This window comes from Lemur catta, chromosome 7 (assembly GCF_020740605.2).
Source record: "Lemur catta isolate mLemCat1 chromosome 7, mLemCat1.pri, whole genome shotgun sequence".
Taxonomy (NCBI): domain Eukaryota; kingdom Metazoa; phylum Chordata; class Mammalia; order Primates; family Lemuridae; genus Lemur; species Lemur catta.
Genome location: NC_059134.1, coordinates 17311370 through 17599727, shown reverse-complemented (window position 1 = coordinate 17599727; position 288358 = coordinate 17311370). Strand labels below are relative to the sequence as shown.

Genomic DNA, 288358 nt, shown 5'->3' with positions numbered 1-288358 from the left:
ACCAGCATTCATCCTCTGGTAGACCAGGATTGACCTCTCGTTTTCTCCGTATCTTTCTTTTTTTTCTTGCCTTGTATCTCTTTCCTCTTGTGAGAGTGGTGGTATCTCAAATAATGTAGCCTAGCAGGGTCTGCTCTTCTGTGGCAGGAGCACCTTGGAGCACATACTCAGACATTGCCGGAAGAGGGAGAAGCTCGCCTTGGTCCCCTTTCCCCTGCTCTTCTCATCTCTGACACTACACACACAGGGCATTGCCTGCAGGGATACAGCCCTTAGAGCCTGTTCAGGGCAGAAAAAACATCAGTGGCTCAGCCTTACTATCTGGTGAGGCTTGGCATTGAGATACATCGCTACACAAAGATGAGTACCTGATGTGATTGGGCTGGGTTGGTATGGGGTGTGCTACAGTTTGAACGTTTGTCTCCTCCTAAACTCATGTTGAAACTTAATCCCTATGGTAACAGTGTTAAGACGGTGGGGAATCAGACTATGGTATTTGAGAGGTGGGACATTTGGGAGGTAATTAGGATTAGATGAGGTCATAAGGGTGGCGTGTTAGTAGCTTTGCAAGAGGAGAAAGGAGACCTAAGCTAGTACACTTGGTGGGCTGGCCATGGAATGCCCTGCACCGCCTCAGGATTCTGCAGAGTCCCCACCAGCAAGAAGGCCCTCACCAGATGTAGCCCCTTGACCTTGGACTTCCCAACCCCCAGAACTGTAAGAGATAATTTATTTTCTTGGTAAATTACCCAGTCTCAGGTATTCAATTGTAGCAACGGAAAATGGACTAAGGCAGGCATAGCTCTTTGGACTCTACTGTGTTTCAGGCCCCAAAATGGGACCCTTGCTTTGGACCTTACAGCTCTACAGTCAGTCTAGTACCCTACGCAAGGCCCCGTCATCACTTCAGGAATAGAATGTGGCCGCCAAATCCTGCCTACTGGACAGGGATTCCTACTGTGGTTAGCTCTCACCAACTCCCTCCACTGATAGATGGGATTCTAATCCCTATGACCCCTAGTTATTCTCTGGAAATGAACAGATCTCTTGGAATCATAATGCAGCTTATGTTTTCTCAATATTCTTCCTGACCACCTGGGATGTCACGCTTCTATGTTCACCTAACAGAAAGGAATTTCCTGGTTTCAATACTCTTCTAAATTCCATTAAATTTATCCTCATCCACAGACACTGGATGACACAGGCGTAAGATATCTTTGGTGTCCTTAATGGCTCAGTCTCTTTAACTAAGAAAGTTCCTCCAGCCACATCCAAGCCCAGTTGGTTCATTTCCTCAACCTCCGCTACTACTCCCTTCCTTAGCCCCAACCCTCAAGACACATCTCCAATGCCACCTCCTTCCTGAAGGCCTCCCTGATTTTTCCCTTCTCCCAGCCAGATGGATTTGTCTCTGCCTATGATCCTTGTAGCCCTTAGGACCCCTCGTTTTTATTAAATTGATTTCATACTTCCATAACCCCATGCTTTTGTCAACCTTCTGACTAGCCTGCAAACTCCTTGAAGGAGCTGCCTCATTTCTTATAACTTTTAAGGCTTATGATCAACAAATGGAATTGAATTTTTAAGAAATTGTATTTTTACTTTCATTATCATTTTTATAATCCTGTTTCCCAGACAGAACAGGGCTTAATAGTTCAATGAACACAGATGCAATTATTTAGGCCTTCGTGGAAAGTGAGTTCTCTTTCTGTAGCAAAGGGATCAGGCAATCCTGAGTTAGGAGAAAATTGAGAAGGAAATGGGCTTGGGATTGGGAGACCTTGAGAATTCGGAGAGAGAAAGCATTGTGTTTCTGGTGTCAGAGAAAAACGTTTGTGCTGAGAGCAGACACCAACAGCATACTAAATGACAGTAATAAAGCAAGGGCCACTCAGGCTTTGACACCTGTAACTAAAAGTTGTTTTTGCAGCCTGGCCAAGGAATCGTGTTATCATTGCCTTTATTATTAAGCAGCTGGTGCTCCAGAGATGCCCCAAGCTTTTACTTCCTTTATGCTCTTTTAGCAGGGATATTTCTTATTGCTGTCTCCTCCCATTTGTCTGCTGGGATTATTATCCTACATGACTCTGCGTCTCCAGAGGAAACTGCTCCTCTGGGGGGTGTAAAATATGCCAGATCCTCAACAAGAGAAATCGGTTCCTAGTGTAGACTCATAAATGGCACGTCAATAAAATTAGAAGTTTCTCTCTTGGCATAAGCCTGGCCATTTCTATAATCTTTGGACTTCATGAAAGCTTTTCTTCTGTTAGAACTCTCTTTTCTCTCTTTCACAGGCATAGTGAGAAGAAAAGGAACACCCCAGGATTCTCTGGGAAGCCCCTTTTTCTCACTGCGGTGACTGGCTTCACTTTGTATGGGCCTAGTGACAGCCAAATTTTCTGTGACCAGTTAATAAAAGATCCACATACATTCCTGCTGCTTTTGTGGGTAGTGCAGGGAAAAAAATACTGTGTGCAAATGGTACACAGTCTAGGAAGGAGTAGGCCAACCAAATCTGTGGCTTAGAAGCCCAGTTATACCGTAAGTGTGGTGAAATAGGCCAGAGACCCATAAATCCTCACCTGATGCTGGAGTCCCTTCTGCAGCAGTTCTTATACACTAGATAATCATTGTCCTACCCACTCTCTCGATCCCCCATCAATCTGGCCAGAGCTGGTTGGCATCAGCTGCAAAGAATGTGTGTAGTATCCAGTCAGAGCAGCCTGAGAAGGCAGTTCACAAATATGGGGGCCAAGTCAGATCTGTTACTGGAATGATCATTAGGGAGACACTACATCAGAAGCGATTGTGCAAGTCATTGCTATGGACTGCTTATGTCCCTCCAAAATTCATATATTGAAATCCTCAACCCCAACAGATTAGGAGGTAGGAGGTGAATAGGTCAGGAGGGTGGAGCTCTCATAAATGGGGTTAGTGCCCTTATCACAGAGGCCCCAGGGAGCTCCCTTGCCTCTTCCACCACGTGAGGACGCAATGAGAACCAGAGAGCAGGCTGCCACAGGACTCTGAATCTGCCGGTGCTTTGATCTTGAACTTCTCAGCCTCCAGAACTGTAAGACATAAATTTCTGTTGTTTATAAACTACCTATTAAGTAGTTTACAATATTTTGTTATAGCAGTCTGAATGGACTAAGATGGTCATAGGCCCCAAAAGGAGGTGCATGATATTTACAAATAAGAGACCAAGAACAAAGCTCCTTTAGAATTCAGCCCCAGGGAGCTTCAGGCTCATTAAAAATAATTAAAAATGAAAATGCAAAATAAATTATATACTCTCAAAAGCGGAATGTATCATCTATCTCTCTAAAATATATCTTGAATTGGACTCACTGTACCTTTTTAAAGGGACCACCTTTGTGCAAGCCACCAACTTCTCTCCCCTAAACAAGGGCACTGGGTTTCTAACTGGTTTCCCTAGGTCCACCCTTGCTCTGTTTCCAAACTGCTCTCACATAGCAGCCAGAGCCAGCTTCTTACAAAGTCATTTGAGTTTAAGGTTATGGGTGTGCCAGTTACCCTGATATGATCATTAGACATTGCACACAGGTATCAAAATATCATGTGTACCCCAAAATAGGCACAATGATGATATATCAATAAAAATAAATATGTAAAATAAAATAAAAATTGTAAAAAGTAATTTGAATCATGTCATTCCCTACTTAGATTTTTCAATTGCTTCCCATTTCTCTGAGGACAAACACAGGCCACAGAGCTTTGTAGAGCTGCCCACTTGCCTGGCTCACTCTCCCAGCTTCCCCTTCCCTTGCTGTAGCTCAGACACGGTGGCCTTCTTTTGGTTTCTGAAACATGCTAAACTTGCTTGAATAGTTTTAGATAAACTTTGCACTTACTACTTCCACTTCCTGGAACAGCTTCCCCCTAGATCTCTGCGTGTTAGGGATCTCTGCTTCCCGTTGCCTTGGTCTCTGCTCAAATACCTTCAAAAAACCTTCCCCATCATTCTGGCTTAAGGAGCCCCTCATTCATAATCCTTCTCTGGCCCACTGCTGTGCTTTATTTTTTTCAAAGCACTTAACCATATCTGAGATTTGGGTTGTTTGCAACTGATTTTCTGACTTTTCCCAGAAGACTAAGTGAAAAAAAAGATTTTTATTTTTTATGTATTTTTTTTATTTTTTAGTAAAGACAGGGTCTCGCTCTTGCTCAGGCTGGTCTCAAACTCCTGATCTCAAGCGACCCTCCCGCCTCGGCCTCCCAGAGTGCTAGGATTACAGGCGTGAGCCACCACGTCTGGCCGAGAAAAAAGATTTTTAATTGTCTTGTCAACTAGTATATCCCTGCTATGGTTTGAACATCCCTTCGGAAACTCTTGTCAAAACTTAGTCCCTAATGTAACCATGTTAATATTAAGAGGTGGGACTTTAAGAGGTGATTAGGTCTTGATGGCTCTGCCCTCATGAATGGATTAATCTATTAATGGCTTACTGGGTTAATGGGTTGATGGTTCATCATGAGAGTGGGTCTGTTATAAAAGCCAGTTTGGTTCTCTCTCGTGGGCCCTGTTGCCATCTGATGCTCTGTGCTGCCTCGGGGCTCTACAGAGAGTCCCCACCAGTAGGAAGGCCCTCACCAGTTGCTGCCCCTCAACCTCAGACTCCCCAGGCTCCAGAACTGTAAGAAACACATTTATTTTATTCATGAATTACCCAGTCTCAGATATTCGGTTATAGCAACAGAAAACAAACTAAGACAATTCAACATAGCACATGTTTTATTGCTGTTTGTCGAGTGAATGAAAGATGTACACAAGGATTTGATATGCATATTTTGACTTCCATAGTAAGCCTATCAAAATAGCAAATTAATCTACGTTGGCATGACTGGTTCCTAGGGTCTCCGGCTTGCTTGTGCTTTGGTGGAGTTAAATTACGTATTTCATCACCTCTTCTAGTCCTCTGTTACAGATTCTCCAGCCTCTGCTTTTCTGGAACCTACTATTGAGCTCAGGGTTTTGGTTCTTGATTTCCCCATGATTTCTCAGAATTACTGACTGTGGGTCTGAGATTGCATTCGGTGTGTTATTTCAACACTCTGGAATGAAATTGTCTGAGCCTGGACACTGGAAGTTATTTAGAGTGACTAGACTGCTCTCCTTGGTGGCTCTTCACTGAACTGGGGTTCACATCCTGGTTCTCACTGCTTCCTTTTAAGACCTGCAGGAGAGGCTCTTCCTGTAATGGTTTATAGTCAGTAAACATTTTCTAAGATCGACTCTGTAATGACTCCTGGGTTCCCTTCATGCCCCTAAACTGCCTAGTTCTGGGAGGAAGTAAAGTATTAATACTTAAGTAACCAGGACCTGGACTCTGGCTCCCTGAGTTCGAATCCCAGCTCTGCCATGTGCTGGTAACGTCACTTTGGTCCTCCATTTTCTCCACTGTAAGTGGTCCTGACTTTATAACCCACCCAGTACCCAGCTCCCTGTCTGTTCTCACATGGCCTTTCAGGAAGGGCATCAGAAGCCGGGCACCCGCTGACCTCCCTGCTGCTGCCTGCACATCCCCACACTGCCTGTGTCATTGCGCTCCGCTCCTCCTTCAGAGCATCTCCCGTTTGGGGACCTCCCTGCTTGGATCACTGCCTATTGCCTGCCACCATCCTCTCCAGATGCCATGTGCCATCTGCCTGGATGGGCTCTTTCTCAATATCTGCTACTGTGTCTATCCCCACACACAGGCCCCATCCATGGCAGCGGACTTAACTTTCGGGTCTGAAACCCTTTGTTTGGAAAGCCCTGCAGCCAAACTCCAATTCTGGTTGTCCCCAAACACTGGCGGGAGAATCTGGCAACAGGGAATGAGCAATGGGACTTTGATAAAGGACAGAGCATTTCATCAACAGCCATCACTCCTAAAAAGCTTTATTGATTGCTTATTGGTGCATGGTGCTATACTTAGTGCCGTACACAGTCATCGTCAGAGTCAGCTCCCACCCCTAAGATTGACGGTACAATCCAAGATACCACATTGGCTTCCTGATGCTACTTTTTCCTCATGTGATCTAACCTGCTTTCTGTCTAGACTTGTCTTATTTCTTTCGGGCTAGGAGGAATTAGAGCCAGAAAAGCCTTTTTAAAAATAAAGCACCTAACCAGCTGCTGTTCTCAGTAGCCACTGCCTATCAGAGACGGAGTCTGATACGGTTGAGGGATCGGAAAGATTTTCTCTGTGTGACGCGTCATGTTGCCAAGCTTATTAACCGTACTTTTGATTAGCTAATTGCCTGGCGCCCCATTCGGTTTCATTAGATTTTTTTCTTTGTATTTGTCAAAAGAGGAAAGCAAAGTCACAAGGCAAAGAAAGATCTAACCTTAACATTTGCAGCTAATGAGGCTCAGCTGAGAGAATCTTCGAGCCTGGGACATGACACATCTCGGAACCTGCAGTCTGAGCAATTGCTGCTTTGAGTAAAAGGGAAGCTCTGGAGTCACCCCTCCAGGGCCAAAGACTCGGGCACTGCAGCCTGCACAAGTGCCCCAATGGCACGGCAATGGGTAGAGTCCTGCAGAAGGGAGCTCTGTGTGTTAGACATGCTAGATGTTCGGAGGGAGGAGCAGGGGGATGCACGGCCACCTCCGGCTCCTTTTCAGATCCCCTCCTTGGAGAAGTGCCCAGGAGTCTTTCCATTTCATGCAGTATGGAAGGAACCTCGTAGGATCTGTCTAATCCAACTCTCCCATTTTGTAGATGAGAAAAGTGAGACCTAAAGGAGAAAAGTAACTTTCCCATGGTCACACGATTTGTTTCCGGTGAACTTTGGACAAGAGCGTGGGCCTCCTGAGCTCAGTGTTGACCCTCCTCCACCTCAAGCCGCCTCCTTCCCACAGGCCACCCGTATCCCTTTGCCACTGTTTCTTCAGCAACGGGCCACAACACCCGGCGGGGAAAGAGGAAGAAAGAAGCCATCCTAAATTCCCTGAGCTCAAACGTGCCCTCCGAAGGCCTGGCCGCCCTCATCCCTCTCTGTGGCTGTGCTCCTGGCAGGGCCTCCCTTCAAAGCCTGCCATGGACCACGCAGGGTCCCCACCATGCCTGTAATCAGGGAAAATGCCCCTGAGTGGATTAACAGACGAGGTTCATGGGACTGAATCCCATTTCCCTCACTTGAAAGCAGGCTTTTCGAGGCACAAATAAACTGGTGCTACAGGCCAGATGGGAGCACCCAGGAGGAGGGGGAGGGGAAGAGAAGTCCCTGTTTGGCAAGAGGGATGGAGCAGGCAGGGCTGCCCCTCCCCCAGCCAATCTGGCTTCCCTTTGTGCTGGGCTGACAAGGGGCAGCTGGTGAGGCTGGCTGGGAGAGGGAAAGAGGGAATTAGCCAAGTGCCTGCAGGCAAAAGCCAGCATGAGGGAGGGAGTGATGTCCCAGAGCACCCTCCTCCAGAGGCGGGCTGGGACCCCGGACTCTCCTTTACCTCCCCCGGCAAGCTGGTGCTCAGAGACCTCATCAGAGCATCCAGCCAGGGGCTCTTTTGCACTTGGACTCTAGTGTCGGACTCCCTGGCTTTAAGGCCCAGCTCTGCCCTTACTGGCTGTGCCACCTTGGGCAAATCGCTTCACTGCTCTGGGCTTCATCTCCTCATCTGCAAGATGGAGATTATCATAGTACCTATGGTACAGTGTGACTCACGCATAAATGAGTAGAGTGTAAAGCACTTCTAACAATGCCTGAAATTGTAAGAGCTATTTAAGTGTGGGCCATTATTATTATTATTATTTTATCTTTACTACTCTTTTCCACATGGGAAAAAACTGAACATTTGGCCTGAAGGTCTGTGCGAGTCATAGGCAGAGGGATTTTAGCTCCTGGAAACCCTGTCTAGTGGCTGGAAATCCCAGAGATTTCTCTGGCCTTTCTGTGGCTTTTTCTCCCTTAATTTTTTTTTTTTTTTTGTCCCTAGCATTTGACCTTTCTAGAGACTGGCTTTGTCATGGGAATTTACCAGGGGCATTCTTGAAGGACTGACATGTTTTCTGATGTTTGAGGGCAGCAGGATTCCCGAATCTGGAAAGTGCCTCTTGTGCTGGCGTGACAGCCACATCAACACCTGGCTCTACCTGTTTGACCCTGGTGAAGTTATTTCATGTTTCTGAGCCTCAGTTTCCTCACGTGCAAATTGGGAGAAGTGTTTGATCTGCCTCACAAGACTGTCTGCGAGCCAACAAGATTGCGTTTGAAATGCTGTATTCAAATGTAAGAAGTGTTGGGATTATTACTTGTGGCAGATAAAGGATTAGATTTCCAAATCATATACTTACTGTGTGGCTTTGGGGAAGTCATTTAACCTTTGTTAAGACTCAGCATTCTCTTCTACAAAGCCGGGATAATGAAACTAACTTCCCGGAATGATTGTGAGGATTACAAGAAATCTTGCATCAGTACGATATCTGATCTGTTGTAGCAGTTATTTAAAAATGTTGGCGTTTAATCCACTCCCCACCCAGCCCCTTAACACATCCACACCCACACGTCCACCCAGCAGATATTTCTGAGAAAGAGAAACCCAGCAGAATAATCCCCTCTGATGGGAGCATGTGGGCATTCAGGTGGTTTGGTCTCTCCAATCTCAGCTGTGCGGGTGTCATTTTTATCATAGAAGCTTCTTGTTATGTTCTGCCTGGGGAAATAACAAAGCTTTGCTCTTTTCTTCCTTCTTGCCTTTTCTGTCTTATTAGTTGTGTTTCTCTTCAAATCCCCTTGACAAAAATAGCTTGGTTGTGTTTTGTGTCCAGAGTTGGGGCTCTGACCTCCTGGAGAGGTAAAGTCAGCCCTTTTCTTCTCCTAAGGGCGCCTGGTGATTTAACCTAACCTCACTGGGAAGGGACAGGGAAGAATGAACTGTGGCTAATTAAGGGGACTTAGTTTGGAAGGAGTCATGTTTTCACCCTGGATATGGCTTTCTTGCTGGAGATGGAGAATGAAGTGGTGTGGAGGAGTCCAAAAAGACATTTTGGGTGAGAATGAGAAGGAAAGAGGAGGGATTAATTCACTCTTCTGATGCCACATGCCTGGGTTCCTGCTAGTGGTAGGAAGAAAATTATATTTTTATTTCTCTGTTTATACAAAGTGTCCTCTCTGATCCTCTAATACCTCTCTGATCCTGATGAGCTAGTGGAAGTCCTAGATCCTTTACGTATTCTGAGCTGACAGGCACAAATCCAGTGAGTGGGACCTTGGGGGACACAACTGAGAAAGTAATTTTCTCAGCTCTGCTTCTTACTTAATTGGGCATTAATTAACATCTGTTCCACAATTGCCCCAGAAAGAGAGAACTGTTCCCAGCCCCCACCATGTCCCATAAAGTGTGTTTCTAGTACACAATATGCCTTCATTCCCCTAAGATTGGAATGGCTACAGGGAAGCTGGTAATTCATTTTATCATTGAACTAATTTGGCCTCTCCATCAATTTTCTGATTTCTAAGTTTTTTAAATTTTCAAAATGGGGATATGAATACCTCCCTCTTCAAGTGGTTGTAAGGAGTATTAATAGACATAGATATAGACAGATAATGAATGGAAATCAGCTAGCAGAGTACCTGGTGTGTAATAGCTGTTAAATTAAAGGAAGCTTTTTTTAATTACATGAATAATTATTATCCCTTTTTGTTTGTTTCTGAGCTTGCCCAGAAGTATCTGCTACTGAGATACTGCTGAGCATATTCAAAGTATCTACTACTCATTTCCTCCCAGCTCTGGAACAACAGAGCAGTTGTTGGGTTGACTGTAATAGGCTTAATACTGCATGGAGAGAAAGGAAAGAGAAGGATTGACTTTTAGTATTCTGGGTCCTGTGAGCTTTTGGATTCAGCACAACTCTGCTGTTTCATCAAGCTATGTGTTGACAACCATGTGCTCTACTACTCTATTACTACCACTATTATCACTCTTAGTAATACTACCAGAGTTTGGGGGTGTTTACACTGTGCCAGGGGTTTCAGTACAATAATATTTTCATCCAGTGTTATTATGTTGATTTTAAAAATGAGAGCATTGAGGCTTAAGGGGTTAAGCAACTTGCCTAACATCCCACAGCTAGTGAGAAATAGAGATGAGATTAATACCCAGGAAGGTCTAGGTCAAAAGCCATTGCTCTTAACCACTGTGCTGTACAGCCCAAGTGGTCTGAAAATTTGTCCTGGGTCAAATAAGGGAAGGAAGAACTGTGTTTCCTATCGAGCACGGGAGTTAGACTGAAGCAACTGCTTTCCTGTTCTCCTTGTCAACCAAGGAACTCCTGGAAGAGCAGACTCACGGTGACATGTTCCCCTTCCATCTGAGGATGCATCTAGCTCATGCGTTTCTGGATCTACAAGTAGGACTCACCAAATGCCTAGGATGAGTTAATGCTCTGTGTGTGTGTGTGTGTGTGTGTGTGTGTGTGTGTGTGTGTTGGGGGTGTCACACAAACTGGGCAGCACGTCAGTTGGTTGCATTTCTAGGGTGTAGCATAGTGTTCCCTAAATTTGTGTTTTAGATCATTAGTTCTCCAAGATGTCTATGAGAAAGAATTTCTTGACTGAATGTGTTTAATAACTGAGACATAGTATATCCCTCTCTTGGAAGTTCACAATGCTTACAAATATAGTAAAGGCTCTGAAAAGTCTTGCAACAAAAAACAGACAAAAAGCCCCAAACAATGAAACGTGGCTCATTTACTTTGCTTAACTCATTGTTTCCCAAGCACACTTGGCCTTTGTTGAAATGCCATGTATTAATATTGCAAAGAACTAGTGTTCGATGGAAGAGATGTGAAGAAATGTTTGCACAGTGCAAAGAACTGTGCTGGAGACTACCACCCTTTCAGCTTTATTAATGTGTATAAGTCAATTATTCTCTCTGGGCTATAAAATGAGAAAGTTGACCTATATAATCTCCAGGTCTCCTTCTGGCTCAGTACACCTATGACTATGGCTACACCTACAGGACATGATGAAAGATTAAAACACATGGAAAATGCATTCCTAGAGTCTAGAAATTCGAAATTAGGTAAAAGGAATACATATAGGCTACAGCAGAATACAGTGCCTGGCAGCACATTATAAGAGTTTAATAAATTTTTACTGAACGGAAGAGGGCATGTGAAAAAGATGTAAATACATTTAAATGGAACAAATTGTTATAACGGGATCTTAAGTAGAGGATGAACAAGATTATGAGTGATTGAGATGTAGTGGGAATGCTTCCAGGTAGAGATCAATTTTGAGCAGTGTAGATAGAGAAGGAAGGTGATTAACAGCTATTCACCACTTACTATGTGCCCGCTAATTTACAGATGTTATGTCAGTCTGTGCAACCTTGTGAAGCTTAGAAAGGTTAAGTTACATGCTCAGTGTCACACTTCTGGTCATTGGAGATGAAGAGGTTGGAACTAATATACCTTGGATGTTTTCATTTTAAATTTCTGGAATCTAGTAAAGTATTTTCCATGTGTTTTAATCTTTCATCACGTCCTGTAGATATAGCCATAGTCATAGATTCACTGAGCTACAAGGAGGCCTGGAGATTAAATAGGTCAACTTTCTCATTTTCAGCCCCAGACTTCAAACTCTTATTCTGCAACCTGCTTCTCAAAGGCCACATTTGACAAAGGTTTTCATTATTCTCTGAGTTACCTTAGCGCACATAATTGTGGAATAGGTTATCATAGCTTCCAAAAAGAATGTATGAGTACATGTGAAATATTGGAAATCACCTAGCAGGAAAGAGCTGTTGAGGGTGCCAGATGCCATTGCCCTGCAAAGCAGTTCCGGAGGAGTCCAGTGAAATGCCTTTGGGAAGAACAGTTGTGAATGAAAAGACGCTGCCAGTGATAACAGAATCTTCTGGGAAAGGGGAATTAATGCTATGACCGCCCCCCCCTGTGGTTTTCCAATGAGAAACCCTTTCAATTTATAAGCCCACATCACCAGGTAGTATTTTAGTGTAGATGTTAAGAAGCAAAGGGGAAGACTGTTTTCTCTTTTGTGGGTAATATAAAAATATCTGTGTGAGAGAGTGGTCAGGTGATGTGAAGGATGGAGATGAGGGTGAAAAATAATAAGTGGAAATTGGGGGTTTTATAAAGAAGAGCTTGTCAGCTGGGTCTCTGGAAGATGGCAATGAAAAACGATGTGTCATTTCACCCTGTCAAGACGGTGGCTTCAAATCAGCACCGCTGCACCTTTGGTGTTTTTCATTCTTCACGCTCTTTCTGGAAGAAGAGAGGGCTTAGAAGTGGTTCTGGTAAGAGTGGAGTGTTAACTTGTAAATCACCTGATTGTGTCTTCTTCATGGGCTCCAGGTGATCTCCCAGAGACAGAGGCACACTTGGTGTGGCGACTGACAACTCTACCTCCTGGGCCACCCGACACCCAGTCCCAGATAGGCGAGTTCTTTTCCTGTGTGGGAACTTGGATGTCCTGACAATGGGATAACTCAGCTCTCCACTCTCCTAGCTAGCTGTGTGATCCCGGGCTGTCGGTGAACCTCTCTGAGCTTCAGTTTTCTCATCTGCAAAATGAGAGCTTTGAACCTGATGACTTTGGACCAGGTGTCATCCTGTTTTGCAGGGCCATGATTTCAACACCACCCAGTTCGAATGCTCCCTCATTTTGGAGAGCCTGCAGGTCACCTGTGGACTCCTGCTAATCCGTGCCACTGGCCTTCCCTGATCCCTTTTCCACAGCTCCCCGGGAAACACGGTAATCTGGTTTCCAGATGGGCTAATATCTCCTCCTAGCTGCAAGGCAGCGGCGCTCCTGGCATGGGTTTCCGCACTAAACTTGATGGTCTGATTTTAAAGGTTGGTTTTAAAGGAACTGTCTGGCTGTGTGTCCCCGAGTTACACTGCAGTGCTGAACGTTGGCGCGAGGCAATACCGGGAGAATCCAGGCAGCAGGCTTCACTCAGGGAGGGAGGGTGAGGGGAAGAGAGAGGCGGCGAGAGGGGAGAGGGGGACGTTGCGGGGAGACAGGGGACCGAGACTGGCGAGCGGGAGAAAGGAGCGGAAACCACAGAGGTAGAGTCAGGGACGACACCGAGCGAAACGGAGATGCACAGGGAGGGGCCAGCATATATATAGAAAGAGGGAAGGCGATGCGGTGACACCTTCCCGCGGAGGCAGCGGGAGCCTCTGCGCCCGGGGACAGCGGGATCCGCTCCCCCCGCCCGGCCCCCGCCCCCGCGCAGACCGCCGTCCGGGCGCCGGAACTGGGCTCCCCGGCCCGGCCGCTCGGCTCCAGTGTCCTCGGGCTCCGCGCTCCGCCTGCCCGCCCCGCGTGGTCCCGGCTCCCCTCCTGGCACGGCCGGGCTCGCGGGGAGACGTGCTGAGCAGCAGCCGGCAGCTGGGGGGTCCTGGGCGCCGCGACCGTGTGTCCGCATGAGTGCCTCGCCCGGCAGAGCCCGGTAAGAACTTCCCGGCCTTCCCGAGTCCGGGGGGAGCACACCTGGGTGACGACGGGGGATCCCCGCGAAACTCAAGGCTGTGGAGACGTGGGGCTGGGGGTGGGGGTGCTATTTGTTCTCATCCGAATTTTCTAAGGGAAACGTGAAAGTTACCAGAGGGCAAGGTAAAGCTATTAACATGGATTGTGGCCTGGCTGTGGGTCCCACACCTGAGAGTTGGTGTCCCCAGGAAATCACTGGGATAGGCTACCTCCTCCATGAATTTCCGGGGGTGGCCGAGCTGGTTTCTTTCTTCATTCAGTACTGGAGACGCGCACAGACAAGTGGTGAGGGCCGGGCTGGGGGCTCGGAGACTGCATCTGCTTCTGTCCGCCGTTCTGGCAAAAGTTGAAACTGCGCTGGCTTCCCTAGTTCTGCCCAGTGCTGCCGTCACCCCACCTGGCTGCCCCATCAGTGTTACACCTATTCCACTTGCATGATAGCAGCACGAGATTCGGCGAAAAGACAAGTATACATTATTGGGTACGTAGTGAGGCTAGGGGGAGCCTCTGCTTTTTCTAATTTCCTCCTAGGGTGGAGGTGAGAGGTTTGGCAACTTGGAGGAACTCCTGCTTTTGACCTAGGAATGCATGAGGTCCTCATTCCAGGGGAAACGGAATTACTCTGGTGGAGTAGATGGAGGGGTGAGAAGGTGTGGTTGTCAGAATGAAGTTGCTGGAGCCCAAACAACTTGTTTGCCGTCATCAGTCAACCTCATACCCGGAGAAATTTCATTCCTCAAAAGGCCCCTTCGCGGGGTGCATAGGCTCCAGGGTAACATGCGAATAAGCAGTTGAGTGGTGTACCCAGGCTCTGATTTCTGGGGGACCTGGAGCAATTGTGAGGGGACAGCTCCACCTCAGGCCCAGTATTGAGGAGGGTTAGAGTGGGAGGACTGTACATATCACATATGCTAAGAAGAACCCTAGATTTTTTTCCCAAGGAAATAATAATTTTTAAAAAGGCTTGTAAAAAAATAATAAAATGTTTTCATGACAGCAGCAGATGTAAAACTCCCACCACTCTGGGCAAGGACAAAGAAATTTGTGCAGGGGGTGAGCTGTCTCCTCTGCCAGTGCCTACATGAGCACATCACCTTTCGGAGATACAGATAGTGTTTTCTGGATGAGGAGCCCTCCTCCTGAGAGCTTTTCAGGAGGGGCAGATCTCAGCTGGGGCTCTGTCTTTGAGTTCAGGAAACCAAATATTGAAAATAAGTTGAAAATGCCACATTATACACCCTACCCCAAAGTCCCTCTTTGCTCCTAATTTGATATAGAGGCTCCCTGCGGAACAGGCATAGTCTAGGAGAGTCACTCATACTTTCTAGGCTAACACACACCTGTCTCTCTCCTCCCCCCCACCCACTCATTTAATAACATTTAGGAGGTTGGAGGGCAAAGTGTGGACGTGTAGTGTGTGCAGTTCAGTTTGTTCCCTAGATGAGGTTAACACTTACTCCTTTTATTCAGCTCTGCCTCCCACCTTTGTTCCTTACTTGAAAATCATGTCTCTTGCTCATATTAATGTCCCTATCCATGTCACCTTCACAGAACTTTAACTGACTGCCTTTGATGGTGTATAGTGAGGACACCAGTGGTTGCCCAAAGCCCTCTTATGTGGGCTTAGTTATTTTGTAACTTGCTCAGAACATCTCATCCTCAACTTGCAACTGGGACAGAGAGCTCCACTGGGCATTGTTGGTGTTCAAGAGACCCAGGGTCTCAAAAGGGCATGTGGAAGTTCTAGTTTCTGAACCCTGTCCATGCTCAAACGCTGTTTGGTTTTAAAGATTTGGGGTTGGGCTTTGTTGTCAGTGTTGAAAAGAAACCATTATATGCAACTGATCAATACCTAGCCAACCTGGGGTGCCAATTTAACCTTGCCACCAAATGTGAGTGCCTTAATTGGTTGCTTGGTCAGCTGTATTCAAGGTTCAAAGACCTTGAATGAAATCACATCTTTATATGGAGATTGCATTGGTCCCTGCCACCACCTTCCAGCCTTTGCTTTTGGACCACAGCAGTCACTTGATATCCTTGCAGATTCACTTGCTGTTGGCTCCCGGGCCTCTCTCATCACACACATCTTCAGTATGTATGCTTGTCACTGAAATCACCAGCCCCAGGGCTGCAGCTGCACTCCAGAGGTGTTTCCACTGTGTGCTCCCGCTGTCTGCTGCTTTCACACAGGCGGCATGTAGTTTTCAGTGTTTGTGGCTTTGTGCTGCTATGTACAATTCTGCTAGGAATTATCACCCATTCCGCTTGCCCTGTGGATGCGGTTGCTTTCTCCTGGGTGCTTGCTGCAGTTTCTACTCTTGTCATTTTGGTTTTCATGGATCTTTCAGCTTGATCAGGATCTTTTCTTTCTTCTTCTCCTTTCCCCTTTTTGCACCTGTGGATTGGTATGTCCGGAACCACATTTCTTTTTCTGCCTAGGCATGGTCACTCTTCAAAGCATTAGTAAAATGAAAGTGTTAGTTCCTTGATTTGATCCAGCACCCTCATATGCACAAAGCAGAAACACTGCACATATCTTTTGGCTGCTAGAGCCCCATATACCCTTTATTTTCGTGTATAGAAGGCTCTGGCTTCTATACATGCCCCGAGATCTGCTCTGCTTTGTTCCTGGTGAGAACACAGTGCACATCTGCATAGCGAATGGACATTGCCAACAAGGGGCAGCAGGTATGGAAACGGTGTTACAGCCAAGAAAGAGAAAGAGGAAAGTGTCTTAGGAAATGGGATCCTAAGTAGGCGCATCCTCTTATTGGGGCCACCTCAATCTATTGCAGCTTCATGTGGTGGGTGAAACTAGAGTTTGTTAGATGGGGGACCACTTGGCAGCAGACTTAAGTACAGATCTGTAAGCCGTGAAAACAGAGATTGAAGTACTTTTCTTGAATAGGTTGACTTTGATGCATCTGTGACTTAGTGGTCTGCCGACCACCTTTTTACTTAGGCTTTCCTCAAACTAAAGTGATATTCTGTCTTCAGAGAGAAGTTCCTGGTGGTCCACAGTAGGGAGAAGAATATCTCCTGTTGTTCACGGGCACCTCAGGCAAAGAACCCGTTCCAGGCAGACTGAATGAGCTAAACTGAGTTGGTTTCATGAGCCATATTAACAGGCTTGGAACAACCTGAATCCTTTGGTCTGAAATGAGATCAAATAGTGAGATCTTTCTGAGACCCTAACAGCCAGGAAGCGGGAAGCATCTCTCTCCACTCAGCACCTTCGTGGGCTTTTCGAGTAGCTCTGGAGCCTCTGCTCAAAGAGAAGCGTTTCCTTTCTGAGGCAAGATCGGACCAGGGCTAATTTGGAGGTGGCTGAGGTCTTCAAGGATCTGAATTGGAGAGGGCAATTTGAGCATTTATTAAAAGGAAACCTTCATAAAATAAAACCTTACTTGTACAGAACATCGGACTAGTGACTTGCTACCTGCCTGCTCCCCTCACCCTACCATCAGCCGCTGAGCTCAATGAATAATAAGCATATTTATCTAGTAGGGGAGAATGAAAAAGGCAGCTCCTGCAGCTCACCTGCCATTTGCTCTAGTTGATCTTTGAAATTCCATCTTTCTAGATATCTTCCGTGTCTGGGATTTGGGGAAGAGGGAGGAGATAGAGGGGTGTGGGTGGGGGAGAGCAATTCCTAGAAAAGTTTTCGAGGCCCCATGGGCCTGGAGAGAGGCTGCCCTGGAAGGCACAGGAGGAGAACTGTCCCTGGGAAGAAGAGAGAGAGAACTGACACAGAGATGTGGAGGAAAGGGAGGGTGGGGTGGCAGAGAGAGGAAGCCAGCCAAGTGGGAGGAGGCAGAGGAAACAGATGGAACAAGAGGAAGACGCCTTGAGTAAGTGCAAAAAAAAAGGGCAAAGAGGGGAAAAGAGCATAAGATAAGTAAAAGCAGCACCTTGCTTTCAGGTTTTTTCTCTTTCCCTTTTTCCTCTGGCAGAGGGAGAAAGCAAGCCAGCCAGCGAGCCAGCGGAACAGCGTGGTTTTTGTGCTTTGGAGGCTTCTCATTGAAGCTGTCAAGCCTCAACCCCTCACGGCAGCTCGTTCTATTTTTACATTTTGCAGAATTGAAATTAAACAAATGACCCTGCGATGGCGTTTTCATGAAGATTTTATCCAGCACACCCACACAGCCAGTACCAGGGTGGCTGAATATTTAGCATAATATTCCATTTAATCAGATAAGAAGGCATCCTCCAGACGGTGGCAGGCATGAAGCCTGGGCTTTGATAACTGCCCCAAAGAATTGCTTTGATTAGGGTGGGGAGAAACCAGAAAGGAACCCTGTTCTCTGGCTTGGTTGGGCTTGTTAGCAGGAAGAACCTCCGTTAACTGAATTCTGGTGGAGCTTAGCATTTCTCCTCTCATACTCCTTTTTTTTTTTTGGCACTGCATTTGATTGCAGTCTTTGTGAGCTTTCTTCGTTCAGTTCTCCTTGGAGATCTCATTGGTGGCAAAAAAAATGGCTCACTTTGGCTGAACTTGCCCAGAGTGGAAGCTTATTTGGGCACTCACCAGATCAGGGAAGCTCATCTGTATTTTTGCTGGTGTGACAGCGCTTAGGCACTAGCGTAATGATGTGCGTCTCCTACTTGGTGAGAACACAAAATAGATAATATTTTATTGGTTTAGACATGGACTTACTTCCTTAAGTCCAAGGAGATTTAGTAGCAATTAAATGCATGCCTCTTTGCACATAACCACTCTTTTGGAGGAAAAAACACAACAATATGTGCTAAGGAGACCAATTAATCAGACATGGTTGGTCGGGTAGATGTAAAAATGTAAGACTATTCAGAAGGCTTCTCACTGCTGTGCATGTTTGTCTTTAATAGACTATTTATGGGCTCCTTTTTCCTAATACATAGGAGGTTTATATAATTCCCCAGCTATTAACCTCTAAAATGCTGTTTTGACATGTCCAATATCTAGACTAGATAGCCCTAAAGAGTGCTGTTGAGTCAGTTCTGACTTCAAAAGGAGTGATGGATGGAATAGTTCAACTCAGAAAGGAACTCTTCTTCCTGCCAGCTAGCCTGTTCTTTCCCTCCAAACAGAACGAAACAGGCTTACTAGCCAGAGACCATTCCCTGCAGTGACTATAGAAAGGTATCTTTGTCTGTGACGCAGGGAGTGCTTGAGAGCATGGACAAGAGCCCTATGGGTGTGTGTTCAAAGACCCGAGGAAATGCAGGATTGGCAGTCCATTAAGGGGAAAGCAGAAGCCAGTTTCCTTTCCGCCTCTAATCAGGCATCCGTGTGCATTTTCTCTTGGTGTTCTTTCTTCTTGGCTATCTGGTTCAGGCAGTTCGTCTGGCATGGCTTTGAAGCCAAGGAGCCTTTTTATGCATTTTGGAGAAGAAAGGAAAAAAAATAAACCCAAGTCAGGACTTCCTTTACTACCATCAAGTTCAAAGTGTGACCTCCCACATGTAAGCCTCCATCTCTCAGGTCTCCCAGCTCAACTGTGCTCAGAGCTGGGCAGCACTGCACAGCGCCAGTCCCCCAAGCCTTACCGTGACTGTCTCCATCGCTGCTTTGTCTTTTTCCCCAGACTTCTATACTTGGGCCCTGAGCCTCTTGTCAGGCTCAAGTCTTTTTAACAACAAATTTGCAAAATGGTTCGTCAATTTGTTTGGAAGTTGGGAGCTTATACAAAGTCTTAATCCAAAAGTTTCCATTTTCTTGGTGAGGATGGCATAGTTAGCCTTCTCATGAGTGTGGCCCATGAACAAAAAGCACCTCTGAACACGTCATTATTATTATGACTACTCAAATGTCATTGGTATCATGGGTTATCACTTACAGTGCTCCTCTGTTTTTTTATTTAATCATCATGAACATCTTATGCATAATAAATTATTATTGTCCACCTGTTATAGTTGCAGACACTAAGGCACAGAGACAGGATGCCCAGTATCACACAGGCAGTAAGTAGTAGAACCAGGACTTAAACCAATGTCCTATTTTTAAATACTATGATTTTTCACACCATGCTTTCCTTGTAGGTTCCACTCTGACTTTTCAGTGCCATCTTTTTCTCATAGCTTTCCCTGTCATTTGTCATCAGTTCTCTACCTCTGCAGGTAGGATATACAAGCACCTCCCTGCAGCTGGTATACAAAGGGATTCCCTAAAATATGGATACCTAGGCAAACCTAATTAAAGAAATTTAGAACAAAGGGGTAGCCTATATCAGTTTTCTTGAGACCCACTGCCTTTCTTTTAGGTTTTGGAATGTTAACCTCTTGCCAAGTTTTCTTAATATTTAAGTCAAAGAAAATACTGAATGAGAGTTGGCATTATACCTACTCTTATATTGTAACTATGATATTCCCTCCTTTTCTTGTAGTTTATCCTTAGAGGTGAGTCCTTCCTCATATCCTGCTTTAGTGGTACCAGTGGTAAATAGATTTCTGTAAGGAAAAGAAATTACAGGAGAATTTGAGGGAGACCACTACTTCTAAAAGAGAGCTAAGGCAAGTCTCTTAGGATGCAAGCCTCTATAAATTGGCTTTTTGAGGATTTTCTTCATCTTGGCTGGGGCTGTTGCCTCCATTTGAACTCAGCTGGCAACAATCAATAGAGAATGTTAATTTCTGGTCCTGGCTGGTCTTTTGCATGCACAAGCTTCCTGCTATTTGTCTGAGAAAGTATAAACCAGGTAAATAAGGCTGTGCTGATGGCTTTATTTAGCAGTTAGATCAACCAAAGCTAAATGATATATTTTGGCTTGTCAAAAAGCAGGAACAAATTAGCAGGAACAGCAGGGATTTTCTTAGAGTGTTGGCCCAACTGTGATGAGACTAGAGGACTTACAAAATTAGGTTTAAAATATAATTTTACCTATTCCTTTCTTTCTCCCAAAGTATAATTTAAGACATCTGTATGCCTCGTGGACCTCAGTGTATATTGCTAGTGCTAGGTTTTGACTCTTCTGTCTGAAGCCTGATATCTCTTAGCAACAGCCAAATTTAATTTAGGTGTTGAGCCTTTGGGCTACCATGTATAACTGCACTGAAATGATGGGACTGTGATCAAGTTTGGGCAACTGATCTTGTCAGAGGATGAAAGGTGATCCAAACAAGCCTGAAACAGGAAAGAGAAGAATGCAGACATTTGCACTTTTTATAGATTTTATTCCTGCATGGGCAACAGAAAGAAGTGATTTGATGGATTGGAATCTAGGTTTTTCAGGCCAATTGTATTCTGTTCTCGTTTATTCCTGTCATATTTTTACTACATCCTCCCTTTATATTCTTGTAGCAAACATTTGTCAAACAAGAAATGAGGTGGGTCTTAGGGATATAGAGTTGAAGAAGATACAATCCTTTCTTCAAAGAGCTCATGATCTAGTAAGGAAGGTAAACATAACGCGGAAGAGTCAAAGACATCTTGTTAATTTATTAAATAAACAACAAAGAGGTAAGAATAAGGTGTCGTGGGAGCACTGAATCCAGAGCAGTGAGTAGAACAGCCCAGGCGAATGTGAGAGGGCAGAGGAGGCTTTATGGGAGCTGGGTTTTAAAAGGTGAGTAGGCATGAGCCAGATGGAAAAGGGCGAAACCACATTTCAGGCAGAAGGAATAGCACGTGCAAAAACGTGGAGCTGTGTGATGCCTGATGTGCTTGCGAAGAGTCACGTAGTCAGGCCGTAAGGTGCGCTCTAAGAGAGGTGCTCAGGCTGGCGCAGTGAGTCGGAGTCACATTTTGAAGATCCAGTTATGCAGCTTGTATTTGACTGAGGCAAAGACATTTTTCAGCAGGAGGGTAAGAAGAGCAGATAATGTTTCAGGAAGATAACTCCAGAAGCAGTGTGGAGGATGAACGGAAACAGAAGAGTCCCACCCTGTGGCTGGATGCTATGGAGGGGGCTGCTGGGTAGTCCAGGTGAGATTTGATGGGGTTTGAACTCTGGCAAGAAAGGTTAGAAAGTGTCCAGTTTGGAGAATTAGTTTAAAAAAGAGTCATCAAAATTTGGTGGCTGATGAATGGTGGAGGCTGAGGGGAGAAGGGCAGGAGTCCCAGATTGCATTGACATTGAGCTTGATGTTATCTAAGCCAGGTTATCTAATGGCCATAGCTTGAGATATAAAGTGCCAAGAAAGAAGAGTTGAAAGGTAAGATAATGAGATAGAAATTTGAGCAGGATGAGGATTGAGAAGAGGCCATTGGAGCAGAAATGTAAACTTGGCATAAATAGTTTCAATGACATTGCAGAGGAAGATGGGGAAGGAGCAAAGTAGTATCATGGCACAGAGCTTTGGAGTTGAAGGCAGCAGCGTTTGGGGTCACTACACTTAATATTTCAAAGATATGGAATGACAACTTACAAGGGAAGGAAGAATGAAAAATGAGTTTTCAAAAGAAGGGAATCACTTGAATATGTTTATCAATAAATGGGAAATAGCTAGATAGAAAAAGAGAGATTAAAGATAAAGAACTGAGAAGAGACAGCTAAGACAGCAGGGTCCTTGAGAACTCAGTAGGTAACAGAATCTAGCAAAAAATAAAAACAAACAAACATAAAAATTGGAGGAATTAAATTTGTAGAGGGAAGAATGAAGGGGAACCAGTATTTATGGCCTGCCAAGCATTGTGCTAGGTATTTTACATTTATTGATTTATTTAATTTTCATTAAAACCTTGTAAGGGGAGAGATGGAATGCCCCTTTCTTGGAGAAAGTGGGGAAATAGCAAAGGATGAGTCCTACTTGCAGAAGTGCAGATGTGAAGGACCCCGGGAGTCTCTTCAAGAGACAACTTCTATTTCCTTTGTGAAGAAGTGGTTATGTCATCTTCCGAGGGTAAAGTAGGGAGTGAGTAGGGAGTTCAAAAAGAATGGAAAAGTTTTGAAGAGTCAAAATTTTTGACTGTGGGCAAGGAAAAAGATTTCCATACAGTGCTGATACCTGTTGGGGTTGGAAAGCTTATGCTGTGTGACGCCATCGTCTCAATCTGCAGCGTAGCCCATGAGTGGGGCGGAAAGAGCAACTGGTTGGCTTCCCCTTGGGGAGATGCATTGGGAAGGTTTAGCAGAATCACAAGGCACTCAAAGTGCTGGTGAGATTATTGCTGAACTGGGCCCAGGGGAAAGTAAAGCTAGAAGGTGACTGATAAACTGGGAGAACAATGAGATAGAAGAAGAGATTTAAGGGAAGAGTAGAAAGAAATGTCACCGGATTGGAGACTGATATCTTGGCAAATCTCAGGCATTTTGAGACTCTAGGTTGACATCTAGATAAAAGGTTGCTTCAGTAGGATGCATGTCAGTGACCACCTACCTTAAACTGACATTGGTCTGATTTGTATGATTAAAAGATGGAACTGGTTATTTTCAAATGGGTGACTAAGAAAGTCTATTGAAATCAACATTGGATAATCCTCATCCATCTTGAATTAGTTAGGTGTAGGCCTCTCTGGAACCTGAATGTTGTGCTGGATGATGTCTCATGGGTCTGTCTGCCCAGGGCTCATGATTATGCCCAGGTGCAGAGCCCAATTAATAGGTTGTTTGAAGACTTTCTAAAACATGTGATTGCAAGCTTTTTCCCCTTTGGACTTTTGAAGGTCTAAGCCTCAGAATTATTTTTTTAATGGGTTATATTATTTTATTTTATTTTGTGTCACAATGCCTTAAAATAAATTTGTCCCTTCCAGAGAACAGTTCCTGTCTCTCACTTCATGAAATTTTAGGTTCATGAAGTGAATTTTCTAGGCCATTCCCTATACCTCCACGACAGGCAAGTGAAATAATAGCTTCCGTTTTCATCCAGTCTTGCACACGCTATGGGATTGATTCGCCACACAGCCTCATGATTTCTGCAAGTGTTGTCACGAGAAGCCAGGCACTGGCTTCTGGATGGGCCTGCTGAGGCAAAGGATCCTTCTGCCACTCAGGGAACAGCACCCGCAGGTGAGAGCCCTGCCTATCTGGCCCTTTCGGACTTGTTCTGCTAGAGTTCTCTATAGTTTGTCTCTCCTTACTCCCTGTCCCTGCCCCAGGTTCAGCCTCAGTCTGCCCCCATATCCAGCGTTGTTTGCTGGATCATTGTAACATCTGTAGTTTGGTGCAATTGCATGTCTCTGTTCTACATCCAAATACCAAAAGAACGCAGGTCTCTAGGTATCTGTAAACAATAGCCATCATCCAAAAAGAACTTTAGAAATAATAATAAAAAAAAATCTTGCAGTGTTTTATCTGCCTGTGTATTTGTTCACCTTGATTATAGAGCACTGAAGCAAGGTTTTAAAATGTCCTTTCTATGCAGTCTGTTATCCTGCCTTACAGGTGGTTCTGATTTCTTCCACTGTTATTACAGTAGGAGACCAAATGTAATTACCCAGGACTTCAATTTAGACGTCAAACACAATTACACAGGAAACAATCTGTTAGAGTGTCCTTGTGATTCAGTTGTCACTTAGTTTTATGGTGAATTCTGGGTAAGAAACACTAAAAATTAGGATCTCAGTTGCCCTTTATGGCTTAACTTTTATGTGCTCCTGGCCATTTGGGAACCTAGAATTGTCTCATTTAACCTTTTACAGATGAAGGAAATGAGGCCTAGAGAAGGGAGGTCACTTATCAAAGTCACCCAAGTTCATAGAACTGGCTGGTAGTAGATTTGGGAGTAGCACCCCCATCTTCTGTTACAGAATTTAGTGCTCCGAGGCTCTTTGGGGAGAGCCCCAGGCCCTAACTGCTAGAGAAGAGTACTCTGAGGTGGTGTGGAATGGTGCTCTGATCGAGATGACAGCTTGTGGGGCAGCATGCAAAGTATTCTGGTCCTCAGTTGCCCCTGCACGTAGACCATCTTGTACATTTTTCATCCTGCACCCACTGAATCTTTCTCCTCCTTCCCTTGTTTTCTGGTGAGTGTGTGCTTAAGGGAGGGTGATTTGAGCAGGTCAATTTTGTTTTGCCACCACACGTTACAATCATATGCATATGAGTAGCAAATAAAAATTAATCTTTTGGTTATTTACAATAGGTCACTCTCTGTTAGGAGGCAGAGGTTTGCGTTGATAATGGAGAGCTGACCCTTTCTAAAACACCATTGGTCTCTCATACAGCAGAGAAGCTAGAACCGTGTAGAGCAGCAACAGGATTTACCTGGCCTTGTAGCTGGAGGGTGTAGGGGTACAGGTGAGCTTCAGATAGCATGGGCATGGATTTTTCTGTTTGCCAGTCGCCTGTCACCTGGCTTCTGGCATGCCAAGGTATGGCACAGACTCTCTGACCTGCCTCAGCAGAGGAAGTGGAATCAGTGCTCTTACAAATCCAGCTTCCCCTTTCAGAAGAGGGGCCTTGTCAGTGAGTCTGGTAGGTTAGGTGTTTATTGCCGCAGAAGCCTGCAGCAAGCAGACACCCGTAACTCTGGGACTTCTGTCACGGAAGGGGTATGCTCTCATAGAAAAGGATAAAACATGCATAGAAAGGAGGAGATTTCCAAGACGTATCTCTTCCATACACACACGGGAGAAGGTGATTTGACCGTGGACAAGAAAATATATGGGAACCAGTTAAACTGCTCATAAGAAAGTTAAGGAGGTCCTCTGAGAAAGTTTTCTGGTCTCCCACCTCTGCCTCCCCAGGACGTGAGTTAATAAATTATATTTTGGAACCCTCAAAGAAATTATATGTGCTCCCTTTTCCAGGGTGTGAGATCCCTGAGTTTAGCTGTACAGCACTCTCCTTTTGGAGAATCGTTTCCTATTTGCTGATTGTTTTGCTCTCTGATTTTGCTTTCCCCAGGGAGACTCCCATCTGGACAAACTCTCAGTTAACAGCCATGTAGTCATCCATGTTAATAGCTTTACTGAGTATCTACTCAGACATGCTAGCCGTGGAGAGAAATGTGAGGTGTGGTAGGTGTTTCAATATATCAACGGTAACTATGCTTTGACTATTTTCTCGGTCTGTTTCAATGCTATTAACTGCTTCCAAAATGCTCTAAATGATGTGTTTGTAGTCTGGATTGTCTCTCTGTTATCTGTGTTATTGTTTCTGTCTGTTCGTAAATATCTCATTAAATACTTTCATGTTTTATCTGTTTCATTCGCCTGTGCACCCAGTCACACTGAGCCTCGTTTTCCAAGGTAGGCCATTTTGCTGTTAAGTCTTGGAGACAGAAAATGGTGACACAAAATAAACATCACTGTCCTGCTTACAGCTCTCTTCCTCCCTCATAATAAACCACTGTCTCTGTTGAACGTTTAACTGAAACCACAGTGCAGAGTTTCAAAGAGCCATCTCTCAAACACGGGTATCATTAAGGTCCAGCGATTTCTAACCACAGATTTTACTATCTTTGGAATAAAAGCCCAAGAGAAGCCTAACTCACGTCCACTGCAGGAAGGGCAAGTTAAAGACAGTCTTGGCATTCTTGAGATCACTGACCCTACAGGCATCACAGCCTTTCAGTTTTATTTTGATAACATCTGCTGGCATACTTATCTGCCATTTGGTTAAATTATTGCAAAGCTACAGACAGTGACCCTCTGCTTTTATTTCTAGATTACGTCAGGGTAGGGCTAATGGGCTTTCTCTCTGGGCTGAGTGCTTGGGTCATGAGATAACAGATATGACAGAAGCAATCCTAGGAATGAGCTGCATTTAAACATAATTTAAAGCTCTGGTGTTTTGTTGCCGTTCGGTAGGGCATGATGGCATCTGTCTTCCCCAATGTCACTTAGAGCAAAGCAGTCACAGAGTTTCCATAAAAGATATTCATTTGACCTTGGCATCAATCCAGGTCTGATCCATATCTGAAGAATCACCATCTTCGTCATCCTTATCATCATTGTCGTTAACAGTCTCTTACAGAAACTTTTACCATGTGTCAAACTCTGCTGAGCACAGTACATTCATGATCTCGCTTAACTTACAACACCACCGTGAGTCAGTATTATTAATTCACCAGTTTTAGAGATGAGGAAACTAAGGTTTGGGAAACTAAAAGACTTCCTCAAGGTTATTTTACTGGTGTGCAGATCTGGGGTTCAAATCTAGATGTGATTTCAGAACCTGAGCTTCTAACACAACTGTTATATGAAACAAAGGAATCAGAAATGTTTTATCAGATTACAGAATTATGGGGTTGGGGTTACAAAGAAGCATAAGTTACCTCCCATCCCCAAATGGCTTCAAATGTTGTTGAGCAAGAAGTCATTTAAAAGATAATGAATAGGCTGAGCGTGGTGGCTCATGCCTATAATCCTAGCACTCGGGGAGGCTGAGGCAGGAGGATTGCTTGAGTCCAGGAGTTTGAGGTTGCTGTGAGCTAGGATGACACCACTGCACTCTCCCTGGGGTGACAGAGCGAGACTCTGTCCCAAAAAACCAAACAAAAAACAATATACTAAATGCCCAGTGTGTGGAACATAATAATTATATTAATAAGGAGGAGGTCTTGGAAAGGGTGAGCGTCACAGTGGGCCTTGAACCGTGAGCAAGACTGACATAGATGGAAAATTAATAGAAAAAACATTTCACACAAGGGAGGTGATGTGAATGAGGGTGAGCAAGCAAAAGGCATGTGATGTTGTTGAGGGTTGAAGGACAGTGGGAACGGGTAGAGGATGAGTTATCCAGGAATCTAGTTTTTGGGTACTCATCTGTTTGGCAGTCAGATATTAACTGAGTGCCTCCTATATGGGAGGTGTTCTCTAGGGGAAAGAAGTAGGGTTTTTTTTTGTTTTTGCAGAGTTCTCTGGCTGACCTGCCTTGTGCAAATATGCCTGGAATCAGTGTTTGGTCAGCAGCCTCCTCTCTCACCTTTGCAGGTACACACACACTTGCTGGAGTATGCCCTGCTCCCAGCCTTTCTTCCCTGGCCAACGTGTCAGAGGAAAGAGAACAGCTGTGGCATATCATCATACTGATTTATTTCTAAATTTGAAAAAAAAATATAGCAAGGCAATAGAGCAGAGTTATAAAAATGTTTAGAAGAAATGAAAAAAATCACCCATAATCCTACCCCCTAATATAACTAAGGCTTGTAATCTCTTCTCATTTTTAGCATGGAAATAATACTTTTTGGGGGCATGCTTCTAATCAGATGGTGTGTACAATTTTACATCCTGCTTTATTCATAGAGTTAGAGCTCATAGAAATGTGTTGAGTAAATGAACACTGATGCATCGTCTTCACAAGAGCAAGGTGCACTACACCTTCTCCATTGTTATTTATAGAAATTGTTTTCAGTATTCTCTATTCAAATAGAGATGAGGGCAGTGAAGGTTTTCAGGCATCCTACTTCTAAGGTGTGGCTTTTGAGTCTTGATACAGACAAGAGGAACTATGTCAGCATGGAATCAGGAGACTTGGAATATTGATGGACTAGAGCAAGATAAGGTCACTGTAGTCCGATCGGTCCCTAACGAGAACCACTGTAAATGCAAAGACAATCTCTCCCATTTGGGAACATGGGGATGATTCTCTTTTTTGTTTCTATTTTCCCTTTTTTTCTGGCATCTGGTTAAAGAATAGGGACTTTTTGTAGATAAAGGTTGTGGGGGAACTTGGACCAAGTCCTTGGAATTTGGATTCTTTCCTCCCACAGGGGTTGAGTCTGGGCTGCCATTCCTGCCCACTGTGTGATCCAAGTAGTTGCTATGTTTTAGAATTGCCATGAGATTGTGGAAAGTCAGTAACTGCTAGTTAACTAAAGAAACACATGTAGAATTAGTTTAGTAGTTAAGTTCTATAAGTCTTAAACCTGCAGAAAGTACATGGGTTTCCACCTACAGTGATCAGCATTATCCTTGTCTCTCATCCATTTTTACCTCCTTGAATCATTCCTGAGAACTGTTCTAAAGAACTCAAGTGTCTACTTTGACAAACAAACCACACCTCCCTTCAAAAATTCCTCCCCTCAGCTCCTGAATTCTTCTGACAGTCTAATAAATAGATCCAATATGCCAATATTATTGCATTTCCTTAAGACTGATTTATCCTGGGGAGCATCTCCTCTGTCTTGCCTCTGTACACCTTGCACAAAGATGGTAACTGTTATATAAATCCAAAGATAAATGCCTAAAAACATCAGTAGCCAAATTAATTCCAGAATTGATCTCACTCGTGTGAACCGAATGATCAAGCTCAAGTTTGATGAAATTTTCTGGGTAGACAAAGCATCAGAGCTAAGAGGACAGGGTGTGTGCTGGGTGTAGGAAAAAAGGAAGCTCTTTTGGGGGAACTGAGTCAAGCAGTCTTCAGAGTGTGGCATCTTATACCACCAAGAAAGAGAAGGGGATTGTGATGCATGGGAAGCTGGAGCCAGGTCCAGTAAACATCAAAAGCGGTGGACGAGGTGGCAAGAAAGCAAGCCTGAAGGGAAGGGGTGATGCATCGTCATGCCCTCTTTATCCACTCCTTTCATTGAGCATCCACAGCGACAGGTCGCAGAACTGGACGTGCTCCTGCCCTCTGCCTTCAAGTACCATCCAGGAGAGCTGGAAGATATTGTAATATACACTTAGCAGTTCCGGTGGCTCTCTGTTTGTTATCCTCCATATGGAAGGCCCTGAGTTAGGAACTTGAGAAGAAAGCTTAGCTGTCTAAAGAAAAGACTAGCAAAAGATACTGAATCTGAACGAAATGGATTGCCTTCCCCTGTCACGTGCTCTCAGCTGAAAGCAGGCATCTGTGCACACGGCGGTGGCTCTGCCACCTTCTATGTATGTGGCTTCTCTGTGCTTTAGACTGAGTTTGAAAAAGTGCTTAGCACATAGCAGGCCCTCAGTGTTTTTTCCATTCTTTTTTTCCCCCCACTTAACCTAGATGTATTTCTGTTCCTACATGCACAAAGCCGAGGGCCCATGTGTTATGGTTCTCAGAGCACTGGACTTAGTAATAGTTATCAAAGCTACTGTTTATTAAGCATTTTCTCTGTACCAGGGAGGGTATTGGAGGTATTATCTTCTCTGTTTACTTCTGAAGATGCTGAGGCTTGAAGACACTGATTAACTCACCAAGATCACAGATTGGTAAGAGTAAGACTTGCATTGGAACCCATGTTCATGATTCTAAAACCTGTGCTTTTTATACTCCTATGACAATTGTCTCTCTCCATCAAAACCAGAACAATTGGTCTTGGTTCCCAACTCTGCTACTTCCTAGCTGAGTATTTCATCACACTGGCCCTCAGTTTATTCATCTGTCAAATGGTGGGGTTGTGTTGTTATTTTCTGGCATCCCTACTAGCTCTCAAGTTCTGTGCACTGTCTAATGCTTGGTCTTAGAGTATAATCTCAGCCTGCAATATATGGGGGAAGGGCAAGATAAATTTTATTTCATTTTATTTCATTTTATTTTATTTTAGAGACAAGGTCATGCTCTGTTACACAGGCTAGAGCGCAGTGGTGTGATCAGAGCTTACTGTAACCTCAAACTCCTGGGCTCAAGCAATCCTCCTACCTCATTCTCCCGAGTAACTGGGACAGGCTAGCCCCACCACACCAGGCTAATTAAAAAAAAATTTTTTTTTGTAGAGTCTCGCTGTGTTGCCCAGGCTGGTCCTGAACTCCTGGCCTCAAGTGATTCTCTTGCCTCTGCCTCCCGAAGTGCTGAGGTTATAAGCATGAGTCACCATGCCCAGCCAATAGATAGTAGTTAAATGCACAGTGACTCATGCCTGTAACCCCAGCACTTTAGGAGGCTGAGGTGGGAAGATTGCATAAGGCCAGGAGTTCAGGACCCGCCTGGCAACACAGCAAGACCTTGTCTCTTAAAAAGAAAAAAAGAAATTGCTATCTACTGAATATCTTCCTGGGAATATAGCAGAGACACAGAGACCAAAGCCGTCATGGTCTGGCCTTTGGAAGTTACCAGTAAAGCAGGGAAATGGACACTGAATATGTTACAAACATTGAGTGTTATGCAGAAAGATTACGGCATATGGAGACATTCTGAGGATAATTCATGTGAACTGGGTTTAGTCAGTTCAGTGAACATCTGCAGGTGTCCCAGAGCAAGCAAGCGCTGGGGATTTAACACCGAAATATAACAGACACAATATGCCATTGAGTTCAGTCTTCTCTTCTGTTATTCTTTTCTTTTTTTGAGGTTTCTCATTCATGCACCCAGTTTCAATGGGGGCTGTGGGAAGGGCTTGCAGAATTGTACTATGTCAGTCTAAAGAGGAACAAGGGAAGATGGTGACAAGAAAGAAGGGAGGGAGGAAGGAGGGTTCCAGAGCAGGAGTTAATGTTAGAAAGATGGAATGAGGTAAAAATAAAGGCTTATACTTTAAGAACATCTTCCAAATACTCACTTGCTGTAGCAGAAAGTATATGAAAGGCTGGAAGGGAAAGAAGAAAATAAATGTAGATTCATAGTATTTCTGATTTGGAAGGGACCCAGTAAGACATGTGGTCCAACCTCATCTAATTATTTGGATCCTATCTGCAACATCCCAGTATGGGTTTCAATTTTAACGCTTTCACTAAAAGGTGATGCCTACCCCACAAGGCAGGCCATTTGATCATAGGACAAGCTCTGGCTGTGAAGAGGGGCGCTTCTTTTTGTTGAGCTGACTTTTTGTTTAATAACTTCTGTTGCCTGGCTTTAAATCTTCCCTTGCGTGTGATGTAGAGTTGCTTCAGCTGTTTTTTCTTTTTTATTTGAGTCTTTCAAATATTTATAAGTAGCCATCATGTTTCGCTTACAGCTTCACAAAATACTCTCTTGCCATTTTTTCATAAAAAATATTTATAATCTTTGGAGTCTCCACTCCAGCCCAGTTGTCCTTCTCTGGAAGCACTTCATTTGGTTAGTATCCCCACAAAAGTGGAACCCCCCAGAACTGGACGTTGGACTCGTGGGAAGTCAGCTGATGAGTAGAGCTGAGCTCTTTCAGACCCTTGGACTTGGATGGACCTCAAGACCAATTTAGATTTTTTTTTTTTGCAGCTACTTTATCCTGTTGACATATATTGACCCTACAGTAAACTAGTATAGCAACAAGCAAATAGCCACAACTCTTCCTAATGTACGATCATTTTGCCTACATAGCTTTATACTGTTTACAACGATAGAAAGATGCTGCTGGTTGCATTGCTAAAACCTAGAGATGCCCTGTGTTTAGCAATTCCCCAATCTATTATTGTAGTTTAATAACTGTATCAAAAAAAGACCATGAGATTCATTTGCCATTTTTTGGTTTTAGGAAACTTACTGGCTGCTGTTGGTAACCACTTGACTTTCTGAATGCTTCTTAAAACCATGTTGTAAAATAACACAGTTTTAGAATTCTAATAGAGATCCATTTCTTGTTCAGTGGTCTATAATTTATAGAATATACTTTCTTTTCTTCTTATTTTTTGAAATTGGGGTGGTTGCCCACTTTTAGTTTTTACATAACCTTTTTTATTCATCATAATTATACACACACACGAAGCCAGTGGGGGAGAGTGTCTGTGAAGGAGCCGCACAGCTGCATGGGGGGGGTTAGTGGTGAAGCATGCAGTTGGCAATGCAGATTGGGGAGAGAGGAGGAGAAAACTGAAAAAGACTGGAGGAGGCCTCCCCCAGATCCTTCTTGGATCGGGAAAGGCTCTGTAAATGCCGATGTCTTTGTTATCATACCCACTTCTGGGCCAGGACTAGGGTGAGGCTAGTGAAGCACTTGCCTTGGCACAAAGTTTAAGGAGGTGCCAAAGAACTCAATAATCAAGATCCATAATATATTAAGGCAACATATTATTAAAAGTAAAAATAATGCAAAAAATCCATGATGAAAAATAATCAGAACTTTAAATAAAGGCAGGGTCAGTACGATACAGTTTTGTATGGTCTATTTTTTAAGATTTTTTTATTGATACATAATACTATACATATTTGTGGGGTATGTGTGATTTTTTATTACATGTATAGAACGTGTAATGGTTGGATTCTACACTTTAATAAGTTGGTGAATTGTATGGCCTGTAAATTAGAGCTTGTAAAGCTGTTATTAAGAAAAATAAACCATACAGCAAAGGACATGAATAGACATTTCTCAAAAGAAGATAAACAAATGGGCAACAGGTATATGAAAAATTGGTCAACATCACTAATCATCAGGGTAGTGAAAATCCCTGAAAATGATCAAGTCAGGGTATTTATGATATCCATTACCTTGAATATTTACCATTTCTACGTGTTGAGAGAATTTCAAGTCCTTTCTTCTAGCTATTTTGAAATGTACAATACATTGTTGTTAACTATAGTCACCCTACTCTTCTATCACACAGTAGAACTTATGCCTTCTCTCTAACTGTATGTTTGTACCCATTAGCCCCCTGTCTGCATCCCCCCACTCCCCTCCACACATACCCTTCCCAGTCTCTGGTTTATGTCTTTCTACTCGCTACCTCCATGAGATCCTCTTTTTCAGTCCCACATATGAGCGAGAACGTGTGATATTTGTCTTTCTGTGCCTGGTTTATTTCACTTAACACAATGTCCTCCAATTCCATCTATGTTGCTGCATATGACCGGATTTCATTTTTTATGGCTGTATAGTATTGCATTGTGTATATATGCCACATTTCCTTTATCTGTTTGCTCATAGATGGACACTTGGGCTAATTCCATATCTTTGCTATTGTAAATAGTGCTGCAATAAACATGTGAGTGCAGATATCCCTTTTATATACTGATTTTCTTTCCTTTGGATAAATACCCAGCAGTAGGATTGCTGGGTTGTATGGTAGTTCTATTTTTAGTTTTTTGAGAAATCTTCATACTGTTTTCCATAATAGCTGTACTAATTTACATTCCCACCAACCGTGTGTAACAGTTCCCTTTTCTACATGTCCTCGCCAGCATCTATTATTTTTTGTCTTTTTCATAGTAGCCATTCTAACTGGGGTGAGATAACATCTCATGGTGGTTTTGATTTTCACTTCCCTGATGATTAGTGATGACGAGCAATTTTTCATATACCTATCAGCCATTTGTATGTCCTCTTTTGAGAAATGTCTATTCATGTCCTTTGCTGTATGGTCTATTTTTCTTAATAACAGCTTTATAAGCTCTAATTCACAGGCCGTATAATTCACAGATTTAAAGTGTAGAATCCAATAGTTTTTAGTACATTCATAGAGTTGTGTAACCATCTTCACAGTCAATTTCAAAACACTTCATCACCCCCCAAAAGAAGGCCTGTACCCTAATGGGTAGTCATTCCCTATTGCCCCTCAACCTACCCAGCCCTAAACAATCACCAGTCTACTTTCTGTCTCTATGGATTTGCTTATTCCGGAAATTTCTTGTAAATAGAATAATACAATATGTGGTCTTTTGTGTCTGGCTTCTTTGACTTAATGTTTCCAAGGTTCATCCATGTTGTAGCAGGTAGCGCTACTTCACTTATTTTTATTGCTGAATAATATTTAATTCTATGGATAAACCACATTTCATTTATCTGATCATCAGGCCATGGACATATGGCTTGTTTCTACTTTTTGGCTATTATGAATAATGCTGCTATGAATATTCATAAGCCAATTTTTGTGTGGACATATGTTTTCATTTCTTTGGGATATATTCCTGGAAATTAAATTACTTGGTCATGTGATAACTCTATATTAAACCTCTTGAGTGACTGCTAGACTGTTTTCCAAAGTGACTGCACCATTTTATCTTCCCACCAGCAGCAGTGTATGTGAGTTCAATTTCTCCACATCCTCACCAGCACTTGTTATCATCTGTCTTTTTTATTATAACCATCCTAGTGGCTATGAAGTGGTATCTCATTTTAGTTTTGATTTTTATTTCCCTGATGGCTAATGATGTTTAGTGTTATTTAATGTACTTACTGACCATGATTAACTATTCTTTGTAGAAATGTCTATTTAGATCCTTTGCCCATTTTAAAATTAGGTTTTTTGTCTTTCCATTATTGAGTTGTTGGAGTTCTTTATATATTCTAGATACAAGTCTCTTATTAAAGACATGATTTGCAAAACTTTTCTCCAGTTCTTTGGATTGTCTTTTCTGTTTCTTGATGGTGTCCTTAGAAAAACAAAAGTTTTTAATTTTGATGATGTTTATTTGTCTTTTATTGTTTGTGCTTTTGGTGTTATAGCTAAGAAACCATTGCCTAGTTGAAGGTCACAAAGATGTATGCCTATATCATCTACTGAGAATTTTATAGCTTTAGTTCTTACATTAGGTCTTTGTTTCTCATGGTTTATTTTTAAAAAGCAAATTGCAGGTGTGGTGGCTCATGCCTGTAACCCTAGTACTTTGGGAGGATCACTTGAAGCCAGGAGTTTGAGACCAGCCTGAGAAACACAGTGAGACTCTGTCTCTATAAAAAATAGAAAAATTAGCCGGGCATGGTGGTGCACACCTGTAGTCCCAGCTAATCAAGGGGCTGAGGCAGGAGGATTGCTTGAGACCAGAAGTTTGAGGTTGCAGTGAGCAATGATGATGCCACTGCACTATAGCCCAGGCAATAGAGTGAGACCCTGTGTAAAAAAATAAAATAAAATAAATATATATATATAAAATAAAAAGCAAATTGTATGACATATAAAATTCAGATACTCAGGCCTCACTCAAACTTTATCTGAAACCAAGATTAGGAGAAAAAGTTTAACAGAGTCCTTGCAGGCCATTGGAGTTTTACAAAATAAAAGTGTACTAGACATCTCTGGAGACTTTATTATTACTTTAAGGCTTCATATTTGAAGTGTTCAAACCTGGAAATGTGGGCAATGGACTGATTGGCTCTCTGCAGTTGGCCTAAGGTTACAGAGAGTATAGGAGGCTACTGCCTGCCCACATTTGAACACTGCCACCAGCTCTGCTCTCTGCCTGCTGTCCTGTCATTCCTCCTCTGTGTCCCTTGGCCTGAGATCCTTTCAGGACGTGACTCTTGGTCCCCTCTTGTGCATGTAGTTGCTGACACTTGCCAGTGTAACCCCACCTTGAGCCCCCAGTGTGTCCCACCTGCCTGTCCCTCCTGATTCTCTGACTGAAGACAGTGTGGGTTTTGCAAGGCCTTTTTTATGTATCAGGATAATGATCAGCTCTGTTTCTTCCCACGTGAGCCCCCACTCCCTCCTCCTCTGCCTGCCTTCCTTGGAGCTAATTCATACATACCTCAGGGTGCTTCTTATTCTTAATTTTTTTCTATAGATAGAACTTATAAGGTTTCCATGGAAACCCTGGCCAGAGGTAGGGGACTCTTGCACAGAGGTGAAATGAGCAAGCTTTTCGCATTTTTGAGGGGCTCTGGGAGTGTCTCCCTCGCTCCTCTCCCAAATCCCTCTCCAACCTTTCCCTGGGCAGCTCTTGGATCTGTTCTTATGAGATGCTCCAGGAGCCCCAGAACCTTGTCTTGGCATAGAACAGATGGTGGTGACAATGGCCCTGGGAGTGGCAGCTCTAGAAGGAGGCTGCTGCTGGGTAGCTTCAGAAAATCTCGAATCTGGTGCATTTCACTGGAAAAGGGCACTGCTTAGTGGCAAGCCAAATTCTCTGTATGGCATCATGAGGTAAGCCCCGTTAGAAGAGTTGCATCCCAAATCCCCATCATTGTCTTTTTCTTATTGGACAGACAAGGAAAAGCCTTCTGGAGACAAAGGTGTGGCTGTGATAACCTCCAGAAGGCCTGTCCTTGTCTGTCCAGTTGAGATTCTTATAGCCAGGTCTTTAGATGAATGACAGGTCTTAGGCATTCACATAAAAAAGAAAAATCAACATGCTGGAACTGGAAGGGATTTTGCAGTCTAGAGCTTCAAATACTTGGGCCAAAGGTTCTTGTGGGGCTGTGGAGGTACAGCAAAGAAGCCACTGTGCACTCAGCACTGTTGAGGGACCAAATACATAAACAGAGCTGCCATGTCTTGGGTCTATACTATTTTTTCATGATAAAAAAGCAACCCTATACTTTCTTTTCTTTCAGTCGTCAGGTATGGATTTCAACCCCCATACTTGAAAAAATTGTGAACTACTGCTTTATTGTAAATCTGTTTTTTGACACATGACATAAACAGGGCCTCAGGTAGAAAGAAAGAGTAAGGTGGTGACTGGCCTGAAGTCACCCAGCTAGGACTGGAGGCTTTGGGTGGGATTAGCGTTGGCAGCCGGCCCCACGGCTCTGCTCACCCACACTGGGAACGGTGCTCTCTCAGGGCGGGGGAGCCTCCCTCTGACCAGCACCTACCAGCGCCAGCTCAGAGCCTGAGAAAGGAACTCCACATTCAAAGTAAAACTTGTGTGGTTTCACCTTCCCAGAATGAGTGAATGACATCAGTACAAAAACTAGGGTTTTTTTGGAGGGGGAGAACGGGGACAAGGAAGCAACAGTTCTGAGGACACTGATTTTTTTCAATACCCTTTTGAAAAGTAAATTAATATTTTAAATTAAATTTCTAATCGCAAAGTGTGAATCACAACAGAATGATTGGCTAGCCTCCCTTTCAAGACCAGAGCTGGGAGTAGCTTTGAAACCAAACCTAATTGTAGCTTCAGATCTGGGTTATTTCTTTCCACTTCTGAACCTAGGTTAGTCAAATCCAGAATTTGGTTTTTTTTAGGGGATTTTAGAGGAGTTAAGAATACTAAGGTCTATGATTAAGTATCATTGATTTTTAAATTATGTTGGCTGTGATGTTTAAACTGGTATTGAACTCCCAGGTTCAGCTCAGAACTATCTTATACCGTGCAAAATGTCTCAGTGTTTCCATTCGGAAGACCTTGCATTTGGTCACGTACATAGATGAGTGTGATATTTAAGGGTGTGGATGAATGTGGGTGATTGTGTTATGAATTTATGAAAAAGCATCCAGGATTGTATGTGAACATGTGGCTTCTCAGGACTTGGCAGGACACAGATGGCACATTCGGACAGAGTAATAGGGGAGAGTTTAATAAAGGAACTCTTTTCAAAGGTGTTGATGAAGGTAAGAGACATCAGCAAGGGATAAATGAAGCACCCAGGAGGTGAGGGCAGCAGCAGGTGTAGGAGAGGGTTGCCTGGCCCGAGCTGTGGCCTTTGTTACCAAGATGCAGTCAATCCATGGGGATACAGCAAGGAGGAAGCTGAGGGACAAGCCCCTGTCCCCATTCTCCTCCCGCTCTTCTCTCTCCAGCCAGTGCCTCCCTTAGCAGGACTCAACCAGAAGACAGAGGGCAAGAGAGATAGTTATGCTACTGAGAGGGTCAGCTTCCTGGGTCACAGAGCAAGATGGAAACCCATGGAGAGTAGACCCAGAGTTGAGTGTGCAGTGGTAGGTCAGCTAAGATTGTCCTCTGAGAACACTCAGGAGAGCCCAGCCTCACCTGGACTTGTACTGTAAGAGTGTTTCCTACGTCAGAGTCTCTCTCTCTCTCATTCTCTCTTCACCTATTCTGTTTCTGTCTTCCTATGGCAGGGAGGAACTTGATTTCCAAAGTGTGGCATCTTGGTTAAGTGGAAAGTGCATGTGCTCTGAAGCTAAATAATATTAGCCTGAAATCCCAGCCTGGCCACTTACTAAATGTGCCCCCGGGCTAGTTGCTAAACTTCCAAGATCTAGTGTCCTCATCTGTAAAATGTAGGTGATATTAAACGCCTTGCATGGTTGATGTGAGAATTAAAGACTGCATATCTCTATCCATCAGTACCAATAGCTTTATCTCCCATTATAGCAGTTACCTTATGCTCAGTGTCCAGTAAATGCTGGCTATTTTTTCTCATAAGTCCCCTGTGCTCTGGGGTCACACCTACCCATTTTCTCTTACACTTAGCTTCATGAATTATTTTTTCTCTCCTAAATCATTGATCTCTTGCTCTCTAGTGGTTCATTCCTTTTTATTCATAAATGTACATTTTCTTGGTATTAAAAAGGAAAGCTCTCTCTCAACCTTAATCCCCCTCTTATTTGCTATATCTTGGCTATTGTTTCCTTCATGAATATGTGTGTACATATATACATATATTTCTATCTATCTATTCATCTATCTTTAAAAATCAACATACACTCATTGCCCCAGGTTTGTTTGTTTGTTTTTTTTAATCACTGCTTGACACCTCACCCTTGCCGACTGGTTTGTTTTCTACCATTGTGCCAAAAATGATCACAGAAGTCTCTAATTAATTCCCAAATGCCAAATCCAATGGCCTCTTTCTAGACCTCATCCTGCATTACAGCATTTGCCAATCCCAATCACGTCTTTCTTCTTGAATTGACCTCTTCCTTGGTTTCTGTGCTGATGTGTTTTCTCGGTTCTCCGTGTTCCTGCCCAGGTCCAACCGCCCTCCTTCCACCTCATTCACTTCTCTTTTCTTTCTCATGCACAAAATATAGATGTTGCTAGTAATTGGTTGTTTCTTTGATTGTTTCCTCCTGTTGCTCCTCCTGGAAGGCTCAGCCTTGCTTACTGTTTTATTCCCACCACGTAACCCAGCGGCCCAGAGTTTGAGACAGAGTAAGTGCTCAGCAAATACTAGTGAAATGGAGAGCGGATTAGAATCTTCCTCCAAGGTAACTTTCTCAGCCTTCTTCTCAACTATAATAGACATTTATAGACATTTCTGACCTATTTTTTTGGGGGGGTATTCTAGATGAGGCATCAGCAAATTTTTACTTAAAGGGCCTGATAGTCAGTATTTCGGGCTCGCAGGCCATATCGTTTGTCACAGCTACTCCACTCTGCTGCTGCAAGGTGAAAGCAGCCAGAAACAGTACATGCATTAATAGGCGTGGCTGTGTTCCAATAAAGGTTTATTTGCAAAACACGCAGCCCACGGGCCATAATGTGCAGAACCCTACTCTGCTCCTGTTTTCAGTAGTTTAGTGCACATTGCCACGTGGCTGACTTGACCCAGCATCTCAAATTTCTATTCGTTAAACCTGAGATCATCTCTTTCTTCATTCCTCAAAAGCCTCTCCACTTGCTGTGCTACTCAGCTCAGTCTATATTATGGAAACCTGAGTTCGTTTCATCTTTACCTTTTCCTTCCCTCCCTCCAGTCACTGACCCATTGGGGCAGTTTTATCTCTGCAGTTTTTCCCCACGCAGTCACTGCTGTGGCTCAGGCTGTCCTCAGCCCGCCTTGATCACTGCCTGCCCCTCCTTACCACCAACCTGATTGTCCTTGAGTCAGTCTGACCAGGCCATTCTCCTCCCTCCTCTCAAACCTTTTTTAGTTTCTTGGTGCCAACTGAATGCGGTTTAAATACATTTACATGGTTTCTAGCTTCTTCATCTCCTTGCCAGCTTCCCCCCATTCCTTCATGCCTTTGTTCTTTCTTCCCTTTCATCCCGGAACACCCTTCCTGTCCACTGCCCATGAAAGTCTTTGTGCCTCGGGACCCAGGGCCTCCCCCGCCCCCAAACCTGAGGATCACGTATCTCCTTGTGCTCCCGCTCTGCCTTGTAGAGTGCTTGTGGTTGGTTGTTCACACACCTCTCCTCCTCCTTAGCATGGCCAAGCTTCTTGAGGACAGGGACCATGACATATCCACCTTCACAGATTCAAATAATTTTCAGCCTTGCACACTGAGGTATTGTTAGTGGAACTGAATGACATCTTTAAGCCAAGAACCCTTTACGAGGATCATGGGACGAGTCCCATAGATTGGTGGAGATCAGAGGTCCTTGGCTGTGTCACTGCTTGTGTGTGTGTGTGTGTGTGTGTGTGTGTGTGTGTTTGCAATGACACTTCTTATGACCTCTGCCTCTTTTGTTACCTTCCTAGTAGTCTTCACCATTATGCTTTGCAGAGTGGCCAAAGGAGGTCTGGGAAAATATTCTCTCACTTTCTTTGTCCACCTTTCTCAGGCAGACATCTTGGAATATCAGAAACTTATATAGGCTTTGAAGTTTGACAGATCTAAGTTGGAATTCTCATATTTGACCTACCTGTGGGCCTTGAGCAGGTTATTAAACCTCTGTACATCTAAGTTTTCCCATCTGTTAAGTGAGATCCTAACACCAACTTTATAAGGTTGTTATGAGGATTAAATCAGGTTTTACATAATATATTCATCTCTTCCATATTTGCCTTCTCTCTGCTATATTTTCTCCACTACTTCTAAAGATTTGGGGGCTGATGCGTAGGGCTTCCAGTGTTCTGGTTCTATCCATGGGCCTCCTGTCCTAAGAGGAGTCCTTCTCTTTCACCTCAGTCTCAATCTCTTCCATCTTCAGATTCTTAGAATTTCACTTTGAATGTGACTCATAGTATATTCCTGTCTAAAAAAAAAAACAAAACAGAGAGCTGCCCAGTCCCTCCTGGCCACAATACAGGGGTGGCAGCAGCAGCTGGCCAGAGCACACTCAGCAGACAAAGCCCTTTCATTGGCTGTGGGATGTTTAGCAGATCCTTCAACCCTGCTGGGCTCGTCCATAAGTGGAGGGAGCTGACATCAGCCCCATCTTGAGTTTATGGAAGGGAAAGAGGAAGGAATGCCTAGTCCATTTTTCGAGCACTGAACCAGTTCACCACATGTCTGTTGAGTGCCTGTTGGACTGTGATTGTAACTATTTGTTAGGTGCTTAGAGGGCCTTTTGGCAGAGGTGTTTTGTGTTGGGTTCCTTTCAGGAAGAAGGTGGGCTGAGGAAGGTAGAAGTGGCCAGAGGCAGAATCGCCAAGCCTCCCAAATTGGGGTGTGTGAAGCTGTTGAATAGCAAGATGCTGGCATTTTAAGAAGTATCGTCTGGCTTCATGAGTAATGGCTCTGGATGTGAAGTATCCCCAGGAAGATTTCTCAGAAAAGGACTCATCTGGCACCGTCTTCTCGTGGAGTCACAGCTCGCAGTGGAATGCCACGCACTCCAGAAAGGCAGCGTGTTTGCTGACACACAGGCCTACACACATGTACACGAGGCCCAGTGTTTATCATCACAGACAGACTGTATTTAGAAGGCAAGGAGGAAGAAAAGCTCCCCAAAGTCACTGAAGCAGAATTCTTTGGATGACAAATAAAGGATGATCATTACAGGGAGTGTGGTCTCTTGTGCCAGGTGAGTGGGTTTCGAAGGCTTCTCAAAGGACAGAGCACCCACCCCCAGCCTCTGCTCGGTGCTTACCATTCCACAGAGCAAGGGATGCAACAAATTCCCTGACTCCTTGGATTCAGGTTCCAGCATTTCCAGAAGTCTCAGAGTTTTGTTTTCTGGGCTTCAGTCTGCATAAAAACAAGCAGCAGCCTGTTCATGCCCCCTAACAACCCTATTTGACCTAGGAATGTGCAATATTTTTTTTTTCAAATAACCAGACCCACAAATGTAGATTACATATGACAACAAAAAAATAGCTATGATTACTATGGAAAGGGAGAAAAATACTTACTTTATAATGGAGAAACCTCAATGCTGTGATCTAAATGTTTGTGTCCCCCCAAAACTCATATGTTAAAATATAATTCCTTATGTGATAGTACTAAGTGGTGGGGCCTTTAGGAGCTGAGGTCATGAAGGTGGAGCCCTCATGAATGGGATTAGTACCCTTATAAAAGAGCCCCGAGGGCGCTTGTCTGCCCTTCCTATCACGTGAGGACAGAGAGAAATCAGCAGTCTACAACCTGGAAGAGAACCCTCCCCGGAACCCACCCATGCTGGCACCCTGATCTTGGGCTTCCCAGCTTCTAGAACTGTGGGAAGTAAATTTCTGTTGTTGAAAAGCTACCCAGTTTAGTGTATTTTGTTATCGTAGTCTGGACAGACTAAGACTCTCAGCCAGGTAATCACAGTCAACATGAGCAATGAGTCTCGTTGATGGCATGTGCTCTTGATACGATATGTTGAGGGTGGCACTTTACCTCTGTATCTTCCTCCCCAAAACCCATAGCCCCAGTACAGTCGTGGGAAGAACATAAGAAAAAATTCCAACTGAGGGAGATTTTATAAGATACCTGAACAGAACTCTTTAAAACTGTCAAAGCCATCAAAACTAAGGAAAGTCTAAGAAACTGCCAGTTAAGAGGAAATCTAAGAAGACCCGATGAGAAACATACTGTGGTGTCTTGGATGGGACCCTGGAATGGAAAAAGGAAATTAGGTAAAAACTAAGGAAACCTGACTGAAGTATGGACTTTAGTTAATAACAGTGCATTAATATTGGTTCAATAAGCAGCTGCCTAATTGTTACACTAATGATCTAGCTTTAGCGAAAGCAAATTCATTATTTTTTAAATGCAGCGGACTTTTCAAAATTGAAATTAGGCAAACAAAAAAATATTGGTTCAATAATTGTGACCAATGTACCATTCTGTGTAAGAGGTTAGTAATAGGGGAAATTGGGTGTGAAGTATATAAGAACTCTGGGTATTATCTTCACAACTTTTCTGTAATGCTAAAACTCTTCTAAAATAAAAAAGTTTATTTAACAAATAGCTATGTTCAAATCAATTCATTCAAAAGGAAAACAGGCTCTCAGGCTTGGAAAGAACCTTAAAAAGTCACCTAGTTCAGGCCAGGTGCAGTGGCTCATGCCTGTAATTCTAGCACTTTGGGAGGCTGAGGCAGGAGGATAGCTTGAGCCCAGGAGTTTGAGGTTCCAGTGAGCTGTGATGATGCCACTGCACTCTAGCCCAGGTGACAGAGCAAGACCCTGTCTTTAAAAAAAAAATCACCGAGTCCAGTGGTGTTTGATGCTTACTTTCTTACACAAAACACTATTCAAACACAGTATTAGGCAGAAGTCCAATTGCAATAAATAGATTTGGATTTGCTCTGGCTGAAGTAGGAAAGGAGCCCCTGCCCCCACCTGTCTGGTCCCTTCCTCACCTCCTGCCTGTCCCAGGGGCACCACTGAGCAACCTCTGGGGTCCCATAGGCACCATCCTGCCTCTCCTACCCCTGCTCCCCCCACAACATCCCAATCTGCCCTTGAACATCTCTAGAAATGGGCCTCCTCCTCCCTAAAGACAGCTTTTTATCTTTTTATGAATTTTCACAGCTGTTATTCTTAGCATTTCCTTTTATATTGGGTCAAATCTGTTTATAATTTCTACTTACTGGCCTTAAGTCCATATAGAGTACATGTCAAATATGCCTTTTCCATGGTAATTTTTTCTATTTTTTGAAGACATTCTTTTTCCTCTTCTCCACCCCCATTGCTCATTTCCCATATGGGATGGATATTCTCTGTCCCTTCCACTGGGTCATAGTGATGCAGTGGGGTACCACTGTTCTTTGACCCCATACAGGCCAGTCTCTTGACTGCTCTGCAGGACCCGTCTGTGAGCTCCCCCTGGTGCCCTGTTCTTCCCCATCCCACTTGATTCCACAGCCCCTCCCCCAGCCACTTTCTTCCCAGTACCCGTTAATCTCATGCCCATTGCCCTTTGATTGAATCCACCTTGCAACCCGGCCAGAGATCCATGCAGCTGCCCTCCTTCCCTATCCCAGGCTGCTGAGCGCTACCGAAGGAGATCACACGAGCACGTGGATTGGTGCCACTGGAAATTCATGGTTTGAAACCCATGCTTGACCCTTCTTACTGCACATCAAACTTCTTTCCCTACCCAGCTCTATTTTCAAACCTTCTTTACCCCACTTTCCTCAAACCCATAATCCCACCACTTGATCTCAGCTGATAAACACTTAGTACTATTTTAAAAATAAAATTGAAGTCGTGAGATGAGGAATTCTTCAACTTCCTAACCCCGTACCTAGGAGCTTACCTTCAGCTCTACTCCTCCTTTCCTGTCCCCTGTTAGTGTTTGGAATCTCATCCCCTCCTGCTTTCTCAGACCTTGCTGAATCTATTGTCCCTTATATGTCTGACTTGCTGTCCCTTACTGAAATTGCTTTTGCAAGGTCACCAAAATCCTTGGTATCTTGATTTTACCTAATCAATCCTTTTGTCAAATATTTGACTAAGCACATAAAATGTACCGGACAGAGTACTATTCAGTGTGGATACAATCATTGTTCTTGCAAGCCACAGTGTGTGTGTGTGTGTGTGTGTGTGTGTCTGTCTGTCTGTCTGTCTGTCTGCCTATCTGTCTGTCTATAGGGCTGGGGATAATAAAGGAGCAAGTAAATTTTTAAAATGTCAGGAGATTAATAAATGCTGAAAGGAAAGTGTGGTGGGTTATTATTTTAGCTCAGGTGATCAACGGAGTCCTCTGGAAGAAGGTGGCGTCTACACTGACAGATCTGAAAGAAGTGAGGGACGAGACCACCTGTAGATCCAGGGGAAGAACATGCCACCCGGTGGAAACTGCAAAGACAGCTAGCAAGCGTTAGGAAGGATGGTATGTTTGAGGAACAGCCAGCAGACTCTTGTGGTTGGGTTGGAGTCAGTAAGTTAGAGGGGTAAATAGAAGTTTGAAAAAAGGGACCAGTAGCCAGACCATGTATCTTTGATCTTTGAGATACATTCTCGTTTCAGCTTCCAGGTTTTTCTCCTACTTCTCTTGCTACTCCTACTCAGCCTCTTTTGCAGATTCTCTTCTTCTGCTTGTCCTTTAAATGTTGGTGTTTGGCAAGATTCTATCTTAAACCATCCTCTCTTCTTTTTGGACATCTATCCTTGGACAGGGGATGGAGAAACCACTCAATAAAGGTTAGTTGATTCTTATTATTTTTGTTTGTTTCTTCTTCTTCTTCTTCTTCTTCTTTTTTTTTTTTTGAGACAGAGTCTCACTCTGTTGCCCTGAGTAGAGTGCCATGGCGTCATCATGGCTCACTGCAATCTCAAACTCCTGGGTTCAAGCAATCCTCCAGCTTCAGACTCCTGAGTAGCTGGGACTACAGGCATGTGCCACGATGCCCGGCTAATTCTTCTATTTTTAGTACAGACAGGGTCTTGCTGTTGCTCAGGTTGGTCTCGAACTCCTGAGCTCAAGCAATCCTCTGGCCTCAGCCTCCCAGAGTGCTAGGATTACAGGCGTGAGCCACCATGCCTGCCGGTTCTAATTATTGCCAGTACCATATCCATTCTGGCAACTCTCCTCTGACCAAACTCTGCTCTGTTTATAAAGCTATGGAACTGTGGTCCGATATTCATATAGTACAGCATGTCTGACCTAGCAAAGAGGAAAATGGGTTTCTCTCCTCCCTTATTTTTATGTTCTATCGTTCTATAAATGTAACCCAAGTCTGTGTCTTAGTCATCGCTCTAGCCCTAGTGCTTAGTACCGTGCTTGGGTGATTGTTGAATGAGTTTATGAATCCTATAAAAGAAAGACGGGATTCATTCTTTAGCAGCCAGCTCATACTATTGACTAATAGTTAATATTACTCTTGCCATACTCTTAGGCTCCTGGAGATAAATCTTCGGAACTTCATAGGCTGTCTATGAGTCTGTGTTACATTTTATCTTGTTATAATATATTTGACTCGTTCCAGGATTTCAAGATTTTTAGGCATTTTGCTTCAGCCACTGTGATTGCTTTCCTTCTGAGTTTCACCATCATGTTCAATTTTGACAAGAATGCCTTTTTTGTCTTCAATTCAGTCATTGATAAGATTGTTGGACAGGATGAGGCCAGACACACGGAGAGCCTTCCGGATGATATGATAATTGCTAAAGTCTGCCCTGTGACTAATAAGAGTGCTTTTAGAATAATGGAATCATTTAATTTAGATGTTAGAAGGGACACTGAAGATCATTAGCCTGGCCTCTGTGTTTTACAGATGAGGAAATCAGGACTCCTATACATTAAGTAATTTCCCCAATAACACACAGTTAATAGAGAAAGAGCGGGGAGGAGGACACAGACGCCTCGTTACTCCAGGTTTCCCTACGCAATTTATCTTTATCCTTTCCTTTTTGTTTCTGTGGTCTGTTATTTGTTGCTGCATGACAAATTACCCAAAACCTAGTGGGTTAAAACATTAGTACACATGTTTTATTTCACACAGATTCCGTGGGTTAGGAATTCAGGAGAAGCTTGGCAGGATGGTTCTAGCTTGAGATGTCTCATGAGGTTGTGCTTAAATGCAGCTGTGGCTACCGTCATCTGAAGCACCAACCGGGGCGGGGAGCCACTTCCAGTGGCACATGTGCAGGGCTGACAGATTCGTGCGGGCGCCGACAGGTCTCAGTTCCTCCCCACATGCGCCATTCCACCAGGCTGTCTGAGGTCCTGATGACATGACACGGCAGCTGGCTTCTCCCAGAATGAGTGATCCGAGGGGGTGGGTGTGTACAAGGAGGAAGCCACACTGTTTTTTACATGCTCATCTCAGCGTGTAAATCCCTGTAGCTTTCCAGATTTGGAATCCCAGAATCCCAACGTTCTAGCTCTGTGGGAAATTAAAGGTGATTTTTCTACTCTCTCTCTTTATTTAAAAAAAAATATCTTATTGTAACATAAAACACAGATGCAGGAAAAGATACACGAGAAATAGGACTCTGCCAGCTACCTTGGAAGCCCCTCTATGTACCCTGACACAATTACAGACTCTTCCCTCCCCAAAAGTAATCAGTCCAGACTCTTAATCAATTTCCTGTGTTTCCTTAGTTTTATCAGCCAACTGTGACTCTCCTGACATTCTAATGTAGTCTTCCCCATTTAAAAAAAATTAACATGTCTACAAGTCTCTTTTACTCTACAAAGTCACCTTGCATTACTTTCTTTTAGTTAAACTTAATTTTTACTGAAGAACCCAGGGCATTCGACCTATAGAGTTTCTCACAGTTTGGATTTTGCTGGTTACACACTAAGAGTGCAGTTCAACATGTTCTCTGGCCTCTTTATTTCCTGCAAATTGGTTGCTGGATCCAGAAGTTTGATCTGACTAGTTTCGATCTTTCTGGCAAGACTGTGGGTGGTGTTATGTTCTCTTATCAGGAAGCACATAATGTCTGGTTGCCTCTCTTTTTGTGACATCAGTCGTCGCTAGTGCTCAATGTCTAGATTCATCAGTTCATTAGATGCTGCAAAATGGTAATATCACATTGTTTCTTTTTCATTTATTGATTGGAATACTTTTTAAAGGAAGTGCTTCCCCTCAACAGCTATTTGATTTCCCAGGGTTGTAGTCGATACAGGAACGTGGGATAAATGCTTGATTCATTTCCTTTACTTGGCAGTCTTCAAGATAATAATTCAAGATGAATTAGTTCCTTGAACAATTGAAAGTATCATTGAAGATGACTAATTAATTGTTGTTTTTTAAATCTAATCTCACATATTAAAAATTAAGTAACTGAGAGCCAGAGAGGTTGAGTAACCAATTCAAGATCACACAGCACTTTGGTGGCAGAGCTAGGGTTAGGGTGGTACTCTCCTGCCTCCTAGCTTCATTTTAATCTTCCCCTTTCAGGAGCAGAACCCTAGTCCTGAAACTCTAGTCTCAAAAACTGCTTCTGAGAAAATCTGGAATGGGCAATAAATATTCAAAGCATTGCCCAACTTCCCTTCCTGGCTCATCGCCTTCTCTGCTCACTCAGCCTTGTAGCCAGCCCAAGACTCACTGATAGGAGCCAGGGCCAGCCTGCAGCTTTTGCACTGCTCCTGAGAGGGACTGAGTTGCCAGACTTGGAAAGTCTGCCTGGTGTCAGGGAGTCGTGGGAATGTGCCCAGGTTGCTGTGGGGAGGTTTTCAGTCCTGGCTGCCACAGAGCACCCCCTTGCCAAATCCTGTCTTGCTGATTCTCAGCAGGAAAATGGGAAGTCAGAGTAGAAAGTTCCAACCTGCCAGTTCGAAGGGAAATAGCCAAGAAACTGTCTGCCCACCACGTTAACTATCTTAGCTCCAGAGAGATAAAGGGGGAAAGAATTTGGTAGAAGAGGTCAGGGGAAGAGATGGTAGGGAAAATGGTCGAACAGGGTTAGGAGACGAGGGGAGAGTCTATTGTAATCCTGTGTGTGTGTGTGTGTGTGTGTGTGTGTGTGTGTGCGCGCACATGTGTGTATGGGGGGGTAAGGGGGAGAGAGAGGCTGCCTACCACCTTAAGACCGTCCAGCAGTCCATCTGTTCACACCTACTTATGTAGCTGATGACCTTCTCAGACCCACCTCCTTGTCCTGCTCTGACCTTTTCTGCTCTTCTTATTCCAGCTGCCACCATCCTCCCCCCGCGCAGGCTCCCAGGGAAGGGGAAAGGCCAGTGGGAGATAAGGGTGTGCTGTTTTACGTACTAACTTGGGAGTGAGAGGACCTGTCAAGGACGAGTGCAAGGCTGCTGCTGATGACTCTGGTCCGTGTTTGAAATGCACTGTGGCGGTTACGCAGGCTGGAAAGGAGTGTTGCTTGAACTGGGCTCTTGGAAGCAAGTGAAACTTGACAGTGGGAGACACTGCCTGTATCAAGTCAAAAAGTTATGATCTTTGGGCCAAGAGATCCCAAGAAGCTGGTCATTCTAGTTCTCTTTGTTGGCAGAAGATACTGGAGGACTTTAGCCTTGTACCAGATGCTACAGTGGAGTGTTTTTTAAAATCTCAAGTTGTAAAATTAATTTAGTGAGTTGTGACCATAATATTATAAAAAATGAAATAGAATAGAATACACAGCAGATCAGGGTACGTCACATGGAAAAGGTGAGTGTTGTTTCATTAAATTCTTTTTAGTAGTGTGTGTGTATGTGTGTGTGTGCCCCATGTGGACGTATGCATGCATATAATGGGTCACATTGCATTTATTTATTTATTTATTTATTTATTTTTAAGATAGAATCTCACTTTGTTGCTCAGGCTACAGTGCAGTGTGCAGTGGCCTGATCATAGCTCACTGTAACCTCGAACTCCTGGGCTCAAACAATCTTCCTGGCTCAGCCTTCCAACTAGCTAGGACTATAGGCACTTACAGTCATACCCAGCTAATTTTTAAATTTATTGTAGGGACGGGGGTCTCACTGTATTGCCAAGGCTGGCCTTGAACTCCTGGCCTCAAGCAATTCTTCCACCTCAGCCTCCCCAAATGCTGAGACTGTAGATGTGAGCCACTATGTCCAAACCATATCGTATTCCTTATTGCGGATCGCAGCTGAAACCTTTGGACATCATTCCTCTTTTTCAAAGTGTTAGGAGTGAAGACTTGGATTCACTTTAGGCTCTTGCCATTACAGAGCTCTGTGACCTATGGTGTGTGGTTTAACATCTCTGAGCTTCATTTTACTTATCTGTGAAGTGAATGGATGAAACCAAATGACGAGATCAGATTGATGGTTTCTGAGGTTTTCTACAGCCCTCAACTTCTATAATTTTTGAGATAAATGAAAATTCAGCTTCCTTTAAGGGTTGGCAGGGGAGGAAATGACATTGTCTCCAAATAAAGACTGACTAGTATGAATATGCAAAAATTTCCCTCAGGAAGTACCTCTTCCTCTTTTGGCTCAGTTCATTCATTCATTCATTTGCCAAATACATACTAATGTGCCAGACACTATTGCTTGGAATGGGGAGTCAGCGGTGGGCTAAAACACAGAAATCCCTGCACATGTGGTGTTTACCCTACAACTCCCTGCAGCAGCTTAGGTGTTTTTTGTTTTCATTTACCACACATTTCAAATAAAACAAAACAAAACCAAAAACCTTCTGTAGCTTGAGAGGATTTTTTTTCTTCTGTTGTTTTTTTTTAAGAGATGAGGTCTTGCTCTGGTGAGATCATAGCCCACTATAGTCTCCTGGGTTCAAGGGATCCTCTCAAGTAGCTGGGTCTGCAACACATGCCACCATGCCTGGCTAATTTCTTTTTTAATTTTTTATAGGGATGAAGATTTCACTGTGTTGCCCAGGCTGGTCTCAAACTCCTGGCCTCTAGCGATCTTTCCACCTTGGCCTCCCAAGGCATTGGTATTATAGGTGTGAGCCACTGTGCTCGGCTTATTTTTTCAATAATTGGTTTGGGTCCTTGGTTTCTCTTTAACAAAGTGGGGATGTGATCATGGAATGTTAGCAACACAAGGTCGGAAAGGGTTTCTGAAGGTCTCTTATGCTTAGAAGGGTAAGCTGACCTGAAACCTTGAAATAAATGGAAATCTGAACATTTTAGCCTGGAAATGATTACTTTCCTTGAATGGTCTTTTTTCGAGGAACTCTTGAGACCACAGGCCATTCACTGAAAGGCAATTCACTTTAAAAGGTTCCATTTCAGCTTCTTGACATACTCAACTGCTCTCAGGACAGGGATGGGAAGCCTCCTTCGAGGACTTTGGGGATGGCGTGGCATCTTCCTGGCTCACAGACCAAGGACTGTCTTGTTTGGAGGAAGGGAGGGAGCAAATGAAACCTGCAGACTCTCTTGGCTTCTAGGATGCATAAATTGACAGTGGTAGCAGAGCTGTGGGGACTTTGGCATCTGGAATCATCCTGACCACCAGGGGGCATTAGAAACCTGTGTTCCACGCCACCAGGTGATTTGCCCTTTCTGTCTGGGTTATAGTAATATTAGGTTATTAAGTGTGAAATGTCCAATTTCCTTAAGTACTAAATTTGACAGTTGATATCTCTGACATTTCATTTTGACACTTCTTGTTTTATTTTTATTGTGAAGGTACATCCTCAGTTTTTCAAATACACATTTTGGCTTGTGATTATCTTTCAAATATTTTTCTGAGAGCAATTTTTGTGCAACCGTTTTTAAGTCAAAATTTGTGTTATTTTCGAATATGAGTTCTGTCATGGAACCAATGCAGCACAGGCAGCTTGAAATATCAACAAAGTATTTGGGAAGGATGTGGCTAATGAACGTACAGTACGTTGATGGTTTGAGGAGTTCCATTCTGGTGATTTTAATCTTGAAAATGAGTCATGTGGCCGACATGAGACCAATGTGGATAATGATGAGCTGAAAGCTGTAGTAGATGCGAATCCATCCCAATCTATGCGTGAATTAGCAGCAAGGTTTGACGTTACTATTCCAACAATATGGGACCATTTGAAACAAATGGATAAGGTAGAGAAGCCGGATAGATGGGTACCACATGAATGAAATGAGTGTCAGAAGAGAAATAATCTCAAAGCTTGCCTTTCTTTGCTGTCACGACATAAAGGTGAACCATTTCTATACCATATTGTTATATGTGATGAAAAATGGATTCTTTTTGACAATCACAAGCATTCAGTACAATGGTTGGATAAAGATGAAGTGCCAAGACACAGTGCAAAACCAAATATTCATCAAAAACATTGAATGGTGTCAGTTTGGAGGTCCAGCGCTGGTATTATCCACTACAGCTTCATGAAACCTGGTCAGTCAATTACAGCAGATGTCTACTGCAACCAAATTGATGAAATGATGAGGATGCTTGTGATTAAGCAGCCAAGATTGGTCAACAGAGACAGGCCAATCCTCTTACAAGACAACACTCGATCACATGTCACACGAACAACACTGCTCAAACTACAGAAGCTGGACTTGGAAACTCTGTCATCCACTGTATTCACCAGACCTTGCACTGACTGACTACCACTTGTTCCAGGCTTTGGACCACTTCTTGCAAGGAAAAATAGTCAATTCTCAACAAGCTGTGCAAAATGCCTTTTGCGATTTCATGGCCACTTGCTCTCCAGGCTTCTTAAATGCTGGCATAAACAAGCTACTGTTAAGATGGCGCATACTTTGATTAATTGTACTGCTTCTTGTTTGAGATATAATAAACTACTTTTTGATTGGAAATTGGACATTTCATATTTAATGACCTAATAGCTTTGCAGTTTTAAACAAGGTTAGTTTAATGACCTTTTTAAAGCATGTTGGGCTAAATCAGAGCCCCAGAATGCCAGAGCAAATCAAATTGACAGGCCTAGGCTTGTCTTTCTCATCTCTCAAAATTAAATGTGCATGTGCATGCATTGGTTCAAGAGGTATCTGTTGAGTGCCGTTTATGTACCAAGTTCAGAACTAGGCTCTGCAAAAACAATCTTTCACAAGGCAAAGCCTCTGCTCTACAGGGACCCACAGTCTAGGTTTTTCCATAGACAGTAGGTAAATGGCTTGTTGCCCACTAAGGTGTCTCCACATCATCCTGAATCCAAGGTGACGAGGCTGCTTTCTTTATAGCAAGGTGAAGGCTCTAGGGTTTAGGATCATAAAATCTTGACACTTTCAAATGAGAGAGTATAGATCTTGGTAAATGGGATTTAGGAAAGTGGCCTTTTCATGGTATTGTAGCTAAACTTTGGAGCACCAGTGTGGGGTTGACTGTATAGCCTCAAGGTGAATCCTAATCCAGAAGTCACTGTTCTGTTTTGTAAACTTGGAGGAATAGTTCAGCTTTTTTGGACTCAACTTTTCCCAGCTGCTCTCAGGAAAGATCAGGATGCTGAGACTGTTACCCAATAGAAAACTAAATGAAACGAAAGAGAATCATAACATGGGGCATTATACTGATACAGAAAACCAAGGGGGATTTTGCTGGCTCCTCTGTTACGTCTTTACAACTGGTTGTTTGTTTGCATGGCTGATAGCTCCTTTGCCGCTGCTCATATTTTGTGTAGACATTGCAAAGTCTAGGTTATGTTCAAACTAGTATTGGAACTCAGAGGTGAATAATTGTCCAACCAAGGGATCAGACCTCTATTTTATTTTTCACGGTAACTTGGATGAGTTGATGTGTAAACGGATGGAATGTTACAGTTCACTGCTTTCTAAGAAAACAGAATGGAATGGAGAAAAAGTTGGGGACCCACTCCCATGCCCCCTGCCCCCCGCAGCCCTTGAGTCAGGGGGTGTTGTCCAGAGGGCAGATTGAAAAATTTGGGGGCCGGGTTCAGTGGCTCACACCTGTAATCCTAGCAGTACGCTGGGAGGCCAAGGCACGAGGATTGCTTGAGGTCAGGAGTTTGAGACCAGCCTGAGCAAGAGTGAGATCCCGTCTCTACTAAAAACAGAAAAATTAGCTGACCTAAGTCACAGCTACTCAGGAGGCTGGGGCAGGAGGATCGCTTGAGCCCAGGAGTTTGAGTTTGCTGTGAGGTATGATGACATCACTGCACTCTACCCGAGGCAACAGAGCGAGATTCTGTCTCAAAAAAAAAAAAAGAAAAGAAAAGAAAAAAAACCTTTGGCAAGACTACCTATGTGCTAAGGCACTAATGAGAAGTGAGCATTTAGAAAGAAGTGGAATTCATTGGTAGGATGATTTGGATTATCTCTAAATTGCGTCGAGCTTGAATTCATACAGGAAAACCCTGCCCCCTGCTTCCTAATGAGAATGTTGGCCCTGCCTGTCAATTTTTACATTCTTATGTTTTCCTAAGCTGGACCTCTGAAGACAAAAGCCCACTGCAGCTGAAAATAGAATGCTCCCTCCACCCTCCAGACAAAGTCAGTATTTATTGTTTCAGAGACTAGATGTAATCAGACAAGGACTGAGCTGGTCTATAGGCTTGCCCTCTTTTTTATTTTGTCGCTATTTGCCCAGAGGCAGTGCTGATTAGAATAATCCTTACTAAGAGCCAGAGGGAAAGAAATTTGATGACATAGTTTGGTTTTTTACATAGTAAGAAGGTCTCTGACCTGGAATTAAGAAGACTTGGGTTCCCAACACTGTTTATTGTCTTAGCCGGTGCTTTTGATAATTATGGTAATTTGGGAAGAGCACACTTGGCTGGAAATCCTGCCTTTGCCTCTTACCTTGGGACTCATGCAAGTTGCATAATTTCTCTGATCCTGTTTTCTCATCTATTAAGTAACATCACATCTATCCTACTTCCCTTATTGGAGTGTTGTAAAAATCACATTGGTACACATGTAACAGTATCTCAATTACAAAGAGCTATGTAGAAAGATGTGGGTTTTTACTTTGGTAGTTGTGCCTCAGTCATCTCATCTGATCGCTGAAATGCTCCATTCTGGCTCCCTTGACACTGCTGAGCGCTTGCATTTCTCAGCTGGGACACTTCTTGTGTCTGCTTTGCTTGCCCTTCTCTGCCCTGACTCCCAGACAGAAGTTTCTGAGAAAAGATCACCATTGTCAATTGTTTATTTGTCTCTGGTTTTTATTAATAAAATGTGCCCATTGTCCAGGCCCCTGCATGCTGAGTTACCTGCTGGCAAACATACCAGACACTCTGGGACCTCTGCCAGCAGCTAGCGTGGCTTTCTGCAAACACGTACCTGTGAAAAATAAAGATGGGCTTTAGTTCTGCTTTCAAAGTCCGTGCCTGAAATGTATAGTTCAAACAAAGTAATAACAAATAAAACCCACAGCAAACAAACAGCCCAGAGCACGAGGCTTTAGGACATTTACAGTGTTCTCTCTCCAAAGGTAGAGAGTGCTGTCTTCACACTTCCCTTTAGTGGCCAATAGGTCCATGACTTACCCTCACTAGGTTCCAATGAATTCAGATTGTAGTGGCGCTGGATTTATTGAGCCACTAGATCATATTTTAGAAATGGGCTCTCCATGTCTGCCCTTGTACCTTTCCCTCGATGACCCTGCCAGACATGACTGATTCTGCTCAGCTCAGGGAGGCCTGCAGGCGGCCGAGGCTGAGAGGGTTACGGTTATGAGGTCAGGGACCAGACCCTCAGGACTCCTTGGGGCAGAAGGCCTGGGGACAAGGAGAAAAGAGCTTATAGAAGCAGAAGAAGTGGAAAAAACTGGGGAGGGGGGAGAAATCTTAGTGAGAAGAGGAGAGAGAAAGAAATAGAGGAGGAAAGGAGAGTGAAAGTGTCAGGATGGGGCAGAAGGAGGAAGATAAAGTCTGGGGAGAAGGAGAATTCTTTGCCCCACACTCCTCTTGAAACAGAGCAGAAACAAATATTTCATGGTCCCTTAGATGCTCCATCCGTGGCTCTGGCACTGCCAGGTAGCCCAGCCTGCAGAGTCACAGTTCTCTGTCTACACAGGACTCTGGAACCAGGCCCCTGCTGCTAGTCCCTGCTCCACCCAGCAGTGGCAGCTGCAGACCACATCCCCTGAAAGCAGCGTGGACATCTCCTCCTCCTCCTCCTCTTCTTCTTCTTCTTCTTTTTTTTTTTTTTTTAGTAGAGACAGGGTGTTGCTATATTGCCCACGCTGGTCTCAAACTCTTGGCCTCTAGGGATCCTCCTGTTTCAGCCTCCCAAAGTGCATTGCAGGCACGAACCATGCTCTTCTTCTTATGAGCTGAAACAGCACATGCTTACTTAGGGTTTGAGGAAGGACAAAGAAGACCTAGAAAGAAGATGCTGGCAAAGAGAACGTCCAGATCACGCAGGGAGAGGCTGTGATACAGTGAAGAGAGCAGAGATTGTGCCATTGGAAGACATGAGTTGAGGTCCCCACCCTGCCAATTACTGAGTGGTCTCTAGACAAGTTTTAATTTTTTTTTTAACCTGTAAGACACATCTCCATCTTCATGTCTCCCTAATGGTTTATTTGAGAAGGTGGACAAAACTCCTGAAGTGCCTGAAGTGCCTGGTGTACCTCTTATGGCACTTGCCACTGCCTTATGTCTAAATATTTGAATAGCATATCTTCTTTATGGGTTTATGTGCTCATTGAGGGCAGGACATGTACAGATTTATCACCTAGTGTGGTACCTGACGTAGAGCAGGTATAGTAAATATCTGCAACAGATATCTAATAATTAAATAAATGAGGAAGATGATGGCTTTGTTTTAGCAGAGATCTAGAGGTAGATCTCTGGAACTGATCTGCTACTATTTAGGTTTGATACCACAATTGTGGGCTGGTTGTTACTGGCTTAAGTTATATTCCTTCAGAGATTCATCAGAAATACCCAGTGACCATTTACACATTCCTAATTTTTTTTATCTTCAATTAAGGAATGAATTTAATTCTGACATTTTAGGTTGAAAATATTTCATTATTTTAAAAATTATTGTGAACAAATGAAATCTATAATACTACTTAATGCAACATAGAAAATTACTTGTATAAACGTGTGTATATATGTCTTATACATGTTATCTATTTGTTATACACACAATGTTATAAGTGTATGTGTAATATTATTTTACTTCCAGCAAATGTACACAAAAGTAATCACTAACTATTTAAATACAGAGTGGACACATGTTTGTAATGTTTAATATTTACATTTCTCCTTTGAGTAGACATATCATGATTTTCTTAGGCATTTTGTTGTTTGACATTTTGGTTGTTGCCAACTTTTCACTGTTAAATAAACATTCTCTCTTGCATAATAAATAATAATTATTGCTGTTAAGAAAAAACTACAGTAATTTTTTGAGTGCCTGTTATGTGTAAGACACTACTTGGCAGTTTACCTATCTGTAGTGGATCGGTTAAGTTTTACAACCCATGAAGTGCATGTTATTGTTCCTCTTTCTCACAGAAGGAGACTTAACTCAGACAAGTAAGTAATTTGGCTAAGTCCCACAAGCCAGTGAATATAGAGCAAGAATTCGTACTCAGATCCGCCTAGATCCAAAGCCTTGCTCTTCCAAACCACAAAACTCTTAGGAGCAGAATGGTGAGGTCCAAAGGTATTATTAGCTTGATAGCTTTAACTACATTTTCCCATGTGGTTTTCCAAAAGCTTCGTGCTGTTATATAAAGCCTACCTCCCTGAACATACTATTTTCTCAGTAACTTTGGCTTCATTTTTAAGCTGAGAAGCCCCAAAGATTTGCATGCATTTTCTTTATTACCTTCTAAGTGCCGTTTTTAAAACCAAATCCATCTTGAGTATGTCACTGAGCTCACCTAGTCCTGGGCTCTCACCCTAACTCAGAGTTAGGTTTCCTGCTCTCCAAACCAGCAATGGAGAGAAATTTCTATCCCCTCCTTCCTCCTTTATCATTCCCTTCATCTCTCTGAGGAATAGAGCAAAGCACATTCTGTCCCCGTGAGGGATTGGGGACACTCTGCTTTCTTTGACCTTCTGTGCGTCCTTCATTGCATTAACGGCAGTGCTCCGGTAACATCTTGAATAGAAAACTGATCGACAAACATCAGGGAATGTACTTATGAGGACAAAGGGGCATTGGGAAACTTCCACAAGAACTCAGTGACCATTTGCCCATCCTATTTTTTTTCTTTTGAAATGAAGGCATGAATTTAATGTTCCATTTAGCATATGGGAAGGGATCAGGGACACTACATGGGGTTCACCTCTATTTGTTCCCTCTCTGAAGAGCTGCAGAGCATGCAGTATAAGTGAGGCCCCTTTGAATTCTTCAACCCATAGATCTTTGCCTGAGGGGAAAAAGTAAACATTCAGAGGTCATCCAGGACCCCATTTCTACTCCCACCCCAATTTGTAAGAAGAGGGGCTGCACAGAGCAGGCACCTCCAGATGGGAGGCAGTCGCTGGCCTTCTCTGACTCATGCTGCTCAGCTGCGTCTTCTGTAAGCCCTTACACACCAACGGCCTTGTGCAGCTTAGTATTCAGATAGGACCATGTCTGCAGAACCAAGTCAGGAAAAAGTGATTGCTCCGAGAAGATATAGCTCAGGTCAGCATTGCTCATCTTCAAGGTTGCCTAATAAAAACAATGGGCTATTATTTGTGTAGTGAATGACGTTAGAAAGGCTCAGAAGAAAGTATTGGTGGCCTTAGAAATCCATTCTTATTGTATCATCTCATCACCATTATTGTAATTATTATTGTTGCTAGCATTTAATGAGCACTTACTGTGTGTCAGGCACAGTGTTAAGTATACTATGCTATATCTCATTTAATTCTTCCGGCAACTCTCTGAGATCGTACCAGTATTATTATATTTTTGTAGATGAATGCTTAACTCCCTCACTTCTCACAGTGCTTTGTTCAAATGTCACTTCCTTTCTTTCTTTCTTTTTTTTTTTTTTAAAGATTGAGACAGAGTCTCACTGTGTTGCCCAGGCTAGAGTGCCATGGCATCAGTCTAGCTCACAGCAACCTCAAACTGCTGGGCTCAAGCAATCCTCCTGCCTCAGCCTTCCGAGTAGCTGAGACTACAGGTGTGCACCACCACACTCAGCTAAATTTTTCTATTTTTGGTAGACACGGGGTCTCACTCTTGCTCAGGCTGGTCTAAAACTCCTGGCCTCAAGCCATCCTTTCACCTGAGCCTCCCAGAGTGCTAGGATAACAGGCATGAGCCACCACTCCCAGCCTATCCCCCTTGTCTTTGCAAAGCCCCTGTCATCTTCTAACATACCTTCTCATTTGCTTAATCATTATGTCTATTGCTTAGTTTCCCCTGCCCCACCCCCAGTTAGAATGTTTGCTCCTCAAGGAGAAAGATTTTCGTGTGTTTTGTTCAGAACAGTGTTTGGCTCACAGAGCTACTCAGTAAATTTGTTATTAGGATAAACGAATGGATGAGCAGACCAAGGTTGAGATAATGAGCAAATCCCTTCAAGTCCCACAATAAGTGAGGGTCAGAGCAGGGCTGGAACTCTGTCTCATGCCAGAGTCTTGGGGCTTAACCACCCTGCAGGTTTGGATGAAAAACCTCCAAGGATGCCCATTCTTATGTCCCTATTTTTTTGAAATTCCAGAGGCTTAGTTAGGTTTCATGGATGACTTTGCTGTCTTCTCGGTCAGTGCAGAGAAGAGCCAGGATCAGTGTAGTCTTGGGATGAATGTCTGTATTGTCTGTGTCCTGCAGAGCAAGTTAGGTCTTGGTCAACTGAAGATCCTTTTTATCTTTAAGGTCTTTTAGTTTATTATTTCAATAGATTAAGGGGTACAAGTGGTTTTTGTTATATGGATGAATTGTATAATGCTGAAGTCAGGGCTTTTAGTATATCCCTTACCAGAATAGTATACATTGTACCTAGTAGATAAATTTTATCCCTCACCCACCTTCCACTCTCCCCCCTCTTCTTAGTTTTCAATGTTCATTACACCACTTTATGACCATCTATACTCATTGTATAGCTCCCACCTGTAAATGGGAACGTGATATTTGTTTTTCCATTCCTGAGATGCTTCATTTAGGATAATGATCTCTCATTCCATCCAAGTTGCTTCAAAAGACAGTATTTAATTCCTTTTTATAGCTAAGTAGTACACCACATTTTCTTTATCCACCATCTGTTGATGGGCACTTAGGTGGATTCCATATTTTTGCTATTGTGAATTGTTTTGTAATAAACATTCAGATACAGGTGTCTTTTTTTGTAAAATGCCTTCATTTCCTTTGGGTAGATACCCAGTAGTGGGATTGCTGGAATGCATGGTAGATCCACTTTTAGTTCTTTGAGGAATCTCCATACTATTTTCCATAGAGGTTATACTAATTTATATTCCCACCAACAATGTTTAAGAGTTCCCTTTTAACTGCATCCTTGCCACCATCTACTGTTTTTGATCTTTTAATAATGGCCATTTTGACAGGGGTAGGGTGTTATTTCATTGTGGTTTTAATTTGCATTTTCCTGATCATTAGTGATATTGAGCATTTTTTCATGTTTGTTGGCCATTTGTCTATCTTCTTTTGAAAAAAACCCTGTTCATGTCTTTTGCCCACATTTTGATGGGGTTATTTGTTTTTTTCTTGCTGATTTGTTTGAATTCTTTGCAGATTCTGGATATTAGTCCTTTGTTGGATGTATAGTTTGTGAATATTTTCTCCATTCTGTAGGTTGTCTATTTACTCTGTTGATATTTTCTTTACTGTGTAGAAACTTTTTAATTTAATTAAGTCCTGTTTATTTAGTTTTGTTGTTGCTATATTTGTCTTTGAGGTCTTAGTCATAAATTCTTTGCCTAGGCCAATACCCAAAGAGTTTTTGCTACATTTTGTTAGAGAATTTTTATGGTTTCAGGTCTTATATTTAAGTCTTTAATCCATCTTAAGTTAATTTTTTTATGGTGAGAGATAAGGATTCAGTTTCATTCTTCTGCATGTGGCTATCCAATTTTCCTAGCACCATTTATTGAATAAGGCATCCTTTCCCTAGTGCATGTTTTTGTCTGATTTATTGAAAATTAGTTGGCTATAGCTACATGGCTTTATTTCTGGATTCTCTATTAGTTCCACTGGTCTGTGCATCTACCTTTATACCAGTATCATGCTGTTTTGGTTACTATAGTCTTGCAGTATAATTTGAAGTCAGATAATGTGACACTTCCACATTTGTTCCTTTGGCTAATCAGGCTCTTTTCTGATTCCATGTGAAATTTAGGATTGTTTTTTCTAGATCTGTGAAAAATGTTGTTAGTATTTTGATGGGAATTGCATTGAATCTGTAAATCACTTTGGGCAGCGTTGACATTTTAGTGATGTTGATTCCTCCAGTCTATGAGTGTGGGATGTTTTTCATTTGTTTGTTTCATCTCCGATTTCTTTCACCAGTGTTTTGTAGTCTCCTTGTAGAAGTCTTTCATCTCCTTGGTTAAGTATATTCTTGATGTTTTATTTTCTTTGTAGCTGTCATAAATGGTATTGCCTTCTTAATTTGACTCTCATCTTGACTATTGTTAGTGTATAGGAATGCTACTGCTTTGTGTACATTAATTTTGTAACCTGAGACTTTACTGAATTTATCAATTCTAGAAGTATTCATATCATTGGCAAACAGGGATAGTTTGACCTCTTTCCCAATTTGGATACCCTTTATTTCTTTCTCTCATCTGATTGGTCTGGCTAGGATGTCCAATATTACGTAGAATAGAAGTGGTGACAATGGGCATCCTTCACTTGTTCCAGATCTTAGGGGGAATACTTTTGACTTTTCCTCATTCAGTATGATGTTGGCTGTGGGTTTGTTATATATGGCTTTTATTATTTTGAAGTATGTTTCTTCTATGCCTAGTTTGCTGAGGGTTTTATCATCAAGGGGTCCTGGATTTTATCTAATGCTTTTTCTGCATCTATTGAGATGATCATATGGTTTTTAGTTTTAATTCTGTTTATGTGATGAATCACATTTATTGATTTGCATATGTTGAACCCTTCTTGCATCCCTGGGATGAAACTCACTTGATCATGGTATGTTATCTTTTTGATGTGCTTTTGGATTCAGTTTGCTAGTATTTTGGGGGGGATTTTTGCATCTATGTTCATGAGGGATATTGGTCTGTAATTTTCTTTTTTTGTTATGTCCTTTCCTGGCTTTGTAATAAGGGTAATACTGGCTTTATAGAATGAGCTAGGGAAGATTCCCTCTTTCTCAATGTTACGAAACAGTTTCAGTAGGATGGGTGTCAGCTCTTCTTTGTAGATCTGGTAGGTTTCAGCTGTGAATCCATCTGGTCCTGGGCTTTCTTTCGGGGGAGATTTTTTTTTTTATTACTGTTTCATTCTTGCTACTCATTATTGGTTTGTTCAGGATTTCTATTTCTTCTGGATTCAAGCTTGGGAGGTTGTGTGATTCTTTATAGCCTTTGATCTGGGTGGGATGCAGTTTTCTGACCATTTACTCTTCTGCCACAGTAAGTTAATGTCATTAGGTTCTCATGCACTCTTTTTGGGTAAACAAATGTCATTAGGTTCTCAGATTTTCTAAACCACTCATTTCTTCTTTCTATAATTCTTTGTGTGTTAGAGAGATTTAAAGTGGCCACTATTTACTTGGACAACTTTTGCCATTGTGCTTCATTGGCAAAACGGTGACTTTGAGGCTTGCTATTAGTGTTTCCTGTTAAAATACTCCCTGTTACTTTTGGACTGATATGCATCATGGGAGTTCTAGACATCATGCACACATACATAGCCTTCATGCAAAAACCATTACGATAGCTCAGCCAACAGTTAAATTGTATCTTATTATTGAGGTTTATTTGTTTTTCTCTATAGCATTGGCTTTTGTAAGGTTTATAAATAAATAAAAATGGTTTAGCTTTGGTTCAAAGAGAATTTTCCCCTAGAGCTGATTTTACTGTAATATATAGCTTAATATAAAACCTAGCATGCTGAATATAGTTAGTCTTCAAAGTGGATTAGAGTTGTTGTGCTTTGGGCATTCCAAGGCATTAGTTACAGTACATTGCGTTAGCTTTACCAGTTGCCTCTCCTGTAATGAAAGGCATAGAAGATCACCCACTTGAATAGAAGACCAGAATACCAAAATTCTATCTTGTATTATAACTTCTATTGAGTGTGATGGAGATGATAATTGAATGGCAAAACCACTCCCATTGTAAGGGAGCAATGAAGCATTCTTTAGTTCCTTTAGAAAAAGAAAGTACAGAAATACAAGATGCTGACAAACTCAAGAGATCTATTCATACTAGTGATAATCATAATGATAACAATAATGATCATAATTGTACCAATTGTTCCCGTTTTCACCTCCCCCATTCTCCATAGGCCTTAAAATAAACAAACCTGTATTTTAAGCTATTAACTTAACCTCAGTTATTATCCATCTTTTTTTGCATGTAGAGAGCTACTGAAATGATAATTGGATTTCATAAATGCAGGCTTTGTGGCATTATGTAGAAAAGTTGGATTTTTATAGTGCTCTAGGGTGTGTATATGATGTGTCCCTGCAACCAGATGTAACTTGTTGCCCGATGTATGTCACTATATTAGTGACGAAAGTGTGATGCTTGTACACATGATTTCAGACATAAAAATGATGCAACTGTGGACTTTTCCTAGCATTTATTATGTTGTAGGGACTGGGCTAAGTGCTTTACATGTACTATCTTGTTTATCTCCCACAACAAGCACTTGAGATGGACAGTCTTATTATCAATCTGATTTTTCACATGGATTAACTAAGGCACTGAGAGATTAATTATCTTGCTAAAAAGTGGTGGCTCCCGGACTTGAACCCAGATATTCTAATTCTAGAACCTTTGAACCTCACAGGAAGCAGGGTGACTAGCAATGAAGTGCAAGGGTTACATTTATCTCAAACAGGTCATATGATGGATATTAAGAACTTATATCATATTTTGTACAGGCACAGGCAATAATTGTGCAGTATAGGTGCATGAATGGGTTATAAAATCCGGTACCAACTTAGGTCTGAGATGTTGACATTAAAAGACTGAGAGCACTCCATGCTGGAGGAGGCGAGCTAACCACGTGAGAGGATAAGCTCTGGCGTCAGATTACCTAGTTTGGACTCAAGACTAGCTGCTGATTGGCTGTGTGTCTTTAGATGACTTTTCTAAGTCTCATTTTTTCCTCATTTGAAAATGGGAAAAACAACTAACCTATTGTGTTGATTTGAAGATGAATTGAGATGATGCTCGATGTATAGTAAGCATGCAATAAATGTTAGCTAGTCTTACTATGATTGTATTTGGGTATTGGTCTAATTTAAATAAAATTATTGGTACTGGCATAAAAACAGACACATGGACCAACGGAATAGAATAGAGAACCCAGATATAAATCCACGCATTTACAGCCAACTCATTTTCTACAAAGGTAGCAAGAACATACAATGGGGAAAGGACAGACTCTTCAATAAATGATGCTGGGAAAACTGGATAACCATATGCAGAAGAATGAAACTGGAACCCCATTTCTTACCATATACAAAAATCAAACCAAAATGGATTAAAGACTTAAATGTAAAACCTGAAACTACTAGAAGAAAATGTTGGGGAAATGCTCTAGGGCATTGGTCTGGGCATAGATTTTTTGTGAAAGACCTCAAAAGCACAGGCAACCAAAGCAAAAATAGACAAATGGGATTACAGAAAGCTAAAAAGCTTCTGCACAGCAAAGGAAACAATCAACAAAGTGAAGAGACAACCCACAGAATGGGAGAAAACATTTGTAAACTGTCCATCTGACAAAGGATTAATATAACCAGATTATATAAGGAACTCAAACAACTGAATAACAACAACAAAAAAAACCCCCCAAATAATCTGACTAAAAATGGGCAAAAGATCTGAATAGACATTTCTCAAAAGAAAACATGCAAATGGCCAACAGGTATATGAAAAAATGCTCAACATCACTCATCATCAGAGAAATGCAAATCAAAGCCACAATGAAGCTGGGCACAGTGGCACGTGCCTGCAGTCCCAGCTACTAGAGAGGCTGAGGTGGGAGGATGAGTTGAGGCCAGGAGTTTGAGACCAGCAAGGGCAACATAGTGAGACCCTGTCTCTAAAATGCATGTGTGTGCGTGCGCGCACACACGCGCACACACACACACACACACACACACACAAAATGAGATATTGTCTCACCTTAGTCAAAATGGCTTTTACCAAAAAGACAGGGCAAGGGATAGTGGCTCATGCCCAGCCACTTGGGAGGCTGAAGCGGGAGGTTCTCTTGAGCCCAGGAGTTTGAAGCTGCAGTGAGCTATGATCATGCAACTGCACTCCAGCCTGGGTGACAGAGTGAGGCCCTGCTTCTAAAAATAAAAAGGGCATAACAGTTGCTGGTGAGGATATAGAGAAAGGGGACCCATCATACACTGTTGGTGAGAATATAAGTTAGTACAGCCACTGTGGGAAATTGTATGGAAGTTCCTCAAAAAAACTAAAAATAAAACTACCATATGATCCAGCAATTGGATCATTATCCAAATAAAGGAAATTAATATATCAAATAGATATCTGTACTCCCATGTTTACTGCAGCATTATTTATAATAGTCAAAATATGGAATCAACCTAAGTGCCCATCAATGGATGAATGGATAAAGAAAATGTAGTATATGTATACAATGGAATTTATTCCACCATAAAAAAGAATGAAATCCTGTCATTATTTACAGCAATATGGATAGAACTGGAGGTCATTATATTAGGTGAAATAAGCCAAACACGAAAGACAAATATTGCATATTCTCACTCATTTGTAGGAGCTAGAAAAGTGGATCTCATGAAGGTAGTAGATTGGTGGTTACCAGAGACCAGGAAGAATAGGGCAGAGGGGGATGAAGAGAGGTTGATTAATGAGTACAAACATACCGTTTGATAGAAGAAATAAGACCCAGTGTTTGATAGATTGATACAGTGACTATAGTTTACAGTAATCTGTCATATATGTATTTATTTATTTTGACATAGGGTCTTGCTCTGTCACCCAGACTAGAGTACAATGGCCTGATCATAGCTCACTGTAACCTCGAATTTCTGAACTCAAGTGATCCTCCTGCCTCAGCATCCCTAGTAGCTGGGACTACAGGCATGAACCACCACCCACAGCTAATTTTTCTAGTTTTTGTAGAGCTGGTGTCTCACTATGTTGGCCAGAGTGGTCTTGAACTCCTGGGCACAAGCGATCCCCCCACCTCAGCCTCTCAAAATGCTGGGATTACACGCATGAGCTACTGTGCCTGGCTCTAATAGTGTATTTCAAAATAGCTAGAAGAGAATAATTCAAATGTTTCTAGCATAAAGAAGAGACAAGTATGTAAGGTGATAGATATCCCAATTATACTTATTTGATCCTTACAAATTATATGAATGTATTAAATTATCACATGTGCCCCCCAAATATGTACCTCTATCATGTATAAATTAAAATAAATAAATAAATAAAATTATCTTCTCGCCCTCAGTGTAGAAGCTGTGTACCTAAGTTCTTCTTTATCACACTTCTTCTCGGAAACAAGCAGAATGTCCCTGGAATCTAGGCCAAACACCCATTTAAGGTATTGTACTTGGTGCCAACAAAATGGAAAACAAATTATTCTGACCATGCACGTAGTCCTGAGGTAGGACGTGAGAAGGCCCTGTTAGTAAAATAGCAACAGGAAGGATGAAGTGGTTTAGCTTTTGAAAGTACACGATAACTGCTGTAAAACTAAAACTGTTCTAAAAACAAAGTTTATTTTTTAAAAAAGTAGATGGTAATGTGTTTCAAGACTCAGCTCTTCCATAGGTAATGGGTTAACTTCATCTTTGCTTGTATCACAGTAAACAGGCTAACAAAAGCGGCCATCGTGTTGGCACTTCTTGGCCTATTTTCTTATCTATAGAATGTGGAGGTTGGCTTCCTCTAACGTACTTTTCTATTTTGGAACTCAAATGGAATGAATGGACATTTAGGGGGAATTACATGATGGCCTGATGTCAACCTTTCATCAGGATTGGCAGACATGCTTTACACAGGAAACCATGCAAGAGGATGTTTATGTTCTAGAGGTCTGGGCAGCCCCAGAACTCAAGTCTGTCAGGATTCCCAAGGAGCAGTTGGGAGATTTGCCCATCTGGACATCTTTGCAAAGGAGTAGGATGAAATCCCATCTCTCTCGGGTGGTGAAGTTGAGACCCCTACCAATAAGAGAAGGAGAATTGGTTAAGCTCTGATTCAGGGGATTTTTTTAAAGAGTTGATAGAAAAGCAGCTCTTTCCAAGTACATTCTTGTTCCTTCCTTTAATTACTCCCCAAAGATCCATAGTCCAAACACCCTTACCTAAGAAACCTGAGCTTTTAGTTAATCAGGAATGAATGTTCTGGGCAAAGAGCATTATGGTCCCAGGTTACTGCTCCTGAGACTTGCTATGTGATTTGGACTGAGTGTGACGTGATAATCCAGGGGAGATTGTGACCACAGTCAGAGTGGCCCCTGGGGAAAGTGCAGGGCTGAGCAGACAATGTTCATCAGTTTTCATCTCTTCAGAAGAGCATTGCAGTAGAAGAACAATCTCTGGGAAACTAATTGCACTAGGCACCTCTTCAAACCTCCCAACCCTGTTCTTTGTCCTGCCCTGGCCCTCCACCATCATTTTTTCATTCATAGACATTCACTGAGCATAAATGTAAGTGCTTGGTGTGGAGCAGTGAACTCGGTAACAGAAGATGAAGACAAATGGGGAAATGGGACATAAATCCCATCTTGATGGCAGTTACAGTCTAGGGGGAGGTGGAAAATGCACATCACTAATTACGACACAAGGCGGGAAATGATGCATTGAAAAGAGGTATGGGCAAACTTTTTCAAGGTGTTTCATACTAGGGAAGATCAATTTAAGTGAATATTGAGGACATTCCCAAAGGAGAAGAGAAAGAGAATATGTCATAAAAGGACAACTAGAAGAGCAAGAGCAGGCAGGGACTTGCTATAGAACCTTGGAACCTGTGGAATGCTCCAGAGCCATAGACCTGGAAGTGACCTCAGAGGTCATCTGGCCTCAACCTCATAGTGAGACTGTCCCCAACGGGTTCACTCTGTGCTTTACCACCTCTGTTGATGGGAACTCATCATTTATATTTGGATTAACAGTGTCTGGTCCCAGAAGGGAGCAGGGGAATTTCTAACTCTGTGTGTGTGGGTGGGGAGAGATTGAAAGAGAGAGAGAGAGAGAGAGAGAGAGAGGAGGCAGGGCAGTAGCAAGATTTTCAGTATCCTAGGGGATCCCTGCCTGAAGGACATATGGGCCCAATGAGTGCTGACTGGCTGTTCTTTGAGTTAAGCCCAGGAGATTTTATTACGGTGGGGATGGAACCTAACGTCTGGTTCCAAGGTCCAAGGTCCTGCATAGGTGGCGAACTTGCACGGAATGGTATCATGTGAGCGAGTCTTCAAGAAGAAAGACTTTGCTCTGGCTAATTCCATTTAAGCTGTTTGCCTGACTACAGCCTGGAAACAAGTTAGATCTATGTGTGGAAGCTAAATTAGAACCATAAGACCACAGAGAAGCTACTTTTAAAGGTCTTTTAGAGTTTACTAAGCTACTATTTCAGCAGGGGATGGCAAATCTCATTTTAAGCAAATCAACTTAGGGGACCCATTTGTAAGAAGCCAGCAGTTTTCGCCTTTGTGTGTTGGAATTCCCTGCTTGGAGCCTTGAAGCACCAGGACTTACCCAGACCTGCTGATTTGACTCAGATCTACAGGTAGACGTCTTAATAGGTAAGAGGTGTTAGAGACACTTGGGTAAAAATTAAGAATTAGAGGTACACTTACATTATTAATGACAAATGAGAAACTATTTATGTGTCCTGAACATGCCATAAAAAGTATATTTTTTTGCTAGTGTTTCTAGCAAGGGAGTTCTGCTAAATATTTGGGATAGCATTTTTTAAAAAAGTATTTAGAATTTAATTTCCCAAGGAAATTAGTGTTAACATTGTGGTATATTTTAGTTAGGGAACAAATAGAAAATGACTGAATTAAATAGAGAAACAAAGTGTATCAGTTTGCAGAATTGCAACAACAAATATTAATTTACTTTCCAAATTGCAAAGCAAATAAAAATCTTTACAGTGACAGGGAGAACCAGTTTAAATGGTGGTTGAAAATAAGCATTTTACAGAAAGTCGAATAGACTGACAGTGGAGTGAAGACAATGCTGGTTTTGGATTCAGAATACATCTGAAATTCTTAGTTTTATCAGGTGTGGTGGTTCACACCTGTAATCCAAGCACTTTGGGAGGCTGAGACAAGGAAGGATCCCTTGAGGCCACAACTTTGAGACCAGCCTGGGCAACATAGTGAGACCCCATCTCTAAAACAATAAAATATATTAGATGAGCTTGGCGGTACGTGCCTGTAGTCCCAGCTACTTGGGAGGCTGAGGTGGGAGGATCCCTTGAGCCCAGGAGTTCGAGGCTTCAGTGGCCTAATTGTGAGCTATTATTACACCTCTGCACTCCAGCCTGAGTGACAGTGCAAGAACTTGTCTCTAAAAAAAAACCCTTTTTTAAAAATAAAAACTGAAAAAAAAATTTTTTTAAGTTCTTAATTTCTCTAAGCCTCAGTTACTTCATCTCTACAATGGGAAAAAATGGCATCTCATAGGATTATTGTGAGGCTTAAATGAGAAAATATAGTGCCTCGTTCAAGAAATCTTAGGTGAATCTGAAATTTTTTAGGACATTGAAGCGTTTCTACTCTATGCCTGACTGGAGCAGATTTTTCAGTTGGTTCAAATCCTAGTTATCCTGTAGAAAGAGTAAGTCCATGTAAGTTGATTTTTTACAAATATAGTTTTATTAAGTGGTGGTGTCCTTGCAAAGTCATGTATAAATCCAGTAACATTTAAAATGCATTAGGGGAATTTCCCACGTACAGGAATTCTGTTTGTGTGAAGCAAAAAGGCCTCCCCCAAAGCCAGTAACAATTCCATTATACGTTTTGTGCCAATCTAGATGTTCACATGTTGGGATTAGTTCTAGTGAGGTATTTGTGTTTGATTAACTTCTTGCTCTGTGGGGGCTTACGAGGGAATTAGATGCACACAGAATGTGTGCTGACAAAAGCAGAAGGAGTGTTTTCAGTGCCATTTGTTTTTTTAATTATCCTCTGAGGTCAAACTACAACAGCCACAATAACACTGGAAGTCATTAAGGTAGAGTCTGACCAAAAGATGTTTGATTGACATAAAGCAGCTTCAGATTCAGCTTTGTGACTTTGGTCTAAGATTGAGCCTGCCTGTGCCTCAGTTTTTCATCTGGGAACCTAGGGAAGACAGGGTGGAGAACAGATAGGCATTGGATGGAATATCTAATGCTTCCTCCAGGCCTATAATTCTATCACCTAACAAAAGTAATATATCTATGGCTCATTAAAATTTCTGACTGTCAGATAGAATTAATGTGTCTTCCCACGGTACCTGCTTACATCCAGGATGTGGCTGAGGGCATAGGAAACAGAATTCTTTCTTCTCCTGGAAATACGGAGAAGCAAGGTCACTCTGCATCCAGCAACATGTTTCATTTCTATGTGGACACTCTCAGGCATTCAACAGATGGCTTCCTCATCAAATGTACCTTATTCAAGTTTATTCATTGAATAAAAATTTCACACATATTAAGAAATGATCTATTTTAATAAATCCTTTTTCTAAAACCAATGATTTGTATTATATGAAGGATCATGCCAGACTCAGATATTTTTTAAATCTGTATTTTCATACATTAAGATTACGTAAAGCTAAAAAGACCTCTCCAGTTCATAGATTCTGAGAGCTACAGGAAAGACTTTGGAGATCACTAGCACAACCAATCCCCAAATCTCAATTTCAGAGTATTTAAAATACTGCGCAGTTACTAAATTGAGGGCAAGTGTGAGCACAGTGGTCCTGAGTTTTAGCTTCCGGGGTGGCGGGGTGGGGGTGCGGGGACAAGCATAGGTGCATGCCACTAGGGACAGCTCCAGGGCAGAGTGCAGCAGGATAGAGGAAACGGACTGTTTTTGAAAAGTGGGAGCATCATTGAGGCAAGAGTCCACGCCAAATGCAGAATTTTATAGGAATGAATTATTTACAGATGCATTGCTTCAGATGCATTGCTTGTGGAAAGGCAAACGGCTCAGGGTGCAGTGGGAATGGTCATCCAGAGCTGGATTACGGGGACCACCCGTGAACATCCTCCATTGAGCCCAGCTTCTACAGCTCCTTCCTGTGTCATAACAAAGCAATTCCAATTTTTTGCTTGCCACAGTATGTAAAGGCTGACATCTCCCTGGTGCTCGGCAAATGTGTTGTTCCATCAGAACAAACCAGGCAGCTGTTTTCTAGTTTTACTTTTAAAATGTCAACATCTTATCTCAGGGAAATAAGTTACCACAGTTCTGCTCAACCTTAGAAGTGATGGGAACACACTTCTCAAACATCACTAGCTCTCTGGATCTTAGCTTGCTTGTTTCTAAAAGGTGACTGTTGTTTTCTGATTGAGGGGAGATGTGATGGCCCAGGTTCTTATCAGAAATAGGTTGTTTTAACACTTAAAAAGAATTATTCCTAGAGCTCTGGAGCCCTTTTCTTTGAATGAGTCAAGCTACCAATTCTTACAGTCTTGCTCTTTGCATGCAAAGCCCTTTATAATCTGTGAAGGCTCAACTTTTTGATAGGTGATTTTAGTAAAACTGTAGAACTTCTCTGTGCCTCAGTTTTGTAATCTGTAAAACTAAATGAATAGTGGAGATAAAATAACAGTTGGACCAGATCTTGGAAATCTCTGTTCCACCATTCCGGGATTTGATCACTAGAGTATAAATTCCTCCAGGGCCCAGACTTGCTTTCGTACACTCCTATTTTCTAGCACCTAGAACACAGTATGCTTAATAAATACATGTTGAATGGGTGAGTGAAGGAAGATATATGATAGACATAATCTCTTGCATTCATCCCTCACCCACCCAAACATTGGTTGCGTTCCAAACTGTTCCTTCTGTAATTCTAAGAGCAAACCATGCTTTCTTTTATGCCTCAGTGCCTTTGCACATATAGCTGCTCTGTTGGAAACATGTTTCCCCTTGATCTACCTGCAGAACTCCTCTGCTAACCTTCGGGCTTTGTCTAGGTGCTGTCCTCTGTGAAATTCTCTCTGGATCAAGATCTTTCTCCTCTGTGCTCATACTGCATTTGGCGCACATGTCTATTGAAGTATATTTTCTTACCAAATTATAGTTCTTGGATTGGTTTTTCTGTTCCTTCCTCCCCTCCCCAAGATTTGAAGCAACTGAGCTCAGAGTCACCTTTTTTTTTTTTTTCTGAGGCAGGGGCTCACTCTGTCACCTAGGCTGGAGTGTAGTGGCATGGTCATAGTTCACTGTAACCCCCAACTCCTGGGCTCAACCAGTCCTTCCACCTAAAGTGTTGGGATTAAGGGCGTGAACCACTGTGCCCAGCCCAGAGTTATCTTCCCCCTCACTCCCCTTGACATAAGATCTTGCTCAGTTACCTGGGCTAGAGTGTAGTGGCATCATCATAACTCACTGCAACCTCAAACTCCGGGGCTCAAGCAATCCTCCTGCCTCAGCTTCCCAAGTAGCTGGGACTACAGGCCAGAGTCATCTTTAATAGGCATTCAAGAAATATTTTTAGGAAGCAATGAATAGTTGTACACAAACTTTCAGAAACTTTTCGCAATACCCAGTATTATGGTATGCTTAGAGTCTGGGGAGATTAAATGCTGTTTTGATTGATTTGCTAGATTACCAGGTACACCACTGAGCTTCAATTTGCTTAGCAGATATAGGCAAAATTCCATTTTAAATGGCATAATCATACAGTCACATCTTGTTCTTCTGAAACATAACATCTACCAACAATAACACATACACACACACAAATTAAAAGGAAAAAATAAAAACCCTTATCTCCCTCCTGCAAATGTTCCCTTACAACTCTCAACTCTCCTTTCTTATCTCTCTATCTCACACACATCTTTTTCACAATCTAACTCTAGGCCCTAGCAGAGTGTTTAACTCATTTCATAGTAGATGCTCAAAAACTACTTGAGAATGAGGAGCTATCTCTCATTCCTTTCAATGACTAATTTCTGGAAAGAGCAGTCTAACCTTGTAGCCTCCATTTATTCATTCCCTGTTTACTCTTTAACCTATAGCAATCTCATTTCTTTTCTGACCACTCCACTGAAATTGTTGTCTCAGAGGTCATCAGTGACCTAATTACAAACTCTAATGGAATTATCTCAGTCTTCCTCCTACTTGATTTCATTACAGCATTTGACATCATTTATCTTTTTGAAATATAGTCTAATTGAAAAAGCATGAGTTTTAAAGTAGAGAGACCCTAGTTTTAAACTTGTGCTTATCTTCTACTTGCTAGCTGTGTGAACTTGGGCAAGTAACCTTATAAGATCTCCCATTATCCTAAAATGAGGCTTTTGATATTTATTTTTCAGAATTGTTGGAAAGGTCAAAGGGGATTTTGTGTATGAAGTACTGAGCACAGCACTTGGCTTGCTATAGTCACGCAGTAAATGTTGACTGCTTTCTCCCCTCAATTTCCAAATTATTGCTTCTTCTTGGTTTTTTTCTAGTCTACTGCTCTGAACAAATATTCATAGGCTTCTCCTTTTCCACGCCCATACCCTCTTATTCCGCATTTTTCTCCTGCCCTGTTTCAGATTTTCTCCATGTCCTATCTGAACTATTTGCCATTCATGTGGTCAATAATCTAAAATATTGACTGATGGAATGCTAGTGTCCAAAGCAGTTTCTCTGCTTCCCATATGTTGCTTCTCCAGTGCATGTTTCACGCTGTCCTCACGGCTGATGCTCTTCACGTACAGGCCAATAATGCCCCCCAACGCCCCAGCAAATACCCCAAACCAACCTGAATTGCATCCTTTGTCTAGAGAATAAAATCTAAACTTCAGCACTCACCACAATCTGAACCCGTATTTGTCTGGCTACATCACCTGGTACTGTGTGTCCTTCCCTATGCTCTGATTTATCTTTCCCTATTTTCAAAAACTTGGTATGAGTTTTCACTCCTCTGTGGCTTTACTCAAGCTGTAATGCCCTATTCTTTTCTATTGAAATGCATACTTTAAGTCTTAACTTAAATACTAATTCCTACATAGGACCTGCCTAAACCTCTCTTTCCTTCTATACAAAATTTATTGGTCTTTCCACTCACACCTTATGTGAGCGTGCATTTTGCACTTAATTAATTCTGTCTTGCAAAACTGCACCAATGTGCAAACCATGTCTTACTGATTTAGCTATATCCCCAGGACTTACTGAGTAAGGAGGCTTACATAGTGCTCTGGCTTGGCAACTACTTGTAGAATTAAACTGAATTGAAAATCAACAGGAATAGTCCTATTTCCTAACAAGGGTATTATAAAGGAAACCGAATTAGACCTAACAAATGTTAACATTTGTAGAGCACTCACTATGTGCCAAGCTGTAGGTGCCCTACTGGGTTCAAATGTTCACAACCAACCAGCAGGGAGATGCTATCCATTATCTTGATTTTACAGATGAGGAAACTAAGGCACAGAGAAGTTAAATAACTTAGCCACAGTCACAGCTGGTAAGTGATGGAAAGGGGCCCAAAGCTCAGATCGCTTCACTTCGGGCCCACACGCTTGCTTGCTAGTTGATAGGCTGAGAGCATTTCATGATGCTTCCGAGGAAAGCGGCAGCAGACTATCCAGAGCGTGCCACCTGCCTTCCATGCTGTGGGCAGCCAAGGGATGGATGGGGAAACCTCAGGAAGCCTTTCCCAGCCCTGGTTTGCACACAAAACTGTCCTTGTAAGATTTAGAGGACAAGAGATGTTGTCTGTCTGTGCCGTGGTATCCTTGGCATTGAGAGCAGGGGCAGCCAAAATGTTGTGCAAAACGTTCTTCTTGACTCTTAAACCTTTTGATGAGCAGTTAAACCAGGGAGGCTTATCTGGTGGCAGTCCTTCTCCTGAGGCGACGTCATTGCTCACCCTGGCTCCTGGGAAGGCTTCGGAAGCGAAGCACCCTGCTGACCGTGTGCATTCCCCAAGGCTGAGAGCATGCGAACTGAGTCCCCATCAAAGTCCTGAAGCATGTCCTCCCTTCCTCAGAAGGAGAAGCTGGATGTGGCAGCTGGTCACCCGTGGTTTTACTTAGATTGTGTTTAGCCAGCATCAACCTCCTGTTCCACCCTCCTTCTCTATCCATACAAGTTCCGTGCAATTTCCTTTGATCCTTCTTAAGTAGCTAGCCCCTCCCTGGGGAAATAAGGGAGGATTAGTGGTGAAAGGAATAGGAGGAGATACCACGGGGAGGGGTTTACATTATTCTCTCCAATTCTTTCTCCTGTCCTCACACCCCGACCGCAGCGCCTGGCATCGCCACCCTGGTGATGGAGCCCTGCATTTCTAGCTGACCAGTGCAAGATATTAAAACCGCTTGTGGGTCTCAGGGAGGTGTTTGGCATCTGGTGATCAAAATGCCCAAAATCAGTAAAAAGTTGGTTCAAACAGACTTTGTTTTAGGTATAGGTGGATTGCTTTTATTTTAAAGACAAAATCTGAGTCTTAGAGACCCACAACGGTAGGATGGGACTGGGCTTTTAAGAGAGAATTTTTTCCTGCTGCAGCCTCTAAAAAGGCTCCAGTTGCCTTTAAAGATCTACAGGGAAAGCCACTCTCTACTCAGCCTTGGTCACCCATGCCAGTCTTTAATCGGCCTTGCCCTCAGCAAATGTTTATCATCCATCCTGAATCCCCCACACTGCGCTCTGCACAAACTCATTTCCTCTGGCTCAGCAACAGAAAGAGAGCTAGAGAGTGATATCTGCCATCCTTCCTTTTGTATCTGAAGGCAGTTAACATTGCTCTCACAGCGTTGTCCATGTTTCTGTCTGTATTTCCAGCTTCCCTGCCAGCCACAAGTCCCCCTGCCCTGATGCCCCCCTGCCTGCTGCTTTTCCTGGTACGTGGGCTGGCTGTTGGGGTTGGCCATTCTGAGTATTGTGCGGGAGAGAGATTCTGTGTCCCAGCCTTGAGGGTGAGGACTGTCCGTCTTGCAGCAACAGTGCTGGAGGGGATGCTCCTGTGTTCTCGGGAGTTGCCTGCCTTTGGCATCCCGGGGCAGGTGAAATGGTGGGTCAGGGGTGCCTGCGCCCACCTTCCACCTCACACTCACTTGGACGTGCACCCAGGAGAAATCTAGCCTTGAAACTGCTATTTTTCACTTACGTTTTCTCCTGGAAGTTTTGCCTGAAGAATGGACTATGTCGTTTATGGGTTTGTAGAAGTAATAGACAGGTGTTGGGTGTCTTGCGCCTGTAGGAAAAGGGAGCCCATGCAGCTGAGAATAAACAACAGTTGCTTGGTAATATGAGCTCCTTTCATTTAAAATTAGAGGTCTGGCTGCGGGCTGGGGGAAGGGGAGGCTGGGTTGTTCTGGCCACCAGCTGTCTGGGGTGGGGGGGAAGAGGTGAGGTCAGTTTCCCAGAGAATGGGGGTGTCGCTAAAGAGTCACATATGGCAGAGAAGAAATATGGGGAGGGGGGAGACTTGAGGAGCTAATGCAATAGCTGAGATTCCGAAGGGGGTCAGGGAAACTCTGGTCCCGACAGCAGCTGCTTTGAGAAATTGTTTTTCAAAACTTTTGGTGGTCTCTAACCTAGCTTCAGAAGTCTCAGGTTTAAGTTCTGGCCTTGCCATTGATTAGTCATTGTCATTTATCTGTGACCTTGGATAAATGACGGACTCTCTCGGTCTCACTGTCATCAATTGTAAAATGAAGGTACTAACATTTGCCCTACCTTACTCCTAGGGCTGCTGGAAGATATGATATGATGTCTGAAAGCTCTTTTAAAACCGTATACATAAAAAGCACAGGATACAGGGGAGAATCAAAGGCAGGAGAAGCTTGGTTCTTTCCTCACGGACCTTACAGTCTTAACAGTAAGGATGGCTCTCAGTTGCCGGGCATTTCATGTTTCAAAGCAGGGCCCACTCATTATCACACTGGAGAGTGCCATCAGCAACAGAAACATCGGGAAGGGGCTGGGGTGTGTGTTTTGAATAGAGTTTTGACAGATGAAAAGGTTATGGCTTGGAGGAAAGAAGGGGCTGTGGGTGGAAGGGAGTGAGGACAGCCTTGGGGACCAGCAATGCTCTGGGTATCTGCTTCCCAACCAAGTGAGACCGTTTCAGATTTAGTTTGGAGGAGGTTTTCCCTCAGGCCAGGTGAAATGTAAATGATCATTCTCAGCCACTGCTGTGCCCACGGCTTAAATTAAATCTCATAGGATTTTAGGTCCAGAATCTATCGTGGGTGGGAAACTTGGCTGACATGTGTGGGAAGAGGGCGCTGGTGGCTCTTCTCCCTCTTTAGAGGCGTACATTGAAATTGAGTGCCTATGATGGCCCCCCGGGTGATCCTCCTTTTCCCCAAAATACCCATCAGATCTTCTGTCCTCTGTCTTGTGGACCCTCCTTTTATTTTATTTTTTTGCCTCCAAGTGAATGGCAGTGTCCCAGCTTCCTTTCTCCCTGAAAAGCCCTGCGACCCCTATCTCCTCTATCAACAGCCTGCGCAACAGGCAGGTTCCTTGAACTGGGAACTTATCGGGTGCCCTGCAAAGCGCTCGTCCTTGCAGGAAATCCAAGGCTGTAAACAAACTCTGGGGAACCTTGGCTTAGCTCTGGATCCTGAAGTGTGGAGTTACAGCCTAGCCTCCTCAGCTTCCCTGGAGCCGGAAGAGGTGTCCTGCTCCTCGCCAGGCCTGACACCTGAGGGGAAGGAGTTTCTGCTTTCTGTGCCACGTCCGGGAGTTAAAATAGAATGATACCAAGTCATTCCTGAGAGAGCCAATGGCCGGATGTGAAGAGTCAGAAACAGGCCGATGTTCTGGGGAGCCATTTATGGGTGGGCCTGGCCTTGGCTTTTCAGCCACAATATCTCTCTCCCTGAGCAAGATGTACTTCTCTCGGTTTCCTGGGCTCTCGGAGGTTGCGCAATGTCAGGATCCTTGGGCTTCTCCGCACGTGGCATTGCAGGGCATGGTGGACTCATGGCCAGCTGTCACCCCTGATGCTCTGCTGAATTTCAGGGATGTACTTACTTGCAGTGAATTCTTGTGGTCTTTAGGGATGTGATTTTTCCTCAGCTTTGGGGCACCTGTGAAATGTGACCTCTGTCCTGGCACAAAAGGTGGAAATGGGACTCACACAGAGGGGCAGAGAAGAGGGGTGGATCAAAGTGTGGACTTCATGGTGTACTCTTTGGTGCTTCTCATGGTCTATTTTAAGTTACTTATGGAAGAGGCAAATGCACCAGGCTAGGGTGGGGGAGGATGGGTACTACAGCCTCTACTCTAGAAGTTGGGCTGGGTTAGATTCAGTTGCGACAGAGAGGGCCTAAGAAGGGTGGATCAGTTCTAGGGCTGTGGATCTCCTAGGGCCATATCTGGGTCTAGAGAGTGAGTGGTTCAGCACATTTTGAGACATTGCCAGGACTGATCCAGACTTTCTAGATTCCATGACCTGGGGGCATACTAGACTTTGTGGTCCAGTCCATGCCCCTGGCAGGCTGAAGCAAACATGAAGCAGCCTCCAGGAATCTGAGAGGGGTGCACTGGACTCCCTCAACTCCTTGGGCTCTGCTGGATGCATCGCCCTGCGGGTGCTCACCCTCCTCTCATTTCATCCTGTGCTTGCGGCTATGGTACAGGCAGCCTCGCTCAGGATTTGCAGGGTTCAGTCCCTTTTCCTTACTGGTCCTGTGTGTCCTGTGTTTCTCAGATCCTACTGTCTGTCCTTCCTTGGTATGTCATGTCTGGTGTCCTCAGCTCATGCCTCAGGAGCACTGTCCCCTCTTCTCAGCTTGTCATTTTGGAAGCAGCCTCCAGGAACCTTGCTCTCTTGCTCTGACTATGCCTATGCTTCCCGTGCCACCACCCCCAATAATTCAAAGTACCTTTCTTAGGAGAAGAGAATCCAGTTGAAAAGTCTACCAGTTTTCCCTCAACTCTATCATGGCTTGAGAGAGGACTGAATTCATTGATTCTCCTCCCCCCGCACCCCCTTCCCCCAAGGAAAAAGGAGGGAGTTCAACTAATGAGAGCTGCCTGGCCAATCGTTGCTCTGAGAAAGTTTGGTTTGTGATCCTGTTTCATTAGGCTGATTGGAGCAGCCCTGACTGGGAGGTAGAGTCCCTCCCCAAGTGACTCCGTGTACAGTTACACTAGCAGCCGCCTATGCGTGCCCTTTCAGGATAGCGGCCCCCCCAGCCCCCTCCCCCGCTCCTCCTCCTCCTTTTTTGTTTTTATCCAGTGTCTCGCTTCCTCTCTCTCTCTCTCTTTCCCTCTCCCTCCACCCACCACTGCCTCTTCCTCCTGCTCTCACCTCCCTGCAGCGCCAAGCCGGCTCCCCAACCTGGTCTGCCGAACGCAAAGCGCTGAGAGTTTGCCGCGCCGCCCCCTGGGGCCCCGGGCTGCCGAGTCCCGCACCGGCAGAGACGCCAGCAAGCGCGCGCGCGCAGCGGAAGACAAACAAGCGGGCGCGAGAGGGGAGCCCCGGGAGAGCGGCCGGGGCGCTGGCGCTCGGCTCCCGACGCGCCCGGGGGCCTCGCCGGCGGCGGACGGCCGGGAGGACGCGCGCTCGGAAAAGTTAGACTCCTGGCGGCGGCGCGCCGCGTCCCTTCCTCCCGGCGCCCCGGGAAAAGGAACTTGCTCTTCTAGCAGCTGGAGCGGCGAGCGTTCCCTGACGTGAGACGGGGAGAGTGTGCCGCGGGGCCAGGGGTGGGGACAGCAAGCGGGAGACGCGCGCGAGGCAGCCGGCGGAGGGCGCAGAGCGAGCGCGGAGGCGACGGCCCCCATGCCGGCGGCCAACATGATGGAGAACCTGCAGCTGCCCGCCCTGCAGGTGCCCGAGTCGCAGGGCGCGCCCGAGGGCAGCCCGGCCTGGTCCAGCTCGTCCACCCCCACGCTCCGCCGCCGGCGCTTCAAGATGCGCCGCATGAAGAACGTGCAGGAGCAGAGCCTGGAGGCCGGGCTGGCCCCCGGCAAGGAGTTCCTGCAGCTGCCGTCCATCGAGATCACGCCCTCCAGCGACGAGGACACCCCGTGGTCCAACTGCTCCACACCCAGCGCTTCCCCGCGCCGAAAACGCTTCCTCCTCCGCAAGTGGCTGAGGGTGAGGGAGCGGAAGGAGTGCAGTGAAAGCAGGTACGTCCCTGTTCCGCCCCAGCCTCTTCCCCTCCCCTCCACCCCTCCCCACGGCCGCGCAGGGCCCCGGGGCATCTTGGCGGAAACTGCTAGGAGGCAAGCAGCCGCGGGTCACCAGAGGCAGGTTCAGGCGCTGTGCCTGGTCCCGGGGCCAGTGGCACCTCAGCTTCCCCACGTGTCACCCTTCTCCCTTACTTGGGGCTTCACGCAGCTTTCCATCTCCCTTGATCCTCACAGCAAAATGAATTAAAAAAAAATAGCACTTAATAGTTGAGCCCTTACCATGTTTGGGCCCCTATGTTGAACATGTACCTCTAAATTCCATCCCCTGCGCAAACTCTCTGGGGTAGGTACTGCCATGATTCCCACTTTACAGATGGAGATAGCGGAGGGCTAGGGAAAGGTTAAGCGGCTCCTCCACTTAGACTTACATTTCTGAATTCCGTTTCAGTTTTTTTTTTTTTTTTTTTTGAGACAGAGTCTCACTTTGTTGCCCGGGTTAGAGTGCCCTGGCGTCAGCCTAGCTCACAGCAACCTCAAACTCCTGCCTCAGCCTCCCGAGTAGCTGGGACTACAGGCATGCGCCACCATGCCCGGCTAATTTTTTCTATATGTATTTTTTTAGTTGTCCAGATAATTCATTTCTATTTTTAGTAGAGACGGGGTCTCACTCAGGCTGGTCTCGAACTCCTGACCTCGAGCGATCCACCCGCCTCGGCCTCCCAGAGGGCTAGGATTACAGGCGTGAGCCACCGCGCCCGGCCCCGTTTCAGTTTTTATTATTTTATGTTTGGCCACACCGGGTTGCCTTAACTGACACACATGTATGGAGGTGGAGTATGCGCATTGAGTGAGTCACATTTCCTACCACATTAGAGTCTTTAGACACCTAGGCTCCGTACACACCACTGTCGTTTGTGCCACCTGCTTTTTTGCTTAGGTAAATGCGGCATCTGAGTGATGAGAGAACTTTGAACTTCCTTCACGCAGAGAATGGGTGTAGGAAAACCATGGGGCAGTTCCATACAGCCTGTCAGAAGAGCCTCAGGGAGTTGTGTTTGAGCCAAGCCCCTCACCTGGGGGAGGACAGGGAGTCCTCACTGGCTCATTGGTACCATGTACCCTACGCATTTACTTGCAGACTCTAGGGCCCTGTCTCAACGTGATTTGTGCTTTTGTGTGGGGCAACTGAGTCATTGACCAACTTCCCCAGGATTCCCTTCAATCTGTTCAATTTCATTCATTTCAATTCAACAGGTGTTTATTGAGTGTTTTTTGTGAGCCCAGTCTGGCACCAGTGTGGTGGTGATGTTGAGCAGGGTGTGGGAGGGCTGGGTAGAGTGAGGGGTGCATCCTAAGAAGGAAGATGCAAGGACACCTCAATAAGAAATTAAGACCTGTGAGTTTGACTCGTGTTGAGGAGATGGAGCCACTGGAAGACATATATTGTGCTGTATGGTACTGATTTTACAAGAAAAGAGAGAGCCCTGGAGAAGTAGGGGAAGACTTCTGGGAGGAAGAGGCTCAAACCGTGACAAGTACAGAGCGGTAGCAGGAAACAGCAGGAAAAGTATGCAGTCAGGTGCATAAGTCCAGCTGAGGGGAACAGTATGAACAAGGGCAGAGGAAACAGGGCGAGCCACTTGTCTTGAGGGGGCACTGAGGAGTAGGGGCTGGGTTATGCAGAAGATGAGCCTTGTGAGCCTTCTAGAGTTTCTCTCTGCTGTATGCAATGGCTGGGGCATGGTTCTCCCTGCAGGTGAAGATAGAGAGCTTTGTTCTAGGGCTTTTTGTGACCCTAGGGGTAGCAGTTCTTTCTGTTTTGGTACTTCATCCTGCTGCCTTTTCCAGAGTAGAGGGAAGTGGGGCAAGCTTAGTTGGGAGCTAATCTTGAACTAAAGTAGTTTGTCACGGCTTGTCAGCTTTTCCTTCCAATGTAAGAGAACCTAAAAAAGACCCTATTTTGACCTTGAGATTCTGCCATGTATACTGAGGACAAAGTATGGTGAAAAGAATTGGGTGTGGTGGTACATGCCTATACTTCAGGCTACTGAGGTTCTAGGATCACTTGAGTCCAGGAGTTCGAGGCCGCAGTGCGTTATGATTGTGCCTGTGAAAAGCCACTGCACTCCAGCCTGGGCGACATAGTGAGACCTTGCCTCTAAAAATAAATAAATATGAGTGGAAAAGTCTTGCATTGCTGGGTAGGTGAGGGATGGGGGTAGATTTGATTAGCTTTAAGAAAGGTATTGCTGGTTGTTCTTTTGTTTGTTTGTTTGTTTTTTGAGACAGAGTGTTACCCTGTTGCCCAGGTGAGTGCTGTAGCATCAGCCTAGATCACAGCAACCTCAAACTCCTGGGCTCAGGTGATCCTTCTGCCTCAGCCTCCTGGGTAGCTGGGACTACAGGTGCACGCCACTATGCCCAGCTAATTTGTTCTATTTTTAGTAGAGACAGGGTCTTGCTTTTGCTCAGGCTGGTCTTGAACTCCTGACCTCAAGCAATCCTCCCACCTTGGCCTCCCAGAGTGCTAGGATTACAGGGGTGAGCCACCTCGCCCGGCCGGTATTCCTGGTTTTGAGAGTTGTCTGAGGGTACAGTGGAATCTTAATTTCTGTTGCAGTGGGGAACATATCCTTAAAATTGGACAGGGTTTTCACCCCCTACCTGTAGTTGAGACAGTTATTTTAAATGGTGGCTTGTGGTATTAGAAGAATATATGTATATATGTAGAAAAGGCAGACTCTGGGTTTGAACCCAAATTTGTCTGACTCAAATCTCTGCTCTTAACCACTAGTACACTGTTGGAATCTATCAGGATTGTGTCTAAAATAAAACTCCATCATTTAGGCCTTGGAGAAGGAAGGCTTCTTGGAAAGAAAAGAAGGCATCAAGTGAGTAGGGTGCTTGCAGATACCTCCCAGGATGGCCTGAGAAGGCATTGGCATTTAGGGGTAATAGAGTACGAGGAATATTGGACTTAAGGTCAGAAGACTTTACATTTAAGTTCTGTCATTGATTAGCTACAGAGCCTCGGACACCTCACTTTACCTCCATGAGTTTCACCTTCTTTGTCTGTGGAAGGGGATATCTGTGGGTTAATGGGAGCTCTCAAGAGGAATGCGTGTGAAAATGTTTTGCAGACTTCCTCTTGCTGTTTAAGGGTGAAGGCTTGTCATCATTCTGTGAGTCTCTCACATGGAATAGATGTTTGTTTAAAAGTATGAGGTTACATACTCACGTCTCCCAGAGCAGCACCTAGGACTCCTCACGTTATGTGATTTGGAAATGATGACTGGAAAATGGTGCTCTGGCCTGGATTAGGGGGAATTAGCATTCCAGGCCCAGCATGACATTTTCACATTCCCTAGCGGAAATCTACCTCTCCACAACAGAGAAAAAACACCTTTCAGGCTTGCCATGGAATTCATTCTTAAGTGGTAGAAGGCAAGGGGTGGAGAGGGCCACAGCTTGTGAATTTTAACTGCACAAAGTTGAAGATATAAAGGGGATCAGGAGATCCTTTCTTGTCCTTAAATCCTAGGAAGAAGGAAGCGGTGAAAATTTGAAGTTAGCTTGATGGTGGATCCAAGGACTACAGCGCTGAAATACTCCGAGTCCGATCTTATCCATTTTTTTTTAATTTTTATTTTTTTTAGAGGTGGAGTTTTGCTGCATCACCTAGGCTGGAGTGCAATGGGTATGATTAATGATAGCTCACTGCAGCCTAGAATTCCTGGGCTCAAGCGATCCTCCTGCCTCAGCCTCCCAAGTAGCTGGGACTACAGGCACATGCCACTGTGCCCAGCTAATTTTGAAAATTTTTGTAGACACAGGGTTTCACTGTGTTGCCCAGTCTGGTCTTATTCATGAATCTGGGAAAATTTCCTACAGATGAGTCTAGAGCTGAGTTTTTTTAACTTTAAGCTTTATTGAGATATAATTTATGTAACACACAATTCACCTATTTAAAGTGTATAATTCAATGGCTTTTAGTATATTCATAGATACATGCAACCATCACCACAGTCAATTTTAAAATAATTTTGTCACCTCACAAAGAAACTGATACCCTTTAGCTACCACTCTCAATCCCCCGTCTTCTGTGTCCTCAGCCCTAGACAACCACAAATCTACTTTCTATGGAGAGCTGCGTTTTGAAGGGAGATCAAACACCTGTTGGTCACAGCAGTTTGGATGTGATTGTGTGAAGATGGGAATGAATGTCCAGGTGAGATCTTGTTGAGGAATGTGGACAAATGAGGGTGGTGAGACTGACAGACAGACTGCAATTTATGCCCAAGAAGAGTTTGAATTTCCAAGAATTAGTCAGTTTATGCCCAAGAAGAGTTTGAATTTCAATGAATTAGTCAGTTATCAAAATGTATTGAGATCTTATGTACAAAATGTTTTCTATACGAAGAGGATTCAGCTGAAGGGAGAGCTAGTGTAGATTCTGGAGCTTGGGAGAGACATGCTCAGAGGACTATTCGAGGCAATTAATTCCTGCTGTTCTGTGTATCTCGGTGGAAGTGTGGCGAGGTGGAGGCCCAAAGCCTTGCGCTGTTCTTTCAGTGTTCTAACTGGGAAACATAGTCTTAACCACCATTTAGCATAGGATGGCACAATTCTTTTGCTGGCCATGTCGCCTTCTGAGCTCAGGGAATAATGTAGTCTGAAGTTGCTGGGGTAAGCTCTTAGAATTAATACCTGCATGTCTCCCTAAATCCCTTGCCCAAAAGAGGTTGTGGTTATTGTTCAGAACCCAAACTCACTTTGGGAGGCCAAGGCAGGAGGATCGCTTGAGTCCAGGAGTTCGAGACCAGCCTGGGCAACATAGTGAGACTCCAGTCTCTACAAAAAAAATTTGTTTTTAAAATGGCCAGGCATGGTGGTGCATGCATGTTACTTGGAAGGCTGAGGTGGGAGGATAGCTTGAGCCCAGGAGTTCAAGGTTACAGTGAGCTATGATTGTGCCACTGCACTCCAGCCTGGGTGACAGAGAGAGACCTAGTCTCTATTTACAAAAAGCCAAGCTGGAGATCAGAGCCCCTCTCTGACCTGCTGGTTTCAGAAAAGTCAGAAATTGGATGGAGCCACATTTTCCAGGATGGCGTCTGGCCATCACCCTCCAGAGGGGGCCGGGAAAGCTGACGAGGGGCTGGTGAGTTGGGTGGTGGCCAACTGCAGGCTCTTTCTGGAGGACGCAGAAGCCCCTCTCTGCTTCTCTCTCCAGGGCACCCTCATTGTCCTCACCTTTCACACCATCCTTCCCTTAGCTGTTCTGTCCCCTCTTCTGCATAACACACCTACCCTGTCATGGTGCTAACAGTCTAGCAGGCTGGCAGCTAGAGAGTGAGTATTTTGCACCTGGAGCCTCAGGGTTTCTGCTCGGCTCCACATCTGACCGCCCATAGCAGCGCCTCTCATTGGTTGTGCCTGGCCGAGTAGGCGAGGTTGTGTCTCTGCTGCCAGCCCAGCCAGGGTGTGGTTTGCAGGTACTGAGGGTACATCATTGGCACATTTATCTTGATTCTTCATCCCCTTCCTCTGACCTCTGGAGGGAGACTTGCTTCGGGTTTCAGCTGCATTTCCAGGGGAGCAGGGTAATTTTGTGCATCTGAATGCTGTCCCCATCAGCCGGTCACTGTTCGTATAGCTCCCCACTCTGTGTGTGCCCTGCCACCTCAGAGAGGCACAGGGAGTGTAGGAGAGAGAGACTCATGTCCTACTTAAAACAAATGCAAAGGAGACCTGTGATTTGTCAGCAGTTGAGGTAAGTGCTCAGTGCTCAATAGGGTTAACTGGCAAAAACCTCCCCTAGATCCATAATTCCTTGAGGGCAGGGACTGGTCTTACTTTGTGCAGAGTTTTGTGCTAAGAGGCCTTAAATACATTTATCACATTTAATCCTCACAACCTCCGACAACCCCCAGGTAGCTTTTACAGCTCAGGAACCTGAAGTCGAGAGATCACTGTGCTTCTGCTCAAACAGAAGCAAGGCTGGGATTTGAACCATGTTCTTCTGATTCCAAAGCCTGAGCTCTTTACAGCTCTACTGTGCTGTCTCTTCCCTGGGGCTGGAAGCAGTTGGCCTGGCCCTTGCCTGCTTGAGAACGTGTAGATGTGGAGGGGGAGGTTCAGAAGGAAGGTAGGATCGTGGTCAGGAGGAAGGGAAGGCCGCAAAGAGGACGTGTATGGGGGTTGTGGGAAGTACAGCAGTGTGAGGACGATGCTGCTGGTCTAGGTGGACCGCTCCGTGAGAAGCAGCCAGCCTTTGGCTGTAGTTGTGGTTTCCATAGTAAAGCAATTTGTGGAAACTGAGATGGTGGAGATGCAGCCCTGTGGGCTGATTCACACTGGCCAGGTTCCTCTGTGGGAGTTGGTATTTTGAGAGTTTCCATGGTGGTTATGCGCTCAGAAAGTGCCAGTTACACATCAGGCAGGAGACTGGTATGAACGTGGGGCAGATGAACAGGTGGTCATTCTGCTCTACTTGGTTAGTTTCTCCCAAGTATTATGTATCCTCCAGTTGCTGTGCTGGTCACTGACAATTGCTCCTAGGGTAACTCAGAAGCTTTCATTAAGGCGTCTGAATGGCTAAGCTGCTAGTGGGGAATTTTCTTCCTGACCCCAGTGGGTGAACTGCTGGCCCTGAAGCAGGTGTTTGGATCCGGAGCCAAGGCTGGCCCAGAGAGCCCGGAGGTGGTTGCTGGGTTGCAGTGTGTGCCAGAGCTTTACGAAGTCTGAGGGCTTTTCCTGGGGCCGTTGCGGTAGTGTCGTGCCTTGCCAAGGGGCTCTTGTGCCTGGTGTGAGGAAGGACACAGCTTTTAATTGTCCTGGGGGGTCTGTGAGCCCTTCCCCCATGACTTCAGAGCCTGGAGGAAACTTCCTTCTCTCAGAGGAGACGGCAGAACTTCTCTCAAGGATGCAGAACAGAAAATCGAATGTGGGCTTCCAAGTGGGAGGAGGGAGGCAGGACGGAGGGCTTCGATCTGGTGAGGAGAGATGTCAGGCAATAGCCTGCCACCCCCATGCCACTGTAGGCAGCCACATGCCACCTCCTAAAGACATTCCTGATTTCAGACACTCTCTTCTGTTTTCAGACCATATGTCTGGATTTCGATTCAGATAATACAGTTAAAAATCATCACTAGGAAAATGTGGGTGTGCCTTTTGTGCCTTTGTGGAAGAGGAGAGGGATAAAGAAAACCGTGGGTTTTTCCTCTGAGGCCCAGACACATTTTTTGGTCAGATGGTGTGAAGCTCTTTTGCATCCTTTGCTTATACTCTGACCGGGCTGAGACTTCGTTGTTCAACCCCAATCTGTAGGTGAGATAAGGAAGTGAGATGACCAGGCACGTGACAGTGACAGAGCAGGGTTATGGGCTGGAACTCAGGCCTCTGACCTGAAGTCTTGGCCACTTTTTAACTGACCATTCATATCTCTGGAGCATCCTCGTTCCTGTTAAGTTCTCTCCATCTCAGAAAATCGCTGTGGTCAAACCTGTTTCCAACCTGGTGCCTCTTAACCTCCACAACCTGACCACACGAGATTTTCCATCTTGCTGCTGGTTGGCAAGTTTAGCCAGGAAATGACAGGCCAATTGAGGGGACCAGACAAACAGCAGCCTACTTGGGTTTTCCCCTTTCTTTTGCAACAGTGGAAAAAGAATTTGCCTGGGGGCCTGGTTTCAGGATGATAACCCTTGCAATATTGGCCCCAGCAACTGGGAAAATACTGAAAGACAATGGATGATTAGTTTAGTGACACACTTTTGAGCCTCCCCAGAAGTCTTCCAGCTTGGCTTAAAAGAAATAATTTTTTATACTATAAAAGTCAATGAATATTGTATGTCTAATATTAATAAACTAGCTAGTTAATTGTAAAATTTTGGATAGTAGGAAAGAGGAAAGTAGTTCATAATTTTACTGTGCTAACCCAACCATTATGGGCATGTTTGGTGTATTATCTCCAAGTATTTTTTCTCGTTCAAATTTTCTTTTTAACTGAGCACTTTTCTCTTTCGTCTGCTCTTCTGTGCCTTGTACCTGTAGAAGGTAAGGGAGAACATTGGTGCATAGGTTGAGGATAGAGAAGTCTAAAGGAAAGATCAAACTCTGCTTTTTCTTTGTTTTCTTTCCCTCCCTCCCTCCCTCCCTTCCTTCCTTCCTTTCTTTTCTTTTCTTTGATACAAGGTCTCACTCCATTGCCCAGGCTGCAGTGCAGTGGCCTGATCACAATCATAGCTCACTGAAGCCTGGAACCCCGGGGCTCAAACGATCCTCCTGCCTCAGCCTCCCGAGTAGCTGGGATTACAGGTGCATACCACCATGCTTGGCCTCTCTTTTCATACTCTGAACACAGAATATTTCTGTGACCAGATGTTGTGAGGGTTTTTCTTCACATGCCATGCAATTCTCCAGCAGACACTAACTGGGTTCCTGTAGTTCAATCCAATTCTGATGCTGTCTACATACAGATAGTGTCTGATCCCACAGGTTGAGGGCTCAGCCCCACGAGACTGCCCCCACTTCAGATACCAGTTCCAAGTTCTGGCCCCCTGTATTTCTGACTGCTGGTGTTAATGGGAAAAATGGCAAACTGTAAAATAATTTAAACAGGTTTATTCTGAGCCAAATATATGTGACTATGGGCCTGGGGTGCCACACCCAGGAAGCCTTGAGTAAGTGGTCCTGAGGCGGTTGGGTTGCAGTTTGGTTTTATACATTTTAGGGAGGCAAGAATTGCTGGTAAAATCATAAATTAACACATGGAAAGTGTACATTGGTTTGTCCCCAAAAGGCAGAACATCTCAAGGGGTTGGGGGGAATGCTTATAGGTCATAGGTAAGTTCAAAGATTCTTTGATTTGTAATTGGTTAAAGAAATAAAGCTTTGTCTAAAGGCTTGCAATGTTTGAAGTTAAAATAAAGAAGTCTGTTAATCAGAGACAAGTCATAATATACCTACTCAAGTGATCTGTCAAACAAATTGATGACCTGCAGGTGTGATTTAACATTTGCCTTGTATGGCCTTAGGTCCTGTTAATTTAGTATGTTATTGCCATACAGAGTGTGTTTTGTCAGTCTGTGTTTTAAAATTAATTCTGGTCAATTGTATCTAAACTCCAAAAGGGAGGAGGTATAAAGAGGCCTGTCTGACCTCCCTCCCTTCCCTTCATGTCTAGGAACGCAGTTTTAAGATTTTTCTGAGGTTCCTTTGGCCAAGAAGGGTCTGTTCACTCAGCAGGGGGGCTTAGGATTTTATTTTAGTTCACATCAGCTACAAACTGGGGTTCCTGACCCTATTTTTGGGTTCAATTAATTTGCTAGCATGGCTCACAGAACTCCGGGAAATGCTTCTATTTACTGGTTTATTATAAAGGGTTCAGAGGAACAGCCAGATAAAGAGGTATACAGGGCAAGGCATGGGGGCTTAGGGGGACACGGATCTTCTGTGCTCTCTCGGGACATGCCACCTTCCCAGCACCTCCAGGAATTCAGCAACCCTGAAGCTTAGCAAATCCCCTTGCCCAATAGTTTTTGTAGAGTTCCAACCCTCTAATCCTCTAACCACTTGCTCTTTCTGGCCCCATCTTGAGACTATCCAGGGCCCTACCCTAAGTCACCTCACTAGCATAAACTCCAGTGTTATATGGTGTTATACAGGGGCTCATTATGAATAACAAAAGACACTCCTATCACTCAGGAAATTACAAGGGTTTTAGGAGTTCTGTGACAGGAACCAAGGACAAAGATCAAATATATTTCATGTATACTATAGGCCATCTCCTGGTCTTTGATCACAGACCTCTTATAATGAAAAGATGGTAACAGTTAAAAGATAGTGGCACATTACCAGAGTCCCATTCAGTCATTAATTATCAGTCCAATCCATCATTATATTGTGTGAAAATGTACCCCCTTGTGAGGATGCTAAGGTTTGCAGTTTTCCAGTTCATCTTACCGGGTTCCAAAAGCAGGAGTGGTCTCAGCAACGCCTGGCTTCATCCTTCCGAGTGTCTGGTGTAATGGAGCTAAGAGAAAGTATCATTTCTTGCTCTGAGCCTCTTTCGAGGTGTTAGTGTAATATTGGATTTCCCTCATCACATAATCCATTTATTTATTTACCCTCAGCTACTCTTCCTCCCTTTCCATTTTGGCTTAAACTTTTCCACTTTTGGAAGGAACATTAGGTTCAGGCACTGTTCTGGTCCGGGTTACAGGCAGTAATACTAGCCTAGCCAAGTGCCTCTCCCTCAGTCCTCTCCCGTTCATAGAGTAGGGTTACATAGCTATAAAACTAGTGGGCTTTTGTCACCACTGGGTATTATCTGCATTTATGCTTCCCTCCCCCACTCCAGCTTTCTTCTGATGTGTATTTATTCTTAACCCCAATTTTGCCAGGTGAGATGAAGGTATAAGCTGCCCTATGAGGTCCTTTGAAATTCTGACATAAAGGGCCAGGTGCAGTGGCTCTATCCAGCTACTCGGGAGGCTAAGGCAGAAGGATTGATTGAAGCCGGGAGTTTGAGACCAGCCTGGGCAACATAGTGAAACCCTATCTCTACAAAAAGCTAAAAAAATTAGCCAGGCATGGTGGCACTTGCTCACTAGGGGTTTGAGGCTGCAGTGAGCTATGATTGTGCCACGGCACTCCAGCCTGGGTGATAGAGTGAGAGCTTGTTTCTTATAAAAAAAAAATTCTGATATAAAGGCTTAAAAATACAGTTACAGTGTCTTGCTTTGGAATCAAACCTGCTTCCAGCATGTGTAGTTGCAGCCTTGGTCCTGTGACCACTGCATCAGGTAGGAAAAAGAAAGTTGAGGTGATGTGAGGAAGACAGAAAGGAAAAAGAAGAAAAAAAACAAAGTACAGTCATCATACCAGCATTCTTTCCCCGCTTCTTTTCCCCAGATCTGCCATAAAAACAGGATAACTCCCAGAAGTCCCGCTTATGTTGAGTGTGAGTACACACTCAGGGAGTGGAAGCCAGCCCTTCATGCCTTTATCTCCCCATGTTTTAGACAACCAGTGTTTCAGTTGCTTGTTCTATTTCTCCCATCCAAATACTAACCAGGCCTGACCCTGCTTAGCTTCTGAGATCAGAAGAGATCGGCCACATTCAGGGTGGTGTGGCCGTAGACCTGTTCCATTTCTCTATCAAACTATTATTCTGAGGAGGATTTCTCTGCCCATTGTTGGACATTATAGACTGTAAAGTATATTCACTGGTCTGAGGAAATGATTGGACATCCAAACTGATGCAATACCCTTCTGTTTCATTTCTTTTATCGCCTCTGAGCGTTTGCATCTTCTACCAGGTAAGCAAAGCCCAGTCCAGAGTCAGGGTCTATTTTTGTCAAGACCCATTTGTAGCACCCCCAGGGCCATAGCATCAGTCTCACTTGCCAGCTGCGGCCTCCCCCACCCACCCCCCTGGGAATTTGCCCCATGGCTATCGACAGTCTCTGTCTCTTTTGCTGGCAGACAGCACCGTTCTTATTGGTATTTTGTGCCTCAGAAGGCACAAGAGGAACATTTCTAGATTCAGCCCATTTCTGTGCTGCTGCAGTACTCCCCGATCCACTCATTGCACGCACCCAGGTGGCCACATTAAGCGAGCACACGAGGCTGTCTGCTTGTCAATTCCAGTTACCTTCCAAACCTGGAAGCGGAGGGGATTCTCTGATGGTCGTTGACATGTCCTACTTAATGCACTGGCACATTCCACAGTGATTTCCACAGGCCGTGCTGCATGTGGGTGGGCATCCCTTTACCAGGCCAGGTGTCCCCTGCTCCCCTGCTTGATGTATGGCCAGGCCACTGCCCACGACGTAGGGGCACTTCGTCCATCATTGCTGGGAAAACAGCATGCAGTTCAGCCCACCGAGATGGTTTGTTTTTACCTTCCTCAGTCGGTGGCATCCTTCCAAACAGGATGTTTGTTCTCCGTGGAACTGTCATCTACAAACCCAGCGGCTCTTTGTTGGTCAGTCGAGAGCTGTTTATAGAGCACTGTCCCAGTGTGGATGGGATCCATCTGCTGCTCACACAGTTGCAGAGTCGGTCGTAGGGGAAAAGAGGCTTGTGAGCACCTCCTCCTTGCAGTCCCTAGACAGCATGATCCTGCATAAACCGTTTAAATTCTCTGGTCCAGAGTCCCAGTGTATTTTATCATTTTATAATAATACCAGTCAGATACAAGGTCCATCCCTGTAATACAATCAGGTAAAAAAGATGCAACCACTTCACATAAAGCCTGTTCAAATGTGTCAGTTCTATAAACTTTTACCTTAATTTCATCAACCCTTACATTCCTAGCCTCCATTAGGACTTTATTAATAGGTTTTTGTTTTATAGTACTAGGTAGGGGAAGTGCTCCCCAGCCAGACATAATATCCATTCTCATAAAACATTCAGGTAAGGGAGACACAACTCCTTTATATAAAGCTTGTTTAAACCTTCCAACTTTCATAGTCCATCAACCCTTACGCCTTTATGTTCTCTCAGTGTAATTGTAGCCCTGTCAGAGCTTCACCAATGGGTTTTGGTACCACAGAGCCTGAGGCTCTTATATCAGAAGTCCCAGGAACTTCCCTTCTCTGCCCCCTGACGCCATGTTACCCACTTTTGTACAAAAGGCTTTGGGTCAGGGTGGGAGGTGGGGCGCTGGTGTTTGAGCCAAGGGACCTTGGCCCTTTTGTCAGTATTTATCTTGATTAATCTGCCTATTGCCCCAGGCAATTTCAGATCAGATTTCCTCTTGTAATCTTTGCCTTCTGACTTTTTTTTTTTTAAAGAGACAAGGTCTAACTGTGCTGCCCAGGCTGGTCTCTAAATCCTAGCCTCAAGTGATCCTCTCATCCTGTCTCGTCCTCCCAAAGTGCTGGATTGCAGGCATGAGCCACCATGCCCAGCTGCCTTCTGACTTTTTAAATTTCTCCAGACTGGGGTAAATACAGCAAACATATTTGGTGCCCTTTAATGTTGGGGGACCAGCTGGGGCTCCGTTTAGTCCACCCTTTGATAGTGCTGTGTTAAGACCTTTGCTTTAACCCCATCAATATCCATTTTATCTTATTCCATTTCTTAATAACCGGCTAAATATTTCCAGCCTGCTGCACAAGTCTCATAACATACCCCTTTCTTTTTTTCTTTGTCTAACTCTTAGTCACCTTATTTCTTAATAACTGTTTAAAAGTTTCCACCTTGTCAGGTAGAGTCCTTTGATTCTTCCTTCCCTCTGCGTTTCCCTCGGGTTAATTAACCTGTGTTTTTATTAGTGTCTGTAAGACCCATGAGGGGACACTGAGACAGCAAATTCGATAAAGCTTTTTGGACTGTTAGCTCCGTTTTGCAGCAGTGAGGATACATGGGCTGCCCATACAAAAGGGGTCCCCTTAACCACAGCATTTATCGTGACCTGGGTAATGGGCATGCTCCACAGGTGAATATCCTGGTCTTCATAAGCCAGTCCCACATGCCTGGCATATGATGCCTATCAGCGGCTTCACTGTGGAGTTCTCCTTGGTATTTATAGGGGGAGAGGGACAGTCCTCCTCCTCAGGTTAAACAAACCTTACAGTGGCTCTTATCCAATCCACCAGGTTGGCTGTTCCCTGGGGAATAACCTCCTGTGTCTGGATCATTTACAGCCATCTGTGATTGTTCCATAGCAAGCTGTGTGTGGGACCTGCATCAACGAAAACATGCTCTTCCAATCTGCAGCTTTTCAAACCAAAGACCCCTACATTTGCTGCGCTCACGATCCTTTTTGGTAAAGATTCCTCGGGAAGCTAATGATAGCAATCTAGGAAATGGAACAATTTCATCACACTATCCCCCTGGTTTCAGCAGTCTCTTGGTTTTGTCCTCCCTTCACACTGACTGCCTTCTTGGTGACCAGAGGGCGTAAGGGTATTCTTCACTGTCTCTGCAACTGAGGCTCGTGGAGGAAGCTCAGACCAACTGAAATCTGAGCTTGGTCTATTGTCGAGGCCTGACTCAGTGCTCTCTTTTACTTTCATTTTAGCCATTTCAGATAACAATAACCAAGGGATTGTATATTTTGCTTTTTTCTTACTAGTTTCCATTTCCTTATGCATCCAGTGAACAAACTCCCCAGGAGTTGGATCTACGTCTAAATTCCAACTGGTAACTAAATTGATACGTTTTACCTTTAGGAACTGATCCGGCATAGCTGTGGCTCCAAACCAGGAGTGACCACAAGACCAGTCAGGAATCAGAGGGTCCTCATTCCTTATTCTTTCACCCTTTTTCTTCTGAAACCATGTTTCCCTGAGCCAGGGCCGTTCTAGCAAACCCCAATTCTGATACCAATTCTAAAGGAAAAAAATTGTTTTTTCTCTCCACTCACTCAACACAACATTTCTGTGACCAGATGTATGGTGATTTTTCCCCACACACCAAGCAGTTCTCCAGCAGACACCAGCCAGGTGCAGGCATACCTAGGAGATACTGTGGGTTCTGTTCCAGACCATCGCAATAAAACAGATAGGTCAATAAAGTGAGTCACATGGATTTTTTGGCTTCCCAGTGCATATAAAAGTCATATTTACACTATACTGTGGTCCATTCAGTGTGCAATAGCATGATGTCTAAAATACCAATGTACATATATTAATTGAAAAAATGCTTTATTGCTAAAAAGTACTAATGATTATCTGAGCCTTCAGTGAGTTGTAATCTTTTTGCTGGTGGAGGGTCTTGCCTTGAGATTGATTGATGGCTGCTGACTGATCAGGGTATTAGTTGCTGAAAGTTGAGGTGGCTGTGGCAATTCTTAAAATAAGACAACAATGAAGTTTGCCACATTGATTGGCTCTTCCTTTTCCGAAAGATTTCTCTGTAGCATGCAATGCTGTTTGATAGCATTTCACCCACAGTAGAACTTTCAAAATTGGAGTCAGTCCTCTCAAACCCTGCCACTGCTTTATCAATTAAGTTTATGTAATATTCTAAATCCTTTGTTGTCATTTCAACAATATTCACAGCATCTTCACCAGGAGTAGATTCCATATCAAGAAACCACTTTTTTTTTTTGCTTATCTATAATAAGCAACTCCTCATTCATTCAAATTTTATCATGAGATTGCAGCAATTCAGTCACATCTTCAGGCTCCACTTCTAATTCTCGTTCTCTTGCTGTTTCTACCACATCTGTAGTTACTTCCTCCACTGAAGTCTTGAACCCTCTAAGTCATCCATAAGGGTTGGAATCAACTTCTTCCAAACTCATGTTTTGTGTTGTTTTTATTTCAGAATATTATGGGGGTACAAACATTTTGGTTACATATAATGCCTTTGCCTCACCCAAGCCAGGGCTACAAGTGTGCCCTTCTCCCATATAGTGTGCTCCGTATACATTAGTTGGGAGTTTACCCACCCCCCTCCACCTGACTGGCACCCAGTGAATGTTACTGCCACGTGAGCACCTTAGTGTTGATCAGTTAGTACCACTTTGATGGCGAGTACATGTGATGCTTGTTTTTCCATTCTTGCAATACCTCACTTCGAAGGATGGGCTCAAGCTCTCCAGGATAACTAATATAAGAGATGCTAGTTTACCATTGTTTTTTGTAGTTGAGTAGTATTCAATGGTATACATATACCACATTTTATTAATCCACTCATGTACTGATGGACACTTGGGTTGTTTCCACATCTTTGCAATTATGAATTGTGCTGCCGTAAACATTCGAGTCTAGATGTCTTTATCATAGAATGTCCTTTTTTCCTTTGGGTAGATGCCTCGTAGTGGGATTGCTGGATCAAATGGTATTTCTAGTTTTAGCTCTTTGAGATATCGCTAAGTTACTTTCCACAGGGGTTGTACTAATTTGCAGTCCCACCAGCAGTGTAAGAGTGTTCCAGTCTCTCCATATCCATATCAGCATTTGTTGTTTTGGAACTTTTTGATAAAGGCCGTTCTCACTGGAGTTAGGTGATATCTCATTGTGGTTTTGATTTGCATTTCCCTAATGGTTAGAGATGTTGAACACCTTTTTATATGTTTGCTGGCCATTATTCTGTCTTCTTTTGAAAAGTTTCTGTTTGTGTCCTTTGCCCATTTATTCAAACTCACGTTAATGTTGATGGTTTGACTCCCTCTCATACATCATGAATGTTCTTAATGGGATCTAGAATGGTGAATCCCTTCCAGAAGGTTTTCAATTTACTTTTCCCAGATCCATCAGAGGAATCACCGTCTATGGAAGCTATAGCCTTACAAAATGTATTTCTTAAATAATAAGACTTGACATCGAACTTACTCTTTGATTCATGAACTGTGGAATGGATGTTGTGTTAGCAGGCATGAAGACAACATTAATGTTGAACATCTTCATCAGAACTCTTGGGTGACCAGGTGCATTGTCAATGGGCAGTAAGATTTCTGAAGGAATCTTTTTTCCTGAGCAGTAGGTCTCAATAGTGGGCTTAAAATATTTAGTAAACCATGCTGTAAACAGATGTGCTGTTATCCAGGCTTTGTTGTAACCTTTATAGGGCACAGGCAGAGTAGATTTAGCATAATTATTAAAGGCCCCAGGATTTTCAGAATGCTAAATGAGGCTTCAACTTAAAGTCATGAGGTGCATTAACCCCTAACAAGAGAGTCAACTTGTTCTTTGAAGCTTTGAAGCTGGGCATTGACTTCTCCTCTCTAGCTGTGGAAGTCCTAGATGGCATCATCTTCCGATAGAAGGGTTTTTTTTTTTGGTCTACGTTGAAAATTTATTGGCCTCTTTTGTTACGACAGGGTGTCCATTCCTCATCTGTGGTGAATATATTTTGATCTTGCTCTGTAAACCTATCTTGTCCTTCCTCAATAAACTTCCTTTCACACTTAAAAAAAAAAAAAGAAAATTTGTTGTTTGGCCACCATCATCAATTATCTCAGCTAAATCTTCTAGATAACTTGCTGCAGCTTCTATCTTAGCACTTGCAGCTTCACCTTACACCTTTTTGTAATGAAGACGGCTTCTTACCTTAAACCTCATGAACCAACTTCTGCAACCTTCAGACATTTCCTCTGAAGCTCCTCACCTCTCTCAGCCTTCATAAAATCAAGCAGAGTTAGGGTTTTAGGGAGAGGGAGAGAAATGAGGGAATAGTCGGTCGGTAGAGCAGTCAGAACACACACAGCATTAAGTTCACTGTCTTACATAGGCACCATTTGTGGTGTCCCAAAATAGTCATAATATTAACATCAAAGATCAATGATCACAGATCACCATAACAGATATAATAATGATAAAAAAGTCTGACATATGATGAGAATTATGTGACACCAAGCATGACAGAGACATGAGGCGAGCACATGCTGTTGGAAAAATGGTGCCGATGGATTTGCTCAACACAGGGTTGCCACAGACTTTTAACTTGAAAAAAAAAATGCCATATCTCTGAAGCAGAGCTAAGTGAATTGCACTAAAATGAGGTATGCCTGTATCCTGTACTTCAATTCTGACACTGCCTACGTGGAGATAGTGTCAGATCCCACAGGTTGAGGGCTCATCCCCATAAGACTGTCCCCGCCTCAGATGCCAATCACAAGTTCTGGCCACCCGTACTTCTGATGGACTGACTGGCTACAAACCAGGGTTCCCGACCCATGTTTTTGAGTTCAATTAATTTACTAGGATGGCTCACAGAACTCAGGGAAACAGTTACTTATGTTTCCTGGCTTATGATAAAGGATGTTGTAAAGGATACAGATGAACAGCCAGATGAAGAGGTACACAGAGCAAAGTATGAGCGAGTGGGGTGTGGATCTTCCATGCTCTCTCTGGACACAACACCCTCCCAGCACCTCCTGGAATTCAGTAACCTGGAGAGCGTATCAAATGCCCTTTTCCAAGAGTTTTTATAGAGTTTGATCCCCAGCCACTGCCTCCCACCTGCCTTTAACTGGAGGTTGGTGTATGGGGCTCTAATCCTCTAATGACTTGGTCTTTCTGGCCCCATCTTGAGGCTCTCCAGGGCCCCCCCCACCCTAAGTCACCTCGATCCTAGGAGCTCATTATTGATAACAGTAACACTTCTATCACTCAGGAAATGCCAAGGGTTTTGGGAGTTTTGTGACAAGAACCAGGGGCAAAGATGAAACATATTATATATTATACCACAGGAAGTCTGTGAAATAAGGAAAAAAGTAAATTTCTAAGGCACCATTTCTAGAGAAGCCCTCAGGGTAAGATATTTCTCCAAAGTTGGGGGAAGAGCTCTGTGAGGTGTTTATGCCACTTAGCCTTGTTGCCATGTGCTTTTGCCCTCAAGAATGTCAGTTAGTGCCAGGCTGACCCCTCAGAGCAGTCTGCCTTGGGCATTTGTTTTCTGGCTGGGTCATTACACTTTGAAGCCCTTTCTGACCTTTTTGTTGAATCAGGGTTGGATGCAATGGCAGCAATAAAGGTTACTCTGAACAGGGCGGAGCTTCTCCAGGGAACAGTTTGCCCTGAGCTTGGGTGATAGCGTGTGTTTCTCCACCTGTGTCTACAATGACACATGAAAATCTCATTAAAAAAAAAAAGAGCCTAGGAAAGAGGATTGCACTCCCTCTCTTGGTTACTCAATAGCCATGCTATTGAGAAAGTTCTACCTAAGATCTAACTGAGATCCCCCATGGTGCAATTCAAACTCGTTTTCTCTTATTTTGTGCTCGGTGAAGATGGAAGAATAACTAGTGGGTCATCATCCTTGAGACTGTTTCTTTAGAGACTCACTGTTGGTAACTTGGCCTGTTGCTTCCAGGTTCTGAGGAAAAGCCTGGCTGGCTTTGTACTGGCGATTATTGGGACCTCACCAGCTCTCCGGTGTGGTCTGTGGACCCCTGCGGACTTCTTGGAGGGATTTTCAGCCATCGTCAGCCATGTCTTAGAGGCAAGCGGAGTAGAAAGTGGCCTTCCCATTCAGAAAGTTCTTAGAAACGCTGGACGTTCCTTTCTCTCTCAGAAGTGCCTTTTCCGTGCTTGGATTGCTTCCCAAAATGCCTTTTGTTTCACTGTCAGAGAAATTCAGCTGAAAAATGTAAATAACTCAGAAGAGGTAATTCTCGCACCCACATTTATCCGGCACTTACTGGAACTCAGGGTGGTGCTGTGTGCCTGGGATACAGAGATGGGAACAGGTGGCCCTTCCATGGAGGAGCTCACAGCTGAGTATGGGAGAGCAACATGTACGTGACAATTTCGGTAGAATCTGGCATTCAGACTACAGCGTGTAAAAAGTAGGTCTGAGGAAAGAATCTGCTGGGTGGGAGAGGAGAAGAGGGGCCCAGGGCCTTCATTTTACCACCAGTTCACCTTTCTTCCCTCTCCCCCACCTGCCACCTGCCAGCACCTGGCTAGCTGTGCATCTCTCAGAGAATCCAGTCTTCATGGTGGATGGGATTTGTGAGATCATTTCAACTCTGGGGACACTGAGAAGTCCGAGGCCGTGAAGCTGGTCAGTGGCAGAGATGGATGTAGAATACAGGTCTCCAGCAACCCAACTAAGTTTCAGTCCACTCTGTCCCTCGGGGAGCCCGTCTTTGCCCAGGGTGCAGCCATACGTTCAGTCGCTGGCCATGATGCCAGTACACGCAGGCAGGCCTCCTCTGTCTCTGGGGACAGGGTGGTGGCTTTTTCTAGGACAACTGTCTTAGCACCAGTCCTAAAGAGCGGCGGAGGCAGCATGGGGTGGAGGTTCTGCTTCTGCTAGTTTTCTCGCTGTGTGGGCCTGGCCTCAGGGAGAGTAGGGTGGAGAGTATGTATTTCTGTTTCATCTTGTTAGATAAAATTAAGCACCTGCGTCAGAAGAGTTATGCTAATGTGTTCACTAGTTAATGAAAGTGAAGCCATGCTTGGCCATCCAAGAGGCCTCTGAGTTGGCGCCTCTGGCTGTTGTAAGCTGGAACAGTGGTTTGTTGCTTCTTTGATTATTTATGAGATGCCACTGTTCTTATCTAAGGATGAATGCTGAAAAACTGCTCATAAACCTAGTTTTTATCATTTAAGGGCTGCTCTTGTCTGTTTCCTCAGTGTGGGCCTTCTTCAAGTTCTGACCCCAGGTTTCTTCTTATTTCTCCTGCGCTTCTTCTTTCCCCCTCCCTCTCCTCTTTCCTCCTGTCTCCTTGTAAATCTAGATACTATCCTTAGGCTCTTTTATCCACTCTCCTGACTTTTTTCCTAAATCTCAGCCCTCATCTCTTTCCCGAGCCTCAGGCTCATACTTCCAACTGACTAACGGGCATTTTCACTGGGATGTTCTTTGAAGCAGCCTGTTTGTCTGTAATTAAACTTATCATCTTTTCCTTCAGAGCAGTTCTGTCCATTCTGTTCCTTCCATTTCACAAGGCCTCCCTCCCTGGGAGGAGAATGTTCCTCAAGTCCGTCCTCTCACCTCCATCCCTGTTGCCGTCGCTCCTCCTCACTGGTCTCCTTGACTGCACACAGCCCCGGCCTCTAATGTTTCCCTCTGCAGCCCGAGTGGGATTCGTGATCTCTCTTCTGCTCCCTGCTGCTATTCCATTTCCTGCTGCTCCTTGTCGTCTTTGCCTGTCGCCAGCGTGGCCTTTCGGTTCCTTGAATGGGATGCTCTCCTAGTCCCAGGTCTTTGTAGACATTGCTCCTTCAGGCAGGGTTCCTTTTGTATAACACTGACCCACTGTGCCACCCTGAGGCCCCCTTCTCCTTTGGCTTAGCCTTTCCTCTAGGGAATACTTCCCGACTCAGGAAATCTGTGTTCCCCAGCCTCCCGCACTGAGCATGGGAACATCTGTGTTCCTAAAGCATCCCACACTGGAAGGTGATTCTGTGCTCACATCGGATCCTTTACTGGATCATAAGCTGTGAAGGCAGAGATTATTTTATTCAGTGTTTGTTTTATTCAGTGCCTGCTAAGCTCTTTGCATAGAACATAGTAGGAGTCCAGTAAACATGTATTTAGAGGATGAATGAATAATCACATGATAAAAGCCTGTAAGGAAATTCAATTTTCACGGAATTCTATTGTAAATCATTTTGCAAAGCAAGAAGTCCTCTTGAAGCTAACTAATTACCCCCTCATGTGCCATTTATGATATTCTGGATTGTTATATATTTGCTTGTTTGTCTATTCTAAGCCTGTTGGTTTCTTTTCTGGTTTCTTCTTTGTTTGGTCTGCGTCCCCCATCACTGTAGTCCCCAACCCCTAGACCGAGGACCAGTACCGGCCCGTGGCCTGTTAGGAACTGGGCCGCCCAGTAGGAGACAAGCAGGTGGGCAAGCAAACAAAGCTTCATCTGTATTTACAGCCTCCCTGTCGCTCGCATCACTGCAAAAGCTCCGCCTCCTGTCAGATCTGCTGCATCATTAGATTCTCATAGGAGCACGAAGCCTACTGCAAACTGCACATGTGAGGGATCCAGGTTGCGCTCCTTATGAGAATCTAATGCGTGATGATCTGAGGTGGAGCTGAGGCATTGATGCTAGTGCTGGGGAGAGGCTACAAATACAGATTATCATTAGCAGAGAGGTTTGACTGCACAATAAACGTAATGCACTTGAATCATCCTGGAGCCATCCCCTCCCCTCCTGCCTCACCACCCGCCTCGAGTCCGTGGAAAAATTGTCTTCCATGAAACTGGTCTCTGGTGCCAAAAAGGTTGGGGACCGCTGCCCCATCACACGTAAGTGCCCAGAGACTGCTGTTCTTCTGAGGGTGGTCTGTAGTCAGGGGAGCCACACTTAGCATAGTTAGGTGGAGAGTACTGACCTTTCCCAAAATGAGGCTCCAGAGAGCAAGAGCACACTGGGAGCAATGTTTTGTCTGATGGTTGACCCAGGGCTTTGGTATAGTCTGAAAATAGCAGTTAGGTTTTTCCCCACCAAAGACCCAAGGCAGCTTTGAAGGGTGTTTATTTTTGGAGCTGTGGTTGCCATAGTAACACAATACTTTCTCTCATCTTCTGATTCCAGGTCAGGACAACAGTTGTTCCTTCTGCATGGGAGAAGGATTTTGGAATAGATGCACCCTTCCTTGCATCTTTATTTTTTCCCCTAATTAATACAACAAATGTTTATTGAACACATGCTATGCACGAGGTACTATTCCTGACACCAGAAACAGAAATAGTTTCTGCCCTAGTAGAGCTTACATTTTAGTGAGGTAGAGAAAAAGTTAACAAATTATCGATGCAACATTGGCCCCTGCTTATTTAAAAGGAAGCTTTTTGGACACATTACTGAAAGGGAATTCGTTTGTTTTCTGAAATTCAGAAATCAGGAGTTGTAAAAGTAGTGTCTTCTACCCTCCTTTGAGGAGAGATGTGGAATGAGGGTAGGAGCTGGTGGTGAAGTGGGAGGCTGATACCCTTCCCATTGATAGTGGGACTTAATTTGATTTGGTGTGGGCATTTTGGAATGCAGATGCATTTGTTGCCCTGACACCGTCTAAGACCTCGAGGGATAATGGGATTAAGCTGGGTCTCCCTCTGCAGCTGTCAGATGCCGAAGCAGTTGTTCTCCTCATGTTTGTGGGAGTCTCTTGGCCCTACTGGAAGCCAAGAGCCAAAGGGCTGTCAATAGAAATGGCCCTTTATTATTCATTAGTGACAGCCTTGAAGGCAGCCAGCTAATGCCATTTGTTGAACCGCCATAAGCGTTGGAGCCGTGAACTGGGCTCCCAAGGAGAAAGTGCAGAGGAAAGAGGGGACACAGATAGCTGCTGTTGGCAGCCTCCTGTCAGAGTGGCAGGGAACGGCACCCACATGGACACAAATGAAAACAATGTGGGCAATAGGAGTTTGTCATAATCTCTTAGTTTGGGTAGCACTGTATCCTTTTCAAAGTGATTTACCAGGTCATGGTCTCCAGGAAGGCAGGGACAGAGTATAATTATTCTTTGTATCTGCCCCAGCCCTTCCCACAGTGCCTGGTCCACACCAAGCCTGCCAATAACAAGCTTGTGGCATGAGAACCCATCACCTCATTTGTTCCTGCATCCTATGAGACAGATATAATGAGTATGCCCACCTGGCACTTAAGGAAATCGAGACTCTGAAACATGCCCACATCCATACAACTGAGTAATGGTAGATTCAAAAGAGGTTGTGTCATGTCACTTCTAATTTAGGCCTCTTTCTATATTGTGCAGTACGTGTGTATATCTGACGTTATACTGAGGCTTATATATGCGTGCTGACGGTGTGGGTAGCTGAAATCCACGGGAAACGGAACATAAAAACCAAACATTATCACTGGCTGTTTCAGCATGCCTCCACTCTTTGCAAGCGGCAGCTCCTGTGAAAAGCTTTGACTGGATTTTACCTCCCCCTGCTCCTCTTCCCATTAGGAGGGACGCATTATTCATTCTGGCGCCAGAGGGAGGAGAGTCTGAATTCCACCAACACTTGCTGCCTGGCTGCGGTGTGCTGGTCACTGAGCTTTGGCTGGTGTCTGCTCTTGAAGGAGTTAATCTAGTTTGTTTATTGTTCATCCATTCATTTGTTCAACAGCAGATTTTATTGAGCATCTATTAGATAGTATAAATCATTATGAATAAATATAAATTTTAAATGTGACAAGTGCGTCTAAGGAGAGGACAGCAGTAACTGTTATGTTTGGTGATCCTGACGGTGCTCCAGATCTCGTTGTGAAGGGTGTCCTCTCTAGTAGAAGACCTTCCTTGGTAAGTGGAGTTGGATGGACATTTTGTCTTAGGAAAGCGGAAGGCATTTACTCTCAGCATAGGGCTACTTCCTTCATGTCACACGACAGGCAAAGATGGTGCTTTGTCAACTGGAGAATTCCTGCCATGGGGGAGGGAGAACCAGGCCTTTTGCTTCTCGTCTCCCTTTTTGTGAGATGTAGGATCATCAAACTTCACTTTCGTTTCTCCAGCAGAAAAGGAACAGGGCAAATAAAAGTTCCGTTTTGTGTCTCACGAGCACCATTGAACTAAAGGATTCAAAATTTAGATATTTTTGCCTCATTTTCGGTGCCTTTTTTCTGAACTTGTCCTCCATAGTCATGGAGGATCTAGAATCCTAGAGCGTCTTCCCCCCAGGTTAACTACTAGTTTAAGGCCTCTTTGGGTGGCAGGTGTGGAAATGATTCACATTTATGGTCTTAATCAGCTCAGTGGTAGCCTTAGAGAGGTAATAAGAAACAATTGGCTCCATGCAAATAACTTCAAACCTCTCATCCAGGTTAAGTGGACAAGTATAGGAGAATATATACATGTACACACATAAATCTTTTCAAATAAATATATGTATATATTTAATATACATAAATATATGTATTTAATACACATAAATGTATATTATATATAACTATTATGTATGTTTGTAGATAGCTGTATATTTCTTAGACCTGGATATTCCCTAGGGCAGACTAGGTGCTTTTTCATCATGGAATAGTGACTCAAACTCTTAGCAGGAGAAATTTTAATTTGCCTATTGACTATGATACTAGTCTTTATGTCAGTAATTAGATTCAAATCCATCCTCCTCAGGGAGATTTATAGACTTTATCTGCCTTGTTAGAGGTGAGGACAAGGTAAACCCAACTGGGTCTGAGTGATGGAGGCTCTGGAGTCACAGGTGGCTACTGATTGTGAATTTGAGCAGGATTGGGGAGCATTGAGAAATGGAAACGTGTTTCTATTTCTTCCAAGGATCTTTATCTTTGCAAAAAAATACTGTCCATAACTGCCCAGGTCCACCCTATTTCTCACCTATCCCTACCTCCAGCAAGGCCACTGTAGATGATTTCCCAGCAGCTACCTGTGACTTTTATGCCAGTAGCAAATTCCAGTCTGCTCCCAGGGAGTAAAATTTCAGCCGGGAACAAGTTTTCTTCTCTTAGGCTGCTTTGCATCATCAGGTACCTCTTACATAAGCAGGCGATCACGATAATACCTACCTTGTAGACTGGTTTGAAGATGAAATAATAAAGACAGGGCACCTCTCAAATTGCCTGATACACAGTAGGTACTCGCTTTCTGATTATTTCCTTTGCCCCCCTCCGTTTTAAATGTAAGAGAAGTAGGTGTTTTCACGTTGGTGTCATTTGGGCCTAAGTAAGCTTATCTGATCCGAAGGATAGGCCCTCGGGGCTTGCAGTTGTTTGTCATTGTCAGGCACCTTTGCTGAGTCATTTGGGGTTGGCGGACCTGGAAAAGATAGTGGTCCAGAGAGTGGTTAGGGCTGTGGTGTGATCAGCGAAGGCAGCCTGCATTGTCCCTTAGTATTTCCTGGTGTGCTTCTGGAATCTGATCCCCCCTTCTCATGGTTAAGGGAGGGGGACAAATAGCCAGCCAGAGAGGCATTATTGCATCTCTTTCCTGGTGCTGAATTTCCTGTAACATGGCTTTATGAGTCTTTGGTGACAGCTTAAGCAGTACTGCCATAAGGCTCTGCGGAGGGCACTAAATGAATAGAGGGCAGGATTGACTTCCAGGTTTGAGATGAGTGACATTCTTTGGTATGGGGTGTAATTACGGGAGAAGGTGCTCTTGGTGCTAGGGAAAAGACACAGAGTGAGAACTTTTAGAAAGTGTGAGGTTGTAAAAAAGAGCCAAGGTAAGATTTAAAAACAGCCTTAAGAGAGAGATATGAGACATAGGTGAAAATAGCATTAGTTTTATGTGTACCCTGCAATGCTTGTTTCATCGTTCATGAGACTAATGTCTGGGACTAGGTACGTGTAATTCTTAAGTTTTGAAAAACTCTTTAACTTGTTATAACTGAATGATATTTTAAGAACACTTAGTCTTATACTCTTACTGGCTGTGTGATCTGTTTTATGCCATCAACATCAATGACAAATATTGTTTGAATATGTAGTGTGTGTAAGATGTGTAAGAGCCTTGTTTAATATTTAAGGAAGTAGGAAAGCAAACATTTAAGTCTATTTTTCTCCCAATAGATAGAGATACAGAATGAGGGGGGAAAACATATGATTAAACTATAATCTGTGTTTCCATATGACTAGCTAGAGATTCCTGAGGATGAAATAAAACCAAAACAGATTTCACTAGAATCTTCCTCTGAATTCCCTTCCAAATTAAAAATACACTGGGAATCCTTCTGACGATATGCATTCACATTCAATCAATCATTCATTCTGTACTTGTTAAGCAAACCGCTGCACTCGGTGCAGGGCAGTTGGCAAAGTCATGGACTCTGGAGCGATCTGCGTGGACTCAAGTCCAGGCTCTGCTCCTTATTGTTGGTGCGACCTTAACATATTTTTTAGCTTTTTTGAGACTCCCCTCTTCACCGCCCCCCCCCAGTTTTATTGTCTTCATAGCACTTTTTCCTTTTGAGATGATCGTCTTTTATTTGCTCTTTGTGGATGATCTGTCCCCAATCTCTGCATTCCTACTGCTAAACTGCAGAATTTGAGGTCCTCCAGAGAAGGAGCCTTGCCTGGTCTTTTTATTACTGTGTTTGCGGTGGTTAGACGAGAGCCTGGTACATAGAAAACACTCAGCAACAGCACATGGCACATCTGCTTTGTGGAACGAACAACTGGTAGCAGTTATCCTGGTTATGAGAAGTGAAACCAAAGGGCTAAGAAAAAAAGTTTAAGATACATTCTCTACCCTCTGGGAGTTTCATTCTTGTACCCCAAGGGCAGCATGGTGTGGGAAGAGCTCTGAGAGTCATCAGACTTGAGTTTTATTTTTTGCCTGCTGTGCTATTAAGTGCCAGCGTGACTTTACATGTGTCTCTTGACTTCTTTGGCCATTGGTTTGCTGTAAAAAGAATTCAACGAAGTCATCTTTTAGGCTCCTTTCTGCCGTTCAGTGTCGGTCCATGACTTTATTAATACAATTATAGACCATTATAAAGTGATAAACTATGAGAGAATAGGAATAATAAAAGGAAGCAGAGATCAAAAAAGAGGATGCAGGAAGTGAACCAAGAGCCACATTTCTGTGTCTCTGTGCCTGTTCATTGCTCTTCTGAGTCTCTAAACCACATTTATTCTCAGGTTACTCTTCTCTCCCCACTGTCCTGGCAATGCCACTCCGCCCTCCTGGTTCAGTTCCCCATCTTGGGATAGGCAGCATCTGGCTAGTTTTGTGATCTGTTTTATGCCCGTCAACATCAAGCTGTGTGTCTTTCACTCAGCTTGCAAACTGGCTTACTGGAAGATTTCTTAGCTCAGCTTCACTGGACTTTTAAGGTTAGACAGGGCTTTTGTGATTGTTTACCACACTCCGTTCATTTTACAGAGAAGCAAACCGAGGTTCAGAATGGTGTCATGACTTGCTCTGTGTTCTACAGATTTTGTGAAAGCCAGAGCTGTTGCTTCCCTGTGCTTGTGCTCTATTTCCCACATACTTTTATTTTTAATAAATGGATGTCACTTTATGCATGACTCTGAGATGACAGTGTGTGCATGCTACACAGAACCCAGCTGGAATTTCCCATAATCTTTTCAGTACCCACTTCAGTAGCCCTCCTGCTTTTATTCCAAGGTACAAGGCTCAATGAAGATTTGCTGTAGACCTATCCCACTGTTGATTGATGACGATGGCAGTAATTTACTAGTCATCAGCTATTTATTGCTTGCCTAACATTTATTTATTTGAGAAGAAGATTGAACTGCCCCTAGAGCTAGCGAGTAGAAGGGACAGGATAGCCTGAGTTTGTCCCTCACTTCTCCCACCCCCTGCAGTCAGGCACCTCCTGAATCTGTCCCGTCCTGGTTCTCTCCCTCCTCACGCCACTCCCTCTGCTTGAGCCTTCATCAGCTCTGCTCTGTTGAGAGGGCTTCCTTACTGGCCTGCCTCTTTGCCCTCTCATCTCTTCTAATAGACACATCACTACCTGTTCAGAATTCTTCGGTGCCTCCTCATCACCTGCTGGATGAAATCTAATCCTGCTTGAGACGCGCAAGGCCCTTCAGGATGCGGCCTTTGCAGACTTGTCCGCATTCATCTCTTGCCATTCCCACCCCGGCCTTCACCCCCAGCAGTGTGGCGCGCATGGCCCTGAACTGCACCTGCACGGCTCCTCGGTCTTCTAGGGCTTGAAGCTTGACGCATGTGCCAGCCCCTCTGTTTGGATGTGCTTTGCATAGTAAAATTTTACTCATCTCTTAAATGTTTGCTCAAATGCTTCCTCCTCTGTGAAGCCCTATGTATTTTTCCATGTGGCCCCAGGTGTTTTTTCTCTTGTGTGGGTACTGTGCTTTGCATATAGGCTTCACCCATCCCACCCTCCATGACACAATTGTCTTATTGTATATAACCTCATCATTCAATGGGGTGTCTCTTTCTTCACTAGAGAGTAAACTCCTTAAGGAGTTTCCTCAGTTGGAGCCTGGAACGTAGTAGGTGCTCCATAAATGCTTGTTGAATGAGAGATGTGATTGCATTAAGCACTACTGAAATTAAGCCTAGGATGGAATACTTTTTTTCTCCTCAAGAAGGAGGAGTCATTGCAAATGCTGTAGAAATGTCAGAAAGAATCGGAATAGGAAAAATCGCAGTCATTGGTGACCTTTGATAAGAGAACAGTGGGTGTCAGGCCGTAGAGACGGAGCTAGACTGCAAGGAGGGAAGTGCATAGAGAGGAAACAGACACAGCTGGAGGAAACCACCGGTTCCAGAAGTGGGGTCGTGAAAGGAAGGCAAAGAAGGTGGTAACTTCAGTACTCGAAGAAGAATGATGAAACCAAAAATAGTCGGAGCCCATTTGGGGCAGATATTTGCCCTCTTGGGGCAACTGGGCATCACAGAAACCAACTTATCTCATCCAAGTGAGACTCTCTCCCTTAGCTGAACTCAGGAATGAAGCCTGGTCATCGCATCCGCAATGTCATTCATGACTATATTTGGGTTCTCCAGAAAGACAGAACCAATAGGATATAGATACAGATGATACAGATAGATAAATGAGAGAGGATTTATGAGGGGAATTGGCTTGTGTGATTATGGAGGCTGAGAAGGCCCATGGCAGGCCGTCTGCAAGCTGGAGACCCTGGGATGCAGATGGCACGACTCCGTCCAAGGCCAAAGGCCTCAGAACCAGGGAAACCGATGGTGTAACTCTCAGTCCAAAGGCCTCAGAATCTGGGGGGCCACTGGTGTTTAAGTACTGGAGTCCAAAGGCCAGGGAGCCTGGAGTGTCGTCCAAGTACAGGAGAGGAAGGAAGTATCCCAGCCCCAGCAGACAGAGGGACACATTTGCCTTCTCTCTGTTTTTGCTCTCGCTGGGCCCCCAGCAGGTTGAATGGAGCCTCCCCACACTGAGGGCGGGTCTTCCCTACCTAATCCACCCAGACTCCCGTGTTAATCTCCTCTGCAAACCCCCTCACAGGCACACCCAAAATAATGCTTTTCCAGGTTCCTAGGAACTCCTTAATCCAGTCAAGTTGACACCTAAAATCAGCCTCCCAATTCCCTCCTCATGTAAGTTGCCCCGAGGAGAAAATGGACATGAGGAACAGTTTGAAGCAAATGGCTTTTCTGCTTTATAGGATGAACATCCTACATGAGGACACAGTGAAAGGCCAGGGTATTGCCTGCTCTCCATGCTCCCCAGTGTGAGCAAAACAGACAGGAGAACAGGAGCATGCTGAGTGCTAAGAACATGTCGCACTCACACATGCGAGGTGTGGATGTGTAGGTGGGGTGCTTTCAGGTTTTGAGTCTGCAGATGGGCAGTTCCAGTCATGACGGTGATTGAAGTGGAGGTTTTTCTGGGACTAGTCCTTTGTGCTCCTGTGATTTCCCTCGAGCTCGGAGTCAGATCTCCTCAGCCAAGTGAGGCGTGGGGACAGTCACCTTAATGCTCTTAGCTCAGCAGGGTTAACATAGAGTTTTCAGACAACACACATGTGGGGTTTTGGCATCTCTGATACAATTGCCTGCCTAGTCATCTGTTTGGAAAAGCATTTATTTCCAATAATACTTATGTAGGGGAGGTTGTGTAGTCAGAAAGGACACCACATGGTAGATGATTGGAGGTTACAATAATTAGCCTTTGGAATTAGGGCAGATTGGGGTATTTGGGTACAGAAAATGGGACTTTTTTGTTTTTTTCAGAGTCAGGGTCTCGATGTGTTGCCCAGGCTATAATGCAGCAGCACAATCATAGCTCACTACAGCCTCAAACTCCTGGGCTCAAGAGATCCTCCCACCTCAGCCTCCTGAGCAGCTGGGATTATAGGTGTGAACCCAATTTATATTCTTAATATAAAGAAATAGAGAAGGAAAGAATAGAGTTTGAATTAAAAAAAGAGAAGATTATTATTTTCCTCAAATACTGACTTTTAACTGAGATAGTAAGTGAAAAATGCATATAGTAGGTACTCAATACATGTTAGATTCCTTTTTCCCTGCGATATGAACTTCCGGTTATTCATAATTGTCTTTAAACTTTAAGTCCTATTCCTAAGCACACACATTGAGATTTCTGGAGGGCAGGGCTGGGTCTTAAGCTCCTCTGTGCCTGTTACCTTCTAGCCAAGCACCCGGCCCACCCAAAGCTTGCCTCTCATCTTTTCTCTGTGCTGCCATTCGAAAGGTGTTTTCTGAATGTGGTTTGAATGAATGAATTATTCACCGTGTGGGTCATAATTTTTATATCCTTGTCCATTTGAGTGTATCTCAGAACTGAACTGGAAGAGGGTAATTGGATACAGGGCAGGAGGGTGATTGGGTGTGTGTAGGTGTGTGAGATTAAAATTCTCAAACCAAAAATAAATGATTTGTGGGTTAGGCAACTTCTGTTTTCTTTTGTTCAGTATTCTGAATTATGCAGTACCTGTTGTCTTCATGCTAATGAAAGTGACCATGCGTGGTATATATACCTTATCCTAAAGTTGTCAAAGTGATTGTCCTGTGTGGAAAATGGTATTGTGGAGACAGATCAGGCTATTCCACTAGACATCCTGACTCCATGTCCAGTCAATGCTGTGATTTCTTCCCAGGCCCCTGAAGGCCCTCTGCGAGTTGGTAAATGACCGTAGTTCTTGGTTAGGACTCGTTTTATTTCTTCCAATTGGAAAAAACAAGATAATAGTTTTACCGTAAACCAGTTTTTCCTGGGGCTAAGGGCAGTGAAGTTGGATCGGGGGTGGGGGTGGCGTTGGGAGTGGGGCAGGGAGGCTGAAACGATTCTTTCTGGAAAACAGCGCAGCTTGCAGTCGTTTGTCCTTGAGCTCCAGCCATGGTCACTGGAGCAATTTGTCTGTGATAGGTTTCTGTGCGAACACCTCCCCCATGTTTCCTTTGTCCTTTAGGACCCAAGAATTTCTCCGTCTTGCCAGATGTATCAGCTTATTTTTTTCTTGGGTGCCTTTCTCCTTGGCCCTCTAGGAAGAACCAAGGCCCTCTGTATCCTGCCCACCTTTGACCTTTCGGGACTCACATATTTTCAGTTTTTAAGAGGTTTGACTTCTGTTAACTACAGAGAAACAGCTGGTAACACAATTAATTACCAGTTGGGAAGTTATCGTCATAAAAAATGCTGAAAACACATTTGTTCTTAGTTGAGTTTGGTCTTCCATCAGATGTAAGTGGACCAGTGCTCCTTTTGCTTGGGCTTCTTCTAAAATGTTCTTGTAGGAGTTTAGTAGTTATTTCTGAGAAATCAGCTGCCTCAGTCCTTAGAGAAGACTCCTAAATCAAGCTACTTCAACTTCAGTTGAGTTGACATCACCACCAGGACCATTTCCTAAACCTCACGACACCAGCATTCCTGCTCTGCAGCTGACCTCGCCCTTGTGAGTCCTGCCCTTGTGCCTACACGGGAGGGCGCTGGCCTTGCTAGTTCCCAAGACTCCCCCTGGGACTGCAGACCAACCCTGCACTGGCCTCCTAGGAGTCTCTGCAGGCCTGGCTCCGGCTCTGGGAAGTCCTGTCCTGTCCCCTGGCACACTGCTCTGTCTTACATGGCTGGCCTTTTTTTTTTTCTTCACTAGTTGATTGTCGTTAAGACAGTTCTACTCTTAGGTGTAGGTTTTTTTGTGTTTTTTTTTTTGTATGGTAAAAAGCTTGTTTATTTCTATGGTTACTCTTGTAGCCCTGTGACCTCAGTGGCAGGTGCTGTCATCTGACAAACTGTCTCAAACCGGTCCGGGTAGACTCTTGTCATTTCTTGTTTCAAGGTTTGTGCTGCATTGGACTTCCCAGATGTTCTTGCTTTCTGGCTGAGGGCTGCGTCCTGCAGAGCAGGGACAAAGGACACCTGCAGCACAGTGAACACTGAAGCTCTGCCCAGCCCTCCCGCCCCAGCCCGGAGACAGATCCTTCTCAGTCTCATCAGCTAGGTCATTCCTGCCACCCGCCCCTTCCCAGCTCCAGGCTGATGCTGTGGTCCAGCACTATAAAGTGCTCAAGGTGAAAGAACAAACAGTACAACGACAGAAAACTCCTCATTTCTTAGCTTACCAACAGGTTGCTCTTAAACATGTCATATATCTCCTTGAAGCCTTATTTTCTGTATCTTTAAAGTGGGGATCCGAGTCTATGTATTTCTTATGTACCTTATGAGGTTGAAAAGATTGGATGGAGGAATATACATTGAAAGCACTTTGTAGGCTGGGAAGAACTATTTAAATGTGCAGGTTTATTCTTAGTATTAAATACAACATATTAGTATGTCATATCTTGAATGAATTGAGAAAAGCAGCCAGTGTTTGCACTTAAAGGAAGTATTCTTTGATGTAGCTTCTAGGTTCTCTCCAAGGCACAGACAAAGCAACCATTATCCCTGGTAGTAACTGCTCAGGCTTGGATCTGTCGTTAGCTCTGTGGCTCAAAGGGAGCAGAGCTCTGGGTCAGCAGGGGAAAAAGTCAGGGAATTAATCTTCGAATGTACCTGAGGGAAGAGACAGCTAGGCTTCTGTGTGGTGCGGGACTCAGTTGGCCAGGGTGGAAGATGTGCATTATGTAGAAGAGACGTTTAAAGCAGAAAGGACAACGTGAACCAATTTTGGAGGAATGAGTTTGGATGATATATTTGGGGAGCACAAGTGGTTCAGTGTAAGCAGTGGAAGGGGCTCCGGTGGAACTTTCTGCTGGGGAAGTTGGTTTTACGTTGTAAGGCCTTATGTATCAGGCAGAGCACTGTATTGGACTGCATTCTGTGACATTATAGGAAGACCTCAAGGGATTTTAAGTTGGGACAAGACTTGTTTAGAGCTGGCTTAAAGATGACAGGTGGCAGTCTGGGTGCATTAGTGTTCTGGGGCTGGCTTGCATTGATCGGCTTGTAAAAGCCAAGTGTGTACATCACTTCCCAGTGCGCATTTCAGTGATAACAGAAAGGGTAGGAGTGTTTGCACCACAGAAATTGGCAAAATATACAAGTCAGTCCCCCCACCCCAATCTGGTTGTTAAATATTTATCAGTACAGTTAAAAGGCCATTTCAGTAGAGTGGGACTTCAGTGGTTTGCAAGCCTGAGAGGCTTGTTGAAAATCCTTCAGGCTCTACCCCAGACCCCTGAGTCAAAACCCAGGGTGAGCTCTAGGGGATAGAAGCTTATTTTAAAAAAAGTTTCCAGGTGATTCTTATGCAGACAATGTGGCACTGGTCTTTGGACCAGGGAGGGACATTAGGGGTAGAGAGGAGAGAATGGTTATAAAGATGTTTCAGAGGTAGGAGCAGTGCAGCTCAGTGACAGGCTGGAGGCAGGGAGTGGAGGAGAGGGAACTGCTGAAACTGTTTCCGCTTTTCCTTGTTTGGACAGCTAAGTGGATGGATGGTGACCAGGTGACTGAGCTAAGGAAGGCAGATATGAGTTGTTTAGGAGAAGTGAGGGTGGGGGAGGGGTAGTTTTGTTCACACTGCGTGAAGAGCTTAGGGAGAAAGTATTTTTGTTGGTGATATCCTGTAAACCGCTGGACAAAAGGGACTGGTGCTTGGTGCAACAGTCAGAGCTGGAGATACAGGTTTGGGGGTGAGCATGTGGGTTCTTGGTGAAGCTACAGATTTGGATGAGATTGTTGGAAGAGAGTGTGTGATATGAGAAGAGAAAGAGACTACGGACAGAACTCTAGGAACAACTTTTCAGAGGTTGGGAGGGGAAGAGAAGCCAAGAGGAGATCAGACAAAGAGCAGTTTGGATATTGATCATCTAAATGATGGCTCCTGGGAGGAGGGGTTCCTTTGGGTGTTTTTGACATTTCCAGAAGCCTAATGGCTAACGGAAACTACATGTGCATTTTTCTGTAACAAGACAACTTAAAATGTTAAGCTTGCTTGGCTTGAATTCTATCAACCCACCGTGGTGAGGCACATCATTGGATGCTGACCTGAAGTTCTGAATGGTAGTTTTGTGTCTTTGATTAGAAGTGTGCACACACACATGCGCACACACTCACACACACACACACACACACACACACACAGACACATCCATTAGGAGACAGATAGTGTTTAGTCTGTGGTACCTTCCAAAACATGATAGCTGGAGTACAGTTTGAGGGGAGGAAGTTGGGATGTTGTAGGGAACAGAGGCATAGGTTCTGTGTGTACCCAGCCCATCATTTTAAGGAGTTTAGACGAAGGGAACAGGATCAAACTGATTATCCAAAATAAAGTTTTGGGGTTTTCTGCATAAAATGGCTCTGGCTTGCCTTGGGCTTGAGAACTTCCTGCAGCTTTTTAGCACCGAGTTCTTTGTCCACCACGAATGCTCTGGACTGGGAAGCAAGAGACTCCTACAGGCGAGAGGGGATGGGGATGCAGGGAGATGGGGGGCGGGGAGGGTGTGCGTGTGTGGCGGGTGCAGGGAGGCTGCTGGCCTTTGAGACTCCACCGCCCAGGGTCTTGACCAATCCTCACAGACTTCAAGTTCTGGGAAGCAACTTGGTTGACCACGTTACTTCCTGAGTAAAGGTTTACCGCCGAGTGACCTGGTTAATTTGTATTGACCCTCTCAAGAGCGCCTAAGATTTCACTGCGAAGCTAAGCAGTGATTGAGGCCCAGGAAGCCAGTAGGATGTGGCAAACTAGAAGTGAGTGGCATGCTCAGCAGTGGACGCTGACACCAGGTCCCCTTGGCCCCCTTTTCAGGACTCATTTGAGGAATATAATGGGGTAAGTATAGTTATTTTAATCGCGTGTGGAGAGAGGCCTAGCATTTTAGTGTGGGTGAGGGATCCATTTCCCTTAGTGAAAAATATCTGAGAACAAGACATTAGAAAGAATATATATATTTTTTTCTTAGCTGGAGCTTGATTATCTGTACTCGTGAGAGCCAAGAATTGGCATGAAAATTTAAAATCCATAATCAAGTCAGAAAGAAAGAAACAAACAAACAAACAAAAAAGTCGTAGCCTTGGGTTTCAATGTTTTTTCCTTGCTAGCCTTTACCCGTAACGTCTAATTGGAGAGCCACATTCTTTCCTGCTCACCTTCCGATGGAGGTGCTGTTGGATGTGAGATGCAGCTCCCTCATTCACGTTGGATAACTGAGAGTTGGGCTATGATAGGTTTGGCACCGGGGTAGGGCAGAGGAGGGCTGGCATCGGGAGGATATTGGCGGGTTTTGTTACAGTGGCTTTCTTTATTTGGAAGGTCCACATGCATCTAATTCAAGTGGGTGTCTCCAGAGCCTACCACCAATGCCTGAAACAGTCGGTGGAAACACGGACGAATGAGCGACACATCAGGAATGCAGACTGAATGTGGGCTTCTTGAGGTCCCAGACCGGGCCTTGCACATCCAGTGGGGCCTGGCAGAGTGTTTTCAACACAGACGTTAGGAAGGTGTTGGTGGACAAGGAGGATTGTGCAGTCTGTGCTGATTTGCTAGTACTCAGCAAGGTGCCTTTCTGGGCTGACCAGGGAGTTCTCAGTGGACATGGAGACTTTTACAAGTACGGCAAGAGAGGACAGGGCTAGATAGTTGCACATTCATTTATCAGGCATGTGTTGTGTACCTAAAATGTGCTTGGCACAGTGCTAGGCACTGGGGATGGAAAAAAGTGACAAAAGAGGGTCTTTAGTTTCAAATGATTTATAATGTGGTAGAAGGTATGGGGAAGTGAATCTTTAATTACTGTATCCTGAAGAGTATTATGATACTATTATGGTAGAGAGTAGTGCAGGGTGACATAGGACCATAGCACAGGTGGCAGCCATCAGTGAAGATTTCCCTGAGAAGGTACTGCTTTTGAAGGTTAATGATAGCTATAATATTGAGTGTCTGCTCAGTGCCAGATACCTTTCTAAGTACTTTGTGGGTATTAATTTATTTAATTCTCACAACACCCCAGTAACACAGATACTGTTACCACCCCCATGTTATAGAGGTTGGAGTTGAATGGTGGAGGTGGAAGAGTCAAGATTTGAATGCAGGCAGGCTAAAGCCAGCACCCTCGGGCTCAATCCCTAAGCCACATTGCTTCCTCCACGGGAATCAGTGGGACAAAGAGGAGGGTAGAGAAAAGCCCACGCCAGGCCAGGAGAGGGGCGAATTCAAAGGCAGAGGGAAGTGGTGCGGCTGCGGTGGAGAGGGAGAGTGAGAGGTGAGCTCGGGAGTGAAGCAGCAGTCAGAGTAGGAGGCTGTTACTGCTGAGATAAGGAGTTTGTCCTGGAATGACAGGAAACCTGAAGGGTTTTAAGCCAGAAGGAGACGTGATCAAATCTGTGTTTCAGTAAGATCATTGCTTCAGTGTCAGGACTGTAGTTGGGCCAGATTGGAAACAGGAAGAGCAGTGAAGAGCCTGTTTAAGTAACCTGGGCAACGGGTGATGAGAGCTTGGTGTGGGACAGTGGCCATCGGAGTGATGGATGGAGGATGGATGGATCTGAGAGATAGTCAGGAAGTAGAGTCTACAGGACTTGGTGTCAGACCAGTGTGGGGGTGCATAGTAGTTCTTATGCATCTACTAGTAGAGTACAAGGAGAGGAGAACAAGATGGTGAATTCAGCAGTGGGCTTGCTCAGTTTGAGATTCCTGTTGGACTTTCAGGAGAGCTCAGTACTGCTGCAAATGTAAGATAATAAAAATAAGTATATTGACATTTGTTGGGTACTTAGTTATTTGCCAAACCTTCTGTTACTGCTGCATATTAATTAACTCATTTAATCTTCACAACACATCTGTGAAATTATGTTTTGACAGATAGAGGATGGGACGGTAGAGAAGGGTTAAGAAATCTCTGAGTTACTCAGAAGACAAGTGGCAGAGCTGGAACTCAAATCCTGGGTTTGATCTGGAAACTTCTACACCAATGCTGTCCAATAAAGCTTTCTGCAAGGACGGAAGTGTCCTCTGGCTGTATTGTCCATTGGAAGCGCTAGCCACATATGGATATTGAGTACTTGAAAAGTAACTAGTGCAACTAAGAAATTGAATTTTTAATTAATTTAAATATATAGAGCCACATGTTTGGATAGCTCAGCTCTCTGCTCTGCTGTCTTTGGGAGTTATCAGCATATCCATCATAATTGAAGACTTGGGTCTGGATAATATCACACAGAATGATGTATTGCAGTGGATTTTTTTTCGTTATTGTTTGAGACAGGGTCTCACTTTGTTGCCTGGGCTAGAGTGCAGTGGCATCATCATAGGTAACTACAGTTTCAATTCCTGGGCTCAAGCCATCGCCTGGCTAATTTTTTTATTTTTTGTAGAGACAGGGGTCTTGCTATGTTGCTCAGGCTGGTCTTGAACTGCTGCCCTCAAGTGATCCTCCTGCCTCGGCCTCCTGAAGTGCTGGTATTACAGATGTGAGCCACTGTGCCCAGTCCACAATGGATTTTAACCTCTCTTATGGGTCATAGGCATATTTAAGAATCTGATGAAAGCTATAAGCCTGTCTCCTGAATATATAATGCTATTACACATTATATTGATAACAATTTCAGAGGTCCACAAAACTTAGGTTGCCCTGGTATAAAGCAGGAAAAAGGAATGGAATGTAAACTCTTTGAGAGCAGAGACCTTGTCTGTTTTGTTTACTGCTCTATACCTGGTATCTAGATTCTAGTGCAATGTCTAGTACATAGTTGATACTTGATATAAGAATTTATTAAATGAGTGGCTGAATGACTCCAGGGAAGCATTTCAGGATAAAACAGAAGAAGAGCTCATGAAACTCCCTTAAAAAAAAAAAAAAGGAAGAGAAAGTAGGATAAAAACGAAAGAAGCAGGAGCGAGTGGTATCATATTAGGCAAGAAGGGTAGAGTTCAAGAATGGGAATAATCACCAATGTCAGACCTGCCTGGGTACTCAAGTAAGATCAGGATTTAACTATTGTCATTGGCTTTGGCAGTGACCGAGGTCCCCAATGATAAAACAGAGGTGTGGGCATGGCGTCCAGATTGCAGTAAATCAATTGACAATTCAGTGGTGAAGAAGTAGAAGCATAAAACATAAGGTATAAAGCCCAGTGGGTCTCAGTCCCGGTTGCCCCCAGGATTATTGGGAAGCTTTTAAAAAATACACATTCCTGGACAGGTTCAGACTTTGATTTAGTAAATCTGGGAAGGGGCCAAGGCATCTGCATAGTAAAGCTTCTGAGTTTATTATGATACCGTTTTGATGGAAGGTCGTCAATCACCATGCACTATATTCTTTCAATAAAATGGCCATGAAGAGGAGGAAAAATAAAGGAATTGAGGGAGAGCTTTTTCTTTTCTTAAAGACAGACATGGGCATGTTTAGGGGTGAAAGAAGTATTAAATAGAGGAGTATTTGTGAGTTGTAATGAGTTAGGAAGATACTTAGCTGGATTCTGAGTCCTGAATCTTTGACCAGCTGGCTGCTCACCTTGCCACAGGTTCCCACGGGAGCCACTAAGCAGATGCAAACCTGCTAACTTGGTGGACAAATTCTCAATTTTCACCTGGAGTGTGTTGTTCTCTAAGTATTATTTGAGAATACTGAGGTATGTTGTGTATGGCGTCGGCAGTCCTTGGCAGTACCCCAATCACATCTGTTTACTTACTTTCTATTATTAGATTTTCCCACACCTCCTTGCCAGGTGACAAACAAAAACTATTCTCCTTTCTTCACTGTTTCTTTGCTACATCTTTTCTCTTCCCCCATACACCTTTCCTACTCAAACTGAAATTGTAAATGCCAGCGTCATTTACATGTGGGAATAATTCAGCATGAAAACCCAGCTGTCTCTTCTGTCAGGGGTGGCGTGGCTCTGTTTTTTAAGCTTAGGGTCTCTTCTGTTATCTTCCTCCCATGCGGTGGATGTTTCAAAAGATTTATCTGCCAAACTAACTGTGATTATTAAGTACAGTTGATATCTGCCATTTATGGGCCACTTACCAAGGGCCAGATACTGCCCTTGACACTTTCTACACATGATTTCTACCCTTTCTAATCCTCACTGCAATCTTTTAAGGCATGCGTTGTTACCTACATCTGACATTTAAAAAAGTTAAGTAATTTGGAGGCCAGGCACTGTGGTTCATGCCTATAATGCCAGCACTTTGGGAGGCCAAGGTGGGAGGATTGCTTGAGTCCAGGAGTTTGAGACCAGCCTAAGCAAGAGCAAGACCCGTCTCTACAAAAAATAGAAAAATTAGCTGGACGTGGTGGTGCGTGCCTGTAGTCCCAGTTACTCAGGAGGCTGAGGTGGGAGGATGGCTTGAGCCCAGGAATTTGAGGCTGCAGTGAGCTATGATGAGGCCACCACACTCTAGCCAGGGCGCAGGGTGAGAACCTCTCTCACAAAAAAAAAAAAAAAAAAGAAAGAAAGAAAAGTTAAATAATTTGCCCAATTGCCCCCTGCTAAGTGGCAGAGTCAAGACTAGAATGTGCCTCTTCCTGACTCCAGATCCTGAACTTGGATACTATGATTGGATTTTTCACAACTTAATTCTCAAAAAAGTTTTATAAATTAAGGATTGGGTTGTGAGTAATCAGAGTAAGTCCCTATTTTTTGAGAAACAGGCTGACAGGATAGCCAATAGGAAACAAAACAAGGGGCAAACCTAGGTTTGTCTGCCTCTATGCTATTTCTACTACATCACTGCTTAAAATAATTTATTTCCTTATGCTCATTAATCAAAGACATCTATAGCTGCCAATTGGAGCCTTTTGAAACTTCTAATTAGCATGAGATAATTGGCGCTAACAGGCTAGATGGCCGAGATTGCAGCCAAAAGCAAAGAGATTTGATATGTTAGTCTACGAAGCCTTAGTATGGGTAAATGTACAGTTTCCATTAGGCTCTAGAAATACTAAATTACAGCTGTCACACAGCCCTGACTGCTTGGGACCACCTGAATCTCTCAAAACCCTTTCTAGGCTTAGGAGGCTATGACCCCTTTAGTGTTGCCTAGAAGAGAAAGAGGTGTTTCTACTTAGGATGCACCTGCTCAGAAAGGTTGCTGCATTCTGTCTTTCTAGCAGTAAAGCTGTGCCTTCCAGAGGGCAGAACGACACTTCCTGGTGGCTTATGGGTTTAGCTTGTACTTTTTGCACATGTCCTGGGTAGGGGGAAGGAGGAAGGGAGATCACTGGAATTATGAGAATTTGCCCAGCCTGCATTGCGGAACTTCCTGGTCACAGCCTAGTGAATTTCTGCCTTCTGGAGCGTGCTTTGACTCACATTACCGTGGACTTTCGCCCACCCTTCCCAGTGTAGCTGGTATTAATGTGACCTTCTAGGATAAGCTCCTGCACTGGCTTGCTGGTGGAGAACAAAACCAGGATTCTGCTTCAGCTGGTTTCTCTCAGGAATATTCCAGAATTTTAGGAAGAGCTTCTCCACCTTATTTAGTAACATGGTCTAGTGTTCCAAAATTTAATTTACACAGTGATTTTTATCTGAAGCTTGAATTTACAACAGGAAGGATCCTAGTGCGTTGTCTAGCTATTTGTTGCTTTATACAAATTCCCTTCCTTGCAGTCTTAAGCCATCTTTCAGTTGTCTGGTGCCCAGGCAAAGTCATTCCAAATCCTTATTTAGAGTTTCTTTTTCAGGCTTTCTAACAGACACTTCATCTGTTAGTGCCCTCTGCTGGACTTTCTCCAAGTTCTTTTCAATTCCCTTAAGCCCAGACTGAACCCACCAAAGCCCACCAAGGCTTGGAGTAGATGGGGATGTGGTCCTTGAACTTGTAGTATTCCATACTCCTTTATAAACACCACAGTATGGTGGTTGGTTTTTTCATGGCCGTGGAAGACTGGCAGATTTATTTAGGGAGCAGTATGAGTTGCTCGGAGTCCAGGTGGCCTGTATCATTTGTAAAAGCTCATGTGAGAGAAGAACTGAAAGGGTGCATGCGATAGTGTGAGGCAATGGCTGAGTCTCTGGAAATTCTGCTCAACAATATTATTTCATGGGACTGAGTAGAGGAGTGGTTGGCGTCCATTTAACTTATTAAAGACTGTTGAAAAATAAGTTCAAAAAGTGAGAGGAGAGGGGACCAGGCCTCCCCTGGGGGTACTGCAGGAGAAAAGATCCTATATACACTATGCCTGTTGCCACCATGGATTTATCCACGGTCTTTCTAGCTCAGTGTTCACCTCTCTGATGTGTTCCCTGAAACTTTGCAACAGAGGCGTCCACCGTCTGCACCTTATCCATCTTCCTGCAGTTGCTGCATTGCAGTACACAGTGAATACTTGGGTGTCCTATACTGGGGGCTCTTTGCTAGAGAAACTGTGTCATGATCACCATTATACCCCCATCTCTTAGCACAGTGCTGGGTACGTGTAAAGTGGCAAATGGAACTGAACTAGAATGCCTTCTCATTTTTGCTTGTCCTGAATCTACCCAATTTTAAGTGTCAGTGCAAAAATCTTGTTTCAACACAGTCTTCTCTTACTGGCCCTAGAAGGACGTGACCTTCCTTTATTCTCGATTCCCATCATGTTTACTGTGTACTTGTGAAAGTTACCATTTTCTACTTTTTAAATGTAGTTGTGTATATTGACTCCTACTTTCCAGATTGCACGTGCTTTGAGAGTTGGATGCTTGTTTGAGTCGTGTCCTTCATTTCCCCGTACCCCACAAAATGATGCCTTGCCTGTGATAATGACAGCTAGCATTGATACAGCCGTTAATATGTGCCAGGTTCTGTTCTCCATACTTCACGTATGTGCATTCTTTATTTTTTTTATTTTAAAAATTTAATTTGACATCTGCAGGATGTTGATATCTTGCAGCTTTTGACCAGGTTTATACAATTTCAGTTTTTCAGTAGTGCAACCTGTGCAAGCAAAAGAAGTCCGTTCTTTAAACCTCAACAGCCTTACGAGGTAAGAACTATCGTTAACATCTGTCTCCGTTTTGTAGGTAAGGAAAATGACATTACATAAATTGCTACGGGTCATGCAACTAACTAGGAGGTGGAGGAGCTTGGATGCAATCCCAGGCAGCATGCTAGAGTATAGACTCTTCACCAGTCTTGATGCTGCCTCTTGTTGGCGTATGTGCACAGTGTTATATAAGTATTGGTTGAATGCATGCAGTTTGGTATTTCTTAATTATTTAGAACCAATAAACAGTTTGAAGGTGACCCACTGTTGCTTTCATCTATGCAGTTTTCTAAGCCATGGGAAGGAAGGCCAAAAGGGGGCACCAGAAGGTTGGCCCTGGGGTCCTGACGCCCCTGATTGGTTTGCCTGGTTGTGGTTCTGGTTTGGAAGTCAACAGTGCCATCTAGTGGAATAACTTGCTAATATCATCTCAGAATTATTTTTCTGAAATCCTGCCAGATACCTCGTCTACTTCTGACGTGTGCTGCCCGTGGTGTAGACTGGTACGTCCCTTCTTGGTGCTTGCCTCTGGAGCTGTGTCTGCTTTGGAATTTGAGTTCCAATCATCTGTAAGAGGGTGCTTGATGCGTACAACAGGTCAGTCCCCAGTAAGAAATCCCATGGGTAGACAACACTATAGCGAAATTTTGTTGTGAGGAGTTTTTAATAAGCAAGTCCATCAGAGCTAGCAAAGTGAAAATGGTGCGTAACCACTTCATAGTGAAGCAGCCATAAAAATGTGCTTTGTGTAGAGGAAGGGAAAGAGAAAGGGGTCGTGTCCACAGTTCTGCCAGTGCCAAATAGCTGGAGGCTTTCTGTCCGGTGCTTTTCTGGTTTCTAGTGTGTGTATGTGTGTATGTGGTTTCCTGTGTGCGTATTTGAAAATTTGATTCAGATTGCTTCTGAGGTCACTTATTTCTTGCTGGAAGAACAGAACATAGGAGCATGGTTATAACTGCAACCATGCACACAAAATTCACGTGCTTCTTTGGTTATTTGGAGAGTGTATAGCCACTGGAGCAAGCACTCACTTTATGAGATTGTTCAGAGTCTGCAGTCTACTGGGCGTCTAGGCTGAAGAATATACTCTACACAGATCAGTGCACCTTATTGCAATGGATAATCCACCAGAACAAAGAAACGATTTTGGTTATGCTGTAGCCTTGTTTATAGTGACGTTTATGGCAATAGGAATTTATTATTAATAGAACCTATGCACAGCAGGGTCGGTTGCCTTTCTCTGTAAAGGGCCAGATGGTGAATATCGTAGGCCTAATGGTGCCACTACTAAACTTACTCAACTTTGCCTTGACTACTCTGCTCTGACATTGCAGCAGGAAAATAACCAAAGATAATGTGTCAGTGATTATATGGCTGTGTTCCAATAAAACTTCGTTGATGGACACTGAAATTTGAATTTCATGTCATTTCCACCTTTCATGAACTATCGTTTTTTGGATTTCTTTCTCTCAGCCATTTAAAAATGTAACCACTGTTCTTAGCCCATGGAGCTGTACAGAAAAAAATATGCCTCTAGATTTGGCCTGGGGGCTGTAGTTTTCAGACTCCTGATATGATGCCTGGAGGAGCTAGTAATTATTAATTAATAAAATTTATTTGTGCATCAGCTATATGAGCAGTTACTGTTACGAGGTGTCTGAACAGCTTTTCTTTCTCTGGAGTAAGAGGAAAGGCAGCTGTATTCCACATCACCACCGAAGAACTCTGCGAACTTCACGAAGCTTTGTCCTCATCTTGCCTCCAGGGCTTTGGGAGTGGAGGGATTCCCCCTTAATTCTTCCTTTTATCCTTCTCTTTACCCTCAGCTTTCCCTGGAGGCAGAGGAGCAGCCCAGGTGACACCTGACCCCATCAAGTCTTAGGCCCCACTGCAATTACCCCTCCTCCCACGCCTTCCTAACCCCCCTCGCCCAGCCGACCAGCTCTTTGAGTCTCCAGTAGGTTGAGGCAGAAGGGGATTATGTCCTGGACATTAAGAAGACCCGGTAGAGGAGGCATTTGCTCTTTGAGATATACATAACCATGGGAGAGCGTGGTAACAGGTGAAGGTCTTGTTCTCGTGTTCTGGCCGCAGTCCTGGGGTGTGGGGGGAGGGGTTCTCACCAGGTTTGTGCCATTTCTGACAGCCACTGTCTGACAGTGTACTCTCTATGCTGAACTTACTTGAAGGAACTTGTGTCTTTAAAATTTTGTAACCCCATTTCTTTGTCTAGTTGAAGTCTGCAGTCTGAATGACCTCCCCCAGGGTTGAGAAAGAAGCTGAATGTTAACGGTTCATATCCTGTGTCTTTCCTCAGCAGCCAGCAGAGCAGCCAGCAGAGCAGCCACGATGATGATTCAAGCAGGTTCCTGAGCCCTCGAGCACGGGAAGAAGGGTAAGGTCAAATGAGGGCGGGGAGGATGGGAGCAGAGGACACAGGGGCTGGGGGGAGTGTTGGAGTATGACTGTGCTTCTGCCCTGTGTGAGGACTGTGGAAAATTGGAGGGGAACAGGAGGGCCCCAGACTTTGTGCTCCTTGAAGGAGGGCTAGAAAGGCAAGATATTGGAAAGGAAGCAACTTAAAGGTGCAGATTGGTGTTCGGCAGGGGGGAAAGTCAACATGTGGCAAACCAAACCTGTTGGGAAGACTTTGTGGCGGGCTTTGGACTTGAGTCACACCCTGTAGGTTGGGCACGGTGTGGATCCGGAGCAAAAGGGTATGTTGTGCCTGAGGAAGCTGCGTGGCCCAGGTTAGCTTGTGGGGCATGGGATGGCAGCAGAGAGTGGAACGTATTGAATGTGTTAGAGGTTAATGAAGAATGAGGTTGGATGTGTAGGATGCGAGGAGAATATAGAGGCTGTTCAATGTTTGCCTGAGGATTTGAGATAGAACCAGCTAAGTGCTCAAGACAGGAGGGCTGGCGGGCATCAGCTTAGCGCACTGCCTGTGAATGGCGGGCGGAGAATGTCAACGGGAAAGAAGCAAAATTCTGTAAGATAATTTAAAGAGGTTTATTCTGAGCCAAATTTGAGGACCATGGCTCAGATCCATGCCCAGGAAGCCTTGAGCAAGTGGACTGGCTGTGGCTGGGTTCCACTTTGGTTTTATACATTTCAGGGAGACTGGAATTACACGTAAAGTCGTAAATCAATACATGGAAGGCGTACATTGGTTTGGCCCAAAAAGGTGGGACATCTCAAAGGCAGGGGTGCTTACAGGTTATAGGTCGGTTTAAAGACTCTCTAATTTGTAATTGGTTATAGAAATGAAGCTTTGTCTAAAGGCTTAGAATGTTTTAAGATAAGGGAATCTATTAATCAGAGACAAGCCTCCAGTCTTATACCCAGACTCAGTGATTTGTTGTGTACGTTGAGAACTGCAGGTTTCTCTCGTATAGCCTTAGGCCTGTTAATCAGTTACAAAGGATATCTACAAGAAGGGAGGGGGCATGATGAGGTGTGTCTGACCTCCCTTCTCACAGCCAGTAACTCAGTTTTAGGGTATCCCCTTGGCCAAGAGGGGATTGATTCAGTCAGCTGGGGGGGTGCACTTAAGATTTTATTTTAGTTCATAAGAGGTGGGTTTGTTGTAGCAAGTTGGCTTTCTTTGCCTGCAGGTTGACTATATTGATGTGAACTAAAAGGAGATCTTAGTTGGCTTATGCAGAGGCTCTGCTTTTGGTCTAGCTCTGTTTACCAGCTGGATGAAAAAAGCAGAAGGTGTTTTTCCCACATTTGTCAAACATGCAGTGGACCCTTAGCTGAGAGGCAATAGAGAACACAAAGGATGATAGAATCAAGATTTAATACTATTTCAAATAGAACAATGGATGGAAACCAAGGAGATTTTTTTTTAAAGGAACAGTGATGTTACATATTTATATTAGAAAATAGGCCGGGCGCGGTGGCTCACGCCTGTAATCCTAGCACTCTGGGAGGCCGAGGCGGGTGGATTGCTCAAGGTCAGGAGCTCAAGACCAGCCTCAGCAAGAGCAAGACCCCATCTCTACTAAAAATAGAAAGAAATTATCTAGCCAACTAAAAAATATATATAGAAAAAAATTAGCCGGGCATGGTGGCCCATGCCTGTAGTCCCAGCTACTCGGGAGGCTGAGACAGTAGGATCGCTTAAGCCCAGGAGTTTGAGGTTGCTGTGAGCTAGGCTGATGCCACGGCACTCATTCTAGCCTGGGCAACACAGCAAGACTCTGTCTCAAAAAAAAAAAAAAAAAAGAAAAAGGAAATAGTCCAGGCATGGTGGCTCATGCTGTAATCCTAACACTCTGGGAGGCCGAGGTGGGAGGATCGCTTGAGGCCAGGAGTTCAAGACCAGTCTGAGCAAAAGCAAGAGCAAAACCCTGTCTCTACAAAAAAATAGAAAAATGTAGCCTGGCGTGGTGGCACTTGCCTGTAGTCCTAGCTACTCCAGAGGCTGAGGCAGGAGGATTGCTTGAGCCCAGGAGTTTGAAGTTGCAGTGGGCTACGATGAATGCCATGGCACTCTAGTGTGGGCAACAGAGCAAGACCCTGTCCAAAAAAACCAACAAAACAAACAAACAAAAAACTAACAACAAAAAGAAAGGATTCATTTTTTAAGTGTAGGGTTGCCGTAGAGAATGTAATTTGATAGGATTTCATATGAAAAAGAATGTGAGGGTTTTATTTGCAAGCCAAATATGGGCTAATATGACACAGCTGCCTTTGAAAGTTTTGAATGCATTAATTGAAGCATGGTGCATGGGTTTTAACAAATAAAGGAGGTCTCGCTGTAGTCTGTACTGGTTTCACCACATCTGGCATATTATGTCCAGTTCTTTGGAAATAGGTATTGATGTTACCAAAAGTTCAGCACTTGTCCCCAGGGCTGCATCAGAAGAATGAGGACAAATGGTTTGAGGAGGAGGAAAGTTTATTAATTTGCCGGCAAATGAGGAGATTGGCAGACTCCCTTCTTAAAATACCAACGTCCTGTCTCTGAGCAGAGATGCTGAGCTTTTAAAGGGGAGGTTTTCAGCATCAGGCTATTGCTGTTAAACTACAGTTGATGGTTCTTATTCATCCCGTCTTTGGCTAAGACACTGTCATGACCACCGCCTGGACAATTCCCTTGAGCCGTCTCCTGTGGTACAAAGAACAAAGGACATTCCCCTGCCCCTCCAACCACTGGCCTGAGGCAGGGATGCAGATTTTAATTCCCAAAAAGAGTGGGGGAGGTTTTAGAGAGACAGAAAACATTTTTACCCTTTTTCAGGCTATTGATACCATTAGAGACCAGAAAAGAATGGTCAGGATGATAATGACATGATTTCAGGATTGGTTGAAGGAGAGCCTGGAAAAGAGGAGATTTAAGAGAGTATGACAGCACTTGTTAACTATCTGAAAGCCGAAGAAAGGGAACTAGAGGGGTAGAAGTTATAGCGAGAAGGATCGTGGCTCAGGATAAGGAAGGGCTTTTATGTGATTAGAACTGTACTGCCATGGAGTGGGCCTTGCAAAGTGCAGCAGCCCTTCCTTACCCACGGGGGGTACGTCCCAAGACCCCAGTGATTACCTGAAGCTGAGGATAGTACCAAACTATGTACACCGTGTTCTTTCCTAACTGATAACCAAGACACTACTCGATGATTAACAGGTGGGGAGGGATGCAGTGTGGACATGCCGGACAAAGGGATGATTCATCACACTACTCAAAATAGCATGCAGTTTAAAACTTATGAATTGTTTATTTCTGGAATTTTTTCATTTAATATTTTCTGGCCACAGTTGACTGTGGGTACCTGAAACCGTGGGAGTGAAACGGCAGATAAAAGGGGACGACTGTAATGAACTATGCCCTCCGTAGAAGTGTTCAAACAAATGCTAGGTGGTGTGTTAAAAGGGATTCCGTCCTAGGTGAGAGGAGGGAACCTCTAATCATTATTTCTTTAGATTATAAAACCTTGTGAGTTCTGCCCTAGTTCTGTTTTGTGCCCATTATTAACCAAAATTAACAGTTCCGCTCAATTTAGACTAAGTGTATATGGAGACAGGGGCCCCGAGGGGCAAGGACTAATCATTCTTGTTAAGATGCTTAATCAGTTATGATCTGATGGCAGTTCCCTCAGTCCCTAGAGGAGCCTACAGTCTTCTTTCAAGGCTTTCTGTATTTTAATAATCATATTCTCAAAATTGGAAGGGGCTATCGAAGTCCCTAGCACAACTCCCTTCCCTGGGCTTGTGCACCAAACTTCTCCAGAAGTGTACCGGTTGTTTCTGATCTTGCTGTCTCTGGTTGCTCTTCTCTATCAGTTCTATGACTGACAACCTCTCAACTCACTTTATGTTATCTCTGCTGCTCGGGGCAATCCTGGAAGAGAAGAGTAGGTACTGAATTGTATATTCCCTAATGTGATTTTCCCAAGGACATGGCCGCTTGCTAACTAGAGAAAGCTCTGCCTTTTGTTCGATATTTGGGACACTACGTCGATATAATCATATTCTAGCTCCTTCTCTGACCACTCACTCCTCCAACCAAATGAAATGTTATAAAGGTTCTCCCATCTAAACCTCTGCCCAGAAAAACCCACTAGATTTCCTCCCTGGTCCTTTCTCCCCATCTGGCCTAATCTTAGTCTCCTAAGCTCTTTCATGGTGGATGTGGGTGTTGTTTTGCATCAGCTCACTTTGGGCAGTATGAGGAACGGACAGACTGTGGTCAGAAGTATGCTTCCTGTGGCAGTCCCTGGGGACCTCCGCCCCCACCCCCACCTCTGAACCTCGGCACTGCTGTGTGTTCACCGTGGCCTTCCCAAATGAAGTCTCTTCTTAGCCAGCGGGGCCCTTCTCTGGGAGAGAGCAAGTTCCCAGAGCTCCAGTTAATCCCCCAGCCTCGGCTCACAGCTAACACTCTGCACCTAATTCTTCCTCTAGTGTGTTTACACCCAATTAAGAGTCTCTCTGGGTGTTCAGGATGTTGGTCTGTGATGTCCCCGCCTGGGGCAAATGGTAAGATCTGAAGCCTGGGGAGATTTTGCCCCCCCATGGTGGGGATCTGTCCTGTCTCCTCCTGCTGGGGCCAGTTTGAGGGACAGCGGTGTGCCATGCTGCTAATGGTGGCATTTCCTACACTGGCCAGGCCTTCCTGTAATCATCTCGTTAACTCTGCCGTGCCACTGGGAGGCAGGCGGAGCAGGTATTATTATCTCCGACGGAAAATGGCCAAGGATGAAGTGGGTATAATGGACCCTTTTCTGTGGCTGCTTCTAATTCTCCAAACCATGTGGTCAATTATGCAATGAAAGGTTTTTTCATAGAGCAGGCAAAAAATATTAATATTGATTTCTTCTGTTCTAAAGATCAAAATTATAATCCTTCAGTAGAAGATGCACTTTCAACTGATTTAATAAAACATTGACTTTTCTTTTTCTTGTCTTTGCATAAAGTTTAGAATAGATATAATATTTAGAGACAACATAGTTACTCTACTACATAGAGTAATGCCTCGATATGGTGTTCAAACCTAAGGACTTCTGAGGGGTATTTTTCCTTATTTATGTCAATGTTCTGTTCTGAAGGAAAGCCTTTGGAGCCACGACTGGAGTAGAGGGTAGGTTGGTACCAAGTGACATATATTTCTTGGCAGGTGTGGCATCAGTGAAAACGTTTGATTTTTGTGCAGATAATCTGTTTATTGGGAAGTGGGAATTGTCTCAGAGATAGGAATGATCCTTCCAGGTTTCCAATAGAAAGCAAAATAACTTCCCCAAAGTGTGTGCGTGTGTGTGTGTGTGTATGTGTGTGTGTAATGGAATATAAGACATTAATTCATTTTCATGCTTCAAGGTGAAGCCAGGGTCAAACTCAAAAAATACTAGTTCCCAGATTCAGCCCAAACTGGGCCAACTTTTAGGGTTTCTCAAGTCTCCAGGTTTTTATTTAGCACATTAACCCCAATGGCAGGAACTGCTAAGCAAAGCCAGCACTATAGAAAAAGGAGCTGTTTTACTAAGTAAAGACCTTTTATGTACACAAGGTTAGTTTCAACAGAACATGATCTCAATTGACTAGGAAGCCTTTTAGTGATAGGAAAGTTGAGACTTGGACCAGGGCTGTGTCATCTGGAGTCACATGTCCATTCCTGAATGCAGGTGTGTGTGCACAAACCTCTGTGGGACATGTCTGCCTGGTACAGGGGAGCCAGCTAGAGCCCGGGCCACAGGTGATGGAGGCTCACTGGCTGCTGGCAGGCACTGTGCTGTATTGGAAAGAGTGAATGCCTTAGAGCCAGACGGACCGTTTTGAGTACCTCCTTTGCTTCTTATTAATATTAATAATTGTGCATTTTTAAAAGCAATTTACTTAGCTTTACTCAGCCTTAGTTTCCTCATTTGTAAGTTTATTGTCCATTGCATTTTCCTATAAAGAATAAATGAGATAACATTTATTAGCTGTAAAGTGCCTTGCACTTAGTAGATGCTTAATAAATTGTAGTTGCTCGTACTCTGATGATTTTGTCTATGATGAGATTTTACTCTCAGTTTCTTAGCAGATCTACATGCTTCTGTCCTTGAAGAAGCAAAGAGAAAGAAGGTGTAGAATATTAAATCCCTGCAAATGTCAGATATAGACATTATAGATAAATACGTAAGGCATGGTCTTTCCCCTCAAGGGCCTTATTGTCTTATGGTAAGATAGCTGCAAATAAAAAAGTATAATGCAGTGTAGTAATTGACATGAAATTATGTATAAGGAAATAAAACTAAATAAATAGATCGCTAAGTGCTTACGATGTGTCTAACCCCGTGCGATGACTCATACATACATTTTTAAATATAATCCTCTCAACAGCACCATCAAGCAGATGCCACTATCTGCATATTAGAGTTTAGGAAACTGAGGCTCAGTGGAGTTAAGAAACTTGCCCAAGAGCAACACAGCCACTCTGCTTGGGCTGAGGGTATCCAGAACACTCCGCGGAGGGGGCTGTGCTTCAGCTGCGAGCTGCAAAAGGAGTAGGAGTCTGTCACATGGACAGCATTCCCAGGCGAGGGAACAAGATGTACATGAGGATGGAGGCGGGAGAAAGCCAGGCGTGTTCAGGAACTACAAATACTTCAGTGTTGCTGCGGCATCATGTCCTGGGAGAGGGCGGTAGCTAGCACGTGGCCAGAAATGATTTTTGGACAGGTAGGCAGGGGCCTGATTGTGCCACATCCTGCTGTGTGACAGGGCATGGCTGTGCTTTATTGATAGGAAACCTCGGAGAGATGTCGAGAAAGGGGGTACCTGGGTGTCTTCGGGCTGCTTTAACCGAATGCCACGGACTGAGTATCTTATACACAACAGCAATTTATTTCTCTCAGTTCTGGAGGCTGAGAAGTTGAAGATCCAGGTGCTGGCAGATTTGGTGTTGCTGAAGGCCTGTTTTCTTCATAGGTGGACTGTCTTCTTCTCGCTGTGTCCTCACATGGCAAAAAGGAGACCTCTGGTCTCTCCAGCCCCTTACAGGGGCACTGATGCCACTCATGAGGGCTCCAATCTCATAACCTAAGCACCTCCCAAAGGCCCCACCTCTTAATACCATTGCATGGGAGATTGGGAGGTCAACATACACATTTGGGTGTGGGGGCACAAACATTCATCTGTAGCACCAGGTCATTGCAGATAATCTTGTGAGAAAAATCACATCGATCCTGCTGAGGGAGAGGGATTTTAGGGACAAAGACTGGAAACAAGTAGACAAAGAAGGAAACTGTGGTAATAGTTTCCCCATTCATTCTTTTGTTTAACATGTATTTATTGAGCATGTACTACATGCTAGCTGCTCATCAGTGTTGGGGGTATGACTATATGAACAAGATGGCCAGTGTCTCCTGTTATGGTGCTGCTTTCTAGCAAGGGGAGATAGACAATAAACAAATAAGAAAGCATCCGGGGTAATAAATGCTATGAGGAAAATGAAAAAGAATGATTGAGTAGGCCAAGGCTTGGGTCTACTCCAAGTTGGATGGAAGGAAGGCTTACTGACATGAAAACATTTAAGCTGAGACTGACCATGTGGGGATATTTCTGAATTATGGTAGTGAGGACAGAAAAGGAGGAACCCGTCAAAGGTATCTGGGAAGTAGATTTGACAGGACTTATATCTGGGTTGGGCAGTTTGTCTAGTGTGAACTTGAGGTTTCCACTGGGACAGCAAAAATGGGCAGCATAATCTAGAGGCTAAATGCCTGCCTGGGCTACGATTGTGGTTCCACCACATGCTGTGTGATCTAGGAAGGTCACTTCACCTCTCTGCCTCACTCTTCTCATCTATACAATGGGTATAATCATTCATACCTCACAGGGTTGCTGAGAGGATTGGATGTGTTGAGTGTGTGTATAATGATTAGAACAGAAATAGTGCCTGCCTCGTGGCTAGTGTATATGTGCTTGCTGTTATTATTATTATTGTCATTAGCATATTGGGTAAAGGAGGAAGGATTTGAAGAGCAGGGGTGCTAGCGAGTTTAATTTAGACAGTAGAGTGTGAACTGCCCACGGAGTGTGCAAGTGGAGAGATGCACAAGGCAGCTGGCCGTACCTCTAACGCTCAGGTGACAGGACTGAAAGTATTTGTTTGGCACTGACTCCTATGGAAGAGCAAGGCAGTGAGAATGTAGTTGAGGCAAGGTCTTAGGATTAGCAAAGTTTAAGTAGAAGACAAAGGAAGGAAGAATTGAAAGTCATCCTGCCCATTGAAGCCAGGATGACTAGGGGACAGTATTACAGGAGCAAGAAAGACTAGTCAGAAGAGGTAGAAATAGGTAAGATAAGGACTCAAGTGTCCTCTGCACTGGCAGTTTGGAGGTCACCGGTCGTAACCAGGGAGCAGTTTTAGAAGAGTGTATGCAAAGGGAGGGAGAAGAGACTGAACATGGCAATCTCGTTCTAGAAGTTTTCCTGGGAAAGGAAGAAATAGGGATGATACCTAGAGGAGAAGGCAGGGGTGACTGGGGAGAATTCTTGTTTTAATGTGGAGAGACATAAGCACTTTTTTATGATCTCTGAGGCAGAAATTGATAGCTCAAGGCTGAGAATTTCAGAGAGGATAAATTCATTCATTCAACAAAGTAATCAATTATGCACTATGTATTGGGGTTCCCAGTCTTATTGAGGAGACAATATTAACACAGTTGAGAAAATGGAAGCTTGGATGTGCCCATTAAAGGAAAAAGTGTATCAAAGAGATTGGACCTGGCCAGAGGGGTGGGGGCAAGAGTGCAGCGTTTGGGCTGAGGTCAGGATGCTTGGAAGCAGCCAGGTGAGACAGATGAGATGACACGGGCAAGATGAGGCAGGAGCTGGGCTGGCGGTGACAAGGACTAGGGGCTTTATTTTAGAGCATCAGGAAGCCAAGAAGGTCTTTGGGAAGGGAGATGACAGGATCGGCTTTGCATATGAAAAGGTTGTTCACATGGCAACGTGGGGGAAGGGTGGAGGCTGCTCTGGATGGGATGCTGAGCTGTCAGGAGGCTACTGCATAGTCCAAGCTAAGGATATTGGTATCTTGGACTTAGGATGGTGACAGTGAAAAAAAGTAGATAAATTCAGGATATACTTAGGAGATAAATGTCCAGGACTTGGTGATGAATTGGATATACGTGGATGTGAGGAAAAAGAGGACTTCATGGTTGAGTCCTAGGATTCCACCTTGCTCATGTGGGCAGTGCCCCCTTGAAAGGGAAGGAAGCAAGGTTTCAGAGGAGGCAAGGAAAGATAATCTTGATCAAGATCACAGGTGAAAGGATTGCCCTGGGATAGGTGATAATAATGGACATGGACGCAGGTGAGTTCATAGGTGGCGTGGTGGGAGGGCGAGGAGGTTAGTAGTAGCGGCAGGATCTATTCTCTGAGTGACAGGAAATGAGGTCATCTCCTAAGATCAAGGAAAGTAGAAGGGGAATAGGATGAAGTTTGGATATAATTAATTTGGGGACTTTTTAAAAAATCACCTTTTCTCCAACTACCTTAAAAGACGTTCATTCATATCTTGCTGAAACTCACCTCATTTCTTCCAGTCAGGGTAAGGAGAGAGTCTTATCACACTCATTCTACAGGCACAGGCTGTGGTTAAATCTCTCGCAGCACCTGCCATCGTGGGTGCTCTTTGGTTTACTTCTCTGTCTCCCCACTACCCGATGAGACCCTGGAGGACAGAATCTGTCTCTCTCTGTCCGGCACAGAGTAAGTGCTCAGCAATTGCTTGTGGAATTCAGGAATGAACGAATGGAAAAACCAGGGTCTTGGCATTTGAGGTCGTGGGCTAAGCTTCAGGTGTCGAAGCCAGGCTAGAGTGTGGGCCCATCACTTCCAGCTGAGGCCCAGCCACTGGGACAGGTAGTTTCCTATTAGAAAGAGAGGTGTTTTCAAGTCTGTTTATTCTATCCCAGAAATTGTCCCCAATAGCATATTTCCAGAGCACTCCAGCTCCATCTGCCTGCCTGGCCACTCAATTCCCCGTGGCCCCACGGACACTCAGGTGATCCCTCAGCACGAGGAAGGAGCCAAGTTGCAAACCCTCTGGGAGCAGCGCCCACTGTCCCTCCCCCTCCCGCCAGCGCCAGCCGCTGACATCACATGCAGGTACAGCTCCATCCTCCTTGTCTGAGGACAAAGGAGGAGAGGAAACTCACCAAGTGCCCAGAGCGCTGCCAGATGTTGAAAGATGGAGGAGGGCTCCGTTTGGAGCTGTGGCTTGGGCCGAAGGCAGAGGGGATCCCGGTGACGCGGAACCCCAGGCTCTCCCATCCTGGGCCCTCCACCTGCCCGTGTTTTGTATGGAACAGCAGGGAGAGGAGAGCTCATGTGCAGGAGCCCAGAGTGGACAGCTGGGGTAGCTGCAGAGGCAGCGAGTCCACGCAGCTGCAGAGCGAGCCCCCAGCCCCTGAGGTCCCCGCTGCCATGTGGCCGGCCCTCCCCTGAGCCCAGCATGGTGCAGAATCTGCGCTCGGAGACCGTCTCATGCAGCACGGCTATAAAGCAGGCTTGTCACTACCACGTCTCCTCCCTGAGGAAGAAGCTGGCCTTTCGACGTGCCAAGTAGGTGGCAGAGGGGCCCTGGAGATTAGGTTTGGGGTCACCTGGGTTGGCTCCCATGTTTGGAGGTGTTGTAGTTCCCTGCCAAGTGACAGGTGCCTGAGAGGGAGACACAGTGATCTGTTGCAAGAGGCTGAAGGCAAAGGCTGAGGGGGTGCGGCCGGGTGGGTGTTGACTGGGAGGTCGAGTCTGCCTCGCACTCTGTGCCTCCCAAGAAGGTGACTTAGCTCTCTGGGTCCTTCTTCATGACTGGCCAGGGATCATTATTTTCCCCTTTCTTGGTAAATTCTTTCAGTTGGTAAAGAACTTGGAGGTTCCAAGAGAAAGGTGAGGTAGAGAAACGTGTAGTCTACCTGGGTTAGGGCCCCCTGGGCAGGGGCACTGGTGTCTTTGGGGGTGTTGATAGTAGGGACCTAAGAGTGAGCTGTTTGGGGGTGCTGACTTAGTGTGTTCACGTCTTACGTCCACTCGTTGGGGATCAGCTGCTTGAGCGTGAACCAGGTGTGGGATGCTTTTCCCTAACGCGGCCACCGTACCTGGTGGAACCGTGCTGTGGGGGCTCCTTGCCGAGTATGCCCTGCCCTGGCCCCTGTGACTAGCACAGGGGAGGAGGTTTCCTGGAGGAGGAAGAGATTCCAGCCTCTGGGATCAGAGTTAAATTTGAAAGCTGGCAGGCATGAGAGAGAGAGAGAGAGAGAAAGTGGGGTGGGGGAATATAGACTTAGCGGCATTTTTTTGTTGTTGTGAAGAAAAACAGCAGTAAGAAAGGAAAGATGGGGTAAATGAAGTGAGGAGAGAAGGAAGAAGAAAGAAGGTAGCAAGAGGGCTGAATGGATGTCAAAGAGCAGGGAGGGGACAGAGGTGGTAGGTGCTTGACGTTGATTCTCTCTCTCTCTGTCTCTCACACAGACACACACACGGCATAGATGCCTGTGATTGTTTAGCCATCTGTTGACAAGTGTTCTTGCCCCAGGGGGGGTCTCATGGCAGAAGTTTTGAGGCTGGCGAGCAGAGACTGAGTCCTTCCTCCGTTTAGATGTCACTTCTCACTTCTCGGGTACTGACCATCCAGTGCTGTGCCTTGCATACAGAAGGCACTCAACAGATGCTGGGAGGAGAAGAGACTCTGACCCTATGTTATGGTCTTGGTGGCAAGGGCGAGATTCAGTAACGGCTTCATGGAACTCAAAGGCTTTGAAGACCAAAAGACCTTCGTTTAAATTCTGGCTCTACCACTTACTGGCTGTGGTGCTTTTGCAAAATCATTTTGTCCTCTCTGAATCTGTTTCCTTCCTGAAAACTGAAGATAATTATACCTACTTTGTGGAGGTTGTGGGGAGCAAAGTGAGATAAAATAGGAAAGGCACTTAGCGCTGTGTCTCTGGCACATAGTCAGCACTCAATAAGTGGTAGCTTTTGTCATTGTCAGCGAATGGGAGGCCTGGGCTTGGCCTGTTAAGGTGCGTGGAAGGTGACTGGGAGGTTTGGGAACTTACTAAGGGAAGCCACATGCCAGTCCCTGTGCGGTCACGTTTGACGTCTTAGTTGCCAGGGGAAGCCAGCCATGGAGGCTGTGGTCCTTGCTTTCCCGGCGAGTGACAGCTGCTTTGAGGGTGGGGTGATGAGCCTCGAGTGGCAGCCTGTGTGCAGGGGCTTCCTGGCCCACCTGCAGGTGGCCTGCTGCGACTGTGTGTGGTTCGTGGGTCCAGCTGAGTAGGAAGATGCTGCCCTGGTGGTGTCCCTTCGTAACTGACTCCACTAGGGGTCCCAGATGTTCTTGTTGCTCAGATCCCAGGAAGAATGTTCACAGCCCTGGTAGAAAGGAAGACCTCCCTCCCTGTCAGTGACTCGTCACCCAAACCTCCGCCAGCCTCAGTTTCCTCATCTGGGAGCTGTTGCATCTCAGAGAGGCGGCCTCTTATCCCCCTGTCCCAGTAGGGTTTCTCCGCCCCACTTGCACCACCACCCTGGCTTATTTTCCATCTTAGCACTCGTCACGTGCTAGAATTGTATTTATGTGTTGACTTGGTTGTTTTCTCTCTCTCCCACTGCATGAGAGCAGGGTCCACCTTTGTTTTATTGAGTGTGTACCCAACACTTAGCACAGTGCCTGGCACATGATATGTACTTAATAAATATTTGTTAAATGGGTGAATGAAACAAATGAATGACTGTCGAAGGCTTTTGCTGGCCCTCACATTCTGTGCTCATGGGATTCTGTGACTGTAGCCCCAGTTGAGGGCTAACAGCTAGGCCTTACCCATCCACCAATCTTTCGAACTCTTCATGGGCATTGAAACGGTTTGGTTTGTGATGCCCCTTCTGTGTTACCCCTTCTCTGGTCTGCACGCACATATGCTTAGGGGATCTCGTGGCTTTGTGGAAGACAGCACAGAAGGGCTTTTTTTAGGTCTGGGCTAAGCTCTGACTTTGGAGGGCAGGGCAGAAAAGCAAGCGGGTTGCCCTGCCTTCCCCCTCCCTCCCCGAGTTCCCAGCTTAGAGCTCCTCTCTGGCAGTCCCGGCTGCTTCTGTTGCTGTCAGCAGAACTGTCTGCAGGTGTAACCGTCACCTGCTCTGTGTTTCTCCTACTCTAGCATTTCTTCTTTCTGCCTGAGAAAGGGGGGTTGTTAATTATAGCTCAGCAGACTGCTCTCTCTCTCTGCTGATGCCATAGTTGGGATTTAGGTGTGGACAACTAGGGGATTGGTGGTATTTTTTATTCCCCCAGCTTCCCTTCTTCCTGCTTGGAGAAATCCCAGCCTCCTACCAGCCTTGGCGAAGATGGAATGTGAGTGGGTGACAATTCCGGGGCTCGAGGCAGAGCATTCAGGCTTGCTCTGCTCTGTGCTGCGTTCCTTGCCTCCCTGTTATTCCAGGGTTGTGATGAAGTCATGGGATAAAACCTCTGGGTTCTCCTCTCAACCACTCACTGATTAATAACGGACAGCTGTTTGCAGAGACCACTCCTCGCTTACTCATCTGGAAGTCCTTGTCCCAGAGGTTGATGCTCTGGCTCAGTTGCAAACTCCTATCAGTAAGAAAATTTTTGAGCGTGTACCACCAATATATATGTATGAATTATATATGTGTACTTCTGTACTAAATATTTTGTATATACTGTAATGTAATGAAACAAATTTTAAAAGGATGAGGTAAACATAAATATGAATATAAGTTCTAATATTTTCTTCCTGCATGGCCATGGGTAAGCGTTGATGTTCTCTTGATGCTGAGCAACTCGCTTGGCATACCGTGGTTCTAAGGCGGTGGTCCTCAGCCTTTTAATGTGTTTGGGAATCATAGGCAGAGCTTATTCAAGATGTAGATCCCTGGGCCGCGCTCTTAAATTCTGAGTCGTGTGGACTGGGGTAGACTTAGGAATTTGCACAGTTAACACATATCCCAAGTGATTCTGATGCAGGTGGTCTTGGGACCATGCTTTGAGAAACATGCCCCGAGCCCTGCAGCCTCCTCTGATCCTGCTCTGGCTAGTATCAAAGCACACAGTGTATCAGGGCTGGGGTGCAGAAGGGCCTTTTTGCACCTGGCCTGGTGCTGTGGTTTGATTGTGTTCTCCCGAATTCATGTGTGACAGTATTAAAAGGTAGGGGCTTTGGGAGGCAATTAGGGTGAGATAAAGTTATCAGGGTAGAGCCCCCATGATGGGGCTCTCGCACTCTGACCACGTGATGCACCAAGTTATGGCACAGTAAGAAGGCCCTCACCGTATGTGGACCCTCGATCTCGGACTTCTCAGCCTCCAGGACTGTAAGAAGTATATTTATTTTCTTTGTAAATTACCCAGTCTGTGGTTTTCTGTTATAGCAATGGAAAAATGACTAACACACCAGGGGACACAGCTTCTGTTTTTTTGTACCTGTCTTCTGCATAGCCCAAGAGTCACCATTCTGTAGCAAGGAGAAAGGTGGGTGGGCTGGGGGCGTGTAATTAAATTAATCATTCCATCTTATCTGTCACCAACTTTCAGGGTTATTCAATGCTTCTTTTCTTCTTATCCCCAGGCGTATGAGCGAAAAGCAATTAGCTGCTGGGCCCTCTCCCTCTCTCTTTGCCATTTATTTCTCTTTAATCTGAACCTGAAACTCTTCCATTGAGATGCAGAGAAACCCTTTTTGACCCTGATTCACATGATCCAGGGGGGCTGAGGAGGGGGCTGAGGGAGTAGAGAATGTCTGGGTGGACCCCCTAACCCGACCTCCCACGCACAAAAACTCCCTTGTGTTATCTTTTGTGTGAGCATGGTGGGTGAGTTAGTAAATCGAATTCAAGATTAGGACTTTTGAAACTCCTAGTTTTTTGGTTGACTTTTAAAAATACTTAACAGCAGACTTGCTGTGGGATCCACAAGGTGAACAACACCTGCTCATCTCCTCTCCCTCCAGAAGTGAAACAGATTATTGTCTGTGTTTCCTTTTCTGGACATCTTAAACGATGGTGGATTCTCATTCGGCTGATGGTTGTCCTTGTAGATAAGAGTGTAGAACATAGACCTACAGAAGGAGCCCTTGAGCAGGGACTTAAGGAGTCCATCCTCAGTACTCCTTCCCAGTCCATGAATGTCTTCTTCAGTACCTACATCAAGTGGTCATATGCCTGTCTGTGAATAACTTTTATAATGGGAAATTTGCTAAGGAAATTAATTGGTCTCTTTCAGCAAAGAAACTGATAATTATAGCTAATTCTCACCAATCTACATGGTAAATCCAAGACAATACAGAATGTCTGTATACTTAGTTTGTGTGGGAATAATATTTAAAGTTGTGATGTATTGTTTGTTATTGTCAATAACAATAGATGCCATTTTGAGGGTTTGTTTTGTGCTCAACTCTGTGCCTTACCCATGCCATCTTGTTTAACCATAATATTAGCCCTGTAAGGGAAACTACTATTATACTCATCTTACACATGAGGCTTAGATTGTCTGCTGTCAAAGCTTGTTCATGGCAGAGCAGGGATTTGACTCCAGAACTCAAGTTCTTACTTGCAACACTGTGACTTTCAGTTGAGCAAAGAGACATGACTATCGGGGCACTTGGGACCCTGTGCAGAACCTGTTTTTCCTTGGCTCTGTTGGATCTTTTTTTTACCAACTTCCTGGAATTGAAGCTCCAGATGTGGAAGTGTGTGAACAAATCTATTAATGACGGTCATCCCTTGAAAAGCTTCAAAACCAGACAGAACAAGAAAAAAAAAAAAAAAAAAAAACTGACAGAGAGAATAGACCCCAAAGATTCTGAATGATCCAGTTAAAAATGCTTTATGGCCAAATAGTTTTTCCCTTAAATTATCTTTTTTGAGTATGTTTCCTATGCCTTGTTGATTTTTGAGAAGTGCCTTAAAAGTTTAGCTAACAAGTTATAAGTAGAAAAGTTCCAGTACGTCTTTTTGTTTGACAACATCTCTTTCTGATGCTTTCTTTCTTTCAGTTTCACTATTGTGCCTACGCAGCAAAATGGAAGTGTTGATAGTCTTACCCCTCCCTCTGCACGTACCAGGTGAAGCTCCCTAAGTATTTGCATGAACTGCAAAAGTCTTCTGCCTTTTTTCTCTTTCTCCACTGGGCTTACCAGCATCCCTGGTAAACAACTGTCCTCCAACAGGAGTCCCTGACGCTGCTGCCTCTTACTGGACTGCCAGGGATCTGTGAGTGTAGTCTGTCTGCCACCTTAGCCTGTTTGTCTCTCAGCTTTAACAGTAGTCACTAGAGGGTCTCCCAGTGGCCTGCATGCAGTGATGTCCAGGCATTCAGACAGTCCTCACATCTTCCATCCTAGCTCTTCTTCCAGCACCTGCCTCCCCAGTCTGCAAGAGAGTGTTTTGGTGGAATGATGGAAATATGTACAGCTCCCATTTACTATACACCATGAAAAGGTCAGGAAGTATTACTGAGCCCTCCTCCTCTCCCTCCCTGCTGCTCTCCCCTTCTAGTTAACCGGAAATACATTTAATACAACTAACCTATCGTAAAGTCAGAATCATATTTTGAGGCCGGGCGTGGTGGCTCATGCCTGTAATCCTAGCACTCTGGGAGGCTAAGGTGGGAGGATTGCTTGAGGTCAGGAGTTTGAGACCAGCCTGAGCAAGAGCCAGACTCCCATCTCTACTAAAAATGGAAAAAAATAGCTGGGTGTGGTGGCCTGCACCTGTAATCTCAGCTACTTGGGAGGCTGAGGCAGGAAGATCTCATGAGCCTAGGAGTTTGAGGTTGCTGTGAGCTAGGCTGATGCCATGGCACTCTAGCCCGGGCAACAGAGTGAGACTTTATCTCAAAAAAAAAAAAAAAAAAGAGAATCATAAGTTGGGGATCATTTGTATTCTCACTCTGAACCCTTGTGATGGGCTCTGATGTCCTATGCAGCCTCGCTGTAGGATGTTTGTGAACATTGGTACAAGCATAGGAGTGAGCCCCCAGGGCAGGAAGTGGCAGCCTTATGCAGTTATGATCCTGTTCCATTTTTGAAGCACTTGCACAACTTTTTCTTCTAAAAGTACAGTACAGGGACCAGCTGCTGACTGGAGGTGGTGTGACTATGCCTGGAGACGGTAGGTAAGGGCAGGAGTTGCATAACTAGACCAGTGCTAGCTTTGCATTGGCATTAAGTGCAAAAAGCTTGGAGGATATTAAATAATGGGCTAGAATTTGAACCAGGCAGTTTGGCTCTAGATTTTACACTATACTGTCCATCTGTAGAAGCTGAGGTCGAGGTAGTAATCACTGCTATTCCTGTTGCTTGTGGGGGGGGGTCTCAGGAATTGCTAGCACCTGAAGAAGGTGGGTCCCCCCTTTGCCCATCTTGTTTTACTGTGAGGAACTCAGGTATAGGATGGCATTGATGCCGGCAAAGGCCCTCAGTCTTGCAGGAGGGAGGTATGAGGTCACTAAGCAAGCCCCAAGGAAGGCGGACTGCTGCCCTTTTATCCAGCCAGCAGGACTTGCACTGGAATAGCCCTTTCTGTCTTTTGATGTCTCCTTCATGGCTGGTTGCTGAGGGTGCAGTAGCAGAGGTGACTGGCCTCTACTGCTTAGCTACTTTCTTTTCTCCTAAAGCTGAACGTTAACTCTCACAACCTGTGTTCTTCCCTTGTTGTCTTGACTGCTTCAGAAAGTTCCATCCAGGGCCTTGCACAACAGCCTGACTTCTGCAGAGAGAGTTCAGCTTTGCAAGAGCAATTCAGACTTGACCTTTGCGGCAGTGCCTCCCATCTCCCCAGCTTTGCTCGTGCCGGGCACTTCTCTTCATCCACAGCTGGGTGGCTCATCTCTGGCGCTTCGATCAGACCCTCTCAGGGGCAGTCTCACTGGGACTTGTAGTTGCTTAATCTCCTTTCTCCTCCCATTTCCAACCAGAGCAGGTTCTCTGATTTTCTTTGGCCTTTCTTTCCTTTTATTTTCGTGTGTATTCTTACTTTTTTGTTTTGTTTTGTTTTGTTTTTGTTTGAGACAGAGTCTCACTTGGTTGCCCCAGTAGAGTATAGTGGTGTCATCATAGCTCACCGCAACCTCAAACTCCTGGGCTCAAGTGATCCTCCTGCCTCAGCCTCCTGAGTGGCTGGGACTATAGGTGCATGCCATGATGCCCTGCTAATGTTTCTGTTTTTAGTAGAAATGGGGATCTTGCTCTAGCTCAGGCTGGTCTTGAACTCCTGAGCTCAAGCAGTCCTCCTGCCTTGGCCTCTCAGAGTGGTAGGATTACAGGCCTGAGCCACCTTGCCTGGCCAAACTCTTAATTTTGATGACTTTTTTTCTTCCACCTCTCCCAATGTCTGTTACTGTTCATTATTCCCACACCATGTCTCCTGTTGTATTTCCTTATTCCTTCCTCTCCATTTCCTTATTCAAATGGCTGCCTCACTCCTCTCTGTTTTGATGTCGTTGTTCACCTAAAGCAGCAGGTGGGTTGAGTTCTGTCTAGTCTACCTCTACCAGCATCAACTCTGCAGGGGACATAAAATTCCCTGCTCTGGGGTGAGAGGTCACACGGATTAGGGGAAGATAGGTGGTAAACCAGTGAATGAAAAACAAACATCTAACGCTTAATATAATATTTACTGTGTGCCAGACACACTTCTGAGCCCTTTGCATATATCATCTCAGGTAATCTTCATAACAGCCCGTGGCTTGAGGAAGTGGGGGCACAGAGGGCTGAGTAACTTGCCCAGGGTCACACAGACGGGAGTGGTCAAGTCAGAATGCAAGTCGAAGCTTTCCTCAAGCTAAGCAAACGACGAGAAGTCACTCAAGCCGCCACACACACTCACGGGGACATACACATCACCCTCTTTCTCCTCTTTTCCTCTTTTCTCCCTTCCTTTCCCCCTGTAGTTCTGTGACTCTCTTCCTGATTCATCACCATCTTTTCAGTGTTTATAGTCAGCACCAGACTCTAGACTAGAAAAGGGGTTTCACCTCCTGGGCAAAGACGACAGCTCTGTATTTATAGTCTCGGGACAGGCAGAGACCAAGCTGCACTCTTGCAAGCAGTGCTGACATGGCCACAGCACTGCCCGCCACTCAGAGAACTACATCTCCCAGAGTGCAGCAGGGCAAGTTTATCTGACCAGGGTTTGAAAGGGCCTCACTGGGTTTCCTTGCAGCACCACCTCCCAAGAGGCAGCTGCCGCAGAGGCTGTTTCTAAAGAAGCAGGTGCAGTGTCCAGCCTTGGCGCTGTCCTCAGGGAACCTGGGTGCCTGTACTTCCCACAATCCCTTCATCCACTCCCCTGCCAAAACTCACTCCAGCCTCTTTTCAAAAGCATATGGGTTTTTTTTTTTTTACCCCCCTTCCTTAACTTGGTGTATAAGAACAGTGATTAAAGAGTTAGAAAGTAGTACCTAGGGTAAAGTAATTAGTGCAAATAATTGCCCTGGAGAGAAAACGATATTATTAAGAGGAATTTCTTTCTCTGTCTTTCACAAAATATTAGGCAAAATGAAATGAGCTGAAGTTGCAAAAGAGGGAGCTTCTGGTCTCTAGTTCAAAAAGCAAATGCACAGAATAGAGGAGTTATTTAGCTTATGAGAAATTATTTAGATCAAATCCTTTCTGGTAAGTAGCAGAGGTGTGGATTCAATGGCTTTTATTTAGACATCCTGCATCAGTTTTTTTCCTCCCTTTTACCCCTCTATTGTCATTTTCTTTTCTTTGTTTCTTCCTGGAATTTTCTTTGGCTCTGAGACATATTTCTCCACCCCTCTCTCATTAAGCCTAATATTGTCCCCTGCCTCCTGCCCTGCCCCATCTTCTAGGCTGTCTATTCTGCAGCTAATGCACTCTCCCTGCTGCTTTGAGTTCAGACATAGGAATCGCTTTGTAACATACAGGTGCATCTGCCTGAGCAGCTCTCCTGAACGCTGTCTGCATCCGTTCACCATCCAGGGCTGTGTGACAGTTCTTTAAGAGCCGAATAGATAAATGTTTTCGGTCATTTGGGGGACTGGATAGACTCCCATTAACATGGGTCTGGTTTTGATGAAATAGAACATCCTTCTTCGTGGGTACTAGCCTTCTGCTCACCATCTGTTTGTACATTTGACTGTCAGCCCAGGAACAGAGAGGACCGCAGGCCATAGCAAGTAGCCGGAAGGAACATTACAAGCCTCTGAGCAGAGACGATGACGTGTGGATTGGCACAGCCCCCACACCTTTGGTTTGTTGTGGGGGCGCGATGGATTACCTCCACAGCAGTGCTAGCAAAGCCTCTTACCCCTTTCAAGTTGATTGCATTTGTGGCCATAGTCTAGGCTTATAGAAACTAGGCAATGAGTTAAAGAAAACCATGCATTGGCCTAAATTCTCCCACTCTCATTCCCTTCTCTTTTTATTAGAGAAAGGAGGAATAGGAATGGGAGAAGTGTTGTATTCTATGTTTATGATAGTTGGAAAAAAATGTACCTTTGGGAACAAGGGTATACCTCCCCCCACCACCTTAATTTAAATCTGAATAGTTGAATTAAAATAAAGTGAACATGAGTAAGTTCATTTAGATAAATTCTTTTTTATCTAAAACCAATTTTCGTTGTTTAAATATATACACTAACCTCTGGATATTTCTAAGATTTTTTCCCAAATGTTTGATAATGCATTTTCTTATAATTTGCCACCTTCAAAAAGATCTCAAAGGGAAATGTCAAATTAATTGAAATTTTATATTCTCTGAGTCAACAGTACTAGGGAACAGGAGTTGGGAGCTGATTGGGGAGGAAAAAGTGAAGAGTCAGAAAAGTTGTATGGTAGGGGTAGTGTGATGTGAGTGGGGAGGGATTTGGACTCAGTGAATATGGGGTTGAGTCTCAGTTCTGCTCTGCTGACTGCGTGACCTTGGACAAGTCACTTAAAGGCTCTGAGTCTCAGTTTAATTATCTTTAAAATGGGAGAAATAGTTTTTATCTCACAGGGTTCGTGTGAGTATCCAAAGAAGTAATGGATTTGGAAACAGTCTGTTTTTTGCTGCTATAACAGAATACCACAGACTGGGTAATTTATGAAGAACCAAAGCTTATTTGGCTCATGGTTCTGGAGGCTGGGAAGACCAAAAGAATGGTGCCAGCGTCTGGTGAGGGCCTTCTGTTGAGTTATCCCCTGCGGAAGGGCAAGAGAGCGTGTGAGACAGGGAGAAAATTCCCGAACCCATCCTTCTATCAGAAGTGCATTCCTGTGGTAACTCACTCACTCCTGGGATAACAGCATTAATCCATCCATGCAGCCCTCATGACCTAATCACCTCTTAAAGGTCCCGGGTCTTAATACTGTACGATCACAGTGGCAATTAAGTTTCTGCATGAGTTTGGAGGGGACAAATTACCGCAGAAACAAATGCATTGTAAATTATGGAGTGCTGTACAAATGGGACTTGTCACAATTATTGTTGCTGTTGTTAAGCCAGACCCATGAGCGCTGTATAAGCTGGTAGTATTGTCAGTGCTGTCATTCTTTTCTAGTGTGTGTTGGTCTGCGTCGTGGCGTGGTTTGGTTGTGAAGTCAGGCGGGAACAGAAGCAGGGGAATAGGAGAGAATGAGCGGAAACATCGGGAATAGATGAGTGAACACACGGTCATTGCCTTATTTTTCATTTCCTTATATTTTAACCCAATTAATCCTTGCTTTGCTGGGTTTTTCTATGATCTAGAGGCTGGATTGGGAGTAAGTGCGGGGGAAGAAGGAAGGAGGGAAATGAAGAGGGGTCATTTCTCTCAGGATCTCAGGATTTTTGAGGGAAAAGTCTACGTGGAAATGAACACCCAGACACTGACGTCCTTGTTTTAACCTTTTGGCTTTCTTATGGGCCTCAGTTTTCTCATCTGTAAAATGGAGTGGAAGCTGTGAGGTCCCATCCACCTGGAACCTTTTGTGGATCTGAAACCACAGGCACGAAGGAATCGGTGTCCTTAACAGAAGCCCAGACGGCACGCTGGAGAGGCTGGCTGCAGGGGAAATGACAGAGCCAGGCACTTGGAGAGGGCCACAGACAGGGGTCTGTTTTTCTGTAGGTCATTCTTTCTGATTGGGAGAACTCTCTCTAAAGATTTGAGTGTGCTTATCTTAATTTTTTTGGCAGGAAGATCAGTGGTTCAGCAGAGCACACGCCTTGTTTCCTTGTTAGTTTCTAGAAGTGTTGCTCCTTTGTATTTATGTGGCTCTGGCACCGGCAAACACAGTGAATATACACACTGTGTTTGAAGTAGAATCCTTGCACTTTCTTAGAAATGTGAGCAGCCTGTTCCCCTTTTCCCTGTAAGGCCCAGGCTTCTCTGAGCCCGTTCCCCTGGCTGCCCCTGATGGATGCAGCCTACCCCAGGTTGCCTGAGTAAAGTAGGCCAGAGAGGAAGCTGTAGTCACTGCGAGCGGAGCAGAGCAGAGCGGCCTGTCCCTGCTGGGCAGGAAACCTAGAGTGATGAATGGGGCTGGATGAAGTCATCCTGCTCCTCCAATCAGGCTGCTCCGAGAGAGCCAGGGGCCTCTGCAGATCCAGCCAGGCTGCCGGCTGCTCTCATGTACCTTTAGACAGAGGCTGTGAGTCTCTGGGAGTGGAGTGGGGGGGTGTGAACCGCCCGCTCCTGGCTCCTGTGTAGGCCTCAGTCAGTCTGAATGTTATTGCAAGGTGAGTGGCTTCGCCGGGCGAATTCCTCTCCCTTTGCATTCTCCACCTTGCTGTGCCAGGCTCTGGCTTTGTGGCTCCGGCACCTCCTTGCACAGCACCTTTCTGCTTCCATCTGAGTGCCTGCACCTTCCTGAGGTTCTCACGCCCGCCTGCCCCCCAGGCCTGCTCTCTCCCTGCTCCCCAGCTCTTGCTGAGACCTGCCAGCTGGCCACCTCCCACATGCCCCCTGCCCTGACCTGTGGGGACCCGTGGCAGGCTGGGTGATGGGGGGGCAGGCCTCCATCTCTGTGCCCTCTCCCCCAGCAGGGGGAGCCCGGTGAGACCCACACTTGCTTCCTGGGAAGAAGGACCAGGCCAGGGAGAAGCCCTGCACTCAGCCTCATGGGCGTCTGTGGGGACACAGGCAGGTTCCCTGACCCGCTTGGGGACGTCAAGGCTCCTTCCTCTCCCCACAACAGAGAAAGTCCCAGGGGGCCAGAAGGTAGAAATAGGCCTCTCATTTCCCCCAGCCTTCCAGAGGGGTGGTTTGTTCTCTCTGGGTGGACGTTTGTGACTCTGCCTTTTCTCTCTGGGTGGTGCCGCTGCTCCTTAGGCCAAGCAGAAATCATGGAGCCGGCTGACATGGCGACAGCAAAGGTAGGATGGAAATGCTGCCGGCCGCACTGTGCGTAAGTGGCTTCGCTTGGCAAGTTCTGCCTTTGGTTCACTTTTCTCTCTCCTCCTCCCCCTCAGCCCACCACTCCTGAGCGCCCAGGGGCTGTGTCCCAGTGGAGGGCAATGTCGTGAGCACCGAGGCCTCAGCAGAGGGGAGGAGGTGCCGGGTCCCACAAGGCACACTCCCCACCTGTGTGTGCTTACGAGTCCAAGCGAGTGGGCAGGGGTGCCGGGGGCGGGTGGAGGTATCAGTAGCTTTTGTCTGAGCTCACTTATATGTCTGTCTTTTTCTTTAGCTTTGCCTTGTTTTTCCATTTATCTTTATCCCATCTCTTTTTCAGTTACCCCTCTCCATCATTCTTCTTCTCTGTCTTCTTCCTCTGCTTCTTCTCCACACTACAGTCCATTTGTGCAGGCTGCACACTTTCTTTCAGCTTCTGTTTGCTTCTCTTTTCCCTCTCCCTGTTGTATAAGGAATGGGTGGGGTTGGTGCAGGCTGGACAGTCAGTCTTAAAAGCAGAGACTGTCTCTCTTCCTGCAGCAGATGTTGGCCTTGGGATTGGCGAGGAGTGTGTGTCTGAGTGGCAGAGGCTGTCGCTGTGCCCTCCCACCGCTCACAGGGTACCCCAATGGCAGTGTGAGTCTGGGCACCTCGGGAACGGTGCCTGGGGGCTGCGCCGCTTGTATCCCGTGGGCACACTAGAGGGCGTTCCTGAGATAGCTTTCGAATCTGTCCTGGCTCCTGCTTGCAACCTGAAATTTGTTTTTCCATGTATTTTTCCAAACAAGGAGTTTGAGATGTTGGGAGTAGATAGGGGACCTAAGGACGCTGAGTGTGTACGGCCTCACCCCAGCCCGTGTGTGCAGGGAGAGACCTGTAATCCTTCCAGAATATCCCAGCCCTTGGTTTGGGAGCTTTGCTCTTTGGCCAGATGGCAGTGTCTCCTTTCTCTCAGAGGTGGAAGACAGGACAAGGCTCAGACATCTGGGGCAGGTTGGGTCCCCTGTGTTGTGTATGGAAGAGGGAATGAGAGAGGGGCCCAAGTGGCAAGGGTGCTGCCAGCAAGAACAGGCAAGAATGTGTTACGGGGATTAAAATATGTCTCCGGGAATCACAAAACTTAGCTTTCTGCTCTTTCTCCCACTCCCACATGCTGTGTGACCAGATACAAGTTACTTAACTTCTCAGGGCTTTCATCTCATAGTCTGCACAGAGTGAAAGTGATATGCATCTGTTTTAACCACCTTAGATCCGTCAGATACTTAGTTTTCTTAGAAAGGAGCTAGAGAGAACAAAAGTAAACGAGAACAGATCTCCCTGGACTCATTGCCACCTCTGTTTCCCTTTCTTCTCTCCTTTTCCCTTCTTCCACAAACATTTGAGTGCCGACTTTGAACACGGGATGGGGGTGCAAGGTGCTGTACCCCTTGGCATTGTGCAGTGGTGGCCATGGGAGCAGGCATCTGCAGCTGTGTTTGGATCCAGAATGATTTGCTGCAAGCAGTTTGCTATCTGGCTGGAATGCCACTGTCTTATGTCTCTGCCAGGCCCTTGCAAACCTGCTAGTGAACGAGCTCTTGCAGTTGTAAGTGGTTTGTTATCAAACACCTGGCTCTCAGGGGCAGCTGTGGTGAATGCTCTGGCAAAGGTGTGTTCTGGGGACGTTGGGGAATTATTCTGTGGTGAATTTGGAGAGATGTGTTTATGTCTGTGTTTGCACATTGAGGCAGAAAGAGAGGGCCTCATTTCTCTTGGGGCCTTGCCATCCCTTAGTCCAGACTGCAGGTGATCTAATCAGGTGTAGAATCAGACCTTAGAGCTGGGTCATTCCTGAAGTTAGCATTTACTTTCAGGACCTTGGCCACAAGGGTGAACTGATTGGTTAATCAAAACAGATATTCAACCACAGAACTGTAATTTTTTTAAACCTTCTCTAACTTAGACCCTTTGGAAATTTAGTTCAGGCATTTTTAATCTAGGCCTGTGAACCATTCAGGTCCATGAACCTCCTTCAGTTGTAGACAGAAATTTGTATTGGTGCATTTTTCTGGGTAAAGTATCTATGGCTTTCATCAGCTCTCCAAAAGGCTTATAACTCAAAAGTTTAAGAATCTTTAACTGATCAAGATGTTCCCACAGAGAGACCATTTGCATAGTCCAGGTATAAAGCCTGTGGCCTAGGGACAGAGAGAACCTACCAACCTTATTATGGCTGATGTACTGAATCTCTGATACTATGTAAAAACAGCTGACCCATTGGGTAAAAATTCACATTGTAACTAACAAGTAAGTCATTTACATTATGATTCAGATATCATTTTTTAAGTGTCTAAATACATGCAAATTCTTCCCTCTTACCTCAGCCTTTCCCCTTTTATTTCTGAGACACTATTCCCAGAATTTCCCTTAGCCCCAATGTCCTAGGTTAAATTACTCCTGAATGAGATAGCTTTTGCTGGAGGTGTGACTTCACTTCCTGGAGTCTGGATCTTGAGGTTCTCTTATTGCATCACCATAGTGCTACTCTTTCTTTTTTCTTTTTTAAAGGTTGCACTTTCATACTAGGGCCATCTGATGTCCTGACCTGACTGTGTTATGTAGATGATAAATTGTGTCCTGAGAATTTCTATCTCAACCTTGAGAAAAGGAGTTAGAAAACGTTCATTAATCCATTCATTCAGCGGTTACATGCAAGGGGATGTTCAGCATGGATGTCGTAGAGATGGGAAGTACACCATCATTGTGAGGAGGTGCTCACTGGTTCTTGGGGGAGACAGACAAGTAAACAAATTATGGCAGCACAAGGTAATCAGGCTCATAATAGAAGTACAAGTCACCAGGGAAGCACAAAAGAATTACCTGACAGGCAGGCCATGAAGGGCTTTGTAAAGGAAGTGACATTTGATCTGAGACCTGCAGTGTGGGTGGGAATTTATCAGGTGGACAAGAGAGGAGAGGTAATCTGGCTATGATTTGGAGTCAGACATAGGTAGGTTCAAGTGCTGGCCCTGTCGCTTTCTGTCTTAGTGAACTTGAGTGAGTTATCTTGGCCTTTCCTGGTGTTAGTTTCCTCGTTTGGAATGAGGATGCCATTGACACTACAGAGTTGTTGTGAGGATTAAGTGAGATAACTTCGGTTAAATGCCTGGCACACCATAGATGTTCACTGAATGGTAGCTGTGGGTCTGCAAGTCTGCCAGACAGGAGAGGGAGACAGCGTGACCATGGCAGGGTCCAGGGCACTACAAGTTAGTTTGGCAGGACTGGAGCTTAAGCTGCTTACATGTGGAAGACAGGAGGCAGATGATGAAACTAGAAGCATACGTGGGGGGCTGAAACACTGGGAGAGCCTGGGATGGTAGAGATTGTGTAGACACTGGGAACGGTGGAAGGACTTTAAGATATCATCAGGTTTGCTTTTGAGAAAGTATTCTCTGCCTCCAAGGGAGACAAATAAGATAATATCCTCATTTTGCTCCATCCCTGACAACTTTGGTTTTTCACATGTCTGTCTTTCCCCACTCAACTGTGAACTCCTTGAGGACGGTGGTTGTGTGTTGTTTTTCAATCCACAGACACCCTAGCATCGAACATTTTACTTGGCATATGATGGATGCTCAATAAATATTTGGTGAATGAGAGGGTAAGTACAACTACAAACCTCAAGATGAGAATTGAGAGTCAAGTAAAAACTGACAGCAGGAAACACACTCTAGTCCTATTTCAGGAACTAGAATTGACATGATTTAGTACCTAATTAAATGGGAGTTGGAGCAGGAGGAGTCTAGGGTGAATTCTTGGTTTCTGCCTGGGTGACGTGGTAGTTGGTGGTGCTGTTTATAGAGACAGATAGAGGAGCAGAGTCAGCAGGCAATGTAGCGGGACACTGAGGAGTTGGGTCTATTCATGCTTGCTTTGAAGTGCCAAAGGGACATCCAAGTGAAACTGTTCAGGAATAATTGGAGGTTGGGGGGGAGTGGTACAGGTTGAACATCCCAAATATGAAAAATCCGAAATTGAAAATGCTCCAGTATCTGAAACTTACTGAGCATTGACATGCTGCTCAAAGGAAATGCTCATTGGAGCATTTCAGATTTTGGATTTTTGGATTTGGGATGCTTAACTGGTATGTATTCTGCAAATGTTCCAAAACTCCAAAACTCCAAAACACTCAAAATCAGAAACGCTTTTGGTCCCAAGCACTTCTCAAAAGAGATACTTAGTAAGAGATACAGTTGTACGTATATATTTGGGAGTCACCAGCCAATCTCCAAGGCATTGTGAAAACATTTGAGACTACATTAGGAAGCTCTGAGACCCAGATGACTACCTGAAGATGGGAAGTTGCCTGGAGAAGCTCTTGAGGTTCCTCATCATAGCACTGGAGAGGTGGCAGCTCTCCTCTGGTGCAACAGGAGGTCTTAGACCTGAGAAAGCTTTCACAGAGGAGTCTGGACTTCTGGATTTTGTGGAGAAATTGAAAAATATTGGGGGACTGGCACAGAATTGCTAGTTATTTTGCTTGTGAAAAGGAACATACCTAAACTAAAATATTTCACAAAACCACTACCAATATTGTTTATATTTAAAGAGTATTTTAACACAAAATGAAAAAGGACAAAAGGATATCCTGTCAAAAATTCAAGATATTTAGCTTTTTGGAACTTACCTTGTCCTGATTTTTCTTAAGTCATCATCAATCCATGTAAAAACTGCATCATGGTACACACAAGCACGTGGCTGCCCCTGCCCCATCAAAGGTAGCTGGTGGCTTCATGTATGGAAGGGAACAGGTGCGTTTACCGAACAGCACTGGTCACGAGACAGATGGAAGCTGAACTCTTTGGTTTGCTCATGATATGCCAGTCTCATGTGTGTCATGATGTTAAGAAAATGTATTAGTCTGAAATACCTGTAAGCATTTTTTTCCCAGCCTTAAGGTGGTGAGGAGAAAATGTCCTGATGATGGGAAATGAACCTTTTCAAAATCCAACTGATTAGATGCAGTCTGCTCCCTCCAAATAAACCCGTATTTATTGGCAGTGATAGTAGCAATATGTTCCGAAGGCACTATTTCTGGACACCTACCGCGCAAATAGGAAGTTCTTGTCTCTGTAAAAGATGATGACAAATATTGGGTCCTTTTTCTGGCTAACTCTTTTGTGTGAAGACCAGACTAACCAAGAAATATCACAGACAGACTTACTGTAGGGGAGCTCAGAATATTCACTATTGATTGCCAGTTGATTAAAAAAATTGGCATAATAATGACAAACCTATGTTCGTTTTGGAAACCAGAGGTAATCTGTCCTTCTGATGCCTCTCTTATGGGACTTATTACCTTATATTTTGTAAAGTTAGAGTTATTTAGTATAATGATTTAATGCCCATGTTTTATCTTCTTTATTAGATTATAAACTTTTAGAGATCAAGGAGGACATTGGATTTAACATTGAAATATTGTTATAATTTGCCTGGGTTATGAACAAATGAGGCCATCAGTAAGTATAGTTCTTATAGTTGGATATGTAGTTGACTGACCTAACAGGAAGAGCACACACATACACAAAAAATACAAAAATATCGCAAACAAAATAGGGAAAATTAGAAACTTTGTTTACGTAAAGCAGAAAAAGTAGACCAGGAACAGAGAAATAGAGCGTGTGGTTCTTGTAGTATGTAGTGTTGGTTCTGTGGACGCTGGTTGGAAATAATCACAGTTATGCTGTGTGTTGTGTCACTGGCTCCTCCTAACAGCCTGACCGTTGTCTTCCTCACCTTTTTATCTTTCAATGAAGGAAGGAGTTGAGGCTTAGAAAAATGAAGTTGTTCAAGGTCCCATAGTTTTTAAGTATGGATTTGAACTCAAGGCTAATTCTAGAATCCCCAGGGCTGAACCCCAATACACACCTCTGGGAGGGTTGTCAGTCCCTGGTCAGTTAAGAATGCGGTTTTTCTAGGTTTGTCCTATCAGCAAGCAATTTCTCTGCCAACAATAGGTTCTTGTGTCCTTGGCCAGGAGACTTACACTGTTAAAATGAGGTAACACTCAATGCATCTGGTGTTTTTAAACAGTAATATTTTTTTAAAACAGTAACTTAGTTGAAAAAGGAGAAATCCCCATTTGGTGGGAAGAGAGCAGGAAGCAGCTGGCTGTGGGTGTATGGGCGCTCCCTCCCCGAGAGAACCTGAGTTCATAAGCACCCTCCTGGGTCCCTAACACCATCAGTCACCCTGAATTTCTCCTGAGAATAAACCAGGTGGAACCAGGAGGGTAATTAGAAATATGCCTTGTTTCTTCCATCTGGCAGGAGAGATGTTTTCCTTTGTTACGCATGTAATTAAAATGATGAGTGGCATCAGGCCTCATCCCCCTCTCTGGGTTGGTGGGTTTCTCTAAGGTGTGTGTATCTTTCCTGACAGTAGGGCTCTTGCCACCGAGGTGCCACCCTTCTGTCTACCAGGACCCAGGGAGGAACAGGACAACACTGGTCAGGCTGTCAGGTATTCAGGAAGCTGGAGGAATGATTTTGGAGGTGAAGGGGAAGGTGGGATAGAGAGGGGAGTCCTCTCTAGGGATTTCTATTGCCAGACAGAGGAAGGGCCAGGGAAGTCTCCTTGGAGAAGGGATGTCAAGAGCTGCCTCAAGAAGGGGGGAGAGAGAGTTCAGTTGGGTTTTGGACTAAGGGAGGTGAGCAAGGGAGATAATTCTCATTCATGGCTTGGCCCAGAGTTGGATGTGAGGGGAGGCTTGTGATCTTACCTTTTATTTTTTCCTGTTTTTACCAACCACCACCTTATACAGTGGCCAGTAGAGTCCAGTAGTACTAGGAAGAGAGCTGACCTCCCCGAGCTTCCATTCCTGCGTGGACGTGGTTTAGCACCTCACTGGGCTGCTGTGAGGATCACATGGCATGACGTGTGTGCGACCACTTTAAATTCTAGGCTGATCACAGACCCTTCAGTGGCAGCCCTGGTGGCCTCTGTCCCTCACTTTGTGGGGGCCAGATGAAGCTGAATGGAGTTTGGCTTTGACTTTGCTCATCCTGTTTCTTGCCTGAAGGAACATTCTGGATTAGCAGATTGCAGAAGGAGGGGCAAAGAAGGCTGGGGGAGGTGATTCTGCCTGTTGTTTTTTTTTTTTTTTTTCATACTCTTAAGTGCCCTAAGTGAATCCCTGGGGTCACAGAGGGAGAAGGAAGCATTCTTGAAGCAAACAGCCATGCTTACCCTGCCAGCCAGCCTGCCCACCTCTGCCAGCCCTGCGGCCGGTGCTTGCCCACCCTGCACAGCCGCCGTTTCACCAGGACAGCGGGGCTGGAGGGCAGGGGTGTGCACAAGGGTACGAGGATAGGAAGGGAGGGGCTGGCTCCGGAGGCTCCAAGCTGGGAGCTGACACAGATGAACAGACCAGAAGGCAAGGCCAATGCCTGCAGCCCACACTGTCACACCAGAGCCAGTGACTAATAGTGGCAGAGGGTGGGGAGAGGAGAGCAGAGTACTGAGAGAGGGAGGGAGGAGACAGGGAAGTGGTGGGGAGCACCAGATGGGGTGCAGCCCTGGCCATCAGCCGGTCTGCTCACACAGGCTCTATTGACTGCAGTTTGGAGTTTGGAAGGGATTTTGGCTGGAGGACTAGGAGGAAGCTTGTTGTTTAAATGGAGTGTTTAGGAGGCTGCTCCTCCCCCGCTGCTCCTCTCTCACTAGCTTCCTGACCTCCAAAATGCTCCTTAAATATAACACTCTCAGCGCCTGATGACTCCCCTGCCTGAGTTTGGAGCTTTGATTCCCCAACGTGTGACTGCAGCACTGCTCTGCCCCAGTTTTTCCAGCAACTAGAGGCATGCAGCTCTGCCCTGGTACTGCAGCAACGCTCCTGCTCCTTGTGCAAAGGGGGGCGGAGGGAGAGCAGCACAAAATCCAAGAACTTGAGATGGAAGGGGAGCCTCAGGGATCATGTAGTCCATTTTCCGCTCCAGATAGAGAGCCAGAGGCTTGGAGTGACTTACCCAAGGTCATGGGGAGGCTCGGGCTTCTGGTGATGGAATGAGCTGGGGAGGTGGGAGTCAGGAGGGCTGAACTCTCCCTTGGGTTCTGCCACTAGTTGGCTGAAGCCTGAGAGGGGACCTAAAATCCTGATATTTGGGAAGGTAGCTTACAGGTTTCCCTTGGCCTGGGGCTCTTGGGCATCTGCAGGCAAGGTTGCCAGCAGCATGCTCTGGTTGAATGGAAACCTCTCTCACCATTCTAGTCGCTATTTGTGGATGAAGCAAGAAATACCGATCAACTTCATGTTAATCAAATCAATATCAGTGAGCTTGGAAAGGCCAATTTTTGTCAACTTAGATTTGTGAAAATGCAAATTAACACAACATTGTCATGGCTAGACCCCTGAGCACACCCCCTCCCCAAATCAAATCTGTTTATAGAAACCCAAAAGAGAAGATTCGTGTTTAGTTGTTTTCTAATTGCTATTGATTTTATTTTAAAATTGTTTTCATTGACTATTAAGCAGATATAAACTATTTATAACATATAAAACATGTGCAAAGCATAAAGTAAGAAGAAACAACAAACAAGTGTACCTCTTACCCATCCTGCTGACTCCATTCTCTTCCCCACCCTTCCTTGCTTTTGGATTTTATGGATATAGAATATATATATATATATATATATATATGTATTTTTTGTTTATACATGGAATCATACTGTGTGCATTCTTTGGTGACTTGCCTTCTTCATTCAACATCATGCTTCTGAGAGTCATCAACACTGTTGCATGTGACAGTGATTTGTATGTTTTTAGTGCTGTATGCTGTTCCATTTTAAGAAACTACCACAAGATATTTATCCTTTCTGTTGATAGATGCTTGTTTTGTTTCTAGATTTTTTTGTTTTGTTTTTGCTATTACATGGAGTGCCATGTAAAGTTTTGGTGCATGTGAGTTGCTTCCATCATTGGGGTAGAACGGTTATGTGTTAGGGGATGCAATTGTTCAACCTTACCATATAATACCAAATCGTTTTTCTAGGTATTTAATAGTTGGACCAATGTACACTCCCACTGGCTCCTTTCCAACACTTGATATTGCTTGACTTTTTAATTTTTGCCAATCAGATGGATATGTGATGGCATCTCATCGGAGTTCCAATTTATATTTTCCTGAATACTAATGAATTGAGCACTTTTTATGTTTATTGATTGTTTCCTCTTCTGAAAGTGCTCATGCAAATAGTTTGTCTGTTTTTCTAATTGTCTTTCTTTTTCACATTGGTTTGTAGGAATTTTTAATAAGTTCTGTGAACAATTCCTTTCTTAATTAATATACATTGAAAAATATTTTCTCCCCAAAAAGCCTTGTCTTTTCTTTCTTTACGATCTCTTTGGATGATCAGAAATTCCTAATATTACTGTAGCAGAATCTATTATTCTTTTGCTTTATGGACATTGTATTTTTGGTGAGTTGCCTGGGAAATTCTCAGGCTACAATTGGTGTGAGGTCAGTTTGTGATTATGGTTGATCAGGGGAGATTGTTTTTCCTCCTTTGTTTAATGTCAAGGTTTTATGATGGGCAATTTTCCTTTTAGTTACTGGGCAGTGTTTGTGAATTTTTTTCAAGTTCATTACAGTGGTTTTCCACCAGGGCCTACTTCATGAGGAGGTCTCCTGTTAAACCTCTCACCACTAGTGGGCTTTGGAGTTATCTCCTGCATGCTCTGTGAGGCCATGAGAGCCCAAGCCCAGTTTCACTGGTTTCTGCCGTCACTAAGTTTTTGACCTCTTATTATTTCTTACTTTTTTTGAGAGCTCATCAAGCACTTTAAAGAGTTTCTCTTTTTTTCTTTCTATTTTATCCAGTATATATGCCATATTGCCAGACACGGAAGCTTTGGGAATCTAGTTTTCTCCAAATAATTCTTATCCCTCCTGAAGTACAAATATAAAGGAGCAGCCGGTTTGCAAAAGAGTCAGGCAGAGGCGGGAGAATCTGTATGTTCATTCCCAGAGGTTATGTCAGTGCTCACAATTTGCTGGTCTGGGAACTTTTTAAACCACACAAACGGACTGCTCTTCGTGAAAAGATAAAAGGAAGGAAAATACGTGCAATGAGGAACATTTCTCCAAATGTGGAGTTTGTTTCCAGAGCTCTGTGAGAAGTCCTCTTCTCAGAAACAAGAAAGAGCCAAGGAGAATTTGAGGCAGATGACTGTCACCCAACTCACTGGGCTCTTCTTTTCTTCCTCCCTTTGTGTGTTCCTCACATCACACGCAGACACGCAAGCCAGCCAACTCGCCAGTAATAGAAGAGGCTGGTTGATGTAGTCGCTTTTTTACCTGTACCCTGTATTCTTTTCCTCCTGGGAGCATGTGAGCTTTTATAAATCAGCTTGTCTGATAGAGAAGGTGATTTTTTTATAAACATACGTAGTGATTAAGAAAATGGGTTTTGGAGCTCTACACGCCTGCATTCAAATCCCAAACTTGCAGCTTTGCTAGCTGTTTGGCATTAGGCAAATCAAGACACTGCACTCAGCCTTTGGCAGCATTATCCGAAAAATCATGATCACTACCTTATAATATGGATGTGAAGATTCAGTGAGATGATGCAAGTAAAATGCTTAGCACGATTTGTGACATAACAAGCCCTCAATACATTCTTATTAATAGTTGAGAAGGAGGAAGGTTTTTTTTTTGTTTGTTTTGGAGTTTAAAAAAAAAAAAAACAGCTCCAGAGTAAAAGCCAACAAATTTTAACAGTTACAGTAATATGTTTTTAATGTAATACTTGGAAACCTTTGATCCAGGTTCTGTGTGTTACCTGTGATCAGTTGGTGGTTCAGGATGAGAAAACACTATTCACATGTACGTGGAGTACTATACGTGACATTTGCCTGAGGGCTGGATCACAGAACCTAGGCGTTCCTCTGAGTGAGTTATCTAGGTCAGCGGTCCCCAACCTTTTTGGCACCAGGGACCGTTTTCATGGAAGACAATATTTCAACGGACTGGGGAAGGGGGAGATGGTTTCAGGATGATTCAAGCTCATTACATTTATAGTTCACTTTATTGCTGTTATTATTACATTGTAATATGTAATGAAATAATTATACAACTCAGGATAGGTTGGGGACCCCTGATCTAGGTCATAAAGGACAACTCTATGCACTGCTGGAATCTGTTGCATCCGTTCAGTACCTATGCTAAAAGTATGGCCCGGGTACAGCCTCCAGGAGCTTTAAAAACATAACTACAGATATGTTTGGAAGTCCAGGAAGCATTTGAGTGTTGTCTGGCATGGGGCCGAAGATGGAGGGAAATTCCATAGCCCAGGGCTGCTTTGGAAGTCCATCTCTGAAAATTCAGTATTCCTTAAAGAGTGTTTCTTCTGGACCATCTGGACACTGGAGGGAGACTGCAGTGTTTTAGATCAGTTTGCATAAAGTCACTTCAATTAATTACTTGCTGATAGTACCCCTACTATATGCAAGCCCTCCTAGTCAGTGGAAATATAGAGCTAAACAAGATACCCCGTCCCTGCCTTCATGGAGCTTACCCTCTAAAAAAAGTAAGGCAGGTAATAAATAATCGTGAGCATGGTGATTGTTACCAGCAAACATCTGCACTCCAGATTTTCTAGAGAGTATCACTTTACAAGGTCAAGTGTAGATGATGCACATACAATGCATGGATGTCTGTAGGTTTGGGACAAATTTCAGGGTGAAGGCTTATTATGGTTAGGTTGTTTTGGGGCAAGTTTCAGGGTAAAGGCTTGTTATTATGGTTCAGTTGAAGGTTGCTATTTCATGATTAATCTCCTCTTTGTTCATTATCACCCATCCGAATTATTGACCCAGATAGTGATGCAGGGAAGGACAGAAAGGAACCACACAGCCTGCACACACAATTTTTGGTGCTGGAATTCCGGGGCCCCAGCCTGGAAGATTTGATTCAGGATGAGTTACTTTTCCCTTTCCAGGGAATTGTATGTTCCAGTTCAAGTTGAGAATCTCAGTCCTTCCTTACCACGGTGCTGTCTGGCCTGGTCTGAATCTCCTTGGAGCCCAGCAATGGTGATAAAGGGTTGCTTAAATCCTAAACGAGGCCTTTGCGGCCACCTTAAAAGAATCCCTGGCCCCAGGTGACCAAAAGCGCGGCCCTACCACCTGAAGTTGCTGCCTCACCCTGCAGCCCCGAAGTGGAGGCAATTTCCCCAGTAGGGAAAGAGAACTGCGTGTTCTGTGTGCTGCAGGCAGGCAGCAAACTGCCCCAGCAGGCAGCCCAGCTTGCCGGCTGCCCTGCCTCGTTGGGGAGGAGTCTGTTTAAGGTGGTCTTGCCCAGCCTGTCTTGGGACACCGAGGCACTCACCATGGGGCCTCTGAGGTCAGTGGCTCAGTAGGGTTCCCAAAGTTTGCGGAAGACCTGGGATCCAGGCTTCCCTCCCCGCCAGGGGTGGGGTGTTTTAACCCTTTGGTGGATGCCTGTGGAAGTGCTCACCTTCAGATATTTCTGCCCCTATTCTCTTCATTCCAGGCGGCACATTCCTCACGCACCCTGTCTCTGACATTCTGTCCCGTCCTGGGACAAAACATGTGCTGTGTCTTTAAATGGGCGGAAGTGGCTGGCAGTGCTTTGCTTGGGTACTGCATTGATTAGGAGATTATATGGAGCTGCGGGAGCTGCCGCCTGGGGGAAGAGAGGTGCAGGTTCTGCTAGATTTGTGCCGTCCTTCTCCCGGGCTCTGCTTGGCTTCCTTCCCCAAGGCGGCTGGGAGTCGGTATGAGGTGAGGGTGGGTGGGTGGCCGGCCAGCCTGCCTGTTGACGGCAACTCCGGGGCTTGTTCGCGCAGCCTTGCCAGCATTACCCATCCTCAGCAGAAACTGGCAGCGGCAGCCACAGCTCAGGCAGGCAGCTCCAGCCCCGGGCTGGGTTTGCAGAATCTGTCCTTTGCCTTCAAGCCCAGCTTTCAGCTGGGAGAGGGGGAAGAAAGGACAGCAGCCTCAGTTCTTCTGGCTCTTTCTCTGTCTCTGTCTTTCTCTTTCTGTGTTCAAGTCACATTACATGGGATTCTGTTCTTTTGGGACTTCGTCATCTTTTCCAATATGTCCTGGGACCTCTGGAGCTGTAACGGGGATGCTAAGGACACGGTCAGTGGATTATCGTGACTGTACTAATGAAAGGATTCAAGCTCTCCTGGTAAGTAGAGGAGGGATAAGGCACCTTCGTCTTCGTTCGTTCTTCAGCCCTGTGCTCCCCCAGCACCCTCAAGAGGTCTCCTTCAGCAGACGGGCATCGAGGGGTTAAGACGGTGGCTACACACTGTACAAAGTTGGGGTACTCTCCCTGGCTCCCCCAGCTTCTGCACCACTGCAGTATTTTCTGTCAGCATCCTCTTGGGGGGGCAGGGGTTTTGTGGAAGTTGGGGGGGAGTGGAGAGAATCCAACTGCGGCTGAAACGGTTCTCCAACTTTGAGGGGCATGAGGGGTGGTGCACACGGAGGGAACTTTATAAAGAAAGATCCCTTGCTGTTGCATGGTCTTGTGCTCTGCAGGGGGCTGGGGGCACAACTGTGCTCTCCTTACCCCTAACCGACACGGGGTGAGGTGTGCTTTCTCTCCTCAGCTCCTTAGGGCTGGCAGCCTCGGACCTCTTACTAAATAAAGAATCTCTCTGAGAGCCCAGGCTCCATCTTCTAGGATACCTGGTGTCCAAAGGAGACTGGACCACACCCCTACCCCAACACAAACACACACCTTGAGGCTTTGCAAGTGCCCCTTCCTGGGCTTAATATTGGGACATTCAAGGCACTTGCTTGGGGCGTGGGGGTAGCGGTATTCTAGCTGCAGAAGTAGTCAGAGTATTTTTACCTTTTATTTAAAAAATAAAACCCTTACTTATCCCTCTTCTCCTTTGACCCACGAAGGATCAGGTGGGTGGGTGAATTGGCTTTTTATCTGACTGAGGAACTGCAGATTTCACTTGGGAAACTTTGCCGGCAGGGATCTGGTACCCCTGCAGAACAGCATGGGCAGCTGCCCTGCAGGCCTCCTCCAGAGGAGAAAGGCTCCTTGGGCTGGGGGGGGAGCTTTCTCTCCCTGAAGAGGGTGGTGGGTGGGAGGAGGAGAATGAGCTTGGGAGAGCTCCCTGCAGGGGTGCATCCGGCCTGCATTGGCTGGCTGTCCCTGGTGGGGTGGGGGTCAGTCATCTCTCTGGGGGGAGGCTGATTTTCAGAGTCAGGGATGCATGTCAAACAGTTTAAGGCATGGAGTCCTAGGCTGGCCCTAGGCCACATCTTGCTTTCCACAAACCCCTACCCTAGATTAAAAAGCCTGACAGAATCAGTTTCTAGGCAAGAGGGTCCTCTAGTGGGTCTTGAAAAAGGTACTTCGTGGAAGGCAAAGGGAGGTGCTTAGTGCCTGCAAGCGTAACTCTCAGGAACTAGGAGGCCCTGAGCGGTGGTGAGCACTGGTAACCACCCAGCGTGGAGTTTCTTTTCTTCCAGCTTTGATATCACTCTTTCCTATGTTTAGCCCTTGCTTTTTTGGAACCAGGTTCCTTCTGGTTGCAAGCTATTAACAGAGGGTATTGTCGCTGGGAATTCCAGGCCCAAGTCGGCAGCCAGAGCTGCCCCTTCACTCTTCGGTAGGGCCAAGCTGGGTCTGTAGCTTGGATGAGGCCTCCAAGGAAAGCCCAGGTGCTGCTGGGAGCACAGGGACCCCGGGCTCTTCATCAGAGATCGCTCGCATCCTTCCATGCCCCTGCTGCCAGCACACCCAGCTTGGGACTGAGAGGTAGCTTGGCTGTCATTCAGGATGAGACATCACTTTAACACAGAATGCCTCTTGGCTCAGCCCAGCCTGGGTTAGTCCCTTAGGGCCATGCAGGAATGTTTGCCTTTAAAAATCTGCCCTGAGTATCTCTTGGTGCATTTCAACAAGGAGAGCAGTGTTGAGCTGGGGAACTGTAATTAGGCTAACCTTGTCTTCTTTAGCCAAATAAAATTTTACAAGGTTGGGAAATTCTGTCACTCATGTCTGCCTGGGTACTATTAGGTCCCTTCACCCACCATCTCATTAAGTACAAATATGTTGCTCTGTTTTGGCCCAGGGGCCAAAACCTTGTTGTGGATGTTTTGATTTGAAATGCGGCTCCCTTTGGTAGTATCCCATGTCAGGGTACTCCCCACTCTCCCGACAGGGAGACTTGTTTGAAGCAGGATGACGAAATTCATTGGTTACCTTGTTCTGGATAGCACTGTCTGCATGTGGAAAAGGGTGGGATTAATTAACAGAATAATGTTTGGGAATCATTTCTAGAAACAATTCTGGAATGTCTACTATGTGCGTGTGATATAAAAAGTGATAGTAAATGCTGACTAACATTAATTGATACTATGTGTCAAGCACCATTTTAGATACTTCACACGTATTAACTCACATGGGGCTCACAGCATTATTATTAAGATCCCTCAAAAGAAAAGAAATCCCCATTTTATAGGTGGGGAAACTGAGACAAAGAGAGGTCAAGTGGCCTGTATGAGGTAATATAGATACCAGGAACCAGGCTTTGGATTTGCAGTGAGGTAATTTTCCCCAGTGATTCACCTGTTCTTGGTTACTCTTCTATAGTGAGCTTTCCCTGTGTGTGATGCCGTACTATATACCAGCTTTTGTCCTGCTCTGCTCTCTCTTTGCCTAGTGTTTGTTAGGTCAGTTGATCAGACTTTTAAAAGTGGGTACAAATGCATTATCTCATTTCATTCTTATCATAACCCCATGAAGTGGCTGCTATCTCTGTTTTAGAAGTAGGGAAACTGAGGTACAGAGTAATAACATGTTTTGATTAAATTCATGCAACTAGTTTGTGAAAAAGCCAGGAGGCACACTCTTGTTGCCTGACTATTATTTCAGTGTGGGGACTCCCACAGCAACGGCAGAGTGTGTCTGTCCGACCTTCTTTCCCCAAGAGCAGGCTTAAGGTCCGTGCGTCCATTTATGCATCCGTCCCTTCATTCTACAGATGTTGATCAAATATTTAGTATTTTTGTAGCCTTGTGCATAGACATTGCAGGAGTATAAAACAATGTAAAGGATATGGCCTTGGCCTTGTAGGGACTGGTAGCCTCACAGATGGAATGAGATGCCACCTCCCCTCCACCCACGCTTGTGCAGACATGTGCACACATATGCGTGCATCAGTTCTAAAGGTCTGATCAGTGCAGTGGACCCCAAGGACTCTGGAAATTCATTGTAGCTGGCACAACGGAGAAGGCTTCTTGGAGTAATTGACATGTGGAGGGGGGGTTCAGAGGCTGGACCACTGGTTAAGTAAAGGCAGTACTTTGCTTAGCACCTATGGTATACCTCATGGGGCTATGAGCTTGTCACTGGGGCTGCTTTTAGATGAAGAGGACCATGGTGATGACTGTGATTGACAAGTGGCTGGATTGTGAGATAGAAATCTCCCTCATTAGGCGGGAGCTTTAGGCTGTCTCAGAAGATGATTCTGTGGTTCCATCTGCCGGTTGCTTGGGGAGCAAGGTAAGGTCAGTGGTAGGAGAGGGGGAGAGAGGAGGTGGCGTGTACAAATAGACAGGGCTGTGGCCAGAGCAGAACTGTGGGTCATGCAGCAATTTGGAAGCCCAGTGACTGTTTCTTTAAGAACAACTCGCTAATCTTCCAGAGCTTCTGCATGATTAATTTTTTTTCCCTTTTGGTGATGTAAAGCTATTCCTAATTCCTGTGGAGCTTTAGAACCCTACATACTAAAATCTCCAGTTTTGTGGGGCTGCTCCTTCTCTAGGTGGTTTTGGCCCCCACGGACCAGGCAGACTGTCGTAACATCTGTCTAGAGTCTCTCTCCTCGTGTTCCTGGTCCTCACATCTGTTGGGCTTGGTGGTGCAGTCTCCACAGAGCCTGGGGGCTGCGACAGACCTTGGGGAAAGTCAGTGTGCTGGAAGAATTTGGTTCTGTGTTAAGAGAAAATATAGTTCTTGACACATAACAGGCAAATCATCTCTGTGGTGAGGTCTCAGTCCCCAGATGAGAGGAATTTTGTGTTTCTCTGTGTGTGAATGGGTGAGCGAGCAGTCATGCTACTTTCACATGGTTTATTTAGGAAGTTGAGTGCTGTGTGAGAGAACCCACTCACATTCTTCCCAGGTAACTGGGATGGAGTTCATTTTTTTTGTACTCCTCCATAGTGCATGGAGATTCATGGTCAACCGTATTTTATTTGATACCAAAGGTCAATTGCCCACTGGACTCTTTCTCTTCAATCTGTTAGTGAATGGAGCTCTGTTCCTTCTTCAGTTCTTGTCATACATCTATCTTTTGAGGTTCTTTCTGTGAGAGGTTTGCTCTAGAGGAAGAGGGAGCCCTGGATGTGGCCTCCGCACACCTCCTTTAGAGCAAGACATTTCCCCACTATGGAAATGTCTACCAGAAGGTGAGTTGCAGTGAAGGTTGGAGTCATTCAATGGCTTCAGATTCTAGGTAGACAACTCCTGAAGTGGAATCTTGTTGGCCTGCTGCGTGGCCTTGGTAGGTGACTTCTGTTTGCCTGGCGTAGTGGTAGTGGTTTTGAAAGTGGAATTCAATGACAATGTCAGGAGGATTAGTCGGTCTCTCAGCTTCCTTTTTACTAATGGTTTAGAAAAAGGCCACACAGTCCTGACAGAGCAGGTCGCTTGTGTTGTGGACTGTTCGTGCCCTTCTATAGCCAGCAGGAGACACTGAAAATAAACATTCATTTGAAAATATTAAATATTCATTTACAAACATTGCACAGCAGGCACACTCTCCTGCGAACAGTGTGAGATTTACTTTATTATTTGATGGGATGGGAATTGGAGTTTTCCCGTGGTCCAGTAAATCCAGGGCGCCAAGTGCTGGTCATCTAAGCATTTCAATCCGCTGAGCGAGCAGGAAGTTCAGGGCAAGGGCTGAAACTTCTGGCTCTACAGATTTTCTTAAAAGGATAGGCCTTTCCCACCTCTCACCCAGGTTTCTACTTTGGGAAACTGTACCTAGCTTGAAATAAGCAGCAATAAATGTTTGCTTTGCTATGTTATTGTTGTCACCATCATGATTAAGAAGAAAAAATGTAAGTTTGTGGGTGGCAGAGATTGTAACAGATCAGATTGTGAGTACCTGAGGTTCTTCGATGCTGCTAGCTCAAAACCCTTCCTCCTGGCCATTCTGAGATGTATTGTCATCAAGTTTATTGCTGGAAGAGATGATTTAGAGTTTCTGAAGAGAGAACTTGGAGATGATTCTGATCTCTTGCTGCATTGTCCAGAAAGGTGGACATTTGTTCCCTAAATGAGTTGTTAAGGTAAAGGGATAGGATAAACTAGGTATTGCTAGATATTTTTGTTCACTGGATCTTTGTGCTATTCTTTGGTTTATGTTTGGAGAAAGATGTTGAATTAAACTGGATAGGCTGGGTTATGCCGTGATAATACCCATTTCCTGAGCTTCACTCATCTAAGTTTTGTTCTTGATCACTCCAAGTCCCCTCAGGCTCTGGAAAACCCTCCAGGGAAGCCATCCTGCATGTGACAGGCAGCTCAGAGACCCAGGCTGTAGGCTGTCATGGCAACTCCTCCATAGTCTACAGCAGGGGAGGAGGGCTTGGCTCTTAATGCTCCTCCCTCCAAGTGACTACACTGTCCTTGTACTTGCCACACATTGGCTAGAAGCAGTCACTTGGCCCTACCTAACTGCAGAAAACCTGGGAAATGTGTGCTTCTGACTGCAGGAGGAGGAGGGGAGAACCAGTACTATGGGGGAGCACCCATAATACACACCACTGTGGACATGTGAGCACCGGCTCACACCCCTTCCTAAGACCCAGCAATGCTTCCGTACTGCCTGTGGAATAAAGGACTTAATTTGAGATGTCATGGAAGACCTTACATGACCTTCGATACAGGGTTGGCATATCATAGCCCACTGGCCAAATTCAGCTTGCTGCCTGTTTTTGTCTGGCTTGCAAACTAATAATGTTTCTGTACAGTTTTAAATGGCTGAAGATAATAAAAGAAGCGTAATATGACATGTGAAAAATTATATGAAATTCCATAAATTTGTCTGGAGCACGGATGCACCCATTTGTTTATGTATTGTGATCGCTTTGACATTACAATAGCGGAATTGAGTAGTTATGACAGAGGCCTGTGGCCAGCAAATCTAAAACATTTGTTATCTGGTCCTTTATGCAAAGTTTGCTGCCCCTTAGTTTAGGCAAATAGAGATATTTCTCAAGTGCAACAAAGTCGTATGTTTTTACTGGATATTTCTTAACTAGCAGTCCTGTTCTAGGTATTGCAATAGTAATGATGATGATGAAAAAGATACTAATAATAATGTCAATACCTACACTACAACTTCCTATATGACAGGAATATTTTAAATGTTATATATGAACTCAGCAATTTTTTGAAGTAGGTATAGTTTATTCAGATTTTACAAGGGCATAATCTAAAGCACAAAATCTAAGTAATCTGCTCAAGGTCGATTAAGAATTCATCTTAACCACCACAATTACAGAATTAGAGGACAGGTCTTTGCCTGTAAGAATACAAGACTAATACCCATGAAAAGTGAGAATTATTGTAGGGCAATTTACGAAGACAGCATTTCATGATATGAATTACAATTGACCTTTAAACAACATGGAGTTCAGGGGTGACTTCTGAGCAGTTGAACATCCAGGTATAACTTTTGACTCCCCCAAAACTTCTACTTCCACTTCCACCTACTGTTGAGTGGAAGTCTTATTGATAACATAGACAGTCAATTGACACATATTTTATATGTTATAGGAATTATATGCTGTATTCTTACAATAAAGTAAGCTAGAGAAAAAATGTTATTTAGAAATCATAAGGAAGAGAAGATATATTTACTATTTATTAAGTGCAAGTGATTCATCTTAAAGGACTTCATCCTTGTTGTTTTTGTGTTGAGTAGGCTGAGGAGGAAGAGGAAGAGGAGGGGTTGGTCTTGCTATCTCAGGGGTGGCAGAGGTGGAAGAAAATCCACATATAAGTGGACTCGCCCAGTTCAAACCCATATCGTTCAAGAGTCCACTGTATAATTGCCAAAAATGTGTGGGAACAGAGAGAAGGAGAGAGCAGAATGGGCAAAAGAAATCAAGAAGGGCTGAAGAGAGGAGGTGGGTGTGGGTTGGTCCTTGAAGAATGGAGCCCACTGAGATTTCAGGAGAGATTAGTGGGTCTCTCAGGCCAGGGAGAAGCAAGAGCTGGGCCACAGAAACTGGAATGAAGGCCTGTGGAAGAGAGAGAGAGCAGAGCAGCCCGGTTAGGACAGAGGAATGCATGATGCTGCTGCAGTAGAAGTTTGAGTAGCAAAACAGGGCTCACCTATGGACAGCCTCCAAGTGAGGCAGAGGCCTGGGCTTGCTAGACTCAGTGAGAGAAGCCCTGAGCCTCAGGATGACCAAAGAGCATGGAGATCCAGGTCCCAACTCAGAGGGCAAGATGGTTGGGGCCAAGAACTCTGGTACATGCATAGCTGGGGAGCATAAAGAAGAGCTTTAGAAAGTGCAATAGCAATGCTTCTATGAGCTTTCCATTTTTAAAAATATCATACAACTTTCACACAACCACCTACAGGAAAGGTGGTATTTATCCCATTTTACAGGTAAAGAAACTGAGTCTCAGAGTGGTTTTTAAGCAACTGGCCCAAGACTATGTAGTAAATGGCAGAACGGGGACAAAACCGAAGATGTGGAGTCCTAAAGCCTGTGCTTCCAACCCCTATACTCTACTCCTTGAGTGAGCGTGAAGAATGTTGGTCTCTCACTCTGGTAAAAATGGGTGGCTTTAAAGGTAACAATTCAGGAAAGGTTTGCTGAGGAGGTGGGGCAGTCTTTCTGGGTTGTAGTGTTCCCTTTATCAGTAGAGGATGCAGTTTCCCCAGTCTGCTCCTCCCCTTGGTGAGCCATGCCCCAAGGCATAGCTGATCTGGTGGCTGTCACTTCAGGGCTGGGTCAGGAGTTATTTTTTTTTTTAAATTGCGAAATGTATCATGCATACAAAAAATGTATAGAATGTATCCATACAGCTTGAAAAAGAATAAACAAACATTAGCCTGGGTGTGGTGGCTCACTCCTATAATCCCAGCACTTTGGGAGGCTGAGGCAGGAGGATTGCTTGAGCCCCAGGAGTTGGAGGTTGCAGTGAGCTATGATCACACCACTGCACTCCAGGCTGGGCAACAGAGCAAAAAAAAAAAAATTTGTTCACCATCAAGTTAAGCATTAGAACATTACCTATACCTTATGACAATATTCAAAGCCTGGGAGGGCATGCCCCAGAGAATGCAAATCTTGGGAGCTGAGCGCCAACTGGTTCCCGGGTCTCGGTTTGAGACTCTGCCCCCTAGAGGAGGTGGGTTGTGCTTTTCAGCTGGCACCTCTGCAGTGGCTCCGGGATAAATGGCTGCTTCTTGGCGTGCAGCTCCCTCTCCTTGGCTGTGTGGTGCACCCCTAGGGAGAGATGCAGATGGTTTGGCTGCTTACTAGTTGTATGACTGTGGGCAAGCTGCGTAATTTCCCCAAGCCTTTACTCTCTCGTCTACAAAATGGGGCTAATCTCACCTGCTTCAGAAGGCTGTTGTAAGAATTATCCACATTAAATGAGATAATTCATGTTAATGCACTTAGGAAAGGGCTTGGCACACTATAGCCACCTTATAAACGTTAGCTGCTGTTAAAATCTTTATTGTTTTATGTTTGGCATTGTACAAAAAAAAACATGGTCACAGCCTTTGCCGTTCACCCACTTAAAATTCATGCTCCGGATGGATCCAGAGAACTCTGATCGTAATCTTTCCTGTGGTGTCCTTCTGAGGACACAAGACCACTATCAGTGAGCATGACCCTTCCTTTCAAGTGAACAACCTCCCCAGTCATGTGTTTTCATTTCATTGCGGGAACTCTCCCGTCTCCTGGCCCACATGGGTATGGTCACTTGACCACTTTATTGGAGGCTGGAACTTGTTTTACCACTCATAGGAGTGTGACCTTGGGCAAGGCACCAATGTCCCCATCTCTAAGATGAGAGGCCGGATGAAAGCAGCAGATTTGATCTCTTATGGACCCTCACAAACTTCAGGCTAAGATATTTATTTGGAGCACACATTCCCATTGGATTCTTCCTACCCTCTCTTTAATTCATTTATTTATTTGATTACTCAATTAACATTTCTTGAGCACCTACTGGGCTAGGTGGTAGGAATGAAAAGATGAGTGAGAGCTGGTCCTTGACCTAGCAGGGTGCCTGCTGTTGGAGGGAGCCAGAGCTGGACACCACCCCCGCTCCCCCGCCCCACCTTTTAGGTAGGGTCTTATAGGAAAATTCCACTGAAGAGACTCAGATGCCTCTTCTACTGTAGTGCAAATAGATTTGTATTTCAGATCAGAGCTTTTTTTGGACCCTTTCTCCTGAGACCAGGAGTGTCTTTGTTTCATAATAGCTTCCCTGCAGCAACCTCAACTTTTTTTTTTTTTTTTTCTTACTGCATGGTCATAGTTTACACTCAGGGGCATTATGGCAATGACATGCAGAGCTCTTTTGTTTTTTTTTGAGGCTTACCTTGACAAACCTCAGGATGCAAATTTGGGAACTGACCATTGGGCTTTTGAAGGTGATCTGCTTTGCTGTTTGCACATTATTTTCCTCAGCCCTCTTTTTGGTCTAAAATGTACCTTGTTATGCATTTATTTTGCATCTGTTAACTCTGGCATGTTCAAATGATTTCTTTTAACCCTCTGATTTCATTAACCAAGAGTTTCTACTTTCTGTTCTTGCCTTGTTTGATACAAAGAAGCAAAATAAACTTGGACTTTTGTGAGGCCAGTCAGTACACTGCTGTTTAGCTATGGAGCAGTCTTTATAAACCTTACCTGTAGAGAAGCAGTAATAATACTCCTTTTTACAAAAATGTGTACTTGAAGCAGTAAGTACTCAGTAGTATTAAATGCTAACAGTGTTGTGTGTGCAGCTATAAAATTGTTTCTTCTGGCTTGCTGCAGTCTTAACTTCTTTCTGTGGCTAAATTCTCCTAGGCCTGCACTAGGACCACTTTTGGGCAGATCACCAGTGCTCAGTGTAATTGGATAATTGTCATCACCAGTCACAAGGTGCCCTTAGCCAATATTGCCAGAAACAGGACTATCGACTCCAAACGTGCACCTTTTTTTCTGTTTCTTCTCTTCCTGGGATGGGCTAAGTTCCTGACATTCACTGCATGAAAACAAATTTATAATAAGTCTCCCATCCAACATTCTCTTCACAAATCCTCCTCTTCCAGTCATTTACACTGGAAACTTCTGCACCACTTTTACATGTTGTTCGTCATTCCCCATGTGGTTAGTTCTGTCTTTGCAGTATCTCTGACTTGTTCTCCTCCCTTTCCCGTGACTCTCACCACTGTCTTAATTCATAATCTTCAAGTGTCTTGCCTAGTGTGTAGCAATAGCCCCTTAAAGGAACTCCCCCCTTTTAAACAGCTTGATTGTGATATAATTCACATATACAATTCATTCATTTAAAAAGTGCACAAGTCAATGGCTTTTAGTATATTCACAGAGTGTGGAACCATCACCACAATCAACTTTACAACATTTCATCACCTCCAAAAGAACTCCCACTCCCACTAGCTAGCACCCCTCTACTCACCCCACACCCAGCCCAGCCCTGGGCAACCACTTTCTGTCTCTGTAGATTTCCTTATTCTGGACTTTCATATGAATGGAATCATATATATATATGTATATATATGTATATATTAATATATACATAGACTTTATGTTTAGCTTCCTTCGCTTAGAGTGATGTTTTCGAGCTTCATGCAGGTTGTAGCATCCATACTTCATTGCTTTCTCTGGCTGAATAGTCTAATCTTTTTACTCTCAGGTCAATTTCTCACTTAGCAGTCATACAAGTCAGATTACCAACCTCCCTTTGAAACCTGGATTTGGCTCCTATTGCCTACAAAATATAGTTGATACCCTGCATGGCTCACCAGGCCTTCTTCAGTCTGGCTCCTTCCTGAGCATCCAGCCTCATCACACATTTCGTCTTCCATCAATTTCCTAACCCCTCCACCGACATACCATCCTTCCCGAGCATGTCAGGCACCTTTTAATATCACTGCAGTATTTAGCTACACTGCATCTTTGCTTATGATTCTTGTCTCTGCCTGTGGAAATCCCAGTTATAGTTCTGAATTTAGCTTCAGTACCACCTCCCTGAAGAAATCTTTTCCAGATTTATCTCATCCCCAAGTAGGACGTAGTCCTTTTCCATTCTGAGCACTTTGCTTGGATTCCTGTAATTTCAGAATCTTGGATTAGTTGTCATTCTGCCTTTTAAAACATATGAAATTTTCTCTAAGAGCAAAGAGTTATCCTAGTTTTTCTTTTGTTTTCTCATTGTACTTTCTATAATACTTTACACATAGTTGGTACTCAAAAAAAATTGCTGGATAATTGATGGCACTTTTGCGTTTCTACAGTCCATTTTGCTTTTCAAAGTGTTTTACATATGTCTTCTCTTTTGAAAATCAGAATTAAAGGATGGTTTGAAGAAAAACTTATCAGTAATTATAATTTGAATGTTTTTTTTTTTCCACACTAAGTTATCCATGGGCCTTATATAAAAAAATTAGAAAATATAGAGAAAGTCAAAAGAAAAAGAAATTGGTCCTAATACATTACACTTCTATAGTATTAGGTCATTAAATATGAAATGTCCGATTTCCAATCAAAAGTGTAGTTTATTATATTTCAAACAAGAAGTAGTACGATTAGTCAAAGTATGTTCCTAAACTATCCGCACAGTTTTGCCATCTTAACAATAGCTTGTTTATGCCAGCAGTGAAGAAGCCTGGAGAGCGAGTGGCCATGAAATCGCTAAAGGCGTTTTCCACGGCTTGTTGAGAATTTAATATTTTTTCTTGCAAGAAGCAGCCCAAAGCCTAGAAGAAGTGGTAGTCCATAGCTGTAAGTTCTGGTGAATATGGTGGATGACAGAGAGTTTCCAAGTCCAGCCTCTGTAGTTTGAGCAGCGTTCTTTATGCAACATGTGGTCAAACGTTGTTTTGCAAGAGGATTGGCCTGTCTCTGTTCACCAGTCTCGGCTGCTTAATCACAAGCATCCTCATCATTTCATCCAACTGGTTGCAGTGGACATCCGCTGTAATCGATTGACCAGATTTCATGAAGCTGTAGTGGATAATACCAGCGCTGGACCACCAAGGAGACACCAATAGCTTTTTTTGATGCAGATTCGGTTTTAGACTGTGTTTTGGCATATCATCTTTATCCAACCATTGTGCTGAATGCTTGTGATTGTCAAAAAGAATCCATTTTTCATCACATGTAATGATACAGTGTAGAAATGATTTGCCTTTATGTCGTGACAGCAAAGAAAGGCAACCTTGGAGACAATTCCTCTTCTGACGCTCGTTTAGTTCATGCAGTACCCATCTATCCAGCTTCTTTACCTTGCTGATTTGTTGGAAATGGTCCAGTATTGTTGGAATAGTAACAATAGAAACAATAGAACCTTGCTGCTAATTCATGCATAGGTTGAGATGGATTCGCTTCCGCTATAGCTTTCAGCTCGTCATTATCCACCTTGGTCTCAGGTCATCCATGTGGCTCATTTTCAAGATTAAAATCACCAGAACAGAACTTCTCAAAACATGGACGTACTGTGCGTTCATTAGCCACATCCTTCCCAAATATATCATTGATATTTTGATCTGTCTGTGCTGCATTGGTTCTGTAATGGAACTCATATTCGAAAATAACACGAATTTTTGACTTATCTGTGGTTTCACAAAAATTGCTCTCAAAAAAAAATGTGAAAGATAATCACAAGCCAAAACATACATTTGAAAGACTGAGGATGTACCTTCACAATAAAAATAAAACAAGACATGTCAAAGTGAAATGTCAAAGATATTAACTGTCAAACTTAGTACTTAAGGAAATCAGACATTTCATACTTACTAACTTTAATAACATGTTGGTTTATGTCATTCAAACTACTATTTCTATGTATATTATAGATACATACACATACATTTACAACTCATTTTATGTATTGTTCTGATAATAAACAATATCTGATCTCTCTATAACATTGATTTTTTTTATATTAATTAATTTATTTTTGAGACAGGGTCTTGCTCTGTTGCCCTGACTATAGAGCAGTGGCGTCATGGTAGCTCAATGTAACTTCATACTCCTGTGCTCAAGCAATCCTCTCACTTCAGCCTCCTCAGTAAATAGGTGCACACTACCACACCCAGCTAATTTTTCTATTTTTTTTTTTTTTTTTTTTTGTGAAGACAGGTCTCATGTTGCTGAGGCTGGTTGCAAACTCCTGGCCTTGGCCTTCCAAAGTGCTGGGATTACATATATAAGCTGCGGTGCCTGGCCTTGCTTTTCATAATTACTTTTAAGGGTAGCATTGGAGGTATGCATCCCTTATCTCTGATCTATTCATACTTGACATTGAGGTTACTGCTAATTTTCAATTTACAAATAATGTCATGGCTAACATTCTTCAGATAAAAAACTTAGAAGCCAGACTTCTGGGTCCAGAGTCCAAATTGCCCTTCAGAAAGGTTGTTCCAATTTACACACCCACCAGCAAGTTGTGAGAGCGCTTGCTTCCTCCCCTTGTCCTTGCCTGCCTCTGTATTTCCATTCTTTTTAGTCTTTGCCAATCTGATATTCCAAAAGTAGTATCTGAGAGTTGCATTAATTTGCATTTCTTTCATCACTGGAGATATGTTTTTAATTTCCTTATTAACCATTTATATTTCTTTTGTGAATTGCCTTTTTTGTCCTTCACCCACTTTCCTTTTGACGTATTTGTGTTTTTCATTGCGCAGAACTCTTTTGTGTAATAAAGATATTAACTCTTAGTCACACATGCTGCAAGTATTCTTTTTGTTTTTTAACTTAAGGCTGATTTGAGCATGTTCAAGTTTGTTGGTTTATTTGAATGTGATCACATTACTCACTCTTTTCCTTTATAGTTTCTGTGTTTCGAATTATTTACAGAAAGTTCCTCCCGAACCTTGAGTATGCATATATTCACTTATGCTTGCTTTGAGTCCTTCTGTGATTTTCTTTTTTTTTTTTAAAATGTAATATATTGGTCCATTTTGATATAATATTGTATCCTTTTTAAAACTTAAATGACTAAATCTTCAATCATGGAACTAGCAGGGACTTTGACAGTCATGTCCTCTATCTGTAGCACATTACATGACAAATGAACATTCCATATGTCTTTTTGAATGAATACATGAATGAATGGGTGGTGGCATGGTCAGTGACAGCAGATCACTGAGGACAGTGTAGGATAAGATAGCAGCACTCTTCCATTGAAGCAGGACCTTGGCCAGGCAACAGTCTGGTGAGAACACTCACCAATTACAAAGTCCCATGGGGAATGTGGGAGAAGGAAAAGTTATAGCATGTCTTTGAGAAGGCCTAAGGGTTAGGACAGAGCCCGTAGGTGCTCAAAGACCATGCACGAGACATACGTAGCAGGTGTGAACCCTACTGGAGAATTCCAAGTGATGCTAGAGAGGTCAAGCTCTGGGGGAGTTTATCAGGAAGTCTCCCTGGGGGAAGGTGCCTTGTGAGCAGAGCTTTGAAGGAAAGCCGGGACCATATGGACGGATTTGTGGAATGAGGTCATCTTATGCAGAGAGATATAAGCAAGCAGTTTTTTTAAAAAAAAACTTGAAATAGTGAAGTGACTATTTTCTTCCTTGTCTACTTCCTCTGCTTCTGATTGGTTTCCTCATTCTCAGCTTTTCTTATACTTCCTGCTTTTACTGCTGTGTAGAAATTGTCATTTTCACAATGCTTGAGCTCGTGGGTGGGAAGACACCAGGGAGCAGGAAAGAAATACATCTCAGAGAGGCCTCAGAGAGAACTCTAGTCATAGCCTCTGCCGACCTCCACCTGAGGCAGAGGTGAAATATTTGTTTTCTGAGATTTACGTGGTGCATAGTAAGCTCTCTGCTATTGAAATGAATCAGTGAATGAGTAGAAATACACACGGCATCTGAGGTGTATATAGCTGTTCAGGAAGCCAGGTGGACCTGAAGGATCCCAAGCTGCTGTGGCCTGGGGAGCTGGGTGGGGACATTTGCTCTGCAGGAGGCTGGGGTGGACACCTTGAGGCATGCCCTTTCAGCTCTCACTCAATCTGCTAAAGCAGGAGAGCCTGCCTCCAGGAGCTCCCAATGTCACAGAAGAGCAAGAAAAAGAAACCTTGAAGTGGAGAGAAATACCAAGCAAAGTCTGGACATAGATGATGAAGAAATCTCCATAAAGAAGCACTGCAGTTGGCTGCTGTTCTTGGAAGTCAAGTCATTGGGTAAAAAAAATACTTGTAGAAGAGCAAGAAATAGGCTTCTGCCTCCATCTTTTATCCCCTCTCTTATAAGGTTTCACCATTGGCTCCATTAATGACATCCTTTATTTCAGGGATGAGCAAACATCAGTCCTCTGCCTGCTTTTTGTAAATTTGGGGGGGACATGGCCACAGGCTTTTAGTACATGTTGTCTATGGCTGCTTTTGCTCCATAACAAGAGAGTTCAGTAGTCGTGATACAGACTCCATGGTCTGCAAAGCTGACAATATTGATGGTCTGGCCCTGTACAGAAAAATTTTGCAGCCCTCCTTATATTATCAGCAGATGACTAACTCTGCGCTGTTTTCCCATGAGAGTCATGGTTTGCGCCAGCCCATGCAGTTTTCTTAATGAGTGCCCCTTTTGCTCATGGCACTTATTTGCAAGATGATTTACTGGAACTGTGGGTGTGATCTGGGAATTTGGCCTCTTGAGGACAAACTCTGACCGTCTGAGCTTCCTGCAAGACCCACATGGAGTGGCTAGTACCCAAACAGTAGACATTATTAGCTTCTAGTACTGACTTACTGCTCAATGTATGCCAATATTATAGAGAAACCGAGGCTCAGGGAAGTTAGGAAGGGTGCCCAAGGTCATAAAGTGCCAGGATTTGAACCAGTCCTTGCCCTAACCAACCCCCACATTTTCTACTCAGCCCCCCACCACCCTTTCCTCCAGCTTCCTTTACACTTCCAACTTTCTCCTCTGTGTGATTTCTGGGTCAGCCACTGGTTAGCCTTTGCCCTATTGGTTCAAATATGTTTCTCCTGGAGCATCCATTCCTTGACCAGTTTTCTTTTTCACCCCTATCCTTCCTGCAGACATCTTTCTGACCTTGTCCCCCAAGGCCCATCCCTGGGAGGAAGATTTGGGGTGTACAAGAGGTCCTGGGTTCCCTCTGCATCAGCAGTTCCTGCCCTGTCGCTGAACCTTGCCTGGAGTGGCAGCTGTCACCCAGGTGTCCTGCTTTCTTCAGAAGAGAGCAGGTGCCCAGAGAACCAGCTGGAAAGGAGAGTGCAGCTCAGGGCTCAGGGGCCCCAAAGTGGCAAAAAGGCAGCTGCTGGGTTGGCTGAGCTGGCATTTCTGACCTTTGTGGAGAGAGGGCGTCCTTAAAGTGACAGCGAGCTCTTTTCTTTCCTGGTGGCTGCATGCCAGTTCAGATGCCAGGGATTTGAAGAGGCCATTGTTCTGGCAATGGGAGGGGGGACCCAGACCGCCCAGTCTCTTTTTCTTTTCTCATTACCAACTGCGTGTCCCCCTCTGATGTGCAGCACGTCAAGTGTGGAAGGACGGTGGGCTGTCTTTGGTCACACACTCTCCCTCCCTCTGAAGGCAGCCTTGTCACCAAGGCTAAAGCACAGAATAGCCTCACACGGCATCCAGCTCCCCTCCCCCAGGGCGACTGCTCTAGTGGGAAAAAGAATGGTCTCTGCAGACTTCGGCGAGGTGCCCGGGTCTGTGGGGTGAGGTGCCGAGACTCTCAGTGCTCTTTCTCCAGGTGTCATGTCCGCACCACCTGCACCAGAGTCACCTGAGGTGCTTGTTAAAACTAGGGATTCCGGGTTCCAATTCCAGAACATCTGGGCCGCAGGAATCTGCATACCAGTACGCACACCAGAGTTTGAGGGCCACTGACTTCAGGGTTCCCAAACCCGGCCACCCATCAGAGTCATGTGGGGACCTGCTGAACCAGGGAAGCTGTGCAGGGCCCAGGAATTCGGTCAAGGCAGCATCTGTCCAGCGGTTACGAGCAGGTACCCCAGAGCCGGCCCACTGGGCTTGAATCCTGGCCCTACCAGCTGCTATCTATATCATCTTGGGTGAGTTTCTCAACCAATCTGTACCTCTGTTTTCTCGCCTCTAAAATAGGGTTACGATAGTACCTACTATATAGGGTTATTATGAGGATTAAAGGAGTCGATATTTATAAAGTTCTTACACCAGAACTGGCACATTGATAGAGTATTATACAAGTTCACACGAGATCTTTCTCTCTCTCTCTCTCTTTTTGGGTAAAGTGATCATCCAGCTTCCAGGGTGCAGATCACAATTTGAATAATGTTTTAGCCTCGAGGTCCCCTGGCTAAGCTGGCTTTGCTTGGGGAAGCCTCAACATGCTTTAGTAAATGGCAGCAAATCTTTGTGCTGAGCCCAAGCCGGTCCTCAGTTCAGTGTGAGTGATCGCCTGCCATGTGCCCTCCCTGTCTCTTGGTCTGTAGAGAGCAGAGAAAAATCCCTCCCTGATTTCCACCTCCAGGCGATGTGGACAGCATTGGAAAGGCTGTCACAGGAGGGCCCAGAAGCCACATCTGTAAATCTCACTGACCTCTTCGGAGGGAATTGAAGGAAGAGAAAACAAGCTGCAGGCCAGGAATAGCTAGACATAAATACAAGGTATTATAATTACTACCCACACCCCTGAGTTAAATTTAACCCTCTGCACATCCTTCCTGACTTCAGGGAGGGAGGATGGACAGACATGTCTGTGGGGGCTCGGGCGTGTGCGTAACCCAGGGCACGTGGGAAGCCTTCCCTCAGAGCTCTGCCGAGCCGAAATGGGCACTGTGGTGCAGCACGCGTCCAAGTTTTTATTATAACTTCTTGGTTTTGCTCAACCATTACTTTTCTGAAAATGATCCTGTGGGACTACATTTTTCCATGTCTGGTATCCAGGTCAAGGCTTCTTTTTCTTCCTGGGCTTTCTAATTTCTCTTTGCATTCGTTACCCAGGAGTTGCATCTGTCCAGCTGCTCACGGGCATGGCATGAGGAGGGAAGACGTGGGGGAAAGACATGCAACCGGGGAGGATTGAGCCATTCACTTCCTACCTGCCCTCCTTGCCCCAGGGAGTGCTAGAAAATAATCAAGGCTGGGAAAAGGCCATTGGTCAAATAGAGAATCCTAATGGCGCGTGTGCAGGCAGTGGTATCTTATAGATCTTGATATCAGGGCCTCTGGAGAGTTAAATGTTAGATTATGTGGAAGAAAACAAGCCAGCCCTCCAGGGCATGTCTCGTGGATATTTTCCATCTTGGTTACAAATGTCAGCATACAGGGCCCCGGCAGTGGGCAGAGTTTTCCTAGCATCCACTCCCTCCCACGTGAGCATATTGTACAAAACTTCCAGGAAGCTGCACAGGGCCATTTCTGTTCTTGGTGGGGGTTTGGATACCTTTGGTCACTCTGAACCCAGAATAATCGACAGGAGCAGGACCTCAGTGGGTCAAGAGACACAATTGTCAACCTGCCTTGGGAGAGGAATGTGGTTACCAGCTGCCTCTTTAGTTAAGAATATCAACTTACTCTTCTGGAGCCCAATGGAAAAGACCCCACAGTTTCCTCTCTGACTTTTTTCACCTTCTCTTTGGGTGGACATTGGGCTGAGTGGGACCAAGAGGCTTGGCCCCCAACTCTCAATCGAGAGAAGGATCCATAGAATAGAAGCACGGAGATCCCTGGTGGTTCTCGGTATAAGAACCAGAAGGGCCTGTGCTAACAGCTATTCTGGGGCCTCAGTGGGCGTCAGCTGCTACTGGGTGCTGGGCAGCCATGGGTGATGTCTCAGAGTTGGGAGATTTTGTAGAGGTTGTCTGGACTGAGATGAAGATGTGAAATCAGCCTATTGACTAGGAGCTAGCCTCCTGCAATGTTTGGCTGCCTAAACTCTTAATATTCCCTATTATTTGAAACCTAATTATCTCATCTGATAACCTCCGTCTGGAGAAACAAAAATGTCAGACTTTCCCTCCTCTCCTCCTCCTCTCAAATATCTGATATCCTGTTTATCTTAAGGTATCTCTCCTTTAATCTAAACATCCCTAGTTATTTCATAGTTTTGCACAGGGCAAGGTTTCCAGACCCACAGTGTCTTTACTTATCCTCTCTGAACAATAGACTTTGTGGAGTGTGATACTTTATAGGTCTGCTCCTACTGGCATTCTTTTGGTGGGATTATTACATTCCTCCACTTGCTTAAGTCGATGAGGCCCGAATGTATGAGTTATTCTTGCAGCAACATAGTTTTGGTCCATGCTGAGCTTTGTGGTTCTTGCCCACTGGAAACTAGATTCTCACACTCCTTTCTAGATTTGTAGAAGGAAGGTCCCTGCCCAGGGTCTGGGGCTTATTCTGCAGGACCCCTTAGATCAGTCAGGCTCCGACATATGCGGTGAGTGCACTGCTGAATGATCAGTAGCGTGCGGACTGTGGGAAAGGAATTTGATTTTGCTTAGAGCCACGTTATTGATGCGAGAAGAGATCAGAAACAGAGGGGGGAGAGGAAGAGGGTGCTGCCAAGATGTCACAGCATGTGCCTGTGGAGGAGTTGGTGTCCCCAGCTTTCCACATGGCTACTTTTCTCCCTAGATCTCTCCGTACCTACTTGTCTCCTTCCAGTCCCCATGAGGTTTTGACTGGAAGAGTTGTGCTGTGGCAAAACTTGAAATGAAGATTTGGCTTAGGGTTGAGAGAGAGTAAGCTCCCACCTCCCAGCTGCCGAGCACAGCTCCGCCATGGTGGTGTGGCTGTTCTTTGGAGAACTAGGGCAGATGCAGAGGTGGGGAGAGGAGAGGCATTTAGTTGGAGGCAATGATGGGGTCAGAAGAGAGAAAGCAGGAAGAGGGCAGGGCTCAGCAGTGCACAGCCGGGTCAGGGGCCCTGTCTGCTGTGGTCGGCATTGCCGCCTTCTGCTGCCTGACTTTCTGTGGCCACAGAGTCCATCTTGTCTGCATCTTAGCACTTGCAGAGGTGTGAGGTGAAGATCGCTCACGGACCTTTAGAGCAGGAAATGACTTAGGAGGTCATCTAAGTCATCCTGGACCAACCCCATCTTATAACAGAGGGGGAAACCGAGGCCCAGAGAAAGGGTGGGATACATCCACAGCTGCACACCTGTGTCATCTAGGTGTTCATACCCCATGAGGGCGATGCTGTCCTATAAAGTGGGTTTTGGATTGCGGCATGTCAGGAGCTCCTCCATTAGCCTGACTCATCCTCATTGACAGCCAAGTATATATTGTGTCCCTAACTAGGAGGAGGCCTGTCTGGGGACAATAGCGTGAGCAGCCAGGGTGCTGGCCTGGGGAAGGTGACTGAGCAGACCAACTGCCACATCTGGGGGCACATAGGGGGAAAACGGACACCAAGAAAAGCTGCCCATAGATAAGAATAATCTGCATCACAGGTAAACCCAACCAGTATCTGGCAACCTCTCAAAGCAGCTGGGTTACATCTCCAGAAAGCCAGGCACTAGACAGCCCTTTCTGGAGTCCAGACCGCTGTGCCACCCTGTGAAAGAGAAATCATAGACGTTCTCTCAGTAACTGTACGGCGCTCTCCCGGTTACCCTCTGGAGAGTCCAGGCTGAATTAAAGAGGAGCTGTGTCTCAATGCTTGACAATGGGATCTGGTGCTTCACTTTCCACCTGGCCTCCTGGCAGGGCAGACCTCATGGACCACCCTCCTGAGACACATGTGCATGTGGAGAGGGGCCAGGAAGCGATAGCACCCCTGGGCACACAGGAGGGCCCCCCACTGGGACAGGGTCATCACTTTGACTTGATTCCTTCCTAACTCATCGTGATCCTCCTCCTCTCCCACCTACACACACACCCCTACACACACCTACACACACACACCTACACACACCTACACACACACACCTATACACACCTACACACACACATGCTCTCCCCCTCTTCCTCACTAGCTCTCAGTGCAGTGTGGGGACCTACCCATAGACTGTTCATGATGCAAACTCTGTCAGCTGCCAAGGCTGGCTCTTTCTCTCTAGTGTAAGGGACAGGTGGGCTTGGGGGGTGGGTTGAGGAGGATGGAGGGGATGGCCATGTGGCTGAAGCCTTGGGCCAGTGGCAGGAGGGACTCAAGGTCTGTTCTGAAGTACAATATGTCAGCATCTTAACTGGGGCACCCGGCAAGCAGGCTTCCCTCTTTAAGACCATAATCCAGGATTAAGAAGAGGTCAGTTACCTCTGCAAAGAGGTGATTTGGAGAAGGGCTTAGTCTCCTAATATCCTGGAGTGGGCAGAGGGGTGGAAGCCACGGCATGTTCATCTGCCTATTCCAGGGGGCCAGGACTCTGTAGACATACAGGGCGGCACTGAATTCACTGAGCCTCAGACTGGCCTTTCTCTTACACTTCAGTAATGTGTCTCGTCTCCTATTCACACACATTCCTTCATGGTAATTAGTGTATGTCCTAGGTTGGAAAGCAACCTTGGGAAAGATTCAGAGACAGATTTGCCTGTAGGAGGTTTATGGGGAAGTGTTCTTGGGAACAAAGCTATAAGCAAGTGAGGGAATCAGAATTGAGCAGAGGGAAAAGTTATACTTTGATGCACCTCAAAGAGGCTTTGGCCAGGCCCCTAGAAAGCTCTGGAGCTGGCATGTCCCTGCAGGGTTTTCTCAAATTGAGGCAAAGGGTGGGTTTTTGTGTCCTCTCTTGGACTGGTCATTGGATGTGGATGTGGTCTGTCCTCAGGGACATTGTTTGGTGAGGCTGCTGTCTTTGGTTGAGGGCCATTTCCAAAGAGATACTCAGTTCTGGCCCATCAACAGCGATTTCTCCAGGCAATTGGGGAAATGAGTGCCTCATCTGGAGTATCACACCAAGGTGTAACCACTACACTACAGTATTCCTACGTTGGACTGGGACTATAGGATATTGTCCTCTGTCTTTTCATTTTCACGGTCACCTTCTTCTAGAGCAGGTGTCATCTTCCTTTGAAGGAAGGAACTACTGAGGCTGAGCCACATGTGGAACATTGGAGGGTAGTTAGAGGCAGACCATCTCCAGAACTTGGTGGCTCTTTGGATGTAGGAAAGAACATTGAACTATGTTGTTTATGTGATTATTTAATCCCCTTCCGTGGTAAGCCTGAGATTGCTGGCGAGGTAAACTACTCTAGTTTGCATAATTAACACAGATGAGATCCATGCCCATGTTTTAAAAGCCTCCAGCCCCAGCTGAAGCCGCCCTCCTGGCAGTTTCATGGTTCACGGCCTTCCTGCTTGGGCAGTTCTAATTGCCTATAAAGAGGACAACTTGCCTTAGGACAGTCCCTGGAGGTGAGACTCTGCGTCTTGCCCTTGAGTTGCGATCGCACCCATCATCCTCACTTTCTTTGTTACCTGCATTCCTTATGCGTCTTGCCAGCTCCTCGGCTACACATAGACTGCTGCTACCACCTGCTTCCCATAGAATAATGACCACAGATTATCTAATTTATCCTCATTTTCCCCAATCCCATTTTTTTCTCCCCAGGAACCAACTCCAGTTCCCTCTGGGGCAGCACCCTTTAGTGCCTGCCCTCCTGTGTGGATTCTTGCCCGTGGGCACTGAACGCACACTCTAATTCTGAAGATCTAGGAAAAGGAGGGATTTTTATTCTCTTTTCAGTGTATCCCAGAATACCACCAAAGTTACCTACATGAGGTTGTCTTCTCTTCGAAAGTGAGCAATTTTCAAAGCCAAAAGAATAGAGTAAATGTAATTCTGCTGAATTAAAACCCAAAGATCAGGCTGGGTACAGGAGCTCATACGTGTAATCCCAGCACTTTGGGAGGCTGAGGCAGGAGGGTTACTTGAGGCCAGGAGTTGGAGGCTGTAGTGAGCTATGATTGTGTCACTGAACTCTAGCCGGGCTGCAGAGCAAGATCCTATCTCAAAAAAATAAAAAACAAAACAACTCCCCTACCCCCCAACAAACCTTAGACCAAGGAAAAGATAGCATGGGAGGATTTGGCCATTTAAAGTTTGTGTATGTCTCTAGTCCCTGATGAATGGCATTTGGTATATTAAATAGACTTGCAGATGTGCTCATAATCTCTTTGACTCAATTTTCTCCTCTGTAAAATTGGGATAATAAGATCAAATGAGGTATAACCCAGTGTACCCTTCATAAAGTACCTAGAACAAGGCCTGGCACATAAGTTCTCTTATTTATATGGGAAATTATTAAGAGAGGAAACCTGTCTTGTATTAAAAAAAATTTTAACTTAAATACAGACCACTAGGCTGTACTTTCTAATATCTATGCTACATTACTAAGGAATTAGGTTAAAATAGTATAGGCCAATAGTTGCTAAACTTTGCCCATATTGCAGTCACTTGGGGATCCTTAAAAAATACTGCTGCCTGGCTCCCACCCCCAGATATCCTGATTTAATTGACATGGAGTGCAACCTGGGCATTGGGATATGTACAGAGGATTCTGAAGTGCAGTCAAGTTTGGGGACCACTGCTATAGATCATTCAGTGGATTTGCAGTTGATCCTGGCTGAAAGTCTAGAATTGATTGTAGAAAACATTTAGAAAAGAAAAAGGTCATACCCAGGAGCCAATTATTCTATTTGGATAGGATTTAAAGAAAATTGGAAAAGAGAATTGGCATGCATGATGAAATTGGGATTTAACTAATTTCTAGAAGGAGCCCTTACCCTGGCAAAGCTCTGTTCCCAGTGGGCTAGAGGCTAGATTTTTTTTTATCCTGCTGGGCTGCATCGGGTCCAGGGATGGCTGTCATACCTATGGATCTGTGTATACAAGTTTGACCTGAAGGGTCATGATTTAATGGCAGTGTTGGTTGCCACAGAGTGAGCATTGTGTTGGAGCCATCTGAATCTTCAGCTTCCTCTCCTTTCATCCTTCTGGCCATTTCTTGCTTCGGGTTTTAATTACATAGACATCACTGCTCCTCATGTGAGAGATGCAATATTAATGAGAGGTCTTGGATTACGGCTGGGTCAGAGGCAATCAATATACCCATTTGGACACCCTTGACCCAGCTTCCATGGATTACAGTCTGAGTTGGGGAATTCAGAGAGAACAGAGTGGACATCTGTAGAACATCAATTCTCTTGCATTAATGGCTCGTAATACATGGACTATATCCTGAGCATTAATTCCAGAAAGAGTTATTTAATAGGGTATTTAGAGTACCTGTTGGCCAGGCCATACCAACTCTTAAACACTTCAAGGACTGACTTAAAATATCTTTAATGACTCTTCCTTATTTTTAAAAATCTTTGGACATATGTGGACCTCTTTGGCTAATCACTTAGCTTTTTTCCTCTTCCAAACTTCTCAGAAGACTTTGTTTACATTTCCTACCTCCGCTGCTTTCTCCTCTTTCACTCTTTGACTGCAGGCAGCTGCTGGAGGCAGCATTACAGGATGACTGAGAATGGGCTGTAGAGTCCGAATGCCTGGAGACAGATCCCGGTTTCTCTATGTACTATGTATGTGATCTGGGGAAATTATTTAATCTCAGAGACACCTCAGTTTCCTCCTCTATAAAGTAGGGTTGATGGACAAAAGGAGGGAATACATATTAAATTATAAAAACTCTGCCTGGCTCATAGGATACTCGAAACACTTTTAGCCATTTTATTATTAGCGAATAACTTGAATGCAGGGATGGTGTCTCCCTCATCTGAGTGTCTTTCTGCTCATCCTTATAGTAGCGTATCCGCAAGAACCCAGTCAGGGGACAGAAACCACACCAATAATTTGAACAGGGAAAATTCATTATTAAGAATCATTAACAAATAAAAGCGTAGAAAGGACTGTGAATAATGCAGTTGTAGCAGATGTAGGAAGCAGCTCCTACCTCCAGGATTGAGGCAGAGCACTTAGTGAAGGAACAAACTTGTAAGAGGGCCCCCCACCCAAGGCTAAGATTCAGAGCTCACTGGGGAGAGTGTGGCCGAGGCCCATTGTATGGTGTAGAACAGCAGTTACCAGGGACCAGTTTCATGAAAGACAATTTTTCCATGGACCAGGGTGGGGTGGAGGTGGGGGAATGGTTTTGTGATTATTCAAGTGCATTATATTTGTTGTGCAGTCAAACCTCTCTTCTAATGATACTCTGTATTTGCAGACAATTTTTCCACGGGGACAGGAGGGAAATGATGAGCAATAGAGAGTGGCTGTAAATACAGATAAAGCTTTGCTAGCTCCCCCACCGCTCACCTCCTGCTGTGCAGCCTGGTTGGGGCCCACAGGTGTAGAAGATTCCTGAGATGCTGGAGACCGGGGTATATAAGCTGGAAACCACCCCTTTGGGTATCAGTGAGAGTTACTGGGAGGTTGGTGACCTCTGGAAAAGCATCAGAACTAGAAAGGGCTGGGGCGGGGGTGGGGGTGGCGGTGGGGGTCACTTTTACTTACAGTGTACCTCTAGTGCCCTCTACTGACAAGAACCAACACTATACAAGCTGGCAAAAGAGAAATGTTTACAGGGTACAGCTGCAGCATTACAAGACAGGGCAAAGAAGGGTGGATTTGGAGCAGAGGGGCAATAACCTGATAATTGGTTTAAGTAGGATCAATGGAACTTACCTTGCAGGGTTGTTCTGAGGGTTAAATGCAATATTATAACAGGTTATGATTAAATGCAATAACCTTTTACCTACTACATGTTCATTTATGGAAGTAGCATGGTGTGATGAAAACATGGATTTTAGAAATAACTGTAATCTTGGGGTGAAAATAGGTTTCTGATACTCAGTTTCCTCCTCAGTTTTATAAAAGAATAAAATATGTAAAAGCACCTACCTCTGTGCCTAGCACATGGTAGTGTCTCAGTAAGTTATAGATTCTTGTTCCTCCTTCTTCTTTGACATATGCTACAGACTTCAGGAATCTCATAGATGTTTATCTTTATAAAAACACCTGTGATTTGGATGATACTATTAAAATAATCAGGTTCATTTTTGCCTATCATTTCCCATAATTCCACAAATTCAGATTCAATTAAACTGGAGTGCTTGCTCTGTAAAAGTCTTGTTTTCATTGGAGATGCAAGGCAGGGTTCAGAGATATAAGAAGAACTCATCTTTTATCATCAACATCTTCCGTTCTCGTCAACAAAAAGTATGAAGCACTTAAGGTGAATAAGATACTATGTGGACACTGATCTTCTTTATACAAAATGTGATTGGACAGGGCTGGGTTGAATGGTTTGGCTCAATTGGATTTGCAAATAAACCTTCTCTTTCTTAAGTCTGATTCCTCCAGGGTGCTCTCTAGAAGTGCTTTTGTTCCTGCACAGGACTCTCAGAAACCTCTTTTTCCTTTTAAAAATAGAAGCTAATGTCAGTTTTCCATATCTCTAAGGGAAAAGGATAATTCAGAAAAAGATACCTACTTTTACCTCAATTTCCTAAATTCATTTACAGAAAAGTAGTTTGGGAATTTAGGCACCAAGTTTCGGGGGCATAGGTTCCCCATCTGTAGAAGTCCAGTTAGTTTTATGATTGCAGCTTGTACTCCTGGTCTTGGCTGGGCATCTCCGAGTTGGTGCTGTCCTTTCAAGGAGAGCAAGGTCACGAAGTACGAGTGCCTCAGTGCAAATTTATCAACACAGTTAGGACAAAATGGCTTGTGCCTTCCTAATGGCAGGTCAGTAGCACCTTCATTGTAAACACAATGTAGTGGTTAAGAGTTGGACTCAGGTAAGGCAGATTGAGTTTCCAGGTAAGGCATATTGGGTTTCAGCTACATGTTTGACTTTTTAATAACCATATACTATAGGAAAGTTATTATTAAACTCTCTACCTCTTAGTTTAGTTAACTGAAAATGGGCATAATAATTAGTTCCCATTTTTTTTTACATTGTTGATAGAATTAAAGGAAACCATATACTATAGGAAAGTTATTATTAAACTCTCTACCTCTTAGTTTAGTTAACTGAAAATGGGCATAATAATTAGTTCCCATTTTTTTTACATTGTTGATAGAATTAAAGGAAATCATTCTCATCAAGGGCGAATTGCATTGCACATGGAAAGTGCTTGGTGAGGTTAAGTTTTCAAAGGCTGCAAAATTAGTAGTTGATAGAACCAGCATTTGAAGACATATTTATCTGGTCCCTGAGCCTGCCCTTTTAACTCATTGTTATCAATATACACCATGAAAATACTCACCATGTAGGGCTATTCTGGAAGAAAGATGAATCTGTACATTTTATAGTGGAGGAAGGAAAATCCCTGAAAAATTAGCATGATTTGTTCAAAGTCACATAGTAAGTGAGTGGAGAAGCCAGGATCAGGACACTGGTTGTTTGATTCTACCAACTCCTTTGTCTACTGTCTGAATGGAGGACAGGACATTTGGTACAAAGATATTTACTGAATACCTGTATATTCAGTACTGCTACTTGCTGGAAGAACATGAAAGAAATAGCCTTTGTTTTTTGTCGGGAGGTAAAATCAATGTAGAACAGCAGAATCTGCAATTAATCTCTAAAGTGTGTACTGTAGTTTACAAGGATAGGGGTGGGGGAGGTACCCAAGCTTTCTTGGGTACTTTCACATGCATTTATTTTATTTCATCATCTTTTCAGTAGTATAAAGGAGGAAATACATAATAGTGGCTTTTTCAGATAAAGAAACTGAGTCTGAGACAGAGGTAAGTAGGTGACCAGCAAGCAGCAAAACCTTAGCTTTGGGTCCAATTCTGACTGTAGTCTAAGAGCTTTCTGTGGATTAACAGAAAAGAGGTGGGAGTTGAGCCAGACAAGGAGGAATGGGTAGAATTGGGGCATTGCCAATATACCTTTCTTTGGAGCTGGGATTCCTCTAGATAACAGAGGCGGGGCCAGACAGCCCAGGCCTATCTGCTTCCCAGATACAATGAGGCTGCTGTTCATTCCATCAACAGGCTGCCGAGAGAAACAATCTTGGAAAGACCTCTCATGATGAGCCCACAGGGCACTCTCAGAGTGAGACTTTTTGCCAACAGCTGCCCAAGAAACATTAGCTCTCAGCATGAGTTTGAGCAGGACACAAGTGACGTCAGTGGATTGTCATTTTTCACCTACAACATGTTTTCCTGGGCATCTGGGGCGGACAGACAAAACTCTGTCCTTTAGAAAGATCCAATGAGCAAAATGCATAAGCTAACACTTTGCCTCTCCATGTGGTTCTGGAATAGCAATATGGGGATCACCTGGGAGATTTGTTAGGAAGGCAGACTCGGGCACTCCCCTAGACCTGTGCCATCAGAATCTGTGGATTAACAAGATTTTCAGGTGATTAAAGTTTAACAGGCGCTGAGCTAAACATCATTGTTCTTGGTGGTGGTGGTGGTTTTGTGCTCCTTCCCTGAAAAGATGGCAGTGGTTCTCCAAATACAAGCTCACTTGGGGTGTCAGGCAGTTAGTTATCATGCGTTCAGAGGCAGATGATCTTGACTCCCAGCTCTGCCTCTTTCTTGCCAGAGGACCTTCCACTTTTCTAGTACTTAGCATCCTTATATGCTGAAAGGGTCAATAAGGCCTGTGCAAGTGACTGTGGTGGTGCTTTGTACTCCATGAATGACTTGCACAACATTAGTGCCTCTCACCTGATAGGACATTCCTCCAGGGGGGCTGGGTGTCTGAATACCAATACTGCATTTCAGTGAATGGACAGGGAACACTTTGAAGAGGTGCAGCTTAGAATTGAAAACTCAAGACAACCCTGCTTTGTCATGAACGTAAGTGCTCTCTCCTGGAGAGTTATTCTTCTGTAAGAGTCCGACCTGCTCAAGAAGCAAGTATCATGGTCTGCTGCCTGGGAAGTCTGGGAGGTGCCACCCTGAAGAGGCCCTCAGCCATTTTCTCTGGCAGCCTGTGGTCTCCAGGGCCGCCTTCCTCCTCTCCCTCATTCCCAGGGCTCAGGCAGTGAGAGCAGCTGTCAGCCTTTGAAGGATGCTCGGCTCTATTTAGAGCCAGGAGCCTGTGTTTTTATTTAGCGTCACCTCTTTGATACAGGTCGACCCAATGGGCAACACCTGGGAAATAACTGGTGGCAGCAAAGGGAGCAGAGTCTCTGGGGAGCATCATCTTGTGTTTTGTCAGATTGGGGGCTGAAGAGGAAGTAGCGGCGGCGCTGTCCTCCGAGCTGGCATGAATAATTGAGCGCCGGCAAGCCGACTGCACCAGAGAGTTGCATTATGTAAACCGGCGGGCGGCGGCGTGCGCGCGTGTGCGCGGGTGTCCGCGCGCAGGAGGGGTGCGTGTCGGAGTGTGTCTGCGCCCTGTGCGCGTGCGTGGCCGAGCTCAGAACCGCTGTCTGGGAGGGAGTCCGAGGGAGAGAGAGAAAGGGAACAGGGGCGAGGGAGCGAGGGCTCCCGTAAGGCTGCACGACCACACCAAATAACAGCCGCAGAGGGAGGTGGGGGAGAAGAAATAAAGGGGAGACATGCTTAAAATTCCAGAGCGGTGCGAAACAGCAGAGCAAGGAAGCACCCCCAGCTTATGAGAGCCCTGTCCCCAGCCCCCTCCCCATTAGCACAGGGCTTTGGGATGGTCATGGAGGTGAGTGTCCTCCAACCTCCGCAGGGCCCCTGCTCCCCGCCCCCGCCCCCCTCTGCCCAATGCATGAATGAATGAGTTCCTCTCTGCACTGCACTCTGCTACCGTTCCTAATGGCTTCCAGGTTAGTGCTCACTCGTGCTGACGCTTGTGTGTGTGTGTGTGTGTGTGTCAGTCTATCTTTGTTTCCTCGTGGGATGTTTCGGAAGGGGGCATAGCTCTATCCTGGGGGCAGGTTGGGGCCCTGGGGGCTGTAGCGAGGATCTGTCTATTTGATTGTGTGCTTTTCCCAGCTGGTGCAGCCTGCTCAGAGCTGCCAAGAACACAGACCTTTCAAGGCAGAATAAATCGGGAGTCCATGTTGTTTGCTTCTGTTCTCTGTTTGTGGGTTCTGAAAGCAGCCAGCGTGACATCATGCTGCAGAGATGCCACCTTTTCCCTCCCTGGCCCCTTCTCTTCTCCTCCTTCCTACAGTTGCACTGTTTGAGCTGAGCTCTGGATCACTGAGGGGCTGCCCTGGGGTGGGATGGAAGGAGTGGGGGCTGGGTTGGGGCTGATGGGGTCTCCTTGACCAGCAGACTTATTCAGGGCACTCCCTGGAGAAAGGTGAGCGGAAGATTGAATTAGCAGTGCAGTGCGTCATGGAGAGCGTCATGGAGAGCTGACTGAGGGCTTCTGGGGGAGGTGTGGACAGGCCATGTGCTCCTGTTCCCACCCACTGGCTTTGCTCTGTGATGCCCCTTCTGGGTAGAAGCTGACCAGAGCAGTGGTCAGGAAGATATGGACAGACCCTGCTTCTCCCACAGGGAGAGGGTCATGGGACAGATGACTCTGGCCAGCAGAAGGAGAGGACGAGAGGGGAAGTTGATAGCTCCCATCTCAGGGAAATAAAGGGATTTGTTTATTCTTTGGCTTAGCCGGCATTTGGCTCAGAGATTTGCCATGTGGTTTTGAGAAAATAGATACCCAGTGGCTGGGCCTTACTCCCCCACACCTCCTTGCATTGTTAGTTATTTGCTTGATTTAGGAAGTGGAGGGGTGGGGGAGGATGGGGGAGCTTGCTCTCTCCCTGGGGCCTCAGCCAAGAGCTCAGCCAGGGCTGGGGAAAGCCATCTTTGCCTCTTCCCTGACACTTGCTGGCAATCTCTGCTCTGCGGAGACCGCCTCATTCCTCTGCCTCCCGCCTCTCTCTCGGCTTGAATGCTGGTCGTATGTCTAGCCTTTGCCTGGGGTCATACTCCCCAGGTTAGAGAAGTTTAGGACCAGGGTGGGCAAAGCTGGCCATGAAAGAAGGGTAAGGGAAACAGAAGTTTTTGGGAGCTGCCTGTGGCAGCAGAGTGATAAGGTCAAGGCCTTGGAGGGGGGTGGTCAGTGGAGAATCAGCTAGGCTGGTGACCTCTTTAGGCATTTAAGCAACTTTAACACCATCACTTGGGGGAAAGAATGAAGGAATAAGAGCTTTCATTATCCTACCTAGGGAAAAAAAATCAACAACCTCCTTCTTCTCTTTCTTGGCCTTACAAATTTCCTCTGCTGGCAGGAGCAAGCCTGTAGCCCTTTTCCCCAGTGATTGAGACACAGACACACTCTTCCCCTGACTCAACGAAGGAGAAACAGGCTCAAAGAAAAAGATATTTTCAAGGTCATACATTTAGACCAGAAGTTGGCAAACTGTCCCTGTTAAGGGCCAGATAATCAATATTGCAGGCTTTGTGGGCCAAACTGTCTCCGTCACAGCTACTCAACTCTGCTTTTTACAGTGGAAGTGGCCACGAACAATTTAAGAAGGAATAAGCATGGCCGTGTTCCCAATAAAACTTTATTTATGGTCTCTGAAATGTGGATTTCTTATCATTTTCATATGGATTTTTTTTCAACCATTTAAAAATCTAAACACCATTCTTGTGTCTAGATAAGAGAATCTCTAAGGTCTGTGGTTTTGCATCTGGCCTGGAGACATTCATAGACACACTCAGAATTGCAGTATAACTGAGTTGGGGCGAAAGCTGGGTGGATTCTTCATCCTCCCACCGGAAGCTGGGAGAAGTGGTGGGTGTGTGCTCCTGGGAGCGGATGTGCATACATACGTTACGTGCATGCACACTCCTGAGCCTGTAGGATAAGGTTGAAGCACGGTACCCAGAGACTTATAAAAGAACAGTGACTAATTCCAGATTCCCTTGATTCAGAAAATGACTCCAAAAATACATGTTGGCACTCTGATTTCCAAAGTGCTTGGGTGATCATTCTGCTCTATTCTGAGCTGGTCAGACCACTTCTCTGCAGTATTACAACCATGTCTGGGCTCCGCATGAGAGCCATGTGAAAATGCCATGTGGAAGAGGAATTAGATTTGTTCTGTGGCTTCCAAGGTGATAGAATAGGACTTTTGGTAGGAAGCCACAGAAAGAAACAGTTTGAGCTTAAAATAAAAACCATCAGTTGTCCAAAGGTGAAATGAGTTACATATCAGTTAATGACTTCTCTGTCCCTTGAGGTATAAGGTCAATCTAAACAAAGATTGGGTCGAGATAAATGTATTAATAGAAGAAATGGTTTTTAACTTTGGAGAATAGGTTTGAGGAAGTAGAATTACTCCACCCAAAGAAAGGAGGGTAGGAACAGAGGAAATGTTTTTAGCTAATAAACTGATTTCAAGTCTGGGAAAGCTGGAATAAAAGAAAACGGTATTAAGCACAATGTAAGATTTTTAAAAATTATAAATAACTTCCTGATGGTATCAGGAGACAATGGGAAGGGTCACAGAGGAAAGCCCTGGATTTTGTACCCTGAATGTATTTTAAATTAAGTTAAAGCCCCTCTTGGGTGACTTAGGCATCTGCTTGCAGCCAGACACGTGGAGTCACCTCGTAGGGTTCTCTTTATTCTAAAATTTCTATGATTTTGACATTATGCTCGTTTTTCAGAGTCTTCTATCTGATCTCTAGCAGAAAAATAAATCAGAGCTGGGTTTGAATTCGAGGGGTCAGGAAGGGATTAGCCATCCAGGTGGGTCATGAGGTTAGGGAAGGAGAGAGGTGAGGGGAATGGCACATGGAGTGCTGTCGTTGACTTCTCATCCACCTACACACCGCTGAGCCTGGCCGCCCAGCCAGGGACTCGCATCCCCATCAGAGGGAGAGCTGGTGATGCTGCATTAACTATGGGCCCCAACTGCCTGGATCTTGTTTCTGGATGCTTTGCCTAATTTAGATCTGAGTCCTTCTGTCTCGGAGATGCTGCTGTTCTCAGTACTTCGCAGTGTATTCTTTATATGTTCTTTGTCATCCTCCTTTCGTGTCCTTGCGGGGGTTAGCCGGCGTCCATATTTATTCTGCTTGCATAATAAAAGCGGAAGCTCCAAGGAGTGGCTTGCCCTCAGATCATGCAGTCAGGGCAAGGGCCTGAGTGAGGAAGACCATCTAACTCTTGGTGTTAACTGGTCCCGGGTTCCAGCCTGGCTCCCTTGATAGGTCATGCTGAGAGATGTTTTAATTGAATTCAAGTAGATCCTATCACTTAGTGTTAGTTAATTACATGTCTGTCTCTCCCATCAGACTGTGAGTTTCTTAGAGGCAGAGACAATATCCCCACAGATTTTTTTTCAGTTTGAGTAGTGGCATTTTTCTTGCTGAGGATGGGGGAGGGGTCCTTGATGAGCACACTTAGAAGAAGCTGGAAGTTCTTTTCAGTTGAACTCCTCCTTGCCTTGTTCCAGTGGTTTATGGCCTCCCAGTGGATTGGAAATCTCGTTCAAGGAAGGGGCTTCATGGGATAGCTTAGTGCCTTTCTGCTTTCATGAAGTCCTGTTACCCTGAATGTTGAGGCTTCTGAAATACTTTGAGTGGGGTTGTACTTAGATTTGGGTGGGAGTTTAAAAGTATTATGTCCCTACTTTGCGCTCCATATCATGTTTAATGTTGTGCGGATACAAAGAACCATGACGTCGTTGCTGACCTATGGGGCCCTCAGGATGAACATGTATTACAAAGTTGGAGGTGCTCAGAAAATGCCTGTTTAATGACATTACATCAGCAAGGTTAGCTTCATTTCTAAAGACTATTAAACTTAGAGTTGGACAGATAATGATCACCGAGAGTCATGGAGAAATCAGGACTGTGGCACTTAAGAGTGTCCCTAGAGCTGCCCAGACATGTATGCAGCGACCTGGTGAGTGCTCTGTCTCGGGAAATCTGAAGCAGAGGCTGTGCAGCCGTTGTCAGGGCCCTTGCAGAGGGGATTCCTGCATCCAGTGGGAGGATGGATTACATGGCCACTAAGGCCACTTCCAAACTCCAGACAATTACAGATCAGCTCGGCCAACACCTTGTTCTGAACCCAGCAGGACTGTCCCCCAAATGTTAGGTGTTTGTTCTGTTGTGAACAGTCTCAGGAAAAGGAAATCCTACAACACCAGTAAGTTCCAGCATTTTATTTCAGTATCTTCTGCTTCATCTTAAGTCTTTATCATCCCAGACCTGTGGAAGGAGGGGCTAAAGGTGTGAATAGCAGCAACCTAAATTCTCACCCCATCTTTGCCAGGTGGAAAGGGCCTAACTTAGGAACAGGATTCAGTGTCTTCACTGGGAATTCACATTCTTCTTTTAACCCTTTTTCACTTCATGAGCAATGGTAGGAAGCCCTTTCCTTTGATATGTGTTATTTAATTAGGTTTATTCTCTTTAAGATTCTTACTCCGATAAGGTAGGCTGTAATCATTTAACAAAGAACATAGCTGCACTGAAAGATAAAGTGAGTTTCTCAAGGGTACCAAACAGTTCAGGATTTTGAACTCAGACACCCTGATGTCTAGACAAAGTGACCAGGCCAGCAAAGAGTCTGGACATGATGTCATATTTTAGTTTTCATGGGCTAAGTCAGAATAAGGACCAATGGGCTAGTGTTATAAAGAAGGGAGGTTTGGGGCCAGGTTAACAAAGATTTGTCTAAAAGAGTGGCTGAACAATGGAATGAATGACTTGAATGAGAATTCATTTCTTTATTCATGCACTGCATGTCTGTGATCCCAGCATGTGCCAGTCGTTCTGCTAGAGCTACCGGGAACCACAGACAGACAAAGCCCCAGCCCCCATGGAGTGTTCAGTCTAGTGGTAAACAGATAAACAACAACAAGAAACTAGACAATTTCAGCTCCTATAAGTGCAGTGAAGAGGAGCACACGACCGTATGGCATGGTTGCCTGGGGTTAGGGAGGCCATTTTATATGGAGTGGTCCTTTAAGAAAGTCTGCTGGGAGGGAGTGACATTTGAGCTTTGATCTGAAGCCTGAAAAGGTACTAGCACTCAAAACTTTAGGGTGAGAGTTCCGGGCAGAGGGACCAACAAGTACAAATATCCCTGGGCAGGGATGAATGTGTTATGTTCGAGGAAGAAAAAGGTCCAGCCTCAGTGGACCTTAAAATGAAGGAGAAAGTGGGACAAGACAAGTTGGGGGAACAGTTGGGTTAGACTTGGATAGCTAGAAGGACTTGGATAGCTGGTCACTAAGTACTTCTCTTAGGGGTTATGAACCTTTCTCTCTAGAAGGTTAAGACAAAGAACCAGAATGGATTGGGTACAGCCTGTGAGCCATTTGGGTGAAACAATTCACGCCTGACTTCTGACACCGTTTCTATAGCATCCTCAGTGTTTTCAAAGGTTATCATAATTTGTTCCTCTTTGAGATATCCATAGAGATAACAAGAGCTCTGGGTTTTTTTCCCCCTCAGCTCTGGCAGGACCCAGACAAACTTATTTTGTTTTTGTAGGAAGGGGGAAAAGTGGGTCAGGCTGTTTTGGCATTTCAGGCATGGAGTCTTGGTTCTATTGCAGGCCCTTGTCTCCATGGAAATGAAAAATAGTGTTTGTCATGCCTGTTCCTGGATTGAATTCCAAAATCTGGGCTGAACAGAAGCTACAGGAAAGCCAGGCAGCAGGGGGGAGTGGGAAGGATGGAGGCTCCCGCCACTGTGATGAGGGATGTCTTCCCTTTGGCCTGAGTAAGAAAGGCAAACCGCTTTTGTCCAGGCCCAGCCCTGGCACCACCTGTCACCTCTCTGGACTGAAAATGCCAGTGGAAGGGTAACTGAAGTTCTGCTTTTTCCTACTCGTTCAAAACACATTCCATGGACTTTGCCCTCATGTTAATTAGCCAATTAATAAATTCATCAGCAACCCAAGTCGCTGCTAGGACTTCCCCCCACCCCCCACCCCTGTAGCAAGTAATTCCTTCCAGGCTTAAGTAGATCCCTAATGAAAGTATGTCTAGGTATTAAATTATCAACGGGCTGCAAATGTTTTGGATAGGCTCTGCTACCTTTCAGTTACTTTGTAAGATTTTTTTTTTCCACCTTTCCTTAGATACTTAGGTAAGATAAGGTAGGAGGGGGAATCAGTGAGGCCTGTTGCCCATAAGAAGTGCCCTGAATTATCTACATAGTATCTACAGAGATGAGGACTGGTGATGGATCCAGTGCAGAAAGGGTGTGAGCTGCGTGGACACTGTGGGCAAATGTTCGGATGACCAGTGGCGAGTCAGTGAGCCTGGAGAATTGTCACGCTTCCATGTGTAACGTGTCTCTACCAGTGGTCTGGACCTTTTGGTTCCAAATTTCAGACTGAACCCATCCCCCAAACACCTTGCATACTTCATCCAAATGCCCCACTTGACAACCCCCCAGGGAATTTCAGCAAGTTACTGAAACAGGAGAGGGAACGAGATGGTCATCTCTGTCCGGATCTTGCTTTTGCAGCCGTTAGGGGAGGCCCACGCTGCCCGTCTGCAGCTGGCATTCATACGAATGTGATGGCAGAGGGAGGCATTCTCCCGGGAGCCCTTCCCCTTCCTGCCCCTTGAAGAAATGCTACATGTGGCTAAACCCAGGCCAAGGTCTGGCCCGCTGGGACCAGGCTGAGCCTCGGCTTTAGCATAAGTTTGGGAAGAGAACCTCTACACAGTGGCGGGGGGTTGGTTGCCGGGGAGAGCACCTCTCCTCAAAGTGTCTGGCTTCTTTTCTCAAACAGGTAATCACAGCTTGACACAAAAGGCACAGTTGGCTTTTTACCTTAGAAAGGGAACTGGACCCGGTGGTAGAGTTGTTACCGGGTTTAGATTCCAAGAGCAGGTTCCGTGCATGGTCATGGGGAGCTCCTCTTAGAGAACAGCTATGAATGTCTTATCCTTTCGAACTCCCACCGCATCCAGTATCCTGAAAAGTGTGTGTTTGTTGCGGGGAAGCCACTGAGACTCAACAGTTAAACACCTTGGGTCTGGGCAGTGGAGGGGCAGAGGCGTCTCCCTGCGTGTTAACCCTTTGGTGGACGATGATCTCGTCTCTCTGGATCTGTGTTCCCATCCATAACAGCGAGAGGGGTGGACTGGAAAGTCCCTTTCAACTCTTTTCCTGAACCAATCGTGTTGGGGATTTGGGATAATGGTGTTATTTTCATGAGTAAAAGGAGTGGAGACAAGGAACCTTAGGAGGCTATAACAAGGAGTGAAGCAAGCCTTTTTAAAAAAAGTGACCTGGTATTTTGCTCTTTAAGGAGGAAGGTCCAAGGAAAATCGGGGGCTCTGCTGGAATTTGTGACTTGGACCATTCACTCCCCTCTACAAGGTTCTGGTGGGGTCTGCCCTTCCCTCCTACTGTGATGTAGCTTTTAGTGGGTACAGAGGCCTGTAGACACTATTAAATGACAAGCAATAATATAGAAAGGAATAAGGATCCTCAGGGAGTCCTAATAAGCTCTGAGTCTGGAACTGGTTTAGGTGGACAGACCTACAAATGGAGGCATGTGCAGGCAGCGTGTAAATTTCATGCAAATGTTATACAAATACACCTGTGGCCTTCCTGTCTCAGACTCTGGAGCACGTGCTATGGGAAGACTCAAAGGGGAGCTGGCTAATTCGTGTGGATGTTTGCAGTGGTATTATAAGGAACTGAGGAGGATTACTGATGAAACTTCAGAATCGGCATGGGGACGGGACGTGTGTCACTGGATAACAGACTAGTCCTCTGTTAGGAATTAGGGACTGCTAGGTATCAGCATCCGCTTCAGGCAGAGGCTGTGAAAGGTGAGGCGGGAGGAGATGCTTGTAATATGGCTGATGTTAACTGTCAGGCTCCTACAGCAGAAGGTGGTGTTGTATCGGTTACTGCTGTCCTCAGCCACATCTTCCTGCCCACGCCCCGTCCACTCCACTTCGGATTCTTCTATATTGGCAGTTCCTATCACAAGCTCAGATAATGTTACTGTTCCAGCAAGTCCACCTTCCCGGTAGACACTGAACAGCTGTAAACAGGTCGCTGTCCCCTGGGACAGAGACATCATTTACTCCTTAATACTTTAAAGATTGTTCCTCGTGAGAGCAGTCAGTGGTTCTCAAACTTTAGAGTCAACCACCTGTGGTACTTATTTAAAACGCAGATTCTTAAGACCATCTGCTGAAAATTTTCATGTATTGGGTGGATGGTGGGGGGATAATGGAGGGACTCATTGTTTATATTAGCATGGGAGGAATGTGTCCAGCTCTTCCTGACTATAAATGGCCTAAGCCCAGGAATCCTTTCTTACTCACCAATCTGAACATGAATGCCTAGCATTATACCAGGTGGTCCGGAAATATTTGTGGAACTGAAGAGCCAGATGTGAAGTTATACCACCTTGGCCACACACTGAACCTTCCTATTTCTCAGGCTTTTTACATGTCAAATTGAGAGCTGGATGCCCCAATCCTAAACTCTGGTAAGGGGGTTGATAGCCCATCTGATATCAGTACATCTGATCATCCAGGTTCTGCCCTTGCTATAGCAATTCTAAAGTCTTTTTTTCGCTCTAAAATTCCAAGAATTTGAAATAAAATGCCATATGGTTATTAATAATGGTGGCAGGGTCAGATGAATGGCACATCATAATGTTTGTTTGAAAGACATAATGCTTTATGTGATGAGATATGTAGGAATTTGTTTTATTTGCTTATCAGGACATCCAAATCTATAGGATAATGGGGTACATTTAAAGAGTTTTAGGAATCTTATGAGTCTAGTACTGATTTTGCTGAGTTACAGCTATAGCTGCAAACATTTCATCTTGTATAGACAAGGATGGGAGTGGGAGGAGAGCATGGGTAGGGAACATGGGCTTAGTCTTGAGGTGTGTTAGTTGGGTGATTGGGGGGATGGCATTTCAGAGAGAGAGGAAGAGAGAGAGACACTGCTGAGGCATGGAAGAGCGAGTGTGCATGGCACAGGGACCTGTAGCAATGCCTTGATGCCTGAGGCAGAGGGTGCGTGGGAGGAGAAGCCAGCAGAGGGGCTGGAGAAAGACAGTTGAGGAAGCTGTGGTCTGGAGTTCAGGTTTTATTCTAAGGGGGTGGGAAGCCATGAAGGGGCTTAACCAGAGAAGAAGCTGGTAAAAAATGTCAATTTCACTTTTTAGGAAGTTCACTTTGGCAGGAAAGTAAAGAATGGATTGAAAACTAGAGTCAGGAAGTTGATTCCTTCCCTCATTGCATTCACCCAGCTACCCTCCCATCCTTCTGTCCATCCATCTTTCTATCTACCCATCCAGCACACAAACATTGAATGCTTGGTTCTGAGAACAAGCTCCATGATCAGGTAGGCCTGTGTTTTAGATCCAGCCATTCATCCATCTGTATGACTTTGGGTGAATTACTTAATCTGTCAAGAAACCAAATATATCTCCTGAAAACTAGGACTAGTAATAGTATCCATTAAAACTTTGTGGGTTGAGTGGAAGGGGTGATTAAATCAAATAATGCTTAATAAATGCTTGCTGCTGTGCCAGGAGCTCAGAAACGTTCAATACCTTGTAGCTATTTTGGTTAATATCAGCAGGTTGGACGTACAGATTTGGGAGCTGTCATGATATTGGGGATTATTAAAGCCATGAGTATGAAGGCCTTCACTAGGATGGGATTCAATTCACCACACATTTACTGAACACATAGAGACCATTGCACTGGGCTACTGTGGAGGTACAGAGGAGTGTACCTCCAGGAGTTTGTAGGTCTTAACTTTAATACCAGGCAAAATGTGTTAAATGCTTTAGTCAATTTGGTAGTGGAGATTTAGAAAAGCTTTTTGGAGAAAGTGGCATTTGAGATGGGTCTTGAAGAATGAACAGGACTCCAGTAGGGAGATGGGAATGGAAAGGGCTCTTCAGGCTCAAGCAGGGAGTTGTACGGAAATCTGGAGGCAGGAGAATGAGAATGGGTACTAAGAAAATCAGGGGAAAGCCAGGCACAGAAAGACAAATATCACATGTTCCCACTCAGATGTGGAAGCTGAAAAGTGGACACCATGGAGGTAGAGAGTAGAATGGTGGTTATCAGAGGCTGGGGAGGGGATGGGGATAGGGAGCGGGACAGAGAAAAGTCGGTTGATGGGCACAAAAGGACAGTGTGTTAGAGGGAGTGAGTTCTTGCATTCGATAGTACAGTAGGGAAATTATAGTTAACAATAATTACTGGTATATTTCAAAGTAGCTAGAGAGAAGAATTGTAATGTTCCCAACACAAAGAAAGGATGTTTGACTTGAAAGATATCCCAGTTACCCTGATTTGATCATTAAACATTGTATACATGTATCAGAATATCACATGTGCCCCATACATACATGCAACTATTATGTATCAGTAAAAACTTAGACACAGAGGAAGATATGTAGAAGTAGAATATGGAAACTCTTTCAACTATAAGGAGAATAATGAAAGTATTGAAATACAGATGTGTCATTTATTTTTAGTAGAGAACTTTAAATTCCATTTTGAGGATTTGGGACTTTAACATGAGTGCTAGTGGGGAGCAGAATGATATCGGGCTTGTATTTAGAAAGAGTTAATGACAAAGATATGCATGAGTAGGAAAAGGAAGAGGACACAGAGACCACCGGAAGAGTTTAGGCAAGAGGCCTTGGCCCTGAACTAGGGCCCTGGGGAAGGAAGGGACTGAGTGAGGAGCTTTATGGAGGTAGAAATGGTGGGATTCAGTGAATCGTCTTTTGTGGGGTGACATGGAAGAGATGAGTTTATAGCCTGAGAGACTAAGGAATGATAATGCCATTAAGAATGGGCAGTTGTGGGAGGAGGTTTGGGAGGAAAGGTGGCTAGCTCTATTTTGAATTTGCAACACTCGTGAGACTTCCATCCGGAGGAAGCATCCAGTTGGCAGCAGATTGGTGGGCTGGGCTGGCAACTGACCAAGGCCAGAAGCAGATAGGGGAGGCTCTGCCTAGGGGCCTGGTTGAAGTCAGAGAAAGCAGGAGATGGCCAGGGAGGAGGACTCACCTTTGGGGAAGGACTAAAGTTCAGGTGTATAGCAAGAGCGAAGTACAGGAAGTGTGGGGCAGGCAGAGGAAGAGAAGGGAGAGGAGCATGTCAACAGGGAGAAGAGAGGTTTTCAAGAACAACAGCCTTCAGAGCATAAAGAGACAGTATAAGTCGTTTATTGACTGATGTGTGGAGGGCAGAATTTTAGGCATATAGATTCTTGGGTGGGCTGAAGTGGGACTACTGGGTGATGTGGAAATTGCATGGACATTTTGATCATTTAGTGTGAGTTTCATGTGGTTTTGGATAGTTGGAATCACTGTTCTCCAGGTTAGAATGTTTTGGCCACCACTTGCTTGAATCATCTTGGGCTTCCCCAAATCACAGCTATTGTTAGTATTAGACGTGAGATTTTGAATGCAATCTCTGTTTTAGGATGAAGCAAAACAGTGGGCCTTGCTTTTTTCCATACTTCTCTGGCCATATTTATCTTTATCTCTGGTCCTTTTTCCCCCTCTCTCCACCAGCCTCCTTCCAAAAGTTACAGCCCTGCCCTGCCCCCCAGCTGCCTATACTTGCTGGTTCAGGCCCTTGGGCTATGTTGCTTTGTCTCTGCAGAGGATGCCCTGGTGTAAGGTTTTGCTGAAGGGGGCATGGTTTTCATTGCAAATGGGGCCAATGGGATGTCTGAGGTCACAGCTGGATCTTCATGCAAATGACAGCGTCCCCCGCCTTGCACTCTCCCAAGTGCTTAGAGTGCTCACAGCCTGGTCCTGGGGCATTCTGAAGCCTGGCCCTGCTGTCTGACTGCCTCCTAGGTGGGCAGAACCTCTGCTTTCAATCTCCACCCACCACCCTTGTGGCTTTCCTCTCCTTCCCTTTTATTTCCCCTGCCTCTTTCTGTTTAACCTTTCTCTTTTCTCATCTCTTTCCTTTCTCTATTCTCTCAAGCAAAGCAACTACCTGTTGCAATTTAACTGCATTCAATTTTCCCCTCTACTTCTGTCCTGCCTCTCTTCTTATAGTCCATTGAAAATACAAGCGAAATATCAAATAGAAAATATTTTTCACAGCTTGTACCTCTCAGTGTATGTGGATTTGGTCCTCTGGGAAGTGTAAGGTACTTTTTGGACATGAATTTTGGGGTAGGGTGATTTGGAATGTGGGAACTTCTGCTGTGTTCATCTTTGCTGGGGGCAAAGGAAGCAGGAGCCACTGTGGCTTACAAGGAAATAATACGATGTGGGGGCAAATCAGAAGACTCAAGTTTTGTTTCTAAGCTCTCTGTGCTCAGAGGACCTTTAGCTTCACTCTGCCTTGCATGGGTCTTCTTTTTTAAGCATAGTGATTATGGTACTTGGCATTATTACCTTCCTGGAATGTTTTTTAAGAACCTAGTGAAATAATATGTATGTGAAGGCTTTGAAAAAGTAGGATGATTACTGTTATTTTCATGAACAAAAATATCCAAACAAAATATAGAAACTTGATTTGGGGCTCGGTGCGGTGGCTTATATTTGTAATCCCAGCACTTTGGGAGGCCAAAACATAGGATTTCTTGAGGCCAGGAGTTTGAGGGCAGCCTGGGCAACGTAGAGAGACCCCAGCTCTACAAAAAAAACTTTTAAAAAGTAGCCAGGTGTTGTGGTGCACACCTGTCATCCCAGCTACTTGTGAGGCTGAGACAGGAGGAAAACTTGAGCTGAGGAATTTGAGGTTGCAGTGAGCTGTGATGACACCATTGCACACTAGCCTGGGTGACAGAGTGAGACAAGGAAGGGAGGGAGGGAGGAAAGAGAAAGAGGGAGAGAGAAGGAGGAAGGAAAGGAAGGAACGGAAGAGAAGAAAGGGAAGGAAGGAAAGAAGGAAAGAAAGGAAACTTTGGATTTGCAGCATATATAAAATGAGCTGATTATATTGGATCATCTCCAATGAGTCTTAAATTATGTTTTCCGTGGACAGTTCTTGGCGTCTAATAGGGGCTCACACTACAATTGGATGGATGAACGGATGGATGGATGGATATCTATGTGTCTCATTGCCGTCCTGTCCCATCCTAGTCCTGGTTCCCCTTTCATGTTGGCACTACTGCCCTCTTGTGGCCAGTGGCAGTATTGCTTGTGGTGCAGTGAGTCCATAGCTGGGCCCGGTTCTCCCCGTTTCTCCCCAGCCCCTCACCCCGGCTCCCTGAGCTGGCTCCTTTAGATTTGTCTTTGGCCTCGGATCACTGACTCCCTGCCTTTTCTCCTCCTCCCCTTCCCACCCCACTCCCTCTCTCCATCTGCCCCTGCAGCACTGCCAGTAACTCAAACCGCAGCACACCGGCCTGCTCACCCATCCTCCGCAAGCGGTCCCGCTCGCCAACCCCACAGAACCAGGACGGAGACACCATGGTGGAGAAGGGCTCAGATCACTCCTCAGACAAATCCCCGTCCACACCAGAGCAGGGTGTGCAGCGCAGCTGCTCCTCGCAGTCCGGCCGGAGTGGCGGCAAAAATTCCAAGGTGAGCTGGACCCTGCTGGAGGCTCGGCACCTGGTGTTAGGGGGCTGCAGGGAAGCTGGTACTGGGGGACCGAGAGGTAGAGAACTGCCTCGAGGAATGTGATCGAGTGGCCCTGGTGTCCCAGAGATAGTCTGTATTCAACGAGGCCAGGGCGGGGCAGGCAGGCGAGACCCCAGTTAAATATCTTCCCAGCCAGGCTCTCTGAGAGGGGCCGTGCCCTGGGGAGCCTCCTATTCCTTGGGATTGGGAGGAAGGATGCTCTGGGGATCAGGAGGTGGTCATCACTTTATCTCTGCTACCTTTTTCAAATTTGGTCCCTAAAGCTGGCATAGAAGAGCACATTATTTGGGACAACTATACTGCCAGGGAAAGAGTCCTTGGGGAACCTTGCAGAATGCTATTTTTAGCCTCCTTCCTGGCCATCATCCTGCCTTACCTTAACACTAACCCACTTGGTACTCCTCCGGCAGAGAGCACGTGGCAGGGCCTTTCCATCCCTCCCAAGAACGTCAGCACTACCACCTGAGCATTGGGGGTCTTTGGCCCAAGGAGATGCATAAAATAGGCCCTGGGGGAGCCCTGCGCTAGTTGGGAGACCCCCAGTCTTCTGGGAAGCAGGAGTTATCTTCGCCCAGGGGCTCTTTCAAGAGGCTTCTCTTCACCTGTGGACGCTTAGGGCTGGGGGAGGGGTTGGGTACTCCTGGGAGGCACGGGGGGCTGGCTTCCCACCTGAATTTGTCTTTTGATTTCTTGTTCTTCCTCTTCTTCCCCACTATTCCCCAAATACCTTCTTTGCATGCATGGTCTTAGTCTCACAAGCGCCTCTCAAAAGTAAGCCATCTCTGTGTCTGTCTTTTTATCCCCCCTCTAGCGTTGGATTGTCTGTAGTGCTCAGCACCCCTTCCTCTGCCCCTGCCCACTCTGGCCCGTATGTCCTGCTTGGTCCCTTTGGTCCCTTTCCCGGAAGGGCGGGCCCCACTGTCCCTGGCAGGCTGGCTTGGAAGTCACTGAGGTCCCACTCCCACTGCACCCGATGTCGGAGGCCAGACCCCACCCCACCCCACCCCCGTCTGCCTGCTCCCCAAACACCGCCTCTGGCTGGGAATGGTTCCCTCCTTACATGGTGCCACCTAGAAGCAGAGTCCTGACGGGGGTTAGTTTCACTCCTTTGGGGTGGGAGACCCCACGTGGCCAGACCACAGGTCCTGACTCCGCACCTTTGGTGGATGATTCCAGCCTCCCTGACGGTATTGATTAGGGGTGGCAGAAAGGACGAGCTGACTGAGGGGTGGAGTTCGGGGGGACAAGAGCCTTGGCGCAGCAGCAGCAGCAGCAGCGCCCTCAGGAGCTCTACCCCATGCTCCCCACCCGATAGCTGCTCAGCCACCCCCTGTCCAGCCCTGGGGGCTCCAGAGGCCCAGGATTCTCGGGATCCTGGATTGTGGTCAGAGGGAACTGCTGTCTCAGAGGGTGCAGTGCCAGCACCTGGAGCTTGGCAACCGTTGACAGCAGCCCCTCAGGACCTGGAAAGATGTGGCCTGGTCAGGGACGTAGTGCCAGGCCTGAGGAGAAGGTGGAGGGTGAACAATAGGTGTTGTGGCACAGGGCTCAGGAAAGCATACCCAGGGCCTGGGGCGGGCTGCAGCCTGCAGGGGAGAAAGCTGAGGATGACTTAATAATAGTCCCAAGTCTCTGTACATGTTTTGGGGAGGAGGAGGGTGAACAGCTGTTCTCTTTCCTGAGGGAAGAACAAGAGGCTACCCGGCTAATCCTGCAGTCTGTGACCTTCAGACGAAAAGCACAGCTTTGCTCTGAGGATTTTAAATGGCTGTAGCCGGCTGTGGGCAGGGGAGGAGGACACTGGCTGAGGACGCTTGCCAGTGGCTGGGCAGGCGCAGGCGTCTGGGGACAGGGTTTTGCTGTGAGCTATGTCAGTCTTCCTGAGCCCCTGGCACCTCTGGCTTGGCTGACATGGGGACTGGGAGGTGTTCGGGGCCCCGATGGGGAGAGGACAGATAGGCCTGACTGGGCCTCGGTTTCTTCCTTCTGCTTCCCTCTTGCTGCTGCCCAGAGCCCTCTCGTTTCTGTCCAGAGGTGAAGTCAGACAGTCCTGCCCAGATTCTCTGCAAACCACACCTGGCTTTTAGAACCACTTGAGTAGTTTGGGATGTTACCTGAACTCAGAGGCGGGATTCCGAGTGGGATTTCAGAGAGGCAAAAATGAGGCATTGTGAAGGGGCGGAGAGCTGAGCACGAATGGAGAGTTCATCTTGGCTCCCCTTCTTACCGGGCGGGCAGCGGTGGCGGGTGGACCGAGGCCATGCCTGTCCCCAGCACGCGCAATCTCTGAGCTCCCAGGCGCCGGCCCCCTGCTTCCCCTCCTCATCCTCTCATCGCCACCAGCCCCCCTTCCTCGGAGGGGAGTTGCAGTAGGACGGGCTTGTGCAGGGAGGGAAGCGACAGGAGGGTGCGCTGCTGGGGCGGGACATGCCCCTCCGCTCATGGGGCATCTTCTCAGGCCGATCTGATAGCCAGAGCTAGTAGGGCTCTTGTCGCAGCTAGGACCCCTCGCTCCGTGTCCTGCTCACCTCCTAGAGGAGGCGAGGGGTTATAATTTTCAGGAGGCTGGAGGGTATCTCCCCTACTCCCTGGAGGCAGGTCTGGTGTGCAGTTCTCTTCCCTTCTCTGGGCCTCCGTTTCCTCGTTTGCTGAGACACAGGGGTGGGACTGGGCAGGCTCTCAGGCCCCACTCCTCTGGCTCTGTCGCTGTGCCCAGGCTGACCCTCGGCGGCTGCAGCCCTGCCCGGAGCCCGCGCCGCCCGGGACCCGCTTCCGTCCTGCAGTGGCGGCCTGCGGCCACGAGAGGGAGCGCGGCAGCCCCCGAGGAGCCGGGCGGGCACCTGCGCTGCGGGCGGGCGCGGCAGACCCGCCTCTGCCCCGCCGCGCGCCTCCCGCTGGTGGCTGCGTGGCACCGCCCCGGCGCGGTGGCAAGGATGCTCCTTGGGCTTTACCACCTTTTTTTTTTTTCACTTCTAATTTCTGTGGTTTTCTTTCCAGTATGACAGGCTTAACCTGATCAAAGTAAGAAGTTTTTTTGTTCTAACTCCTTCTAAATGTAGAGCTCTAGTCCCCGCCCCTCCCCCGCCACCATCCTCCAGACTCCCCGAGCCTTTGCAGCGGGAGATGTTTCTGGAAACCACCTTGAGGTGACTTGGGTCTGTTTCCAGGGGCCTCACATTCCTTTAGGTGCTTGCTCCTCACACCTCTTCTAGGGACAGGGACAGAAACCGGAAGTGAGCTCTGCTTTGCCCTGACTCCCTCCTCTCCCTGTAGCCAGATCCATTCAAAGCTCCCAGAGAAGCCCAGGCTCCCTAGTTCTGTGCTTTCCTCCCCTCTGGCCCTGCCCTACGCACCGCTGTGCCAGCGGACACCCCTGTTCAGAGCCCTGCAGCCCCTCTGCCTGGCCCGGCCCCCGTGGGGCTGGGCCCTCGCCGACCAGCAGCTCCTTCAGGACTCAGTCCCAGGAATGCAGAACCGCAAGGAGCAGACTCGCTTCCAAGGGGCTGGTCAAAGGTCAGGGCTCCTGCCCAGCGTGGCTAGTCCCGGGGGCCACGTGGATTTGACCGGAGGGGTGGGGGCCCATTTTTCCTGGCTGTAACCTCCGTGGTGGCAGATAAGAAGCTGCCCAGAGATAGCTGGTTAGGTGTATTTCACATTTCTTTTCAGTACTCGAGAAACATGTTCTTATCCACCCTTTACAAAGAGCAGAAAGATATTCGATACAAGGGAATCACAGAGCTAGTTAGAGGCAGGACACAGGTTCTTTGGTTGAGGCTGCTTGTGACCCTGAAGCGTGTTTCCAAACAAATCAGAAGGGACAAGGGTCGATGTGCCAGTACATGAAAAGGGACAAGTTCCCCCTGTCCACCCGAGGCAGGCGGGAGCACCGTGTAGGAGGAATCACAGAGGATCTTGGGAACCACTCAGCCCACATTCCTGTTGCTCCCTTTTCTCCTGGGGTCTTACACACAGGCCAGGGTGGGGGGATGAGGAGCCGGGGCGTAGGTGATGGGGTTGCTCAGCTGTGAGGCCAGGGTGGGGTTTGCTGAAGCACGTGGAACCGTGGGGCAGTCAGGGCTGGCGGTTCCCAGGGTCCACCTCCCCACTATGGGCAAGTGTGTTTTAATGACCGTCCGCACAGCCTCAGGCCCTACGGTCTCGAGTTGGGGCTTCCGTGTGAGGACCCCTGAAGTAAGACGTCCCAAGGGGCAGATCAGTCAGACGGAGCCTGCTTGCCCAACCACCTCCTTCAGACACAGGCAGCCTGAGCTGACATGCTTAGAGGCGAGTTTTCAGGTCCAGGGTTCGTGGTGGCACCTCCCTCAGTGATGAAATAACTGCTTTTGAGTATTTGGATTTGGCCCCTTTACCTGCTGAGACTGCTGGATTGGAGGAGGGGATGAGGCTGTGGTGGGAGAGTGTGACCTCTGCATGGGGCCATGGTGACAGCCTCTGTAGAAATGACCATGGAGGTACCTTGGAGGGGGGATGGGGAGCTTGCCTTGCCATCTGCTCCCCTGGCCACATCCTGGCCATCGAGGTCGGGTGTGAGGGTGAAACCACTCAGAGGGAGCAGCACCCACGCCTAGCCCCCCTCAACCGCCCACCTCTGGCTCCTCTGCTTGGGCCTGAAGGGGGACCGTCTCTCCAGAGTTCTTTGGGTGCAATGGGGGAGCCTGGAGAGGGAGGGGGGCAGATAGGTCACGTGACCACCTGGTAATCACCATGGTCACACTCACCCACTCTTGGGGACATAGTCACTTCCTCCCGACAGACACGCTGAGACAGTGGCTACCCTCTGCTGCCCTTGTAAGTCAGGGCCCCCTGACACCAGGTGAGGGGATAAAGGTTGCTAATTGTACCTGGCATCCAGGCCTCTGGGGAGAGTTAAGGTGTCACCCTGCAGGCAAAGCTCCCCTCTCCCCAGTCACTGTCCACCTTAGGAAGCTTCTTAAAACTGAAAATACCCCAGCCCCAGTCTAAACATACTGGATCAGCACCTCAAGGGGTGGGACCCAGGCAAGCGTGCGTGTGTGCACATCTGTCTGTGTGGGTGTCTGTCCATCTTCCGAGTGGGATGTGCATAGAAGACTCTTGGCCACAGGGTTGGGAGTCAGACTAGGCAGTCTTAGCCTTCCCTCCTCTTTTCCTCCCATTCCTCCTGGGTGGGGAATGAAGAACAGCTAAATTCTGAGCTGGAGCAGGGTGTGGTTTTGCTGGTATTGAATTATAGCACCACAGGGCTGGAAAAGACCCCTAGAGAGTCTCTGCTTCAGCCTCCCTCCTACGCAGAAACCCCCAAGCGCTCCGCCATTAGGTGATCAGCCCCTTGTTGGGATCAAGGAGGGATTTACTCATCCGCCTGCAGAAAGCACAGTTGGAGGGAATTTGTAGGCAGGCTCCCTTCTCCTCCACCACCAAGGTGTCCCAGAGGGCTGGGCTGGCCTCCATGTGCACTTTGCTTCTGGTCAGGGCCCATTTGGGGACCGGATCTTGGATGCCCTCACGCATCCCCTGCCCCCATCAGAACTCACGATGGGGCTCCGCCTCCCTTCCGGCTGAGCTCTAGCTGGCGCTGCTGCCTGCCACCCTCCCTCGGGGGGCTTCCAGCATGGACTGCTCCCTGGGCCTCCTTTCTGGGGCTGTGTTGAGAAAGGAGGCCCCCTCCTGAGCAGCAACATGGGAAGCATCCACTTGCCTTTGGATTCCTCCTCCCACCCACCCCTGCTATCTGTGTAACCCTCTGAGCCAGGAACGCCCTGGCACTTCCCTGCATCCCTTCCCTGACTAATTTTACTTTTCTTCTATTTTGTCCTTGCAGAAAAGCCAGAGTTGGTATAATGTAAGTATCCTTATTTCTCTTCTTGTTGGGTACGTGTGCAGGGGGAGCGGGAGTGGAGGTGGGCGGGGAAGGGGTGTGGAGTGCAGTCGGGCTCCCCCGGCCCCCGGAAGAGCTGCAGTGGTTATCTTCCGCAGCGGGACGGGACCAGCCTTACTGGTGAAGGGAGGGTTTCATTCGGGGAAACAAAGGCAGGATGGCCCACCTTATCCCCTACCTCACCCAGCCTGTTGGACAAGGCTCTTTCTGTGCTCAGGGAGGGGGCCAGTCATGGGAGGGGTAGCCATTCCTGGCCAGACAGAATTCAGAGGCTGGGGTGGCTTTGGGGGGAATCTTAGTTTTTTTCCCTTAACTAAGACATTTTGGGGGGATTGCTGCCAGAGAACTTCCCCCACTGGTAGAAAGTCTGTGCCCTGTGATGGAATTTGACTTCCCAAGGTACTCGTCAATAGCCGTAAAAGCATGCTCCTTCCACAAGACCTCTCTAATCCTTGGGTCTGTGGGGAAGGGGTGGCCTGGGGCCATCTTCTAGGACCCTCTGCTCCATACCCAGGAACTGTGTCATGGAGTGAGCAGTCCCTACAAAAGCCACAGCCTCTCAGACCCACAGACTGGCTTGTGTGATGTTGAACTTCTCCCCAGAAAAGCAGCTGGCTGAGGTTCTCCACTGGCCCCCGCCGCCTGCACTCTGCCCTCTGGCCTTGGCCTCTGAGCCTGCTGTCTTCACACCAGACTCTGATCCGCCTTTGACCCCAGCCCCTCTCTTGATTCTGGTCCAGCGGGAGGCGTAGGCGAGGGGCAGCAAGGTGGCTGTGACAGACAGGGTGGGGGGCTGGGGGAGAGGCATGGGGGGATGCAGGGATGGGGCCCGTGTGGGCTGCATGTCTTCCTACTTGGCACGTCAAGCTCATGCCAGTGAGCCCTCCTGTTTCCCAGTGGCCTGCCTGTCCTGGGTGCTGTGGATCCGCCAGCCTCGGCCCTCCCAAAACACTGGGGCTGTGCTGATACCGAGTAGATGGGCTACACTGATCGAAGGGGCGTTGTGGGCTGAGATGGCCGGGGTGGGAGAGAAGCCTGACTCTGCCCCTTCATTCCGTCATTCTGTCAGCATAGCAACGGGCTTAGGAGATGCTGCCTCTTGGCTGGAGGACAGGGTGGACCAGCTGCCACCTGGGGCCAGAAGTCAGGGCAGTTGGGTATGGCCCGAGCCCTGCTCCCTGACTGATCCCACCTGCAGCTGAGACAAACCAAAGCAGTCTGACCTCACTGCCTCTTCACATCACCCTCTGGGACATGCTTGTGTCCCCGTCCTGTGCTGTGACTCAACCTTTATTTGTCCTAGGTGGTCTCCTTTCACTCTCCATCCTTACCCCAAATGAATAAGAGAAACATCACTGTCTCTCCACTGAGCAAGGATCATTTGTTCTCCAAAGGCAAGCTCACAGGGGGCTCCGTGCTGAGCAGGTGTAGGGCCCCCTCCCTCTCCTGGACATGCTGTCACCCTGGGGGTTTGCCCTTGGATGGCCGGGCACCATCTTCCTTCAGTGTGCTTGGCACTCGCCTGTGCTCTCGTGTCCAGATGCCTCATCAGGAAACTTCAGCTGAGCAAGCACCAGTCCCCAGCAATCCCCACCCCCCCTGCAGTCCATCTGGGTGAGGCTCTTGCCCCACCCCTGCGGCTTTGACCTGGTGTTCTGCCTTCCGGCAGGGAGCTCAGCCCTCCTGCCTTGCCTCTGCATTGCCCTGGGCTGGCTGGAATCGTACCTTCAGGAAGGGCCCCTCTCTCCCCCTCTCAGCTCTGCTCACAGCCCTCGGGGCTCCAACACTGCACTAGAAGTCCTTCAGACAGAAGGCTGTGTAATCCCCAGCCCTGGGAGCTGTTAGGAGCCCCTGGCTGGATTCAGAGCAGCGAGGGCCAGGGCTCTGCAGAGGGGCTCACCATTGGGAGAGCAGCTCAGGCCCACTCAAGCAGCCTGGGTCTAGTATGGGAGGAAGCCAACCCCTACCTCCCACCCCTGCCTCAGCCTCCCTCCTCCCCTGCCACCTGTCTGCAGAAGAAAAGAGCATTTTACTTTTACATGGTTAGCCATGGAGGAGCCGTCGCCATGGTGACAAACCGGCTTGTTCTAAAGAGTGGGTCACATGGAGGAACGTGTCTGGACCCCAGGGACATGTGGAAAAGCTGTGGCAGGAAAGCATGGGGTCGACAGTGGGATTTGAAGGCCATGGCATCTACAAGTGCCCTGAGGCCCTCCCAGGCCCACTTATACCTACCTTCCTCACCCCACCACCCAGTTTGCCACCCCCGTCTCCTTTCTCAAGCCCCCAGCTCTGGAGGTACAGCCCCAGTGGACGTGAGATGGAGGGAAAAGCAGAAACAGGGCTTTGCCTTCAGCAGGGAGCCAAGGCAGTTGGGGTGACCTGCTCAGGGCCTTCGGGGTGGGAGGAATGCAATCTGCACCCCAAAGACAGTTCCTGCTGGGTGTAGTGGGCTCGAGTCTCGGGTGAGGGGCACTGACACAGGTCTCCCTGTGCCCTGGGTGGGAGGGTGGCAAATATACTCTCCTCTGCCCACTACTGCTCAGTCCTGCAGGGCACGTCCCCAGGGCAGCCCAGGGGAGGAGCCTTTCTGAGATCAGAGCACAGGACGCAGACCCCGGCAGCAGCCAGAGACTAAGCACCCCTGGTTAGGGACGCCGGCTTGGTGGACCAGGGGGCGCGGATAGTGCCAAGCCTCTGGAATGGCCAAGCAAGTCTGGCTGGTGTAAGATTGAGAACAAAAGCACCAAGCTTTGCAGGAATGGAATTCAGGGTGTTGGGGGTGGGTAGCGAGGAGAGTGGGAGAGCTGCAGACGACAAGCCCTGCAGCCCAGCATTTCCCCAGAGGCTGAGGCTGCTTCCTCTGTCCGCCTCCCCTCTGTATTTACCCACTAATCTGAAGAGTCTTCCTGAGCCCCCCTCCTGTGACCCCATCCCCAGCCTTCTCTAGATGAGCCCTCACGCCCAGCCCCACCCCTGTCTCTCTGCCTTCTGTGCTCTGTCCCCTCCTGGTCTCCCTGTCTCCTAGTCCCACCTCTGGCTTCTGCCTATCCGGACGTGGCTGGAGGGTCAGTGTTTCCCTTGTGGATCTTAACTGGTTTCTTCCTAGGTGAGGTCAACGCTCCAGCGAAATGTGTTCTCCTGGCTCCTCCACCCCCTCCTTCCTGCTGTACCTGGGGAGGGGGTACCACTTGGTCCCAGCTCCCAGTGTTTGTCATAGAGTTAATGTTTAGCCCAGGGCCAATTCCCTCTCTGCAGGCCCCTGCCCTGCCCAGCCCTGTCCCTGGTAAGGGGGTGGAGGTGACAAAGGCTGCCGTATGCTGAGACTCCTCTCCCAGGGCGTTATCTCTCTGGGTCTGTCATTATCTCTCTGGGTCTGTCGTTTCCCTGTCTCACCCCTTACAGCCCAGTCATCCTCTCATTTGGCCTATAGAAATACTCACATACTTCCAGGTAACTACTGTTAGGATCCAGAACCTCACGGAGCTATCTATCTACTGCCTACATCTTGGGGTTTGGTCTCGCCCAGAGAGGCATTCTTGTCACCCTCGAAAATGGAATTGCTATGCTCACCTGCTACGATGCTCAGGAGAGACCGACATGCAGGGTGGACAGAGGCTGGGATGTGTGCTGAAGAGAGTGTTGGCAGGGGCTGGGCTCCTAGAAGCCGTGGGTATGGTGTTAGGGCTCAATGTGCATGCAGATAAGATACAGTGTAAATAGGAACCCGTCTGAGCAGTGGATGAGGAATGCATTCACTTGGTAAATACTTTTTGAGCACCCTGATACCTTATATCCTTATCCAAAATTCCTGGGACCAGAAATGTTTAGGATTTAGGATTTTTTTCAGATTTTAGAATATTTGCATATATATAAATTAGAGAAGTCTAAACATGAAATTCATTTATGTTTCATATACTCCTTTTACACAGCCTGAAGATAATGTCGTACAGTATTTTTAATAATTTTGTGCATGAAACAAAGTTTTGACTGCAACTTGTCAAATGAGATCATGTGGGAGATCGTGTGGGATTTTCCACTTGTGGCATCATGTTGGCACTCAAAAAATTTTGGATTTTAGGATTAAGGATGCTCAACCTATATTTGAAACACGTTGTGCTCAGAGCTGTAGACGATATGAACCTGTTGGAGGCGTAGATCCTCCCTGGAGAAGCCGGCAGTCTGCGGACGGAGTTACCCGTGTGAGGAAGGGAGCGATGGCTGGGTCCAGGGGTGTCCCTCTGGACAGGCATGTGGGAGCTTGTTAGGAGAGGGTTTGGGGGGGATTCACACTCTTCCTCTACTTTGTCCAACACTGTTTACCTGGGAGAACCCAGGTTCCTCTGAGTTAGCATCTTTGCTTTTGGGACCCAGGAGTCTACATTTTTAAATGCGTTCACTGGGTCATCTTTAAGGACACTGAAGTTTGAGTGTGGCTGTATCAAATTACCAAGACTGCTAGGACAAAGGCCCCATTCTTCATCACGTGCAGGCCCAAGTCCCTCCTGGTGAGGTGGCATCGCCGGCCAGGGGGGAGGGAGTGCCCCATTTGTTTTAAGGGTCTGACTCTTCCTGGGAAGCCACATGTCCCCAGGCCCGCTGCTGTCTCATCCCTGTGCTGAGCTTCTCAGTCTCGAGCCTTCTGTGCTCCCACGGGGCTGGTTTTCATTTTTCTCCCTGGATTTCGCTGCCTCCTTTTGACCAGGGACGAAAGTCTCTGCCCTTAGCATTGCTGCCTTGCCCTCAAGGTCTGAGCTGTGTCTGGGAATCCTCTGGGCCTTGGTCCCCTCCTGCCAGTGCTGAAGATGGGACGGGGCCCCTAGAAAGGAAGGAGGTGCCTCAGACAGACCCCAAAGCTGTTGAGCTCAACTTCTCCCCTATCAGCACGTCTGAAGGTAGCTCAGTGAGACTCCCCAGTCTGCCTCTGCTGCTACAGGGAAGGCGGTGGGCACATGGGTCAGTGAGGGGAGAGTGTGTCTCCAAGAAGCTTTTGGCTGTTTGAGTCTCAAATCTCAGATTTTATCACAGCAGCGGTGCCCTGGCACCTCCCAGGCCCCTCCCCCACTCGGAGCCCTGGCCAGCAACTTTCCCTGGCAGGAAACATCTGCTGGGGAGGCCAGGCAAGCCTGGGGGTCACTGGAGGACGTTGGCCAGGACCATCACCCAGATCGTGTAACTTGAAGCATGTGGAGGGCTCGGGCCCTGCCCGCCCACCCGCTCTGCCTCCCTCCCTCCCTCCTGCCACGGGTGACTCTAACAAAGAGCTTGTTTGCTGGTCAGGCAAGAGGACCATGGGCTGAGGAAGGGGGTGTGTGTCGGGCTGGGGGTGAGAGCAGGCCCTGCTGCCGCAGCCAGTGGTGGCCGCTCCGCCTGGGTGAGGGCTGTGAGTCATAGCGACCAGCCCCCGCCCGGGGGAGAGATTGCACATTGATTGAATGTGCCACTCGATGGCCCAGACTGCATCTGGGAGCTGAGCAGTTGATTCCCTCTCTGAAGCTTCAGACCAACTATGTGTGACTCTGCGGAGTGTGAGTGTGAGTAACTGGCGGGGTGAGACCCGGGACCCGGCTGTGGGCCATCCTCTTCCTGCAAAGTTGGCCTGTCCACCCCGGGGCTGCCCGTCAGGGCCTGCCGCCGGCCCAGTGCACCTGCTGTGCTGCCTGTGTCCTCCGGACTCTTGGGGAAACTGCACTGGCCAGGAGGAGGTGCTTGACCACACCCCCTCTGGGCTAGCTTGGCCTGAAGACCAGCCGAGAAGGACGGAGCAGAGCCCCGCCATGGGAGGATGGCTGGCCAACTTGTCCCAAGAACCACGCTGACCCCTCCTGTGGGAGGTTTCGCACTGGGAACACAGCCCTCGGAGAGCAAAGGACATTAGGGCCACCCAGACCCTCTGCCGAGAAACCAGAGGTCACCCATCTGTCTCAGTGCAAGTGAGGCCAATTGTCTGCATCCCGTGGGGACAGCTGGGAATTAGGGCTCAAGGAGCTGCACTCTACTGAGAGGGACAGCCGTGGGGGGCGATGGAATCATTGATGGAATCTGGGGTTCTCTGGAACCTGCTGCTGGAGCGGGAAAGCCAGTCCTTTCGACGGTACCTGAAGAGGTGCAGCGACGTACCCGCAGGTGCCGAGCACTGTTGCTGGCATGGATCTGAGGAAATCCCAGCCGTGAGTGTGTGACCCAATTTCTCTGTGTCTCTGTGGCAGTTCTGCTGCCCCCTGTCATGCTCCGCTTGACTCTACTACCTGAGGGCCCGGATTTGACAATGCTTGAACCAAACTTCCTTGGCCACGTTAAATTAAAATAGGAGGAGATTGCTTTAAGCATGCAGGGGCTGGGAGGGAGAGGACCGTGCTCTCTAGCATCGTGGGGGCGTGTGGTCGCAGGCACAGTGTACCCGCCTAAGGTAGACAGATGGGTGACCTCTGGTTTCTCGGCAGAGGGTCTGGGTGGCTTCCATCCGCCTCTGCAGCCTGGTAGAGTAAGGCACTTACTGGCGAGCCTGGATTAATGAGTCTGTAGGACTGGCTGAGTGCAGAGGCCGGGGCTAAACGTGCCCTGTTCTCTCCCCACCACTGCAGCTGTGTTCCCAGGGGAGGAGTGGCCCCCTGGATTTGCCTGAGGGTTGGAGATGTGACCGAACTCGCTGCCCCCCACCTCTGTAGACATGTGAGCTGTCACTGGATATGAGAGAAGCAAGGCAGAGGGAGCACCTCTGAAAGCGAGTTGAAGTGGGAGACTCCCAGGCTTCTGGTTACTGGATGGCCAATGTCAGTTTCACCTGAAGGGGGTTTGGGGCCACCTTGTAGGCTGCTTCCCTGGCTGGTAATGGAAATTTTTAAATATAAGGACCCACTAGGGGACATAGAAGGCCAGTGGGGGCCCCAGAGCAGATGAGCATCCCATCCCCGAGGGAGTGTGCTCTTGTGGGGAAGCCCTGCTACTTCCCTCTTGGCACAAGGTCCAGGAGCAAGTACCCTCCAGAGACGACATTGGGTAGCAGCTCGGACCAGCAGTGGAGCCAGATGGCCTTGGTTCATATTCTGCTCTCCTAAGTTGCCCAACGTCTCTTTTTCTCAATTTCCTCGAGTGTAAAATGGGAGAATAAAACAACCCTGTGGTCAGATCCAGTGAAACCTGCAAAGGGCTTTCGGCTGTGCCCAGTATGTGGTACTAACTCTTTCCACATTAGCTTAATAAGAGCTGCAGGCAGTCAGTTGGACAAATGAGGGGGTCATTCGGGGATTTCAGAGAGTGGACTCTGTTCTGAGAGGCCCGGGACCTAGATATCTAGATTGGATATCTCAATACCAGTTTGAAACTAGTGTATGGACCAGACGAATGTTGTCTCTAAGGTTTTTTCTAGCCATAGAAGTCATGGTATGGGCTGTCTTCCAGATACTCACTCCCCACGGCCCCGATACTTGGTTCAAACACATGGCAGGTGACATTTGAAGTTTGCGATTCTGCAACAGCCTAGCATTGCTTTTGGAAAGGTAACAGGGCACCTACTATTGCAAGTGGAACTCGTTCTGTAAATAGGCCCAGAACAAAAGTTTAAAATTGAAACGAACAAAGTGGTTGAAAGCATCCTCTCTCTCTCTTCTCTCTCTCTCTTCTGGAAAACCTCTCCAAACTAAAGTCATGGCATTTTTCTGCCCCCTAACTTCCTGAAGCCCTCCCCTCCCCCCTAGCACTAAGACCACCGGGCCACAGGTCATGCTGCAAATACGGTCAGGCCACAGCTCAGCTTCCTTGTGTGCCATTTTGCTTTACGGAAAGCCAAAAAGTGAAAAGACTAAGGCTCATGTCCTTGTCACCACAGCTGTGTGCCAGTGGATCCTCAGGGAAGGGGGTGAGAAAGTGTAAGTAGCCGAGACCCACGTGTCACTGTCAGCAGGAGACTCCATGGGCAGGCATGTGCTCCTGGCTGGGGGTCAGCAGTGCTGTCTGACAAGTAGGTCAGCGCGTCGGTGGCTGGAGTGCACATGTGTCTGTTACGATGCGTGGCTCGTCCTGGGTGTGCACTTGTTTTTATTTATGTATCACCCTTGGGTGCCCTTCATCTACGGGCGTGTATTGTTTTTTATTTTCATTTTTTAAACTTTAAGATCGAAAGCCCTGAAAGGGCGGGATTCCCGTGTATTCAGCGGGCTGGAGGAATTTCCAAGGAGGATTTGCTAAGGTGGTGTGTGGGCAGGCACCTGTGAGAGGTGGGTGGGAGGTGAGCACAGGACCAGGGATCGTGAGACCTGCCGCTGACCAGCTGGGACAGGGCGCTTCTCTCTGGCCTTAGCTCCCTCGCTGGTACTGTGAGGGCTGGGCTAGGTGATCCTGTAAGGTTGAGAGTGAAGGTGGGTGCCTCTAGTGTGCCAGATGTGTTTTTGAATTCTCTGCTTGTGTACTTGTTCTGGCACTCGTTTTATGTTTTAGGATTTTTTTTTTTAGCACTATGTTTTAAGATTAAAAAAAAATCATGTCTGGCCGGGCGTGGTGGTTCACGCCTATAATCCTAGCACTCTGGGAGGCCGAGGCGGGTGGATCGCTCAAGGTCAGGAGTTCGAGACCAGCCTGAGCAACAGCGAGACCCCGTCTCTACTAAAAATAGAAATAAATTATCTGGCCAACTAAAATACATATAGAAAACATTAGCCAGGCATGATGGCTCATGCCTGTAGTCCCAGCTACTCGGGAGGCTGAGACAGTAGGATCACTTAAGCCCAGGAGTTTGAGGTTGCTGTGAGCTAAGCTGACTCCACGGCACTCACTCTAGCCTGGGCAACAGAGCGAGACTCTGTCTCAAAAAAAAAAAAAAAAAAAAAAAATCATGTCTTTCACACACAGCCAAGTGCTCATTGTGTTAGTCATGACAACAACACCTTCTTCCGAGAGGTGTGCTAGGCACCATCATATCCTTGGCCTTGCTGGGGGGCTGGGCAACCCCCTGGGACCCCCAGTTTACTGTCAAGGTGGTGCTGCCAGCTGGCAGAAGGCAGGACAGCAGTAGCCGGCATGATGGGTCCCAGGAAGCCCCCTGGAGGTGTCCCTCCTTCCTTTCTCTTTGTGGGATATAATGTGGGCCCCTCCTCATGTGTTCGACATCTCCTCTTTGATGGGCACTGGCTGCAAAGCATCTCGCAGGACCAGATTGTCCCTACCGTGTGGCTCCTAGGGTCTGTGGGACAACAGAGCCTCATCTTTGCCTTTTTAACACACAAGCAAGTGCTCCTCCTGCACCATCCTCCCTGACCCCGTGGAACCCTGACCCCAGGGGCAGCCTGCTAACCATGCCCATTGTCATGCAGGTGTTAAGCCCTACTTACAAGCAGAGAAATGAAGACTTCAGAAAGCTCTTTAAGCAACTTCCAGACACGGAGCGCCTCATTGTTGGTGAGCTGGGTGACCTGGGAGGGGCAGGGAGGAAGTCTGGGAGTCCCCAGCATAGCACGGGCTGCTTCTGTCTGGAGGCTGTGAGACAACCCCAGTAAGCACGCCCGTCTGGGAACAGGGAGAGAGGATGTCCAGAGCGCTGGCCCTGGCTTTCAGGGCTCAGGGCTGAGGACCAGGTCTGTGGCAGCCTCAAGAGCCCGACCTGGCAGGAGTCACTGCTGCTTCTATCTCTGCAGACGGCCCAGCGGTGGAAGGGGCTGGCATAACTGTGGGTGTGGGGAGGGAAGTGAGTTGAATTGTGTTGGTCTTTCCTACCTCTAGCTTTTGTAGCCCCCTCTGTCACCACATTCATTCCTCGGCCTCTAGGCAGTTGCACAGTGCACCACCTTTATGTTCCCGATCGTGAGATGCCAGGGACTTCCTTAGCCACCAGTTCAAGTGTCTGGCACCCCTAGTCACTGGTGGGAGACTGGTGCTGGTGCGAGGGATGACGTGCTGCAAATGCCTCCTGTCTCTGAGCCAGTCCCTGTCTCCCTCCCTACCACAGATTACTCGTGTGCACTCCAAAGAGACATTCTTCTTCAGGGCCGACTCTACCTCTCTGAAAATTGGATCTGCTTCTATAGCAACATCTTCCGCTGGGAAACTCTGGTAAAGACCTGGGGCCGGCTCCCTTGGGCTGTTCCCTGGCCTGTGGCTGAGCAAGCTGCCCTCACTTGCGTCCTTTTGCTGACTTCATGCTCCTCCCAAGCCTGTGTGTAATCAACAAAAGCACATGCCTGAGTCTTGAAGGCTATCTAGTTCTGAGTCCCAATATTAGGATTTCCTCCACCGTGTCTTCCCCGCCTCCCTCCCTCTTGGGTGTGGGACAGAAGACTTCAGAGCATTTGCTTTTGGCAAACGCAGGTGACTATCCGGCATGAGTTAGCGCAGAAGGAAGCATAGTAAAGTGGAAAAAAATATATTGGCCTTGGGACTCAGAAGAACTAGCTTTCACACTTTCTGGGTTCTGCAACTACTTACCTGTGTGATTTTAGGCTAGTCCTTTCTCTCTTTGCCTGTTTCCTCATCCTGTGTGATTAGGTGGAAAAAGATTAACTAGGTGACTTTTATGGTCCCATCCAGTGCCAGTGTTCTGTTTCTGTAAGTGGCAAATAATAGCAGGACCTCTGTGTACTTAGCAGACTGTAGAAATGAGAAAGGAGGCTTCCTGGGCCAAGAGTGTACCCATGGCTGTGGATGAGGCTCAGTCCCTACCTTGCTGTGTGGCCTTTGTGAAATAAGGGGGTAAACCAGGTGATCCCTGCCAGGGCTAGGAGTGATGTGAACTGTGATCCGGTTTCCCCTGTCTGTACTGCGGCCGTGTGAGCACTCCTTGCCCGACTCCACTAATGCCTCCTCTTGCTGTTCTCTGTTCTCTGTGCCGTTGGATGTCAGCTGACAGTCCGTTTGAAAGACATCTGCTCCATGACTAAAGAAAAAACAGCTCGCCTCATTCCCAATGCCATCCAAGTTTGCACTGATTCAGAAAAGGTAAGCGGATTTGGATTCTGGCCTTTCTACTCCCCCTGCAGCCCCACCCCACTCCCCGCATTCCTTCTGCCCTCCAAGTGCACTAATAGGACTGGGGGGAGGGCCAGTGAGGGTGATGTGGATCCCAGGAACCTCCTCCTGGGTGGGCTGGGTGGTTGGAGGCTGAGCAGGGGAGGGTGGATTGGCAGAACATTTAACTTGGAGCCAAAACACCTGAATTTGAGTCCCTCGACTGTGAGCATGCCATATAACCTCTCTGAGCCTCAGTTTTCTTGTGTGTAAAATGGAGCCAGCAATACCTATTTAACAGTCTTGAAATAACATCACATATTGGAAAACACTACATTGTAAGGCACTATGTGAGTGGATGTAGTCATCATTTCACGTCAGCATAGCTGATTATATCTCAGGAGGAGGAGTGTGATGGAAATGCGGTGTCCCTGTTATTAATAGTATGGGGAGAATGTGGTAGGTCAATTTAAGGACAGAGAAAATAGTGAACTTTAGCTTTTCACCAGAGCCTTAAGACTAACAGATTCAAGGCTAGGGTGGACTAGGTTTCTGCTGAAGACAAAGTGTGTAGTTCCTTTGGACTTGGGCAGTTCAGTGGCAAGAACCAGCAGACTTGGGGTCAGATAGTCTTTGGTTGGAATTCTGTTTTCGATGCTAACCAGCTATGTGATACTATATGTTGCCCAACCTCACCAGCCTGTTGCTGTCTGTTAGTGGCAGCTTTGTTTATTGCGGAAGTCTTTTTGTATGGTTTAAATGAAATAGCATTTGTGGAGCACCTCATAGGGGGTCAGTAAAATCTGGTTTTCTGTTGCTTTTTTCCCTGCGTATTATAAAGGATCTTCAATTATAGATAAAGAACAGGGTCTCTTTCTGTTCTGTTCCTTGTACCCCAAACATATAGAAGAGTGCCTAACACATGCTAATACTCAAATATTTGTTGAATGAATGAAAAGTCAGTGGGTTTATCTTGTCCTTCCGTTCAGGCTAGTTCACAGCTCACCCCTTGCCCAGTTCCAGGAGGTAGGTGAAGGACATCTTTTGCGGAGATGAGAATTTCAAACCAGGGAGAGAAGCACTGAGGAAGGTGTGGCTAAAAATTGAAAGACCTGGTCACAGTGGGGACTCAGGTCCCAGGTGCCCAGACCCCAGTGTGCTGGCCCCATCGCTAATGCAGCTGTGTGTGATCACGGGTCACTGAGAGTCGTTAGTATTTGAGGATGAGCTCAGTATCTTTTCTTAAAGGAAGGAGGACCATGTCTCTATTATATTGTACATCTGAACAGACATCTCTCACCATTTTCTCTTGCAATCTAGCACTTCTTCACTTCATTTGGGGCCCGGGACAGGACGTACATGATGATGTTCCGGCTCTGGCAGAATGCTCTCCTGGAAAAGGTAGGTACTGGCCGACCATGTCCTTCAGCCCCAGCAGGAATGCCCACCCAGAACATTCTGTCCCCTTGGGTGTGGGCCCGGTGGAGAGTTTGCTTTTACTGTGCATTGGCCAGTTCCAGAGAAGCCCACGTTTCCTCAAAGTTCTGGAAATCCCCCAGACGTGGTGAGCAACACATTCTCCCTCTAAGGGTATTGTCCTGGGTCCTGGAAGTAGTTTACCCTCTTCTGTGTATGGCCTCAGGGCTGCCAGGAGTAAGGCACTCAGTGACTTCAGGCACTTCAGTCTCACTGCTTTAAATGTACCAGGATGTGTTTTAATCAGGTATGGTAAGAGACACGCTGTCACGAAGGAAGAAGTTTTCATGACATATTCACAGAGCCCCAGAAATGGGAAGCACAGTATGTCCTGCAGGACCACTCAGGGATGTGCCGGGGTGTTGGGAGGCAGGGGGAGTGAGGGCAGAGTGCGGGCAGGAGCCTTGGTAGTGGTTTCTGCAGGAAGGAGTGGGTGAGGTGGGGGAGTAGGCCAGCAGGTTTGGGGTTGGCTACTTTGGCTACTTTTAGCAGGCTTCAGGGCACAGGGGCTGTCTCTGGTTGCCAGGAACCTGGCCTTGGGGTAATTAGGACAGGGGAATATGATCTGGAGCTAGATGAAGGGACAGTTGGGAGCGTGGGCTTTGGATTGGTTGGCTGCATGTGAAGGGCATGCTCCCAGATGAGTTGATTACTCTCTCTACTGATTTGCTAACCCTGGTGGGTCCCTCGCCAGCCAGCAAGGCCCCAAGTGCTAGAGCTTCCAAACTATAGAAAATAAGAAAATATGGTTAACACAGCCACCAATTGACTACTCGTGTTTAAATGACACTGAGGAGACACAGATGAAGGAGGTGCATGGTCCCTGACCCTAGAGAGTTCCTCTCAGATGCAGTCGGGTGTTAGGAAACTGTCTGCAAGCCAGTATGTGTGTGTGTGTGTGTGTGTATATATATATATTTGTGTGTGTATTATTTTCCCCCCGTGTTAGTTAATTTTGTTTTTCTATATGTATGATTGACATATATGTATTTAAACATATAAATGTATTTGCCTTGACTCCAGCTCAAACTAGTTACCATATAAGAAAACTGAGCAGATTTCTTATTTAGACTTTCTTCTGATCTGACAGTTGATAGCTCTGGTATCAATCCTGAAAACTTACTTGAGCTGAGGTCCTCTGCCTTTATTATCCATCGATAACAGTAAAATGATAATGTGTTTGAGTCTCCACTGGCAGGTTTGAATTTCTAGTTCACCACCGTTGCCATTTCTAAATAAGACACAGGGTCATCCATACGCTTCGCAGATGCCCTTGCAAAAGAATCGTGAGAATTTCTGCATGCTGAAGGGGGTCTGCTAATTGTGTTTGTCCCAACTGTGGGCAGCCACGTTGAGCCAGGTGGACCAGCCTTCACTGGTCAGGGAAGGCTGCCTGGAGAAGGTGGCCAGTGAAGCAGGGTAGGACATGGTTTGGCAGAGAAGCAGATGTGTCCCAGGTGAAGTGAATGTTGCACATAAAGGCCAGAGATGGTTGGGGTGACGGGTTGCAGAGAAAGGAGGAGGAGGTGCCTCATGGGCCACTGTGAGGGTCTGCACTGAGAGCTGCCGCCCCCAAACCCTGCTGGCCCAGGCAGTCCTCCGAATGCTGGCTCATGGTGTCCTGCCAGCTGTCTGCTTCTTAAACCATGTTTCGAAAGAGCCGGCTTGGTGAGCTCTCAGACTCTTTACGAGGTCTATTGTTACTGACATTCTTGGAGTTTGAGGTTTTTTTTTTAAAGATATTGATTACTCCTGTTTTTCTTCGTGCCCTTGCCGTCTTTCCCACGCACTTATCCCACCACCTTCTCCCCTTCCTCCCAATCATGGTCTCCACCTCTGACCTTTGACATTGCTCTGCCTCTCTCCAGAGACTCTGAACCCCATGAGAACCAGCTTTTCTTAGGACAGTGCTTTGAGGGAGGACCCGTAGGTACCCAGTGAAATAAGGAAACACTGGAACTAGTGCGTAGAACTGTGGGCAAACCGATTCCACTTCAGAATAAGGAAGTATTCAGGTAGTCAAGGAAGGGCTGGACCCCTTATACTATGAGAATGTAGAAAACTCTTTGGAATCACAGGACCTCTTCCGCTATGGAATGGGCCATCTCTGTGGTCTAACCTCATTCTTGGAAGCGATCCAATAGGGCCTGCATGAGCACAGTTAATATAGGAGATTTATGTGGTGGGTGGGAGACTGGATCAGGGACCTCTGGGTGCTCATTCAGAGTCCAAATCAGAAGCTCTGGGATCCCGGGGCCGCAGAGCAACATGGGCTTATGCCACTAATGCTGAACGTCATCAGTAGGAACAGAAGATGGGGCAGGTACCATCCTCCAGGGGCCAGTGGGTTCCATTCTGCAAACCTCTGTTGAGGGAACAGGCAAGGAAAGGCCATGTTCCAGGCTTTGCCAAAATCCGTATTCCTTGGCAGGAGATTGGCCTCTTACTGAGATCCGTAGGGTGCATGGAGTGGTCATGGAGGTGGCTGCTCTGCTCTAGTGCAGCTAGGGAGAGAGAGAGCGATGGCTCCTGCCCTCCAGGCGAGCTGGCCCAGCCCAGTGCCCCTGTGCAGAATGGGGGGACTTGAGAAAGGAAGGGTCAGAGTTGCGTCTTTTCCCCCCTACAGCCTCTGTGCCCCAAGGAGCTCTGGCACTTTGTTCACCAGTGCTATGGGAACGAGCTGGGCCTCACCAGTGATGACGAGGACTACGTGCCCCCCGATGACGACTTCAACACGATGGGGTGAGCAAGGGTTGGGTGGGTTGGGGGGCAGGATGGCAGGGAAGTCCTTGCTGGGGAAATGGCATCTAAGTGAGGCCCTGGAGCAAGTGAGGGAATGAGCCAGGGGGGTACCTGGGGGAAGAACATTCCAGGCAAGGGGGCAGCAGGCAGGCCAGTGTGGCTGCAGAGTGAACAAGAGGGATGTGGTGGAGATGAGTTTAGGGAGACGGAGGGGGCGGAGTCTGAGAGCCTTTTGGCAAACGTGATGATTGGCTTTTACTCAGAGTGGGATGGGAAGGTTTTGAGTGGATGATGGATCAGATCTGACTTAACATTTTAGCAGGATCACTCTGGCCTCTGTGTTGAAAATACACTGAAGGGAACCAGGGCAGGAGCCGAGAGACCCGTTATAAGAGGCTGTTGAATTATTTAGGTAATTTAGATGAGAGACAGTGGTGGTTTGGACCAGGAGGGTAGCAACAGAAATGGCAATAAGTGGTTAGTTCCTGAATATAGTTGCAAGGATTTGCTGATGGAACCAAAAGGAACCAAAGTAGCTTCAAGGTTTTTTTGGTTTTACCATCTGGAAGAATGGAATTGTTCTAAATGAAGATGGGCAAGACTGCTGGTAGAGCAGGCTTGAGGGGAAGATTGGGAGGGTGATTTTAGGGAAGTTGAGATTGAGATACCAGTTAGCAAAGTGGAAATGTTAAGCAGGCATTCAGGTATGAGCGTGGAATTCACGAGAAGCCTGGGCTAGGGCCAGAAACTCCAGAGTTATTAGTGCATAGCCATGAAATGGGCTAGAACCTCCAAGTGACGGAGTGAACATAAAAAGAAGTTCAAGGACTGGGCCTGGGAGCTCTCAACAAGAGGAAGAAGCAGCCAGGGAGATCTTGGAAGAACATTCAGCCCGGGAGGAGGCATGCTGGGATAGTTGCATATCCTGGAAGCCAAGGGAAGGAACTGAAGGAGAAGGGAGAATCACTGTGTCACGTGGGGTCGATAGGGCAAGGAAGATGAGAACTGTAAGTAGACTGGCGCAAAGCACGCTTGAGGTTAGAAAGGTAGGCGCAGGCTTGGTGGCAGTGCGAGGGGCATAGAGGAATAGAAAGTGAAAGCGTGGAGTGTGCAGTGGTGCTTAGACCTGGGCTCGGGTACAAACAGTGGCGTCACTTCACCTCTGTGCGTACCCATCTGATTATCTCTAAAATGCAGGAAGTGATTTGCCGAGAGTTGTCACACATGTGGAAGATACGTAGAGTGTAAGTCAGATGTTGATGATCATGATGAAAAAGATGATGATGGCTCCCTTGGGAAGGGCTGCAGTGGCATCCTGAAGTGTCCCTAGAAGGACACCCACCTTCATCTCAAGGAGCTTTCCATCCTAGATGTACGATGTGGAGGAGTTTACTAGTCATGATCTAGAATGTGGGCAATAGCACTGAGGGAGCACTGTGTCCAGAGTCCTGTCTTACTCACTGTTTGGGAAATGAAATATATGCTCAGAACCCAGATCTTTGATTCAGAGGGTCTGGATGACATGGGTACTGATGGGGCAAAAATAGCTTAAGATGAATAATAGTGGTCATATTATTAATAGGTAGGCATAAATCTAAGGAGGTTGCCTAGAAAAGGTGAGTTTAGAGCCAGAAACTTTACACGGGGGACTGGGACGGGTTGGGTGAGATGGAAAGGAGGTTTCAGGAGTAGATTGGGAGGGAGGAGGTTGATCTTGGTGAGAGAAAGATCATACACAATGCCAAGAAGCAGGAAATCCCATCGTTTTGGATGGGTAGACAGGTCTGAGGTTCTTAGAATCCTTGTCCATCTTGACCACTGAGGTTAACACGGGCTCACTGGCCTCTTCTCTCAGCTACTGCGAGGAGATCCCTGTTGAAGAGAACGAAGTGAATGACAGCTCATCCAAGAGCAGCATAGAGACCAAGCCGGATGCCAGTCCACAGCTGCCCAAGAAATCCATCACCAACAGCACACTGACATCCACGGGCAGCAGCGAAGCCCCCGTCTCGGTATGGGCAGCCGGCCCTCTGCTTCCACCCTCGGCCCTGTGGCCAGGGCTACCTAGCTTAGTTAATGCCACAGGCACCCAACCTGGGGTGGGTAAGGAGGAGGTTGATTACACTGTGGTCAGTTTATTCAAGGAGACATCCTGGAGCGGGTGGGTTCTTTGTATTCTAGTGGTGTAGTTCCAGGGTCCAGAGCTAGGTTCTGGGTGCCTGGGGTACCAGGTTGGGTTTGACTCTGAGCCGATGAAAACCATCCCCCCAGTCCATTGTGTGAGCTCTGCTCTTGGAAGGCTGCCCCAGACCAGCCCCTCTGGTGAACTATTCCAGGTCTTTTTTCACTGCCTCGATCTGACATCAGAGTCATGCATGGATATAGAACTGTAGAACTGTGATTGTTTATTCCCTCATTTGATTAATATTTAGAGTTCCTAGTGCATGCACTGTGGTCTGTTTTCCAACTGTGCTAGACTCTGTGGAAGCTACACAAATGTGTAGGAGGCCTCAGTCCTCTGGGACTTGGTTACAGAGGAGATAGAATCTTGATGAAGGAAGAGGGTCAGGGCATGTGCTGGCAGGCAGAGTGGGAGGGTTCCTCAGGAAAGGATTTCCCAAAAAAAGGAGCCTTGTTTTCCAGTGGTTTAGAGGTCAGAACATCTGGCCTTAGAATGAAAACATTGTTCAATTGATGCCTAGTCTTCATTTTCTGTCCCCAAGGTCATCTTTCAAATGTAAAGGATTGTATTGATTCCTTTCCAAGGCTAAGGGGAAAATGAGTCAAAAAATGCTTATGAAGCCCTTTGAGCTTCTTAGGTGAAAACAGTACTACCTGGAGCAGGCCGGCATTGTTACGGCGTGGTGGGGGTGTGGCTGCAGGAGAGGCCCTGGCCGTGGAAGAGCCAGCTCTGTCCTCTGCGGCACGTGGCGTGCTGTTGGGATGGCCAGTGCCCCCGTATGTGTCCGCTCGTCTTCCACAGCAGAGCGGGAAGGACCCCAGAATGTGACTCCAGCCCAGCCGTGCTGGGATCGTGAGGGCTGCCCAGACCGGGTCCCTAACCTCCCTTTGGAGAGTGGGTCCAGAGCAGATTGCCCCGGTGGGTGACTCCTCTGTCTCGGCCACAGTTCGACGGGCTGCCCCTGGAGGAGGAGGTGCTGGAGGGAGACGGGTCCCTGGAGAAGGAGCTTGCCATCGACAACATCATAGGGGAGAAGATTGAGATCATCGCTCCCGTGAACTCCCCTTCGCTGGACTTCAACGACAACGAGGACATCCCCACGGAGCTCAGCGACTCCTCTGACACCCACGACGAAGGTGGGCACATGAAGATGGGTCTGAAGCATCCCTTGCCCTCCCCATTGTGTGGGCCAAAAGGAGGCCTCCACGTGGGAACTGGAGTCAGTCTCTGGGTTCCTGGTGGAAGGGAGGGTGACAGAGCCTTTGTTGAAAAGGTACATTTGTTATTATCACACAGCTCTTTCTTCAGGTGTTCGCTGCAGGATTCTCATCGTTCTGTGTTTGTCTGTCTTTGCTTGACAGATAATGGATTGTTCTGCCATCCAGTGTTGTCACTAAATGTACCCCCTGTTGACTCTGTCCCTCACAGGCAGGCAAGGCAATGTTTATATGCCAGGAGGAAGGCGCCAGTCAGCTGCTCCTGGGAAATTAAATTTTTAATAGATGTGAAAGAAAGCCGCAAAACTTGTTAGTGACTCCAGCGTGGGGTGTTTGGGCTAGGTGATGAGAAAAAGCGTTGCTGGGTCAGATAGGTTTTGGAGACTTCGTCTTCTCTCTAATTATTCTAAGCAGGTAGCTTCTTGCTTCACTCCTGTGTCGGGTTAGCTACGGGGCCTCACTTGGGAACGTGCTGCTTCTTGCATTGCATGGAGAAAAGCTCAGTCCTCAGCACTCATGAAATTGGTTGGTGGTTTTGCCCCATCGCATTGGTGCTAGGTTATGACTAGTGAGGGTACCCAGGCAGTGCTCACTCGTGGATCCGTGAACAGTCTCTCGTAGGGGACACCTGTTGTAGTTTTCTGACCTTTGATTGGGCTGCCCACTCTGAGCTAGGATCCAGAGCCAGTGCAAATGCCTGCACAGGTTGGGTACCGCCTAACGCCGGGGGTGCCAGTCACGTAAACTGAGATGGGACTAGCACCCAGACTGCGCTTGTGCAGTGGCAATCTGCGCAGTCTTAGGCCCTGTCCCTGTAGGATGTTCCTCAGTTCTTCTCTGAGTCTGCCCGGGGTTCAGAGATCTCAGCCTCCTACTGAGATCACATACCCGCCCATGCGGATGCATAATTAGGGACTGTGGGGTTTGGGGGGAAGGCTAGGGCTTTAGCACCTCTCCTGTACCCCCAGATGCATTCTCCTGTAGCAGCCAGAAAATCTGGGAAATTCTCTGGTTGGCAATATTCTGCATATTCTCAGGGTGCTGCATCCCTGAGAATGAAGGAAACTCCACTTCTGGAACCTCCCAGACCTTGCTGGGTGCCCCTCCTTTTGGCTCATTCTGATTCATATTCCTCTTTTGCTATATGCTAAAGCTGCAGTCATAAGTTTAAAAGGCGGGATATTGGAACCTTGGCAGAAATAGATGCCTTGTGAGGAGGGAAAGCAGGCCCGAGTAGCTAGGGTTTGCAGCCCGTCGGGTGAGCCCCGGCCTTAGCAGCTGTTCTATAAACAGATGGTTCCTGATTAATCTGCATCCCATGAACACACCCATGCGTGGTTACGAAGCCGTTGGTTGTCAACTGTAGTTAACATACAGACTCTCGATAACCCATTCTTTGGGTTCAGGCAACCTCAGGAAGTAGTCATTTATTTGAATTTTAGTCTAAGACCAACTGAATTAGGGAGGTTGAAAGTGTAAACGCAAAAGTACATTCCCGAGCTCTTTGTAAAGGATGAATGGACAGTGTCACCTAGACAGGCTGCATCCCAGAGAAGGAAAGAAACCGAAGCCAACTCACAGAGCGCGTAGCCCACAAGCCCAGCTTCCTGGCTCTGTGGGCTCTGTGGTGGCTGTGTCCACATTAGCCAGGGTCATGACTGCTCTGGTAAGATGTCCCTGGGGTCCCCTGCCCCTCTGCCGTCACTGTCTGCTTCCTAATGCTGTCTTTCGTGCAGGGGAAGTCCAGGCCTTCTACGAGGACCTGAGCGGTCGGCAGTATGTGAACGAAGTCTTCAACTTCAGCGTGGACAAGCTCTACGACCTCCTTTTCACCAACTCGCCCTTCCAGCGGGACTTCATGGAGCAGAGGCGCTTCTCTGGTCCGTTCTGCGGCAGGCCCCACCCCCAGCCCCGCCACTCTGTCCACGCTACTTCCCTCTCTCTGTTTGCTCCCTTCTCCTCCCTCCTTTGGCCACCTGGTGGCCCAAACACCCTCTTTCCGGCCTCCCACGGTGCTGAGCTCCCTCATTCTGTTGCCTTCTCCTGCGCGGGCACATGGCCCCACACTCGCCCTACACTCACCGCTGCGTATCAGACACTGCGCCGACCCTGAGACTTCCCTGAGAATGAGCCCTGCCAGGTCTCTGCCCGCCCAGGGCTCACCGCCTGCTGAGGGACACAGCTCCCACTCGCTGGGAGGCAGCTATGCTGTGCCACGCGTGCTGTGTTGTCCCGTCCAGTCCCCACAGCTACCCTGTGTGCGGGCCTTGCGATCCCCACACTGAGGTTGCTGAAACCCAAGCTGCGGGTGCCGCCCCATGTCGTGCAGCCGAGAAGGGGCTGGGCTGGGCTTCACCTCTAGGCCTGGGGCTTCGCGCTTGGGCCCTGCCCTCACCCCTGCTCTCCCCACAGCAGGGACTCCGGCTCTGGCCCAGCAGAGCTGCTGAGCATCCCACTCGGTGACAAAGCGTTTGGGCACCAGCGTCCCCGTGTGCCAGGAGGAGAGGACATGCTGAGGGCATGGGGAGGTCATGCGTCAGAGGAGAGGACTTGTTCCCAGGGGACCCTAGGCCCTCGCCACAGTAACGCCAGTGTTGCCAGCACCCCCGTAGGTGGCCCTGAGACCTCCTGTCCCAGCCCCAGGAACAATCAGCTTTCTGGAGCCTTGTGTAGAATTTCGGCAATGCTACAATGAGCCTCTTTCTGCTCTCACTCCCCCTCCTCCCACCCTCCCCCCGGCCCTCAGGCTCCCATTGGCTTCCTTTTGGGGGCCAGTCGGGAGTCAGCACAGTCAGGAGAAGTTCACTTGGAGGGGAAGTTCGCATGTGGGGAGGGGGCTGGGCGTCCCCTGCCTCATCCCAGGGCTCTCGTCCACCCTCAGATATCATCTTCCATCCGTGGAAGAAGGAAGAGAATGGGAACCAGAGCCGAGTGATCCTTTACACCATCACCCTCACCAACCCGCTGGCTCCCAAAACCGCCACTGTCAGGGAGACGCAGGTGAGCAGAGACATGGCAGGGGCCAGCGAGAGCGGGGCCCGAAAACCCCCTGCTCCGTCGCCAAGGATGGAGGACAGATGTCGGGAAGAAGTCCTCAGTGCAACTGTCATGCTGCCATCTCCTGTGGCTCTGGGTCTTCCGTTCAGCCGTCCTGGGGTGGGGCAGGGGAGTTTGGAAAAGGAGGTTTTCTGAATTTCTTGCCCCTCCCAGTTTTGTGCAACGGATTTTCCTCCGCACAGACCATGTACAAGGCGAGCCAGGAGAGCGAATGTTACGTGATCGACGCCGAGGTCCTCACCCACGACGTGCCCTACCACGACTACTTCTACACCATCAACCGCTACACGCTCACCCGCGTGGCTCGGAACAAGAGTCGGCTCAGGTGCGGGCTGCGGAGGGCCCGGGGGGCTCCGGTGGGCGTCTGTACGTGAGAAAGCATTCACGTGCTCCGACGGGGAAGGAGGAGGCCGGGCATGTTTGCTGCCGACTCTCTCCTCATTCTCCCTTCTCTCTGAAGCCTTCGGGGAGTCCCTCCCGTCCCTGTTGTGAGAGGGAGTTAATTATTCTCTCTACCACGTGTTCCCTTTACCACCGTGCTCACCTGTTTAGTAAAACTTTTATAACTACCGCTATTTATTGGCTGTCTGTGGCTTATAAAGTACTGCATAGGTGCTTTTCCTACATTCACTGGAGTCTTCAGAACAATGCAAGGAGGTGGATTTATCAGAATATGAGTTTCATATAAGTAACTTTGCCGAGAGTCCTGTCCCTAGTGAGTGCTGAAGCCCAGCTCTGGGACGTGTAAACCTGTGCTCCTTCCCTGTTGCCGCGTTTGTGCCACCCATGTGCGTTGCCGTTGGCCTCCCCGTCACACAGGGAGCTCCCCGAGGGCAGGAATCTGTTCCCTTCGCCAGGTTATTCCCAGCACTCAGCACGGGCACCTTTCAGAGGCTGGAAAATGTTGACTGCGTGAATAATCAGTTTTGGGCACTGTAATGTGCTTTCAAAGGAAGGGACAAATTTAGACCCTGACGTGTTGAGAAGCTTGTGGTCTAACTCAAAAGTCAGGACACGTGGCCATTTGAGAAGCATCAGATTTTTATACCTGTATCTTAGACCCAGTTCTTTTGGGTGTAAGGAGCAGGAATTCACTCACATAGTTCCTGTAAAATAGGGGGTTTAGTAATAGGTTGCACAGAGATCTCAGGGAATCAGGAAGAGCACCTCAAGCAGGGCCTGCATCTTCCTCATCCTCCTCCTCGTGTTTTCGAGGAGGTAGAGTCTCTGCCGCTCTCTGAGCATGCACCCGTCCCTCCAACTCCCTTTTCTTCCTCCCTCTGCATTTTATTTGCCTCCCTTCTCCCTCCTGTTCCTCTTTCCCTTTCCTCCACGGTGTCTAGGTTTCTCAACCCCGGGTTCCTCGGGATCTTCCAGCTGTGTGTCTTTGCTGCGCAGTCCACGCAGAGGCAGCTGGTTGACCTTGGATAGACCTTTACAAGGCGATGCGCATCCTTGATGCAGTGAACCGGCGTTGGCAGGGCGAGTGAGGGCTCCAAGTCTAGGCGTCCTGCTGTCAGGCCATGGGTGGAGGTAGCATCCCCAAGGAGGAGGCTGAACCGCGGGGTGGAGGGAGAAGCTGGGAGAAGCTGTGGACAGATGCAGATGGACCTGAGGAGACGACACAGAGCAGGGCTGCGGTGCGGGGGACGTGGGCAGCAGTGTGGCCAGCGACGGGGAGAGTGAGCGCTGGTGTGGCTGGGCTGCAGTAGAGAGGTGGGAGCCGGGGCGGCAGCGGATGATGCTCTTAAAGGTGAAAGTGATGAAACCCCAGAGCTTGACTCGGACTTGGAAGTCTCTGGAGAAGGAAGAAGGACCCTGACAAAAGAGTGGCCCATCTTGGCTTTGTTTCAGTGTCTGTTGCTCAAAAGGGCCAAACTTCAGGCCAAGCCTCCCTTTGGCTGGGCGTCAGGCTCCCCGGCCCCCTCTGGAGTCCCCGTGGGAGGAGGCAGTGTGGCCTCACGAAGGAGCTCTGGGCTTGGAGTCGGCAGCCCTCGTGGTTAGCCTTCGGGCTGCTTAAATACTCTGAACCTCAGTTTTCTCCTCTGTAACGTGAGGATAAATCCACTAGGTCCGCTGACCGCAGCAGGTGGTCGGGAGATCAGGTGATGTGCTGGACGTGAAGGACCTGTTAACTCGCACAGTGCAGAACACGTGTGAAGCTGCTTTGGCCTTACGTCGAATTTCCCTTTTCTCCCGCGGAAGACCGTCCACCCAGGAAATGACCAGTCTTGTTTCTGGCTTGTTCCTCAGGGTCTCCACAGAGCTGCGCTATCGTAAACAGCCCTGGGGGTTAGTGAAAACCTTCATCGAGAAGAACTTCTGGAGCGGGCTGGAGGACTACTTCCGCCATCTAGGTGGGCTAGTCGGGCTGCAGAAACGGGTGAACCGCACGGCTGTCACCCAGCGCTCAGGGGAAAGGGGAACATGGAGAATGGGGGCAGAGACTGAGAATGATTCCATAGGGTCCCCAATTCTGCCCCAGAAATGGATACCAAATTTTTCATGTATGTGGACGTGTGCGTTTTTTCAAGAGACTATGTCTATGCTTTTATCATTAAGGCATCTGTAATACCCCTCCCTGCTAATGAGCCACAGATCTAGTGATACTGGTATTCTCTGTTACGAGAAGGATCTGCAAATCGCCTGTGAGTGCATCCATTGAGGCAGTGTGTGGTGTGCCCCAGACTGTACACAGAGGGTGCAGATGTTCGGAACATAGGGCTCCACACGATGTTGGACGGCCCCAGAGGGGACTGGAGTGGGGCTGGGTCCCAGGAGTACTTTCTGAGGCTCATGGTCACCGCTGAGGGTCATCTGGCTGTCCAGCCCCCTTCCCAGACTGTGGTATGGGAAGATGGTTGCCCCAGAGACTTGCTTGTGAAGGCCACTGTGTTGGGTTGAAGGTGGCCTCTGACGTGGTCCTTTTGTCTCTGACAGAGAGCGAGCTGGCCAAAACGGAGAGCACCTACCTGGCTGAGATGCACAGACAGTCTCCCAAAGAGAAGGCCAGCAAGCCCCCGACGGTGCGGAGGAGGAAGCGTCCCCATGCCCACCTGCGGGTCCCTCACCTGGAAGAGGTGATGAGCCCTGTCACCACGCCCACTGACGAAGACGTGGGCCACAGGATCAAGCATGTGGCAGGTGTGTGCCCATTGGGGGTGGGTGGTATGGATTGGGGCTTTGGGCAGGAGCTCATTTTGTACCTTGGGTATGATGTCTATGTCATTTGAACATAACTCACTAAATCTGAGACTCCCATTGCCCTATGTATTTCTCTTTGCCCTTTAAGTTCCTCAGTCCCTGCTGAACCCATATATGTGCTCTGATTAACAAAAGGTGTCTTTTATGTTTATGCCTCTGTATTGCCCAAGCTCCATGGCTACCTGCATGGCCTCAAATATGTAGTTTCCAAGTTCTTGGGAAATATACTAAGGAGAATCCAAAACTCAGACCCCAGTCATGATCTCATAACGCAAGGATCAGGGAGTCCAAGGCAGCCCCCCTGACGTAACCCCATAGCCCACCAAGGGCCTGCCCCGCCAGGCTGTGGACTCCCTTGATATCTCTTCCTCTTCCCATCCAGCCATTCAAAGCCACATGTTTTTGCTCAACTATGGAAACCTTGGACTATACGGGGACTTAGAGACCAACTAACCCTGCATTTCTCCGGCTGTGCTCTGCACATGCCTGTGGGTTCATCAGAGCTGGAGGGGGAGAGAGAGCCAGCCTCCCATGTCCCCGTCCCCAGCTTCACCCCCAGCACTCCTGCGTTGTGTGTTGTGCACATAAGATTTCTGACTGACACTGCATGTGTGTAAACTGACTCGCAGAGAGCGTACGTGACTTGTCCAGCACCACGTAGCTGATTAGGAATAAAACCATAGCCGCAAGCTGGCTCTAGCCCAGTGCCGTTTCTCACTTCGCCCTGCCTGTGTGTGTGCCAGCTACACATAGGTCTGTTGATTCTCTCGTTTGTTCAGTGTTTGCCTGACTGAACCAATGCTGACCTTGCCCTTGAGGAGTTTGCCTCCTCCTGTTGGAGGGCTGGGCACATCCCGTCATATCGTTGCTGTGACAGCATCGTGGACAGTTCTCCACTGTCCCCTGACATTCACCGCTTGACCAGTGTCACGTAAGAAGTTGGTGGACTTGTGGGTCACCATAGTGATGGCCTCTTTGTCCTCCCGCAGGTTCCACGCAGACACGGCATATCCCCGAGGACACCCCCAACGGCTTCCACCTGCAGAGCGTGTCCAAGCTGCTGCTGGTTATCAGCTGTGTGTAAGGGACTCCAGGCTCTCCTCCCCCCCACCACCACCGCCTGCCTGCCCCTGCCTGGTGTCTCATCCATAGCATTGAGTGCCCTTACTGTTTTCCCTGTTGTTTTTTTCTTCATCCTCTAGTCTTGTCTGTCGGGATTGGTTGCTCTGTCTGTCATTTCTTACCTCTTTGCATCTTTTTCTCTGTTTTGTTCAGTATATACTGTGTGCTAGGCCTTCAGGAGAAAATGCTGCACGCAACATCCGTGCCCTTTAGGAGCTCAGTGTCTAGTGCGTGAAAGAGATGGGACATTCAGAATCCCTGCACAGTTGGATAAATGCTAACGTAGAAGGCCCACAGAGCATTTTAGGAGTCTACTCATTCATTCGCCAGAGATGTTCTGGGCGTCTGCTCGGTGCCAGGCCCTAGAACCGTGCACTCATGGAGCCTACACGTTGGCAGGGCAGCCAGACAAAAGCAATGACTTCAGCATAGGAAAGTAGGCGCTTATGTTAATGTAGACTATTTATAATAATTGCTATGACATTATAAAACAGTAAGCTCAGTAACTTGCACAGAAAGATACTGGGCTAGGGAGAAGGGAGGGTGAAAGAAATGAAGATGTAAGATGGGAGAACTCGACCAGCTATTGGAAGTAGGAGTCCATGCCATCGGCTGGCCAGGATTTTTCTGAACCATTTTGACAGGAAGCAGCTAGGACAGTTCTGCTTGGGTCAGCCCCCTGCCTGGCATCCATGCCTTCCTTGGATGGGGGTGTGCTTTGAGAGTGCGAGGGCTCTGCCCGCCGTGCACCAGACACCCGATGGCCCCAATTCAGTCTTGCTTCTGTGACCCTCCCTGGCCTTTAGTGGAGCCTTCTCACAGAGGCAGCGGCAGGGCACAGCCTCACCCTCGGGAAACTCTGAAGGAAGCCCAGGAGTGACGTGGTCAGATTTGCATGGAAAGAAAAATCGCTCTGACAGCACTGTGGCAAATGGACTCGAAGCAAAGACTGGAGGCAGGGAGGTCAGTGGAGTGAGCCGTGGCCGTATAGGTGAGACTGCCGTCAGCCTGAGATGAGGGACGGGGCTGAGAGGTGTCCCGCAGGGGGAGGGCTCGTTACCCATCGGGTTATGCAGTGAAGGGAGATCAAACTGCTGATTCCAGGGACCACAAATGGTTATGTCATCGACAGAAGTCTGGAATTTAGTGAGATTGTCAGGGAAGACACCCGATAGTGCTCCAGGCGTGTCCGAGTTGCCGTATGTTATCCAGATGAAATGACAGTATTTGCTGATGTGGACCTGGAGCTTGGGAGGCAAGGGTAGGCTGCAGCCACAGGTTAATCATCCATGGCATTAATGCCACCGCGTGAATGTGACCATCTCTGTAGAATATAGAGTGACAAAGAGTGACCCTGGGGGCCACTTACAGGAGAGGAGTCTGTGAGGAATGTAAGTAGGACTCTCTTACTAACCTTACTCGAATATATAACATTATTGAAGCAAGTCGATGCAAAATTCTTCCGACTAGAGCATATGAAGCCAAGACATTACAAAATTAAATACAAAGGCAACTGTGAAGCCAATCGAGTTCACATTTAGCAACATCAGTTTAGTCTGACTCATGCCATTGTTCTGTTAAAATTAAATCTCTGGTATTGGATTTTGGTAAATAGAAAGCCATAACCTCAGGTTAGTTCCGTGTGTAAGCTCTTTCTGCATACTGACCTTCAGAGCTCCGCCTGCTCCCCGAGCATGTTGGGTAGCATTGTATTAATTAACTCCGGGGCTTTGTAAGTTTAGGATCATCAGATCTTCTAATTCAGCGCAACACAGTCCAGATGAGGGGCCGCCGACAGCCTGCGTGTGGGATGGGCTGGCACCCAGTTTGCCCGTGTCTGGCAGGCTCTTGCCACCGCACGCTTGCCGCGAGATGACTCAGCCTCCTGCCGTGGAGCCTTCACTCCGACAGCGCACGGGGGTGTCCCTTGACCTTCACTTAGCACAGCAGGATTGCAAACATAAACCCAAGTATGGTCTTTGAGATTGTGCGCAGCATGCGCCGAAGAGGTGGGCGTTCGTGTGATCCAGTGTGTGCTGAGACAGTTGAAGACAGCGTCGTGGAAATTCAAAGTTTAAAAGGTCTCTTGAAGAACTCGGAGAACCCCAAGAACACAGCAGAGTAGCCCCAGGGATTTGCAGCTGCCAGTTTAGGGAAGGTTACCCTCCATAGTGCCAGAAGCACAAATGGGAAATACAGTATCACACACACTTTGAAAACTCCAAGACATAATATTGAGCTTTTCTTCCTTGTCTGGTCTTTTTTTTTTTTTTTTTTCCCTATCTCTGTTTTATCTACCAGTTTTTGTCATCTTCTATCTTCCTATGTGTGTCTGTGTCTCCTCCCTTAATGATAGGAACCCCCAGGGGAGGCCTGCTGTGTGTATTGGACACGTGTTCCCTTTCATCCACATAACAGCCCTAGTGGGGCAGGTGGCTATTGTCCCTGTCGAGAAAACTGGGTCAAAGAAGCTGGGAGACTGGACCAAGAGCTAAGACATTTTTAAGTGGTGCACCAGTGTCTGTGCCCAATTCTGTGGCCTCTGGGTCCCCTCTCTACCTATGTCTGCACCCTCTATTCCGTGAGATTCTCTCACAAAATCATCTTCAGGCAGCCAGGGAGGCCGAGAGGAGGATTCCCGCAGTCTCTCCGGGTCCTCCAGCCCTGGATTGTCCTCACCTTCTCCCCGTCTCTGACCATTCTGACCCAGACTCTGGGAGACCTCATCTGGTCCCCGCAACCTTTGCCGGTGGCAGGTCCAGGCAGGAGCCTTACTGACATTGGGGAAGTCCTGCTGGCATCTGTAAGGCACACCCAGGGCAGAGCTGGGCTCCCACTGGAATTCCTCCTTCCCTTTCACCCTGCCGTTGCGCCCTGATGTTGGGTTGGTGGGAGGAACCTTTTTTCAATTAAGCACCCATGAAACCCCAAGTCTGTCTATACCTGCTTTCTGTCACTCCTTGATGGGTTTCCTTATCCACTGTGTCCTTGCTGCTCACATTTCTTTCTCATACTCTCTCATTCACTCTCCAGCTGATGTAAGTGCGGTTTCCCCTTCCCCACACTCGTCTGTTTCTAACCTCTGCCTCCTCCCTGTTTTTCTCCCCCGCTCCCACTAGGATCTGTTTCAGGTACTGGCTCTATGATTACTCCTTTGCCCCTCTCATCTCTTTCCCTCTCTGCCTTACCTCTCTCCCCCAAGGGACCCGGGTTCCGGGTGCCCATATGTCTCTCCCGTCCAATGCCTTTGACCCACAGCCCTGTCCATGGCTCTCCTGCTGTGTTCCGGGCCCTCCAGATTAGGCTGCTTCTGTGTCCCTCTCTCTCTCTCTCTCTCTCTGCCTCCCTCGGGCTTACTTGCTCACTCACTGCGATGCTTGGGAGGATCTACCAGTCAGGGACAGCAGCCTCTGGGATAGGGATGTCCCTGGCTCAGATGACACCTCATTGCTGTTGTTTTTTCCCCGTGTCTCCTTCCTAGTCTGGTGCTGCTGGTCATCCTTAACATGATGCTCTTCTACAAACTCTGGATGTTGGAATACACCACGCAGACCCTCACTGCCTGGCAGGGTCTCAGGCTCCAAGAAAGGTAATCCTGGCCTCGTCCCCTTGCTAGCACCTCCGCCCCACCCGATGCCTTGCCCTGGCACCTGTCCTCCCATCTCCTCGGGACTGTCACACTGCCCTTGCCCAGGAGGTAGCCCTCTGGGATGAGCCCGTAGGGAAGCCCTCGCAATCTGTCCCTGTAGTTCCGGTCCACTTCTGATCTGGGGCACAGGGGAACCAGGGGCAGTGGGCAGAGGACAAAGCACTCTGATGTGACTCTCTGTCCCTTAGGGGTCTGGGAGCACAGGACAGCTCGCTGAGCATAACTCCAGCTGCCGGGGTTCTTCTACCCAACAGGTTACCCCAGTCTCAGACAGAATGGGCCCAGCTCTTAGAGTCCCAACAAAAGTATCACGATACTGAGCTCCAAAAATGGAGGGAGATCATCAAATCCTCAGTGATGCTCCTTGACCAGGTGAGATGCCCCCCGCCCCTGCCCCACTTGCCCTAGTCTTCGGGAGACAGAACTCTTTCCCCTTATTCCCTGAGAAAGACGACCATCTCTCTCACCACCCTCCAGACTCTGACTCCTTCCTCCCATTCATTCTGCTCTCGGGCCATCTGTTGTTCTACTTGCAGTCATTCTTGAATGGGCTGTTTGAAACACAGGTACATTGACAATCATAATGACACCACACTGGATTTGCAGCAGGAAAGCCATAGGTTAGATGGAAGGAGAACTATTTTTATTTATTTACTTTTTGGGTAACCCACAGCCATCTGACAGGAGTTTAAAGAGAGAACTTCCCCCCTTTTGCAGAAATTTGCCTTCCCAAAGGGCATGTCTTTCAAATTCCCTTCCATGTATACCACCCCTCCCACTACCATCCACAACACACAACCGCCAGTAGCTGCTGTTCCTCAAAGGCACTGCACTGAGGGGCGGGGAAGAAGGCTGTGCTATGTCGTTTCCTAATATCATTTCTGTTGTGCAATTGTCTGTATTCCTCCCCAGAACTTGATCCAGCTATTTAAGAAAATCATCCTGGGGCAAAATCAATGATTAGCTCAGTTTCCTTGGGGGAGGGAGCTTCCTCTTTCTCCCAGAAAATTTAATACCTTATAAAAAATGCCCCATGTGGTTGTCAGGAGAGCAGGAACCGACCTTTGCAATGTGAGAGAATTAGGAAGATACTGTCCTGCTGCAGTAAAACCTCTATTCCTAAAAAGGTGTCTTTCTGATGTTTTGTGGTCAGCAAAACCCAAGATGGAATCCCAGCCTTGCCACTAACTGGTTTTGTGACCTTGAGCAAGGGACTTACTACTAGTGAGCTTTAGTTTCTTCATTTATAAAATAGGAATTGTCACTGTGGCTTCATGGAACTGCTGTCAGGATTTGATGGTGCATGGGAGGTACTCATTATTATTAAACATTATTTCCTGTTCATAGTTTGGTCTTAGCTCTAAACTGAGGAAAGAAAATCTTAACTGCCGCTATCAGGATCCAGTCTGGTATCTTTAGAGTAGCATGCTTGGCTTCGGTGTCACGTTTAGGGAGGCCTTTTTCTTTTTTAAACCAAAAAATGGTTAACAGCCTAGTCAGGGGTTTGGAAGCCCTGCCATGTCAAGGAGGGGTGATGGAATTATCCATATGCCCAAGAGAAGGGAACATGGATGAGGAGAACAGGATGGTCTTCAGACATTCAGACCAACAGGTACTATAAACTCCAGGGCACTGAACTAGGGCTAGAAGGAATTGAAATTTTTTGAGTCATCAAATAAAAACAGACTGCATAGGGTTAGAGCTCTCCAGCAATGGCATGGGCTACTGTGGAGGACTGAGATTCCAAAATTGGAAGTGCTCAGGGGATGACTGGAATGGTGATGGGTGAGGAACTTGTGGATTAAATAGAGGACAGTTGGACTGCATGACCCAGAGGTCTCTTCCAAATGTGAATGCTATTTCAGGATGGATCCCCTTAAAGGGGGCTGAGGGCTGTCAGATTCGTAGCCTGGTGGACTCGACTCTACAAGTGTTAAGAGAGGTGTTTTGTTTCATTCTCTTTAAGAATAATTTTTAAAAGAACAGTAATGGGCCCCTCATCCCTGTTGAGCAGAGGATGTAGAAGAACCAGAGAGAAGAAAGTAGTAGATTAAGCAGAGAGACCGGAGCTTCCCCAAATCCATAACCATTTATCCAGGAAATGTTGTCTTGTGTTGTAACAGAGCAGCTTACTCAGAGACAATATTTAAATATGTTGAGTTACAATGGGCCGTTTTAGGATTCTCCTGCTGGAACTGCTCCATGTAGACTCCATCCCATGACCCACAGGTGTTAATTCATTGATACGGATGCCATCCAGGAGACTCCTCAGTTCTCTGCCTGGCACCCCTGGGGGTACAAGGGAAGGATGAGACATAGCTGTGGTCTCAACAAACTTAACACCAAGTAATTAAAGACGACTGCAGTGCAGAGCCCTCGTGTGTGGCATGGGAGAGGCCGGGAAGGAGAGGGATGACTGGGAGGCAGAGCAACTTTGCATTTGTTCTGGGCCTTAACAGATGGGTGAGATTGGAATAGGCAAGAGCAAAAAGAGTCCCAGGCTGCGGGGAACAATGTGGCTTTGATGTACAAAGATGGGCATATTGCATATTAAGGATAAATGGGGAAATCAGATGAAATGGCTAGTAGATCAAGTAAGTGGCAGTCTACTTGGCTGCTTGTAGCAGTTGAACGCTTTGAGAGAGTTCTTGATTCAGGTCCCTGAGACCCAGCGAGCCTTACAGACCGGGGGGGTGGGGGTGTCCCCGTGCTAGGTTGGCTGTCCCCTTTCTGCTTGAAGCTGTGCCCCTGAGAGCCACCTTTGTTTGAGGAGCCCGGCTCCCTTCGGCTCCATGGCGTGGTCCGAGACCTGCCTCAGGCAGATTAGGGGGCGCTGCTGGGAGGAGAAGCCGCCGAGGGCACGGACCCAGGCCTGGGGTGGGGTTCCCTGTCTTACAGATGAAGGACTCACTCATCAACCTTCAGAACGGCATCAGGTCCCGTGACTACACGTCCGAAAGCGAAGAGAAGAGGAACCGCTATCACTGACAAGGCAGGAGCAGGGGTGGCTGCAAGCGGCCTGTGCAATACGTGTACATAGACCATATAAATATATATATAAATATATATATACAGAATATAAATATATATATTATATACAGATTTTAAAAAGAGATAATGCCTATGTACCAGGGAGAAGGAGCGGGACCTCCCGCCCCCTGTGCTGGCTGGAGCAGTGCTTTCCTTCGGTGGAGGGGCTGAGGAGGGCAGGGACCACCTCTCAGCACCGACCTCCCCTGACCCTCCTCCCATCCTCTGCTCCCCACCCCTTCCCTTGCTGGCCACTCCTGGCTCTCAGAAGGGAAATGTTGAGCCAGAGCTATGCCTGCGAAGACCCTAGGGTCTTGAAACGAAGTCTCAAGGGGGCATTGCTTAAGGTGCTTCATTCCCTAATCTCCTTTTGATTTGTCTCCAAAATAAAAGAGGATCTTTTCTTCCCTACCCCACGCTTCCCCCGGCGTTCTCTTGGGAACACGGAAGCACCAAGGGCAGGAGCCCAATCTAAACTCCACCCGCTTGATACGGACCGTGCGCTAAGCGTCAGGTGGAGAGGACTGTTTGAAAGCTGGGAAGGCTGCATTTGTGGGGTCGCAGGCTCCTGAGGACTCATGTTCTGAAGGGTATTCTCCTCAATCACCCCTGCACCTTCCTCCGACCTGTGTAGGGTGTGGACCCAGTAAGGGCTGGGGATTTCTTACTTTCCCACCTCCTTTCTCTCTGGTCTTCTCCCAGGCTGGATCTGGGTGAAGTGTCACTTTTTAGTGCCTAAAGTCCCATTGTTTCTCTGTGCCTTAAGAGCACATTGTTTATTAGCCAGGGTGGAGCATTTTCGACCTTGTTAAACCTCTCGTAGTGGTCATAAGCAAGTCAGGTCTGTGGCTGTAATTCCTTCACCTGGAGCTGTCAGTTTGATTTCCAGGATGAGTCAGGGTGTCGTAGGCCCTCCGGGGTTTGAGAGAGAGAGAGGATGCCCTAGCCACGTCTGGGTTGCAGGGTCTACCCACACAACGCTGTGCGAGAAGTGAGCACCAATAGCAAGGCACTCACAGGGTTGCCAGCACCATTTACTCTTGGTAAAGAACCAACATTAGCCATTGGAGACAACTGTCTGAGATACTTTGCACATGGAGAAAACATCTAAGCCATTGGAGGGAAGGATTTGGCAAAGGTGCAGGTGTTTAGGCAGGAAAAGGCCTGATGAAATCTCTGCCCCAGGGAGCCCATTGCAAATCCTGAGTTTCTCAGACTTGGGAGTTCTGGTGGGGGATGGGGTGCAAACTCTTCTCTGGTCTCTGGCCCCAGAAGAGGTATAAGATCACTAAGGAGTAGAAGAAGCCAGATTAGGAGAGTGAGGCATCCAGGACCTTTTTCAGGGTTGGCCCACTGGGACCCATGCGTTGATCTGAATTCATGGGGCCCTTCAGGGTACATTCATCATCCTTCATACACTAATTTCTCTTCCTCCATATAATGAGCAAAAGTGTCACGCTAGCCCCAGGCAGAGCTCACAGAGATTCTTGAACAGGAAAGACTCACAGCCAATTTGGCAAGGAGAGCGCTTCAAGCTTGCTGTGCTTCTCCTGGGCTTCTCGATGCGAGAGGCAGAAGGAACCCCAGAACCCCAGATGTCCCAGAGCATCAGCACAAAGGAAGGAAGACTTTTATCACTGTTCTACCCCGAAGAGAAAGTCGTTTTCTTCCCTTAGTGTGAGAATAAGGCCTTGGTATTTCCCTAAGGACAGGATCAGAAGGCAGAAAGGTCCATGCCCAGGTCATTCCCCAGGGGAGGAGGATGAGCAGGCCCCAGGTGGCCAGCTGGAGTTGCCGTCCCTCCCCTACAAAAGGAGACGTGAGGAAACGGAGTTACATTTCATCCCTGTGAAGGGTGCGTATGGCCCTTTGGTCACTGTGAAGTTCTTGTCCAGGACTTCAAGTGAGGGTCAAGGCTCACGGGCCCTGAGCCAAAGAAGGAGGCCTGGTCCAGATTGCTGGAAATTTCCCCTTGGCATAGCCGAAAGCCAAAACTACCCCCGGAAACTCTTGAACACAAAAATTATAAATCCCCAAATTTATTCCATACATAATTATTTACTTAAGTTATTTAATTATTAAAGGTGCCACGGTGGGACTTTTGGGATGACGTAAGAAAGGGTTCTTTGCTGGGAGTGAAGTGATGAAGCAGACGCGGCCACAGAGCTGTTCCACTTCCGCTTTATCTCTCAGACCCATTCAAGGGAGGAGTAGGTGACAGGGAGGGAGGCACTTAGCATGTCAGGGAACCCTCCTGTTCTCTGGTGGTTTGAACCCAATGCACCATGTGTGCACACAGGGAATGTCCCCTAAGAGTCATGGATCTCTTATGGGCTCTCTCTGTTCTAATATATATATACATATTTAACTTTCAAGTCAGGAGAAAACCAATAGCAATTCATTCGCAAACAGGATCTTTTTCCCCGTAGTTAATAACTTGTGAAAGAGAAGGGAACTCACTCTTGCAGTCTGGGAGTGAAAACAAATAAATAGCATTGCAGCTCCTGCAAGAGAGCGTTGTTCAAACCACCACTTCTTACACTACTTCTTCCAGCCAGCGCTCTTGTTGTTGTTTTTATTTACGTAGGAACTCTGAGGCACACAGGAGTCTTTCTGTGAGGATTTACGTGGTAAAACATTTGAGCGTTTGCACTCAGTATTAAAGAATTTGCAGTTTCTAACCAGGCGAAGAACAGCTATGGGGTCTAGATTTCCACTCCAGCTTCCTGTAGGAGTGACAGGATTGGCCTCCGAGAAGCCAGGCATGTCTGCAACTCTTCCCCCTTCCCCATCCACCTCCCTGGGACGAGGGGACAATGTCTCAGGTGAGCAAGATCAGCAGCTTGAAGCTGTCTCTGGAAGAACCCTGGACTGAGAGTCGGGAGACCTGAGCCTGAGTCCCAACTCTGCCGTTTTGACTAGCTCTGGGGCCTTGGTCAAGTCACTCCCCCTCTCCCAGCCTCAGGACCCTCCTGTACCAGGAAGGGGTCGGGCTAGATTATCGTTAAGGTAGGTTCTAGTGTTGGCGTCACCTCGGAGGTTAAGCCTGAGGCTGGCAAGAATGGGCTTTCTCAGAATTGGGAGTTGCCCTGCCAGGAGGGAACACGTCTTCTGGGCTAGAGCTTCTCTGGCATTTAGAGGTGTGGCAGGGCAGTGTCCAGTTTCCCAGGAAGCCCAGGGTAGTTAAAATTTCTTCCTCAAGGGCTTGGAGGGCTAGAGAGGCCCAGTGGCTGACAGAGAAAGATTAACTTTGATGTATTGCTCAGTATTAACTTAGGAGGGTTTCTTCCTTCTTTGGCCTAGCCTTAGTTTGGGAAGGGGCCTTCCCTTGGACTTGTCTAAGCTTAGGAAAAGAGCACCTTATTTTGAATGGGGCCCGTCTTCCATTTCCTGGCTCTGTGAAGCCTTCCGTCTATCCAGACTTCCTCATTACCGATAGAGGAAGCAGTGGAGAGAAGCCATTTCCGGGTCTAGCACTTCTTTTGGCTCAGCCCAAACATTGTTGGGCTTTGGATTAAGTACGAAGCTTTGGCGAAAATCCTTGGGTCGCCTTAGAGCACTGGCACTGAGAACCTGGGATTACGAGGAAAGGCGAGGGGCAAGAGGCCTGAGAGGAATGCTTTGTTAAAAGTGGATTCTTCCCATGTCCCTGTCCCCCACCCACGCTCGGACTGCACCTACTACACTTGCAAGCAGCATCTCCAGGGTGAGATCCTGGAGAAAGGACTAGGGGAAGAACCTTTCTGGACTGTTAGTGATTCCAGAAGGGTCCTTTCTATGCCATACCATGACACTTCTTAAGCTCTGCAGGGCAGCCAAAGCCAGCCCTTCCCTCTGAGGGCCCCCAAGAGAAATAGCATTCTTCTCTCTTCCCCAGATGCCAGGGCTGTGGTGTCCCTCCCTGTCCCAGGTGCCCTGCCTGCCCCCTCCAGTAGGAACCTCCAGGACCTCTGCTCCTGACCCTCCCTCCCCAACTCGTCTCTAGGCTGTGGGACGTCATCCCATTCACCCCCTGACATCCTTGACCACAACCTCTAGCAGGCTGGCCCCACTCCTCTCCACCTCTGTGTTTTCTTCCAGAAGATGTGTTTTGGGTCCGAAAGGAGCATTTTTCTGGAAGGCCATCTTTTAACGCCCCTGCTTTCCTAACGCGGAGCAGGAATTTGCACATGGTGTAGAGAGCTCCCCTTCCCGCCTCTCTGCCCAGCCTCGTTACCTCACTCCCGCTCTGGCCACGGCCATGGTGGGCCCAGCCAGCTCCCTGTTTTGATGTTCTGTGCGACAGCTCAGGGGTCTTGTGACTCGAGGTCCTCAGCAGGCCCTGGAGCCCGGATTGGAGCCTTGGCTGCCGGTACGAAGCACCTTGCCTGCCAAGAGGAGCTGACGCCCGGCAACCTCCCCGACATGTGAAGGCTTAAAGAACATTGTCATCGCCGCCCCTCAGCCGTCCTTGCTTCTGTCCACACAATAAGACATTGCGGAAGCAAAATGGCAGCCTCTGCTCCAGGCAAGACAGCTGGCTCTGTCTGGGGAGCTGGCCCTGGGCTCGGGCGCCACATGCTGAGATTGCGTAGTAAAAGCGACCATTTTTGCCAACAATAGTGTGTGGCTCCCCACGTCTCCCTACCCTGCACTCTAGGGCCAGACCACTCTCTGCATGGACCGGACCATCTTCCCAAACCCATGGTGCTTTTTCCTCCCACTCAACCTAGACTCCAAGGTGGGGAGGGACGGGTCGGAGGCCATAGGTGGCCCCTGGATAATCCTGACACGGGTGGGGTGGGGCGAGGCAGAGGGAGCAGCCCCCAACACCTGCACTGGGCCATATACTGGAAAGAACACAGGTTGACTGCAGTCGAGTTGTCTGGCCGTCTGTGTTTGGATCTATAACTGTACTTTGCCTGGCGCTGTGCGCAAGGTCTGAAAACTTACTGCTAGTACCTAGAAGCATAAAAGGCTACCCAGCCAAATCTTAATGTAAAGTAGCTAGAGCCATGGAAGTACAGTATGAATTAAAAGAAAAAAGTATTGAACTGCAAACTAATAAATGGTGTGCGTATTTATTGCCTGATTCATCAGTGCTCATCATCCCCAAGTGTTCCTGGTCTTTCCAGATACGCTCACGGCAAGCCCCGAGGCGTGTGTGCGTAGGCATGCCTGTACACACACGCGTGGCCATCCATCTCGTCCGGGGAGGGAGGAAGGTTTGGAATCAGACCTGAGTACAGATTGCAGCATTACTATGTGACCTTGGGCCCCATGCATCACTCCAAGTCTCAGTGTTTCAGAGATAATATTTTTTAAAAATACACACATATATTAGTATGGCAGCCGGTGTCGTACTGAGATGATTTTTAATCTCATTGCCAGTGTGGCCTTTCCCTTCGTTAGGTCTGCCTTGTAGTTAGCTCCTTGACGCCTGGTTAGAAAACTCGTTTCACGCCAGGCAAGAACACAAATGACTCTGGTATTCCTTTGTATCTGGGTAGAGGGGGAATAGCGGAGAGGGGAGGCTAGGTCACACATTTATTAGTATGTGTTTAATCCCAGACTATTAAATGTGTTTTTCATTTTCTCGCACATATCCCCTGACTGGGTACAGGGACCCAGCCTGGGGTCCTGGGGAGAGCCGTAGTCTATGAAGTAGACACACGTAGTAAGAGTCAAACCAGAGCAAGCAGCTTTTAGAGATACTTTATTGACACAAACAGGGAGTTTACCGAAAAACACCACATACAGGCGTTAGGTTGTTGAGGGCTTGGGAGGTCAGGAACATTTCTAGAGCAGAAAAAGACTGGCTGTGAAAAATCAAGAAAAAGCAATTATGAAGGTGACAGTGTGGAAAATAGTTGCACGTTTTGCAAGACTGTTGAGTTCACTGTGTTTGATGGCAGTTTGCAAACCTGCAAGCACTCGGCCTTCAGCGGCCTCCCTTTGCATCACACACACGCTGCCCAGCAGAGGCAGCTCTTGCCAAGCGGTGGCGCAGGCAGAAAGCACAGAGCATTGCCGGCTCTGAGGTGTAGCTGGCCTGAGGAAGAGGTGGAGTTTGGTCTGTAACTCGCTTAGAAGTGCCTATGTCCTGGGTCTACTGTAAACTCATGTAAGGGGGAGGAAGCGGGATGAACTAAACATGAACTATCCACCACTGTTAGATTTTAGAGATTAAGTAAGGCTTGGATGATGCTATTTTTTTAGACCTACAACCGCAGAGCACACTGAGGGTCTAGGCTTGACAGAGTGGGTGCTGAAAAATGTTTGCAGAATGCATGGATGATTGGATCGATGTGGACAGTACTGTTGAGACACATTTGCAGCGACTAGGTGAATTCACTGAGTTAGGGATTTTTTTCATTTACAAAATCAGGTGAGAAGAAGGCTTCTTTTTGATTTTTTGTTTTTCCATTTCCATGTTAAAATGGGGAAAGGGAACGAAGATCTATGCTGAAATGTGTCTAGCTCTTGCTCCTCCTTCCTGCAAAGATGCAATGACATGGCCTTTGCCCTCCAATTTATGTGAAGTGGATGGACAGATCCTGAGTTGGGGAGTATTTTCCTCTTTGATCCAGTACTGGGGGGAGTGGAGGAAGTTGCTGTCTCTTCTCTTAACCATCCACTGCTCTACACATTTCCCAGCATATTCCTGCTTTGAAAAATCCCTTTCCTAGGAGTAGTTCTAGTTTGACATCCGAGGAGAAACCAGAACTCTGAAGGAAGTCTGGACGTGTGGGTATTTGGGGATGGAGAAACTAAGGGATCGCGCTGTCAGACAGTGAGAATAAAGGCTGGGGTCAGGATAGACAGGCACTGACTGTCCACGCAGGGGTCGGGCCTTTAATACAAGACTGAGCTGACGGTAAAGCTCAGCAAGGTGCTTTCGGGGCCAACTGAGTTGGGCAACCAAGTTCACGGCTGTTAGGCTGTTCGAAAGGGAGAATCAGACTGAGTCTCGCTTGGCCTTCAGTGAACTGTGTTGTCGAGGACCAGGCATGGGAAGGATCCAGCACCAAGACAACAGATGGGGTTTGTAGAGTGCTAATAGCCCTTGAGAACTGTCCTAAGCCCTTTAATAAGCAACAGCATGCCAGATGAAGCTTCCAGAGCCACACGCATCTAGTCTGGGTTTTTTGTAGGAATTAGGGAAGAAACAGGGAGGTGGGTGGAGATGTGACGTAGGCTGGTGATCACAGTACCTTGTAGATTTATAATCATGATCAAGTCTCCCAGGAAGGAGTTTAGTTGCAATTCAGGAGAAATAATGATGTATAAATCAACTGGAAAGAGGACCAAAATAGAATTGACTCTGAAAGCACATTTCTAGCATCTACCAAGAAGCACAGCGGCAGAGAAGCAGGGAGTGTGATTCGGGGTGAGAGGAGATGGGGAACATCAGGACAGGCAAGAAAGGCAAAGATTAGGTGGGAGTTAAAAAACTAAGAAAGCAAGCGGCTATGGTCTAAGTGGAATAGGAGTCAGAAGGTCAGGATTCTAGCTCTCTGCTTACCAGCTAGGTGACTTTAAGATTTAATAAAGCTACTTAACTTTAGCCTCAGTTTCTTCTTTTGTAACATGAGTATTAACAATATCTACCTCACAGGGCCAGTTGTAAAGAAATAATTGAAAATGCTTTGTAAACCATACACTTATTTCTTTTTTTAGAGAGAGAGTCTCACTCTGTCACCCAGGTTAGAATGCAGTGGCATCATGGTAGCTCACAGCAACCTCAAGCTCCTGGGCTTAAGTGATCCTCCTGCCTCAGCCTCCCTAGTAGCTGAGACTATAGGTGCACACCACCACGTCAGACTAATTTTTCTGCTTTTCGTAGAGATGGAGTCTCTTGCTCAGGCTGGTCGCAAACTCCTGGCCTCAAACAATCCTCCCACCTCTGCCACCCAAAATGCTAGGATTGTAGGTTTGAGCCACTGCACCCAGTCAGTAAGCCATATAGTTCTAATGAAAGTATCAAGAATGATAAGAGTTGAGAAGTTAGAAAAAGGAAAAGAGTGGAGAAGATAACTTGGATAAATAAATGATAGGTACCATTCAGCTTCATTCAAAACCATTCAGGAAACATCTGAGTTGGGTTTTTTAAAAAGAAAAGGAAAACAAAGATAAAGGCAATCATGACTTGGTTACAAGTTAGGTGCATGGTCCACTGGAACCAAGAGGAAAGTGGTATGGTGGTGAGTAGCTTGCTATTACGATAAGCTGTGGCATCCACCAGCCATGGGGCCGGGAAAACCTCACTCTAAGTACAATTTTCCTAACTATACAGGAAGAAAAATGGTCTATACTCTCTTCTCTATTTCAGAGGGATTGTGTGGGAAATTACCAATAAGAAGACTCTTGAATTTATTGCAAATATTTTCTTCAAGAACATTGGATTCTTTACAATGTGTTAAGGGTCTCACTTCAAATACTTCCCCAGGGAAAGAAGAGATGAAAAACTGAGCTTGTCAGGTGAAGCCCCAAACCCATGGAATATGTTCTTTCCCTGCAAATCTCCCCAGATCTGAGGGACATCTCTTACTGAATCCCAGTCCCCATCTTCTTATATCCCATAAGGCATCTTTCCTCCTCTTATCATTGGGTGCTGAAGGATATCACACTTGGACCAGTCACTCAGTTAGAATGAAACATGAGATAATGACTAAAATTTTTCCCACTTTCTCTGCTCTCTCAAAACCGGGGGGGTGGGGGGGGGGACTCTGAACATTGCAGATTCATAGGTAAAACATTTAGAAGCCACCTACCCGTCCCTCCCCTATCACTTTGCTCATTTATTCATCATCCATCTCAGACCAAAAAGGATTTTTCTTAGTCTAAATAGCATTCTCAGATGCAGTTGAGCCTCCTATTCAGTTGAGTCCTGTGTGAGTCTCAGTTGCCTCTTGTAAAATGAGGAATAATACTGATCCACAGAGATTTTGAGAGGAAGAACTTCAGAATTTCAGTCCCAATGGCCAGGTGGTGTGCTCCCCAGGGAGGGCACACATACATTATCACAATAGGATTGGGACATGTATGACTTTTAGGAGTCACTTAAATTACCATTGGTCCTTCCCAAGTCTTCTGTCCTTGGCTTCTTGGGAGGACTGAGTCCAACCCAGGCCTTGGAGACCAATCTGGATCTAGCATGTCAGTCATGCTCAAGGATCCATCACCGGAGAACCTAGAGACACATGCTTTGCTCTGATGCCCTGGCCCAGTGGGCCACGAACTTGGAAAAACTGACTTCAAGGAATCCAAGTTCATGACAGGGTTTTGCTTTAACTTCGCTTCCTTCTATTAAGACATCCATTCTCTTGCAGCAGTGGAGAATGAGCCAGTCCCAGCCAATTAAGGGCAGAGGGAGGTGCTACCTCCAGCACTTAGAACAAAATCATTTGAAGCACAGGGGAGAAATCCAGTTGCTTTCAGATTTCAAACAGAGCTAGGACAAGGTGAGGTTGAATCCGTGTAGAAATGTTGGCTTCTTGGTTCTGGCAAAGTCTTATGGTGTGAAGAGGTCTGATGGAACTAGGCAGTCAGAGGTGAGCGCTCAGAGATGGGTAGATGTATGGATGAACAAATAGAAGGATGGGCACGTGAAGGGAAGAGATGGGGCCCGAGGGGCCCCCTCCTGATGCTGTTGACATCACCGAACCTGGGATAGCCAGTCCCTCAGTGTTTAGGCCACCTACCAATGATAAAACAACTCACTGAGAATTGCCAGCCCAGCCCAAAGACTCTTTGGCCAAAGGAGGGAGTGGGAGAATTATTATGCCTTTGAAACAGTGGGCAAGTTCAAGTTGCCCCAACATTTAGGTCAAAGCAATGCACCTTCTGAAGGGCTTTTGGCATCATACAGAGTTTTGTGACTCAGGCATCAACTTAAAGAAGTATCCTGAGGGTGGGGACCCTGGGCAGGGTAGAAATAGATCTAAGGGACCAAATTAAAAGTCACTTCAGTTGTGGATGACATCACCTGCCATCCACACCCACCTTCCCCTCCCAAGTCCCTATTCATCACCTCCAGGCATACTGCTTCTGTTCTATTCCTCCACTGGTACTGCAGAATTCTCCTTGTTCTCTGATGGGATGGCAAGGTAGTCAGACCTACAGAGGACACAGGCAGAAGAGAATCAGAGCTTCAGCTCCTGGTGGCGGGAACACAAGGCAGGGGAAGGAGCAGGGCACAGGAACAAGGATGTCTACAGAACAGCTCTGCATTTCCTTCGGGATGTGTTTCCCCAGAAAAAGTAGGGTGACCCTTGTAGAATAACATGCCTCCCCACATGTGCACATAAACACTTCTACCCACACTGTATGTCTTCTCATTTATCCACATTATCTCCAAGACTTAGATTAAAATGTTGGTTAAACTGATGGGTGTGAAATTATATTTTATAGTTGTTTTCATTTTCATTTCCCTGATTACCAGTGACATTAGGTGTCTTTTCATATGTTTACAGGGTATTTGCTTCTGAAATTCGAGTGTGCGTTTGTTTTGCCAGTTTTTCTCCTGCAATATTTGTCTTTTGCTCACTGATTTTTTCTTTGGTCATTTCATATCTTGAAATTATCTCTCGATCTGTTGTTTGTCTATAAATTTTGCTTATGGATTCTTATAATGAGCAACTGATTTTTGCATAAAATGTAATCAAATTTATTTTTCCTCTTTGAATTGTGTCTTGTATTTTGTTTGACAAATCTCTATATTCCAAGGTAATAAAGATATTCTCTAATATTACCTTAATAGAATTTTCAAGTTTTACATTTTACTCTGTCTTTAAGTCCACTATTTGTGTTTAGTGTGAGAGTTGGGGAATCTGGTTTTTTTTCCATATGAATTAGGAATTTTTCCTAGACAATTCAGTCTTCCTTTCAGTGTAATGTGATCTCTGTCACATATCAGGTTTTCATACATGCATTAACTTATTTGGGGACTTTCTGTTTTGTTCTGTTTGTCCATTTTGTATACCTCTGTCAGCATCACAAATTCTTATTCTGATAGCTCACAAGAAATCTGTATCTCAGATAAGAGGAGTCCTACCAGCCACCTCTTCCAAACTTATTGCTCTTTCTTTGAAATGGTTTAGACCTGGGGTGAGCAAACTATGGCCCCAGAGCTAAAAATAGCTGTTTGCAAACAAATAAAACCAAAGGACAGTATGTGTCAGAGACAATATGTGTCAGTATGGATCCTGCAATACTTACTGTCTGGCTCTCCCCTGGTGTAGACTATTTTTGGCCCTTTCACCTTCCATGTGACTTTTAAGATCAGCTTATTAAGTTTCTTGAAAAATCCACTTGGTATTTTGATTGGAATTTCATTGAATTTGAAGATTAATTTGGGAGAGAATTATTTACCATAGTGAGGTGTTACTCTCCATCTATTTAAGTCTTAAGACTTTTGGTAAAGTTTTGTAATTTTCTCCTTAAATGTCTTACACATTTTTGTCAGATTCGTTCTCAGGTACTGGAGAATATTTTTGCTATTGTAATTTAAAATTTTTAAAAGATGTTTTAAATATTTAAATATGTTCCAAATTTGTGGATGGGCTATAAGTGATTTTTATATTTTGACTTGTATCAACAACCTTGTGGAATGTTCTTATCAGTTCTAATAGTTCATTTATAGATTCTCTTGGATCTTCTATGTAAATAATCATAGTTGTGAACAGTGATAACTTAGTTTTTTCCTTTCCAAATCTTATCCTTTTATTCTTTGTATTTACTTAGTATACTACCTAGGATCTCCTATACAATATTGAATAGAAGCAGGGAGAGGTGCTATCTTCGACTTGTTTCTATATTACGGACATTTCTTCTACAGTTCCAGCACACAGGTGATATTTGCTATGGCTGTCTCAGTAGCTGCCATTTATCACTTTGAAGATGCTTGATGTTTAGGTATAGATTTATTTGTATCTATCCTGCTCAGGACATATTGTGCTTCTTGAATCTTAAGAGTCATCCCTTCTTAAACAAGGTAAGCAGATGAAATTAGAAATAGCTAAATAGAAAGAAAAGGCATCATATCTTTCCTCAGCCACTCTCTCTCTGAATACTGTCTTTCCTCCATTCTCTCTGTTCTGTTCTAATGGACCTTCTCAATTTGTTTCCGTCATGCTTTTTTGTTATATTTCACCTTTTTGTATCTCTGTGCTTCATTCTGTACAACTTCCTAACCTTTATCTCCTGGTTACTGGCATCTAATCTTCTGTGGAACCAATCCATTGAGTTTTAAATATTATTGACTGTATTTTTCATTTCCAGAATTTCTTTTTTGGTTCCTATTCAAATCTTCCCATTTTTCTTAGCAACTTACTCTATTCTTACATTTTTGGGTTTTTTTTTTTTTCTTTTATTGTTTTAACTATTTTAAACAAGCTCATTTTCTATACTTTATCAGGTCCTCCTGCGTCTGAGCTCCTGGGATTTAATCCTGCCATTCGTTGCTCGTCTTGCTCATGCTGGATTGTTCTCTGCTGTGTCTGTGGGTTTGGGATTAGATTGTGAAATCAGATCAGCATTTACCTGGGGAATCCTGTTAGGCCTTGGCTGAGGGTGTGTCCCTTCAGTTTCCTTGGCTTCCACATGACATTCATGGTTATCACTGGCCGGGGAACTGATTTTTATTGCATTTCTCAGCCTAGAGGTTCCTGGATCATGTGGGTAGCATACATTTAAATCCCAAACATTGTGAGATCAGGCTTGTGGTTACTAATCCTCAAGAATTTTTTATTTTTCTCCTTGGAGTCAGGCCAAGATGGATGTTTCCTTGGCTTTTCCCTGGGCTGACGAGCTGATTCTTTTCTGGTCTATCCTTTGTGTGAGTTGTGGCCCTCTGAGGATCCTGGGTCTGCAGGGAGTCTCTGCTCCAACTTTGTTTCTTTTCTTTATTTTTCTTTTTTTTTTTTTTTTTGAGACAGAGTCTCACTTTGTTGCCCAGGCTAGAGTGCAGTGGTATCATGCATCATGCTCACTGCACCTTCAAACTCCTGGGCTCAAGCGATCCTCCTGCCTCAGCCTTCCGAGTAGCTGGGACTATAGGTGTGCACCCTGACACCTAGCTAATTTTTTTTTTGTTTCTATTTTTAGTTGCATGGCTCATTTTTTCTATTTTTAGTAAAGACAGGGGTCTTGCTCTTGCTCATGCTGGTCTCGAACTCCTGACCTCAAGCAGTCCTTCCATCTTGGCCTCCCAGAGTGCTAGGATTACAGGCATGAGCCACCGCACCTGGCCCAATTTTGTTTCTTATGCAGGCCCAACTGTAGGCTCTTTCTATCCAAGAGGAATTACGGTCTCCCTCAGCATAACACTTCTTTCTATCCTCAGTTGTAATTTTTTACATACCTGAGATCATCATACCTATCATGTAAAATGATGCTTTTTAAAAATTTTGGCTGGGTGTGATGGCTCACGCCTGTAATCCTAGCATTCTGGGGAGGCCAAGGTGGGAGGATCGCTCGAGGTCAGGAGTTCAAGACCAGACTGAGCAAGAGTGAGACTCCGTCTCTACTAAAAATGAAAAGAAATTATCTGGACAACTAAGAATATATAGAAAAAATTAGCCGGGCATGTTGGCGCATGCCTGTAGTCCCAGCTACTTGGGAGGATGAGGCAGGATTGCTTGAGCCCAGGAGTTTGAGGTTGCTGTGAGCTAGGCTGACGCCACGACACTCTAGCCCGGGCAACAGAGCGAGACTCTGTCTCCAAAAAAAAAAAGTAACATTTCTAAGTGGCTTTCTAAGCCTAGGCTTTTTAGGTTACTGCTTCAGCAATGTTGCTAGAAATCTGTGGGGTTTTTTTCTATTTTTCCTCTCCCCACATAACAGGCCAGCGTGATCTCTTATAGGCCCTTTACTCTTACAGACCCCATCATTTCTCACATGTGCTCATGCTGGAGTGACTGGGGTTTCGGAGAACATGGCCAAGGTACAGGCGGGATGTTAGAAGATTAGAGGCCTCACTCTGGGTATTCAATCACTGCCGGCTTCTAGGGGAAGGAACGTGCCGCCTGGAGCTCCTTAGCTAACAGTGGGCAGCGCCCAGGTGGCCTGAGGAACTCCATGGTGTAGAGCAAACAGCTGAATGTGATAGAAAGAGCATGGACATCAGGAATGGAGAGGCCTGGGTTCTAATCCCAGCTTCTCCTCTGTCTCTGTGCCTCAGCAAGCCACTATGAGCCTGCTCGGCATTTGTAAAATGGTTATAATAATGTTAGTTTCATGGGGTTGTGGTGGCAGCTGAAGGTGCTCGCCTTAGTGGTTGAGTGTGCGGGCCAAGAATCAGCAGACTTGAACTTAAAGCTCACTTTGCCGGTTAACAGTGGCCTTGGGCGAACTCTGCGACTCAGTCTTTGTCTGTAAAGTGGGTATAAGCATGCTATCTACGTCATAGTTTGCTATGGGGAAGAAGGATATTTGTAAATTGCTTAGCACCTCACCTGCGAGGGCAGGTATTCTGAAAGCACTAGCCATCATTATTACTCTGGCATTTGGGGACTTACGCATTTTCTTGGGCCGCCTCTTCCGCCTTTGAGACCTTTCTGTAGCAATATATCATCTCGATGAGCAGCCACAAGGTGAGGAAGACCAGAAGGATGTACATCATGATTTCTGAGACCACGGAGGTGAAGTCCTCTCCAGCTGGAAGGAAGAGACTGAGGCTCAGAATATGTGTCCGACAAACCCATGGCTGTCACTGGGGTCTTAGGAATATGAGGCCTATATTTAAGTATGGCTTAAATAAGCGCTGAGTCTGAAGAAACTCAAGATGTCAGAGGAATTCCACATCCTCTGACTCTCCTGTCCACAGCTTTCCCACTGACTTTCATCAGCTGCTCTGGAGACAGGGCGGAGGCAGAGGGATGGGTGGACAAAGACATAACAGAGTAGCAGAAGGAATCCTGGACTCAGAGCTAAATACAGAGAGTTGGGTCCCAATTTTGCTATTTACTGGTGTGTAAATAGTCATTTCCCTTACTTGAGACTCAATTTCTTAATTTGTAAAGTGAGAATCATAATTGACACTAGTCAGGGTTGTTGTGAATATTGCATTACTCAGTGTATTTAAGAACATCTTATAAGATTCAGGCCGGGTGTGGTGGCTCACACCTGTAATCCTAGCACTCTGGGAGGCGGAGGCAGGCGGATCATTTGAGCTCAGGAGTTCGAGACCAGCTTGAGCAAGAGTGAGACCCCCATCTCTACTAAAAATAGAAATAAATTATATGGACAACTAAAAATATATACAGAAAAAATTAGCTGGGCATGGTGGCACATGCCTGCAGTCCCAGCTACTCGGGAGGCTGAGGCAGGAGGATTGCTTGAGCCCAGGAATTTGAGGTTGCTGTGAGCTAGGCTGATGCCACGGCACTCTAGCCTGGGCAACAGAGCAAGACTGTCTCAAAAAAAAACAAAAACATCTTATAAGATTTAAAAGTCTACACAGGTGTCAGGAACATGCCTTATTGCAACCACTCATGTCCTCTGAGAAGGTGGTGGAGTGTCCTATCCCTAGGGAGAGCGCAATGGGAAATTCGTGCAGTGTCAAAACAGTGAGCCCACCCAGCGATACGAGCACATTCTTTACAAGTCTGGATTAGAAACAAGGACCTTCCAGGTCATCCCAAAACCAAACAGAAATAAGTATTGAGGATTCAGTGCATTAACCAGGCTCTCCTCAGATCGGATCCTGCCACTTCCCTGCTTCACACCCTTTTCAGTGTTCCATGCTGCCCTTAGGATGCAGCCTGGACTCTGTTCACATGACACGCAAGGCCCTTCACAACCCAGCCCTTCTCACTGCATCTCCATTTGGTTGGCCAGAAACGCTTCTCATGTACACTCTGCTATTTTTGAATCTGTGGACATTGCTTCCTCTTCCTTCTTCCTGGATTGCACCTCCCACCCCACTGCTACTTCTTTCCTCATCGCCCATCCTGCATTTCAGTCTCCCAGGAATTCTGGACTCCGCTGAGTCCCTCCTTTGTGAAACCATCCTCAGCTCCTCACGCAGCATTATTCACGCCCTCTCCACCCACTTTCTTCATCCATCCAAGGAGCTCTCAGGTTGTACTGTGACGTGTTTATCTCTCTTTTCTGTTGACTGTGCGCTTATTGAGAACATAGTTATTGATATTTCTGAATTATCAGCCTGCTGTCTCATCTTGGAATATGTGAAGTGCTCAATAAGTATGTGTTGAATGAGTGAATATAAATAAGTATTGATCGTCTTTGTTTCATGACCAACAAAAATGACCACTAAAACATGTGACATGCCAGATATCCTGATATATATACATACATACACACGCTCTCTGCTAGTGGGAAGAAGATTGCAGCCCCCTCCTCCCCTTGCCAGCCCCTGCCAGCAAGTTAGACTCACGGTCCACAGTTACCCATAGCACCCAAGTCATCCGCAAGGCCTTGCTTGTTAGAAGTACAGCACAGCCAGCCATGACCTTCAGCTAGCACATAAGAATACCACCACACACCTCAAATGCCTTCTCAAGGCCTGGCACCTGCCTGATGCACTAATTGTGACATGATTGGCATAAAGCATGCTGTCTCTTTTTAAATGCAGTAACCCAGAAGCAGTAACACAGGAAGATAGCCTCAGTATTTTTAGCCATTGCTAGGTGAAGAGGCCTCAGATTTCTGTCTTAAGGCCAAGAAGTGACAGCTCAAGTCAGGACAAATCCAACTTGAACAAAGAGAACCAGGGAGACTCCCTGGGACCGCAGGAATGGAGATGGGGTGAGGCGTGTCACAGTGGAGTGTGCCGCTCTGAGCACGTGAGGGCAGTGAGTATCTGGTGCGGAGGGACTGCCAAGGGGTCACAGAGGCCAAAAAAGAAAAGAAAAAGTAGCAGGGGCTGGGGCTGGTGGTGGGGGGAAGGAGGCAGTGGAAACAGGCCAGCCTGATAGGCAAAAGCTCTGTTCCCCCCGCCACATAATGAGGGGACCTGCTGCACCCGCGCATCCCCCGGGGAGTCATTTCAACTTACGTACTCCAGACCTCACCCACCTACTGAACTCACCCCTGCAAGGGTGCTACGGAAGTGTCTGCATTTGGAAAAAGCCAATTTGTGTGATCCTGATGCCTGCTGTTTGTTCAGAAGCCCTGGATGTAACAATATCCTCCCAGCCCGACCATCTGCGAGGCACAGTGGTTCTGATAATAAACCTGTTTTTCCTTCTCTTTTTACCCGAGGCTTGCTCTGGTGCCTGGCAGGCAGACTAGCTCAGCTTTGCCACTTTCCACCAGCTTCGCACGAGGGTCCCTGGAGGCAAAAGCCTACCTTGCTAGGGTCTGGCGGGCACCAGCTGGCAGTTCCCAGTGGTGACCAGTAGAGGGCTCTAGGCTCCCTCCCCCAGGGAGGAGACGTGTAAACAGGATAATGGAACCCACCAGAACAGAAGGGTACCTCTACAGAGCTTCCCGTCCAACCCTTTCATTTTACACAAGAGGAGACGAGGAGACAGGCTCAGAGAAGGGAGGGATTCGTCAGGTCTTGATTCAGGTGGCCTGAGAGTCCTTCTGCACTTTCAGAATTGACCTACCTTCCATTTCAGTCCTGTTGTCTGAACTGTTACGTCTCTTTCTCCTTCATTCACTCTCAAGACTGAACAATCTTTGCTTCATTATTTTTATCACAATGACATAATTAAAAAAATAAGTAAACTTGAGGCCTGGAGGTTGGGATTCCTGGATCCTTTGTTCTAGAAAGAGCCCTATCTTTAACTTGATCTCTTCTTTCATGCCCCACACTGTGGCCTGCTCACTAGCCTGCATCTCAGGGCCGTGATAATACTAGGAACATGCTGGAAATAGACTGTCTGGGAAGGGCTATAACGTCACCCTCAGGATTCTGCACTCGGATTGCAGCAGAAACTGAGTTAGGTTCCTGGAAGGACTTCTCAGTCACCAATAAGGAAACAGCTGAAGGAGTCTGAAGATTTTAAACTACAGACTAGGAAGCTGTCAACTCATCCTCTTCCCTCAGCTAAGAATGAATTTATATAATGAGAGATGCCACAGATAGGGAGCAGGTCGCATGTGTAATTATTTTGGAGAAAGGCAAAAGACAAAAAGATTATCAAACTTTGGTTTAGAGAGTGGTTCTCAAACTGTGGTCCCCTGCAGCAACCGCGTGGCCCAGCAATTTGTTAGACAATGCAAACACTCAGGCTCTGCCCACGGTATCAGAAGATCTGGGTTTTAAAAAGTCCTGCAGGAGTTTTTGAGGCTTGCTGAAGTTTGAATACCCCTGGATTAGAGACATATATTACTTAGAGACAGGAAGTGAGATGACTTCTAGATAATCTCATGAGATTTCTCTAAGCCCACTGAGTCAGGGGTTCGACACCGGCCAGAGAAGAAAGAGTAGCTGAATCGGAGGCTTTAGGCCTCTTGGAGGCTATCCTCTTTCTCTAAGGGACCGGGAAGAGGTCATTCTACTATCATCTCCAAGACTTTCTGCTATGAGAAAGGCATGGAAAGGCAAGATGGTTGGGCAGTTTGCAGGAAGCTGGCTGCCAAAGAAAGATGGGTCAATGGTGACATTTTCAGATGTCACCACTCCAAATACGTGGGTTTTTGTACTCTCCAAGCGTCTCACTTGTGTGGAAATCCACTGCTCCCCCTCGCCCCCCGCCCCCAAAGAGCAGGATGCCCTAGAGACTCTGTGTCTCAGCCTCACCCTCCTCGGTGACCCGGAGTGGGATCAGCCGTGTCGTCTTCACAAAGGGCCGATGTGCCTCAAACTCAAACTCCCGGGACACATTGCAGGTGTAGAGGCCGGAGTCATTCAGAGTGACGTTGAGCACAGTGATGGACACATCCTGTAGGTCCTTGCTCCCGTTCCACTGCAGGCGCCCCTGGAAGGGGCTCTCCACCTCCTGGTGGCCGTTCCGATACTCGTAGATCTGCAGGTAGAGGAGCAGAGGAGGGTAGGCTGGGAGAGGACAGAGGGTAGGAGAGCCGAGATGGGGGCAGGGCAGAGCAAAGGAGCAGAATTGTGCACGGACAGGGAAGAGAAGGGACATGGCCCTGGGAGACCCAGAATGTGGCGGGGGTGGGGGATGAAGAGGCACAGAGTCTCTAGGTAGCAAGGGGTAGGCAAGAGCTTGGCAGAAAAAAAGAGGTGGAAAGAGGCAGAAGAGAGGAGGTGAGAGAAGCATATGGGAGACCAGGAGAGGGAAGTGAGAGAGAGTAACGATTGGAAGGAGACAGAAGGAGAGGACAGAGAGAGGGCAGGGTGTGTCATGGGGCCGCCGGTGAGAGAACAGGTGTAGAGACCAAGAGAGGCAGTTTCATTAGTAATGAGGCCACCCGAGAGCCCTGGCCACAGCACTGGACTCTGCAAGCTGGTGCTTATCAGGGGCCCGCAGGGCAGTCTGGGCCAGCCACGGGAAAGGGATTCAGAACACCAAAGCGTGGCAGGTGAGCCCAGAGCCACCACCTGAGGGGCACATGCCAGGTTTTTTGCTTTGGGCTGAATTATAACTGAATCTGGTCTCTTACATTTCTTTTCTCAAACCCTTCCGCTGTCTGACATGACACACCTTTCTCTGCAGCTGGGCTGTCCATTCTAGTCTCCGCTAGCTGCATGTGGCTACTTAAAGTCAAAGTCAAATTCCTAGAAATTAAATAAAATGTAAAATTTGGCTCCTCAGTTGCACTAGCCACATTTCAAGTGTTCGTAGCCACATGTGGCTAGTGGCCACTGTATTGGACACCACAGGTAGAGAACATTCCAGCATCACGAACATTTCTGTGGGATGGCATTGCTCTGGACTTCCACCATTGTTATTCCAGTTCCTTTTCCTCCTTCAGAGCCACCCTCTCCTCCTCACTTTGGGCAGGCCTGCAAGCAGGGTTGGCAGCTGGCACATGGCCAGGCCTGAGGCCCACAGGGTCTTTGCACCTGGCCAAGACATGCAGCCTCCTGCAAGCTGGGGACTGGCCCTGGCTGCAGCTTTGCTGATGTGTTGCTGCCAAGCCTGAGCCAGACTGAGGAGTCTCTGCTGGTCCCAGTCTTAGCACCTGATTGGAACAAATCCACATCCAAATGGCTCATGGAACCTAGATTAGAAAGGAGTTCAGCTTTAGGAAATCTAGAAAGAAGAGCAAGCAAAACTCAAGTTCACCCTGCTGTTGTCTCCATTAACAAATCTTTGGGGAGGAGAAACTTGCCCCTAGGAAGGCAGGGGGTGCAGTAAGAATACCTGTGTATTCAGCTGCCTTGTGTCTGCTGTCAGACCACCTGGCTCACAGCTAAGCTTTCTTACTGCCTTCTTTAAGCCTCAGTTTCCTCGTTTCTGTATACATATCTATTCTCTAGCAAACACTTATCATGGTGCTTACTACGTTCCAGGAACTATTTTAAATGCATTAAAAATTACAGCTCATGTATCCCGGTAAAAACTATGATTTATATCCTTGTTTTAGAAATGGGGAACTGAAGTACATAAAGGTTGTGTAACCTGTCCAAGGACACAGCTAATAAGTGTGGAGTGAAGAATCAAACCCAGGCAACCTGGCTCTGGAGTCAGTGAACGTGTAAATGATTGTCATCTCCAAGGTGGTGTTCAAAATGTATAATGCGCGCTTCACCTGCCAGTGGTGAATCCCTTAGTTTCTAGATCACGGGGAGGTCTGGGGGCTCCTGGTGGCAAGGATGGTGGTGGGGCCACCTGGGAGACTTGGCACAGCAAGTATCTGCTATAGAACAATCTAAATAGTGCACCCACTGATGTGGCTGTGCTGGGCGTAACAGCTGAATACCAGCCTTGGTCATCCCTGTTCATATTTCACTGGGATCATGAAAATTAAAGGAGCTAACCTGCATTGTTTCGTAAATGATGCTTCATGGTATTTCAGGAAGCACCATTATATGAATTTAATCTATCTAGGGGGATGGTGCATAAGATTAAAGGAAAACAGGGTGCCTGTCACACAGTGGGCTTTAAATGCAGTCTATCTCTTTCTCCTGCTTTCCCTGCTTGCAACCAGGGGTGCTTGCAGTTGGCCACATGCCCTTCCTTTCACAGAAGCTGGGCTGAGCTAAAACTGACAGTTATCTGCTGAGGAGCCGTCAGTGCTTGGAAGAGAAAGAGCCAGTGTTTGTTAGCTCAGCATCCCCCGGACTGTCAGGAGGCAGGCACACAACCACAGAGGCCAGCAAAGAGAGGCCAGAGTCAGCAGGCAGACATACAAGGAAATCTTTACCGCCCTCGGGCCTGTAGAACCATTCCACCACCGTGGTGGCCTCCACCTCCTCCCTCTTCATGCAGGAGATGCAGCGCAGCTTCATGGGGTTGCCCTGCACGGCCTCCGTCTCCGAGGGCACTTCCACACACACGGGGAAGCAGACGCTGACTGGAGAGAGCACCGATGACAGGGAGGGAACAGCAGGTGGTAGGGAGGAGGGTGACAGCAGAGAGGCATGGGAGACAAGGAGGGAGGGCGGAGAGACAGAGGAGGAATCATGAGACAAACTTGAAAATAGCCATGTACATGTGTCTACCCCTTCACCTGTGCATCCTGAGTGTACATGCTCAGAACAGGTGCAGAGTGAGATGCAGGAGACATGGCTGATCCAGACACTGACTGAGAGCCTTCCCCTGGAAGCAGTGGAGATGCAGCACAGTATATACTTGAGTCCTGCCCTCTAAGCCTTCAAGTCCGGGCAGGAGACGGCCACGCATGCATCCACCCATCAACCATCCATCTCCCCAGCCACACACACACTCCCGTCATTCAACCACCATTCATTGGAATCCACTCTATGCCAGGTCTGATGCTAGAGACACAAAGACGAATAAAATACTAACCACACCCCAAAGGCATTTATAATCTAGTAGGGAACACATACTCTTAACTGTGATTACACCAGACCACAGCAAGGGACACACTAGAGATGTGCTCTGTCCCCAGAAGGACAGTTAGTTACTACTGGTTGGGCTGGGGAGAAAGGAAGAGAAGGATGGTGAGACATGAGCTTAGCAAGGTAGGTGGGGCCCATGCTAGGAAGACCTCTGTGTGCCCTTTCAAGTACGAAGCATCAAATATTTTAAAGCAAGGAAGAGATGGAGTTATATCTGCATTGTATGAAAACCGTAGGTAATTCCACCTCATGGTGCAGGACGGAGCAGCAGTGAGGAAAGTGAGCAGACCATGAGGCTGGAGCAAAGCTCTGCTCAGAGGAGTAGACAGGGACAGAGCTGAAACCTGAAGAGAGATCAGACTGTGGGACACCTGGCTTGTCACATGGAGGTTTGTACTTATACTTCCTGCCCTCCAGAAACTCAAAGCCCATTATAAAAAGGCAACTTTCTGATCAAAATTTCAGGATAAGTAAAAAGTGGGACAAGGCTGCCAACAAAATAAGTGCAAATGTGGGCTGTGTTAACAGATGTACAGTGTGCAGAAGGAAGGAGGAGCAGTTCTCCTGCACCGTTCGGAACAAATCTGGACTATTATGATCAGTCCAAAATGTCACAATTCACAAAAGGGAACTCCCAAGCAAGATGGTGAAGGGTCTGGACACAAAGTCTGGCGAGGACCAGATGGGAGGACTTGGGGTGCTTAGCTTGGACCCAGGACATATCTATCTTCAACTCTTTGAGGGCTGGCAGGTGGAAGAGAAATTGGATTCTGCCCAACTCCAAAAGTTACAAGAAAAAAATAAGTTTAGTGCAGTAAAAAAAAAAAAAAGAATTTTCTGGCATTGAGGCTGTTCACAAATGCAACAAACTATTTGGTAAGAGAGTTTATATCTCATTGTTTGCAAGATTCAAAAGTAAGGTGACCACCAAGGATTCTTGTATCAGGACTTCCCATATCCCTTCTGATGCTGCCTTCTCATGAATTAATAATAAAAACAAAACCCCTAAAAAGATAAATGAAACAATATACATTGACATTTAAAAACTGGTAAATGATCAGCCTGTTCATCTACTGGCAGAGAGTTCTTTTCTAAAAGCAGAGGAAAGCTTTATTTGGGTGTAAAATGACAGTGATATAAACTAATTTTGAGTCAAAACATTAAATGTTGTGTTTGATGGATGTAGAAGGGAACAGATTTCATTTTTAAACATGGAGTTTAAAAACTAGTGGCACTATAATTTAAAGTTTAAAAAAATCAAGGTAAGGCCGGGAGCGGTGGCTCACGCCTGTAATTCTAGCACTCTGGGAGGCCAAGGTGGGAGGATTGCTTGAGGTCAGGAGTTCGAGACCATCCTGAGCAAGAGCGAGACCCCTGTCTCTACTAAAAATAGAAGAAATTAGCTGGACAACTAAAAATATATATAAAATATTAGCCGGGCATGGTGGTGCATGCCTGTAGTCCCAGCTACTCGGGAGGCTGAGGCAGGAGGATCACTTGAGCCCAGAAGTTTGAGGTTGCTGTGAGCTAGGCTGACGCCACAGCACTCACTCTAGCCTGGGCAACAAAGTGAGACTCTGTCTCAAAAAAAAAAAAAAAAATCAAGGTAAAATAAATGTAATTGACTTTAAAACTCCCAAGCAAGCTGGGCCAATCTTATCTGGCACTCTGCAAGAGGGCCTGCTGCTTCTGCAGGTGGAGCACCACTTCAACAGACAGAGGTCCTCATCTAGGGAGAACTGATCAGAAACATCTTCAGCTTGTAATAAGTTTGAAGTTTTGATTAAGACCTGATTTTAAAAAAATCAGATGTGCAAAAGTTTGTGAGTTTTGGGCCTTAGGGCACATTCATATTTAATGAGAAATAATAAAGGTAAGTTAGTTCAATGCTGACGACCTCAGAAGCAGATTAGGAAAAATTCCAAGGAACGCACAGGTACAGTTACAGAGGCAGGATGAAGATGGAATTTGGCAACGGAAGACCTGGGTTTGATCTACTATTTAAACTTTCTGAGACTCAGTTTATTCATCAACAAAATGCTGAAAATAATATCTATCTAGTAGGTTTGTCATGAGAATTCTATGGATTAATTTACATGAACATGTCACTTATTCACGTTATTTTATTCTTCATTTGTTTGTTTGTTTACTTGACAAATATGTTGAGTGTCTACTGTGTGCCAGGCATTGTTCTAGGTACTGAGAATACAACAGGTGAAAAAATAGAACAATCCCGACCCTCATGGAGCCCACATTCCAGTGGGGAGAGAAGGAAAACAAGCAACATTACAAAAAGTGCTATGAGAAAAAATAAAACAAAGTAGAGGAGAGAGAGCATGCACGGGGTCATTGGAGATGGTCTCCCCGAGAAGGTAACACTGAACAGACACCAGAGGAAAGAAATGAGCATATAAACTGGAAGAATATCTGTGTGAAGGCATGCCAAACAGAGGAAATAGCAACTTGAGGGGCCGAGGGGCCCACAGGAGTGTGTTAGTCACGTTCAAGAGACAGCAAAGAGCCCACTGTGGAAAGTACAGTGAACAAAGGGAGAGAAGGGGATGCAGTAGAAGAGACAGGCAGGGCCAGATCGCGGTGGGTCTTGTCAGCCATGGTTAGAACTTTGGCTTTTGCGTAGAGTGACATGTGAGCAGGGAAGGGTCCTGAGTGGAAGAATGATGGAATCTGCTTTGTACAAGATCACAGGATCTGATGCTGTGTTGAAAAGAAACTGAAGAGGTGAAGGGGACGAGGGTGAAAGCACAGAGAACAGTTAAGAGGCTGGTACAGTGATCAGATCGGGAGATGGTTTCTCTTGAGTGAAGATGGCAGTGGAGCTAGTGGGGTTTGAAAGGGAATAATTTTCTGGATTAATATCCTCGAACAGGTGAGTGGTGATGTGCTCTAGTGACCAGGTAGATGGGTTGGCAGAGGTAGGAGCACAGCCAGTTCATTTATAGTTAGAGGAGAGGCCAAATATCTGCAGTCGGGATGGTGAATGTGGTAGGACAGCACGTGGAGCAGCCCTTCTCTTTTCCGAGTTGCTCCTGAGGTGACAATAATTCCAGGTGTTATCATAGAGCAAGCCCCACTGCTTCCTTTCTCCTGGCCAAAGCCGGGGTTCAAGGCATGAGAACTCAGCTCGTGCAGCCCTGGAGAGCACACTGCAGAATGGCCACAGAGTCCTCCCCCCTCTGTTTGCTTGCCTTTCACACTGTGACCCGCTGCTCCCTCTTTCAAGAGCTGAAGTCCGTTTCCCCACCCCTTGAGTCTCTAGCACGCCACTGCCTTTCTTTCTGTGAAACTCTCTAGGTATCCAAGAAAAGGTTGTGCATGTGGCAGGAGCTCAACTCCCATTGCTGACTGTAAATCATAAACTCCTGGAATAATATTGCCCAAATCATTTGGCCTTTGGTCTTCTCTTCAATTTCCATAATAATGAAGAAACTTATGAGAAGGAAGAATATGATATAATAATGATGATTAAATTTAACTAAGGGGTAGCATCAATCTATCATGAGGGAGACAGTAATGTGTATTGAACTAACTTGTCCAACATCCCCAAATCTTTCTTTCCTTTGGGCACTGCCAAATTGCCCCTCCTGAGCTTGCTCTAGAATGCTTTCCTTTGCACTGAGATAATGAAGGCTTTGATTAGAATGTAAATAATTTCCAAAAGGGGGTCATAAATGAAGTTATTTTTAGATGTTAACACCCTGAAATGACTTGGGCTATCAGATTAGCCAGTAAGTGAGCAGGGCCTTGAAGGAATAGGATGCAGGAAGGGCTACTGGGGGAAGTCAGGAAAACATCCTCCAACATAGCGGGCAGCTGGGAGGGGAGACCTGGAGAGGAGGAGCAAAGAAGGCACTAGGATCTAAAAGATGGCACTAGGACAGGTGATGGCGTGGGGGAGGGTGGGAGAGTGGCTCAGAAGAGAAATGGAAGGACAGGTCCCTTCCTGGCAATTGTGCATGGCAGCATGTGTCCACAAGAGGTGCTAGAAGGAGCATTGGAAAACAGAAATGAGAGGTTAAGGGTTCTCCAGCAAATCCTTTCCCCTCCCTGAGCTCATTTTCTCACTCTAAACTGGAAATAACACTCTTTCCCCTGACTACCCCATAGGATTGATATGGGGACCAAAAAAAAAAGCAAGGGATTGAAAATTGCTTTGTAAACTGTAAAGCACCAGGCAAACGCAGCTTTTAAAAACTATATTATTATGTACTTCAATAAAGGGAATAAGGGAAATTTTTTCAATACATGCAGAAAGTAAATAGAAAAGACTCTTTTCATATTGAACATGGTGTAAAAAAATCAACTTGGGGAGGGGGAAAGCATCTAAGTTAAGTGCTTTCCAATACGGCAATTACATACAAATAAAATGAAATTGCATTTGTGAAGTGAGGCTCTTTTTCTTACATGTAACAACCCGGCATCCTGCACCACACGTCTTTCCTTTCCTCAGCTTTTCAGTTTGGTGACAATGTTCAGATCACAAAGAAGCTGAGAATAAGTAAGAATGTGTACTCATCTTCCAAAGGTTTCTTGGGGGGCAGGGGGTAAAGGCCGGGGGGATGGGCACTCTGACAATTCTAGCAATATTCTGCAAATATTTCCCTACCATTTTGTGGTGGAGCTTAAGGGTATGTTAGATTTCATCTGTGTCAACTCCCAAACTTTACATATCAGGAACCAGATAGCACTTTAAGGTCATTACATAGTAAGCTAGTGGTGGAGCTGAGACCCCAATGCAGGCTGTGCAACTCCTAGTCAAAACATTCTTGGACTATAGCATGCTCTCCCCATCAACTGGAATTCAGGCAGGGATCCTAAAAACTTAGATTAGGGTTTAGGAAGAAAGCCTCTGCAGAATCTCACCCCAACCCTTTTCTACAATTTCAGCTTTACTCACACTCTTTTATCCAGACTAACCTCTCCTAAGCCTTGAGTCCTCAGCCTTAGCCTCCCCTGAGAAAATCTCAGCCTTAATCTACAAGGCAGGTGAGCTCCTTGGCAGCCTATTACACCTGCTTCATCTCCAGGTCTGGTCTACTCTACTGGGGATGGCTGGTGGGAAGTCTGCCCTTAGGGCTGGCATTACTGTCTCTCTTCGAACTTCCTACACTGTCTCATCGGGCATTTGTTCCACAGGAAGCTTGGTTCTGCCTCTGGTCACATGCAAAATCTAGATAATGCTAGCAGCTAGAGTTAGTGCTGGAGGCTTGACAGAGTGATGCTAAGGCAAAGAGGCAATTCCCATCAGCATGTCTGCTACTGCACAGGCAGAACGAGTTTCATGCCAACCATGAGAGCACAAATCCACATGCCTACTTTCAGTAAGGCAGGTGGGTATAATTGTGTCCAGTTATCCTGTTTATTGATTGTAGCATGGAGGAAGGTAGCTAAGGTTATGTAAAGCAATATAGCAACTGAAGAGCACCTATATTTGGTCTGAGGATCTAATCATAGACACCAAGGCAGAGATGCCCAGAACCAGACACACATACACACACATGCACGCACACACACGCACACGCACACACACACTACTACGCTTTCACCGATTCATTCAGATGTCTATAATAACATGCTCAGACACATGCTAGTGCACACATTCAGACACCGAGACATACATTTACACACAGTAAAAAACTGTGTCTAGTACATGTTCAGGCATTATCACGTAGACTCTTAACTCCCCTTACACACATTCAGGCACCCCACTCCAAGATCATCTGTGACACTCTCCTGACTGTTGCAAGTGTAACACTCCCTTATTTGGAGGGGGAAGGTCACCTCAGTCTCTCACAGCTGACAAGCAAGAGTCTATTCATCTTTGAAGGCAAAAACCCAGCTCCCCAAACACCAAAGCATCTTAGTTCCACATGTTCATGGAAAAGAAAAACAAAGAAAGATGCATTTCACTGTTGCCTATTTATCTAATGCATAGCAGCAAATGGCTGAAGCCTGTGTTTCTCCCATTCCTTATTAAAATTAAGCAGATGATCAACAACTAAAGTATTTTCACTTTCAAAATTCATCTATCCAGTTTTTATCATTACTATTATTATTTCTAAGGTAGAAAAATAAATTCGAAGACCCAGCAAGCTTTCCAGGAGTATTGACTCCTCATCAAGAAATGAAATGTAACTGCAAACGACACCTTTTTTTTTTTCATAGTGAACGTGACTACATTTCCTCTCAGCAAAGGGAAAGGAAAAAAAAAAATACTTTGGAATTATCAGGAACCTGGAGGAAAGGTGGTAGAATCACCAAAGGAGGCCAGGGAATAAAACAGCAGGGCAGTGGGGAGGCGCCTTTCCAATCTCAAAATCCCAGCTCTCATGGATCCCCTACGGATCTCCATGTCTGGCAGACGAGCACGGAGGAAAGCCAGCCAGAGCTCGGTCTTGTCACCAACGACATCGATAAGTGTTATCACGGTTAGCATTATTACAGTCATCTGCACCTCGCACGGCAGGGTGCTGGTACTTACCCCAGTAGATGAGCACTAGAGAAGCCAGGGGGAACAATCTGTTGAAGGCAGGCATCTTCTTCAGCTGTTGGCTTCCCGGCTAAACAGAGAGATTCCCTCAGTCAAGGACTGCGCCCTCTCAGATTCTTTCGAGGAAACCCTCTGGGACGAACTGCCCCAAGGGGGCGACTTTCCGATTGAAAGAAGGACCAGCCTCCCGTGCCTGGGGAGGCTCCGCGGGCTGTGGGGCCGGGCGGGGGTCTCTGCTCGGAGCTTCCCCAGCAGAGCGCCCCAATTCGGGGGAGCGAGCAGCGGCTCTGCGCGCTCTCCCCGGAGCCGGTTGCTGGGATCCGGCTCAGCACCAGGGACAGTGGCTTCCCCGCCCACCCGGAACTTCAAATCCCACTTGCTCCCGGCCTTTCTCGTTTGCGCCCGGGGGAAGCTCGGCTCCAGCGGTCCTAGGAGGCTGGGGGGGGGGGGTAGGGGGGGTCCACGTTGATTCTCCTCTCGGCTCCCCTAGGAACAGCTACGCTCGGACTAGGATCCGCCGAGACCGGAGCGCCGGCTGCATCCGCCCTGGCCGGTGTCGCCAGCTGGGCGTATCCTCACACCCGAAGCCACCTGGGCCGCCCGTCTGGGCTACAGACTTCGTTCCACGTCGGTCCCGTGCACACCCGCCCTCGGCTCCCGGGGGAGGTCCCGAGGGGCGGGGAAGGAGGCAGAAGCCCCCGTTTGGCTGGCGACCTCAGCGGTGGGGGTGGAGAGGGTGAGCCCCTCCCGGAGCTCGCCCCCGATCGTGCGGAGCCCCGACCCCGGGTGGCGGGTGATCAGCCGCCCCTCTCCAGGGCCCCCCAGCCTGCGGGCTCTGCCGGCCTCGACATGCGCAGGCGGCTCCCCGCCCCACCGCCACCGCAGACCCTCCCCTAGAGCGCACTCCCCACCCACCAGCAGGCGTGCCCCTCCCGGGGCGGAGCGCGGCGCGAGCGGGGGCGGAGCCGGGCGGCGCGAACCCCCCGGGCCCCCGAGACTCCTCGGCTCCGGGGCTCGCCCGCCTTCGCCAGGTCTCCGTCTCCCGCACCCCCGAGCGCCGGCGCGCACCCTCCGGGCGAACCCACTCCCGTTCCCGCGCAGACAGGCTCGCTCCAGCTCCGGGAAAGGGAAGGCCAAGTCTCTTTCGGGCGATGATGTCATCTGCAATGTACAGTACCCTGCCGCCGGCTTCGCTCGCCCGACCCCATCCCCTCCGGTTCTCCCTGTCTAGCCTTTGTCTGGCCGTGAGGAATCGGTTCCGGACGGCGAACGCAGCGACATAATCCCCGCTGAGCGCAAGCGGGCTATGGGTGAGGCGCACCTGTTTCCATGTTCACCGCATCCCCCGGGACGGTGATCCAAAACGCCGGCGGGAGCGCTGGTGGCGACGGGGAGAAGGCTCCTCCTGTCCCCTTCCCCAGGTTCTTAGCAGTCCTCCCTTTTGCCTTACAGTTTTTGTTTTTTTCCTAAGCAGATAGCTTGTGCTCCGCGTCTTCCAACTGTGAGCCACTCCCTCGTCCTAGAGCTGAGTGCCTCCGCCCCATCCCTGAACCTTTGCATGCGGTTATAAACTCCCATTGACATAACAGATTGGGAATGCCTGGAACTGAAGTGAAAGAAAGGTTAATCCAGCCCCCATCTTATCCTCTCCTGCTCTCTTTCCAAAAGAGGAAGCTTAACACTGATGTTCCAGAAGGCAGCGGCAGAGTGACAGCTGACTGTAAGTGAACCACGCGCAGGAAATACTCCCCCTAACATACCACAGAGCAACAGGATGTCCCCAGTGGGACCTTCCTGGGCAGGGAGCCACCAGGCCATCAACCCTGTGCTGTTCTGAGGACCAGCCCTTGAAGCATACTGTGTTAAACTTGGAGGGGAAGTTAAAGTTGACTTAATTCAACCTCCTTTCCTCCAAGAACATTCCTGATGGACGGGCTCGACCGTTTTCAGTGAAGAGAGCTTTGTTTCACAAGTTCATCCCTTCCAATATTTAAGGAAATTCCTTATATTCAGTTGAATTCTGTACACTTCTTCTCCCTCCCCAAACTCCATTAAGTGGTCCTAATATTGTTTTATCTTATAAAGAGCTATGCTTCCCCACGCCTCACCCCAAGAATTTTTTTGTTTGGGCCTAAACCTCTTCAGTTTCTTCAGCGTATTTCCTAGTAGTTTCCAACCCTTAGCCGCCCTGTTTGCTTTCTCTTGAGGATTTTTAGTTTGTCAGCATGATTCTCCAAATGACATCCACAACAGGACCCGATGTTTCCTGTGTGATCTGAATGAACAGCATAAATCTGGCGGAATTACAGCCACATTGTTTTAGAGGGTATATCTATTAAAATAATTTACAGCCACATCTCAGTCATAATGAGCTTATGTTTAATTAAAATCCCTAAGTATTTTTCACGTGACTGTTGCAGAATCATTTTGTACTTTTACAGGAAATTTTGGAAATTTTATTGTGAAACGTTGCACTTATTGCTATTAAAATGTATTTGTTTCAACCAAGTATCATATTCTGTTAATACTTTTATTGAATTCAGATTCAATCACCCAATATATCTCTCTTCTTTCACTTTATTTCATCTCTAGGCTTGACAATTCCTTGATCCATACATAGTTTTACTTAAAAAAAAAGAATAGAAAAAAAATAAAAAGAGAGCCCTTTGGCATGATTCTAAAGACTTCACTCTAGCTGGACAATCAGCTACTAATTAAACTTCTTTAGTACAGTTGCTTAATCATAAATACATACCCAAACACATCTCTTTATTTTCCATGTGTATAGCATGACACATTCTGAAAATTTAAAATAAAATGCATATGTGAGAGGAATTAGATGTATTATAATCCACAGGGAAGAAATAGAATCAATGGTTTACATTCACATGGAAACAGATTTTCAGTTATACATTTCAAACCATTCCAAACTGGAATGAATTACCTTTTATTATGTACAAACAGATGTTATCCAAACAATTGCTGGAATGTTTAGGGGGAAAAAATCTTCTATAGGTTAGAAATTTGGAATAGATTATGATACTGTTCCAATCATCTCTGAGATTCTATTATTTTATTGAAAGTCTCACCAAGATTGCGATACATAGAGTGACTGAGATATTTTCATTCTGATCATTTTATCAACCACCACAACTACCACAGTAGGAATTGTCTTAGCTTTACGTAATTTTTTATGTCTGTTTATGCTGACTGCTGATATTCATAATGTTCTTTTCTAAATGTTTACCAACCCCATGTTAGGTAGTCACTTAGAGGATTTTGCCTCTAGTTTCTAATTGCCACTTCTCCTGTCCTCTCCTTGATTGAAAGTAGGAGCATTTGGTCTCTTCAGTCTTCTGCTGTTTCCCTTGATTTTTTGGCAATGGCTCTCAGTCACTTTTGCAATTACCTTAAGTTCCCTGAAGTACATTTGGCCTTGTTCTGAGAGTTTTTAGCTCGTTTAAATTAAGTTATCTTCCTCTTTTATGCCATTTTGGCTTCAATCCTTTTTTGCTGATGTTTGCTTGGTCTTTTCCAATTTAATGATCATTCTCCCCTTGCAGCTGATGGAGGAAACCACACATTCTATTCCCCAAACAGTAGGCAGAGCAATCTTTGTATTCCATACGATTATGAACTTCTCTTGCTTAAAGCCCTTGCATGGCATCTCACTGCATTGAAATAAGATCTACACTCTTCACCATGGCCTAACAAAGCTTGCCCTGTGCCCCAGCTATGTCTCTGCGCTCATGTCTACCACTATCTGTCTTGTCCACAATGTTTCAGCTGCACTTAATTTTTTAAAAATGTACCTCATACTTATCAAGCTTTCCCCCATTATTACTATTTCCCATTATTATTGTTGTTATTAATACAACCTTTGCCCTTGATGCCTTCTCTTCCTGGAATGCCTTCCACCCTGTGGCTTGTTTCTTGTCGTTTTGGTCTTGCCTCAAATGAATTCACCTTCGAGTGGCACTCTCTGGTCGCTCAAAACCAGTTTCCTTTTACCTCCCTCATCTGAAGCTACTTTCTATCTCATTATCCCATTTCTTGTTCTCCATGTCTTCTCTCACTATCCAAAATTATCTTATTTCCAATTTATGTACTTGCTCATTTTCTGCCTCCTTCCATTAGGATGTTTCTCTCCCATGAAAGCAGCCTTGTTTGTTATGTTCACTTCTGTACCCCTGTGCCTAGATTGGTGCCAACAGATATTAGGTCCTCTTCATAGGGGACCCAAATGAATGAATAGATGAATGGACAAGGGAGTAGGAATAGTGTGGGAAGAGTGGAGAGCTGAGGCCAGAATCAATACAGGGAACAGAAGAAGAGTAATCAGAGAAATAGGAGAAGGTCCAGCAAGATGAAATGCCACAGTAGGCAAGGGAAAGGAAGGTCTCTAGCTTGAGGGACACCTCTCCTTAGAGAGGACTCTAGCTAATTAAGCTCAGAGATTGAGGAACATGCTGAGGTACTCAGAGATTTGGAGGTGGAGGGGAGAGAATGGCTGCTGAAGGAAGAATGACATATGAGATATGCAGGGAGACATTAGTTTTCCTGAGGAAAGAACCCCATTTCCCTAAGATTACTGGGTAGGAATTAGAGACAGCAGTAGTGGCAGTAACATTGTAAGTAAAGATAAAGTATGGGGCCCTGAGACACACATATTGATCTTGGTAAAGCAGGAAGCCATATTATCCACTGGGCATAGGTGATGGGGAGGCACAGGGGACCTTGGGACAAGGGAGATGATCTGAGTTACTGGGGACCCCTTCTTGAAGCATAGAAGAATGTCTAGAGAAGCTTTTCAAGATCAACATATACCTGAACTAAGAGTCAAGATGCAGAAATCAGAGCCCAACCCAGGCAAGTCAAGTGACCTGCTTTCGCTATTTTATTATCTACTCTAAGTGGATTTGAAAAATAGTGCACATCCCATGGGACAAGGAAAGGGGAGAAACATGTTTATCTAAACTGTGGCCAAAGAGCACATATGAGAATGAGAGATAACAGCCTCCACCAAATCACTCCTTCATCCTGCTGGCCAGCTGTGTGGTATTGTCACCGGCCAAAGGAAGTTTGGGATTAGAACAGGAAGCAGTGAGTGACACGATGATTAGACTATGCAGTCCCTTCCTGGATTTGCACGTGGCAGAGAACCTGGTAGGTAAGATGGGGACAAGAAATGTTGTTGAAATGAATTGAATTTTATCTGAATGATTAGGGAAGCCTAAGCTTTCCCACCTTCACCCATAACAACATGCGGTGCATAAAAGAAGCCAGTGTTACCTGCTCTTGATGAATTGCTAGGAAGACCATGGTTATGTTTCAGGGAGAATGCTGTCAATGGGCAGTTTTGATCATTCAAACCTATAAATGGAAATAAAGAAAATATGATCAATGACAAAGTGCTTTAAGCTCCCCAGAAACAAAGTTATATTTCAAATATTGCTGTTAGTATGGCATAATTTTTTATGGATTTCTGGAATGCATATGGCCAGAGCTCTTAAAACAGAAGGAAAAAGTGTCTTGGAGAAATAAGAGCTATTATTATCTTTGGTGCTGATCTAAATCCTATTGTTGTTCTGATGTCTTGAGCAGAAGCATCACTGGGCTTTGGTTCACTCAATGCTCGTTAGAAACATTATTGAAGAAGAAAAAGAAACTATAAAATGTGGCCAGGAGCAGTGGCTCATGCCTGTAATCCTTGTACTCTGAGAGACTGAGGCGAGAGGATTCTTTGAGTTCAGGAGTTCAAGACCAGCTTGAGCTGAGCAAGAGTGAGACTGCATCTCTACTAAAAATACAAAAATTAGCTGGACGTTGTGGTGCCGCCTGTAGTCCCAGCTGCTCTGGAGGCTGAGACAGGAGGATCAGCCCAGGAGTTGGAGGTTGCAGTAAGTTATGATGACGCCCCTGCACTCTACCCAGAACGAAGGAGTGAGACTATGTCTCAAAAAAAAAAAAAGGAAGAAAGAAAAGAAAAAAAAACTACAAAATGAGACCCAAGTGGCAGACAGGAGGCTTATGTCCCAGTCCTAGTGCTACTCAGACATAGCATAATACTGACCTTTGAACTTAACCTCTGTGAACCAATTTTCTTTCTTTAATTGTTTGCCTCGCAGAGTTGCCTCACAGGGGCACAAAGGAGATAATACGAGTGGATGTGTCTTGGATTTTGTCAAGTCTCATAAAGCAAGAAGTGTTAGGCTCCTATTTAGATAATTTCTATCATCCTAACAGAAAAATGCTCAGCTGTTAGCTTCAGCATAATGAGAAATAATCAGCTTTACATGATTTCTCATCACCTCCATTATCATCTTCATCATTGTCATCATCTTCAGCATCATAATAATATTTGAAGGTATGCTTTGGCCCCAGTACAATGATATACACTTTATATGGGTTAATTCATTGAGTCCTCATAACAATTTTAAGGAGTAGGTACTATTAGTGTTCTCATTTTTTATTTTTTTTTTATTTTTTGAAGAAATAAATACAAGAGCAGTTAAATGTCTTGGTCACTCAAGTGCATGTGGCCAAACCATGGCTCAAACCTAACACTCTTTGTCTCTAAAGGATTAAGGACTTAACTCCTTCCTATAAGACCTTCATCATCATAAGACACTTCCATGTGCAAATCATCCAGGAAGTTTTAATGATTTGTTGTATAGAGTGGAGTTCTCAAATAAGTGCTCTGTGTGTGTATATATATGTGTATTTTTGTGTGAGAAAAAAATAAGGATAATACCTTTACTTAAAGAACTTCTAATATGATGGAAAAGTACAAAATTTAAGAAAATAGACATGGGAAAATCTAATATATCAATATTTTGTGTTATTTCTTTTTCTCTCTCCCTTTCTTTCTTCCTGGCTTATAATCACTTAACATTTAGAGAGCTCATATGGATTAACATGAATGAAAACTTCCCTGTTGTTGATTTGTTTTCCATAGAAGGTCCAATTGCTTGGCCTTGTCTTATATAATAGTTTTATTTTTAAGCCACAGAACATATTGTTTCATTGAATTCTCATGATATACCTGTGAAATATGAGAGATGAGTGTTCTATTTTAAAGATGGAAAAAACTGATAATCTAGAGAGATTAAATGATTGGTGTACTATTACACTTCATTCATTCATTCAGAAAACCTTTACTGAGTGCTGACTCTATGCCAGGTACTGTACTTGTCTCTGGCTTTAATTGTCTTTAACAATAACTGTGAAATAAGATAGTAAGGCCTACTGTATACAGGTGTCTTGGAAGATGGAGTCATAGCTTTAGGGATGTAGGAAGAGACAGTTGTAAAAGGTTTGAAACAGGTAATATTTGAGAGTGACTTAGAAAGGATTAGTAGAATTTCCTAAAGAGAAGGAATGGTAGTTGGGGAGTTTGTGAGTGTTCTGAGAGACTCACCTTGTCCATGCAGTTGGCACACTTGTGGTTCTGAATTTGAGGCACTTTTCATGGAATGACACTGCCATTTTCCAGTAAGGCTGTGCTTTGGAGTAGCCGAATGGAATAATGGGAAAAAATGAAATCTTTGGGGTCAGACAGGTTTATCTTGGGAACTCTGCTTGTTACCTCTGTAACCTTGGGCAAGTTATTTAATTCCTCTCAGCCTCAGTTTCTTCATACAAATAAAAACAATAATACTACCTACCCCATGCTATTTATGAGGATTAAATGCATTAAACATATGTATCACCTGGCACAATGCCTGGCTCTTCACATAAACTTAATAAATATTATTTTCTTTCTCATTCTTCATAAATAAGGGGTTGGCACTATTGTTACCTTCATTATCTTCATTTTTTTTTTTCCAGGAAACTACATTCAAGACAAGTTAAATGACTTGGTGACTCAACTTATGTGTGGCAGAACCACCAATTCTTTGTTTTCCATCCTTGGATTTCTCTTGATCATCACCCTCACGGACCTAGATTTCACAGCAGCTGTGTAGCCTATACACCAACTCTAGGATCAAAAGGGAAAAGGAAGGGCCTCTGTAACCAGACCATCTGAAACAACAACATAAGTTTTAAGAATTATTGCATTTCTGTAAGTACTTGCAAGACAACATGACTATGCCTAAAGTTTGGGAAAGACATAGTGCTGGACTTGGTATTTCAGAATGATTAATGAGGTCACACTGAAAAAGCCTGAGCTGAGTAGCTGCCAAGTTCCTTCATCTGCCATCAGACCTACTCTTCCCTGCTCCCACTCCATGCAGGCGACACATCCCACGGCTCCCACAGCACACACTTTGGGAAAATTGATCTGGCAGAATAGAAAACATGGAATGGAGAAAAATAGGAGAAATGATTGCAGTAGCTGTAGTGAGAGGGAAGAAGATCCTGACATAGGGCAGTGTGAGACAGAGACATCTGATTCTGGAGAAAATGTGAAGGTGTAATACCTTGGATTTGGCAAACAACAAGATAAGGGGCAAAGGAGGAAAAGTCATGGTAGATGGGGAAAACTTTTTATACTAATGGTATAAAACGTTATACCATTATGTATACAGAGGTTATAGAAAAGTTAGCAGGACTGGTGATTTGGGGGAGGAAAAAAAAAGATGGATCTTGGACCTTGTTTGCTATATTTTGGGTTTCAGATACTGAGAGATTGATTGTCTGGAAATTTATGTCAGGTCCTCACAAGAAATAAGAAGCTGGCGATCAAGATTTGAGGGTCATCCCTCTACAGTGATAATCAAAGGAGAGACGATAAAAAGATAGGTGTGAGGAGACCTGAATTTAGGAGAGTAGAGGAAGCAGTGGAGCCAGTAATGGAGACGAAAAAGAGTGATCAAAGTGAGAGGAGATCAAAACAATGGTGGAGTAAGGAGAGGGAACATTCCATGTCAACAGTGAATGCTGTAGCAGAGACTTGTTTGGGAAACATTGTCTGGGAGGCTTGGTAATTGGGAAATTACTGATGACTTTAAAAGGAGTTTGGCTGGAGAGGAGAGAGGGAGAAATATGTAATGGAAGATGTTAAGCAAGAAGTGTTGGTGCAAACCAGTGAGGGTGATTGGTTTAACTATAATTTCAAAACATTTGATAGTGGGAATGAAAGAGGGATTGGAAAATGATCAGACTTTAAGATAAGTAAGGATTTTCTTAGTGGTCGTATATGCAAAGGCTGAGATGTCAACTCATAAGGAAAGATGGAAGATGCCAGAACAGGGAGATATCTGGTGGACAAGCACAGAGCGAGGGAGGAGGAAGGGGCTTGGATCAAGAGCATTGGCTGAGGGCACAACCTCAGATGTAGGGGAGGAGGAGGAGGAGAAGGAGGAGGAGGAGGCTGGATACATAGAGATATTGAGGTAGGAACAAAAGAATTTAAAGTTCTCAAACAAGAGAGAATGTATCTCAGTAAGACAGGCAATAAAATCCTCCCCTATGAGTGAGGAACCAAACAGAACTGGGGCTTTGAGGAGAATGAGAGAAAAATGGAAAGGCCATGGAAAGTTGGATGCTGGATAAATTAAAAGTGAATAAAAGTTGATGTGAGTTATCAGTAGACCCAACAAAGAATAGATTTGGGGTGGATCCAATCCAATGGCTTCTCAACCTTCTCCAATAACACTTGGCAACCATCCCAGAAGGCCAGGGACTGGCAGGTTGGGACAGGAGAAGTTCAAGGTGTTCAGTTATCCTGGGATGGTAGTATGTTTGTGAAATGGTTAATCATATGCCAAGTCTGACAGAGGTGAGAGAAATGGAAACTAGAGAATCATAGAGTGGCTGGTGGTGAAAATAAAAATATGAAGCAATTTTAGGGCTTGCAAGCAGTTGGGAGAGGAGGAAGGGTGGGTGATGATGATCAGAGAGGATATTTTGGGAACTGGCATCTTTAATGTGGAGCCAAGTTGAGGGATAAACAGGTCTGTATCATGGGGTCCTTGCTAAGTGACTGAGGTACATTGCAAACAGAAGGCTCTGTAAGGAGACTGGGAGTATGTAATTTTTAAATTTATACACTTCTGTACAAATTTGAATTATTTTTTCAACAAGCAAATATTACTGTCCATTTTCCTTTTAAAAAACAATGAAAGCAAAACAAATATAGCTATGGCATTTCAAAGAACAAAACAGAGGGAGGAATTTCAGGTTCACATCTAGGTAAGTCAATAATTCTTTACTGAACTCACTATATGTTCTGCTGGACTGGATTAAAGTTGATGGATGTTTGGCAGGTATCTGGAATCCAAAGGAAAGAAAAGGAACATGTGAGGCCAGAATATGAGAAGCATTATCGGTGTGAATGATTGGCATTCCCCATGGTGATGGTGGAGAGAAGAGAGGATAGCCATTCTTCCCATGAAGTCACTGAGTAGGATGGGCGATCACAGGGAAGCTGGCAGAGGACCCTAAGGAGGATATAAAAAGAGTAAAGTGACAAAGTGACTTGTAGTGAACTCCGTAAAGACAGAGCCGAGTCCCGTGGACACAACTGTGGTCTGAGTATGGGAGTGGAGAGCAAGGATAGTGAATGCTTCTCTAGATTCTTTTAAATTCTGCTTTCTATAATTAGGAAATGGCTTAAAGGAAAAAAAAAACACCCCAAGTGTTAGGGTGTGTGTTTTAGTGAGTCAGGGTTTTGAGAGAAGATTTCTCCAGACAAAGATTAGGATAGACGAAGAAGTTTATTTACTTTTTCCTGGGTGGAAAAAGGGCCAACACAGAAGTGAAGGAGGTAGAGCATGTTGGCAGAGAGAACCAGGTATTCAGGCTTTTTATTTAGGGGATGTAAAGGTTTATGACTGTAGCTGAATTAACAGGGCACTGCGAATTCTCTTCTTAGTGGCAGGCTGATAACAGAAGCAACAGCGGAATGTCAAAGAGTTGGCTCCCCCACCTTTCCTTGGAGAAATTATCACTGGAGATGTGACTCTGCTGCTGAGATATGGCTGAGGCCTGAAGTTTATACCCTGCTGTTTACTCAGGAACTCCAAGACTCTAAAAAACAAATTATCAATAAAAATAATAATAAAAAAATGAGGGCCAGGTGCGGTGGCTCACGCCTGTAATCCTAGCACTCTGGGACGCCGAGGCAGGTGGATCGTTTCAGCTCGGGAGTTCGAGAGCAGCCTGAGCAAGAGGGAGACCCCGTCTCTACTAAAAAAAAAAAAAAAGAAATAGAAAGAAATTAGCTGGACATCTAAAAATATATATAGAAAAAATTAGCGGGGCATGGTGGTGCATGTCTGTAGTCCCAGCTACTCGGGAGGCTGAGGCAGGAGGATTGCTTGAGCCCAGGAGTTTGAGGTTGCTGTGAGCAAGGCTGATGCGATGGCACTCTAGCCTGAGCAACAGAGTGAGACTCTGTCTCAAAAAAAAAAAAAAATGAGGTTGAACAAAACAAAAAAACCCAAATTATCAAAAGCAGTTTTAAAAGAAAAAGATTTATATTTCCTTTCCATCTGTTCATCTCTCTTCAGATGTTGTAAAAAACAAAATCCTGCAGGGTGTCTGTCAACTAGTGGGGGAGAGAGAGAGAAAGAGAGAGCGAGCTCGTGCTGGCTCATGATTGATTTTAACCCTTACTATGGGTTAAATAATTTTTCTGTTATATCACTAACAAGTAAGGCCATAATTTCACCAAGCCATACAGATAACATAAGCTCTTTGAAAAAAAAAAAAGGAGGACTAAAGAGTCTATTTCCCACCCTGAGGTTAAAAATTAGGTTACAGTGCCAGGTACATTGCAAATACCATATACCTGTTTCCATATTTATAAATGATATTTCTGGAACTCTGAATTGTGGAACATTACATATATTATCTCATTTAATCCTCACAACAACCCCAATGTGTATGTTTTATTGTTGTGCCCATTTCACTTATGAGGAAGCCAAAGCACAGAGTGGCAAGGTAAAGTCAGCAAAGTTGCATGGCTGATAAGCTGAGAGGCTGAGATTCAAACTCAAGTTTGTCTGACTGCAGTAGCAGGGTACTTACTGTTCTACCTAACGCTACGTTTCTTGTGCCAAGAAACCTTATCTCCCAGAGGAAGCAAACACCAGGTGAGGTTAGATGGCAATAGGAGAACATGGGTTTGCATTAAAGAACTTCCTGAGTACTTGAAAGACATTGGAAAGCAAGGATAGATACATCTTCCTGGAGTGTGTGTTGAAGAAGGCAGAACAACAGCTAGAATCTGTTCCAGCTGATGTAATCTGTTTATTTTGTTTCATGATGTAGAGCTGAGAAGCCCCAACTTCCACTTTTTAACTCCCAGACTCAGCTGACTTGAAACCCCTTGGGGGAATGGGCAGTGGCATAGCCACAGCTTTCTTGGAAGCTCCTGTCCAGGCAGCCCTGACATTCATCCTAGTCAAGTGTGGTAAGATGAGCGTCCCAAACAGCTGCTGAGTTTGAGAGCTTAAATTAGATTCTCTTAAAAAGTAACTCTCTGATCTCAATTTGCATGAATGACTGTTCTCAACTGGATAAACCTGTGGCTGGAAGATTCCCCTGGAGCCCATGGAACCCAAGCTGCTGATTAGAGCTGCCTTTGCAGGCTGAATTTGTAATTGCAGTGAGAAGACAACAGCACAAAATCCTCCAGTGAGACTGTTCTTTAGGAGATGGATTGACAACTCACCTGACATAGGCACCAACTGGCTGCTGGTCTTTGCCCAGCTCTGGGTTTGCACCTGCCATTCTGGCCCCAGCTATGGTGTCATTTTGACCTTGATCCTGGCACTGCTATTCTTGTCAGCCAATAGAGGGAGACAACTCTTTCCAGTGTCCTGGAAGTGGAGGTACAAAGGTGGGCAAACACCTATGCTTGGAAGGTGGAGAATCGTACTCCCAAATTTTCGTTTGCACATAGGCCAGAGCACAAAGAAAAGGAAAATAAACTGTAAAAGAGTTTTAGGTCAGACATAAAATAAAAGCATTTGACTCTAAGGTTATTAAAAAACACTTCAGCTAAACATGTATGACCATAACTTAGAGTGGTTTTAAAGAGCTTTATTTTCATATTTTTTATACTTTAATAGATTTTCCAGAATTTCTACAAAGAGAACACATCTCAATGAAATCAGAGAAAAAATGCAAATAAGGACATATGACCACTAATGTGCAGTTCAGTTCCGCTGGTCGGGCCTTTTGCACCCTATAAAGGTACTTTGTAAAGGTACCGCACACCTGGATTGGAATTCTCCTAGGAGCAGGTGGATCAGAGGGAGCAACAGTGACAAGAGCAAGGCAGCAGGAGAGGGAGGGCGGGGTGTGGGTGCCACTCTGTGGTATCCTGCATGCTTCTGTGTTCACTCCACAGATGATGCAGTAAGCACCAACTTCTAGGGGAAGTCTGTTTCTGGGAAGAACTGTCCATTAAAAATGAGTATTTTTCCCCCCTGTGGTGTAGGCTTGAAGAAACAGAATAATTCTAAGTAAAAATTTTAATGATGATAATAACATTTACTGAATGCTAACTGTTATACATACTGGGCAAAGGATATTATTTTATTTAATCTTTATACTAACTTTTTGAAGTAAATGTCATTATTATTATGTCCATTTTACAGATGGAGAAACTGGGGATTAAGGAGCTTAAATAATTTGCTCAAGGTCCCATAACTGCTAAGGGTCAAAGCTCTGTCTGCTCTGGCTGGGACTCCAAAGTCAGTGCTTCCAACCATGGCATTACTTTGCTCCTCTCAAGGTTAAAACGGGCTTGGTTCTCCCATCTGATGGTTGAATTCTTTCTAAAACATTTCCTACAAATAGTCCAGATTATGGTTAACTCCCTGGATACCAAGATGGCCCCATGCACTGTCTGGTCACTTTAAAAGAGTTAATGGAAAGTGATGCCAAACATCTTCGTGGGTAAAAGTTTTAATTTGATCTTTTGTGGTCCAGTTTTGTGGATTCATCATATGCTTTTACTCTTGGATAGTAAATCAAATATATTTATTCAGTACCTAGTCTGTAAATGGCATTGTGTCATTGCTGTGGCTAGTGCTAAAGAAATGTAAGATATGTCCTTTGTTCTCAAGGATCTTATAATGTACCTGGGCAAACTCATAACCTAAACTATATTGAAGCACACAACCATTAAAATCCTTCAATGGTTCTCCATTGTAATTAGCATGATATATCTAATAAGGCCTCCTTTGTTCCCCATCCCATCCCCTTAGCATTCACGTCCACACATTGAAGGTGGTTTGCTGTGTGTGTCTATAACTTTCTGCTCCTGGACTTGTTTTTCTGGCCATGAGTATGCTAATCCTGTAAAGGTCAAGTCAGAAGTACCAGAGAATTAATGCCCCACAGAGCAAGGGATTTGGTTAATAAGGAGCCCAGGTCCATCCATGCTGTCACAAATGACAAGGTTTCATTCCTTTTTATGGCTGAATAATATTCCATTGTGTATATATACCAACCACATTTCCTCTACCTCTTCATCCACTGTTGGACACTTGGGTTAATTCTATATTTTAATTCTATATTTTAGCTATTGTGAATAGTGCTGCAGTAAACATGGGAGTGAAGATATCTCTTTGACATCCCGATTTCCTTTCCTTTGAAAAAGTACCTAGTAGTGGAGTTGCTAGATCATATGATAATTCTATTTTTAATTTTTTGAGGAACCACAGTAGGGTGAAGTTGGTTAACAGTAGGGAATTGTATACTATTCATACAAGGTAGCTAGAAGAGAGGCTTTTGAATGTTCTCACAAAAAGGAAATGACAAATGGATAAGGTGATGGGTATGCTAAATGCCCTGATTTGATCATATGCAACAAATATATGTAATGAAACATCAAATTGTATCCCATAAATGTGCACAATTATCTCAACTCAAAAAACAATGAAGTCATAACTTTTTACATTTTTTAATTTCAGAATTTTATGGGGGCACAAACCTTTTGCATACATGAATTGCTTTTGTACAGTTTGAATCAAAGTTATAAGTGTGTCCATCACCCATGTAGTATGCATTGTACCCGTTAGGTGTGAATTTACCCTTCCCCTTCTCCCCCATCCCATCTGCTTGATTTCCATTGAGTTTTACTACCATATGTGCACGAGTGTTGATCTATAAGTTTCAATTTAGTAGTGAGTACATATGGTTTTTGTTCTTCCAGTCTTTTGATACTTCACTTAAAAAGATGGTCTCCAGTTCCATCCAGGTTGTTATAAAAGGTATTAATTCACCATTTTTTTAATGGCTGAGTGGAACTCCCTGGTATACATATACCACATTTTATTCATCCACTCACATATTGATGGGCACTTGGGTTGTTTCCACATCTTTGTGACCGTGAATTGTGCTGCTATAAACTTTCAAGTGCAAATGTCTTTTTTATAAAATGTCTGGAAAACAAAACAAAACAAAACAAAACACCAGCTTCCTGGCCTCCTGAGTGCATGTTCTACATATACCATGTCCTGGAGTGTCCCAGGGGGATTGAGGCACAGGTGCTCCCAGTGGTGACCTGTTCACACACCCTTTATTGGCTTCATTTTCTCCCCTCTCTCATTTCTCCACTTTCTTACCTCCTAAATAAACTGTAGATGCTCAAATTTGTCTCAGGATTTGCTTCTGGAAGAGTCCAACCAATTTCAAAGGCCCTGTGTGGTCTGGCCCATGCCTACCTCCCCACGCTCAATTCACACATTTTGCTCATTGCACTCCACCCATGCTGGCTCCTCAGGTGTTTTTATCCCCACTGCCAGGATGTTCACATCTGCTGTTCTTTCTCTATGAGATGCTATTTTTTATTCTTTACATGATTGGCAATTTCAATCCTTTATGTCTATGCTTAAATGCACTCAAAGGAGAATTTCTTTCACCACTCCAGTGAAACTTGATCTTCCACATTGCACCCCGGTCTTTGCATTCACAGTATTATCACCATTTGTTACGACTGTAAGCTTCTTGAAGGCAGGAACATGTCTGTTTTCCTCACTATCTTATATCTAGGTTTTAGTACAGTGTCTGAAAAATAGTTTGCTCTCACTGGATATTTGTTGAATGAATGAAAAAGACCAGAATATAAAACAATCTGAAAACAATTAAGTGGGATTCTGAGTGGTATTGGGTAGAGTGAAACTGGAAAACCTGAGAGAGGTTAGGAAGAGCTTAGTATGGAACTGCCCTCGGCCTTTAGGAGTAAGTAGGATTTATAGCTGAAACAAGATATTTGTTGAACAAATATTTGTTGTTATATATTTTTGTTATGTGCCTGGCATAATGCTAGGCATTTTAATAATGTGCATTACATAAATAATCTTTACAAGCTTGCAACATTGCAAAAATTATTCCAATTTTTAAAATGGAAGCTCTGAAGACCAGAGAGATGAGATGACTTGCCCATAGCCACAAAGCCAGTAAGTTATGGAGCCATTCTTCAAACTCAGGCCTTCTTGTTACCAAAGCACAGTTTCTTTGCAGTGCTACCTCAGAATGAGTGCATGGATCATACACATTGACAGATGATGAAGTATGGATGAAGTAGAGCAAACTCTCATCACTCTTGAGGGGGGAAACTGCTTCTGACCCAGAAACCATAATCAGTTGCATAATTTCTGTTACATCATTCATGATGAACTGAAAGCACCCTGGGAACTGCAAGTTCTTTAAAAGCCCAAAGACTATGTTTCCACATCTATGAACATGGCAATTATGACATTTGCCTTGCTCACTTCATTGAATTGCTGGAAACTCAAATGTGAAAACGTATTTGAAAGTGCTTTGTAAATTTCTAAATTCCTTATAGAGGCAATTGTTATTACTATTCTCTCTCTCTAGGTATCACCTAAACTCACTGTGCATGCCTACATTATTAGGAAGTAGCAATAAAGAAGTTTCATGCCTTGAGTAAAATTATAGAATGAAGGTGGAAAGGACAATGGCATGTTCTTCTCTGGGTTTGCACTTAATATCACTGGAGTCCAACTGCACACTCCTAGAGGGTTGTGTTAGATTGTGCTGTCAACTCAGTCAAACTGGGTACTGTATTTCCCAATCCCTACCCTGTGTGTTCCAGTTTAGAATTGGCTGAAAGAAGAATGTGCATGAGATTTGGGAGGTAAAGTGAAGCAGCAGCCATTACTCTCAGAAGTTCTTCACAGTTAGAAATGTGGTCCGACAGACAGACATGGGTGCTCAGGGGTCCTCGACGGTTCTTGCTCTCCTCTGTTCTGCATCCAGCTTGTCCTCCAGACTATTGGCCCTGATGACCAAGGGCAGCCCCAGCTTGACTGTGCACCCACGGAGGCAGTGGCTGACATAAAGGCAGAAGCTTCCCACAGACCTCTCCTTTTT

At 46.0% G+C, this 288358-nt stretch overlaps 2 protein-coding genes across 9 annotated transcripts; one reads left to right on the top strand and one right to left on the bottom strand.

The window, feature by feature from the left end:
- The first annotated feature begins 67703 nt into the window (after positions 1-67703).
- On the top strand, positions 67704-247704 carry GRAMD1B (GRAM domain containing 1B). Of its 8 annotated transcripts, none has more exons than XM_045555767.1 (21): positions 78988-79497; positions 124010-124087; positions 203907-204117; positions 209999-210019; positions 219364-219448; positions 219996-220099; positions 220886-220981; positions 222311-222391; positions 225093-225208; positions 227064-227220; positions 228337-228526; positions 230344-230487; positions 231489-231607; positions 231847-231989; positions 233918-234021; positions 234605-234808; positions 235858-235948; positions 239472-239579; positions 239894-240011; positions 242538-242631; positions 246955-247038. In XM_045555767.1, exons 1-20 carry the CDS (start codon positions 79148-79150, stop codon positions 242625-242627), a joined length of 2610 nt encoding a protein of 869 aa, XP_045411723.1. In that variant the 5' UTR covers positions 78988-79147; the 3' UTR covers positions 242628-242631; positions 246955-247038. The 8 variants fall into 8 exon arrangements, with proteins under 8 accessions (XP_045411726.1, XP_045411723.1, XP_045411720.1 ...); XM_045555766.1 differs by having other exon boundaries at positions 78989-79497; positions 242538-242671; positions 246955-247000; XM_045555770.1 differs by lacking the exons at positions 78988-79497; positions 242538-242631 and adding an exon at positions 67704-67995 and having other exon boundaries at positions 246955-247704.
- A 4316-nt stretch (positions 247705-252020) lies between these two features.
- SCN3B (sodium voltage-gated channel beta subunit 3) lies at positions 252021-271908 on the bottom strand. Its single transcript, XM_045555763.1, has 7 exons — positions 271525-271908; positions 271052-271130; positions 263881-264044; positions 261364-261589; positions 257168-257306; positions 252682-252767; positions 252021-252348 (listed from the first exon to the last, which is right to left on the bottom strand). Exons 2-6 carry the CDS (start codon positions 271104-271106, stop codon positions 252704-252706), a joined length of 648 nt encoding a protein of 215 aa, XP_045411719.1. The 5' UTR covers positions 271107-271130; positions 271525-271908; the 3' UTR covers positions 252021-252348; positions 252682-252703.
- Between the last annotated feature and the right edge of the window lie 16450 nt (positions 271909-288358).

What these genes read in the sequence shown, in the direction of transcription:
- SCN3B (XM_045555763.1), bottom strand. Translation starts at nt 271,106, where the DNA reads ATGCCTGCCTTCAACAGATTGTTCCCCCTGGCTTCTCTAGTGCTCATC. An exon ending in ACTCCGGGTCACCGAGGAGG is followed by an intron (nt 257,307 to 261,363) that starts GTGAGGCTGAGA and finishes TCTTCCTTCCAG; the next exon opens with CTGGAGAGGACTTCACCTCC. An exon ending in GAGGCGGCCCAAGAAAATGC is followed by an intron (nt 252,768 to 257,167) that starts GTAAGTCCCCAA and finishes TGTCCTCTGTAG; the next exon opens with GTCTGACTACCTTGCCATCC.
- GRAMD1B (XM_045555764.1), top strand. Translation starts at nt 79,148, where the DNA reads ATGCCGGCGGCCAACATGATGGAGAACCTGCAGCTGCCCGCCCTGCAG. An exon ending in TTTGCACTGATTCAGAAAAG is followed by an intron (nt 220,982 to 222,310) that starts GTAAGCGGATTT and finishes CTTGCAATCTAG; the next exon opens with CACTTCTTCACTTCATTTGG. An exon ending in GGAGCAGAGGCGCTTCTCTG is followed by an intron (nt 230,488 to 231,488) that starts GTCCGTTCTGCG and finishes GTCCACCCTCAG; the next exon opens with ATATCATCTTCCATCCGTGG.